General features: G+C 40.5%; 1 long non-coding RNA gene and 1 pseudogene across 1 annotated transcript; both read right to left on the reverse strand.

Annotated features, from left to right (window-relative positions):
• Positions 1–14,763: 14,763 nt before the first annotated feature.
• LOC128660038 (zinc finger protein 850-like) lies at positions 14,764–154,643 on the reverse strand (annotated as a pseudogene).
• Positions 154,644–154,653: 10 nt separating this feature from the next.
• On the reverse strand, positions 154,654–242,743 carry LOC128660040 (uncharacterized). Its single transcript, XR_008402499.1, has 4 exons — positions 242,672–242,743; positions 195,364–195,419; positions 155,847–155,960; positions 154,654–154,924 (listed from the first exon to the last, which is right to left on the reverse strand). It is a non-coding gene; the product is annotated as an uncharacterized LOC128660040 (long non-coding RNA).
• Positions 242,744–288,358: the final 45,615 nt, after the last annotated feature.

Raw genomic sequence — 288,358 nt, forward strand, 5'->3', positions numbered from 1 at the left:
TTACTTCCGGTTTTTCTTATTTCCAGTTTTGTATATGATCAGAATCAATGATCATAAACTTTATCTATTTACTTATTGAGTGGTGATTTCCTCATAAAACATTAGATAGCAATACAATTCGTGGGGCAAGACTAACTATATTTAGTAACCATAGCTCTGTGAGGATCGTGACGTCACTTCCGGTGAGAGTATAGTCAATCTGATCATATTTACGATCATGTTTAGCTATATGCTCTATATATTATATATTTGGACCATCCACTTTGGCTGATGGTATTGTTTAGTTAATTTGAGAGAGAAGAAGGTTAGTATTAAACATATTTTTGTTTTCTCCGTAATCGAACCTCTCTGATTGGTCGTGACGTCACAATAGGTATGCGCCTGTTGAGTGGGCAGAAAAGCGTTATGTATAGTCACATTTTCATGAGTGCCAAGCCAATTGGCCCAATTGGAGGTATTGTCACTGTTCTGTGTGTCTATTGGTAGTCCTATAGCAGTGTACCTCGTAGAGAATTTTAGCTGTCAAAATAAATTAACTGAGTCCCTTAGCTAAAAGGCAAATCGTACCCTAAGCTGTCTTAAGTAATCTGTTCGATTTGATCAAATGTAGAGATAGTGAATCATGTGGAGAGAGGGATATCCGATCGATTGGTTGTTGCTCTAGTGAGTTGGTGTAAATCATAACAGATCTATCAGCTGAAATTTGTGAAGAGAACAAGATGGTGAATTGTAATAGAATCAATTTACCACATAGCGAAGATCAGCTGGTGTTAGAATTACTTAGAATTAGTATTTAACGTTGGGTGTCTAACGAAGTGTTATGCTATGTGTACTTTAGATTGATGAAGAATACATATGATTGGCTCAGATATGGCGTAACCCTTTCACTATATTGTGAAAAGGAACTTGCTACCAGATATATTGTTAAGGACTATACGTAGTTAATAATCCTAAAAATCGATATAACTTTCACCTTAAAATTAATATAACTTTCACCTTAAAAGTAATATAAATTTAGCAAATATCCCTCTCTCCACATGATTCACTATCTCTACATTTGATCCAATCGAACAGATTACTTAAGACAGCTTAGGGTACGATTTGCCTTTTAGCTAAAGGACTCAGTTAATTTATTTTGACAGCTAAAATTCTCTACGAGGTACACTGCTATAGCACTACCAATAGACACACAGAACAGTGACAACACCTCCAATTGGGCCAATTGGCTTGGTACTCATGAAAATGTGACTATACATAACGCTTTTCTGCCCACTCAACAGGCTCATACCTATTGTGACGTCACGACCAATCAGAGAGGTCCGTTTACGGAGAAAACAAAAATATGTTTAATACTAACCTTCTTCTCTCTCAAATTAACTAAACAATACCATCAGCCAAAGTGGATGGTCCAAATATATAATATATAGAGCATATAGCTAAACATGATCGTAAATACGATCCGATTGACTATACTCTAACCGGAAGTGACGTCACGATCCTCACGGAGCTATGGTTACTAAATATAGTTAGTCTTGCCCCACGAATTGTATTGCTATCTAATGTTTTATGAGGAAATCACCACTCAATAAGTAAATAGATAAAGTTTATGATCATTGATTCTGATCATATACAAAACCGGTAAATAAGAAAAACCGGAAGTAATCAATTTCTAGACATGGGGTCAAGAGCTCTATATAACGCATCGTCCAACACTCACAAACCAATCTTGATAAAGGCCTATCACAGGCCGAAACACGTAGACACTGGTAAGCCTTATTTCATATATATTCTTTTGGTTGTACAAGCTACACTATATTCGCTTCTTTTTTTCCAGGAGGATATCGCCATTTGTCCCTCAGACCTACTCCTTCTATTCTTGTGATTATTTACTTCTATCAAGTTTGTTAAGCACTTCAAGTACTTTCTACCTGAATTTCCACTTTGTGAATCACTAGGCTTTGAATTAACTAATTTAATCACCTTTTTAGCGGTCACTCAGCCGTTATTCAATCCACCCTCCATTTTTGCATCAGACACTCTTAGACTTCATTTTTTCTAACACGGATTTTTGGATATATATATATATTTTTAATTTTGAAAATTTTATTTTTTGTTTTTTTCACACTAATTTTTATACTCACGGTTCACAACTGTAGTGCTTTTCTTGTGTATATTTTTTCCGGATCTTCGGACACCACCAGGATTCACAGCCCACTTTATTTTATTTAAGGACACACAGGACTTATTTTTCCCTCCAGGATCATCCATTAGCAATATTCGCTTGTATTTGCACTTACTTTTTGTTTTTATATTCATTGTTTTTATACCAATTATTGTCTTGAATTTTATTTTATCATTGTACTATTTTAATAACCTATTGTCAAGGTATCATGGATCCATGAATTCAATAGCTTTTACCCATCTATTTTTGTTTTATTATGTATTAAATTGAATTTTAATCACATATTGACTTGTTTGTATAGTACCTGCCTCCGTTTGGTTAGGCGCCTGGGCACATCTATTATTCACTGCTCTGTTGACTGTTTTATTGTTTTTAAGGTCTACTTTGCTACATATTGCACTAACTGTAGAAATCTAACTTTAAGAACTTACCAAAAGACACTACCAGTCCAAAAACCGCTGGCAATTGTAAGATGATATATTTCTTGTAAGCAAGAGACCATACTACATTTCTGTTGTAAATTTTCTTTATTGTTATGTTACCCTTTGTTGCACAATGGTGTTTTCATATGTATTGCTAAAAGTGCTGTGCAGTTTGACACATATACCGCCCAGCCTGAAACAATCATATAATTTGCAGTTATTCATTCCCCATTGTGATTCTTCCCTTGATGTGCATCATCACATCTTTACTCTTCTTATGTTACTGTTCAACATCAAAGAAAATACAGAAAAAAAAATTGAGGACTATTCCTGGAATATTGCATAGCCGTGAGGAAACGGTTATGGCCATTTACAATGGCATTATGAATGACATCTCTCCTTTTTTTTCTTTTTCTTTTCATATGTCTATGATTTTTGTATTGCAATCTGCCTATTATATTTCATATTCAACCTCAATAAAAAGTATTTGTCAGGGTTTTTCCCTGTTGTTTGCCATGTGCTGCTGGCAGCCATTTTACTCACCTCTCTTCCTGACTATGGTGCATTCTGGGGGATGCTGCTCAATTCCTGCACTTCCTTTTATGGCCAGACTGGTGTGCATCATCCATGTGAGACAGGATGCAGTCTCAGAATTGTGATGTCATCACTTATTATTTAAAGGGCCTCTGTTCAGTATGCTTTGCCTTTACGTTGTCACAGACCTGTTTGTGAGAGTTCCTGTGTATTACCTGGCTGCCTGACATCCTTCCTGGTTCCTGATCCCTGGCTTGTTCCTGACTCTGCTGTTTTCCTTGTTCCTGATTCCGGCTCGTCTGACTATTAGCTTTGGCTCCTGACTCGGCTCATCTGACTACCAGCTCTGGTTTTGACTCCTGGCTTGTTATTTGACTTGTGGACTTTTTATTATTTTTTGCTATTAATAAAGGTGTGATTATTTTTGCACTTCTCATCTCAGTCTTATTCCTGGCACCCTGACAGTATTAAAAAAAAAGAAAAAGAATTAGGTTGATTAATGAGGTAGATAAAACTGTTTAATTTCATATATAACCCCTATACGTTTAAAGTGTTTTAAAGTAACCATGTCTGCAGTTTAAAAGCTGTAGCCACCTGGGAATTAGGGATACAGTATACAAGGTACACAGTTTTGGAAAGTACACCACTTGGCACATCAAATGAGGGGCTGCATGTATTGCTAGCACAAATTTGGAGTGCGTAAGACATAAATGAACATGACACTTTGCTTAGAAAAAAATATTTTCTAAACAAAGCACCATATTCCATGAATATTTGCGCACTCCACTTTTGTGCTAGAAGTACATATAGCCTCTCATTTGATGCTTCAGGGGTTGTACTTTCTACAAATGTGTACTTTATGTACCCTAATTTAACTTCCCAGGTAGCTAGAGCTGTTTAACTGCAGATATGGCAACCTTGAAAATCTTATTTAAAAATAGTCTTTAAACATTTGGGGTGATGTCTATAATTAGACAGCTGTAGTCACCTGGGAATTTAAGATACAATATACAAAGTATAGTTTTGGAAAGTACACCCCTTGGTGCATCAAATGAGGGGCTGCATGTATTGCTAGCTCAAATTTGGAGTGTGTAAGATATAAATGAACATGTCACTTTGTTTAATTTTTTTTTTTTTACAAGTGTGATATTCGCTTATTTGTTGCACACTTCAGATATGTGATACAGATACAAATAAGACCTCATTTGATGCAGCTGGGGGTGTAGTTTTGTTGTCATATCTTAATTTCCAAAGCGGCTAAAGCTGTTTAATTGCTGGCAACAATACATTAAATTTAAAGATGCTTTTTATTAAGGTCTATCAAATTGACACGTCGGCAATAAAACAGTAGAAAAACACAGTGAAATGTTCTTAATTTTATGCTTATTTTAGACCGGTTACCTACTGCAAATATTTAGCAACACAGGTTTTGGTGATAGAGTTTAGAAAAATAAAATTACAAACTAATTTGTATTGATTGTGGAGTACAAAAATCTACTTTTTTAATATTTTATGCTTTATTTTTATTTTTAAAACCTGTTGAGGCATACACATATAATAATGGTATATTTGAAATCTGCTAGGTATGCTAAAAAAAAACAATATATAGTTTGTATAGCTTATTCACACAAACTTTACTTCTAAAAAAGTGTTTAAACGCGAACTGCAACAAAAGCTCAAAACTATCTTAGCACACAGGTGGGAAATGGCTTAGCAGCCAAAGGGTTAAAAGAGCTCTTACTACTACTGGTTTTATGGTTGATCGTAATTCATCCGCAAATATTCGCAGCCTATCCTAGTTCTAGATTATTTTTGGGCTAAAGGTAAATACAACAAATTTATTCCACAATCAGACGCTGCTATTCTCACCTTATATGCTGAAAAAGCATTTGGTTGGGTTAATTGGTGCCATCTGGTTACTTCTTTAACTAAGTTTGGACTACAAGGTAACTTTCTCAACTATATTCAAAACATATATAATAATCCCACTTCATCTATCCTAGTTAATGGTTTTATATCCAGAGATGTTATTAACCTTTACAGAGGAACAAGGCAGGGCTGTCCGCTGTCCCCTCTCTTATTCAACATTATGATTGAACCCCTTGCTATGCTACTCAGACAGAAGCTGGAAGGTATCCATGTAGCTGATCGGAATCCAAAGTTTTCATTATATGTTGATGATCTCCTAATTTATCTAAGTAACACGAAAAAGAATATCCCTGAACTTTTGCAAATAATCAACTTGTTCAGCTCTTTTTCTGGTTACAAAATAAATATACAAAAATCTCAAATTCTCTGGATACTTAGAAATAATTATTCTTTCAATGCACCATTATTCTAGGAAACAGAGCAATCTCTCTCCTACTTGGGCATTAACATTAGTAAATCTCCAAGAGAATAGTATAAGTTAAATATTCCTAAAACTATTAAGAAGATTACTTCTCTCTTACAGAGCTAGAATAAGCTTTTGCTTTCACTCTCGAGTTAGATCAGTATATTTAAAATGATAGCTTTACCTAAATTACTATATAAGCTACAACATCTTCCTATTTTTGTTTTGAGGAGAGATCTTTAAAATATAAACCCTGTGCTGAAGATTTTTCTATGGGGCAAAAAACCCCAAGATTAGCTGTAAAAAAACTTTACCAGTTAAAAAAGTTTGGAAGTTTTGCACTCCCCATCATTAAGTATTACAATTGGGCCTCTCTAGTTAGATTTGCAGCAGAATGGCTAATGGATACCCAATATTTTTCATCAAGGGAATTAGAATCTAACTTAGTCCGTTCTTTCTCATTAAACAAACTTTTAAACTCAGATAGTAAATCGCGCCCGGAACTAACTAGAAATATGATTCTTATAAGTAATGTAATCGCGACATGGCACAAGCTTCTGAGAGAATTGAAGATAAACAATAATATTTCTAGGTTCTTAACTTTTAGAGCCAATCCCAACTTCTCGGAATGCATCTCTTGTGAGAATAAAGGCTTACTCTTTCCACGTCAAATGATTAATACCGACTTAAGGTCAATTAAATCTTATCAAGATCAGAAAGTTGAATATCATTTAGAGAATCATGATTTCTTCTCCTTCCTTCAAACCAGACATTATTTACTAAGCCTCCTTCAGATAGACTTCCCTCTATACTCATGCGTGAACATTTAAATAAACAAGGCAATCACCACATCTCATACTGGTATAAGACCCTGCTAAAAAAAGAAGAAACCATTCAAACCTTAGTAGAAAAGTGGCGCGACATACCTTTTTCAAACATAGATAATAATTATGATTAGCTTAAGTATCTCTAAGGCTGTATCTACTTCACCGTCAATCACCTGGAGAGAGTCACATCTTAAAATTCTTCATAAAGCTTATTTGACTCCGTTAATACTCTCAAAATGGGACCCCGAGAGTGTGAATTACACTAAATGCAGCTTCCCTAGAGCTGATATTATACACTATTTCTGGGCGTGTCCTAAAATAAATTCTTTCTAGTTGAAAATAGCTTTTTGGCTATCCAGTAGATTAACTCATAGGATCTAATTTGATATCTTCAAGGTAATTTTCATAACTGATAAACTACCTGTCATGCCGTGCCACTCTAGCTGTTGCTAGGGGCACAGCCTCTCCCTCTCTGCTTGTTGTCAGGGGCTGTGTCGGGTCAGATGCGTGCAGCAATGATGTACGGATTCCTGTGGTGCGAATCCTGCGCCTGTGTAAGTTGCTCAGAACAATGCATCACTGCCAAAGTATAGATATTACGCTGTGTGCTCCTGGGTGTGATAGACCGTTATTGCTCAGATTGCCTTATTGTTGATGAACCATGCCTGTCTGACTACTCTGCCTGTTAACCCATAAATTGCTGGATTGATATACTGCTGCTGAGCCCTGCTTGTCTGACCACTTTGCCTTTAACCCCTAAATTGCTGGATTGATATACTGTTGCTGAACTCTGCTTGTCTGACCACTCTGCTTGATTAACTCCTATTGTTCTGGATTGCCCCTCTGTTGCCAAACCCTGCCTGACCATTCTAGTGCTTCACCTTTGGACTGCTTTACCGTTGCCAAACCCTGCCTGCCTGACCATTCTAGATGCTTACCTTTGGATTGCTTTATCGTTGCCAAACCCTGCCTGCCTGACCCTTCTTGTGGTTTATAAGAATCCAGTGAAGGAAGGCAGCAAAATAGTGGTAATCAATGGTTTATTAAGCACAAAAGATTGCAACATTTTGGAAATAACTTCCCTTAATCATGCAATAAAGAAACTGATACAAAATATCCTTATATACCCAACCACCACAAGGGGGCATTCAAGGGTATTTACAATATGAACTCTTGTACAATCAAACTTCTAACATAATGTTTCAATAGGATACTAAGAAATCTTACTCAAAAAAGCAGCACATTTAAATTTAGATAAGCAGCATATTTTCAAAAGACTATATAAAATATTAGATACAATTTAAATTCTCATAAAATGTAGCAATGTATATTTCAAGAAAAAGTTAATAAAGTTTTATGTATGTTCATAAAAATACAGAAAGATCCCAATCCCTGTTCATGCCATCGGGTATCCCCTCCCCTTCTAGGTCTAGGGACAAATTCAATGATTTGGAACAGCAGCTGATTAACAGCATGACCCATTTTGGAAAAATGGCAAGATACAGACACAAGTTTATTATTGGTTCTTGCAGTGCTCTTATCTTCAATGATTCTATCTCTGATAGATCTAGTGGTCTAACCCATATAGCCATGCCCACCAGATAAACAACATATTGGGTGTTACAAGTATAGAATCCCTTTATCGAATATATTTTAGCAGACTTAGGATGAGAGAAAGATGACCCACAACAGGAACATCCAAGGCATGGAAAACATCCATTGTTTTTACTAGTTAAATACCTTTGTTTGTACAGAGTGGTAATAGAGCATATATCGGCCCTGATTAATTTTTGGTGAATATTGACAGCTCTTTTAAAGGCCGGCATAGGTGCATCTATGAATTCAGTTATATCAGGGTTACATTTAGCCAAAATACCCCAGTGTTTCTTAAGGATATTTTGTATCAAATGGCGTTGGGAGTTATATTTAGAGACAAAGACCATCCACTGACCCTTAGAGTTCTTAATCGGGCCTTTCTTAGGACCCAAAAGGCTCTCTCTCGGAATGTTAGAAACCACATTCATTTCCTTTTCAATCAGAGTCTGTGGATAGCCTCTTTCAATGAAGCGGTCCCTAACTATTCTATGGACCCTAAGTAATTGGATTCTGGGTAAAGCTTTTAAAAGGGCTAAGGGGGGAGCACTGTCAAAGTGAAGAATGCTATTTCAGTCAGTGGGTTTCCTAAATAAATCGACTTATCAACTTTAATAATCTTGGTGTCAAGAAACACCAAATCCTCCTCACTATAAGTGAGTTTAAATTTTAAGTGGATGGTGGAACTGTTCAAATCATTTACAAAAGCAATCAGGGTTCCAACGTCGCCCAGCCAAATTCCAAAGACATCATCGATGTAGAGCCACCAGCACGTGCCACATCGAATGAAGTCAAAGTTAGGAAATACAAATTTTTCTTCAAACATATTCATTAGCAAATTGGCGCAATTTGGGGCGATGATGGAACCCATAGCTGTACCCTGTACCTGCAAAAAATATTCATCCTGAAACAAAAAGTAATTATGATAAAGAACAAATTCCAATAGTTGAATAAAGAAATAAATCTGAGCAGTATAAAAATCACTGCTGCTACTTAAGACAGCTTTGACAGCCCCCACACCAATAACATGAGTTATGGACGTGTAGAAACTTTCAACATCAAGGATGAAAAGGATAAATTTACTAGTACTCAGACCCAATGCTTCAATTTTTTTTTGTTACCAAGAAAATTATTAGGTGAGCATAATTTAAGTTTTTCTTCTTAAATGGAAAGAGTCCACAGCTGCATTCATTACTTTTGGTAAAACAATGCACAATCTATAGAGGACACTGAATGCCAAGATGGGAGGGTACAATAGGCGGACCTTTCTAAAGGCACCAAGCCTGAGACAACTACCCAATAAAAACCCCGCTTCATCCGAAGAAGAGAAAACTTTGAAAAGGAAAAAGCCCCAAGGACACTGACCTGCAGATAGTCCAGAAGCCTAGCTAGAGATTGCAAAACCCGGACTCAACAGAGCCTACAGTCCTCCAGGAGACACCGTCACCCTACAGTTGGTCCCAAACCATTCAACCCTCACTAACGAAGGGAACACCAGTCTAAACTCCCAAAGGGGTAGGGCAATGAAGAACTAAAGGAAAACCTAAAGGTTACCACAAAATCCTTAAAAGGAAAACCCCCAATAGCGAGTCCAGCTCACAATGACCCAACAGGGTCCTGACAAACAAGGGGAGGCTATGCCCAGACCAAGCAGAAACCAGAGGTTTAGGACCGGACATCGGAACAGAGAAACTTTTTCTCAAACATTGTGCAAAAGCACCAAATGAAAACTGAAGACGGAGTCCTCACATCATCAGAAATGAGACTACTGAATTATTCAAACACAAAAAACATGTAACGGACCGAGACTAAAAACCCAAGTCAAGAACACACCACCATCATCAGGATGGCACTGAATACCTGCTAAGAAGTAAAAAGCAGCCAGCAAGAGAACAGATTGCAAAAACCCTCCCAGACAGAGGGCACACTCTAGGCAATATAAGCTGCCAGACCTACACATAGGTCTCCAAAAGGGGGGAGCACATACCCTCAACGAGGCCGACTGCACCCCAAGACTGAGAGGTTACTTACCACCAGACCCCAAAGGTGGATTGGAACCCTAGACCTCCTGCTTGTAAACTCAGGGAGCTAGCCACTATGCCAACCTAGATCCTGAAGATGACTACGCATCTCAGAACCTACTCCCAGCCGGGCCAACCCAAGTGTCGGCAGGTCTGAAACAGAGGGTCAGAAGAACCCCAACACCAATGTCAGGGTTTTTTCCTGATCTGTTTGCCATGTGCTGCTGGCAGCCATTTTACTCACCTCTCTTGCAGATTATGGTGCATACTGTGTGATGCTGCTCGTTTCCTGCACTTCCTTTTGTGGCCAGACTGGTGTACATCATCCGTGTGAGACAGGATGCAGTCTCAAAATTGTGATGTCATCACTTATTATTTAAAGGGCCTCTGTTCAGTATGCTTTGCCCTTGCGTTGTCTCAGGCCTGTTTGTGAGAGCTCCTGTGTATTACCTGGCTGTCTGACGTCCCTCCTGGTTCCTGATCCCTGGCTTGTTCCTGACTCTGCTGTTCTCCTTGTTCCTGATTCCGGCTCGTCTGACTATTCATTTTGGCTCCTGACTCGGCTCGTCTGACTACCAGTTCTGGTTTTGATTCCTGGCTTGTTATTTGACTTATTGACTTTTTATTATTTTTTGCTATTAATAAAGGTGTGATTATTTTTGCACTTCTTGTCTCAGTCTGATTCCTGGCACCCTGACAACCAGCTCAAAAAAAGAGCGGAAGAATGGCCACAGCCATCCCAACAGAGCGCGGGTGCCAAACCGACTCCATAGAAACAGACGACAAGGCCGTAGACCCAAAGGAATCTAGCAAAAGATCCAACATCGTCTTAACACAGAGCCAGAAAGACTACAAATGGAACGTAACAACCCAGAGAGAATACAACTCACTGATAGACTGAAATAAGAACAGTCTCAGCATCAGAATCCTCCATAACTGGATAGAAAATATGCCAATATGGACTATAAAAACAAAAACTAAACAGCACCTGACACCCACAATGGCTGGGGCGCTCACCACCTCCTATGAACCAGACCCCTGCGGACCAGAATTTATCCGTCGCCACATGGTCAGGCATGCAGAAATGGGGAACCAGAACGTATTCACGCCCGGTCACAAGGTGAACCGTACAGTCCAAAAAAGCATGTCCAACCATAAGGTTGCGTTACTTCAAAAGGCCCTTATGTTCTAAGCCATGAGCCCAGTTAACACTACACATAAGCAGATTGAATCACATAACAAACATGATTAAAAAAAAACCCTGTTCAATAATCGCCCTCAGGAGACATTACCCCTCGATTCCAAGACACGAAAGGAGTCTCACTGAGACCCGTATTATATACCTCATAAGGCCCGCAAGATAGGACCCCACAGGAAACAAATGAATTACAATACATTCTGAAGAAGTAATATGAAACGATCTTACCGGAATCTACTCCGTGGAACAGGAACATGGCCCTTCAAGTGTGAAGGATAGTAGCATCACCTCCACCATGGACTTGAGAGAAGAAAGCAGGCAGTGAAGCAAAGTTTGTCAACGCTGATTGCTTGTGGAGCTGTTAACATGAGTCGGGATTGTTTAGCAGAAAGACTCTTCCTGAATCTCTGGACTCTAACTTTCATCCAGGCCCTCACTGAGAGACTGACAGGATTACTTAAAAAAAGTGGGAGGAGTATTTAAGTCTTTGGCTGGGGTGCCTTTGCCTCCTCCTGGTGGCCAGGTTCTTAATTCCCAAAAGTAATGAATGCAGCTGTGGACTCTTTCCATTTAAGAAGAAAATATATAATATTGTTAATGGGATTTGTAAAGCACAAACTGATTCAAATGTCTTCAACGTTTTTTATTCTGTATTTGAAAGCTGATACCTCTCAGATGAACATATTTTCTTGAAAATTGATTGAAGTGACTTATATAACTTTGTGATTGTTATCTGCAGAGCTAAAATCTACTTGAGCTATGATAATGTTTTCTTTATAATCACTGTTAAAAATCCCTCATTTAGGGAGTTTCAGCTTGTAATATTGGGGCCTATTTATTAATGTGCAAGCAGACATGATACAATGTAGCGTATCATGTCCACCGCACATTGATAAATGCTGACAGCATACGCTGTTGGCATTTATCATTACACAAGCAGTTCTTGTGAACTGCTTGTGTAATGTCCCCCCTGCAGATTCACAGGGGGTGTCAATCAACCCGATCGTAAGTTATGGAGCAGAAACACAGAGAAAAGTAACAGCACTGCACAGATTGTCAAGGAGATGCCTGTATTTGGTTATAACAATTAACCTTGTGTTGGCTGGAGTGCTGATGCATAAGCTAACTTATATGGATGTGTCAAAACAAGGGATTTGACCTAAAGATGCATCTAGATAGCACTTCTTTCTCCAAATATATTAGTATAAGTGATTTATTACATCATCTTCTGAGGTGTGGTAGGAGTTTATTTTAAAATTTAACTTAATTGGTGAAATTAAAACAACAAAACACAAACAACTTAACTATTAAAAGATGCAATTGGATTGTTGACTGATGGGATTAAATATAGGTTGTTCACAAAATTCAGATAAAAAAAATGTTTAAAGAGCATATCGTGGACCCATGATTTAATCTGATACTCAAATGGTGTGCTTATATATTATTTCTTGGCATTATTCAGTATTCAGTCAATATTTCTGACTTGCTATATTGTTAACCATTAGATCCATGTATTAGTGCTTGTAATGGGTACTTAGTTATCAATATGTTACCAATGCTTTTGGATATCTCAAATCTCATTTATTATATTTATACGAGTGAGACAAGTGTATTACTTTGTTTATACCAAATATATATTCACGGATTTTCAATATTGTCAGCCCAAATTGTTGATAGATGTTGCCTTAAGGTATTGCTCCTTTGGAGTTTACCCAAAATATTCTGCCCATTTTATTGTATATAGTGGAACAATACCTCATACGGCACTAATGTGCCGGAGTAAAGTTAACATATGGAGGTGAAATATTGAGATCTGTAGATATATTTCGCCAGTTAGCTTTTATATTTGTTTGGTACAGAACATTTAATCTTTATTTGGGTATCATAATAGTGTAACCATACATAAGTATACATCAGTGCATAATTGATAAGTTTGCTGTATACTATCCAGTTGATCTGTGGTAATTTTTGGAGTGCAAGAAATAATAGTCTCTTAATATCACTAAATGTTAGTGTATCTGTATATATAGAGACACATTTTTTTGAGCATAAATATTTGTCTGTGTTTAATCTTGGATAAGCGTTGGTGGATATATACCAATATTTGCCATTTTCACATTTATACATAAGAAGTTCAGACCTCCTGAGACCTGATAATATTCAGCAGTAACTGTTAGATAATTCGCGAACATAAATACTGTGATATTTTTATTAAGAAAACCCTTTTATATCTTTAGTTTAGTAATTAGAGTTTACTTTTTATTTTTATCAGACATTCTGTCTGGTAGTCCAGTGTGTTGTTGTTACAAGTACTGATAACATAATCAATAGTTTTAATATTGCATGGATTTATTCTGCCACATTAAGTTCCTTTCACTTAACTACTGGTGATATAATAACTTTGAATGTGATGATAACCCAGTTAGCAATTAGTAATTCAAGTTCTTTGTAACTGAATATGCACGTTTAGACAGATCACAGTGGTAATGGCTGACAGTAAATTCACTTATAAAGGTCCCTTCATAATAGCCAGCGTTCGTTTTAAAAAATAAGTCTGCCAAATACTTCTATGTATTGTTGCTTAACCTGTTTAAGTTATTTAACAGTTGAATTCAAAGTCTATCACACTTTCATTTTAAAGTATACACCTGTGGTACTACTGAACAGATATATAAATTGTTGTTATACAAGACACGACTACCAGCGTTTCTGTGTTGTTTAGTTTCAGGCTAGGCAGTTAACCACACTGACGCTTATCCAGTTTTTAAACTACAATTATATTCATGGGTTTTAGTGTTCTATATCCATACATGCTCTAAAGCGATAACTTCTAACAGTCAACATCTAATTGCTATATTAAAAAGGGTTTGGGGTTGAAAAGAAATCAACACCCTTCCCTGACATGTTTCGCCGTCTAAGTGGCGGCTTTTTCGAAAGCATACCCTGTTGGCATTTATCATTACACAAGCAGTTCTTGTGAACTGCTTGTGTAATGCCCCCCCTTGCAGATTCACAGGGGGTGTCAATCAACCCGATCGTATAGGATCGGATGGATTGATGTCCGCGGCCTCAGAGCAGGTAGACAAGTTATGGAGCAGCGTTCTTTAGACCGCTGCTTCATAACTGCCGTTTCCGGCGAGCCTTAAGACTCACGCAGAAACAGGAGCATTCAGATCTTGATAATGTGGCCCCATTGTCTCTTGCATGAGACCTTGTTTGTTTCTTTTTAAATCTCTTTTCCATTTTCTGTGAAAGTGTATAATATCTTATTATTCTCCAATAAAGAAAAAACTGCCTGAAAAGGTCTTTGCTACATTCAATAATTTACATCACAAATTTGGGTGTTCAGCGGGTCATATTTTGGTTATAGACACAATGTGCCGCTTTATATTATTATAACAGTAATTATGATGAAAGTGCAAATGATATTTATTGGTCTGATTTTTTCCCCCTTCTCCACTAGAAGTGAAGTGAAAACAAAATGATTAGAAAAAACACACAACAAATAATAACTACAAAGGACCTAGATATGTATTTATATTTTTTAACTCTTTCATAACTATCCTGGAATAATTAATTTATAAAAATAACAAATTATATGTAAATGAAACATCTTAATTTATGTAAATATTTATAATACTTGACTCATAATAGTATATGATACATAATATAATTGTGTAAAGAAAAGTTCAAATAACAGAGGGTAACAGACAGAAAATCTTTGACATATTTAAAAATATTTATAAGCATAACTAAATAATCTATGATGTGAATCAGATATATATATATATATATATATATATATATATACATACTGTGCTATTATCAGTTCTTGTGACTTCTAACTAACATGAAAACATCTAACAGACATAATATCAAGTTACAGAACATGACATACATATTACATACCCAGTATACATTTAAATTAAACTGATTATGATCACGTATGTACCAGTTACTGATATTGTGTCTCATGAAATAAAATCAGTTTCCCCTCAGTAATTCCTCTGGTATATAACATGTACAATGCTAAGCATATATTACTATAAGAAAAGGTTTATCCACATGATGTGCACATTAAATATATCTCCCAGATGTCAATCATTTGAGACTGATGTTCTATTTACATAATTTTCTAAGTCTATTTATATAAAGACTCCTTTATTATGTAAATGTAATTATTTTCTCCCCTATGTAAATCAAACGTACAACTCCTAACACTGGCATATTAATAAACAACACTGGGGGTGCTTTGGTGGTGACTGGTTGTGTAAACTGGGCAGTATGAGGACAGATTTGTATTCTATCACATTTATATGAGATAAATTGAGGTGTACAGAAGGACTTTAAATCTGGGGTTTTTATAACTGGGATTTAGAAAATATTATTTACAATATCATCCTTTTTGATGCTTCTATTTAGAGAGTTTGTCCTCTTTAGGATAATTGTGAAAAGGTTTGTACACTGTGTATATAAAGTTTGTGTGTAAATATTTGGTGTTTTGTGATACCGGATTTCAATAAGAACCTTTTTTCCACTTTCTAAACATGTGAAAGGTTTCTTCCCTTGTGAATCCTTTCATGCTTTCTCAGATCACTCTTTTCTGTAAAACTTTTTCCACACTCTGTACATGTGAAAGGCTTTTCCCCTGTGTGAATCCTTTCATGACTTTTCAGATCACTCTTTTCTGTAAAACCTTTTCCACACTCTGTACATATGAACGGCTTTTCTCCTGTGTGAATCCTTTCATGACTTTTCAGACTTCTCTTTTCTGTAAAACCTTTTCCACACTCTGTACATATGAACGGCTTTTCTCCTGTGTGAATCCTTTCATGACTTTTCAGACCACTTATTTGTGTAAAACTTTTTCCACACTCTGTACATGTGAAAGGCTTTTCCCCTTTGTGACTCCTTTCATGAGTTTTCAGATGGCTCTTACGTCTAAAACTTTTTCCACACTCAGTACATGTGAATGGCTTTTCTCCTGTGTGAATCCTTTCATGAGTTTTCAGACTACTTATTTGTGTAAAACTTTGTCCACACTCTGTACATGTGAAAGGTTTTTCTCCTGTGTGAATCCTTTCATGTATTTCCAGATGACTCATTTGGGTAAAACTTTTTCCACACTCTGTACATGTGAAAGGTTTTTCTCCTGTGTGAATCCTTTCATGTTTTTCCAGATCACTCTTTTGTGTAAAACTTTTTCCACACTTTGTACATGTGAACGGCTTTTCTCCTGTGTGAATCCTTTCATGAGTTTTCAGACAACTCTTTTCTGTAAAACTTTTTCCACACTCTGTACATGTGAAAGGCTTTTCTCCTGTGTGAATCCTTTCATGAGTTTTCAGATGACTCGTGTTTGTTAAACTTTTTCCACACTCTGTACATGTGAATGGCTTTTTTCCTGTGTGAATCCTTTCATGACTTTTCAGCTCACTTTTTTGTGTAAAACTTTTTCCACACTCTGTACATGTGAATGGCTTTTCTCCTGTATGAATCCTTTCATGAGTTTTCAGACAATTAATTCGTGTAAAACTTTTTCCACACTCTGTACATGTGAAAGGCTTTTCTCCTGTATGAATCCTTTCATGAGTTTTCAGACAATCCATTCGTGTAAAACTTTTTCCACACTCTGTACATGTGAACGGCTTTTCTCCTGTGTGAATCCTTTCATGACTTTTCAGATTACTCATTTGTACAAAACTTTTTCCACACTCTGTACATGTGAAAGGCTTTTCTCCTGTGTGAATCCTTTCATGACTTTTCAGATCACTCTTTTGTGTAAAACTTTTTCCACACTCTGTACATGTGAACAGCTTTTCTCCTGTGTGAATCCTTTCATGAGTTTTCAGACAATCCATTTGTGTAAAACTTTTTCCACACTCTGTACATGTGAACGGCTTTTCTGCTGTGTGAATCATTTCATGAGTTTTCAGACAATCCATTCATGTAAACATTTTCCACACTCTGTACATGTGTGGTGTCTAAGACTAATGGAGTTTGCGGTATGATTCTGATGCTTCCTGTAGTAAAGGATGAATATGAACTATTGACGTGTTTGTCTACAAAAAAAGAAATAGAGTAAAGAAAAATATGACTTTAATCATTTATAATATAATCCATCTCAATAAAAAAAATGTTATAGTCAAAAAAGTCTTCCTTTTTGTATTTTTAAATTTATTTACCTGTAAATCACAAATTAAAAAAGGATGACATAGAAAGTAAACATTACTACACTATAGTAAACTAAATGACTGATTACTGATTAAAACAAGTTATAGGGCCACATTAAACAAGGTGCGTGTGGAGAATGTTCTCATCCAGGGAACAAGTACATCTGTATTCTGGGAAAAAGAGGTGGCATCCACCATCCTCATTTAACATTGCACAAGTAACTGCACATACAGCCCTTCCTGGCTCATGCACAACCAACTGGGTGAGAACATGATGTCTTAATCATCACATACAATAATCAGTGTGAGATGTTTTGAGAGGGTAAGAAGCAGTGATCTTATGATAATCTTTAGCTTTTGGCTGTGGCTCTTCCATTTATATAAAAAGCCAAAAAACTTTATTAGTTTCATAATACTCACTGTAAAATTAATCACACAAATCAGTGGTGGTTCTGGAGTGCGGAACACTGGGGGAGTTGTGAGTGTTCCATGAGCGAGGTCAGGGCAGGGGAAGTTGCAGGTGTTCTGAGTAATGAACCCAGTCTTGGGGTGAGGTTAGGCAGTTGTTAGACATAGTCTGTCTAAAAGGACAGAGGGGGGAGTAGCATTTTTTACCCTACTCCTCAGCAAAATAGGGGTTGTTCCTTCTTTATAACGTCACAGACACAAATGTTCTTAAAGATGCAGATATAAATATAATAGTTTATATTTGTTTAATGAGTGGTCTATTCTATTTTCCCAGTAATTAAAGTCAGCATAATATCTATTTAACTCACCTAACACATATGAGTTCATGCTGATAATAGGCTCCAATGTCTGTGCTCAGGAAGAAGGTTCCCTTATTCACTCCAGTTACATCAATACCTGATATCTCTCAGTGCTCTGGCCGTATATTAAAAAGTATATTAAATGGTTTAGACAAATAATAATAAATAATGGTTCGGATTAAAGGGACATAAAATCCAAAGTTTTTCTTTTATGATTCAGATAGAGAATACAATTGTAAACAACTTTCTAATTTAATTATTTAATTTGTTTCATTCTCTTGGTATCATTTGTTGAAGTAGCAGCAATGCACTAATGGTTTCTAACTGAACTTATGGTTAAGCCAATCACAATTGATATATATACATATTCAGCTACCAATCAACAGCTAGAACATAGGCTCTCTGCTGCTCCTGAGCTTTCCTAGATAAAGCTTTCAGCAAAGGATAACAAGAGAAGGAAGCAAATAATAGAAGTAAATTGGAAAGTTGTTTAAAATTGTATTTTCTAAATGTAGTTCTGCACCTGTACCATGTGACAGCTATCAGCCAATAACAGACTCATATTTTTATATAACATGAACTCCTGCATATGCTAAGTAGGAGCCGCTGCCTCAGGTCATTTAAAAGGCTGTGTACAATTTAATAATGAAAATAAATTACAAACAGCAAACAGTTATTTCACATAAAAACTAAACCTAAAGGTGAAATTTCCCATACACTTTATACTATTTTATACACCGGTAAAACAAGTCATTAGAAACACATTAAAGGGACAGCAAAGTCACAATTACACTTTTATGATTCAAATTTAAACAACTTTCCAATTTCCTTCTATTATCAAATCTGCTTTATTAACTTGAGGACCTTTGTGACAAATCATATAATGCACTATGGTGTGCTAGCTGCTGATTAGTGGCACATACAAGCCTCTTGTCATTGGCTCACCTTATGTGCTCAGCTAGCTCCCAGTAGTGCATTGCTGCTGCTTCAGTAAAGAATACCTAGAGAATAAAGAAAATATCAAAATAGAGGTCAGTTGGAAAGTTGCTGAAAATTGTATGTTCTATTTAAATAATGAAAAACATTTGGGGTTTTATTGTTATTGTAAGGGAAAACCAAATGTACAGGACACTGTCCCTTTAAGTCTGTGATCATGTGACATAAACAGCAGCAGCTGAAGGTGCAGAATACACTTACTAAGGTCTTTACTAACAACAAGAATCAGTCACAGATCAGTGGGATAAACGTTCTGATGATAAACAGGTGCAGCTAATAGAAATAAGAAATGTATTATAAAATAACCTCATTAGAAATAAAATAATATGCAGATCACAAGATATTTATGATTAGATCAGTAAATGTGATGAGACTGATACAACAGGGCCATAAGCTGAGTGATATTTATTACTGGAGCAAATAGCAGCTTCACACTAATATTAAATAAAAAAAATGGTTTATCTGGGCTCTACAGTTAATTATAAACCAATAGGGAAATACAGGATTCTAATTGGCTGATACTTAAAAATCTGTTGCTCATTGGATAACAGGAACAACCCCCACAAATGTTTTTTTGGACAGACCTCCTCAAGCATGAAAATATGGCTTGGTTCTGCTACAAACATTAATTTTACAAACTGCAGTCAATTATTATGTACTAAATTAGCCTTTTAATGGAAAAACTAAGCAATAAATTCATTAACACAGCATACAAAATATAGAAAACAAATTAAATAAGTACAGTTGAGGTTATGTTTTTTTTTTTTATACATAAACTGAGTTTCTTACATGAAGTGAAATTGTGTATCTCTATACATAACAATATTTTCTCATCATTATATAAAACACAACATTGTGAGGCTGTTAATAAAGATTTATGTCAGGTTTTGCATATTACCGTTTAGCAGAAGCTCTGTAAGTATGAAGTCTCTCTGGTTCCTCCTGTGATATCACTGAGTGTTACACAGATATTTATACAAATGTGGGAGTGTCACCTTTCTCTGTGTGACTCACATGAGTACAACTTGTCTGTTGGGAGACAATGAGAGGGCCACAGAGATGTCTATTGTCCCCTCTGGTGTCACATGAATACAGAGTCCCTGCCTCCCCCTCAGGGTGTGATTATCATATAGATATATGCAAGGAGGAAACAAACTATTTATTTAAATGTGGGAGTATTTTCTGTTGTGTCCTAAAATATCTCAGGATACAGCATTATATTATGTTTTTATTGATGGAAATTGTTATTTTAAAAAGGGACAGTCAAGTCCCCAAAAAACTTTCATGATTTAAGTAGGGAATGTAATTTTAAACAACTTTCCAATTTACTTTTATCACCAATTTTGCTTTGTTCTCTTGGTAAAAAATCATAACCACAAAAAAAGGGTTAGTCTCATGGACTCTTGCCACTATGAAATAAATAACGGATAAATTAATGTTTTCTTTCATGCAAGTGGCACGAGTCCACGAGTTAGTGACATATGGGATATAATACCCAAGATATGGAAGTCCACGAGTCACTAGAGAGGGAGAGATAAAATAAAAACAGCTATTTCCGCTGAGAAATTAAATCTAAAAAATAATTACGTTTTTTCTTAAAAATATAAAAAAAAAACTCAAAACAAAGGCATCAGAATCAAATTTAGACAACTGCCTGAAGAACCTTTCTACCAAAGGCTGCAAAATGGTAAAATTTAGTAAAAGTATGCAAAGAAGACCAAGTTGCTGCTTGCAAATTTGATCAACTGAAGCTTCATTCTTAAGAGCCCAAGAAGTGGCAACTGATCTAATAGAATGAGCTGTAATTCTCTGAGTCTGAGAATGCTCCACCTCCAAATAAGCTATGTGAATCATAAGTCTCAACCAGGAAGCCAGAGAAATAGCAGAAGCTTTCTAGCCTTTCCTGGAGCCAGAAAAAATAACAAATGGACTAGAAGTCTTTCTGAAATCTTTAGTAGCCTCAACATAATATTTCAAAGCTCTTACCACATCCAAAGAATGTAAAGACCTTTCAAGAGAATTCTTAGGATTAGGACACAAGGAAGGAATGACAATTTCCCTATTAATGTTGTTAGAATTCACAACTTTAGGCAAAATCTTGATGGAAAATCAGATAAAGAGACTCACAAGAGAGAGCAGACCGTTCAGAAACACTTCTAGAAGAAGAGATAGCCAAAAAAATAATACTTTCCAAGAAAGCAATGTAATGTCCAGAGAATGCATAGGCTCAAAAGGAAGAGCCTGTAAAGTTTTCAAAACCAAATTGAGACTCCAAGGAGTAATAGATTTAAAAACAGGTTTGATATGAACCAAAGCCTGAACAAAACAGTACATTTTTAGCAATCTTTCTATGAAATAAAACAGAAAGAACAGAAATTTGTATTCAAAGTATTTGCATACAAACCCTTATCCAAACCATCCTGAAGAAACTGTAAAATCCCAGGAATTCTAAAGGAATGCCAATAATAATAATAATGAGTTGAACACCATGAAATATAGGTTTTAAAAACCTGATAATAAATCTTCCTTGAAACAGACTTACAAGCATGTATCATAGTGCTAATTACTGAGTCAGAGAAACCTCTATGACTAAGTATTCAATTTCCATGCCATCAAACTTAGAGATCCTGATGGAAAAAACGGACCCTGAGACAGAAGGTCTGACCTTAAAGGAAGCGGCCAAAGCTGGCAACTGGACATCTTGACAAGGTCCACATACCAAAACCTGAGAGGCCAAACTGATGCTATCAGAAACACATAAGATCGTTCCATTATGATCTTGGAGATCACCCTTGGAAGAAAAACCAGAGACGGAAAAATGTAAAACAGGTTGGTAAGACCAAAGAACTGATAGAGCATCCATCATGTCCGCCTGATAATCCTTGGACCTGGAAAGGTATCTTGGAAGCTTCTTGTTCAGACGCGAGGCCATCAGATCTATTTCTGGAGGACCCCACATCTGTACTAATTGAAAAAACACATCTAGATGGAGAGACCACTCTTCCAGATATAAAGTCTGACGACTGAAATAATCTGCTTCCCAATTGTCTACCCCTGGGATAGGAATTGCAGAAATTTGACAAGAGTTGGATTCCATCCAAGAAAGTATCAGAGATACTTCTTTCATTGCTGAATGACTATGAGTCCCCCCTTTATGATTGACATATGCCACTGTAGTGACATTGTCTGTTTGTAATCAAATGTAAAGTTCTCTCTTCAATAGAGGCCAAGCCTGAAGAGCTCTGAAAATAGCACAGAGTTCTAGAATGTTGATTGGTAACCTCGCCTCCTGAGGTTTCCAAACCCCTTGAGCTGTCAGAGACCCCGAGACAGCTCCTCAACCTGAATGACTTGCATCTGTTGTGATCACGGTCCAGGAGGGATGAACAAAGGAGGCCCCTTGAACAATAAGGTGATGGTTTAACCATCAGAGAGTGTTGAATGTTGGGATTTAAGTATATCAACTGTGATATTGGAGTATAATCCCTGCACCATTGGTGCAACATGCAAAGCTGTAGAGGTCTCATATGAAAATGAGCAAAGGGGATCGTGTCCGATGCTGCAGTCATGAGACCTAAAACTTCCATGCACATAGCCACTGAAGGTTTAGACAAGATAAAACTAAATTCATTTGTCTCTTGTTTGTCAAAGAAAGAGTCATGGACACTGAATCTATCTGGAAACCTAAAAAGGTGACCTTTGTCTGAGGAATCAAGAAACTCTTTCGTAAATTTATCCGCCAACCATGTCTTTGAAGAAACAACACGAGTTGTTTTGTGTGAAATTCTGCTAAATGAAAAGATTGAGCTAGTACCAAGATATCATCCAAATAAGGAAACACTGCAATACCCTGCTGTCTGATTACAGATAGAAGGGCACCAAGAACTTTTGAAAAGATTCTTGGAACTGTTGCTAGGCCAAATGGAAGAGCGACAAATTGGTAATGCTTGTCTAGAAAAGAGATTCTCAGAAACGATAGTGGTCTGGATGAATCGGAATATGAAGATAAGCGTCCTATTGAAGACATGAAATGACCTTGCTGAAGAAAAGGCAGAATAGTCCTTATAGTCACCATCTTACAAAATGATTTAGAGTTTTCAGATCCAGAATTGGTCTGAATGAATCTTCCTTCTTTGGGACAATAAACAGATTTGAATAAAAACCCAAACCCTGTTCCTGTTGAGGAACTGGAACAATAACCCCTGAAAGCTCTAGATCTGAAACGCACTTCAGAAAAGCCTGAGCCTTCACAGGGTTTGTTGGAACATGGGAAAGAATCTTCCTATGAGAGGTCTTATTCTGACACCTATTCGATACCCATGAGAAACAATATCCTGAATCTGCTGATTTTGGACAGAATCTGTCCAAATGTCTTAAAACAATTTCCATCTGCCCCCCATCAGTTGAACTGGTTTGAGGGCCGCACATTCATGCAGTCTTAGAGGCTGTATTTGTTTTTTTAAGACTAGGCTTTAATCCAATTCTTTAACAGTCTCCAATTGGAACCAGGGGCCTTAGGGGAAGAAGTGTTTTTTTGTTCCTTAGTCTGACAAAAGAAACGAAAACTATTGGGAGCTTTAAATTTATGCTTAGATTTCTTATATTGGGGCAGAAAAACTCCCTTACCCCAGTGATAGTGGAGATAATGGAATCCAATTGAGAACCAAATAAATTATTACCTTGAAAAGATAAAGATAGTAATCTAGATTTAGACACCATATCTGCATTCCATGATTTAAGCCATAAAGCTCTTCTAGATAGAATAGCCAAAGACATAGATTTAATATCAATTTTAATAATATCAAATATAGCATCACAAATGAAACGATTAGCATGTTAAAGATAATAATGTAAGACAAATCAGGATCCAATAACTGCTGTGCTAGATTGTCCAACCAAAAAGTTGAAGCATCAGCAACATCAGCTATAGCAGGTCTAAGAATATAGCCAGTATGTAAATATGCCTTCCTAACATAAGATTCAATTTTCCTATCTAAGGGATCTTTAAAATAAGTACTCTCTTCCATAGGAATAGTAGTACGTTTGGCAGAGTAGAAATAGCACCATCAACCTTAGGGACTTTCTCAGAAAGCTCTAAATTGGACACAGGTAAAGGATACAATTTTTTAAATCTAGAAGAAGGATTAAAAGTACCAGGCTTAGACCATTCCTTAGTAATCATATTAGAGATATCATCTGTAAAAGGAAAATCTTCAGGAGTAACCTCAGAAGTCTTAAAAACAGAATTCAAACTTTTGCTATTCTTGTTATCAAGAGAACTAGATTCCTCAATACCCAAAGTAAACAATACTTCCTTTAACAAAGAACGTATATATTCCATCTTAAAAAGAAAGGATGATTTATCAATGTCAGAGTCTGAAGTAGGATCCTCTGAGCCAGAGAAATCCTCATCAGCAGACAATATTTCAGTATTATGTTGATCAATACAAACTTCATCAGATTTATGAGAAGTAGGGAGAGACCTTTTACGTTTATTTGAAGGCGGAATAGCAGTCATAGGCTTATCTATGGCTGCAGCAATATAATCTTTAATATCTACAGGAATAGCATGTACATTAGACTGTGAAGGTTTAACAGTAGATGAAGTTGTACTTATAGAAACATTCTCAGCATAAAACTATTTCTCATAACAAGTGCCACATACTTGAGCTGAAGAAGGAAGATCAGCCAATTTACAACATAAACACTTAGCTTTAGTAGATTTGTTTTCATACAACTTAGTTCCTACAGTAACAGAGGCAGGATCAGTATGAGATATCTTGAAAAATGTAACAAAAAAGAAAAAAAATAACATTTACATAAAATATCCAATTTCCTCAAAATAGCAGTTTCAGGAATGGGGAAAAAAATGCTTATGAAAAAATACTTATATGCAAAAGAAGGCAAACATCATAGCCCTCTGTAACAAATGAAAGCAGAGAGGAAAAAAAGGAGGAGACTGAATATAACTTTTTTGGCGCCAAAAATGACGCTAACAAAGATGATGCAAATGCAGAGAAAAAACATAATTTATGCTTTCTTGATAAATGTATTTCTCTTGTGATGTATCGAGTCCACGGATTCTTCCTTACTTGTGGGATATTCTCCTCCCCTACAGGAAGTGGCAAAGAGAGCACCCACAGCAGAGCTGCCTATATAGCTCCCCCTTTAACTCCACCCCCCAGTCATTCGACCGAAGGCTAGGAAGAAATAGGAGAAACCATAGGGTGCAGTGGTGACTGAAAGTTTAAAAATAAAAATATATATATGCTTGTCTTAAAATACTGGGTGGGCCGTGGACTCGATACATCACAAGAGAAATAAATTTATAAGGTAAACATAAATTATGTTTTCTCTTGTAAGATGTATCGAGTCCATGGATTCATCCTTACTTGTGGGTTCCCAATACCAAAGCTTTAGGACACGGATGAAGGGAGGGACAAGACAGGGACCTTAAACGGAAGGCACCACTGCTTGTAGAACCTTTCTCCCAAAAATAGCCTCCGAAGAAGCAAAAGTATCGAATTTGTAACATTTGGAAAAAGTATGACCAAGTCGCCGCCTTACAAATCTGTTCAACAGAAGCCTCATTTTTAAAAGCCCATGTGGAAGCCACAGCTGCTAGTAGAATGAGCAGTAGTCCTTTCAGGAGGCTGCCGTCCAGCAGTCTCATAGGCTAAACGGATGATGCTTTTCAGCCAAAAGGAAAGAGAGGTAGCCGTAGCCCTTTGACCTCTCCGCTTACCAGAATAAACAACAAACAAAGAAGATTTTTGACGGAAATCTTTAGTTGCTTGTAAGTAGAATTTTAAAGCACGAACCACATCAAGATTGTGTAAGACGTTCCTTCTTAGATGAAGGATTAGGACACAAACAAGGAACCACAATCTCTTGATTGATATTCTTATTAGAAACAACCTTAGGAAGAAACCCAGGCTTGGTACGTAAAACCACCTTATCTGTATGGAAAACAAGATAAGGGGAATCACATTGTAAAGCAGATAGCTCAGAAACTCTTCGAGCTGAAGAGATAGCTACTAAAAACAAAACTTTCCAAGATAAAAGTTTAATATTTATGGAATGCATAGGTTCAAACGGAACCCCTTGAAGAACATTAAGAACTAAGTTTAAGCTCCATGGTGGAGCAACAGGTTTAAATACAGGCTTGATTCTGACCAAAGCCTGACTAAATGCTTGAACGTCTGGGACAACTGCCAGATGTTTGTGAAGTAGAATAGACAAAGCAGATATCTGACCTTTAAGAGAACTAGCAGATAATCCCTTCTCCAAACCTTCTTGGAGAAAAGACAGTATTCTAGGAATACTCCAAGAGTAACCCTTGGATTCACACCAATAAAGATATTTGCCCCAAATCTTATGATAAATCTTCGTGGTGACAGGCTTTCTAGCCTGAATCAAGGTATCAATGACCGATTCAGAGAAACCACGCTTTGATAAAATAATGCGTTCAATCTCCAAGCAGTCAGACGCAGAGAAATTAGATTTGGATGCGTGAACGGGCCTTGAATTAGAAGGTCCCGCCTCATTGGCAGAGTCCACGGTGGAACCGAGGACATGTCCACTAGGTCTGCATACCAAGTCCTGCGTGGCCACGCAGGAGCTATCAGAATTAGCTAAGCTCTCTCCTGCTTGATTCTGGCAACCAAACGTGGAAGGAGAGGAAACAGTGGAAATACATAAGCCAGATTGAAGGACCAAGGCACTGCAAGAGCATCTATCAGTACCGCCTTGGGATCCCGGGACCTGGACCCGTAACAAGGAAGTTTGGCATTCTGACGAGACGCCATCAGATCCAACTCTGGAGTGCCCCATAGCTGAATCAGCTGGGCGAATACCTCCGGATGGAGTTCCCACTCCCCCGGATGAAGAGACTGACGACTTAGAAAATCCGCCTCCCAGTTCTCTACTCCTGGGATGTGGATTGCTGAGAGATGGCAAGAGTGATCCTCTGCCCACCAAATTATTTTGGTTACCTCCATCATCGCTAGAGAACTCCTTGTTCCTCCCCGATGATTGATATAAGCTACAGTCATGATGTTGTCCGACTGAAACCTGATGAATTTGGCTGCAGCAAGCTGAGGCCACACCTGAAGCTTCCTCCCGAGACCATAAGCCCTGTGCTTTTAGGGAGTTCCAGACTGCACCCCAGTCTAACAGGCTGGCATCTGTCGTTACAATGAGCCATTCCCTGAGACAGGTGGTCCTGAGACAACCACCAGAGAAGAGAATCTCTGGTCTCCTGGTCCAGATGCAGTTGAGGAGATAAGTCTGCATAATCCCCATTCCACTGTTTGAGCATGCATAGTTGCAGTGGTCTGAGGTGTAGACGGGCAAAAGGAACTATGTCCATTCCCGCTACCATGAGTCCGATTACCTCCATACACTGAGCCACTGATGGCCGAGGAATGGAACGAAGAGCTCGGCAAGTGGATAAGAGTTTTAACTTTCTGACGTCCATCAGAAATATTTTAATTTCTACCGAGTCTATCAGAGTCCCTAGGAAGGAAACTCTTGTAAGAGGGAAGAGAGAACTCTTTTTTATGTTCACCTTCCACCCGTGAGATGTCAGAAAAGCCAACACGATGTCTGTTTGAGACTGGGCTAGCTGGAAAGTTGACGCCTGAATTAAGATGTCGTCTAGATAAGGCGCCACTGCTATGCCCCGTGGTCGTAGAACCGCCAGAAGGGACCCTAGCACTTTTGTGAAAAACCTGGGAGCCGTGGCCAACCCGAAGGGAAGGGCCACAAACTGGAAATGCCTGCCCAGAAAGGTGAATGTGAGGAATTGATGATGATCTCTGTGAATAGGGATGTGTAGATACGCATCCTTTAAGTCCACGGTAGTCATACATTGACCCTCCTGGATCAGAGGTAGAATAGTCCTAATAGTCTCCATCTTGAATGATGGAACTTTGAGGAACTTGTTTAGAATTTTGAGATCCACGATTGGTCTGAAAGTTCCCTCTTTCTTGGGAACCACAAATAGGTTTGAATAAAACCCTAGCCCCCGTTCCTCCTTTGGAACTGGGCGAATCACCCCCATGGTAAGTAGGTCTTCTACACAGCGTAAGAACGCCTCTCTCTTTGTCTGGTTAACAGACAATCGAGAAATATGAAATCTCTCCCTTGGAAGGGATCCCTTGAATTCCAGAAGATATCCCTGGGACACAATTTCTAAAGCCCAGGGATCCTGAACATCTCTCGCCCAAGCCTGAGCGAAGAGAGAAAGTCTGCCCTCTACTAGATCCGGTCCCGGATCGGGGACTACCCCTTCATGCTGTCTTAGAGGAAGCTGCAGGCTTCTTGGCCTGTTTACCCTTGTTCCAAGCTTGGTTAGGTCTCCAGACTGACTTGGATTGGGCAAAATTCCCCTCTTGCTTTGTAGCAGATGAAGCTGAAGCGGGACCACTCTTAAAGTTCCGAAAGGAACGAAAATTATTTTTTTTGGCCCTCGTCTTATTTGATCTATCCTGAGGGAGGGCATGAACTTTCCCTTCAGTGATGTCTGAAATAATCTCCTTCAGTTCAGGCCCGAATAAGGTCTTACCCTTGAAAGGAATGTTCAAAAGTTTAGATTTAGATGACACATCAGCAGACCAGGACTTAAGCCATAATGCCCTGCGTGCTAAAATGGCAAAATCTGAATTCTTTGCCGCTAATTTAGCCAGTTGAAAAGCGGCATCTGTAATAAAAGAATTAGCCAACTTAAGTGCCTTAATTCTGTCCATAATTTCCTCTAATGAAGTCTCCATTTGGAGAGCCTCTTCTAGAGCCTCAAACCAGAAAGCAGCTGCATTCGTTACAGGAACAATGCACGCAATAGGTTGGAGAGAAAAACCTTGATGAACAAAAATTTTCTTCAGGAGACCCTCTAATTTTTTATCCATAGGATCTTTGAAAGCACAACTGTCCTCGATAGGTATAGTTGTATGCTTAGGCAGAGTAGAAATAGCTCCCTCCACCTTAGGAACTGTCTGCCAAGAGTCCCTTATGGTATTAGATATGGGAAACATTTTCTTAAAAACAGGAGGGGGAGTGAACGGAATACCTGGTCTATCCCACTCCTTAGCAATAATAGTCACAATCCTCTTAGGGACTGGAAAAACATCAGTGTAAACAGGAACCTCTAAGTATCTATCCATTTTACACAATTTCTCTGGGACCACTATAGGGTCACAATCGTCTAGAGTTGCTAATACCTCCCTAAGCAATAAGCGGAGGTGTTCAAGCTTAAAATTTAAAGGCCGTCATATCAGAATCTGTCTGAGGAAGCGTCTTTCCTGAATCAGAAATTTCTCCTTCAGATAACAAATCCCTCGCCCCCTCAGAGCATTGTGAGGGTATATCAGAAACGGCTACTAAAGCGTGAGACGGCTCAGCATTTTTCCTTAACCCAGAGCTGTCACGCTTTCCTTGTAAACCAGGCAGTATGGACAAAACCTCAGTGAGGGTTGTAAAGTAAATGAATGTGACGCACTAGAGGTACTTGGCGTCACTTGTGCGGGCGTTACTGGTTGTGACACTTGGGGAGAGCTAGATGGGGAACCCTCATTTACTTCTGACTGAGAATCATCTATTGCTCTATTTTTAAGTGCTAATATATGTTCTTTATAATTTATAGAAAAATCAGTACATTTGGGACACATTCTAAGAGGGGGTTCCACAATGGCATCCAAACATATTGAACAAGGATTTTCCTTGGTATCAGACATTTTAAACAGGCTAGTAATATAACAAGCAAGCTTGGAAAACACTGTAATCAAAGTAAATAACACTTAGAAATAAAACGGTATTGTGCCTTTAAGAGAAAAAAAGCTGCACAAGTTCTGCAAAACAGTGTAAAAAAGCAGTAAACTTAACAAAATTTTTACAGTATTATCTTACAGCCTTAGTAACTTTGCACAACTATGCAAATAAACAATTAACCCCTTAACGGCAAAACCGGATTGAAAAAACATCAAAACCAGTGAAAAAGACCTTCAGCACCTTGCCACAGTTCTGCTGTGGCGCCTACCTGCCCTTCAGAACGATTTGTGGAGAAAAAACCTCCTTTACAGCCCTCAAACACAGCAGGAGCAGTTGGATGACCTTTAAGGAAAAGAAACTGCACAACTGAGGTGCGAAAATAGGCCCCTCCCACCTCACTCAATGTTTTGAGGCCTATTAGGAAAAACACCTGAGTGTCTCTAATCAATCATGTGGGTTAAAAAACCCTAACAAAAGCCACAAAGACCCCTTCAGTCCCTACAAAAAAACGTTATAAATGCATCATTTACTTTTTTTTTTTTTTTTTTTTTTTAACAGTGTCACCAGTAACAAATGAGCCCTTCAAGCAAGCTGAAATTCTTATCCAAGTGTCTGAATACAGCTTACCCTTTTTCCCCATGGGGATATTGCCAGCCCTTTCTAGAATAAACACAGTCTGTCTAGAAAAACATAGACTGAACATACCTCATATGCAGCTTAGCATGCAAACCGTTCCCCCAACTGAAGTTTTCCTGTACTCTTCAGCCCTTGTGAGAACAGCAGTGGATCTTAGTTACAAAGTGCTAAGATCATAATCCTCCTTGCAGAAATCTTCATATCTTTTTCTGCCAAAGAGTAAATAGTACACACTGGCACCATTTAAAATAACAAACTTTTGCTTGAGAAATAAAAAACTAACATTTTTGTCACCACACTCGCTCTGCGCTTCCTAGTTACTTAGAGTAGACAAAGAGAATGACTGGGGGGTGGAGTTAAGGGGGGAGCTATATAGGCAGCTCTGCTGTGGGTGCTCTCTTTGCCACTTCCTGTAGGGGAGGAGAATATCCCACAAGTAAGGATGAATCCGTGGACTCGATACATCTTACAAGAGAAAAACTTTTGGCGCCAAGGTTAACAGGAAACAACATGATTTTCCTCATAACAGGCACGACTTTGCGGCAAAAACATTTGCGTAAAAAAAGATGCAATAAATGACGTGATTTGCATCACCACAAACGCAACCTTCAGGCCAAAAATATTTGCTCCAGGAATGACGCAATAAATGGAAGCATTTTGCGTCATTGCGTGCCTAATTTGCCCTTGAAAATTTGAAAAAACAAGACAGAAGTTACAAGTAGCTGGAACCTCATGTAAGAAAAAATTAACTAAATTCCTCCCAAAACATAATTTTCCATTCTGAAACTGTTAAGAATGCAAAGAGAAATAAACATAGACCTGACTCATGGCAAATATATGTTATATATATATTTAAAACATAAAGTGCCAAACATAGCTGAGAGTGTCTTAAAAAAATGATACACACATATAGCAGACAGCCAAACCAGTACTGAAACATATCAGCAGAGGTAATGGTAGAGGAGTATAATGGCAATCTGTAAAGGGAGGTGGCAGATGAATCCCCACGACCGAATTTACAGAGAGCCTTAGAATAGATTTCCTATAGGTGAAAACATGGCATCATCAGACAATACTCCCTTCACATCCCTCAGACAAACACTGTACTTTAAGAGGAATTGGGCTTCAAAATGCTTAGAAGCGCCTTTGACAGAAGAAATCAAGCACAACTTGTTTCCCCATCCTGCAACGATGGCACCAAGTTTGTAAAACTGAGGTATGAGTGAGGTGGGAGGTTTATGTATAGGCATTTTGAGGTTTGGGCAACTTTGCTCCCTCCTCATGGACTCTTGCCACTTACATGAAAGAAAAGTATATTAAAGGGATATGAAGCCCAAACATTTTTGTCAATCAGACAGAGCAAATCATTTAAAAAAAAGTTTCCAATTTACTTCTATTATTAAATTTGCTTAATTCCCATGATATTCTGTGTTAGATACCTAGGTAGGCATCAGCAGCGCTACATGACAGGAAATAGTGCTGCCATATAGTGCTCTTGTAAATGGATAACATTCTTGTAAAACTGCTGCCAAATAGTGATCCAGAAATGGGCCGGCTCCTAAGCACATGTCCCTGTTTTTCAACAGAGGACTCCAAGTTAACAAATAAACATTGATAATAGAAGAAAATTAGAAAGTTGTTTAAAATCGCTGCTTTATCTGAATCATGAAAGAAAAGTTGAGTTTCCTGTCTCTTTAAATGGTTCAAAGACATAAAAGTAAATAATGGTTCTGATTAAGTGTACATATGTTATAATTAAAGGGACATTATACACTCATTTTTTCTGTGCATAAATGTTTTGTATAAAACTTAACAGCTGTGTGTGTGTGTGTAGGGTTGGGGGGACTTTAACCCCTTAGTGACCACAGCACTTTTCCATTTGTTGACCATCTGGGACCAAGGCTATTTTTGCATTTCTGCAGTGTTTATGTTTTACTGTACCAACACATATTATATACCGTTTTTCTCGCCATTAAATGGAATTTCTAAAGAAACCATTATTTTCATCATATCTTATAAAATATGAGGAAAAAATGGATAAAAACACTTTTTCTAACTTTGACCCCCAAAATCTGTTACACATCTACAACCACCAAAAAACACCCATGCTAAATAGTTTCTAAATTTTGTCCTGAGTTTAGAAATATCCAATGTTTACATGTTCTTTGCTTTTTTGCAAGTTACAGGGCAATAATTACAAGAAGCACTTTGATATTTCCAAACCACTTTTTTTTTACAAATTAGCGCTAGTTACATTGGAACACTGATATCTTTCAGGAATCCCTGAATATCCCTTGACATGTATGTATATTTTTTTAGAAGACAACCCAAATTATTGATCTGGGCCCATTTTGGTAAATTTCATGCCACCATTTCACCACCAAATGAGATCAAATAAAAAAAAAATGTTCACTTTTTAACAAACTTTAGGTTTCTCACTGAAATTATTTACTAACAGCTTGTGCAATTATGGCACAAAATGTTGTGGGATCCCCTTTGATCAGAAATAGCAGACATTAATGGCTTTGGCGTTGCTTTTTGGTAATTAGAAGGCCGCTAAATACTGCTGCGCACCACACGTGTATTATGCCCAGCAGTTAAGGTGTTAATTAGGGATCTTGTAGGGTTAATTTTAGATTTAGTGTAGTGTAGTAGACAACCGCAAGTATCGATCTAGGCCCATTTTGGTAGATTTCATGCCACCATTTCACCGCCAAATGCAATCAAATAAAAAAAATTTTTTAAATTTTTTACAATTTTAGGTTTCTCACTGAAATTATTAACAAACAGCTTGTGCAATTATGGCACAAATGGTTGTAAATGCTTCACTGGGATCCCCTTTGTTCAACAATATCAGACATATATGGATTTGTTGTTGCTTTTTGGTAATTAGAAGGCCGCTAAATGCCACTGCGCACCACACATGTATTATGCCCAGCAGTGAAGGGGTTAATTAGGGACCTTGTAGGGTTAATTTTAGATTTAGTGTAGTATAGTAGACAACCCCAAGTATTGATCTAGGCCCATGTTATTATATTTCATGCCACCATTTCACCGCCAAATGCGATCAAATAAAACAAATCGTTCACTTTTTCACAAATTTTAGGTTTCTCACTGAAATTCTTTACAAACAGCTTGTGCAATTATGGCACAAACGGTTGTAAATGCTTCTCTGGGATCCCCTTTGTTCAGAAATAGCAGACATATATGGCTTTGGCTTTGCTTTTTGGTAATTAGAAGGCCACTAAATGCTGCTGCGCACTATACGTGAATTATACCCAGCAGTGAAGGGGTTAATTAGGTAGCGTGTAGGGAGCTTGCAGGGTTAATTTGAGCTTTAGTGTAGAGATCAGCCTCCCACCTGACATATCCCACCCCCTAATCCCTCCCAAACAGCTCTCTTCCCTCCTCCACCCCACAATTGTCCCCGCCATCTTAAGTACTGGGTTTTTTTGTTTATTTTTTTAAAAAACTTATTCTGCTGTGTAGGATCCCCCCTCAGACCCCAACCTCCCTGATCCCCCCATACAGCTCTCTAACCCTCCCCCCCTCTACCTATTTGCCGCCATCTTGGGTACTACAGAAAATTATATTTTCTGTAGTGTAGCTGCCCCCCTCAATACCCTACCCATCCTCCGCCTCCTAGATCCCTTCCCTATCACTTTTTATCCCACCCTCCCTCTCCTTCCTTTCCATTGGTTGCAACTATTTTTACTGAATTGACCAGTAACTGCGGCGCGTGTGCACGCCCCCCCCTGCAGCTACCGCATCACTTGCGGACCAGATCCATAACAGGGCAGACGGAAGTCTACATCGAGGGGCTGCCCAACCATCTCCCTAATGCAGCTCCCACCCACCAATGATCGGCCCCATCGATGGCCAATGCAGAGAGGTTTCTCTCTGCATCGGTGGGGTAAAAAGGATATTGCAGTGATGCCTGAATATCAAGGTATCACTGTAATACCCTGGAAGCAGCTGGAAGTGATCAGGATCGCTTCCAGAGCTTCAAACCTCAGAGGACGTGCCAGGAACATCCTTGGTAATTAAGTGTTTTTGTAGGACATTCCTGGCATGTCCTTGGTCGTTAAGGGGTTAAAAAAAATTTTTTAAATAAAAGAACATGCCGGTAAAGTTGACTGTGTCTGTTGCCTGACACATGGGGGATGAACAAATGATTTAAGTTGTGGTCTTATCAGACTTGTCTCATAAAACATTGCACTGCCAAGATTCAGCTGCAGTCTGCAGGAGGTCAGGTTAGAGTGTGAAGTAAAGAGTACAGGGTCTGTGTAAGGACAAGGTAGGATAATGTGGTGCTGATTGATCATCTGCTATGTGATTGTGACACCAGTCATTGTGAGGCTTTTATAGTAAAAATATTTGTTAAAGTAAAAAAAAACACCATACAGGTGTATAAATGTCACTGAAATAATACATTACCCCCCCACAACTCTTCATGTTACAACAGCCTAATTCAAAGAGTCAGCAAATATTAGGATTGCTCATCTCAACAAAACACGATTCCTTTTACAACTTTAAACAAGATTAGTTCTCGTGTTTGATTTTGTAGAAATGAACGTATTACTGTTATAGCATGGGCACAGAAAGTATTATTTGCCAGTAAATCAAAGATACAAAAGTAACAGAAAAAAGGAAATATGCAGTTTTGTTATTGCTCTGTTACAGCTCTTTACTTTAATATTATTGTGGTCCTCAGCATAATGATTTTAGTACAAACAAATCTGAATGTTTTTATGAAATGAGTAAGTAGTTTGTGTAAATGAGTTCAGTCATTCAGTAATTTCTGTTTAAGGTATAATATTATATTTTTAAAGCCATGTGTAGTGTTATAAGTGTATAGAGAAAGCTTATTCACTGGGTAAAGTGAGCATTGCTTTCTAGTCAAGTGATGCACTAGACCAGGGGGCTCAAAGTACCGGTGGTGAAACGATTACAATACGGCCCCCCAATGATACACTGGAATAGAGCTGTTTATAAAAAAATATATATATTTTTTTGTCAAGTGAGTATGGTGACATAATTTGGTGGTGGGGGGGGGTTGGCGCTGCAAGTAGGCAGAGGATTGCGACATCACCTGGGGATGGGTAGGGGCCGAGCTGAAATCCTAGATAAGCCCCTGAGTGTGCAGTGAGATAGAATTGGCGCCATAGCAGCAGGGTGTGGCAGTAGAGGAGCGAGTGAGCAGTAGAAGAACGGTTTGTTTCTTTGGCCTGGGGGTGTAGTGTCACTGTAAGTTGGACTGTGTGACGATCTGAGCATAAGGAGGCAGTAGCAGAAGAGGTTGATCAAGGTATGTGCTGCCTTGATCTTATACTTATAGATTTTTTTTGTGTGTATAAAATATGTGTCTGTAGTGTAGCTTGCTTTTATTATTAAAAAAATAACAGTGCACATTCCACTAACAAAATGGCTGCACACTGAACAGCTACGATTCTGGACTGATAATGTTCTTACCCTGCCTAGTAAACTGATATTTTCTTACCCCTGTATGTGTTTATGTATAAAAAAAATTTACTAACCCACTCAATGTTAAAAATAGGGTTAATTTGAAAACTGAAATGTCCAGCTGTCAGGGTGCCAGGAATCAGACTGAGACGAGAAGTGCAAAAATAATCACACCTTTATTAATAGCAAAAAATAAAGAAATGTCCACAAGTCAAATAACAAGCCAGGAGTCAAAACCAGAGCTGGTAGTCAGACGAGCTGAGTCAGGAGCCTAAGCAAATAGTCAGACGAGCAGGAACAAGGAAAACAGCAGAGTCAGGAACAAGCCAGGGATCAGGAACCAGGAATGACGTCAGGCAGCTAGGTAATACACAGGAACTCTCACAAACAGGTAGCAGACAACGCAAAGGCAAAGCATACTGAACAGAGGCCTTTTAAATAATGTGATGACATCACAATTTTGAGATTGCATCCTGTCTCACATGGATGATGCACACCAGTCGTGCAGGAAATGAGCAGCATCCCCCACAATGCACCATAATCAGGAAGAGAGGTGAGTAAAATGGCTGCCAGCAGCACATGGCAAACAAACAGGGAAAAAACCCTGACAGTACCCTCCACTCAACGACCCCTCCTCCGCGGGAGGACAAAAGGCTTATTGGGGAAACGGGCATGGAAGGCACAGAGGAGGGCGGGAGCATGAACATCAGAGGAGGGAACCCAAGAACGCTCCTCCGGACCGTAGCCCCTCCAGTGAACCAAATACTGTACACGGCCCCTGGACATACGAGAGTCAATAATGCTGCTGACCTCATACTCCTCATGGTTGTCAACAAAGATAGGACGGGGATGAGGCAACACAGTGGTAAACCGATTACAAACCAATGGTTTCAAGAGGGAGACATGAAAAACATTGGAGATGCGCATAGCAGGAGGAAGGTCAAGAGCATAGGCCACAGGATTAACCCGTTGGAGTATTCGAAAAGGACCAACATAATGGGGAGCCAATTTATTGGAAGGCACACGAAGGTTCAAGTTGCGGGAGGACAACCAAACTCTCTCACCAACCTGGTAGGAAGGCGCGGGCAGACGCCTACGATCAGCCTGGAACTTTTGCCGCTGTATAAAACGATGAAGGCAATCCTGAATCTGCACCCACGTGGAGCGGAGTTTCCGGAGATGCTCCTCCAAAGCCAGAATACCCTGAGACATGAATGAATCGGGCAACAAGGATGGTTGAAACCCATAATTCACCATGAACGGGGATAACTTGAAGGAAGCATTAATAGCACTATTATGAGCAAACTCTGCCCAAGGTAACAGTTCAGACCAATTATTGTGGTGATCTGAGACATAGCAATGGAGGAACTGTTCCAGAGCTTGATTAGACCGTTCCGCAGCTCCATTGGATTGAGGGTGACATGCCGAGCAGAAGGAAAGCTGGTTACCCATTTGAGCACAAAAGGAATGCCAAAATCTGGAGACAAACTGTCTACCCCGGTCCGACACTATCTCCTTGGGTAACCCATGAAAACGGAAGACCTCCCGGACAAAAATTGAAGCAAGCTCCTGAGCGGTAGGCAGCTTCATCAAGGGAATGCAATGTGACATTTTAGAAAAACAGTCAACCACCATTGGAAACAGGGAGCTCGACAATGAAGTCCATGGAAAGATGTGTCCAAGGATGCTCACCATTAGCAATAGGTTGAAGAAGACCCACAGGAAGACGTAGAGGAGTCTTATTCTGTGCACAAACTGAGCAGGAGGCAACATACGCAGCAACATCAGAACGAAGACCTGGCCACCAGAATTGTCGGGTGACAGACCAAATCATATGGTTCTTGACTAGGTGACCTGCGGCTTTAGGATAGTGGTAAGTGTGCAAAAGTTTAGTTCGAAGATTCTCAGGAACAAAACACTTACCACTAGGTTTCTCAGGAGGTGCATTGGTTTGTGCAGCCAGGATCTCCTCCCCCAAGGGAGAAGTCAAATTAGTATGTATGGTAGCCAAAATATAGCCAGGAGGTATAACAGGAGTAGGTACAGACTCCTACTTGGACAAAGGCAAAAATTGTCGAGAGAGGGCATCAGCCCTAACATTCTTACTACCAGGCAGGTAGGAGACCACATAATTAAACCGAGACAAAAATAGAGCCCATCTGGCCTGTCGGGGCGACAAACGTTTTGCTTCAGATAGATAAGTTAAATTCTTGTTGTCAGTAAGAATGAACACTGTCACGCTAGTACCCTCGAGAAGATGCCTCCATTCCTTGAGTGCCAAAATTATGGCCAGTAATTCCCTGTCACCAATTTCATAATTGCACTCCACTGGAGACAATTTCTTAGAGAAGAAACCACACGGATACAAGGAACCGTCAGGCATAGGACGTTGAGACAAGAGGCCACCTACTCCAGTCTCAGACGCATCGACCTCAAGAACGAAAGGCAGGACAGTGTTAGGATGAGCCAGAACTGGAGCGGCAGCAAAGGCAGTCTTAAGACTATCAAAGGCCTTAATGGCAATAGGTGACCAATGGAGTGGATCATTCTCTTTACGGGTCATGTCTGTGATAGGTTTGACCAAGGAAGAAAAGTTTTTAATAAAACTTTCTATAGTAATTGGCAAACCCCAAAAAACATTGAATAGACCAAAGACCAACTGGGCGAAGCCACTGCAGAACTGCAGATAACTTGTCAGGATCCATGGAGAATCCTGCAACGGAGATAACATAACCTAGGAAGGTTACTTGAGTCTGATGGAACTTACATTTCTCGAGTTTACAAAACAGGCCGTTCTCACGTAGTCGCTGAAGAACCCGTGTAACATCAGAACGATGAGCCTCAAGTGTGGGTGAGTGTATGAGGATGTCGTCGAAGTATACCACAACACACTGTTGCAACATATCTCGAAGGACATCATTAATAAATTCCTGAAAAACAGCAGGAGCATTACATAGGCCAAAGGGCATTTCAAGATACTCATAATGCCCGCTCCTGGTGTTAAATGCTGTTTTCCATTTGTGGCCCTCCTTAATCCTAACGAGATTGTACGGTCCTCTCAAATCAAGTTTAGTAAAAACCGCAGCTCCCTTGAGGCGGTCAAAGAATTCCGTAATAAGCGGAATAGGGTAAGCATTCTTAATGGTAAGACGATTAAGACCCCTATAATCGATGCATAGTCTTAACTCGCCACCCTTTTCTTCACAAAGAAGAAGTCAGCCCCTGCAGGAGAGCAGGATTTGCGGATGATCCCCAACGACAGAGCATCGGCAACATACTCCTCCATAGCACAATTCTCTGCAACAGACAGTGGGTACACCCGACCCTGAGGAGGAATGGCTCCAGGGTGCAGGTCTATGGCACAATCGTAAGACCGGTGAGGAGGCAACGTACCGGCACGCAACTTGTCAAAAACGTCTAGGGACACTCGGTACTCCTCTGGCAATTGAGATACCGAAGAAGTGCACAAGACTTTAACTGGTTTCCGAAGACAAGTGGAAATACATTGCGGGGACCACAACAAAATTTCCGACCTGCGCCAGTCGAGACTGGGATTGTGCTTTTGGAGCCAGGGATAACCCAGAACAACTGGAAAATGCGGAGAGTTTATCACCTGGAACTGGAGGGTTTCAAAATGGAGAGCCCCAACAGCCATGGACAATGGAGCAGTTTCGTGAGTAACGAGTGCGGGCTGAAGCGGAACGGACCGAGGCAAAACAGGAATGGAGTGCTTAGATACAAAAGCACCGTCAATGAAATAGCCTGCAGCACCGGAGTCAACAAGAGCCTGAGTGACTATGGAGGAGTCCACCCAGGAAAGGACAATCGTGACCAAAGGTTTCTCCTTAAACGGTTCCGGGGACGAGGATAAACCACTCAAGGTCTGCCCCCGACAGGACCTTAGGTGTGAGCGTTTCCCGGCCGTGTAGGACAAGACTTCAAAAGGTGGCCCTGTAACCCACAATAGAGGCAGAGCCCCTCTCTCCTCCTAAAGGCCCTCTCCGCCGCGGAGAGATGTGTGAATCCCAACTGCATTGGCTCAGCAGTACCTGGTGACTCGGGAACAGGAGGCATGGGAGAGGGAGGCATGGGTGGGAATGAACATGTAGGAGACAACGGAATAGGAGGCTTCTGCAAGCGCTCCTTGAAAGAGGGCCTCTCTCTGAGTCTGATGTCAATTAGGATAAAAAGACACCAATGCCTCGAGATCCTCTGGTAAATTTCTGGCAGCAACTTCGTCTTTAATCGCATCAGAGAGCCAATGAAAGAAGGCGGCAACAAGGGCTTCATTGTTCCAACCTACCTCTGCGGCAAGCGTACGGAACTCAATAGCATACTGAGCAACAGATCTTGTACCTTGCTGAATGGACATAAGTCTTTTAGCAGCAGAGGAGGAGTGAGCCGGAACATCAAATACCCTTCGAAAGGAGGCCACAAATTCAGGGTAATTTGAAATCACAGGTTTATTAGTCTCCCACAAGGGATTAGCCCAGGCAAGAGCTGTGTCAGGGAGTAACGAGATGAGAAATCCCACCTTAGCTCTGTCAGAGGGAAACGCCTGAGATAACATCTCAAAGTAAATGCCCAACCTGGTTCAAAAACCCTCTGCACTGAATAGGATCGCCTCCATATCGCTGAGGTAGAGGTGCAGAACCGGACATGCTCCTGGTAGGCATAGGTGCAGCAGCGGAAACAGGAGCAGCCATAGCTTGCGGGACACTTTGGTCCAAATGTGCAGTGCGAGTCAGCAGGGCTAGTGCAAATTGATCCAAGCGGTGATCCTGTACATCCATCCTGGAAATGATGGCAGGTAAAGGTGGATAGTTAATCAGGATTCAAGGCCTTTGCGTAATTTCAGGGTGCCAGGAATCAGACAGACGAGAAGTGCAAAAATAATCACACTTAATAGCAAAAAATAATAAAAAGTCCACAAGTCAAATAACAAGCCAGGAGTCAAAACCAGAGCTGGTAGTCAGACGAGCCGAGTCAGGAGCCAAAGCGAATAGTCAGACGAGCCGGAATCAGAAACAAGGAAAACAGCAGAGTCAGGAACAAGCCAGGGATCAGGAACCAGGAAGGACGTCAGGCAGCCAGGTAATACACAGGAACTCTCACAAACAGGTCTGAGACAATGCAAAGGCAAAGCATACTGAACAGAGGCCCTTTAAATAATAAGTGATGACATCACAATTCTGAGACTGCATCCTATCTCACATGGATGATGCACACCAGTCTGGCCATAAAAGGAAGTGCAGGAAATGAGCAGCATCCCCCACAATGCACCATAATCAGGAAGAGAGGTGAGTAAAATGGCTGCCAGCAGCACATGGCAAACAAACAGGGAAAAAACGCTGACACCAGCCCTGTATTATAAAAAAATATATACTGTGACCTGCCATAACGTGTGTGTGTGTAGGGGTGTGTGTGTGTGGAGGGGTCTCTGTGGCATAAAAACTGCACACTGATATACAATTAAATTTAAGCGCACTACTGCAAAGCTAGACAATACACGATTTCTTCAGTACTCCCAGTTAAGTAGAAAAACATTATAGTGCAGAAAGCATAACATTTCAGTATGTTCTCCTGTTAAATGGCTTCTGTTTTTTCATATATTGCTGCCACTTCACTAAAAACACGCTCACTTTACAGATAAGGGTTAAAAGTAAAAAATAAATATAATAATAATAATAATTATATATATATATATATATATATATATATATATATATATATATATATATATATAAATAATGTTCAATTTGTGACCGCAATTAGCAAGCAGATTGATTTTATGTATTGCTGACCCCTATGACCAAATCAAAAGTAATTTAGCACTGTGTACTTCAGGTAAACTATGTAGCTTTAAGTGTCACTTAAAGATCACATTTTACAGTTCACAAATCATATGTTTGTTTATGCAAGTCCATCTACAGGCTGCCATTGGTGGTATAATAGTTGGTAACTGAGGTTGGACTCTTATCAGTGCTATTTATTATTAGATGCTATGTCCAGCTTATATGTGCTATAGACAAGGGCTCAAAATTTGAGATCGTAAGCTACTAGCCAGGCCAAAATGTTACTCGCCACTTGTGATCCTACCCTCTACCTGTCCACACCACACCCACTACTCCAACCCCTCCTTGCATATGTTTAGCCATTGTGAAACACATTATTGTGCAGTCATTTTTAATATTTTTTATTTTATACCTTAACAAATTAAATAATGCTTCATATAGAAATAGATTAAACAAAAATAAGTGCAATTTCAACATAATTGGTGGTTCTAGGTAAGACAACAGCTGGATAGAAATAGGAAGTTGTTGAACTGAGAGAATACAGAGAGTGCTGACAGTCATGGAAGGTCATATCAGACCTGGAGATATTCTTTTATTAATTGTCATCTCTCTCTTCTCTCTCTTAACTATCTTTCTCCCTTCCCTCCTCTCTTCAATCTCTCTTTTATCCCTCTCCCTTATCTCTCAGGCCACATCTTCTCTTTACACTCTCTCTTTCCCTTTCTCATATCTTTTTACAGTTTTTATTTCTCCACTCTCTCGTAAAGCTAGTTTGTTCTACACTTTTACTTTTCCTCTCCAATCTTTCTCTCTCTGCCCCGTTTACCCTCTCAGAAGTAACAGTCTAAGCACTAATGGTGTTCCTACAGCCCTAGCTCCCTTCAGATAATATTTTTTTGCACATAGCCCAAAATGTATTTTTGTCAAAACTGCAATAGGAGCGTACATTTTGCCAATGTGCTTACTTTGCTGCTTACAACACGCCACCAGAGTTCGGACTGTAAGTGAATGTTGATTCATCATTCACTCGCCACCATTGAACTTCCACTCGCCAATGGCTAGTAAAGAGTGGAAATTTTGAGCCCTGCTATAGATGATTTGTATCACTTAAAACTACATAGTTTAGGTTTAATGTCCCTGTAAAACTGACCCTGCTACACATCTGCCCCTAGTCTGAGCAGGAGTGATGAGATCATGTAAAACAATACAAGTGTTGCTAACAAATTAATATAACAACCTTTTGTCTACTCAGTAACAAGGTCAGATTGGCTCCTACAAATAAGGCAAACTATGTGGGGTTATTAGTTACCGGGCGCCCCTCGATAAAGCAGGGCTAATAATGTGCACTTTGGGGGCACAGTGTTTATTAACCCTACACTGGAACAGAGAGCAGCACAGCGTTTATAAACCCTTCACTAAGACAAAGAGCTGCACAGCGTGTATTAACCCATTCACTAGCCCAGAAAGCAGCAGTGTATTAACCCTTCACTAGCCCAGAGAGCAGCAGGGTATTAACCCTTCACTATCAGAGAGCAGCAGTGTATTAACCCTTCACTAGCCCAGAGAGCAGTAAAATGTGTATTAACCCTTCACAAGCACAGAGAGCAGCACAGTGTGTATTAACCCTTCACTAGCACAGAGAGCAGTAGTGTGTATTAACCCTTCACTAGCACAGAGAGTAGCACAGTGTGTATTAACCCTTCACTAAAAAAAGAGTTGCACAGTGTGTATTAATTCCCTTAACCAGCACAAAGCGCTACATTGTGTAGTAACCCTCCACTTGCACAGAGAGCAACAGTGTATATTAACCATTCACTAGCACAGAGAGTAGCATGGTATGTATTAACCCTTCACTAAGACAAAGAGCTGCACAGTGTGTATTAATCCCTCACTAGCACAGTGTGCATTAACCCTTTCACTAGCACAAACATCTGTAGTGGGTACTAACCCTTCACTGGCACAAAGAGCAGCACAGTGAGTATTAACCCTTCACTAGCACAGAGAGCACTACAGTGTGTATTAGCCCTTCACTAGCACAGAGAGCAGTACAGTGTGCATTAACCCTTCACTAGCACAGAGAGCAGCACAGTGTGTATTAACCCTTCACTAACACAAAGAGTTGAACAGCACAGTGTGTATTAACCCTTCACTAACACAAAGAGTTGAACAGCACAGTGTGTATTAACCCTTCACTAACACAAAGAATTGAACAGCACTAAGTATCCCATTGCCTGGCACAAGCATATAAGTAACATGCACTAATAGAACAACATTTATAACAATTATAAACTTTTTAAGAAGACTAGAAAGTGACTAAAATGTTTTATCACACAATACACACAGCCTGACTCACTCACCCAGCAGCAGCTGCACAGGAAATGGGAGGGGAACAAAGGCCAGTTCAATACTGAACTAAATCTCCCAGAATACAGGCTAAGTCACATGTTAAGCAGCAGCCAATCAGACAAAAGGAAATATGCAACCATTTCAAAGACAAATTGGATGCTTTAACGTTGTTTAAATTCTGCAAATTCATAAAATTTAGTAACAAAGCAAATTGTCACTGTCATATCCTCTACTAGTGCATTACAGCTACACTATATACATAAAGCTACACAATATATATTAGCACTTTCACTAGCATTGAGAAGAGCTGCACTTTGTATTAACCCCTTCACCAGCACAGACATCTTCACAGTGTGTATTAACCCTTCACTAAGAAAGAGCTGCACAGTGTGTATTAATTCCCTTAGCCAGCACAAAGAGCTACATTGTGTATTAACCCTCCACTGGCACAGAGAGCAGCACAGTGTGTATTTACCCTTCACTAAGGTGACCAGATTTTTAAAATGAAATCCGGGGACATTTTTTTTTTTTTTTATTGGCAAATGGTAAAAACTATTTTATTTGCGTATTTTCCTAAAATTATATATGCAGTGTGTTTGGTATGTGTTTATGGAGTGATTGCATGATATATATACACGTTATTTCGACCCCGAGATTAAAAAAAAAAATACTTCTTAGAATTTTTAGGGATATGAGTATCAAAATGTTAAGAATATAAGATAGAGAAAAAAAAAATCAAAGCATATTTTGTATTTTATTCTTACCAAAGTATTCTGGTTCAACAATAACAATATAAATTAACAATTAAGAACAATAACTAAAAACTTAAAAAACAGTATTGTGGTCCCCCCACCAAAAATCAGTTTTCTTTTAACAATACGTATCTCATGTGTATCTCATGTGTATCCCGGCCTTTGTTCAGACATTTGTATTAACATATTTCTCAGAGGAATGAATCTGCCTGAGAATATTTTTGTTCTTGGAGATTTTCTCCACAAATTCTAAACAGGACAATTTAATGTTATTTTTCACGATGAGAATTGCTTTGATAGTTTCCACACGAAATCGTGATTTCTCAGCAGTCCATATGTCATTCATGAGTGAGAAAACTCTTTCCACTGGAGCATTGCTGCCTGGCAGACAGAGGACTACTTCAGCTAATTTTTTAAGGTTAGCATGGGGTACCTCCATTCTCGTGAAATGGGTCATAACTGCATTCCACTTGCTGGCTACCGACACTGCTGATGCTGATGCATTCCATACAGGTATTTGCTCTTTTAGGAATTCATTTAGAAAAGTCACTTCATCAAACAAAGCATCTTGATCGACTGATACATTTGGACATTTTGTGTTCAGAAGTTCAACTGCCTTCTCAATATCAGACCTTGCAGGCACTCTCTTCAAAAGCAAGCATTGAAGGTCTTCAAGGTCATCTATATGTTTTCCCCAAGCATGTAAATATTGGACTGAAGCGTCAAAAAAAGAGTGAGCAACTTTAAAGTAGGAAGCTTGTGTTAAAACCCCATCTCTTTCTAGCTCCTTGATTTGTTGTCTTACCATTACTGGCACAAAGTCTTCCTCATGTCTAGCAGACAGCTTCTTTCTAAGGGTGTTGAGGATCACAGCTGATTCCACGGCACAGCGATCTTGCCCCTCCAGTGATTTTATTGTGTCATGGAAAAGTGACACAGTACTGTGGATGAAACTGAGCCAAAGTTCCGTTGTAGGGTCTTCAAATATCTTCCTAAGGATAACTGGGCACTTTTCTTCAGACAGAAAAAATGACTTCAGTGGCTCATAGAGCATAAGAATTCTTTCCAAAGCAGGTAACATTGAGAGCCACCTGACATTGCTGTGCCCAAGAATATTTTGATATTCTTGCCCCACAAACTCACAAAAACTTTTCAGTCTTTCAACACGAACAGTGAATATATGAAAATATCCAAAAATCTTGTTAAGAATATATTCAACATCCACTGGGATTGTATCTAGGGCAGTTCGTGCACAATTGTGGACAATATGAGCTGGGCATCCAAGACCTATAACTTCCCTTTGAAGGGCTTCTCTAACTTTAGTGTGCACATTTTCTCTCCCTTGCCTCCGTAGTCCACCAAAGTTTGTGTTTGTATTGTCGGCAGAGAAGGCCACAACTTTATTTTCCAGGTGGAATTTTTTTATAATTTCTATCAGCTCACCTGAAATAAGTTCAGCTGTTTCACCTGTCAGTGCCACAAAATCAAGAAGTTTTGTCTCCACAGAAGTGCTTTCCTCTTGTACCTTGAAGTAGCGAACCACAATAGGCAGCAACTTCATATGACCATGATTTGAAGCATCTACTGAAAGTGCTACAAAATCAACATTCTCAAGGTCATGTTTGAGCTCATCTGTTGACCAAGGAGCAAATACGTTTGTGACAATTGCTTCACACTTTGTCCGTGCACAGCAAAATTTAGGATTGAAGAACTTCCTATTTAATCCTGAAGTGCAGTCCATTGATCTGAAACTATGGTTATGGGCAATGGTGTGATATGAAAAAACTCCCTCTTGTAAAGCTAGGTCATATTCACTCTGAGAGGGTTCAACTTTCCGAAAAAATGATGTCACAGACGTTGAACCTGCACGGGCAGTTAGAGCGGCTTTGTGTTTGCTTGTGGCTTCATGTTCTTTAATTGAAGTTCTACCTCCACTTGAAATGGTAAACGCAGAATGACATATTGTGCATACAACAGAAGATCCCTTTCCAGCACTTTTCATGAAAGGAAACTCTTTTTGGAGCACATCATTGAAATAGCACTTTCTTTTGCTGTGCATTGCCATGACACTTCCGCAATCCCTACACTGCCAAACTGGTACAGAATCTGTAGAGAGATAACATGTCAGAGGTAGAAGATTGCATGCCAAGGCAAGTACTGGGGATGTCGGTGAGAAAAAAAAACATATTTACTTGATAACAACTATACTGTAGTAGTAAAAAAACGTCAAGTATCCAAAAGTCCCACTATTGTTTTAGCTCATTTTCATTAATTGCTATATGCTTTTGCTGTTTTCTTGTTTGATGTCTTTTGTTGCAACTTTAGACCGAGGACTTGCCAGTGAGCAGGACTACAGAGCAGAAGAAGGCTACATAATTGATTGATTGTTTATACTGCTAGAGCAGCTGCAGACGGTATTGCTTCCAGAAGCAGAGACTCATTGAAAGTATTGTCTTCCCGTTTATGTTACTGCCATACTGCAGAGAGCATACGTTTTTTATATGTTATATTACATGTCAATAAAGCTGTAGCTATTAGTTTTCCCATAATCGGTGTCTGGTGTATTTATTTATTTTTGATATAATGACAGATCAACCTATGAGATTTTGGGGTATTGCGAAATTATATATATATATATCAGTGGGAAAAAAATGGAGGGCCAAAAAGGCATAAAAAAACAGACAGGAAGGAAAATAGCTGAGTAGAAACCAGGAGGAAGGAAAAAGAGAAAGTTAATAACAAAGGAAGAAAAGATTTTACATATATATTTGCTGACAAAAGAGCAGGACATGTGTTAATCATGTATGTATTAGAACAAAAAAAGAAAAACTGGCACTACACCATAGACTAGGTGAGACTGGAATATAGAATAAATTCCGGTGCTACCCCTTGTAATATAACTATAGGACTAAAAAGAATTAGGCAGCTAAGGGGTTACTATAGCACTCACTCTCACTCATATCGGTCAAAAAAAAAATATAATAAAATACATACTTTATTATTTATGTTTAAAATCTGGGATAAAAATCCCTAGGAACCTTTAATTTACCCACAACCATGTATTAAACTAAAATTAAATTAAAATATGGCCGCCAAACACTCTTCTGTTTCCTGGCCGAGAACTGGATACATCGGCGTCAGGTGGCTGGAGTGAATGGTCGACCTATAGTCAAAAGTGCGGAACAAACGCGTTTCGGCTCTAATATCGCCTTTCTCAATGTTACACTTTCTTTAGAAAAATGAGTAAGCAGAGGCTTCGGAGTGCAGGACTTAAATATTCATAGAACAATTGCTCTCTACCAATCCGGTACACTTCCGGGACCTCCGCCTCCACAACAACCAATCAGCTTGTTTTTCGGCACACGCCTATCGATAGTAGTGTTGTGATTGGAGGAATATCGAGTGGTATTGAGCTTATCTATGAAATGCCTGCACTATGAATTGGATGGTATAATGTAAGCTATTAGAAACATAAAGGATTCTACACTGATGTGATAACATATATTTATGCTCAAATACTGTAAACGTAGTAAGTACAAATATCGTATGGAATAATTGTTAGAAGACTTACACACGCTGTAGTAAATATACAATTAGATTATTATGGAGCACAAAATAACTATAAGGTGCTTTTTAAAATACTCACGACCAGGTTTCCACTGGTTTAGTGGTATATAGTTATGTCCTCATTATGTTTGTGTACGTAGTAATGATTCCAAATCCAAACTTGTACATATTTTCAATTTACAGAACAGGACTTTCCACCACTTTTTGCCATTAAATACAACATCAGGGAATAATTATCTACCTATCTACCTAAGGCAGTGATCAATCTCCCTGATGTTAAATCACGGGTACACGGTGGGCTATATATGTTAATTTAGTTCATGGATTATGTTTCAATGCTCACAAATTTTTTAGATATACACCCAATAATTGTTAAATTCATTCATACCATTGGGTATAACCGAGTTCAGATTGAAAATCCATTTGGTTTCCATTTTTAACAATCTTTGCTCGGTGTCCCCACCTCTTATCCCAGGTTTAAGTTTTTCAAGCCCCCAACATTTCATTGCATTGGTGTTCCCCTTATGAGACATTAGGAAATGTTTGGCTACACTAGTGATTTGTTTCTTCTTTTCTATATCTTTCTGGGCTGTCCTGATATTGCTAAGATGTTCAGTCATACGTGTGCCCAGGCATCGTGTGGTCATGCCAACGTAGAGTAAATCACAGCTGCAGGATATGCAATAAATCACATTAGTGCTTTGACAATTAATATGTTCTTTTATTGCCCATTTTTTACCAAACCTATCCATTGTATATTCTTTTTTAACCATATGTTGGCACACTTTGCAGTGTCCACATGCGACTGAGCCTTTGTGTATAGGATCCCTTTTAGCATTCCTATCGTAATGACTAGTTACTAACTTGTCATTAAGGTTGCTAGCTCTCCTATAAGTCACCAGTGGTCTATCTGTTAACAATGGTTTCAATAATGTATCCTGGGTCAGAACATGCCAGTGTGTTTTCAGAATGTTGGTGATCTTATCACTCTGGGGTGAGTATGTCGTTATGAACCTGATAGGGTTATTACTTTCTCTTGATCTTGGAGTGAGTAACTCCTTTCTATCTTTCAGCAATGCATTATTATATGCCTTGGCTAGTATCTTTCTTGAATAGCCTCGTTCTAGTAATCTTTGTCTCAGATCCCTAGCTGATTCTTTATACTTCTCAATAGTGCTGCAGTTTCGTCTTAGGCGAATGTATTCCCCCATTGGTAACCCTCTAATAGTATTGGGGTGGTGGTAGCTGCTTGCATGTAGGATATTGTTGGTAGATGTAGGTTTCCTATATGCATTTGTTGCAATGGAGTTATCGACCTTCTCAATATAGAGGTCTAAAAATTCAACCTTAGACTTTTCTACAGTAGATGTGAGATATAATCCAAAGGGATCTGAAGCTTGATATGAATTCGTCGTTATTGGTTACTTGTGATGTAGAATCGCTCTACACAAGCATTAAGACCCAGTGGGGATGTAGAGCGATTTCTTATTACTTATCCAAAAACACCAATATAAGTCAAGAGGTGAAAGAGTTTCTGCTCAATTTGTTGGAATTTGTTTTGACACATAACTTTTTTGTTTTTGACGACAAGTTCTTCTTGCAAGTATGTGGCACGGCCATGGGCACGTCGTGTGCCCCTACATACGCGAATATATACCTGGGCTGGTGGGAGGAAACCGTGGTTTTCCACGAGGATCTTAAACATCTTACCCAACATGTATCCCACTGGTCCAGGTATATAGATGATATATTCTTTGTATGGGATGGACCTGAACACCTTTTGTCTGAATTCATCAGCAGTCTCAACAATAATCCCTTTGGATTATATCTCACATCTACTGTAGAAAAGTCTAAGGTTGAATTTTTAGACCTCTATATTGAGAAGGTCGATAACTCCATTGCAACAAATGCATATAGGAAACCTACATCTAGCAACAATATCCTACATGCAAGGTTATGCTGAGCTCATGAGTCCCTTCCTAATATTATTTTATCATATCATCTTATGTGGGTAGTTTTTGTGCTATTATTGGTGTGTGTGTCTGTCTGTGTGTATATCTGTCTGTGTCTTGGTATGTGCGTCTCTGTCTGTCTGTGTATGTGTGTCTCTGTGGGTGTGTATGTGTGTCTTTGTCTTGGTATGTGCCTCTGTGTGGGTGTGTATGTATGTGCGCCTTTGTGTGTGTATGTCTGTCTGTGTCTTGGTATGTGCGTCTCTGTCTGTCTGTGTATGTGTGTCTCTGTGGGTGTGTATGTGTGTCTTTGTCTTGGTATGTGCCTCTGTGTGGGTGTGTATGTATGTGCGCCTTTGTGTGTGTATGTCTGTCTATGTCTCGGTGTGTGTGTGTGTATGTCTTTCAGTGTCTTGATGTGTGTGTGTGTGTGTGTATGTCTGTCAGTGTCTTGATGTGTGTGTGTGTGTATGTCTGTCAGTGTCTTGATGTGTGTGTGTATGTCTGTCAGTGTCTTGATGTGTGTGTGTATGTCTGTCAGTGTCTTGATGTGTGTGTGTGTGTGGTTGTGTGCGTCTGTCTGTGTGTGTATTCTGTAGAGGGATGTTTTGTGCGCATGTCACAAAGAGATATGTGGGAGATATGCAGGAAGCATTACCTAAAAAAGATTATGGATATTTTACATTCCAAAACATGAATTTACATGGTAATCTGGTTAATCAATTACTAGTGATTAAAGTGGAGTCATTCAGCCTTATGCCACAGGCCTTTGGGATTGGCAGGCCTTTGTACTGTGCTTCCTCTTGGTCTTTACATTACAAAGGAATAAATATCACATTCTGTAATAATGACACCTTAGAAAGGGACAGTAAACCAGACAGACAGAATGATAATATTAAATTCAAAGACCAAGAACAATACAGGATAAAATGCAGCTTTCACCTTTCAATGAAGATTAAACTATACACAATTAAAAGAATCCTTCAAAATGTAATACTAAATTACTGTATCCCTAACTCTGACACATCTGCAGGGGAAAAATGTGACACCCAAGACAAAGGTGTCTAGACAAACCGATTTTAACAACATGGCTGGTTATTTGAAAGATTCAGAATGCAGTGACAACTGTGTAGGGGGTGTTATGCTCCCACTACAATCTTTTAGCACAACAGTCCTCAAAAATGTAATACAGTTTTACTTGTCCCACTCGCACATTACCTTGCTTAATAATTTACATTGTGTGTGTGCTGTGAATGATGAGCACATAGAATTATAAACGATGTCCAATAAAAATTATTAAGCAAGGTAATGTGCGAGTGGTACAAGTAAAACACTGTATTACAGTGTGTGTGTGCTGTGAATGATGAGCACATAGAATTATACAGCCAGATGTGAGTACTTACTTAGGAGTTGTCAGGAGTTGTACTGTGCCTAAACATATTGCTCCCCTTTTGCTGAATGTTGATATAAATGGCACTTTTCCCAGCAAAGCATTCACTCCCCTGCCCATTGTCAATAAAATAAAACCTGACTGAGCAAATAACTTAAAATGTTATAGTCTTCCCTCCTGACTTACCAGCCGCAACTTAGGTCCGGTTGTACTCTGTGCGTGTGCAGGGAATGTCTGGTCTCAGTCTGCCCTCTGTCTTCCCTCCGCCTGACTTGACTTGCGCGCCGCAACTTAGGTCCGGTTGTACTCTGTGCGTGTGCAGGGAATGTCTGGTCTCAGTCTGCCCTCTGTCTTCCCTCCGCCTGACTTGACTTGCGCGCCGCTGCAGTACTGTCTGGATTTGTACTGTGTGAGCGTGCGGCTCAGTCTCTTCCCTCCTACTTGCGTGCGCTACCTGCACGCTCCTCCCACTGCTTAGTAACAGTAACACTAACAGATAGCAGCAGCCAGTTAAGGAGTAAGTGAGATTAGAACACAGGGGACAATGAAATGGGACCGGGGACAATGAAATGGGGCCGGGGACAAATTCGGGGACATAATTTTGCCGGGGACAGTCTCCTCAATTCGGGGACTGTCCCCGGAAATCGGGGACGTCTGGTCACCTTACCCTTCACTAGCACAGAGAGCAGCACAGTGTGTATTAACCCTTCACTAGCACAGAGAGCAGCACAGTGTGTATTAACCCTTCACTAGCACAGAGAGCAGCACAGTGAGTATTAAACCTTCACTAGCACAGAGAGCAGCACAGTGTGTATTAACCCTTTACTAGCACAGAGAGTAGTACAGTGTGTATTAACCCTTTCACTAGCACAAAGAGCAACAGTGTGTATTAACCCTTCACTAAGAAAGAGCTGCACATTGTGTATTTACCCCTTCACTAGCACAGAGAGCAGCACAGTGTGTATTAACCCTTCACTAGCACAGAAAGCAGCACAGTGTGTATTAACCCTTCACTAGCACAGAAAGCAGCACAGTGTGTATTAACCTCTTCACTAGCACAGAGAGCAACAGTGTGTATTAACCCTTCACTAGCACAGAGAGCAGCACAGTGTATATTAACCCTTCACTAGCACAGAGAGCAGCACAGTGTGTATTAACCCTTCACTAGCACAGAGAGCAGCACAGTGGGTATTAACCCTTCACTAGCACAGAGAGCAGCACAGTGGGTATTAACCCTTCACTAGCACAGAGAGCAGCACAGTGTGTATTAACCCTTCACTAGCACAGAGAGCAGCACAGTGGGTATTAACCCTTCACTAGCACAGAGAGCTGCACAGTGTATATTAACCCTTCACTATCACAGAGAGCTGCACAGTGTGTATTAACCCTTCAGTAGCAGAGAGAGCAGCACATTGTGTATTAACCCTTCACTAGCACAGAGAGCAACACAGTGAGCATTAACCCTTCACTAGCACAGAAAGCAACACAGTGAGCATTAACCCTTCACTAGCACAGAGAGCAGCACAGTGTGTATAACCCTTCACTAGCACAGAGAGCAACACAGTGAGCATTAACCCTTCACTAGCACAGAGAGCAGCACAGTGCACATTAAACCTTCACTAGCACAGACAGCAGCACAGTCTGTATTAACCCTTCATTAGCACAGAGAAAAGCAGTGTGTATTAACCCATTCACTATCAGAGAGCAACACAGTGTGTATTAACCCCTTCACTAACAAAGAGAGCAGCACAGTGTGTATTAACCTTTCACTAGCACAGAGAGCAGTACAGTGTATTAACCCTTAACTAGCACAGACAGCAGCATAGTGTGTATTAACCCTTCACTAGCACAGAGAGTAGCACAATGTGTTTTAACCCTTCACTATCACAGAGAGCAGCACAGTGTGTATTAACCCTTCACTGGCACAGAGAGCAGCACAGTGTGTATTAACCCTTCACTGGCACAGAGAGCAGCACAGTGTGTATTAACCCTTCACTAGCACAGAGAGCTGCACAGTGTGTATTAACCCTTCACTAGCACAGAGAGCAGCATAGTGTGTATTAACCCTTCACTAGCACAGAGAGTAGCACAATGTGTATTAACCCTTCACTATCACAGAGAGCAGCACAGTGTGTATTAACCCTTCACTAGCACAGAGAGCAGCACAGTGTGTATTAACCCTTCACTGGCACAGAGAGCAGCACAGTGTGTATTAACCCTTCACTGGCACAGAGAGCAGCACAGTGTGTATTAACCCTTCACTAGCACAGAGAGCTGCACAGTGTGTATTAACCCTTCACTAGCACAGAGAGCAGTACAGTGTATTAACCCTTAACTAGCACAGAGAGCAGCACAGTGTGTATTAACCCTTCACTAGCACAGAGAGTAGCACAGTGTGTATTAACCCTTCACTATCACAGAGAGCAGCACAGTGTGTATTAACCCTTCACTGGCACAGAGAGCAGCACAGTGTGTATTAACCCTTCACTAGCACAGAGAGCAGCACAGCGTGTATTAACCCTTCACTATGACTTCCGGTAGGAGAAGCTAAGCAGAGAAAGCTGACCTAAGCGTAGTATCTGGAGAGCTTGTCAACATCGATCTCCTTAGTCTTTTCCTCCTGGTGCGGGGAACGCATCCTAGGAAGCTTGGCTCTCGCATCCTGAGGCCTGAACACAAAGTCTTCTAGAGCCGAGTAATGGCTCCACCGCCAGGGCCACAATCCAGCGAGTCCTCAAGTACTTATTCCGGCAGGTTTATACTCATTGTGGTGCGGTAACCTTCTCTATGGTATAGACCTGGTTTGTCAAGGCAGCTTACTGTGAAGCTGGCTAGAGCTGGCAGGCTCGCCACTGCTAAGATACAAATATATTCTCCTGCCAGGCAAGTTCATCACACTTAAGCATTTGGTAAAGACACCCTAATCCTGGGCCTAAGGAAGTTCTCTAGTCTGAAGGCCGTGCAGTAAAGGAGAGCTGATGGGACTGTATTAGTGATGTCCGGTTCATGAACGAATCGTTCTTTTGAACCGGATCTTTTCACTGAACTGCATGAATCAGTTCACCAGACTGAACTGATTCGTTTGAAACAGTTCAGTTCCTGAGTCATCAGCAGCACTCTGGTAATACGATCCTAGAGTGAGTTCTGCTCTGCTAACTCCTCCTTTATTGAATCACACAGCAGAATCTCACTCTAGGATCATATTACCAGTGTTGTTGAATCAGTGTACTGTTAGCTAACTCATTTGCAATGAATCAGTCTGTTAACAGTTCACTGATTCAAAAGAAGTGAACTGTTTGCAAACGACTCAGTGTACTGTTAACAGACTGATTCATTGCAAACGAGTTAGCTAACAGTACACTGATTCAAATATCAGGTCACACTCACAGCAGTTCTCAACAGACCCCTGCATTTACATTAACCCATTCAGCATCCCATGTTTTTATATATATATATATATATATATATAACCCATTCAGCATCCCATGTTTGTTTAATTAACCCATTCAGCATCCCATGTTTGTATATATATATATATATATATATATAACCCATTCAGCATCCCATGTTTGTGTGTGTATATATATATATATATATATATATATATATAGCAAAGTAGAAAACAGCACTCTCTTTAAACAAATAGTTTAATTGGTAACGTTTCGGGGAATGCTCCCCTTCATCAGACCAGCAACATACAAGTGAAACAAACATTTAAGCATACATAGACCCCTCCCCCTTGTGCAAAAAAAAACGCCAAAGACCAGTTGTCATGGCAACCAAACATACAATACTAAGTAGTGAGAAATAAAGCAACAATCCCATCAAAGAACTTAATAATGAATCAATTCATGATTAATATGAAAAAGGTGAAAAAACAGATAAACATCGAACCCCTGGTAAACATTGTGTAAATCAGTGGATCAGACCACTATCTAGTAGTACATTATACCATACAGAGAGACATCACAAATAGCCATACATCACCTATCTACATTGATATGCACTAACTATCGTATTTCAAAAGCCTGCATTCCAATATATACATTTGTGATATATTAACCACAGCCATTAAGTTTGTATTACCTATCCAACATTCCGGATCCTAGTGACATAGTATTAATAAATCTTAATAAATAAACGTGCACCTACTCCCCTAATCTGGGGGTCCTAAATACCCATGAGAATCCCCTAGGCTATGTCTGTCCAAACACATATGCCGTATTTGTAATACAGAAACATGAGTGTGCCATGGAGGTGTCATACCGTAAGATCATGTCTGGTAACGGCCCGTTTCAGCGCTTACAGCTAACAGTGTGCCTAGCATAATTTATTGAGTGGTGCGCATGCGTATCAGCCAGGAGCAGTCCGCCCCCAATAGTACACCAAATGGATTCCGATTGGCTCTGGGGGACAAGCCCCCACAATGGTAAATGTTATTAGTAGAGAACAGAGGGGTTACAAATATAGGGCAAAGTATAGCGTCTATTAGAGGGTAGCCAAGTGGCCACAGCATCACAATGCCAGGTACATATTTGAAGTTTAGACAATACATTAAAGAATGGAGCCGTACCGGGGGGAAGTGAGCAATATGTGTGCGTTCAATAACCAGTAAACCATGAAGTGTGCTATACCTAAACCCCAGTAGTAATCAGGGACCCTTACGCCCATAAGCACGACTATAGCTCAGATCACTAAGTGACCCAGCAAATGGCAATCAAACATAAAGGACAAGGGTAGCTCGGACGGGACTCCAGTGGTAATAGCGCTCAGCCCCAGGTATCAATTCTGATAGGCCCAATATGGCCCACTGTAAATCAGTTTTGCGTGACAGAGTATCAGGGTAAAGCAGAATGTATCAAAAACATGGGGATACTCAAACTAGGTTATTTTTAAAAAAATTGATCATATATCCCTAACAACATATGTATTAGAAACTTAAGCGGCATAACATACCGATTAAAGTTACAGATCCACAATCAAAAAAACGTTTATGGAAAATAAAAAAATAAAAAAATTCAAAAGATGCAAAGTATTGTCACACAATCACAGGCCAGATAGTCATAATAAGCACACAGCCAGCTCCTGAGAGTATGGTCTATAGCAGAAGGACACAATGTGTTAACTTACAGAGAGAAGTAGATGCATATAATATGTTAAAGGTGTCCGGGCCAGATAACCAATCATTGTCTAAACACAATCATACATCACTGATGACCGCAGGGTAGGTTCCCCCTAAACCCTCCACATACAGGGTAAACACGGGTGGAGCATATGCATAAACAAGGAGTATGATGTTACCCGGTACATAAACATCAACTTGAAAGCTGAGATACACAGTGCCTTAATGGAAATTAGTTAGATACAGTCATAAACAATCATAAAAAAAATCATAAGAAACAATGCCAGTCTATTCCCATATTCAAACCTCTAGGGTGTCATAAAAAACAATGCCAGTCTATTCCCATATTCAAACCTCTAGGGTGTATGGTGTCCAGTTTAAAGATCCACTCAGCCTCTTTCTGTAGGAGACATGTGTCCCTATCACCTCCCCTAGGAAGTGGGGGTACGTGGTCAATGAGCTTGAATCTTAGGTCAGCCACAGAATGTCCCTTCTCCATAAAATGTCTGGCCACCGGCTGATCACTCTTCCCTTTCTCGATTGCTGTCCGAATGGCACTCCTGTGGTTAGCCATCCTTTTCTTGATGTCATCTGAGGTTTTACCTATGTAAAATAGGCCACAGCTGCAATTCAGCATATATACCACAAATTTTGTGGTACACGTAAGGTAGTGCTTGATCTTTTAGCTAGTATTGTTGTGTGGATGTCTGAACTGTTTGCATTGCAACATGGAGTTGCACGTAACACAGCTAGGACATTTATAGGAACCTCTTTTGGTAATTGGAGTGACCTTGTTGTAGCTGTCAACCGGATCCGTTTTCATTAGAATGTCTTTGAGGTTTCTTCCTCTTTTGTACCCAATCCTGGGTGGTCCATAACTCTGATAAGGTAATGATGGATCTGTCTGAACAATATCCCATTTCTCTTTTAAAGTGACCCCCAGTGTCCTTGTGCTAGGGGTGTATGCTGTGACAAAATTCATCCTCTTCTGGTGGTCACTTTTGGACATCTCCATGTTCACCTGGGACCTTGCTTCCTTTACAATATTGGCTTTGTATCCTCTGTTATAGAATCTTGATTCCATTTCTTTTAGCTGTATCTCCCGGTTCTCATCTGATGTATTGTTGCGGAAGACTCTCAACATTTGTGCCTTGGGGATCGCTTTTATGAGTGACCTGGGATGGTAGCTGGAAGCGTGCAGCAGTGTATTCCTGTCAGTAGTCTTCTTGAACAGAGTGGTTCCAAGTCTGTTATCAACCTTATAGATTCTTAAATCAAGGAAATCCACTTCATTGTAACTGGACACTTCTTCGAGTTGGACCTGTCCCCCTATTTCATTCAGGGATACGACCCACTCGCCAAAGGATTCAATCATTCCTCGCCAGACTACCACGATATCATCAATGTACCGCTTGTAAAAATTTACTTGTTGGTTGTCATATACTTTGAATATATTTTCTTCAACATGCTCCATGAAAAGATTTGCAAATGCAGGTGCCATATTCGAGCCCATGGCTGTTCCCATGAGCTGAAGTTAAAATCTTCTCTCGAATTTAAAATAGTTAAGTTTGAGACACAAGGATAGAAGTTCAACGATAAAGCTGGTGGGTGGACACACATATGGGCATCTCTCAAGGCAGTTGGTAATTATCTCCATCCCCAATTCATGCGGTATAATAGTGTACAAGCTTGTGACATCAAGACTAGCAAGCACATCACCTGGTTGTATGTCAGTCATTTCGGTCAGGCTTCAGAAAAAATGTATAACAGGAGCACCAGGTATGTGGATAAAACATTAACTTTATTAGAACATAAAGGGTATCTTAACCCCTGGGTAAGAACATACATATATAATAGTCAAACAGATGAAAAAAGGCTGACCGGTTTCGGCTGTTGCCTTACTCCTAGCCTGCTTAAAACTGTCTAGCAGTTCCCTGATTTAAAAACCATCATCTGAAATCCTATTGGTTCAGGAACTCACACCCCTGATTAGTATTCCCTTCAGCTTTAATCAATCGACCCTCCTTTCAATTACAGCTGAAATTTTCCTATTGATTACCTATACATATGTGATTACTAACAATCTATTTCTAACTTCCTACTTGTCACTAATATTAAGAAAGAGGAAAAAAGTGGAAAAAAAAATCTAATAAGTCTAATAAACCTAATAAACATTCACTTTAAACCACTGTATAGGACATCTGTCTTTAGACCTAACCGCTTTATATATAGATTGTTTGTATTATATATTCCTGGTAGTTACTTTATCTTTTAAACAGATCTCACTGCTCCTACCTAGTAGTGGTTCCTATTTTGGTGTGTTCAGCTTAAACCACCTTACGTCATTGTGGGACAAATGTATTATGCTTCCAAATCTGTATTCGATCGTGTTTACTATTAACTGCTGGATACTATTTACTAAATCCTTATTGGACAGATAGCGTGTGTATCAGCCAATCAAATGCGGTCTAACAAACCCCAGCACAATGCATGGAGTCTTGAAGGAAACTACAGGTCTCTATTTGCTTGATCCTGATTGGTCGAATATCGTGTGTTTGCGCCAATCAAACGTAGCATGTCAAAACACAACATCGTATGTATAATATTATACCCTTCCTAAGCTGTCAGCTGTTCAGGCCATGGTCATTCCTATTGTTAGCACTATGTGCTCGTGAGCACAATTCTGGAGTGTGTGTTATGTAGTCACAACCTGTACTATGGGCATTTACATGATTTGAGTGTGCTTAACAGCTTAGGTGATGGGCTCCAACCTGTATTGTAGATTGTGAGAGCCGGATAAACTAGTGTTTCCCTATATAAAAAGCATAGTTACACTGAGTGTACCAATTGGAAAAGATTACTCTAACTGTGGTCCTATCTTTCCTTGGCGTATACACATATCAGTACCCCAAGGGGGGGGGGGAGGGGAGAGGGGAGGGGGGGAAGGTTTCCTTACACTTATAATAAACACATATTAACGTTCAGATCATAAATGAGCTACTTCTTACCAAGGACCTGGGATGTTTACGCTTTATCTATGTGCTTATTTTGAGGTAAATGTCTTCAATGAGTTGGTAAAAATATGTTTACATTTTAAGTGTATTGTGACCTAAATATCCTCTGATATAATGTATAGGTCAATTAATATTATTCCAAGTGAAAATTACCAAAAATTGATAAGGTCGAATTCTGAATTGAGGCCGTCTGGAATCCTCGTTTTCAAACGAAAAATCCAGAAGGCCTCTCTTTCTCCCAATTTTCGGGTTCTGTCACCCCCTTTTGTCTGGACTGGTACTTTCTCTATAATGGTCCAAGAAAAGAAAGGAAAGAAAAGAAAGATGTCCTATACAGTGGTGTAAAGTGAATGTTTATTAGGTTTATTAGACTTATTAGATTTTTTTTCCACTTTTTTCCTCTTTCTTAATATTAGTGACAAGTAGGAAATTAGAAATAGATTGTTAGTAAACACATATGTATAGGTAATCAATAGGAAAATTTCAGCTGTAATTGAAAGGAGGGTCGATTGATTAAAGCTGAAGGGAATACTAATCAGGGGTGTGAGTTCCTGAACCAATAGGATTTCAGATGATGGTTTTTAAATCAGGGAACTGCTAGACAGTTTTAAGCAGGCTAGGAGTAAGGCAACAGCCGAAACCGGTCAGCCTTTTTTCATCTGTTTGACTATTATATATGTATGTTCTTACCCAGGGGTTAAGATACCCTTTATGTTCTAATAAAGTTAATGTTTTATCCACATACCTGGTGCTCCTGTTATACATTTTTTCTGAAGCTTAGCTTATCATTTGGCCAAACAGTGAGCACAGGATTTGGATACTAACTGCGGTTGGTGAGCTAGCGGCACACTGCATTGGACTGTCTTTTTTTTTCCAAGGGATTCAGGTGGACGTTTTTTATGGCCCCAAAAGTAAAACTAGTGGGCAGAAAATAAGGATACCTGGATTACATGGCTTAACTGTTCACATTAACACTGGATACAGCATCCGAATCTGAGGAAGCATTTCACCAAGAGACTGAATAGTGGTGAGTCAGTCAATTTATTCTATTTTATTCTATATACGGATGTCTGGGACTGGTCCCTTGTGAATAATATTGTGGGGGTTGTTTTGGGGAAAACCGTCACATTTCTATCTCTACAAACAGCCTAACTTTTGCAGTGGCCTTACAAGGACTTATTTACAAGTTACCTTTAACAACTAAGACTCTTTACATTTTTATGAATAACAGTGCATACACCTTAACCATTCCCCTATTGCACTTCATTTCGGTCAGGTATGTGATAAGTGCAGAGGAGTCATGTAGATAAGACCGCATGTTCACAACCAATGGTTGTAGCATAGAGTCAACAAATTTTGCCAAGGGTTGTAGCAGTGACCCCGTGCTGAAACTATGGGGCGTCCAGGAGGGTGTACCAATTGCTTGTGTATCTTTGGTAATGTATATAGTATTGGCCTGACTGGATTGTCTGTAGTCAACCACTCTTTAGTTGTTGAGTCTATCTAGTTCATTTGTGCTGCTTGTTCAATAACAGAGTCAATCTGTGCTTTATAAGTAATAGTGGGGTCACAAGGTAGGGCCTTATAGGTAGAACTGTCCGCCAGTTGCCTGTCTATTTCAGTTTTGTAATCCTGATAGTCCTGCAGGACAACCGCACCACCCTTGTCCGCTGGGCGTATGACTATTGTAGAATCATTCCTAAGGGATTGTACAGCTTCCCAATCAGTTGCTGTCATATTATTCCTAGTGGGGCCATGTTCCCTCTGTCTTAATCTCTGTTGTACAATGCAAGTATAAGTTTTGATACTCGGATTGGTCGTGGGCGGTTCAAACGTGCTGGGTTTCTTGAAAGGGTGTCTGTTATCTTCCATTACTTTTCCTTGGAAAAAATCACCCAATTTCAATTGTCTCTGGAAACGCATAGTGTCAATATATGTTGCAAATTCATCAGGTTTAGTTGTAGGTACAAAGGAGAGGCCCTTCATGAGTACTCACCTTTCATTGTCATTCAGAACATGTTGGCTGAGGTTGACCGTCACATCCTCCTCCTCCTGCGAGGTAGCGGGGGTCTTCTTCCAAAATCCGCCCCTGCGTGTGTGTGGTCTTCGCCCCTTCCTCTGGAGTGGGTGGTGATGCCTAAAAAAAGGCTGTGTGCTGTGCTGATTCTCAGTCTCCTGTAGCCGGTCACTCGAGTACTCATTGTCTGAGCCTGAGCTAGAGTCCACCCTATTCAATTGCCGGTGAGCATATGTTCGAAACCTCCTTTGTCTCCTTGGTTGGTACTGGGCTCTTTCAACAGGCCCAAGTGTCCACCGGTACACTTTCTTATCCTTGTAATCCTCCATGACATAACCAAGCTTTTTATTTTTGAAGGCAATTAGGGCATTGTTATATTCACGTAATTGGGTATTAATTTTATCCATCCAATTCTCTGATTTGTCCTGCATTAAGATATGCCCTTTAACCTCCTCCAAATTGCTGATATCATCCTTGGCTTTCTGCATCTGACTTCTGACTTCCTCGACCAGTAGTAAGATCAAGTCCAGGGAGCATTTATTCAATATTGCTACCCATTTCCTGCAAAAGTCAGAATTTTGTCGGCCTCAAAAGAGACCACCCAGGATTGGGTACAAAAGAGGAAGAAACCTCAAAGACATTCTAATGAAAACGGATCCGGTTGACAGCTACAACAAGGTCACTCCAATTACCAAAAGAGGTTCCTATAAATGTCCTAGCTGTGTTACGTGCAACTCCATGTTGCAATGCAAACAGTTCAGACATCCACACAACAATACTAGCTAAAAGATCAAGCACTACCTTACGTGTACCACAAAATTTGTGGTATATATGCTGAATTGCAGCTGTGGCCTATTTTACATAGGTAAAACCTCAGATGACATCAAGAAAAGGATGGCTAACCACAGGAGTGCCATTCGGACAGCAATCGAGAAAGGGAAGAGTGATCAGCCGGTGGCCAGACATTTTATGGAGAAGGGACATTCCGTGGCTGATCTAAGATTCAAGCTCATTGACCACGTACCCCCACATCCTAGGGGAGGTGATAGGGACACACGTCTCCTACAGAAAGAGGCCTGAGTGGATATTTAAACTAGACACCATACACCCTAGAGGTTTGAATATGGGAATAGACTGGCATTGTTTTTTATGATTTTTTTTTATGATTGTTTTTGACTGTATCTAACTAATTTCCATTAAGGCACTGTGTATCTCAGCTTTCAAGTTGATGTTTATGTACCGGGTAACATCATACTCCTTGTTTATGCATATGCTCCACCCGTGTTTACCCTGTATGTGGAGGGTTTAGGGGGAACCTACCCTGCGGTCATCAGTGATGTATGATTGTGTTTAGACAATGATTGGTTATGTGGCCCGGACACCTTTAACATATTATATGCATCTACTTCTCTCTGTAAGTTAACACATTGTGTCCTTCTGCTATAGACCATACTCTCAGGAGCTGGCTGTGTGCTTATTATGACTATCTGGCCTGTGATTGTGTGACAATACTTTGCATCTTTTGAATTTTTTTATTTTTTTATTTTCCATAAACTTTTTTTTGATTGTGGATCTGTAACTTTAATCGGTATGTTATGCCGCTTAAGTTTCTAATACATATGTTGTTAGGGATATATGATCCGTTTTTTTAAAAATAACCTAGTTTGAGTATCCCCGTTTTTTTTATACATTCTGCTTTACCCTGATACTCTGTCACGCAAAACTGATTTACAGTAGGCCATATTGGGCCTATCAGAATTGATACCTGGGGCTGAGCGCTATTACCACTGGAGTCCCGTCCGAGCTACCCTTGTCCTTTATGTTTGATTGCCATTTGCTGGGTCACTTAGTGATCAGAGCTATAGTCGTGTTTATGGGCGTAAGGGTCCCTGATTACTACTGGGGTTTAGGTATAGCACACTTCGTGGTTTACTGGTTATTGAATGCACACATATTGCTCACTTCTCCCCGGTACGGCTCCGTTCTTTAATGTATTGTCCAAACTTCAAATATATACCTGGCATTGTGATGCTGTGGCCACTTGGCTACCCTCTAATAGACGCTATACTTTGCCCTATATTTGTAACCCCTCTGTTCTCTACTAATAACATTTACCATTGTGGGGGCTTGTCCCCCAGAGCCAATCGGAATCCATTCGGTGTACTATTAGGGGCGGACTGCTCCTGGCTGATACGCATGCGCACCACTCAATAAATTATGCTAGGCACACTGTTAGCTGTAAGCGCTGAAACGGGCCATTACCAGACATGTTCTTACGGTATGACACCTCCATGGCACACTCATGTTTCTGTATTACAAATACGGCAAATGTTTTTGGACAGACATAGCCTAGGGGATTCTCATGGGTATTTAGGACCCCCAGATTAGGGGAGTAGGTGCACGTTTATTTATTAAGATTTATTAATACTATGTCACTAGGATCCGGAATGTTGGATAGGTAATACATACTTAATGGCTGTGGTTAATATATCACAAATGTATATATTGGAATGCAGGCTTTTGAAATACGATAGTTAGCGCATATCAATGTAGATAGGTGATGTATGGCTATTTGTGATGTCTCTCTGTATGGTATAATGTACTACTAGATAGTGGTCTGATCCACTGGTTTACACAATGTTTACCAGGGGTTCGATGTTTATCAGTTTTTTCACCTTTTTCATATTAATCATGAATTGATTCATTATTAAGTTCTTTGATGGGATTGTTGCTTTATTTCTCACTACTTTGTATTGTATGTTTGGTTGCCATGACAACTGGTCTTTGGCGGGTTTTTTTGCACAAGGGGGAGGGGTCTATGTATGCTTAAATGTTTGTTTCACTTGTATGTTGCTGGTCTGATGAAGGGGAGCATTCCCCGAAACGTTACCAATTAAACTATTTGTTTAAAGAGAGTGCTGTTTTCTACTTTGCTACATTTTACATACTCTAGCACCCTGGCCCTTGGAAAACTGTTTGTGAGAGTGCAACTGACTCTTTTTGCATATATATATATATATATATATATATATATATATATATATATATATATATATATATATATCAGAAGTAAATGCACTCTCAGGACTTCCACAAATTTATACCAGATGTAAATAATATCTATTCCTATACATCACTATGAATTGTCTTATAAGACAAAATAAGGCATCTTTGTGAGATACATTGGGGTATTCCTCCACCTTAGGATCTTGATTGTAGATATAAGCACGTATTTTTCTCTCTATATAAGCCTGACAATCTACGTCTCCCTGAGATTTCACTGTAAAATTAGGTGAATATCTCTATTGGGCTTAGTATTTGCATATGGCCGTAAATGTAGCACAGACGCATTGAGGTATATATATAAACCATTTTTGGTGATGTGCAATAAGTTTGCCCCCAATTGGTCCCAGTATATTACCAATTTTCACATATTTCACTGAAATACATATTTATATATCATTGGAAATAGATACTGTGGGTGTACAGCCAGAAAAGAGCCCACTTAATACTTGAAGTCATTTAACATCATCCGATTAATTGATAACAAGCTCAGCAAGAATCACCATTTTCTGTATATAAACCTAAACTTATACCTATCTATGGCCTAGATTTAGAGTTCGGCGTTAGCCGTGAAAACCAGCGTTAGAGGCTCCTAACGCTGGTTTTAGGCTACCGCCGGTATTTGGAGTCACTCAAAATAGGGTCTAACGCTCACTTTTCAGCCGCGACTTTTCCATACCGCAGATCCCCCTACGCCATTTGCGTATCCTATCTTTTCAATGGGATCTTCCTAACTCCGGTATTTAGAGTCGTTTCTGAAGTGAGCGTTAGAGCTCTAACGACAAAACTCCAGCCGCAGAAAAAAAGCAGGAGTTAAGAGCTTTCTGGGCTAACGCCGGTTCATAAAGCTCTTAACTACTGTACCCTAAAGTACACTAACACCCATAAACTACCTATGTACCCCTAAACCGAGGTCCCCCCACATTGCCGCAACTCGATTAAATTTTTTTAACCCCTAATCTGCCGACCGCCACCTACGTTATCCTTATGTACCCCTAATCTGCTGCCCCTAACACCGCCGACCCCTATATTATATTTATTAACCCCTAATCTGCCCCCCTCAACGTCGCCTCCACCTGCCTACACTTATTAACCCCTAATCTGCCGAGCGGACCTGAGCGCTACTATAATAAAGTTATTAACCCCTAATCCGCCTCACTAACCCTATCATAAATAGTATTAACCCCTAATCTGCCCTCCCTAACATCACCGACACCTAACTTCAATTATTAACCCCTAATCTGACGACCGGAGCTCACCGCTACTATAATAAATGGATTAACCCCTAAAGCTAAGTCTAACCCTAACACTAACACCCCCTAACTTAAATATAATTTACATCTAACGAAATTAATTAACTCTTATTAAATAAATTATTCCTATTTAAAGCTAAATACTTACCTGTAAAATACATCCTAATATAGCTACAATATAAATTATAATTACATTGTAGCTATTTTAGGATTAATATTTATTTTACAGGCAACTTTGTAATTATTTTAAACAGGTACAATAGCTATTAAATAGTTAAGAACTATTTAATAGTTACCTAGTTAAAATAATTACAAAATTACCTGTAAAATAAGTCCTAACCTAAGTTATAATTAAACCTAACACTTCCCTATCAATAAATTAATTAAATAAAATAACATAATTTATGTAAGAACTTACCTGATAAATTCATTTCTTTCATATTAGCAAGAGTCCATGAGCTAGTGACGTATGGGATATACATTCCTACCAGGAGGGGCAAAGTTTCCCAAACCTCAAAATGCCTATAAATACACCCCTCACCACACCCACAATTCAGTTTAACGAATAGCCAAGAAGTGGGGTGATAAAAAAGTGCGAAAGCATATAAAATAAGGAATTGGAATAATTGTGCTTTATACAAAAATCATAACCACCACAAAAAAAGGGCGGGCCTCATGGACTCTTGCTAATATGAAAGAAATGAATTTATCAGGTAAGTTCTTACATAAATTATGTTTTCTTTCATGTTATTAGCAAGAGTCCATGAGCTAGTGACGTATGGGATAATGACTACCCAAGATGTGGATCTTTCCACACAAGAGTCACTAGAGAGGGAGGGATAAAATAAAGACAGCCAATTCCTGCTGAAAATAATCCACACCCAAAAATAAAGTTTAACGAAAAACATAAGCAGAAGATTCAAACTGAAACCGCTGCCTGAAGTACTTTTCTACCAAATTCAAACTCCAAGGAGGAGAAATTGACTTAATAACAGGTTTTATACGAACCAAAGCTTGTACAAAACAATGAATATCAGGAAGAATAGCAATCTTTCTGTGAAAAAGAACAGAAAGAGCAGAGATTTGTCCTTTCAAAGAACTTGCGGACAAACCCTTATCTAAACCATCCTGAAGAAACTGTAAAATTCTCGGTATTCTAAAAGAATGCCAAGAAAAATGATGAGAAAGACACCAAGAAATATAAGTCTTCCAGACTCTATAATATATCTCTCGAGATACAGATTTACGAGCCTGTAACATAGTATTAATCACAGAGTCAGAGAAACCTCTTTGACCAAGAATCAAGCGTTCAATCTCCATACCTTTAAATTTAAGGATTTCAGATCCTGATGGAAAAAAGGACCTTGTGACAGAAGGTCTGGTCTTAACGGAAGAGTCCACGGTTGGCAAGAGGCCATCCGGACAAGATCTGCATACCAAAACCTGTGAGGCCATGCCGGAGCTACCAGCAGAACAAACGAGCATTCCTTCAGAATCTTGGAGATTACTCTTGGAAGAAGAACTAGAGGCGGAAAGATATAGGCAGGATGATACTTCCAAGGAAGTGATAATGCATCCACTGCCTCCGCCTGAGGATCCCGGGATCTGGACAGATACCTGGGAAGTTTCTTGTTTAGATGGGACGCCATCAGATCTATTTCTGGAAGTTCCCACATTTGAACAATCTGAAGAAATACCTCTGGGTGAAGAGACCATTCGCCCGGATGCAACGTTTGGCGACTGAGATAATCCGCTTCCCAATTGTCTATACCTGGGATATGAACCGCAGAGATTAGACAGGAGCTGGATTCCGCCCAAACCAAAATTCGAGATACTTCTTTCATAGCCAGAGGACTGTGAGTCCCTCCTTGATGATTGATATATGCCACAGTTGTGACATTGTCTGTTTGAAAACAAATGAACGATTCTCTCTTCAGAAGAGGCCAAAACTGAAGAGCTCTGAAAATTGCACGGAGTTCCAAAATATTGATCGGTAATCTCACCTCCTGAGATTCCCAAACTCCTTGTGCCGTCAGAGATCCCCACACAGCTCCCCAACCTGTGAGACTTGCATCTGTTGAAATTACAGTCCAGGTCGGAAGCACAAAAGAAGCCCCCTGAATTAAACGATGGTGATCTGTCCACCATGTTAGAGAGTGTCGAACAATCGGTTTTAAAGATATTAATTGAGATATCTTCGTGTAATCCTTGCACCATTGCTTCAGCATACAGAGCTGAAGAGGTCGCATGTGAAAACGAGCAAAGGGGATCGCGTCCGATGCAGCAGTCATAAGACCTAGAATTTCCATGCATAAGGCTACCGAAGGGAATGATTGTGACTGAAGGTTTCGACAAGCTGCAATCAATTTTAGACGTCTCTTGTCTGTTAAAGACAGAGTCATGGACACTGAATCCATCTGGAAACCCAGAAAGGCTACCCTTGTCTGAGGAATCAAAGAACTTTTTGGTAAATTGATCCTCCAACCATGATCTTGAAGAAACAACACAAGTCGATTCGTATGAGATTCTGCTAAATGTAAAGACTGAGCAAGTACCAAGATATCGTCCAAATAAGGAAATACCACAATACCCTGTTCTCTGATTACAGACAGAAGGGCACCGAGAACCTTTGTAAAAATTCTTGGAGCTGTAGCTAGGCCAAATGGCAGAGCCACAAACTGGTAATGCTTGTCCAGAAAAGAGAATCTCAGGAACTGATAATGATCTGGATGAATCGGAATATGCAGATATGCATCCTGTAAATCTATTGTGGACATATAATTCCCTTGCTGAACAAAAGGCAAGATAGTCCTTACAGTTACCATCTTGAACGTTGGTATTCTTACATAACGATTCAATATTTTTAGATCCAGAACTGGTCTGAAGGAATTCTCCTTCTTGGTACAATGAAGAGATTTGAATAAAACCCCATCCCCTGTTCCGGAACTGGAACCAGCATAATTACTCCAGTCAACTCTAGATCTGAAACACATTTCAGAAATGCTTGAGCTTTTACTGGATTTACTGGGACACGGGAAAGAAAAAATCTCTTTGCAGGAGGTCTCATCTTGAAACCAATTCTGTACCCTTCTGAAACAATGCTCTGAATCCAAAGATTGTGAACAGAATTGATCCAAATTTCCTTGAAAAAACGTAACCTGCCCCCTACCAGCTGAGCTGGAATGAGGGCCGCACCTTCATGTGGACTTAGAAGCAGGCTTTGCCTTTCTAGCTGGCTTGGATTTATTCCAGACTGGAGATGGTTTCCAAACTGAAACTGCTCCTGAGGATGAAGGATCAGGCTTTTGTTCTTTGTTGAAACGAAAGGAACGAAAACGATTATTAGCCCTGCTTTTACCTTTAGATTTTTTATCCTGTGGTAAAAAAGTTCCTTTCCCACCAGTAACAGTTGAAATAATGGAATCCAACTGAGAACCAAATAATTTGTTACCCTGGAAAGAAATGGAAAGTAAAGTAGATTTAGAAGCCATATCAGCATTCCAAGTTTTAAGCCATAAAGCTCTTCTAGCTAAAATAGCTAGAGACATAAACCTGACATCAACTCTGATAATATCAAAAATGGCATCACAGATAAAATTATTAGCATGCTGTAGAAGAATAATAATATCATGAGAATCATGATGTGTTACTTGTTGCGCTAAAGTTTCCAACCAGAAAGTTGAAGCTGCAGCAACATCAGCCAAAGATATAGCAGGTCTAAGAAGATTACCTGAACACAGATAAGCTTTTCTTAGAAAGGATTCAATTTTCCTATCTAAAGGATCCTTAAACGAAGTACCATCTGACGTAGGAATAGTAGTACGTTTAGCAAGGGTAGAAATAGCCCCATCAACTTTAGGGATTTTGTCCCAAAATTCTAATCTGTCAGACGGCACAGGATATAATCGCTTAAAACGTTTAGAAGGAGTAAATGAATTACCCAATTTATCCCATTCTTTGGAAATTACTGCAGAAATAGCATTAGGAACAGGAAAAACTTCTGGAATAACCACAGGAGCTTTAAATACCTTATCCAAACGTTTAGAATTAGTATCAAGAGGACCAGAATCCTCTATTTCTAAAGCAATTAGTACTTCTTTAAGTAAAGAACGAATAAATTCCATTTTAAATAAATATGAAGATTTATCAGCATCAACCTCTGAGACAGAATCCTCTGAACCAGAAGAGTCATCAGAATCAGAATGATGATGTTCATTTAAAAATTCATCTGTAGGGAGAGAAGTTTTAAAAGATTTTTTACGTTTTCTAGAAGAAGAAACAGACATAGCCTTCTTTATGGATTCTGAAACAAAATCTCTTATATTATCAGGAACATTCTGCACCTTAGATGTTGAAGGAACTGCAACAGGCAATGGTACTTTACTAAAGGAAATATTATCTGCTTTAACAAGTTTGTCATGACAATCAATACAAACAACAGCTGGAGGAATAGCTACCAAAAGTTTACAGCAGATACACTTAGCTTTGGTAGATCCAGCACTAGACAGCGATTTTCCTGTAGTATCTTCTGGCTCAGATGCAACGTGAGACATCTTGCAATATGTAAGAGAAAAAACAACATATATATAAAGCAAAATTGATCAAATTCCTTAAATGACAGTTTCAGGAATGGGAAAAAATGCCAAAGAACAAGCTTCTAGCAACCAGAAGCAATGAAAAATGAGACTTAAATAATGTGGAGACAAAAGCGACGCCCATATTTTTCGCGCCAATAAGACGCCCACATTATTTGGCGCCTAAATGCTTTTTGGCGCCAAAATGACGCCACATCCGGAACGCCGACATTTTTGGCGCAAAATAACGTCAAAAAATGACGCAACTTCCGGCGACACGTATGACGCCGGAAACGGAAACAATTTTTTTGCGCCAAAAAAGTCCGCGCCAAGAATGACGCAATAAAATGAAGCATTTTCAGCCCCCGCGAGCCTAACAGCCCACAGGGAAGAGTCAAATTTTTGAAGGTAAGAAAAAATGATTAAATCAAATGCATTATCCCAAATATGAAACTGACTGTCTGAAAATAAGGAAAGTTGAACATTCTGAGTCAAGGCAAATAAATGTTTGAATACATATATTTAGAACTTTATAAATAAAGTGCCCAACCATAGCTTGGAGTGTCACAGAAAATAAGATTTACTTACCCCAGGACACTCATCTACATGTAGTAGAAAGCCAAACCAGTACTGAAACGAGAATCAGTAGAGGTAATGGTATATATGAGAGTATATCGTCGATCTGAAAAGGGAGGTAAGAGATGAATCTCTACGACCGATAACAGAGAACCTATGAAATAGACCCCGTAGAAGGAGATCACTGCATTCAAATAGGCAATACTCTCCTCACATCCCTCTGACATTCACTGCACGCTGAGAGGAAAACCGGGCTCCAACTTGCTGCGGAGCGCATATCAACGTAGAATCTAGCACAAACTTACTTCACCACCTCCATCGGAGGCAAAGTTTGTAAAACTGAATTGTGGGTGTGGTGAGGGGTGTATTTATAGGCATTTTGAGGTTTGGGAAACTTTGCCCCTCCTGGTAGGAATGTATATCCCATACGTCACTAGCTCATGGACTCTTGCTAATTACATGAAAGAAACCTACAATTACCTACAATAAAACCTAACACTACACTATCAATAAATAAATTAAATACAATTTCTACAAATAACTACAATTACATAAACTAACTAAAGTACAAAAAATAAAAAAGAACTAAGTTACAAAAAATAAAAAAATATTTACAAACATAAGAAAAATATTACAACAATTTTAAACTAATTACACCTACTCTAAGCCCCCTAATAAAATAACAAAGCCCCCCAAAATAAAAAAATGCCCTACCCTATTCTAAATTAATAAAGTTAAAAGCTCTTTTACCTTACCAGCCCTGAACAGGGCCCTTTGCGGGGCATGCCCCAAGAAATTCAGCTCTTTTGCCTGTAAAAAAAAACATACAATACCCCCCCCCAACATTACAACCCACCACCCACATACCCCTAATCTAACCCAAACCCCCCTTAAATAAACCTAACACTAAGCCCCTGAAGATCTTCCTACCTTGTCTTCACCTCAACAGGTATCACCGATCTGTCCTGGCATCCGGTGCTGAAGAGGTCCAGAAGAGGCTCCAAAGTCTTCCTCCTATCCGGCAAGAAGAGGACATCCGGACCGGCAAACATCTTCATCCAAGCGGCATCTTCGATCTTCTTCCATCCGGTGCGGAGCGGGTCCATGTTGAAGCAGCCGACGCGGATCCATCCTCTTCTCCCGACACCTACTAGCCGAATGACGGTTCCTTTAAGGGACGTCATCCAAGATGGCGTCCCTCGTATTCCGATTGGCTGATAGGATTCTATCAGCCAATCGGAATTAAGGTAGGAATATTCTGATTGGCTGATGGAATCAGCCAATCAGAATCAAGTTCAATCCGATTGGCTGATCCAATCAGCCAATCAGATTGAGCTCGCATTCTATTGGCTGATCGGAACAGCCAATAGAATGCGAGCTCAATCTGATTGGCTGATTGGATCAGCCAATCGGATTGAACTTGATTCTGATTGGCTGATTCCATCAGCCAATCAGAATATTCCTACCTTAATTCCGATTGGCTGATAGAATCCTATCAGCCAATCGGAATTCGAGGGACGCCATCTTGGATGACGTCCCTTAAAGGAACCATCATTCGTCGGGAGACGCCGGAAGAAGAGGATGGATCCGCGTCGGCTGCTTCAACATGGACCCGCTCCGCACCGGATGGAAGAAGATCGAAGATGCCGCTTGGATGAAGATGTTTGCCGGTCCGGATGTCCTCTTCTTGCCGGATAGGAGGAAGACTTTGGAGCCTCTTCTGGACCTCTTCAGCACCGGATGCCAGGACAGATCGGTGATACCTGTTGAGGTGAAGACAAGGTAGGAAGATCTTCAGGGGCTTAGTGTTAGGTTTATTTAAGGGGGGTTTGGGTTAGATTAGGGGTATGTGGGTGGTGGGTTGTAATGTTGGGGGGGGGTATTGTATGTTTTTTTTTACAGGCAAAAGAGCTGAATTTCTTGGGGCATGCCCCGCAAAGGGCCCTGTTCAGGGCTGGTAAGGTAAAAGAGCTTTTAACTTTATTAATTTAGAATAGGGTAGGGCATTTTTTTATTTTGGGGGTCTTTGTTATTTTGTTAGGGGGCTTAGAGTAGGTGTAATTAGTTTAAAATTGTTGTAATATTTTTCTGATGTTTGTAAATATTTTTTTATTTTTTGTAACTTAGTTCTTTTTTATTTTTTGTACTTTAGTTAGTTTATGTAATTGTAGTTATTTGTAGAAATTGTATTTAATTTATTTATTGATAGTGTAGTGTTAGGTTTTATTGTAGGTAATTGTAGGTATTTTATTTAATTAATTTATTGATAGGGTAGTGTTAGGTTTAATTATAACTTAGGTTAGGACTTATTTTACAGGTAATTTTGTTATTATTTTAGCTAGGTAACTATTAAATAGTTCATAACTATTTAATACCTATTGTACCTGGTTAAAATAATTACAAAGTTGCCTGTAAAATAAATATTAATCCTAAAATAGCTACAATGTAATTATAATTTATATTGTAGCTATATTAGGATGTATTTTACAGGTAAGTATTTAGCTTTAAATAGGAATAATTTATTTAATAAGAGTTAATTAATTTCGTTAGATGTAAATTATATTTAAGTTAGGGGGGTGTTAGTGTTAGGGTTAGACTTAGCTTTAGGGGTTAATCCATTTATTATAGTAGCGATGAGCTCCGGTCGTCAGATTAGGGGTTAATAATTGAAGTTAGGTGTCGGCGATGTTAGGGAGGGCAGATTAGGGGTTAATACTATTTATGATAGGGTTAGTGAGGCGGATTAGGGGTTAATAACTTTATTATAGTAGCGCTCAGGTCCGCTCGGCAGATTAGGGGTTAATAAGTGTAGGCAGGTGGAGGCGACGTTGAGGGGGGCAGATTAGGGGTTAATAAATATAATATATGGGTCGGCGGTGTTAGGGGCAGCAGATTAGGGGTACATAAGGATAACGTAGGTGGCGGCGCTTTGCGGTCGGCAGATTAGGGGTTAATTATTGTAAGTAGCTGGCGGCGACGTTGTGGGGGGCAGGTTAGGGGTTAATAAATATAATATAGGGGTCGGCGGTGTTAGGGGCAGCAGATTAGGGGTACATAGGGATAATGTAAGTAGCGGCGGTTTACGGAGCGGAAGATTAGGGGTTAATAATATAATGCTGGGGTCAGCGATAGCGGGGGCGGCAGATTAGGGGTTAATAAGTGTAACTGTAGTTCATAACTATTTAATACCTATTGTACCTGGTTAAAATAATTACAAAGTTGCCTGTAAAATAAATATTAATCCTAAAATAGCTACAATGTAATTATAATTTATATTGTAGCTATATTAGGATGTATTTTACAGGTAAGTATTTAGCTTTAAATAGGAATAATTTATTTAATAAGAGTTAATTAATTTCGTTAGATGTAAATTATATTTAAGTTAGGGGGGTGTTAGTGTTAGGGTTAGACTTAGCTTTAGGGGTTAATCCATTTATTATAGTAGCGATGAGCTCCGGTCGTCAGATTAGGGGTTAATAATTGAAGTTAGGTGTCGGCGATGTTAGGGAGGGCAGATTAGGGGTTAATACTATTTATGATAGGGTTAGTGAGGCGGATTAGGGGTTAATAACTTTATTATAGTAGCGCTCAGGTCCGCTCGGCAGATTAGGGGTTAATAAGTGTAGGCAGGTGGAGGCGACGTTGAGGGGGGCAGATTAGGGGTTAATAAATATAATATAGGGGTCGGCGGTGTTAGGGGCAGCAGATTAGGGGTACATAAGGATAACGTAGGTGGCGGCGCTTTGCGGTCGGCAGATTAGGGGTTAATTATTGTAAGTAGCTGGCGGCGACGTTGTGGGGGGCAGGTTAGGGGTTAATAAATATAATATAGGGGTCGGCGGTGTTAGGGGCAGCAGATTATGGGTACATAGGGATAATGTAAGTAGCGGCGGTTTACGGAGCGGAAGATTAGGGGTTAATAATATAATGCTGGGGTCAGCGATAGCGGGGGCGGCAGATTAGGGGTTAATAAGTGTAAGGTTAGGGGTGTTTAGACTCGGGTTACATGTTAGAGTGTTAGGTGCAGACGTAGGAAGTGTTTCCCCATAGTAAACAATGGGGCTGCGTTAGGAGCTGAACGCTGCTTTTTTGCAGGTGTTAGTTTTTTTTTCAGCTCAAACAGCCCCATTGTTTCCTATGGGAGAATCGTGCACGAGCACGTTTTTGAGGCTGGCCGCGTCCGTAAGCAACTCTGGTATCGAGAGTTGCATTTGCGGTAAAAATGCTCTACGCTCCTTTTTTGGAGCCTAACGCAGCATTTTTTTGGACTCTCGATACCAGAGTTAAATTTATGGTGCGGCCAGAAAAAAGCCTGCGTAGCGTTAACAGCCCATCTACCGCCAAACTCCAAATCTAGGCCTATGTATATATACTATTGCTTTTATATAATGCATAATTGTGATTAAGAATGTTTACCACTTATTGACACATATATTTGTGTGCTGCACTATGCAATTGACCACAGTGTTAAGACACGACTTATGATTGTTTATTATAACCATGACTACAGTTGCCATGGAGATCTGTATACACAGTGGCACTTGATCAGCCGATTAGGGATATTATTACGGCGATCTAATGAAGTTTATTTATCATACCTACGTTTTTATTAGCACTTGCTTATTTAGTACACATTACACACTATTATGTATGAGTTATTGTATGTTGATGAAATACATAACACAGCTTGTATGTTTAATATTATGATGCCGCGAAACCGGAAGTGAGATAATATCACTTCCGGTAGGCATCACCACTGTGGAACGCAAGATGCGTTCCACACTCGAGTTTTGGCGCACTTTGGAGTAACACTTGTTACGCGGATCATCCTGCTGGCCCGACGGACTACCGACGAATGAAGGCTCCTTTAAGGGACGTCATCCAAGATGGCGTCCCTCGAATTCCGATTGGCTGATAGGATTCTATCAGCCAATCGGAATTAAGGTAGGAAAATTCTGATTGGCTGATGGAATCAGCCAATCAGAATCAAGTTCAATCCGATTGGCTGATCCGATCAGCCAATCAGATTGAGCTCGCATTCTATTGGCTGATCGGAACAGCATTTTTTATTTTGGGGGTCTTTGTTATTTTATTAGGGGGCTTAGAGTAGGTGTAATTAGTTTAAAATTGTTGTAATATTTTTCTTATGTTTGTAAATATTTTTTTATTTTTTGTAACTTAGTTGGTTTATTTAAATGTATTTATTTGTAGGTATTTTATTTAATTAATTTATTGATAGTGTAGTGTTAGGTTTAATTGTAGATAATTGTAGGTAGTTTATTTAATTTATTTATTGATAGTGTAGTGTTAGGTTTAATTGTAGCTTAGGTTAGGATTTATTTTACAGGTAATTTGTAATTATTTTAACTAGGTAACTATTAAATAGTTATTAACTATTTAATAGCTATTGTACCTGTTTAAAATAAATACAAAGTTGCCTGTAAAATAAATATTAATCCTAAAATAGCTACAATATAATTATAATTTATATTGTAGCTATATTAGGGTTTATTTTACAGGTAAGTATTTAGATTTAAATAGCAATAATTTATTTAATAAGAGTTAATTTATTTCGTTAGATTTAAATTATATTTAACTTAGGGGGGTGTTAGTGTTAGGGTTAGACTTAGCTTTAGGGGTTAAAAAATGTATTATAGTAGCGGTGAGCTCCGGTCAGCAGATTAGGGGTTAATACTTGAAGTTAGGTGTCGGTGATGTTAGGGAGGGCAGATTAGGGGTTAATACTATTTTATTATAGGGTTATTGAGGCGGGAGTGAGGCGGATTAGGGGTTAATACATTTATTATAGTAGAGCTCAGGTCCGGTCGGCAGATTAGGGGTTAATAAGTGTAGTTAGGTGGAGGCGACGTTGGGGGCGGCAGATTAGGGGTTAATATATATATAAAGTAGGGGTCGGCGGTGTTAGGGGCAGCAGATTAGGGGTACACAGGGATAATGTAGGTAGCGGCGGTGTACGGAGCGGCAGATTAGGGGTTAAAAAAATATGCAGGTGTCAGCGATAGCGGGGACGGCAGATTAGGGGTTAATAAGTGTAAGGTTAGGGGTGTTTAGACTCGGGGTACATGTTAGGGTGTTAGGTACAGACGTAGGAAGTGTTTCCCCATAGGAAATAATGGGGCTGCGTTAAGAGCTGAACGCAGCTTTTTTGCAGGTGTAAGGTTTTTTTTTCAGCTCAAACAGCCCCATTGTTTTCTATTGGGGAATCGTGCACGAGCACGTTTTTGAAGCTGGCCGCGTCCGTAAGCACTGCTGGTATCTAGAGTTGCAGTGGCGTTAAATGATGCTCTACGCTCCCTTTTTGGAGCCTAACGCAGTGAAAACCCTGCCATTATGTGAACTCTAAATACCAGCCGTATTTAAAAGGTGCGGGGGGAAAAAAGCACGCGTTAGCTACGCGGGTCGTTACCGACAAAACTCTAAATCTAGGCCAGAGACATTAACTGTAACAAGAGCTGAGATTTATGCATTCTGTTATAAGATGTTCTTTAAATAAATTTGTTAAAACTGCTACTGGAGTCTGAGAGCCTCTCTTATAAACAGCAGCTTTATACATGGTGGCAGCGGATGTTATTTGAGAAATACACCAAAAGAGGATATGGAAGGTTTAAAACCACCAGGTCTGCTGGATTTTCAGGCAAGGAATTTGTCTCAGGCATGGAAGAGATGCAAAGAAGACATTCTTCTATACACAGACCTAATCTTGGCTGACAAACCAGAGGAGATAAAGGTAAAGTTGTTTCTGTACTTAATTAAAGCATTTGATGATTATTGTGAGCCAAAGCAAAATGAGACTGTGGAAAGATATATTTTTTTTTCTAGAAGTCAGAGGGAAGATGAAGGAATAGATGCTTATGTCACAGATCTGCGTACACTGGCAGCCACTTTCAACTTTGGTAATATAAGAGACTCATTAATCAGGGACAGGATTGTCATTGTATGTGGCATAAGAGACTCTAAACGTAGAGAATACCTACTAAGAGAAGTGGATTTAACACTGGAAAAATGTATTCAAATAGGTAGAGCTGTTGAGCTGTCTAAAGAGAGGGCGAAGATCATTGAGAGTTCCAGCACCAGTGCAGTGTCAGTCCATAGGATGGACACAAGTTACACCCTTAGGAAGGGTCATAACAGAATGACAATGACTCCAGACAAGACAATACAGTGTATCTATTGTGGAAAGCGTCACGAGAAACTGAAAGAAAAATGCCCAGCATTTGGAAAGTAATGTAAAGGGTGTGGTAAAGCCAATCATTTTATTAGCCAGTGCCGTGCCAATACACAACAAAGAAAGCCAACAGTACAAGCTATCTATAGAGAGACTGAAGACTTAGAGAAATATGAAGACATTCTGGGTCTGACCTTGGAACCAGCTTTTCAGATTTGTACATTTAAGAAAACAGTAAGCAAATTTCCATCAGCTTTGTTTGCTACTATGCTAATTGACCAACAAGCTGTTAGATTCCAAATGGATTGTGGCGCAAACTGTAATGTCATACCAGCAAGGTTGGTGAAAGACAAATCTAAAATTTTACATTGTGATAAAATGCTAAGGATGTATAATAAGTGCACACTGAAACCAATAGGGATATGTAAGCTCAAAATAAGAAACCCATGCAACCAAAAGTTATATCAGGCTGAGTTTGTTGTAATTGACACAGAGGTGTGTAATCCTATACTAGGAAGTAGAGCTATACAAGCTATGGATCTGATCTCAGTGCAACACCAAAATATGCTAAACGTTGAACAAGACGGCAACCACCCAGATGCCACTGTGTGGGGCTAGTCAGCCATCAATAAAGAGTATGCAGATATTTTTCAAGGAGTAGACTGTCTAGAAGAAAAACTAAAATTGGAAATGGATACTCTTGTACAGCCTGTTAGACTTCCAAAAAGAAAGGTTCCTGTGTCATTACTCAAACCTCTTAGAGAGGAGCTTACCAGTTTAGAAAAACAGGGCATTATAACTCCTGTAGAGAGAAGTACAGACTGGTTTAGTAGTATGGTGGTAACGAAAAAACCATCAGGGAAGTTAAGAATTTGCATTGAATCTAAGCCTCTGAATAGGGCTTTGAAAAGGAGCCACTATCCTTTGCCAACAATTGATGATATACTCCCTGACCTAGCAAAAGCAAGGATTTTTTCAGTATGCGATGTCAAGAGTGGATTTTGGCATATTCAATTAGAGGAAGAATCCAGCTATTTGACCACTTTCTCTACTCCTTTTGGCCGATACTGCTGGGTTTGAATGCCTATGGGTATTAGCCCAGCCCCAGAAGTGTTCCAGCAAAAACTAAATCATGCACTGGAAGGGCTACCAGGTATCAGGATCATTGCAGATGATATTCTGATTGTAGGAGAAGGTGATACCGATGTGGAAGCTATTCAAGACCACAATAAAAAGTTGAAGAAATTACTAAATTGTTGTAGAGAAAGACACATCAAATTAAATCCAGAAAAATTTCAGCTAAGGAAGACAGAAGTGCCATATATTGGTCACTTATTATCAGCCCAGGGACTTCAATCAGATCCAAATAAAGTAAAAGCCATTACTGAAATGCCCAGACCCTCAGATGTTAAAGGAGTACAGAGATTTTTGGGGATGGTGAACTATCTTTCTAGGTTTTGTGAAAACCTCTCAGATGCAGGTGAACCACTGCGACAACTAACCCAGAAAGGTACATTGTGGGAATGGACAGAGGTGCAGGAAGAGGCAGATCAAATTAAAAATCAGCAGTGCACCAGTGCTTAAATATTATAACTAGTGATGTCGCAAACAGTTCGCCGGAGATCAGAGCATTTTTTTCATTATTATACCATATTTTTAAGCCCAAAGATTGTATTTTTCTCCACAGGCATTGGGAAAAATGGAAAAAGCATCCATAAATTATTGTATTTTGTAAAAAATTTGTCATGCAATTTATTGCTGCTCTTTCAAAATCTACAGTAATTGATATAGGATTGATATCTGGATTTTTTTCTTTTATAATACTAAAAATTAAATTATAAGTTTCCTGATTTTTATTTTTTGATATGCAGTATACTAATGGTATGGTATGGTTATCTTCTATTAAAACATGTATTGTATACAACTGAAAACCTAAAGGAGCTGAGTCAAATGTTCCATTACAGAACCAGTGTTGTTTTTTTGAAAGAAGATCTACATTTTTTTTTAGTAGACAGAATGATTAAATTTTCACTTTCGTACATGATGAAATCTTCTCCTCTGGTTGTTTTTCTTAAATCATCATTTAAAATGTTTCCATTTGGTGTTTTTCGATGTCGACGTACCATTCTGGCAAGAGTTTATTTTTTAGGTAGAGCTCCTGCTGCTTCAAGGGGGAAATTAGATGTGCAATTTTGTATTATGCTTGATGTTACTTCTGAATTTTTAGCAACTTCTTTTATTTTTTCAATTGTTTTCATAGATAAAATTCTTGCTGCATTAGGTGGATGCGAATGATTTGATGCATCTTTTTCAATTATATCATTAATGGTTTTTAGCCTTCCTCCACAAAAACCTTTTTTTTCACATCTCCAATATGTTACATTTTCTTTTTTTTTGTCTACAATGTATGCATAACCTTCATATAACATTTTTCTTCCTCCTTTACAAGTCTTTGTGAACTCCATTTTTTTAATTTGATGTTTTTTTTAAATTTATTTAAGTGTTTGTGTTGTTTTTTTACCTCAGTAGCCACAATATATATTTAAATTCTCCGCTTTTTACCGATGACAATTACGCAATTACGTGATTGCGTGATTGTGCTGTTCGGCGTGCAGTCGGAAGCAGTGTATCTCGGACATATGTCTGACGGACGAATGTGCCTCGGCATTTTGTCTGTCGGAATTTTGTCCGAGCACCGTCAGGCCCACAGCATATACTGTGATTAATTGTTCTGTGCCACCACTCATATCTGGTGTAACATTAGTGTAAATTAAAAAAAAAAAAACTTTTACATCAGTTTGCTAGTGTAATCTAATGTCATTTTCCATCAGGCCTGTGTGTCAGGCCCACAGCATATACTGTGCCTAATTGCTCTGTTTTCCACCACTCATATCTGGTGTAACATTAGTGTAAATTTAAAAAAAAAAATGTTTACATTAGTTTGCTAGTGTAATCTAATTTCATTTTCCATCAGGCCTGTGTGTCAGGCCCACAGCATATACTGTGATTAATTGCTCTGTGCCACCACTCATATCTGGTGTAACATTAGTGTAAATTTAAAAAAAAAAAAAACTTTTACATCAGTTTGCTAGTGTAATCTAATTTAATTTTCCATCAGGCCTGTGTGTCAGGCCCACAGCATATACTGTGCCTAATTGCTCTGTTTTCCACCACTCATATCTGGTGTAACATTAGTGTAATTTTTTTTAAAAAAAAACCTTTTACATCATTCTGCTAGTGTAATCTAATTTCAGTTGCCAAGCCAGCCTGCCACTGCCAGCCTCAGTGCCACCACTCATATCTGGTGTAACATTAGTGTAATTTTTTTTTTTTTACATCAGTCTGCTAGTGTTATTTAATTTTAGTTGCCAGGCCAGCCTGCCACTAGTGCCAGCCTGTGTGCCAGGCTCCCAGCATATACTGTGCCTACTTCCATCCTCAGTGCCACCACTCATATCTGTTTTAACATTAGTGTAACTTTTTAAAAAAAAAAAACTTTTACATCAGTCTGCTAGTGTTATTTAATTTTAGTTGCCAGGCCAGCCTGCCACTAGTGCCAGTCTGTGTGTAAGGCTCCCAGCATATACTGTGCCTACTTCCATCCTCAGTGCCACCACTCATATCTGGTGTAACATTAGTGTAACTTTTTAAAAAAAAAAAAAACTTTTACATCAGTCTACTAGTGTTATTTAATTTTAGTTGCCAGGCCAGCCTGCCACTAGTGCCAGCCTGTGTGTCAGGCTCCCAGCATATACTGTGCCTACTTCCATCCTCAGTGCAACCACTCATATCCGTTGTAACATTAGTGTAAATTTAAAAAAAAAAAAAACTTTTACACCAGTCTGCTAGTGTTATTTAATTGCAGTTGCCTGCCTGCCTGCCAGCGTGTGTGCCAGGCCCACTTTCCAAGTTAGTGGCACCACTCATATTTGTTGTAACAGTAGTGTAAATATTTTAAAAAAAACTTTTTTGACTGTGAAACATCAGTCTGCTAGTGCAATCGAATTGCAGTTGCCTGCCTGCCAGCGTGTGTGCCAGGCCCACTTGCCAACTAGTGCCACCAATCATATTTGCAATAGCAGTATTGTAAATATTTTTTAAAAAAAAACTTTTTTGACTGTGAAACATCAGTCAGCTAGTGTAATCTAATTGCAGTTGCCTGCCTGCCTGCCTGCCAGCGTGTGTGCCAGGCCCACTTGCCAACTAGTGCCACCAATCATAGTTGTTATAACAGTAGTGTAAATATTTCAAAAGAAAACTTTTTAGACTGTAAAACATCAATCAGCTAGTGCAATCTAATTGCAGTTGCCTGCTTGCCAGCGTGTTTGACAGGCCCACTTGCCAACTAGTGCCACCACTCATATTTGTTATAACAGTAGTGTAAATATTTTAAAAAAAAACTTTTTTGACTGTGAAACATCAGTCTGCTAGTGTAATCTAATTGAAGTTGCCTGCCTGCCTGCCAGCGTGTGTGCCAGGCCCACTTGCCAACTAGTGCCACCAATCATATTTGTTGTAACAGTAGTGTAAATATTTTAGGAAAAAAAAAATTGGACTGTGAAACATCAGTCTGCTATTGTAATCTTATTGCATTTGCCTGCCTGCCAGCGTGTGTGCCAGGCCCACTTGCCACGTTAGTGGCACCACTCATTTGTTGTAACAGTAGTTTAAATATTTAAAAAATAAACATTTTTGACTGTGAAACATCAGTCTGCTTTTTTGTGTCAGGCTCACAGCGTATACTGTGCCCACTTGCCCAGTGCCACCACTCATATCTTGTTTAATAGTAGTGTAAGTGAACATTTAAAAAAAATAAACTTTTTGGATTGTGAAACATCAGTCTGCTTTTTTGTGTCAGGCTCACAGCGTATACTGTGCCCACTTGCCCAGTGCCACCACTCATATTTTGCTTAATAGTAGTGTAAGTCTACATTTAAAAAAAAAATGACAGGCAGAGGCAGGCCACCCTGCAGGTGCCATCGTGGTCGTGGTGCTGTGATTCCCTTTGACCCTACAATAATGCACAGTGTTCAGAGGCCACGTGCCATGAACGCGAAAAGTTCTGAGGAGGACCTAGTTGAATGGCTAACACAGGACACCCAATCTTCTACAGCTTCCGCTCCTAACCTTGACGCACCATCCACCTCCAGCTTAGCTTCGGGCACCTCTCAAGTGACCAGTGCCACTCGCCCGCCTGCCGCCACCACCAACACTAGCACCACAGCCGCTTCAATTGATCTGTCAGAGGAGTTCTTGAGGGGTAGTTATTAAGCCATCTACTTTACATGCCTTCGCCGGTTCAATACGCCCACCTAAGCTCGCCTACCATCGCCGCTGTGGACCTGCAAAATTTCGCCTAAGTTATCAAAAAAGCTGTCAAAAAGCCGCACACCAAGTACGGGGCGATGAGCAGCGGACTGTGAGAGTTATCACTCATCCGATCTCGCTGCTCTTCGGCTTTTTTACAGCTTTATTGCTAGCCTGTCACTAAACACCCACACTAAACTACACTGTTCTAGCCCCTATACCGACGCCCCCGGAGCCCCCCGCAACTCAATAAAGTTATTAACCCCTAAACCGCCGCTCCTAGACCCCGCAGCAACTCTTATAAATGTATTAACCCCTAAACCGCCGCTCCCGGACACCGCCACCACCTACATTATACCTAGTAACCCCTATCCTGCCCCCCCTATACCGCCGCCCTCTATAATAAAGTTATTAACCCCTATCCTGCTGATCCGAGACCTCACCGTAACTAAATAGTTTAACCCCTAAACCGCCGCTCCCGGACCCCGCCGCAACCTATATTAAACTTATTAACCCCTAATCTGCCCCCCCCCACACCGTCTCCACCTATAATAAGTTTATTAACCCCTATCCTGCCCCCCCACACTGCCGCCACTGTAATAAAATTATTAACCCCTAAACCTAAGTCTAACACTAACCCTAACACCCCCCTAACTTAAATATTAATTAAATAAATCTAAATAATATTTCTCTTATTAACTAAGTTAATCCTATTTAAAAATAAATACTTACCTTTAAAATAAACCCTAATATAGTTACAATATAAATAATAATTATATTGTAGCTATCTTAGGATTTATTTTTATTTTACAGGCAAATTTCAATTTATTTTAACTAGGTACAATAGCTATTAAATAGTTATTAACCATTTAATAGCTACCTAGCTAAAATAAAGAGAAATTAACCTGTAAAATAAAAACTAACCTAAGTTACAATTACACCTAACACTACACTATACTTTAATAAATTATTCCTATTTAAAACTAAATACTTACCTGTAAAATAAACCCTAAGATAGCTACAATATAATTAATAATTACATTGTAGCTATTTTAGGATTTATATTTATTTTACAGCTAACTTTGTATTTATTTTAGCTAGTTAGAATAGTTATTAAATAGTTATTAACTATTTAATAACTACCTAGCTAAAAGAAATACAAAATTACCTGTAAAATATATCCTAACCTAAGTTACAATTAAACCAAACACTACACTATCATTAAATTAATTAATTAAATTAACTACAAATACCTACAATTAAATACAATTACATAAACTAACTAAAGTACAAAAAATAAAAAAAGCTAAGTTACAAAAAATAAAAAAAATAAGTTACAAACATTTAAAAAATATTACAAAAATTTTAAGCTACTTACACCTAATCTAAGCCCCCTAATAAAATAACAAAGCCCCCCAAAATAAAAAAATTCCCTACCCTATTCTAAATTAAAAAGTTCAAAGCTCTTTTACCTTACCAGCCCTTAAAAGGGCCTTTTGCGGGGCATGCCCCAAAGAATTCTGCTCTTTTGCCTGTAAAAGAAAAATACAACCGCCCCCCCCAACATTAAAACCCACCACCCACATACCCCTAATCTAACCCAAACCCCACTTAAAAAAACCTAACACTACCCCCCTGAAGATCATCCTACCTTGAGTCGTCTTCAGCCAGCCGACCATCGATGGAACTGAAGAGGAGATCTGGAGCGGCAGAAGTCATCATCCAAGGCGCGCTGAAGAAATCTTCCATCCGATGAAGTCATCATCCAGGCGGCGCTGAAGAAGTCTTCCATCCGGGCGATGTCATCTTCCAAGCGGCGTCTTCAATCTTCATCCATCCGGAGCGGAGCCATCTTCAGACGAGCCGACGCGGAGCCATCCTCTTCTTCCCAACGACTACCGACGAATGGATATTCCTTTAAGGGATGTCATCCAAGATGGCGTCCCTTCAATTCCGATTGGCTGATAGGATTCTATCAGCCAATCGGAATTAAGGTAGGAAAAATCTGATTGGCTGATTGAATCAGCCAATCAGATTGAAGTTCAATCCGATTGGCGGATCCAATCAGCCAATCAGATTGAGCTCGCATTCTATTGGCTGATCGGAACAGCCAATAGAATGCGAGCTCAATCTGATTGGCTGATTGGATCAGCCAATCGGATTGAACTTAAATCTGATTGGCTGATTCCATCAGCCAATCAGAATTTTCCTACCTTAATTCGATTGGCTGATAGAATCCTATCAGCCAATCGGAATTCGAGGGACGCCATCTTGGATGACGTCCCTTAAAGGAACCGTCATTCGTCGGGAAATCGTCAGCCCAGATGGATGTTCCGCATCGGCGGGATGAAGATGGAGCCGAAAGAAAGAAGATTGAAGATGCCGCTTGATAGAAGACTTCAGCTGGATGATGGACCTCTTCAGCCCCCGCTTGGATGAAGACTTCAGCCGGATGATGGACCTCTTCAGCCCACGCTTGGATGAAGACATAGCCCGGATAGGAGGAAGACTTCGGACCCTCTTCTGGATGGATCGGTGATGCCCGGCGTGGTGAAGATAAGGTAGGAAGATCTTCAGGGGCTTAGTGTTAGGTTTATTTAAGGGGGTTTGGGTTAGATTAGGTTTATGTGGGTGGTGGGTTGTAATGTTGGGGGGGTATTGTATGTTTTTTTTTACAGGCAAAAGAGCAGAATTCTTTGGGGCATGCCCCGCAAAAAGTCCTTTTAAGGGCTGGTAAGGTAAAAGAGCTTTTCAATTTTTATTTTAGAATAGGTTAGGGCATTTTTTTATTTTGGGGGGCTTTGTTATTTTATTAGGGGGCTTAGAGTAGGTGTAATTAGCTTAACATTGTTGTAATATTTTTATAATGTTTGTAAATTATTTTTTTATTTTTTGTACTTTAGTTAGTTTATTTAATTGTATTTATTTGTAGGTATTTGTATGTAATTAATTTATTGATAGTGTAGTGTTAGGTTTAATTGTAACTTAGGTTAGGATTTATTTTACAGGTAATTTTGTAATTATTTTAACTAGGTAGCTATTAAATAGTTATTAACTATTTAATAGCTATTGTACCTGGTTAAAATAAATACAAAGTTGCCTGTAAAATAAATATTAATCCTAAAATAGCTACAATATAATTATTATTTATATTGTAGTTATATTAGGGTTTATTTTACAGGTAAGTATTTAGCTTTAAATAGGAATCATTTATTTAATAAGATTTATTTTATTTCGTTAGATAAAAATTATATTTAACTTAGGGGGGTGTTAGGGTTAGACTTAGCTTTAGGGGTTAATACATTTATTAGAGTAGAGACGAGGTCCGGTCGGCAGATTAGGGGTTAATACTTGAAGTTAGGTGTCGGCGATGTTAGGGAGGGCAGATTAGGGGTTAATACTATTTATTATAGGGTTTTTGAGGCGGGAGTGAGGCGGATTAGGGGTTAATAACTTTATTATAGTAGCGGTGAGGTCCGGTCGGCAGATTAGGAGTTAATAATTGTAGGTAGGTGGCGGTTACGTTGGAGGCGGCAGATTAGGGGTTAATAAATATAATATAGGGGTCGGCGGTGTTAGGGGCAGCAGATTAGGGGTACATAGGGATAACGTAGGTTGCGGCGGTGTCCGGAGCGGCAGATTAGGGGTTAATAATAAAATGCATGGGTCAGCGATAGCGGGGGCGGCAGATTAGAGGTTAATAAGTGTAAGTAATTGAATATCAGAAAGCGCCTAACTAGAGGCTATGGGAGGTGGGTTAAATGTTTAGAATGTGCCTTTCTATCAAGTGTAGATAGTATTGGTAAAAAACAACACAAGGTTGTATGAAGTTAGATGTTTAAGCAGTATAACAGTTTAACAAGTTTATTGTCTACATACAATCAAATAAAAATTAAAAATATAGCTGAAGACATTCAGTTAAAAACATGGATCCATGTACATATTCTAAATATTGTACAATATTAATCAATAAATAACAGTTGTTTGATATTAAAAAAAAAGACTTATTTTAAAAATTACTTTAAAATAATGGGTTGACAAAAAATTATTGTTATTCAATTTCTTATAAAATCCTTAAAATGTGATTTAGGTGTATTGCACCAGTTAGATGATCAATTAGATTGTCTCTAGTCCCTTATTGGAAATATCCTCCTCAGTGGAAAATTGTGAAAAAATAAAAATAAAAATGATTACTTTAGTGAAAAAACAGTGTTCAAAAAATGGTGTTCAAAAAATATATATATATCAGTGTCTTAAAAATGTGTGGCAATCGGAAATATGTTGGATCAAAAATATATTGGATCAAAAAAATAAAATTTTTTTTTTAAAAAAATTGAAACTCAAAAAAATCGTGTTGTAATCCAAAAATGGTGATAGTGGAAGATCAGTTAGTGAAAAAAGGTTTATATGGTATAGATATAAATCCAGATCCTTTATCCAATAGTTATTTAGTGGTTCAAAGTGAATGTAATGTTAATAATGATGATTTAAAATCCTCCTTTCCTTTCTGGCAAATGCTTTGTTGTTGGGGTGTTTTCTAGAGTGTTCAGTCTATAGTAAAAGACTCTATCCTCATACAACCTGCAAACAACAAAACAACATAGTGCAATAATGCTACAGATATAAAAGGAATAATGAAATATTGCTCACCAGATTCTGTCAACGCGTTTCAGCCTCTCAGTTAGGCCTTTTTCAAGACTATGTTTTCTGGTGAGTTATGGTGGCTATTTAAGGTGTATTATACCAATCATAGGGTCGTAAATTTGGCGCCAAAAACGCTATCCTAACTTGACCCGGAAGTGTTATTTTTCCTTACGTTTTTTGTGTGAACTCCTTTTTCCCGTTTTATTATATTTTATTGTTCTTATTTTAAGTATTCTATTGTTAGTCTCCTTTGTGTTATAGTTCTGTTTAGTATTTGGTAATGGATTACTTACATTTCATTTGTTTAGTTTCACTCATTGAGCCGTGTTTCACTCATTGTTTGTGTTTAAGTGAAACCGGAAGTGTTAGAGGCAGGAAGTTTCACTTGTTGAACCGGATGTATTAAATAAGAGAATATTAAATAAATAAAGAATCTACTAAATTGGTAACATTTGAATTTAAAAAGGATTGAAATGGACTTTAAAAATGAGTATATAGAAAGTGGAATATATAATAATGGAATATAAATTATAATATATGCTCCAGTGCTGGTCGTAGGATTTTCAATACATTAAAACTCCCTTAAAAATATATATTAAAATATTAGTACAGATAATAAATTAAAAATTATTTAAAACTCTCAAAAAATGTCTCTAAAAATGATATTAATAGTACTGGGGTCCTGATTCTTGCTTTTATCTTGGTGCTTTGAATCTATCTGTGGTTATATTATCTAGATGATCTGGTCCACTAATTGTTATAATCCCGTATACTGGATTGAAGGGTATTTCTATGTACTATTTTTCGAATACAGTTTGGAATGTGACTAAATAGATATTCTATATGGGTATCCAGAGATAGTTTCTTTAAAAATGTTAGTACACCCAAAGAGAGGTTCCTACTTTGTCTTAGTTTCTTGTTGGCCCTGTATTGGTGCTGAAATATCTAGTGACGGACAGCTTTAAGAGCTAGTATGAAAATACATGCTGGTTAGCTATTTGTCATCTTACAACGGTTTATGTAATTTGTCATTTCAGATTTGCCATTCTATCATTTTAGATTTAATAAGTGTGAGAGGTCTTCTCTATTACTCAGTCCCCTAGGGTATAGACTATCCATGTCAAAAATCCATCTGGATTCGGCAGTTAGTAGACTTTTTTCGTAGTTGCCTCCTCTCCAATTAGGTTTTACTATTTGTATTCCTGTGTAGTGGAAATCTTTCTTATTTCCCTGGTGGTGATTTGTGAAGTGTCTGTACAGTGCAGTTTCTGTGTTTTTGTGTTTGACTTTTAGTAAATGCTTAAAGAGAATTTAAAAAACAAACTATCACCAAGCATACCGAGAAACATAGGGAACAAAACCAGAGATGTATTTGGAAAATAAATTAAAGGTTTCTTCCCTTGCTTGAATTGCAAAGCATGCAAAAGAGGCATTAAGACGAGGGAAATTATCTCGCATAACACAAAGGTCAAGTACAAGATCAATGACCTGATAAGATGCACCAGCAAAGGAGTTATTTATCTGATATGGTGCAGCTGTGGGCTCCAGTATATAGGACAAACATCCCGAGTCCTTAAAGATAAAATTAGGGAGCATTTACTAAAAGTCAAACACAAAAACACAGAAACTGCACTGTACAGACACTTCACGAATCATCACCAGGGAAATAAGAAAGATTTCCACTACACAGGAATACAAATAGTAAAACCTAATTGGAGAGGAGGCAACTACTAAAAGTCAAACACAAAAACACAGAAACTGCACTGTACAGACACTTCAAGAATCACCACCAGGGAAATAAGAAAGATTTCCACTACACAGGAATACAAATAGTAAAACCTAATTGGAGAGGAGGCAACTACGAAAAAAGTCTACTAACTGCCGAATCCAGATGGATTTTTGACATGGATAGTCTATACCCTAGGGGACTGAATAATAGAGAAGACCTCTCACACTTATTAAATCTAAAATGATAGAATGGCAAATCTGAAATGACAAATTACATAAACCGTTGTAAGATGACACATAGCCAACCAGCATGTATTTTCATACTAGCTCTTAAAGCTGTCCGTCACTAGATATTTCAGCACCAATACAGGGCCAACAAGAAACTAAGACAAAGTAGGAACCTCTCTTTGGGTGTACTAACATTTTTAAAGAAACTATCTCTGGATACCCATATAGAATATCTATTTAGTCACATTCCAAACTGTATTCGAAAAATAGTACATAGAAATACCCTTCAATCCAGTATACGGGATTATAACAATTAGTGGACCAGATCATCTAGATAATATAACCACAGATAGATTCAAAGCACCAAGATAAAAGCAAGAATCAGGACCCCAGTACTATTAATATCATTTTTAGAGACATTTTTTGAGAGTTTTAAATAATTTTTAATTTATTATCTGTACTAATATTTTAATATATATTTTTAAGGGAGTTTTAATGTATTGAAAATCCTGCGACCAGCACTGGAGCATATATTATAATTTATATTCCATTATTATATATTCCACTTTCTATATACTCATTTTTAAAGTCCATTTCAATCCCTTTTAAATTCAAATGTTACCAACTTAGTAGATTCTTTATTTATTTAATATTCTCTGAATGTTTTTTAAATATCATCGTCAATCCTTACGAGGTCATATTAATAACCATGCAGGAATGATTATATAAGGCATCCATAGAACATACAAACCCTTAGAATCTAATATATTAAGAAATCTCCGCTAATTATTTGACACCTCTGCAAAACACAATACCGGAGGTATTGTTATAGTAACCGGCAATGTTTGTAAACACTAGGTATACCGGAAGTGACGCAATAGACAAGACGTCACTTCCGGCTTCACTTAGATACAAACATCCGGTTCAACGAGTGAAACTTCCTGCCTCTGACACTTCCGGTTTCACTTAAACACAAACATCCGGCTCAATGAGTGAAACTAAACAAATGAAATGTAAGTAATCCATTACCAAATACTAAACAGAACTATAACACAAAGGAGACTAACAATAGAATACTTAAAATAAGAACAATAAAATATAATAAAACGGGAAAAAGGAGTTCACACAAAAAACATAAGGAAAAATAACACTTCCGGGTCAAGTTAGGATAGCGTTTTTGGCGCCAAATTCACGACCCTATGATTGGTAGAATACACCTTAAATAGCCACCATAACTCACCAGAAAACATAGTCTTGAAAAAGGCCTAACTGAGAGGCCGAAACGCGTTGACAGAATTTGGTGAGCAATATTTAATTATTCCTTTTATATCTGTAGCATTATTGCACTATGTTGTTTTGTTGTTTGCAGGTTGTATGAGGATAGAGTCTTTTACTATAGACTGAACACTCTAGAAAACACCCCAACAACAAAGCATTTGCCAGAAAGGAAAGGAGGATTTTAAATCATCATTATTAACATTACATTCACTTTGAACCACTAAATAACTATTGGATAAAGGATCTGGATTTATATCTATACCATATAAACCTTTTTTCACTAACTGATCTTCCACTATCACCATTTTTGGATTACAACACGATTTTTTTGAGTTTCAATTTTTTAAAAAATTTTTTTTTATTTTTTTGATCCAATATATTTTTGATCCAACATATTTCCGATTGCCACACATTTTTAAGACACTGATATATATATATTTTTTGAACACCATTTTTTGAACACTGTTTTTTCACTAAAGTAATCATTTTTATTTTTATTTTTTCACAATTTTCCACTGAGGAGGATATTTCCATTAAGGGACTAGAGACAATCTAATTGATCATCTAACTGGTGCAATACACCTAAATCACATTTTAAGGATTTTATAAGAAATTGAATAACAATAATTTTTTGTCAACCCATTATTTTAAAGTAATTTTTAAAATAAGTCTTTGTTTTAATATCAAACAACTGTTATTTTTTTTTAAAATAATTTTATTTATCATCTCAGAGGTGTACATACAAAAGATAAACATACCATATCAATACAGAGAATCCCCAAACATCAGGGATATACAGACTATCTGGAGCTTTGGTATATTTCGTGGAGTCCTTAGATTTAAGGGAATTTTTCATTGTCCTTCATAAAGTCTCTCCGAGATCTTTTTTTTTTTTTTTTTATCAAACCTTTTAAAACAATCAACTTAACTATTAACTAAACAAACAATTAACCAAAATTCCGATAGAAAGCAAATCACTCACACATAGTTTAGAGATATGCAGTGATACAAATAGAAATAGTAAGAGTCTGAATCATATTTCATATTTCAAACCTACCCCTTTTTAAAAGGTGTCATTCAAAGTTTAAGTTCCATTCACCTCTTAATCTTGCATTGAGTATATATTCTGTGTTTCTCAGTGGATAGAGGAGCTGAGTTTGCAACTGTGTAGGCATAGTTTGTATATAGCCCTCCCACTTTCTCATAAAGGTTTGGGTTCTGAGTGTCATGTCGCTTACCGAGTCATGTAATTCCACTGTAAGCTGATGGAGAAGGGATTTTTTAAGTTGTGTGATAGTTGGGATAGATCCTGAATTCCATGTTCCAAAAACTAGTCTCCTTGCCAATAAGATGGCAGTACATATCATTTTTCTAAGGTGTTTCATACCCCTAGGTAAGTTTAGCAGTAATATAGTCTCATCATTAATGTCTAGTTGGATTTTATAGTTACTTTTAAGCCAGTAGGCTATGGAATGCCAATATCGTACTAATCGTGGGCAACGCCACGTCAGGTGGGATAGGTCTGGGTTATATTTTTGACATTTGGGGCAGATGTTTTCTATATGTGGTGCCCACTTCTGAAACATTTTCGGCGTGATGTAAGTCTTGTGTAGAAGTCGCAGGTGTGAATCCCGTAGGTCCTGTGAAAGGGTGCTATGTCTTAGTGTTTCTATGCTGGTCTGGATTGTCTTATTGTCAATTGGTATTTCTAGAGAGGAGGCCCATGATTGTGCAATACATTCTAAAGTTTGTGTGTTGTTGGGCTCTAGTAGCATTCTGTATATTGGGGAGATCGAGGATATCCCTTGTGAAAATAGTGAGACCATCTGCTCAATGGGTCGTGTTTTTTTTAAAGTCTCCCCTTTTTGGATTATGCTGGTGATGTAATGCCTCGTCTGAAGGTAGGCATAGTGATGTGTGTTGGGTAGGGAGTATTGAGCTTGCAGGGCTCTAAAACTTTTTATCGCATTATCTGCGTCGTCTAAAAAGTGTTGAATAGTTAGTAATCCCTGTTGTCGCCAGTCCCTGAAAGGCTGTGTAGTGAGACCTGCTATGAAGTTGGGATTTCCTAATAGTGGTAGGTATCTAGTACATGTTGTTGGGATCTTGAGCCAATTACAAAGCGCCCTCCATGTGCGTAAGGGCTCGGTCATTGGAGGCAGGTCTCCTACATGTTGTTGAACCTGTTGCCTAGTCAAATGTGGTAGTACTGACAATGAGTAAGGTGCTACTAATTCTTCCTCTAAGTTTTTAAAAGTGAAATGGTCTTTTTGGCTCAGCCAGTCTATTGCTATCTTAGAGACAGCCGCCCAATTGTAGAGCATGAGGTTCGGCAGACCAAGTCCGCCATATGACACCGAGCAGGATAATTTCTGGGAGCTTATTCGATGTTTCTTCCCCACCCAAATAAAGTTTAGTATTTTAGTGTTTATCAGCTTCAAGTCTGTTTTTCTTAACATGGCTGGCAGCATCTGGAAGACGTATAACAATTTGGGGAAGGTAATCATTTTAATGAGGTTTATTCTACCTGAAAGTGACAGGGGTAAGCCCCTCCAGCCCTCCAACTGACTCACTAATGTTTTAATGAGGGGGGCATAGTTGATCTCGTACCAGTTATGGGGGTTCGGGGACAGTTTTATTCCCAGGTATTTGAAGTCATTAGGAACTACCTTAAAATCATAATCTAGGGGGTCTCTGAGACCTTGTGAAGTTAGCCATATCAACTCTGACTTATCCTGGTTGAGGAGGTAACCAGAGAATGTACCAAACTTGTGAATGAGGGTAAGAACCTTGGGGAGATTCTGTCTTGGCTCTGGGATGAACAGAATCATGTCGTCTGCATATAAAGAAAGGTGAATAATCGAGCTCCCTATCCTCAGTCCCTGAGTTGTTTCTCGGATTGCTTGGGCAAGGGGTTCTATCACCAAATCAAATAGGAGCGGCGAGAGCGGGCATCCCTGTCTCGTGCCTCTGTAGAGTCTAAATGGGGGGGCAACTCTGCCATTAATAATAACAGCAGCCATAGGGTTTTGATATAAGCTTTGTACTGCTTGCAGATAGCTGCCTGCTATACCAAATTTTTTTAAGGCTAGAAAAAGCTATTCCCAAATTACTTTATCGAATGCCTTTTCGGCATCAAGGGCAATCATGCATGCTTTAGTATCTGGGAGCGAAGTGTGTTTTTTTCGGTGTTTCCAATAGTAGGATAGAACCAGTTGGACCTTTCTAATGTTTTTTACAGAGGACCTTCCCTGTATGAAGCCCGTTTGGTCTTCGTTGATTAAAGATGGCATAACCGAACTCAGTCTGTTTGCTAAAATTTTTGTTAGGAGCTTGTAGTCCATATTCAATAATGAAATCGGACGGTAAGACTCTGGTGCTAGTGGGTCCCTCCCTGGTTTTAATATTATGCTAATCTGGGCTTCAGTGAAGTTGCTATTGGGTATAGTCTGTCCTGTCAGAATGGAGTTATATAGGAGTGCTAATGGATCTGATATTTCAGCTCTTAATAGTTTATAGAACTCTGCTGGCATACCATCAGGGCCAGGGGTCTTGCTCGATGGTAGGTCTTGTATGGCTCTACTAACTTCAGTGACTGAAACGGGGGCATTTAATACCTGTGATTGTTCCTCCATAAGTTTAGGTAGCTGTAGTGTTTCTAGGAATGTTTGAACCTTAGTGCGGTCTATTTCTTGTGGGCTGTATAGTGTTGTATAATAGTCCGTGAATATTTTTTGTATCTCATCAGTTCGTGTGTGTATTTTGTCTGCTTTCCTAATAGCCTGTATGACATTAGGGGGTCGAGTCAGTTTAGTCAGAAGTGCAAGCGATCTACTGGTCTTGTTCCCGAACCGGTAAAACTTAGCCTGCAATTTAGTGTTAGCTTTTAGCGTGTTTTGTAGAAGTAGACTATCTCTGGTTGCCTTGAGGAGTCTAAAGGCATTTCTATTCTCCATGTTAGGGGTTCTAAGGTATTTGTTTTGTGCGTTCATCAACTGCTTGAACATAAGTTCTTCGCGTGCCCTGCCTCTCTTCCGAATACCTGCAGCATAGTTTGAGATCACCCCTCTCAGCACTGCCTTTGCTGTTTCCCAGAACAGCAGAGGGTTCGATAAGTGCTGTGTGTTGATATTACGATATGCATTCCATTCCCCAATAAGGTAATTTAGAAGATTGGGGTCTTTAGCCAGATAGTTGGGGAAAAACCATCTATTGTCTCTTGGCAAATCTTTTTTAGTATTAACCGTGAGTTTAACAGGGGCATGGTCTGAGAGAGTGACTACATCATTTACCACCTCCGTAATGTAGGTGGCTAGGGTTTTGGTGACTAGAAAGTAATCTATTCGGGATAGAGTGTGTTTAGAGGGAGATATACAGGTGTAGTCTCTTGCCTCTGGGTTGCGCAAGCGCCAAATGTCCACTAAACCGAGCCCCTTCTGGAACTTCTTGAGTGTTCTTGTCTCCCTGTTAGAGTTAGTGTTAACCGTTACTTTAGTCATAGCATGGTCTGGGTTTTTAAACCGATCGAGCGGGACATGTGGTGCTATGTTGAAATCTCCCCCAATTATTATAGGAAGGTGCGTGGACTTCAAAAGTTGTGCCTGTAGCTTTGTCCAAAAGGGTTCTTTTTTACTTATCGGGCCATACACTCCCACTAATGCAAAGGATATGTCTCCCAAGTCTAGATGTAATATCACATAGCGACCTTCAGCATCTACCTCTCTTTGTGCTATTTTGTAAGCTAGTCCTTTCTTAAACAGAATAGCTACTCCTCTGGCCCGACTCCCTGGGAAAGATGAGCTAATGACCTCTTGTACCCAACCCTGTTTTAGCTTGGCATGTTCATCAGCAGTAAGATGTGTCTCTGTCAATATTGCAATGTCTGTTCCCTTTTGCCTAAGTAGCTTCAGGATACACTTTCTTTTAATAGGGGAGGTGATCCCTCCCACATTCCATGTTGTTATGTTTGCTTTTGTGTTAGCCATGGTGAACTCTTGTGTGTAAGAGATAAACCTTGTATGTTATCCAATTATAGAACCCGGGAAATCTAGAGTGTAGTGTATGAGTGTTGGGTACCTGATCGTGACGTGATTCTGGGCTAGATAAGAGGAGCCATCTCGCTTCCCTGTAGGTGTATCCCCCTGTCCGTAGCTCCTTCCTGCCGTGGCTCGGAGACATGGTCAGAAACTTTTCTCTGTGTTCACTGTATGTGACAAGGACTGCAAAATATCGGAACAAAACAAGAGTAAAAAAACAAGAACAACAATAATAACAGTCATCACAATCAACAATATGGTCATAGCTAAGTAAGATAGATAGCATTTTCCCACTGTTTTTCCTTTAATTCTGAAGCTGGTCCTTGCCTAAGCTTAGACTCAAAATTATACTCTAACTCAAACTCAGACTTAAACTAAAACTCCCCTCCCCTATAGGAAGATATTAACTGACTGAAGGTGAAGGAACCCTTATATGAAATGTGATCATGGCTCTCACAGAACTTCAGTCCTGACTTTTAAGAGATCGACAGTCTTATGTTTGTAAAACAAGATGATCAAACGTTAAGGCAATGGGTGCACAGTAACAATGTTCATTCTGGTTCTAATGGTATGGCTGGCTCTTCATTGGATTGTTCTCCATCCTCCGACTGTAGATATTTCTGAAGTTGCCCAGGGGTATCAAAAAACCTTGGTCCTCCTGATGTCTGTAATCTTAGCTTGGCTGGAAACAGCAAAGCAACTGTCCTTCCCTTTCCAATTAGCCTCTGACAGTAGGGTGAGAATTCCCTTCGCCTCCTGGTAACCTCTGTTGAATAGTCCTGAAATATGAGCAATCTTTTCCCTTCAAAAGGGATAGGGCCCATCTTGCGGTATGCTCTGAGGAGTTCCACCTTATCTTTGAAGTTTAGGTACTTGATTAGGACGTGTCGTGGTGTTTCTCTGTTTTGCTGCTCTGATCTCGGCTGTCCCACTCTGTGCGCTCTTTCGGCAACACATGGCCGTGCTGAGTCGGGTATTTTAAGCAGTTGTGGCAGCTGGTTTTCTGCAAAATGGAGCAGAGAGGTGCTCTGTACTGACTCTGGTAGTCCCACCACTCGCAAATTATTCCTGCGAGACCTGTTTTCAAGGTCATCGAGGCGAGCCTTCAGATCTGAGTTTTGCTTCTGGAGATTAGATACAGAGTTTGATATTTCTCTATGTCGATCTTCATGTTCAGAGACTCTATGTTCTACGTGGGTCAGCCTTCTGGAGAATTGTTTAAAGTCTGTAGAGAGCGATTCCACTCCCATTTGTAGCTGTTCAATTTTAGGTAGAAACAAGGCCGAAATCTGGGCCACAATGGGGTGAGTGTCTTGGTTAGGTAGGTCCTCAGAGTCGGGAGGAGCCAGGGATAAAGAGTGTACCTCTGCATGATGTTTGGTGCGCCTGTCGGCGGTCTTATTCTTTGACGCCATTTTGTTAGTGGTTTTATGAAAACTGCTGTAGTATTTATGCATGCGCTGTCCGTCTAGCTTTCGGCCCTATGCTGCCCTCAGTGATGTGTATTCAATTCAGCCTTGTATGTATGAAACATCGATAAACTTAACAGCTGCAGGGCAGAGCCTTTTCAAGAGTTGCAGCACTATGGCTATTGAGGCTAAGCGTGGCTACAGAGCAGGCCCCTCACATAGGCCGGCGGTTAGGGGAGGAGGAGTATAAAAAATAGCAAGCCCGGTCTAAATCATGGTACGTTACAGTCTTTCACCAACATGGCCCTCGTCCTTCCCAACAGGCATCACTGTGTGCGGGGTAGCTTGTCTCCTTTTCCCCTTTGAGTGAGTGTAGTGACATGAGGATACAGTCTTAATAAAGGTTTGTTAAGTTAAAGGTGATGTCTGGCCATGCGGGTGTGTTTGGTGGGTGCAGGTGCTGAGTTACGTTACCCTCTCTTAGTCTCCAACTCCCGCGGCATGTATTAGGCAGTAGCTGTGTTTCTCCTGAGGGTCTTTTCAGGATATGTATAGGTACGGCAGGAGCTTGATGCGTGATGTGGGTGACTTTTTTTTCCTTGGTATTCGCTAGCTTATGTGATGTGTGTCGTCGCGAGGCAGCCAAGATGGCGCCTGCAGGTCCGTTCTCCTCCGGTTCAACCTCCGTGGTCAGGGCAGTTTCTGCGCCCTCACGCTGTCTTGCCAGGTCGATATCCGTGCTTGGTGATGTCCCCAAGGCAGGATTCCACAATAGAGTTGCGTGGGAGTGAGGGAAAGCAGCTAAATGTTGGGTTTGTTAAAGATGTTAGCGGAGCTCACATTTCTTGCTGCTCTCCCGTTGCTCCTCCCACCGGAAGTCAAACAACTGTTATTTATTGATTAATATTGTACAATATTTAGAATATGTACATGGATCCATGTTTTTAACTGAATGTCTTCAACTATATGTTTAATTTTTATTTGATTGTATGTAGACAATAAACTTGTTAAACTGTTATACTGCTTAAACATCTAACTTCATACAACCTTGTGTTGTTTTTTACCAATACTATCTACACTTGATAGAAAGGCACATTCTAAACATTTAACCCACCTCCCATAACCTCTAGTTAGGCGCTTTCTGATATTCAATTACAATATATATCAACCTCAGGGGCAGCTAGGCACCCCATTATCATAAAGCAATATTGGGATATTCTGAGCGCTGTAAGATATCATTCAATACAGTTAATAAGTGTAAGGTTAGGGGTGTTTAGACTCGGGGTACATGTTAGGGTGTTAGGTGCAGACTTATGAAGTGTTTCCCTATAGGAAACAATGGGGCTGAGTTAGGAGCTGAACGCTGCTTTTTTGCAGGTGTTAGGTTTTTTTTCAGCTCAAACGGCCCCATTGTTTCCTATGGGGGAATCGTGCACAAGCACGTTTTTTAAGCTGGCCGCGTCCGTAAGCACCGCTGATATTGAGAGTTGCAGTGGCGGTAAATATGCCTGTACGCTCCCTTTTTGGAGCCTAACGCAGCCCTTCTGTGAACTCTAAATACCAGCGGTATTTAAAAGGTGCGGGGGGAAAAAAGCACGCGTAGCTAACGCACCCCTTTGGCCGCAGAACTCTAAATCTAGCCGTTAGTGTTGCGATCTGTGAGACTAGTGAAAATATTTAAAGGGATACAGGCAAACTGATATAATATCTGAGATTTTAAGGAAATATTTACAGAAAAGACAATGAGGTTTACTAAGCCTAACACTAGTATATTTAACTGTGTCAGCAGTTTCAATGAAAGATTATTTTTAATTTGGGTAAAATGTCCCTTTAACTATCCTGCATCCCACTGTGAGTGCATTTTTTATGCTGCTTATGCTTGCTTAGGCTATTTAATGCACGTCAGTATACATTTTTATTATAAGTAAGGCCAATGGATCATTGGGAATAATTTAAAGGGGAAATTTTATTATATTCTTGAGTAGAAAGCTTATTTTTTTTGTTATATACATTTGTTATATTTGGCTAGAGAGCTGCAGACTGGTGAATATCAAATTATAAACAGATTTAGATCCAATAATTGTGTTGTTGTTAAAATTTTGGTTCTGTAAAAGTATAGACTGGATTCTTGACTTTTTCACAAGTTATTTATGTAACATATGATTTATTTCACCGTGGATTTGCATGGTACATGCGGGCAGGAGCTAAATAGAACGATGGCTGTACCATGGTTATCTGATCTTTCCTGAAATAGGGTAATTAGGTGTGTTTGTGCGTTCCTTTGTAAGTTTATGTTTAGGGATTTTATGTGTAAAATATGCTACTGGAGTTTATTGAGCATCTGCAGTGATTGCATTATTAGTATGATCTCATAGTATTGTGCATAGTAGAATTTGCAGAAACCAGGGTATAGATGGTTCTGTTAGGAATTTTAATTATTTGTAGTCTTTTGCAAGTGCTGTGTTTCAGGGAATGTCAGTATATGTGTTGAATTTCAGGTTAATTGTGGTTGTTTAAAGTTGGTGTCGGCAGTTAATGTTTTGTTGTGTGGAATGGACAAGTGTTTTTAAATGTTTTCTAAGACGTTGTTATATTTTTCTCCTTTGTGACCAGTGGCGTATCCAGGGGGGGGCAATGGGGCAATTGCCCCCCCCCGAGAATATAGTGAGAGAGGGCTTCCCTATTCCGCACTACCCTACAGTTCTAGTAGGGCGGCAGTTTTGGGGGGGCGCCATAGTGTCACAACTGCATATTTTTATTTTATTTATTTTTTTCCTGTAAATTTAAAAAACTTTTTTTTTTGTTATGCAGTCACGTGACCCGTTTTTTTTGCCGAGGTCACGTGACGTTTCTGTTACTTCCGCCGCCCGCCTTCCTGTCCCAGACTGTTGCCGACTTGCAGCACATGGATGGAGGGAGACACGCACATGCGCACGTGATCTCCCTCCCAGTGCAGTGAGGAGCAGCTGTGAGGATCGCACGCACTGAGGACTCATGGTCGCAGCAGAGCAGACAGTGTGAGTGGGATCGTCACAGATTGCACAGGAGTTGACAGTCACTGGAGGCCGGAGCGGAGAGGACTGGTGAGGAGGGAGGGGGCCAGCAGGGCAGGGGTGGCCAGGCGGGAGGACTGATGAGGAGGGGGCTGATGAGCGTGGTGCCGGTGATATAGTGTAAAAGAGTCTAAGACCGTGGACTTGATAGTAAGACCGTGACGACTCACTGGAAAAGCAATGTTTAGTTCCTACCTGGCTGGTATGCATGATTGATGTTTTGTGTAAAAAAGTGACTAATTTTCTTTTAAGCCTGACTACCTACCCCAGCAGGAAATCTCCTAGTAGCAGCCATGAAATCCGTGCTTGCAAAGCATCTGTTATTTTGGGCAGTAAAAGTTGTTTTAAATAGTCTTTGTCTTTTTCACACAATAAATGCATGGCCATTGACTCGGTGCTGATAAATGCATACTAGGCATTCACAGTCCCCCAGATAAACTGTTCATGTGGCACTGTGGCAGTGCTTATTTTATTTCAGTAGAACTGGGTTGGGACTTGGGATTATAGTTTCCTGTTGTTTAACATAACATCTAATTCTGTTGCTGTCATCTTCTGATAGCATGTTTATTGTAGTTATTGTCTATTTCGTTTATAAGATGCCATTTTATATGTAAATATTAAAGAGCACAAGCTTCAGTTTCAGGACTGTTTAAATTGCTCAGTTTTATGGAAAACTTTGAAAACCCAATTGCACCATAAAATGTTCTTTATTTTTATTTTTTTAGGGCAGATTATCTGTCTGTAAAACAAGTTGTGTCACAATTTTAGTTTACATTTGTTGGAACTGTTTGGATTTCCAGGAAGGGGTGTGTCTTACTATAAAGAATCAAAATCTCTTATTAAATGTGTTTTATATGTAAAAAAAAAAAATCTTTGTTGGGTGTAAATTATCTTTAGACCCTGACATGTTTTGTGGAAATTTAAAATTTTTATCTTTTTGAGAGGTGGAATCTGGTTGTGTATATGCAAGTTAGCCCCTTACTCAAAATGATTTAAATCTGTATGTTGGGAACCAAGCCAGTCATGTGGAAGTATTTTTGCAAAATAGCTATTAGGGGTATTCATGAGGAATTTTGTGTACGAGTGTATATATGTATGTATGTGTGTGTGGGGGGGGAGAGGGGCTGTGTGTGTGGGAGAGGGGCTGTGTGTGTGGGAGAAGGGCTGTGTGTGTGTGATGGAGAGGGGTTGTGTGTATATATATATATATATTCAAATTCAAATTACACCATGACCAAAAAATATTATGGCCGAAAAACAGCCTAAAACTTAGGGTGGGTAGGGGGTGGGGGGACAAAAAAAATCTGGAAGTGCCCCTCCCGAGACCAGGCTCTGGATCCGCCACTGTTTGTAACAGCGTGTGGAAGTGTGCTGTATGAATGGCATATTGAATAGTGCGGTGGCTTGCTATTGAGAGTAGTATTCTGTATGCATGAGTGGAGTGCATGATTTGTCTTTTAGTTTATTGTTATGTTGTGTTTGCGTGCCACATTGGATGTTTCACGTAAACAAGGGGGGAAGTATTGATGAGTATCTTTATGTGATGGGGGTGATTGTTTTTAGGTAAGAAGGTGAACCAAAAATGTTTTGAATCTCCTCTGAGTTCACCTACTTCTCTCTTGCTCTATCTCTTCATTGTCTTTCTGTGTTTTATTTTGCTCTCATATTTCAGATACCTAAAATGTTTTTATTTTTCTATTTGGTTCTTAACACTATATTTATATTTGCAGGATGAGATCATGCAGCTGTATCCAGAGATTAAAGACACTAACTGAATTATTTTTGAGTTTCCATATTTAGGTAAAATCTGTACAGACAAAATTCCATAAGTGCACTCTTCAAAAGATTGAAGATCGAATGCAAGTAAACCTTTAAAGAAAGAAAAAATGAAGATAAAAGACCTTTTGTCAAGCTTGTTTTAACCACCATACTGCAGTAAAAGTTGCTGAACTATATTTGGATCCATTCTTTGCTTTGCATGCTGGTACCAGCCCCCGAACTGGACTCTGGGTAATCCATGACTGTTTCCTCTGATGTGTGTCTTCAGGACATAAAGACTATCCTTCTCTGGACTGTGCCTTGCCGGTTTATTTGGAGGACCTGTTATGCTGTTACAGGGTCAACCAATTAAATTAGGGGAGTATTGTTTTAACTCATTTACTTATATTTCTTGTTTTGTATGCTCTTGAATTGGTGTTGTTTTTTGTTGATCATATTAGGTATAATAAATCATATAGTTTTGTCTGCAGAAAAGCATGCCTTATTGGTATTAGTGCACATTGTGGTTTATATACTTAGCAAAGTAACCCTTTAGATAAGTGTAACTCTAAACCTCGCAGTATTGTACCCTATTAAATGGCCCACTGAGTATAAAAGTATGCTTAAGGAAAATGCTGCAATATATCAGAATATTTTAGACCCTTCACCCTCTAGAACATAATGAGGACATGTCTCAGCTAGAAGTTTATATTAATTATACAGAGAAATATTTATGTAGGGAATAGCATAATTATAGTTTATGAAAGCAAATGCATTTTTCCCTTTTATTAATTGGTATGTTATCTGCAAAGTGAATTTGGTAATTCCTGATGTTTGTCAAAGAAAGGATTTATCTTATCATAAAGATGCGTTTATTTTTAAAAGATTTTGTAGTTTTAAATGATGTTAGGATTGTATTCTTTCCTCATACAGGAGTGTGAGAGAATTTAGGTTGCATAAACTAATTAGTAAACGAGTAGTGTTTATATCAGATGAGATTGTTGACTATTAGGATCATGGTTGGAGAATTACAAACATTATAGATAATAGATGTGCTGAATTAAGCAACACTAGGTTCTTTTATTTTCAGAAGTTCAAAAGTGACAGTGTAAAGAAATTCATTTATTTTTATTGACTGTTTTCCTTTTTCATTTTTGCTACAGGGCAGGCCTTAGCATAAGTTCTAGCATAGCCATTCAGCCTCTTGATGAAGTCTGGCAGTTTTCACTTGCTTAGTATTCATGAAGTATCGTTTAAATTGTATAGAGAAGCTGTGAGTTATTCTCTGTTAAAGTATCAATGTATTTAGTTTGTATTATATATCAACAATGTTTTTCTTGGTTTTGACATAGGATGAGGTAAGCTAAAGGAATTGTGAAGTGTTATTTGGACATAATTGTGATTGTATTGGGGTGTGTACTCATCTTGTACTGTTTCTGTTTTCTTCCTAGACTCACTGTGATTCGAGTGTTTGCTTGCCATGGGGATCCACTGGCTGCCTCGTCTACCCCATGAACAAACCATCAGATGTCCAGCATCTCCCTGCAGAAGAACACTGGATAAGCACCCCTACTGCAAATGAACTGTAACTGTATTAAAGCAAAGTGTATGAGGAAGGTGGAGCGCTCTAAGGGGACAAAGACTGTTCTTCAAGTGATCAGAGGCCACCTAGAGACATTTGTGCTGTTACCATGTCATGCTTTACTGTGGTGAAAGAACTGTTGGACATATTGGGGGGTGCTAGCAATGCAGGTGGAGAAATAAAAGATGCAGCATTGTTTGGGGGTAGATGGGGGGGCTGGTTGGGTCTTTGTGCAGATAGACTGGTAGTTTTGTGGATTATGGAAGGTATTGGAGAGGCCGCACCTATGTGCAGTGACAAATTGTGCCCTATTGGCCTATAAAATTATCTCAAATAGAGAGGCGGAGCTTGGAGCTCAAGCAAGATGGAGGGGTTTTGAGAAAGCTCCGTGCAATACTGCTGAACAGAGCAACATAACAGCGCTCTCAACCGGCATCTAAGACATACAGGGGGCTATGAAAGTGTGCTGAACCCTAAAGAACATCGTGACAAGTGTTTTTGGAGCGGAGAGCTAACTTTGCTAAGCGCTGAGGGGTATGAGCTGAAAGGAGCCGCCCGCCATCTTGGATACACGCAGGTCAGAAACACGCTGCAACTATCCCCAGCAAAGCCACTATCCATACGGCAGGTAGATGCCTGGCCTGCAGCTGCTCGAATAGGCAACAGCGACTGTGTGCGCTTACATCAGAACCAGAGGAGACCGCACCTGTCTGGGACCAAGCCAGGAGACGCCATGTGAGGCCTGTATCCTGTGAGACAGTATAAACCGAGTTCCGGCAAAGCTACAGATAAGTGTCTGCTTGGGGGCTATTTTTGTTAGAATAAAAGGGCACTTCCAATCCGATTGCGGGGCAAGCTAGTAAGACACCTTGAAAGTCATGCCTGCTTACAAAAGGGATAAATTGCACATATATACCGCTCTATGAAAAACGGAATGGGTTACCTTCTAATGTGCAGACTGTTATCAAATCTAGATATATGACACAACAACATGGTGTTTTTCCTGAAGCATACCCAATGTTTAGCTGCACACACCCTGGAAGATATGAAACATATAACTACAATATAAAGCCTTAAGTCCTGACTACAGAAAAATGTTAAGCATCTTGGTGGAGTAATCTTGATAACCTGTGCTGCATGAGAACCTAGTATACTGCTACAAGAGGCCTATGCTACTACAGAACGCAATTTCACTCCTAAAGGCCTTATATCTGGGTTATACTGAATTGGAGTGTATGAGGTTTTTTTTTTATCGCACCTGAAAGTGCCCTGAACTTTTACTGTCAACCTCATCTCTTGTTTTTGGCTGTTTCTATTGGAAGTGACTCTTAGCAATCTGAAGGAGATATAAAAACTTGCTCTATCTGAAAGTCACAACATTCTGGTGCAGACTGCTTTCAGTATGGCGGCCAGAAAACAGAATAAACCCACACAGGGATCTAAGCCTCAGTCTGCTAATTTGTTTTTTAAACCAGCGAAAGGGGATAAGCATCAGGAACAACAAAATAATGCTGGAGAGGAAGAGGCTGACTCTGATGGTGACTCCCACCTAGAAGATGGTTACTCTATCCCAGCAACTAGAGCTGACCTAAAAGCATTGGTCTCTAAGCAAGACATAAATATGAACTTTGAAAAGATGTGGGAAAAATTTGATACACTGCAGAATACTATGGCCAGTAGTTTTACAGAAATAAAACATGACATTCAGGAGCTGGATACAAGAGTGACCACTCTGGAGGATTCAGAAACCTCCACTGCATCAGACCTTTCTGCTTTACAACAACAAGTAGCTTCCCAACAATTAATGATTGATGAGGTCCAAGAGAAATTGGAGGACCTAGAAAATAGGAGCCGTAGGTGCAATCTACGCTTAAAGGGAGTTCCAGAATCTATCTTACCAGCGGAGCTACCTAACTATTTACATATGTTTTTCCAAGCAATAACAGGGGATGTGGATGACGAGAAATTTCAACTCGAGAGGGCTCACAGAGCCCTGCGGGCTAAACCCAAAGACGACGCCCCTCCAAGAGACGTTGTAACTAAGTTAGCTCGGTTCCCAGACAAAGAGGCCATACTCCTTGCAGCGAGGAAACACCCAACATTTAAGTTTCAGGGTTCGGTTATACAGGTGTATCAGGACTTGTGTGTTAAAACGCTTCAAAGAAGAAGTCAGCTTAGGCCCCTGACAGCGCTCTTGCAAAAGCACCAAATTAAATATCGATGGGGTTTTCCATTTGGATTGCATATCCTACATGAAGGGAAAACAGTCAGCCTGAGAGAGGTGGCAGAAATACCAGACGCTTGCTGTAAACTTCATTTAGAACCTCCAGAACTACCACCACTCCCAACCACCGGGGTTGCCCCACAACTTGGATCAGGATCCTCTTTGCAACAAAAGCAACACTGGACCAAAGTGGCAAAGAAAAAAGCCAAATCATGACTTTCCTTTTCAGACCATCCTGTTGTTCTTAAATATCTTGGACTTGTGGGGGCCTTTACTGGTGAAAAAGAAGGAATTATCCTTGAAGAGTAGGCCACCCAGATAAGGACTTTCACCTTATAGCTTGAATCAGGAGATATGATCGGTTAGAACTGAGGAGATGGAGGAGTAATGGGGTTCTGTTCCACAAAAGCCGGTTGAGAGATTGACGACAGAAATTTGTTCGGCAGCTGCACCATTGGGTGTTGCAATCCTTGACAATAATTTTCTAATTTTGATGATAATGTTATGGTTGAATGTAAACCAATGTTTTTTTGATAACTATTGTTTTTACTTTTTTGTTTTTGAAAGTTTATGCCTGTTTCTACTCTTCTTTTCTAGCTTACAAAGATATATAGCTACTATGTCAAAAAATCAAATAGCCGGAAAAGAGGGAGCTTCCGAGAGAGAGAGACTCTACCCAAGATCTAGTAAGTAATGACCGAACACATTAGACTAATCTCCCATAACGTAAGAGGTCTCAATACAGATTATAAAAGGAGGACTGCTTTAACACAATACTCGCGACTGAAAGCCAACATTATTTTTTTGCAGGAGACACACTTTACTAAAGACATAATCCCAAGATACTGGACAAGACAATTTACACAACATTTTCACTCTACCACAGAAAAAAAAAAAGGGGGGTTTCAATTTTAATACATCATTCTTTACAGTTTGTGGTTGAAGAGACAATGGAAGATACAGAGGGTAGATTTTTAATAATTCGGGGAAGACAGGGAGACAAACATATTACGCTCTGTAATGTTTACTCCCCCAACGACAAACAGTTAACCTTTTTTCAACATATTTCCCATCTACTGACCCAGTGGTCTCACTCAAGAATTATTTTAGGAGGGGACTTTAACATCTCAATGCAGGCTCATCAAAGCCAGAAGGGAATGTCGCAAACACAGAAACAACTAAGGCATAATTCTATGGTTAAGCAGATAAAAGAAATTTGGGCTTCACACAATATTCTAGACTCATGGGACACGCTTTATGGTAAAACAAATGATTACACCTTTTATTCTCATGCGCACAAGACATACTCTAAATTGGATTATGTATATTTGAGTCAGATTCTAATCCCAAATCTATCCTCCTCTAGCATACATGCTTGTGCGTGGTCTGACCATTCTTTAATTCAGATTGACATTCAAATGACCTATCCATTGACAACAGCTCGGACTTGGACTTATGACCCATATGTACTTCAACACCCAAACACAAAAGATTCTATCATGAGGGCTCTCGCAGAATACTGGGAGTTAAATTTAGATACAACTAAAAACCCCTCATACTGTTGGGCAGCTCATAAACCTTTTGTTAGGGGATTACTGATTAAAGCAAAGGCAGCCCTAACTAAGGAAAATAGGTTGGTGACAGACTCTTTGCAGAGTCAGATTGATACCCTTACTAAAAAACACCAACGCACTTTATCGCCAGACACCTTCTCCCAACTACAAACTAAGAGGCTAGAGTTAGCTACACTGATGAACAAAGCATCCATTAGGGCAGCTCATAGACTCAAAGCTCACTACTTTCTGTATTCGAATAAACCCGATAAATATTTAGCTCATAAACTGAGGGAGCATACAAAATCTTTTGCAATACCTTCTATACAAACAACAGATGGGACATACACATCTAACCCCCAGGAAATAGCTGATAGCTTCGCCAGATATTATGCAAAGCTATACGATGGGAAAAAGGTAAACCACAACCCTCAGACCACAGCTTTAAGGACAAGCTTCCTAGATAGTGCTGAATTACAGACTTTGGAGGAAAAGGATAGCAGGGAGCTGGGTGCGGAGATATCAACAGGGGAAGTGCTAAACGCCATTAAAAATCTAAAATTAGGGAAGGCAGCAGGGCCAGATGGGTTCCCGGGGGAGTATTACCAACTTTTTAAGTCACTCTTAGTCCCACATTTAGTAAAATTTTGCAACTATATATTACAGGGGAAAGAGATCCCCAGAGAAATCTTAAAGGCCAAAATAGTGGTCATCCCAAAGGTAGGAAAGAATCCAAAACTATGCCAAAGCTATAGGCCCATTTCATTGATAAATCAAGACATTAAAATTTTTACTAAAATCCTGGCCAATAGGTTACAAAAATATCTCCCGTCTCTGATCCATCCAGACCAGGTGGGGTTTATTGTAGGAAGGGAGGCTCCAGATAATACCAGACGTACCATATCTCTGGTTGACTATCTTACTAGGACGGGAACGCCTTCTCTGGTCCTGTCATTGGATGCAGAGAAGGCGTTCGACAGAATAGATTGGGACTTTCTGTTCAGTGTTTTGGAAAGGATGGGTTTTCAGGAGAGATTCATTCAAGCAGTAAAAAGTATATATTCATATCCTGTGGCCACAATCAGGGCTGCGGGTTTTCAGTCACAACCCATAGATATACTAAACGGGACCAGACAGGGCTGCCCCTAGTCCCCGCTCCTGTTTGCGCTCTGCATTGAGCCGTTAGCTGCACAAATAAGATTATCCCCAGACATTCATGGAGTGCAGATTGCACAACAGGAATTTAAACTGTCTCTTTTTGCTGATGATGTGCTCCTCACTTTGACCAAGCCTTTGATGTCCCAATTTGTACCGTATCCTATTAGAATATGCTAGCATTTCAGGATACAAGGTTAACTTGGAAAAAAGTGAAGCTTTAGCTATAGCGCTCCCTGACCACACTTAAAAGCTAATAGAAACTAATTTTGAGTTCGCTTGGGCCAAAGGAGCAATTAAGTATTTAGGCATACATCTGTCAACTAATGTCAAAGCACTTTATGATTTGAACTATGTCCCCCTATTTAAGACGATTAGGAGAGATTTAGGGAAGTGGAAATTAGGGAACTTCTCTTGGTATGGACGGCTGACAGCCATAAAAATGAATATTCTTCCCAAGCTTTTATATCTGTTTAGGGCTTTGCCAATCAAAATTCCTTTATTGGAACTTCAAAAATTGCAAACGGACCTAATAAGGTTTGTAAGGGGCCCCAAAACAGCCAGGATAGCCTCTCATATTCTTAAGCTACATAGAAGTTTGGGGGGTGGGAGTCCCCAACCTAATAGATTATTTTCAGGCAGCAAGATTAGGGCAGAACACGTTAATAGGCAGAAAAACAGACAAACTGGTCTGGGTGGAGGTGGAGACGGCGATTTCCTCATATAGATCCCCAGAAGATATCCTATGGGAAAGAGATAGTAAGTCTAGTGGAGACTCAGCTGCCTCATCAATAACTAAGGACATGATGAAAATGTGGCAAACTTTGACCAGATCTCTGCACCTAATTCCGACAAACTCATTGGTGAGACCGATCAAAACTTTACTACACACTGACTTCCGGGTCCAGGTGGAAAAATGGGAGAATAAGGGTCTCTATAGAGTAGCAGATTTCTATCAAAATGGTAAATTAGCTACATATAACTGTATACAAGAAATGATTAGTCCTGATAAACTCCAGTGGTTCCTTTATCTCCAGGTAACTTCTGCTATTGCAAAATATATACCACACTATCAAAAACAATCCCCAACAACATTAGAACGATTATGCGGTTCAGACGCTAGGGGTAAAAAGGTGATCTCTCAGATTTATTTAACATTACAAAAAAACAGAAACACCTCTAAGACACTAACAGCAACTAAGTGGGAGGCAGAATTGAACAAAGCGTATTCTAGAGAGGAATGGGAAGCGATCTTCGCCTCTTCTACTAGGGGACTGATTTGCGCAGATTTTAAAGAAAACTGCATAAAGACGTCATTTCGGTGGTACCTTACTCCAATTATTACGGCTCATTATTCTGAGAAGGGAAGTAGAAACTGTTATAGGGGGTGCTCAGTTGTAGGGACATATATACACATGTGGTGGGAGTGCCCTCAGGTGCAACAGATATGGGTAGATCTATCTAAGATGCTGAGTACAGTACTGAACGACAATATTGCCCTGGGGGCATCCCAGGCACTCCTGAATGAACATATACCTAGATTCAATACAGCTACTAACACATTCATTCGCTTGTTATGTACGGCTACTAGAATCACTATTGCTAAGTACTGGAAGACAGGGGTACCCTCCTGGGGGGAGGTGAAAGAGAGGATCCAAATGGTATATAAGATGTCAGAAACTGTAGCTTCCATACAGGGGAATAAGGAACAGTTTTTAAAGGTCTGGTACTACTGGATGTTAAATAATGGGTGAGATTGCGGCCTGGAGGGGGTCTTCCCCCCCCCAAAAAAAATGATATGGGATCAGAACACGTTAATAGGCAGAACACGTTAATAGGCAGAAAAACAGACAAACTGGTCTGGGTGGAGGTGGAGACGGCGATTTCCTCATATAGATCCCCAGAAGATATCCTATGGGAAAGAGATAGTAAGTCTAGTGGAGACTCAGCTGCCTCATCAATAACTAAGGACATGATGAAAATGTGGCAAACTTTGACCAGATCTCTGCACCTAATTCCGACAAACTCATTGGTGAGACCGATCAAAACTTTACTACACACTGACTTCCGGGTCCAGGTGGAAAAATGGGAGAATAAGGGTCTCTATAGAGTAGCAGATTTCTATCAAAATGGTAAATTAGCTACATATAACTGTATACAAGAAATGATTAGTCCTGATAAACTCCAGTGGTTCCTTTATCTCCAGGTAACTTCTGCTATTGCAAAATATATACCACACTATCAAAAACAATCCCCAACAACATTAGAACGATTATGCGGTTCAGACGCTAGGGGTAAAAAGGTGATCTCTCAGATTTATTTAACATTACAAAAAAACAGAAACACCTCTAAGACACTAACAGCAACTAAGTGGGAGGCAGAATTGAACAAAGCGTATTCTAGAGAGGAATGGGAAGCGATCTTCGCCTCTTCTACTAGGGGACTGATTTGCGCAGATTTTAAAGAAAACTGCATAAAGACGTCATTTCGGTGGTACCTTACTCCAATTATTACGGCTCATTATTCTGAGAAGGGAAGTAGAAACTGTTATAGGGGGTGCTCAGTTGTAGGGACATATATACACATGTGGTGGGAGTGCCCTCAGGTGCAACAGATATGGGTAGATCTATCTAAGATGCTGAGTACAGTACTGAACGACAATATTGCCCTGGGGGCATCCCAGGCACTCCTGAATGAACATATACCTAGATTCAATACAGCTACTAACACATTCATTCGCTTGTTATGTACGGCTACTAGAATCACTATTGCTAAGTACTGGAAGACAGGGGTACCCTCCTGGGGGGAGGTGAAAGAGAGGATCCAAATGGTATATAAGATGTCAGAAACTGTAGCTTCCATACAGGGGAATAAGGAACAGTTTTTAAAGGTCTGGTACTACTGGATGTTAAATAATGGGTGAGATTGCGGCCTGGAGGGGGTCTTCCCCCCCCAAAAAAAATGATATGGGATCAGAACACGTTAATAGGCAGAACACGTTAATAGGCAGAAAAACAGACAAACTGGTCTGGGTGGAGGTGGAGACGGCGATTTCCTCATATAGATCCCCAGAAGATATCCTATGGGAAAGAGATAGTAAGTCTAGTGGAGACTCAGCTGCCTCATCAATAACTAAGGACATGATGAAAATGTGGCAAACTTTGACCAGATCTCTGCACCTAATTCCGACAAACTCATTGGTGAGACCGATCAAAACTTTACTACACACTGACTTCCGGGTCCAGGTGGAAAAATGGGAGAATAAGGGTCTCTATAGAGTAGCAGATTTCTATCAAAATGGTAAATTAGCTACATATAACTGTATACAAGAAATGATTAGTCCTGATAAACTCCAGTGGTTCCTTTATCTCCAGGTAACTTCTGCTATTGCAAAATATATACCACACTATCAAAAACAATCCCCAACAACATTAGAACGATTATGCGGTTCAGACGCTAGGGGTAAAAAGGTGATCTCTCAGATTTATTTAACATTACAAAAAAACAGAAACACCTCTAAGACACTAACAGCAACTAAGTGGGAGGCAGAATTGAACAAAGCGTATTCTAGAGAGGAATGGGAAGCGATCTTCGCCTCTTCTACTAGGGGACTGATTTGCGCAGATTTTAAAGAAAACTGCATAAAGACGTCATTTCGGTGGTACCTTACTCCAATTATTACGGCTCATTATTCTGAGAAGGGAAGTAGAAACTGTTATAGGGGGTGCTCAGTTGTAGGGACATATATACACATGTGGTGGGAGTGCCCTCAGGTGCAACAGATATGGGTAGATCTATCTAAGATGCTGAGTACAGTACTGAACGACAATATTGCCCTGGGGGCATCCCAGGCACTCCTGAATGAACATAAACCTAGATTCAATACAGCTACTAACACATTCATTCGCTTGTTATGTACGGCTACTAGAATCACTATTGCTAAGTACTGGAAGACAGGGGTACCCTCCTGGGGGGAGGTGAAAGAGAGGATCCAAATGGTATATAAGATGTCAGAAACTGTAGCTTCCATACAGGGGAATAAGGAACAGTTTTTAAAGGTCTGGTACTACTGGATGTTAAATAATGGGTGAGATTGCGGCCTGGAGGGGGTCTTCCCCCCCCAAAAAAAATGATATGGGATCAGGTGACGTTCAAATTAATGAGACCTCTTTAAACAAAAACCAGACAAGACACAATTAGACAATGGGAGATAACTTTGGGTGAATAGGAGTCTCTCCTCTCGGAACAGGTTACAAGATAATAACGAAACAGGCAAGTTGAATGTTAAAATTGTTTATTTGTGGTAAGGTTAGTTCATTTGTTGGTGTTAACTCTTTTTATTTTTTTTAAGTTCAGTAATACAAAATTAATAAGATGAGCAGAAATTCAGAAATGCAGAACATTCTTTAAATACATTTACAGCTCTGCTTCAGAACCTACCGACCCAGAGGTTATACAGCTTCGTTGAGGAGTGAAGGCTTACTCGACAAATTCATAGACTTTGGGGTGGGGGGGCCAATTTATACACTGTTGTCGGATACATTCTGTATTTGAAGTCTTATTTTCAATAAAAAATATTTCAACTAAAATTATCTCAAATACATGTGAATATTTTTTCTCTCTAGTATTCTCACATAGAGTTCTGTTACCGTAGTATTAGGCTCATACTGTTGTTAAAGGCTTTCCTCATTTTCTGCGCCTGTCTATTTTTATGTTATTCTGTTCGAATAAAAGGATGGTATGTTAGGGGTTAATGTGAAGCTGACTAGCGCCATCTTGTTCTTTGTATCCATCTTGTAATGATTGGCATCCATTTTGTAATGATTAGACTTTATTATAATGGCTTATTCTGTAGTGAGAAATACATGCTTGTTATTGTATTTTCCTTAGCAAGTTAGCCTTGTAGAAGTTCCGGGCATTATGCCCAGGAGGGTATTATCTCAAATAAGATGGTCAAACGGCCTTGTTGTCTTCGCAGATGCACGACTTATTATGACTATATAATGTTGTTTAGATATTGTTCCAAGCTAGTAAATTTCCAGAATAACACTATGTATAACTGTGTAAAATGACGCGGTCATAACGGGTCACCAAGTTAACCCTATCTGCTGTTACTGAAGTCTATAAGACATGTTGTGTGTCTTTCAATAAAAGAGAATAGTTTTAGATCATTTGCTGCGTGGTCTGAGTCTGTTCTAAGGATATCCTTATCAGATCATCTACATCTGCTTCATGTGGTACAGTGGGCCCGCGGCTTCAGCCTGACCTGACACTCCCCCCATAAACCAACACATTACAAAGAGGAACGGAAAAAACGTTATAGGAAGTTGCCGAAAACCTTTACAAATTGGTTTCAGGCTTTTGTAATATATGCAAGTGTTTTTTCTGGTAGGTTCCCAGACCAGGGTGGGGCTTTGTTTTGTTACCTGGATGAGGTAGCAGCTGCTCAGAGGACATATGGGGGTATGGCGTGCTGGTGCTATGACGGGCAGTTTAGGCAGCGGCTGTCGGTTAAACCAGATATGAGGTGGGACGACTGGGACATGGGTTTGTGGCTCAAGATAATGACACCTTTGAGAGCCTCCCAGTCCTTTCGGTCGGGAGCCGGTGGCTTTTCCACCAGTGGGTCTCCGGCGTTGGTTAAGAAGGGGTATTGCTTTGCATACAATGAGAAATTCTGTAAATGGGGAGCCGCGTGCAAGTTCAAACATGAATGCTCTGGGTGTGGGGGCTCCCACCCCTATGCAAAGTGTTTCAGAAAGGGTAAGACGGGTGGAGCCGGTGATGCGCCTGAAAAAGGGGGTGACTCTGGTGAGACTCGGCACGATGGAACCTTGGCTCGCCCTGTACACTAGGAGTCGGGGTTGTCGTAAAATAGCAGCATTGTTATTTCATGGCTTCCAGTTTGGTTTTGTGATTCCGTCCCAAGGTGGTTGTGGGGTTTTCGCTGTAATTTGAAGTCTGCTCGCTTATGGCCGGGTGTGGTCCTTGATCAGCTGCGGAAGGAAGTGTCCTTAAGGCAAATGGCAGGTCCGTTTGATGGCCTCCCATTGCAGATTTGAGGATATCCCCCTGGGGGTGGTTCCAAAAAGGGAGATTGGAAAGTTCAGGCTAATCCATCATTTATCTTTCCCTAAAGGGGGATCGATTAATGATGGTATTCCGTAGGAGTTGTCCTCTGTCAACTATGCATCTTTCGATCAGGCAGTTAGTTTGGTTCGGGAGGCTGTTTTTTCTGCATTGTTGGCAATAATTGACATTGAGGCAGCTTTTAGACTTTTGCCTGTGCACCCGACCTTGCAAAATTTGTTGGGTTGTTGTGTGGATGGCCTTTATTACGTGGACCTGTGCTTGCCCATGGGATGCTCCATCTCATGTTCACTCTTTGAGCAATTTAGAACATTTCTTGAATGTTACGGAACGGTCGGTCCTGTCGTCATTGGTTCACTACCTTGACAACTTCTTGTTTGTGAGGCTGGCTGGTTCGGGGGCTTGTAAGATTTTGAGGGATGTGTGCTATCAGGTTGCGTTTAACTTTGGTGTGCCCATTGCACTTGAAAAGTCTGAGGGACCTGTTACATCACTCGAATTTTTGGTATTACAATTGATTCTGTGAACATGGAATGTAGGCTTCCCAGTGACAAGGTAGCTGACCTTTTGGAAGTTATTGACCACTCTTTGTTGGCAAAGAAGGTTATGCTACGTGAGCTACAATCTTGGTGGGCAAGTTCAACTTTGCGTGTAGAATTATCCTGATTGGGAGGGTTTTCTGCAGAAGGTTATCACTGGCTACTGCTGGGATTGTAAAAACGCATCATTTTATACGGTTCTCCAAAGAGATGAAAGATGATTTGAGGGTTTGGAGGCGTTTTTTTTACTGAGTTTTAATGGTTTGACGTTAATTCAGACAGAGTGTCCAATGAGGAGCTGGGACTTGTGACGGATTCGGCAGGTGGTTGTGGTTTTGGGGCCTACTTTATGGGCCACTGGTGTGCTGACGAGTGGCCGGCTGAATGGACTTCGTTGGGTTTGGTTAAGAACCTGGTGTTCTTGGAGTTGTTCCCGATTGTGGTTGCCCTGTTTCTGGGAGGTGGAGTTGTGCAATCGGTCAGTTGTATTTTATTCAGATAATATCGGAGTTGTGTATGCGTTGAATACATTGACGGCAACGTCTTTGCCTGTATTGAGATTGTTGGTCTTAAAATGTTTCTGGATGAATATTTGCAATAATTCTAAACACATTCCAGGTCTTTGTAATTCAATAGCAGACTCCCTCTCTCGCTTTCAGTGGCAGCGCTTTCGGGAGTTGGCCCCTCATGCAGACACGGAGGGTTGCCGATGCCCAAGTTCCCTGTGATGGCTTGGAGTGGAGGATTGGCTGGACTGGTAAAGGCTTCTCTGGCGCTAGGTACTTGGGCGGCTTACTCTAGAGTGTGGTGGGAGTGGGAACTCAGGCTGTCTTCCAGAGCGGCAGGTGAAAGTGTATCTGACCTTACTGGTTTACTGTTGGAATGGATGTGGGAATGGGGAACGGTTGCATTCTGCTATGGACATGCGTTTGGCGGCGTTGCCTTTTCGTTTTAAGCTATTAGGTTTGCGGGATATTACTAAAGGTTTTTGTGTCCAGCAAGTCCTGAAAGGTTTGAAGAAGGGTGTGGTAGGGTCTACTCCTGATCATAGGTGCCCTATTTCTTTCTCGCTGCTAAACAGTATTTTTAAGGTATTCGAGGTGGTATGTGTATCAGAGTTTGAGGCCTGCTTGTTTCGTTTGGCTTTTGTTTTTGCATTTTTTGGGGCATTTCGAATATTGGAACTAGTTAGTAAGAATTTAGCCTCAATGGGGGAGTTTGGCGTTTGCAGATGTGTCCTTGTTTGATTCTAAAGTTGAGATTTTTGAGGAGTAAAACGGACCAGGTGGGAAAGGGTAGGACGATAGTCCTTTTTCCCAGTGGTTTGGAGGTTTGTCCTTGGCTTTGTCTGAGGACTTATTTGGGTGTCCAGCCCCTGGTGGGGGGCTCGTTATTGGTCCACCAGGACGGAAGACCTTTGTCGCAGTTCCAGTTCCGGGCGGTTCTAAACAAGTCATTGTTTCAGTAAGGTTTCGATGCAAGGGAATTTGGGTCTCATTCTTTCCGCATAGGGGCGGCAACTGAGGCTTCAGTGAGGGGCTTATCTGATATTGTGGTTAAGGGAATTGGTAGGTGGGGATCTGGGCGGTTCCGCCTGCATGTCCGTCCTGAGTTGGTTGTTTAATGCAGTGTTCTTGTTACTGTTATTTTCTGTGTTTTAGGTGTGGAGCGTTTGTGGCTAGTCGGCCACTCTTATTTATTGGGCTCGGAGAGCGGCTTCGGTGAAAGTGGATGTCTTACAGTTGGGTTTTCCCAAGTCCCGCTGTGATGTTAAATGGTTCTGTGTTAGGGGGCTCCGTTGGGACAGGTGGTTGCCCCTGGTGGAGGAATACTGCAAACATTTTCGGCCTCCAACTGTGTTGTTGGTTCATGCTGAGGGTAATGATCTTGGTTTTCTGCCACAGAAGGAGTTGGTGAGAAGCATGAAGAGGGACATTGGGAGTTGATGGATTTATACCCTGCACTTAAGATTGTATGGTCTGACATTTTGCCTAGGAGAGTTTGGGATCCGGTGCAGCTAGACAAAAGCAGGCAGAAGATTAATAAGCTTATGGGGTCTTTTGTCTGGAGACTGGGTGGTTCGCTGGTTCATCATCCACACTTAGCAGAGGTGGGCCAGGGTGAATTTTATTCGCCGGATGGGTTGCATCTCAATGACTTTAGTCTGCAGCTGTTTATCCTTGACTTTAAGGAGGTTTTGTGTAAAGTTGAGGGGTTGACGGGACTGGGCTGAGGTTTCAGGCCAGTCTGTGGCATGGGTGCTAGCATTGAGCCGGCTTTTAGACTTTTGCCTGTGCACCCGACCTCACACAATTTGTTGGGTTATTGTGTGGATGGCCTTTATTACGTGGACCTGTGCTTGCCCATGGGATGCTCCATCTCATGTTCACTCTTTGAGCAATTTAGCACATTTCTTGAATGTTACGGAACGGTCGGGCCTGTCGTCATTGGTTCACTACCTTGACAACTTCTTGTTTGTGGGTCCGGCTGGTTCGGGGGCTTGTAAGATTTTGAGGGATGTGTGCTATCAGGTTGCGTTTAACTTTGGTGTGCCCATTGCACTTGAAAAGTCTGAGGGACCTGTTACATCACTCGAATTTTTGGGTATTACAATTGATTCTGTGAACATGGAATGTAGGCTTCCCAGTGACAAGGTAGCTGACCTTTTGGAAGTTATTGACCACTCTTTGTTGGCAAAGAAGGTTATGCTACGTGAGCTACAATCCTTGGTGGGCAAGTTCAACTTTGCGTGTAGAATTATCCTGATTGGGAGGGTTTTCTGCAGAAGGTTATCACTGGCTACTGCTGGGATTGTAAAAACGCATCATTTTATACGGTTCTCCAAAGAGATGAAAGATGATTTGAGGGTTTGGAGGCATTTTTTACTGGGTTTTAATGGCTTGACGTTAATTCAGACAGTGTCCAATGAGGAGCTGGGACTTGTGACGGATTTGGTAGGCGTTTGTGGTTTTGGGGCCTACTTTATGGGCCACTGGTGTGCCGACGAGTGGCCGGCTGAATGGACTTCGTTGGGTTTGGTTAAGAACCTGGTGTTCTTGGAGTTGTTCCCGATTGTAGTTGCCCTGTTTCTGGGAGGTGGAGTTGTGCAATCGGTCAGTTGTATTTTATTCAGATAATATCGGAGTTGTGTATGCGTTGAATACATTGACGGCAACGTCTTTGCCTGTATTGAGATTGTTGGTCTTAAAATGTTTCTGGATGAATATTTGCAATAAGTCTAAACACATTCCAGGTCTTTGTAATTCAATAGCAGACTCCCTCTCTCGCTTTCAGTGGCAGCGCTTTCGGGAGTTGGCCCCTCATGCAGACACGGAGGGTTGCCCATGCCCAAGTTCCCTGTGGTGGCTTGGAGTGGAGGATTGGCTGGACTGATAAAGGCTTCTCTGGCGCCAGGTACTTGGGCGGCTTACTCTAGAGTGTGGTGGGAGTGGGAAGTCAGGCTGTCTTCCAGAGGGGCAGGTGAAAGTGTATCTGACCTTACTGGTTTACTGTTGGAATGGATGTGGGAATGGGGAACGGTTGCATTCTGCTATGGACATGCGTTTGGCGGCATTGGCTTTTCGTTTAAAGCTATTAGGTTTGCGGGATATTACTAAAGGTTTTTGTGTCCAGCAAGTCCTGAAAGGTTTGAAGAAGGGTGTGGTAGGGTCTACTCCTGATCATAGGTGCCCTATTTCTTTCTCGCTGCTAAACAGTATTTTAAGGTATTCGAGGTGGTATGTGTATCAGAGTTTGAGGCCTGCTTGTTTCATTTGGCTTTTGTTTTTGCATTTTTTGGGGCATTTCGAATATTGGAACTAGTTAGTAAGAATTTAGCCTCAATGGGGGGTTTGGCGTTTGCAGATGTGTCCTTGTTTGATTCTAAAGTTGAGATATTTTTGAAGAGTAAAACAGACCAGGTGGGAAAGGGTAGGACGATAGTCCTTTTTCCCAGTGGTTTGGAGGTTTGTCCTTGGCTTTGTCTGAGGACTTATTTGGGTGTCCAGTCCCTGGTGGGGGGCTCGTTGTTGGTCCACCAGGACGGAAGACCTTTGTCGCAGTTCCAGTTCCGGGCGGTTCTAAACAAGTCATTGTTTCAGTTAGGATTCGATGCAAGGGAATTTGGGTCTCATTCTTTCCGCATAGGGGCGGCAACTGAGGCTTCAGTGAGGGGCTTATCTGATATTGTGGTTAAGGGAATTGGTAGGTGGGGATCTGGGCGGTTCCGCCTGCATGTCCGTCCTGAGTTGGTTGTTTAATGCAGTGTTCTTTTTACTGTTATTTTCTGTGTTTTAGGTGTGGAGCATTTGTGGCTAGTCGGCCACTCTTATTTATTGGGCTCGGAGATCGGCTTCGGTGAAAGTGGATGTCTTACAGTTGGGTTTTCCCAAGTCCCACTGTGATGTTAAATGGTTCGATGTTAGGGGGCTCCGTTGGGACAGGTGGTTGCCCCTGGTGGAGGAATACTGCAAACATTTTTGGCCTCCAACTGTGTTGTTGGTTCATGCTGAGGGTAATGATCTTGGTTTTCTGCCACAGAAGGAGTTGGTGAGAAGCATGAAGAGGGACATTGGGAGGTTGATGGACTTAAGATTGTATGGTCTGACATTTTGCCTAGGAGAGTTTGGAGGGCAGCTTGGGATCCGGTGCGGCTAGACAAAAGCAGGCAGAAGATTAATAAGCTTATGGGGTCTTTTGTCTGGAGACTGGGTGGTTCATCATCCAGACTTAGCAGAGGTGGGCCAGGGTGAATTTTATTCGCCGGATGGGTTGCATCTCAATGACTTTAGTCTGCAGCTGTTTATCCTTGACTTTAAGGAGGTTTTGTGTAAAGTTAAGGGGTTGACGGGACTGGGCTGAGGTTTCAGGCCAGTCTGTGGCATGGGTGCTAGCCCTTACAATTACAGCAGGTTATGGACAATTGTTAGTGTGGTGATATTTTGCATTTCCATGGGGGGAATTCAAGTTGGGGGTCTCTAAGGGCAAGGGGTTCCTTAGAGACTTATGTTGTTTATTGTTGAAGGGCTCAATCACTTGCACGGTTGGGTCCAGTGGGTGGAATGATGGCCATAGATATAAAGAAATGAGTAGGGACTAGGACCACTGTTTATGGGTATGTTATATACAATGTGGTTACAAAATTTCCCTGGAAGCATCTCCCCCCCACCCGTCCCTAGGTTTTTGTTACTTTGTTACTTTTTTTTTCATGGAGGTTGTTGTCACAGTATGGGGAGGGGGTGCTAGCCCTTACAATTACAGAAGGTTATGGACAATTGTTAGTGTGGAGGTATTTTGCATTCCCATGGGGGGAATTCAAGTTGGGGGTCTCTAAGGGCAAGGGGTTCCTTAGAGCCTTATGTTGTTTATTGTTGATGGGCTCAATCACTTGCAGGGTTGGGTCCAGTGGGTGGAATAACGGCCATAGATTTGCACCAATGCTAAGTCTAGTGTCTTTATTTATGCTGTTGTGTTGTTTGGGGAAAATATTAGTCGTGTGTTGTATGTGAAAGGGCCGGATCTTGACGAAATAGCAGGTCAAGGGATCCTTGGATGGGGGGTTCAGGGACTGTAAATCAACAGCAGCAATGAGCAGGAGAGGAGAAATTATTACGATGGGCACCAGCTGCTCTTAGAGGTAAAGCAGAAGGGGCTGCTGCAACCAGCAGAAGATATACATGATCCATAGTTGATCTGTACTCCTGTAGGGCACTCTTTCTCTAGCTGTTTCTAGTTTCCCCAGGTTAGCTTAGTACAGGGATTAATAGTAATAAGCTTCTTCCGATGCAGCCCAGTATGATTGCATTTAAGAATTTAGAAACGCCACCTGCTGGAATTCCTTTGAACTGTCCTCTTATGAATCTGTTTCATGTTTACTGAGAGCATGGTACTTGCGACCCAGTAATGGGTCGCAACCCGAAGTTTGAAGAACCCTGATCTACTGTACACCAACAATCACCCACTGTAGGAGGTACAAGATGGAGCCCACAAGCAAACTAAACGGAAGCCTTTCCCCTGCAGTGCCCCCCTTATTTGAGAATTGCATTGAGAAGTACAGTGTACTTGAATTGTATTGCAGGATTTGCTGGTCTTCAGTTGAGAGAACTGGCAATGATTTTAGACTTTACATAAAGTCCCAGGCGCCTTTCATTAAGGCCTTCATGTTATATAGTTTGACTACCACGTCATAGAAATATTATTTATAATTGTAAAAGAACATATTCCACACTACATATTTGTTTTAAATTTTTCCGGGGAAAAAAAAAAAAAAACGGCTTGGGGAAAAAACGGGGGAAAAAAAGTTTTTCCCCAGGCCTTCCCATCTCTAGTTACTCTTGGCAAATCTGACCATAATGCAGCTAATCATTCCCATACATTCATATCTACACATATATTTATTTATAATATAACACTTTAGCTGTTGTCTGATTACAAATGAATAAACTACACCTGTGTTATGACTCGTGAGCTGCACATTATACACATTACATGATACTCAGTGTCTAATACTGATTTATATAACGTTTTATCTTATTCCCCTGCCCTGTGTGTAGCTGCTGTAAATGACTAACTCATAAACATAACTTGTGCTACAGTTGTGCTTCCGTGTGTATTAACCCTTCACTGGTCTGCAAAGCATGGTTAGGGCAGGTATATCACCTACACTGCGCATTGGGTAAACCTGCTGACGGCTGCCAAGCATGAAATGCGTGGCTCTGCAGAGGAGTTGGTGACACCGCCACGACTTGCAGGCAGGCCTGCTGCCACCTCCTCTACTCCTCCTACTCCATCCTCTTCCATAACCTCCTCGGCTGAGTCCTCTTCTGCTGCTGCCTCTTGCTCCACATCAACGGCACCCCCCCAGATCCCCAGGTACTATTCCACACCGTCTTGGGGTTGACTTGCCTGAAAGCAGAGAGTCACACCGGACCAGCACTCCTGTCTGCCCTGAACGCACAGATGGATCAGTGGCTGACTCTGCACCAACTGGAGATCGGCAAAGTGGTATGTGACAACGGAAGAAATTTGGTGGCGGCATTGAATTTGGGCAAGTTGACACATGTGCCGTGCATGGCACATGTGTGTAATCTGATCGTACAACGCTTTGTGCATAAGTACCCAGGCTTACAGGATGTCCTGAAGCAGGCCAGGAAGGTGTGTGGCCATTTCAGGCGTTCCTACACGGCCATGGCTCACTTGTCAGATATCCAGCAGCGAAACATGCCAGTGAGGCGCTTGATTTGCGACAGCCCGACACGTTGGAATTCAACACTCCTAATGTTCGATCGCCTGCTACAAAAAGAAAAAGCCGTTAACGACTATTTGTATTACCGGGGTGCTAGGACAGCCTCTGCGGAGCTGGGATTTTTTTTGCCACATTACTGGACGCTCATGCGCAATGCCTGTAGGCTCATGCATCCTTTTGAGGAGGTGACAAACCTAGTCAGTCACACCGAAGGCACCATCAGCAACATCATACCATTTGTTTTCTTCCTGGAGCGTGCCCTGCGAAGAATGCTGGATCAGGCCATAGATGAGCGTGAAGAGGAAGAGTTGTGGTCACCATCGCCACCAGAAACAGCCTTATCAACATCGCTTACTGGACCTGCGGCAACGCTGGAAGAGGATTGTGAGGAAGAGGAGTCAGAGGAGGAATGTGGCTTTGAGGAGGAGGAGGAGGAGGAGGAAGACCAACCACAACAGGCATCCCAGGGTGCTCGTTGTCACCTATCTGGTACCCGTGGTGTTGTACGTGGCTGGGGGGAAGAATATACCTTCAGTGAGATCACTGAGGACGAGGAATGGGACATGAGTAGCTCGGCATCCAACCTTGTGCAAATGGGGTCTTTCATGCTGTCGTGCCTGTTGAGGGACCCTCGTATAAAAAGGCTGAAGGAGAACGACCTGTACTGGGTGTCCACGCTACTAGACCCCCGGTATAAGCATAAAGTGTCTGAAATGTTACAGAATTACAGCAAGTCGGAAAGGATGCAGCAGTTCCAAAATAAATTAAAAAGTATGCTTTACACAGCGTAAAAGGGTGATGTCACAGCACAACGGGAATCTAACAGGGGAACAGGTGAAAGTAATCCTCCTCCTCCCATGACCACGCCGGCAAGGACAGGACACTTTACAGACGTGTTGTTGATGGAGGACATGCAGAGCTTTTTAAGTCCTACACATCGCCACAGCCCTTCGGGGTCCACCCTCAGAGAACGACTCGACCGACAGGTAGCAGACTACCTCACCTTAACTGCAGATCTCGACACTCTGAGGAGCGATGAACCCCTTAACTACTGGGTGTGCAGGCTTGACCTGTGGCCTGAGCTATCCCAATTTGCGATAGAACTTCTGGCCTGCCCCGCTTCAAGTGTCCTGTCAGAAAGGACCTTCAGTGCAGCAGGAGGTATTGTCACTGAGAAAAGAAGTCGCCTAGGTCAAAAAAGTCTAGATTACCTCACCTTTATTAAGATGAATGAGGGATGGATCCCAAAGGGACTGACAGTGGGCGATACATTAGACTAAAAAAGGCCTAATGAGATGAGCTGCATTGGGCTAAAAATGGTCCACACGCTGCCGTTTTTCATCTCTGAATACCAGATGACTTGCATGACTTATCCGCCACCAACTAGGGTTCAAGCCGCAATGTTTTAGGGCACTTTCTGCCTGGGAAACAAACATCAATTTTTCTGGCCGCTGCTACAGCAGCGGCTGCAACAATACCTAATTTTTCAGGCATGTGTACATGCCTAATTTTTCTGGCCTCTGGTGCTGCACTGTGGCTTCAAAAACCAAACCAAAAAAAAAGGCACATAACAGGAATTAAACTGATAGGAATAGTACTACTTAACACACCATTCCTATCTGGTATACATACATACATACACACACAAACACACACATATATATATATATATATATATATATATATATATATACACACATACACACACATATATACATATATATATATATATATATATATATATATAGATAGATAGATAGATAGATAGATAGATAGATATCAAAATAACAAGAGTATTGCATTGAGCAATGATACTTTTTTATTGGACTAACTATACATTTATAAGTTGACAAGCTTTCGGAAGAGTTCCTTCCTTTATCAAGTCTGAATCAATACTGACCAATTCATTGGAATTTACAGATTATATCTTAAAACACAGAATAGCTAAGAAGACAGAAAGTACAGCAAAACACAATAATAAATCCTATAACATTAAAGGGGCATATTCACGTGGTATACATGATACATTGCACTGCATGTGAAGTGGGATGTTATATTGGAGAAACAAGCCAAAAACTGCACCTTCGGATGAACTTAGACACTCAATCAAAAATCACTGTAAAACAAAATACTGCACCCCTGTTGGTCACCATTTCACCCAACCTGACCACTATATCCAAAACCTCAAAATCAAAATTCTCAGAGGCAACTTCAAAAACACCATGGAAAGAAAAACCTTTGATATGAAAATGATAATGCACTTCAACTTGTTTAATTCTGGACTAAATGCGGACTCTGGGTTCTTAACAAATTATCAAAAAATTTTGTAATATACTTTCATTCAGTCAACTACATTGTATATTCCACATTCTTTATACATAGGTACACAGGTAAGCCTATATCCACACTTTTGCCTTTTTTTCTTTTTGTATTCCCCCTGTATATACAATTTCACATCTTTATAGATATTGATTCAATGTTGATATATAACTTTATGTCAGTATATGCTCTATGTAAAGCTATATATTTCCCCTGTCTGTTCTCATACACTGGGCACTGTCTGCCTGTACCTAAGCCCCCTCATGATTTTTACGACACCTCCTCCTCTCCCTGCACTTTCTGTCTTCTTAGCTATTCTATGTTTTAAGATATAATCTGTAAATTCCATTGAATTGGTCAGTATTGCTTCAGACTTGATAAAGGAAGGAACTCTTCCGAAAGCTTGTCAACTTATAAATGTATAGTTAGTCCAATAAAAAAAGTATCATTGCTCAATGCAATACTCTTGTTATTTTAATATCTAAATCTCTGGACTAACACGACTACTCCAATCAACGTGTATATATATATATATATATATATATATATACACACATACACACATATATATATATATATATACACATACATATACATACACACATATACTGTAAATATATATATATATATATATATATATATATATATATATGTAGGAGGAGGGAGAGGGGATAGAGGTTAGGGGGAAATTCTTGGAGGGGGAGGGTAAATGAAGGGGGGGGGGCAGCTACTCTACAGAAAAAAAATGTTTTTTTAATTATTATTATAGGGACACTGAATTAACCCAAAATGTTTCTTTTGTGATTTAGATAGAGCATGCAATTTTAAGCAACTTTCTAATTTACTCCTATTATCAATTTTTCTTCATTCTCTTGGTATCTTTATTTGAAAAGCAAGAATGTAAGTTTAGAAGCCAGCCCATTTTTTGTGAACAACCTGGGTTGTTCTTGATGATTGGTGGATAAATTCACCCACCAATAAAAAAGTGCTGTCCAGGGTTTGAACCAAAAATTTGGTGTCTCCTTAGCTTAGATGCCTTTTCAAATAAAGATAGCAAGAGAACGAAGAAAAATTGATAATAGGAGTAAATTAGAAAGTTGCTTAAAATTGCATGCTCTATCTGAATCACAAAAGAAAAAATGTGGGTTCAGTGTCCCTTTAACCCCTTAATGACTGAGGATGTACGCCACACGTCCTCAGAAAAAATACAGTTAATGCCTGAGGACGTATGGCATATGTCCTCTGTTTGGAAAGCAGCTGGAAGCGATCCTGATCGCTTTCAGCTGCTTTCCGGTTATTGCAGGATGCCTCGATATCGAGGCATCCTGCAATAACAATTTGTACCCCTCTGGTGCAGAGAGAGCCACTCTGTGGCCCTCTCTACACCGGACCATCGATGGCTGCATTCGTTGGTGGGTGGGAGCTGCAGTGGGAGGCGGGTGGGCGGCCATCGATGGGTTCTGAGCATGAGAGGGTGGCGGGACAGTCGGGAGCGCGCACGTGCACGGGGGAGGCGGCGGGCGCGTGCACGGGGAGAGAGCGGGTGGGAACAGAAAACATAAAGCATAAGTGGCAGAAAGGGGGGGAGGGAATGCCCCAAAAAGTAATCTAATGGATCTGGGAGGGGGTTGGGGTTGGTCTTGGGGGGGGAAGCTACACTACAGAAAAAAATAACATAAAAAATAAAAAAGGGATACATTATATTGTAAACTGGGTACTGGCAGACAGCTGCCAGTACCCAAGATGGCTGCCAAGAAGGTAGAGGGGGAGGTTAGAGAGCTGTTTGGGGGGGCAGGGAGGTTGGGGGCTAAGGGGGGATCCTACACAGCAACATATGTAAATATGCAAAGGAAAAAAAAGAAAGAAAAAAAGGATGCCTTTTATTTTAGTACTGGCAGACTTACTGCCAGTACTTAAGATGGAGGGGACAATTGTGGGGTGGGGGAGGTAAGAGAGCTGTTTGGGAGGGATCAGGGGGGTTGGGGAGGGATCGGGGGGGGGTGATGTGTCAGGTGGGAGGCTGATCTCTACACTAAAGCTAAAATTAACCCTACAAGCTACCTAATTAACCCCTTCACTGCTAGCCATAATACACGTGTGATGCGCAGCAGCATTAAGCAGCCTTCTAAATACCAAAAAGCGCCAAAGCCATATATGTCTGCTATTTCTGAACAAATTGGATCCCAGAGAAGCATTTACAACCATTTGTGCCATAATTGCACAAGCTGTGTGTAAATGATTTCAGTGAAAAACCTAAAATTTGGAAAAATTTAACTTTTTTATATTATTTTATCGCATTTGGCGGTGAAATGGTGGTATGAAATATACCAAAATGGGCCAAGATCAATACTTTGGGTTGTCTACTACACTAAAGCTAAAATTACCCCAAAAAGCTCCCTACATGCTCCATAATTAACCCCTTCACTGATGGGCATAATACACGTGTGGTGCGTAATGGCATTTAGCGGCCTTCTAATTACTAAAAAGCAATGCCAAAGCCATATATGTCTGCTATTTCTGAAAAAAGGGGATCCCATATAAACATTTACAACCATTTATGCCATAATTGCACAAGCTGTTTGTAAATAATTTCAGTGAGAAACCTAAAGTTTGTAAAAAAAATTGTGAAAAAGTGAACGATTTTTTTTTATTTGATCGCATTTGGCAGTGAAATGATGGCATGAAATATACCAAAATTGGCCTAGATCAATACTTTTGGATGTCTTTTAAAAAAAAAAAATATATATATACATTTGATGGGATATTCAGGGATTCCTGAAAGATATCAGTGTTCCAATGTAACTAGCGCTAATTTAAAAAAAAAAGTGGTTTGGAAATAGCAAAGTGCTACTTGTATTTATGGCCCTATAACTTGCAAAAAAAAAGCAAAGGACATGTAAACATTGGGTATTTCTAAACTCTGGACAAAATTTAGAAACTATTTAGCATGGGTGTTTTTTGGTGGTTGTAGATGTGTAACAGATTTTGGGGGTCAAAGTTAGAAAAAGTGTGTTTTTTTCCATTTTTTACATTTTTTTTTATAGTAAATTATAAGATATGATAAAAATAATGTTATCTTTAGAAAGTCCATTTAATGGCGAGAAAAACGGTATATAATATGTGTGGGTACAGTAAATGAGTAAGAGGAAAATTACAGCTAAAAACAAACACAGCAAAAAATGTAAAAATAGCCTTGGTCCCAAACAGACAGAAAAAAGTGCTGTGGTCATTAAGGGGTTAAATAAAAAAGAAAACTGGCTACTGGCAGAAAGTTACCAGTATCTAAGACGGCGGAAACTAGTTAGAAAGGGTAGGGTTAAAGAGCTTTTGGTGAGGGATCAGGGAGGTGGGAAGGTAAAGGGGTAATCATACCCTGAAAAAAATGTTAATAAAACAAATAATAAAAAAAAGGGTAAAAACTGCATACTCAAATATTGTCTGCCAGTACATTAGATGGGATTGACCAGTAGGGGGTGGGGGAGGGAAGAGAGCTGTTTGAGGGGTGTGACGAACCAAGGTTATCCAACCCTTCACCAGTCACTTATTTGGCACAGAAAGGGTTATCAGCCCCCTTTTTCTGTCACCAATAGAACACAATCTAGCCACACCAGGCAAGCTTGTGATACAGTTTAGTGGGTGCACGGGTTAACTAGACGTAAGGGAAATGCCCCAAACTCCCTTTTAATGCCACCCACAATAAACTATCAAACCTATAGCTCTAATACTGTCACCACTTAAAATGTATTAAAGGGAAAATCCTAAGAAAAACCCCAGGCTTTACACATTAACTCTAGAAATACAATTTAGCAGAAAATAACCTAAATTATACAGTTCTAATATTCCAATCTCTTTCAGTAACGTGGTTCAATTATTATCAGGGGGGTTGGGGAGGGATCGGGGGGGGGGTGATGTGTCAGGTGGGAGGCTGATCTCTACACTAAAGCTAAAATTAACCCTACAAGCTACCTAATTAACCCCTTCACTGCTAGCCATAATACACGTGTGATGCGCAGCAGCATTAAGCAGCCTTCTAAATACCAAAAAGCGCCAAAGCCATATATGTCTGCTATTTCTGAACAAATTGGATCCCAGAGAAGCATTTACAACCATTTGTGCCATAATTGCACAAGCTGTGTGTAAATGATTTCAGTGAAAAACCTAAAATTTGGAAAAATTTAACTTTTTTATATTATTTTATCGCATTTGGCGGTGAAATGGTGGTATGAAATATACCAAAATGGGCCAAGATCAATACTTTGGGTTGTCTACTACACTAAAGCTAAAATTACCCCAAAAAGCTCCCTACATGCTCCATAATTAACCCCTTCACTGATGGGCATAATACACGTGTGGTGCGTAATGGCATTTAGCGGCCTTCTAATTACTAAAAAGCAATGCCAAAGCCATATATGTCTGCTATTTCTGAAAAAAGGGGATCCCATATAAACATTTACAACCATTTATGCCATAATTGCACAAGCTGTTTGTAAATAATTTCAGTGAGAAACCTAAAGTTTGTAAAAAAAATTGTGAAAAAGTGAACGATTTTTTTTTATTTGATCGCATTTGGCAGTGAAATGATGGCATGAAATATACCAAAATTGGCCTAGATCAATACTTTTGGATGTCTTTTAAAAAAAAAAAATATATATATACATTTGATGGGATATTCAGGGATTCCTGAAAGATATCAGTGTTCCAATGTAACTAGCGCTAATTTAAAAAAAAAAGTGGTTTGGAAATAGCAAAGTGCTACTTGTATTTATGGCCCTATAACTTGCAAAAAAAAAAGCAAAGGACATGTAAACATTGGGTATTTCTAAACTCTGGACAAAATTTAGAAACTATTTAGCATGGGTGTTTTTTGGTGGTTGTAGATGTGTAACAGATTTTGGGGGTCAAAGTTAGAAAAAGTGTGTTTTTTTCCATTTTTTTTTATAGTAAATTATAAGATATGATAAAAATAATGTTATCTTTAGAAAGTCCATTTAATGGCGAGAAAAACGGTATATAATATGTGTGGGTACAGTAAATGAGTAAGAGGAAAATTACAGCTAAAAACAAACACAGCAAAAAATGTAAAAATAGCCTTGGTCCCAAACAGACAGAAAAAAGTGCTGTGGTCATTAAGGGGTTAAATAAAAAAGAAAACTGGCTACTGGCAGAAAGTTACCAGTATCTAAGACGGCGGAAACTAGTTAGAAAGGGTAGGGTTAAAGAGCTTTTGGTGAGGGATCAGGGAGGTGGGAAGGTAAAGGGGTAATCATACCCTGAAAAAAATGTTAATAAAACAAATAATAAAAAAAAGGGTAAAAACTGCATACTCAAATATTGTCTGCCAGTACATTAGATGGGATTGACCAGTAGGGGGTGGGGGAGGGAAGAGAGCTGTTTGAGGGGTGTGACGAACCAAGGTTATCCAACCCTTCACCAGTCACTTATTTGGCACAGAAAGGGTTATCAGCCCCCTTTTTCTGTCACCAATAGAACACAATCTAGCCACACCAGGCAAGCTTGTGATACAGTTTAGTGGGTGCACGGGTTAACTAGACGTAAGGGAAATGCCCCAAACTCCCTTTTAATGCCACCCACAATAAACTATCAAACCTATAGCTCTAATACTGTCACCACTTAAAATGTATTAAAGGGAAAATCCTAAGAAAAACCCCAGGCTTTACACATTAACTCTAGAAATACAATTTAGCAGAAAATAACCTAAATTATACAGTTCTAATATTCCAATCTCTTTCAGTAACGTGGTTCAATTATTAGACAAAGGCCAAACTTAATAAAGGAATCATTTATTATGCAAAAAATATTATGCACAATGCATTATTAATAAAAAGTTGTTACAAATAAAATTATACACGCAAACAGTGTTTTAAAATAAAAAGGAGAAATAACAGAATTGAATACTTTCCTAGCTTCAAGCTCTGTGCCCGGGGCTGGCATGAAAATGATGGCTCCTTACTTCTGTACAGCAGCTCCCCTTGTAAGAATGACAATCTTATTGTTAAGAAATAAGATTCTTAAACCTATTTTTCAGAGATCAGGTTGCCTAACTACACCGTCCTGGGCGGGCTAAGAAACCCCCCTGTCTTTATGACCTTCAATAGACTAATTTCTTGCCTGAAATTATACAATCCATTATAATTCCTGCTAGGTAAGAAATTTCTATATTTACATATCTAGAACCTTTTAGTTTTATTGGGAGAATCGGTTTGATATCAAATATGCCATAGGTTGTCATATTTACCTTCCTTTAAGGTTATAACAGTTTTAACACACATAAGTACATAATATACCAATGTCCTTTCAGAGACCTGGTCAGTTTTTGTGATGAAGGGCCTGCTTTGCATCATGCATTCTATTGACAGCCTAAGCCATAAACTTTATCCTGTGTATCTCTGGGACTAAGAGCTTGAGTGGCTTTATGACTCAATGCATACACAATAACATTTGGTGGGCTATTTAGGTGGCTTCTGGCACTTCAAAGAAAATACAAACACAATTCTTCTTGAAAACAAATAACTGTTTTGAGTTCAAGCTACACAAAGTTAACTCCTTAGCAGCTGAATCCTGAGATATTCGTGACAAGGGGGTTGAGGGAGGGATCAGGAGGTGGGAAGTCAGGTGGGAGGGTAATCTCTACACTAAAGCTAAAATTAAGCTTACATGCTACCTGATTAACCCATTCACTGCTGGGAATAATAAAAGTGTGATGTGCAGTGGCATTCTAATTACCACAAAGCAATAGCAAACTCACATATGTCTGCTATTTCTGAACAAAGGGGATTTTAGAGAAGCATTTACAACCAATTGGACCATGATTGCACAAGCTGTATGCAAATAATTTCAGTGAAAAACCCAAACGGCTAGATTACGAGTTGTGCGTTAGGGTAAAAAAGCAGCGTTAACAGGTCCTACTGCTACTTTTTTACGCCCACTGGTATTACGAGTCTTGCAGGTTTAGGGTCACTGCACACTTTTTTGGCCTTACCGCAAAACGACTTACGTAAACCTTGTAAAGTCTTTTTTCTATGGAACTTCCATAGCGCCGGTATTACAAATCTGTCCTGGGAGGCCAAAAATTGAGCAGTACACCCTACCCCGTCAAGAGTCCTAACGCATTTAAAAGTCAGTAGTTAAGAGTTTTATGGTACAACGCTGTAACATAAAACTCATAACTAAAGTGCTAAAAAGGACACAAACACAAATAAACTACCTATTAACCCCTAAACTGAGGTCCTCCCACATCGCAAACAATATAATAGCATTTTTAACCCCTAATCTGCCGCTCCGGACATCGCTGCAGCTATAATAAACATATTAACCCCTAAACCGCCGCACTCCCGCCTCGCAAACATTAGTTAAATATTATTAACCCCTAATCTGCCGTCCCTAACATCGCCACCACCTATCTAAATTTATTAACCCCTAATCTGCCGCCCCCAACGTCACCGCCACTATACTAAATGTATTAACCCCTAAAGCTAAGTCTAACCCCAACACCCCCTAACTTAAATATAATTACAATAAATCTAAATAAAAAATAATATTACCTAAATAATTCATATTTAAAACTAAATACTTACCTATAAAATAAACCCTAAGCTAGCTACAATATAACTAATAGTTACATTGTAGCTAGCTTAGGGTTTAATTTTTATTTTACAGGCAAGTTTGTATTTATTTTAACTAGGTAGAATAGTTATTAAATAGTTATTAACTATTTAATAACTACCTAGCCAAAATAAATACAAAAGCACCTGTAATATAAAACCTAACCTAAGTTACAATAACATCTAATACTACACTATCATTAAATAAATTAACTAAATTAAATACAATTAACTATATTAAATTAGCTAAAGTACAAAGAAAAACAAACCCTAAATTACAGAAAATAATAAACAAATTACAAGATATTTAAACTAATTACACCTAATCTAATAGCCCTATCAAAATAAAAAAGTCAACAAAAAAAAAAAAAAAACCTAGCCTAAACTAAACTACCAATAGCCCTTAAAAGGGCCTTTTGTGGGGCATTGCCCCAAAGTAATCAGCTCTTTTACCTGTTTTACCTTGAGGATAGATGTCCAGTCTTCAGAACAGTAAGTCGATCTTCAGGGGGTTAGTGTTAAGTTTTTTTAAGGGTGTATTGGGTGGGTTTTATTTTTAGATGATGGTTTGGGCCGCAAAAGAGCTAACTGCCCTTTTAAGGGCAATGCCCATCCAAATGCCCTTTTCAGGGCAATGGGGAGCTTAGGTTTTTTTAGATAGTATTTTATTTGGGGGGTTGGTTCTGTGGGTGGTGGGTTTTACTGTTGGGGGGGTATTTGTATTTTTTTTTTACAGGTAAAAGAGCCGATTACTTTGGGGCAATGCCCTGCAAAAGGCAATTTTAAGGGCTAATGATAGTTTAGGCTAGGTTTTTTTTTTTGGGGGGGGAGGCTTTTTTATCTTGATAGGGTGCTTAGATTAGGTGTAATTAGTTTAAATATCTTGTAATTTGTTTATTATTTTCTGTAATTTAGTGTTTGCTTTTTTTGTACTTTAGCTAATTTAATTTAATTTATTTAATTGCTGTTAGTTTAGTTAATTTATTTAATTATAGTGTAGTGTTAGGTGTTATTGTAACTTAGGTTTTATTTTACAGGTACATTTGTATTTATTTTAGCTAGGTAGTTATTAAATAGTTAATAACTATTTAATAACTATTCTACCTAGTTAAAATAAATACAAACTTGCCTGTAAAATAAAAAATAAACCCTAAGCTAGTTACAATGTAACTATTAGTTATATTGTAGCTATCTTAGGGTTTGTTTTATTATTATTATTATCATCAGGTATTTGTAGAGCGCCAACATATTCCGCAGAGCTGTAAACATAGTCGGTGTACAGGATAGCTTTTGTAGGGGTCAAGTGGGTAGAGGGCCCAGCCGAGAGTTTCACTGTTTTAGTCGGTTCTTATGAAGCGATCTGTAAACAGCTGGGCCCATAGGCTTACAGTCTAAGGGGTTCAAGGGAAAAGCAATGGCGTTAGGAAAGGTTAGTGTTGGTTGTATGCATCCCTGAATAGTAGGTAAGTATTTAGTTTTATAGGTAAGTATTTAGTTTTAAATAGGAATAATTTAGTTAATGATAGGAATTTTTAGTTAGATTTATTGTAATTATATTTAAGTTAGGGGGTGTTAGGGTTAGACTTAGGTTTAGGGGTTAATACATTTAGTATAGTGGCGGCGACGTTGGGGGCGGCAGATTAGGGGTTAATAAATGTAGGTAGGTGGTGGCGATGTTAGGGACGGCAGATTGGGGTTAATAATATTTAACTAATGTTTGTGAGGCGGGAGTGCGGCGGTTTAGGGGTTAATATGTTTCTTATAGTGGCGGCGGCGGCGACATTGGGGGCAGCAGATTAGGGGTTCATAATTATAATGTAGGTGGCGGCAGATTAGGGTTTAATAAATATAATGCAGGTGTCGGTGATGTCGGGGCAGCAGATTAAGGTTAATAAGTGTAAAATTAGGGGTGTTTAGACTCGGGGTTCATGTTATGGTGTTCGGTGTAGACATAAATTTTATTTCCCCATAGGAATCAATGGGGCTGAGTTACTGAGTTTTACGCTGCTTTTTGGCAGGTGTTAAGACTTTTTCTCAGCCGGCTCTACCCGTTGATTCCTATGGGGAAATCGTGCACAAGCACTTATGACCAGCTCACCGCTGACTTAAGCAGCGCTGGTATTGGAGTGCGGTAAGGAAAAAAATTTTGCTCAATGCTCACGTCTGTATGTAAGTGAGTGGTGAGAGAAAACTGTTCGTTACCACCGCATAGCCTCTAACGCAAAACTCGTAATCTAGCCGTCAGTATTTAAAGAGACAGTCTACACCTTCGTCATCTTAAAGTTTTACCTTAGATTAAGCTGCAAATAGCCTCCTGCAGGGTCGGCTCCAGGGGGAGGGGCAATGCCCGCCCTAATGGAATGCTGTGCCCCCGAAAAAAATATTGATATGATTATACGCTTTAAAAATAATAAATAAAATAATGAATTGTTATGTAATGCTGCATGCTGGGGACGGAGTCAGCTGCCGAACTGTGAGGTTGCATCTCACATCTGCAAAGAGCTCCGTGTCTTAACCTCTTATTTGGAAGTTAGAGTCTTTTTGGACTTGTCTTTAACCCTATTAATTTTACCTAACTATTGTGAGTTACTCATTTTCTTAAACAATAGACCATGATAAGAATATGATTGTATCATATAAATATGTCTATAAATGGCTACTGGCTTCTATAGACGCCTCAAAAGAGCACTGGCCCGGCCTAAGATAACAGTGCACTTTAGAGGAGTTTACAGGCCGGTAGCCATTTATAGACTTATATTTATATGATACAATCATATTCTTATCATGGTCTATTGTTTAAGAAAATAAGTAGCCATTTATAGACATATTTATATGATACAATCATATTCTTATAGGTTCACAGGACATAGGTTGTATTAAAGGGACAGTCAAAACCCAAAAAACTTTCATGATTTAAATAGAGAATGTAAGGAATGTAATTTTAAACAACTTTCCAATTTACTTTTATCACCAATTTTGCTTTGTTCTCTTGGTATTCTTAGTTTAAAGCCAATTCTAGGAGGTAAATATACTAATTTCTTAGAACTTGAATATTGCCTCTAATCTGAATGCATTATGACCACTAGAGGGCATTAGTTCATGTGTTTTATATAGATAACATTGAGCTCATGCATGTGAAGTTACCCTGGAATGAGCACTGATTGGCTAAAATGCAAGTCTGTCATAAGAACTAAAATAAGGGGGCAGTTTGCAGAGGCTTAGATACATGGTAATCACAGAGGTAAAAAGTATATTTCTATAACAATGTAGGTTATGCAAAACTGGGGAATAGGTAATAAAAATATTAACTTTCTTTTTAAACAACACAAAATTCTAGTGTTGACTGTCCCTTTAAGTAGTCTGATATCCATTAGTGATTGCGAAACAGAATAGCTAAATCTAATCTACAAAATTACCAGTACCTGAAAACCTAGTATCCTCACTGCTATTGCAAACAAAGGGGTTAATTGCATTGGGGGTTTGGGGTGCATGGCTGTTTTAGGGGACATGATTGAGATTTGAGAATGAGTTTAAGGGTTTTGTATCATGGTTATTAAGGGGTGCACCCTTGTGGAAAAAAATGCCCCCCCCATTTCATTCATTCTGGAGCCGACCCTGGCCTCCTGCACCTTTTCTTAATCATGCAGCATGAACAGTAAAAAAGTTATTGTTTCTTTGAAATGGCTGCCAAGCTCATCCCACTGATGACATCATGATCTAGGCTGCATATGGCATCCAATCACCAAAGGCTCACTAGCTGGATTCAACAGACTGTCATTGCTATTCAGCAGAGTGCCTAGATGCAGCCCAGATCATCATGTCATCCTTGGGCTGAGCTTGGCAGCCATTTCAGTGACCAGAGACAATATTCATTTTAAATAACTTTTTTACTGTTCCTGCTGCATGATATAGAAAAGGTACAGGAGGCTAATTTGCAGCTTAACCCTTTGAGTGTTAATGACGGCTCTGAGCAGTCACAGAGTTTCCCACTCTGGTGCTAATGATGGCTCAGAGCCGTCACTAGCACTTTCCCACCTTGAGGGAGATCTGGGGGCTCCCACCCGCTCCTACCTCGGCGATTGTGCCTGTAGAGTGACAGGCATTGCCGGGGCATCATGTTTTGCACGGGGACGTCACCGTGCAACTTTATTAACAATTTGTCAATACAAAGTATTAGGAAAGGGGGCATGCTGCTTAGAAGACTGTATCTCAGGCATCTAAGCAGCTACAGACCCCCAAGATCCACCATTGGGAAAGTAATCGCCTAACCTTTCCAATGGTGTAAGTATTGGGGATCTGGAAAAATAAAAAGTTAAAACTTTTTTTTCACAAAATAAATTAGATCAGCTTAGCACCCTGGTTGGAAAGTATTTAACACTCAAAGGGTTAATCTAAGGTGACTGTCCCTTTAACTCCTGCAAAGTCAGCTATAGAGCAGCAATTAACTACTGGGAGCTAGCTGAGCATATTTGGTGAGTCAATGACAAGTGACATGTGTAGCCACCAGTCAGCTCTCAGTAGTATATAAGTTTGATAACAGAAGTGAAATTAAAAGTGTCATAAAACTACACATTCTGAATCATGAAACTGTAATTTCTTATCCTTTTAAGTATGATTTAAGTAACAGAAAATGGCTGTGTATAAAGTCTTGCAGGTGATTAATAATCTGGGTTGGTGAAGGTCGGGGGCTAATTTGATATTGTTTTATGTACTGTTAAAGGGAAAGTAACGTCAACAGTAACGTCAAAATTAAACTTAAATGGATTGGATCGAGGCATCCTGCAATAACACCCCTTGGCCATCCGATGCAGAAAAACATAATTTATGCTTACCTGATAAATTTATTTCTCTTGTGGTGTATCCAGTCCACGGATCATCCATTACTTGTGGGATATTCTTCTTCCCAACAGGAAGCTGCAAGAGGATCACCCACAGCAGAGCTGTCTATATAGCTCCTCCCTTAACTGCCACCTCCAGTCATTTGACCGAAGACAAGCAAGAGAAAGGAGAAACCATAGGGTGCAGTGGTGACTGTAGTTTAAAATTAAAAAAACCTGCCTTAAAATGACAGGGCGGGCCGTGGACTGGATACACCACAAGAGAAATAAATTTATCAGGTAAGCATAAATTATGTTTTCTCTTGTAAGGTGTATCCAGTCCACGGATCATCCATTACTTGTGGGATACCAATACCAAAGCTATAGGACACGGATGAAGGGAGGGACAAGGCAGGTACTTAAACGGAAGGTACCACTGCCTGCAAAACCTTTCTCCCAAAAATAGCCTCTGAAGAAGCAAAAATATCAAATTTATAGAACTTTGAAAAAGTATGAAGCGAAGACCAAGTCGCCGCCTTGCAAATCTGTTCAACAGAAGCCTCATTTTTAAAAGCCCACGTGGAAGCTACCGCTCTAGTAGAATTAGCGGTTATCCTTTCAGGAGGCTGCTGGCCAGCAGTCTCATAAGCTAAGCGTATTATACTCCTTAGCCAAAAAGAAAGAGAAGTTGCCAAAGCCTTTTGGCCTCTCCTCTGCCCAGAATAGACAACATACAAAGCAGATGTTTGACGAAAATCTTTAGTAGCTTGTAAATAAAACTTTAAACCACGAACCACGTCAAGATTGTGTAATAGACGTTCCTTCTTTGAAGAAGGATTAGGACACAGTGACGGAACAACAATCTCCTGATTGATATTCTTATTAGATACCCCCTTAGGTAGAAACCCAGGTTTGGTACGCAAAACGACCTTATCTGCATGGAAGATCAGATAAGGGGAATCACACTGTAAGGCAGATAACTCGGAAACTTTACAAGCCGAGGAAATAGCTACCAAGAACAGAACTTTCCAAGATAAAAGCTTGATATCTATAGAATGAAGAGGTTCAAACGGAACCCCTTGAAGAACCAAATTTAAACTCCATGGCGGAGCAACTGGTTTAAAAAAAACAGGCTTGATTCTAACTAAAGTCTGACAAAACGCTTGAACGTCTGGAACATCCGCCAGACGCTTATGCAAAAGAATAGACAGAGCAGAAATCTGTCCCTTTAAGGAACTAGCTGACAATGCCTTTTCCAATCCTTCTTGGAGAAAAGATAATATCCTGGGAATCCTGACTTCACTCCATGAGTAACCCTTGGATTCACACCAATAAAGATATTTACGCCATATCTTATGATAGATTTTCCTGGTGACAGGCTTTCTTGCCTGAATTAAGGTATCAATGACTGACTCGGAGAAGCCACGCTTTGATAAAATCAAGCGTTCAATCTCCAGGCAGTCAGCCTCAGAGAAATTAGATTTGGATGGTTGAAAGGACCCTGAAGTAGAAGGTCCTGTCTTAGAGGCAGAGTCCATGGTGGAAAGGAAGACATGTCCACCAGATCTGCATACCAAGTCCTGCGTGGCCATGCAGGTGCTATCAAAATCACAGATGATCTCTCCTGCTTGATTTTGGCAATCAGACGAGGGAGCAGAGGAAACGGTGGAAACACATAAGCCAGGTTGAAGGACCAAGGCGCTGCTAGAGCATCTATCAGTACTGCCTTGGGATCCCTGGACCTGGATCTGTAACAAGGAAGTTTGGCGTTCTGTCGAGACGCCATGAGATCCAGTTCTGGTTTGCCCCAACGTTGAATCAATTGTGCAAACACCTCTGGATGGAGTTCCCACTCCCCCGGATGAAAAGTCTGTCGATTTAGAAAATCCGCCTCCCAGTTCTCTACACCTGGGATATGGATAGCTGATAGGTGGCAAGAGTGAATCTCTGCCCAACGAATTATCTTTGAAACTTCCAACATTGCTAGGGAACTCCTTGTTCCCCCTTGATGGTTGATGTAAGCTACAGTCGTGATGTTGTCCGACTGGAATCTGATGAACCTCATTGTCGCTAGCTGAGGCCAAGCCTGAAGAGCATTGAATATCGCTCTTAGTTCCAGAATGTTTATCGGAAGGAGTGTCTCCTCCTGAGTCCACGATCCCTAAGCCTTCAGGGAGTTCCAGACTGCCCCCCAGCCCAGAAGGCTGGCGTCTGTTGTTACTATTGTCCAATCTGGCCTGCGAAGGGTCATACCTTTGGACAGATGGACCCGAGATAGCCACCAGAGAAGAGAATCCCTGGTCTCTTGATCCAGATTTAGTAGAGGGGACAAATCTGTGTAATCCCCATTCCACTGACTGAGCATGCAGAGTTGCAGTGGTCTGAGATGTAGGCGGGCAAACGGTACTATGTCCATTGCCACTACCATTAAGCCGATTACTTCCATACACTGAGCCACCGAAGGGCGAGAAGTAGAATAAAGAACACTGCAAGAATTTAGAAGTTTTGATAACCTGGCCTCTGTCAGGTAAATCCTCATTTCTACAGAATCTATCAGAGTTCCCAGAAAGGAAACTCTTGTGAGAGGGGATAGAGAACTCTTCTTTTCGTTCACTTTCCACCCATGCAACCTCAGAAATTCCAGAACGATGTCCGTATGAGACTTGGCAATTTGGAAATTTGACGCCTGTATCAGAATGTTGTCTAAATAAGGGGCTACTGCTATGCCCCGCGGCCTTAGGACCGCCAGAAGTGACCCCAGAACCTTTGTAAAGATTCTTGGAGCCGTAGCTAACCCAAAGGGAAGAGCCACAAACTGGTAATGCCTGTCTAGGATGGCAAACCTGAGAAACCGATGATGATCTTTGTGTATCGGAATGTGAAGATAAGCATCCTTTAAGTCCACTGTAGTCATATATTGACCCTCCTGGATCATAGGTAGGATGGTACGAATAGTCTCCATCTTGAAGGATGGGACCCTGAGAAATCTGTTTAGGATCTTGAGATCTAAGATTGGTCTGAAGGTTCCCTCTTTCTTGGGAACCACAAACAGATTTGAATAAAAGCCTTGCCCCTGTTCCTCCTTTGGAACTGGGTGGATCACTCCCATAACTTGGAGATCTTGAACACAATGCAAAAATGCCTCTCTCTTTATCTGATTTGCAGATAATTGTGAAAGGTGAAATCTCCCTTTTGGAGGGGAAGCTTTGAAGTCCAGAAGATATCCCTGGGATACAATTTCCAACGCCCAGGGATCCTGGACATCTCTTGCCCAAGCCTGGGCGAAGAGAGAAAGTCTGCCCCCTACTAGATCCGTTACCGGATCGGGGACCAATCCTTCATGCTGTCTTAGAGGCAGCAGCAGGCTTTTTGGCCTGCTTACCTTTGTTCCAGGTCTGGTTAGGTCTCCAGACCGACTTGGACTGGGCAAAAGTTCCCTCTTGTTTTGTATTAGAGGAAGTTGATGCCCCGCTTGTCTTAAAGTCTCGAAAAGGCACGAAAATTAGTCTGTTTGGCCCTTGATTTGTTAGACCTATCCTGAGGAAGGGCATGACCTTTTCCTCCAGTGATGTCAGAAATTATCTCCTTCAATCCAGGCCGGAATAGGGTCTGCCCCTTGAAGGGAATATTAAGAAGCTTAGACTTTGAAGTAACGTCAGCTGACCATGATTTAAGCCATAGCGCCCTACGCGCCTGAATAGCAAAGCCAGAATTCTTAGCCGTTAGTTTAGTCAAATGAACAACGGCATCAGAAACAAATGAATTGGCTAGCTTAAGTGCTCTAAGCTTGTCAAGTATATCATCCAATGGAGTCTCTGCCTCTTCCAGAGACTCAAACCAGAAGGCCGCAGCAGCAGTGACTGGGGCAATGCATGCAAGAGGCTGTAGAATAAAACCTTGTTGAATAAACATCTTTTTAAGGTAACCCTCTAACTTTTTATCCATTGGATCTAAGAAAGCACAACTGTCCTCGACAGGGATAGTAGTACGCTTAGCTAGGGTAGAAACTGCTCCCTCCACCTTAGGGACCGTCTGCCATAAGTGCCATGTAGCGGCATCTATTGGAAACATTTTCTTAAAAATAGGAGGGGGAGAGAACGGTACACCTGGTCTATCCCATTCCTTAGTAATAATTTCTGAAAACCTCTTAGGTATTGGAAAAACATCAGTGTAAACAGGCACTGCATAGTATTTATCCAATCTGCACAATTTCTCTGGCACTGCAATGGTGTCACAGTCATTCAGAGCAGCTAAAACCTCCCTGAGCAACACGCGGAGGTGTTTAAGCTTAAATTTAAATGTTGACATATCAGAATCAGGTTGAAGCATCTTCCCCGAGTCAGAAAAATCACCCACAGAAAGAAGCTCTCCTTCCTCTGCATATTGTGAGGGGGTATCAGACATAGCTACTAAAGCGTCAGTGTGCTCTGTATTTCTTCTAACCCCAGAGCTGTCTCGCTTTCCTCGTAACCCAGGTAGTCTGGATAATACCGCTGTCAATGTATTATCCATGACTGCCGCCATGTCTTGTAAAGTAAACGCCATGGGTGCGCTAGATTTACTTGGCGCCTCTCGAGCGTGAGTCCCTTGAGCGGGAGACAAAGGTTCTGACACGTGGGGCGAGTTAGTCGGCATAACTTCCCCCTTGTCAGTTTCCTCTGGTGATAAATCTTTTAAAGACAGAATATGGTCTTTATAACAAAGTGAAATCAGTACATTTGGTACACATTCAAAGAGGGGGTTCCACCATGGCTTTTAAACATAATGAACAAGGAGTTTCCTCTATGTCAGACATGTTTAAACAGACTAGCAAAGAGACCAGCAAGCTTGAAAAACACTTTAAAGAAAGTTAACAAGCAAAAAATAAAAACGGTACTGTGCCTTTAAGTAAAATAAAAAAGGTCAGAATTTGAAAAACAGTGATAAAAAGCAGTAAATCAAACAAAATTTTTACAGTGTGTATAATAGGCTAACAGAGCATTGCACCCACTTGCAAATGGATGATTAACCCCTTAGTTTCAAAAATGGATAAAACCCCCCCGAAATAAACGTTTTTTAACAGTCACAACAAACTGCCACAGCTCTGCTGTGGCCCTACCTTCCCATACAATCGACTTTGGAAAGCACCAAAACCCTTCAGAGAGGTCCTAAGCATTCAGGGGACTCCTTCAGGGAAACTGGATGTCTCAGTCTGCAAAAGCTAATGCACATTTAGGCGCGAAATTAGGCCCCTCCCACTCATGTATACACAGTGAAAGGCCTAACAAAACTAAATTTTAGCCAGCCATGTGGAAAAAACTGGGCCCCAATAAAGTTTTATCACCAAAATGTATATACAAAACGTTTAAGCACTTCCAGCAAATGTTTTATATCTTAGTAATTGAAAAAATAATAAGAGTATTACCTTTAACAGCAAGCATGATACTAGTCGTTATTAAATCACTGTAATCAGGCTTACCTTAGATAAATCCGGTATCAACAGCATTTTCTAGCATATACATTTCTCTAGAAAAATTTAAACTGCACATACCTCATAGCAGGATACCCTGCACGCCATTCCCCAAGCTGAAGTTACCTCTCTCTTCAGTTATGTGTGAGAACAGCAATGGATCTTAGTTACAACCTGCTAAGATCATTAAAGACTACAGGCAGACTCTTCTTCTATTTTCTGCCTGAGACCAAAATAGTACAACTCCGGTACCATTTGAAAATAACAAACTTTTGAATTGAAGAAAAAACAACTAAATTTCACCACATCTCTCTAACTGCTTCCATGCTTGTCGAGAGCTCTGCTGTGGGTGATCCTCTTGCAGCTTCCTGTTGGGAAGGAGAATATCCCACAAGTAATGCATGATCCGTGGACTGGATACACCTTACAAGAGAAAAGCCACTCTGTGGTCCTCTCTGCACCGGACATCGATGGCCGGTATCGATGGTGGGTGGGAGTCCTATGATGTTGAGGGGGGCGGGATCGTGGGAGGGCTAGCCGAGGGTGCGCACGTGCACGGGGTGGAAGCGGGTGGGAACGGCTACACTACATAATTTTTTTTGAATAAAAGTGGGATAGAGTGGGGTAAAATTGAATTTAAAAAAATCATCTAAGGGATCTGGGAGGGGGTGGGGGAAGCTACACTACAGAAAAAATAAATTAAAAAAATACATTTTTTTTAGTAAACTGGGTACTGGCAGACAGCTGCCAGTACCCAAGATGGCTACCAATAAGGTAGAGGGGGAGGTTAAGACAGCTGTTTGGGGGGGGGGGATCAGGGAGGTTGGCGGCTAAGGGGGGATCCTACACATCAGCATTAGTGATGTTGCGAACCTAAAATTTTGCGTCCGCGAACGGCGGATGCGAACTTCCGTAACTGTTCGCGAACGGGCGAACCGGAACCGCCATAGACTTCAATAGGCAGGCAAATTTTAAAACCCACTGGGACTCTTTCTGGCCCCAAAAGTGATGGAAAAGTTGTTTCAAGGGGACTAACACCTGGACTGTGGTATGCCGGAGGGGGATCCATGGCAAAACTCCCATGGAAAATTACATAGTTGATGCAGAGTCTGGTTTTAATCCATAAAGGGCATAAATCACCTAACATTCCTAAATTGTTTGGAATAACTTGCTTTAAAACATCAGGTATGTACACTACTGTTACACCAGATGAGTTGCACTGGGGTGACACTGTGCCCTGGCAGGCAGGCACTTAAACGCACACGTGTGAAGGAAACTGACTGCTATTATTTAACACAGTCAAAAAAGTGTTGTTTTTTTTTAAATCTACACTACTGTTACACCAGATATGAGTGGTGGCACTGGGCAAGTGGGCACAGTATACGCTGTGAGCCTGACACACATGCTGGCAGGCAGGCAACTGCAATTAAATTACACAGGAAAAAAAAAAAAAGCAGCCCTAAAAAGGGATTTTTGGGGTGCTGTCCTTACAGCAGAGATCAAATGAGTCCTTCAGAACTGTAGTGGACACTGAATACACTAGCCTAGCTATAGATTTCCCTACTAAATCAGCAGCAGCTACACTGTTCCTCCTCTCACTAACAATGCAGCTTCCGAATGAATCTAAAATGAATGCTGTCCAGGAGGTGGGAGGGTCTGCTGCTGATTGGCTGGAATGTGCCTGCTAACTGAGGTACAGGGTCAAAGTATTACTCAATGATGACGAATAGGGGGCGGATCGAAAATCGCAGATGTTCGCCCGCCACGGCGAACATGCTATGTTCGCCGGGAACTATTCTCAGGCGAACAATTCGCGACATCACTAATCAGCATATGTATTTTTTTTTTTAAAGAATACCTTTTATTTTAGTACTGGCAGACTTTCTGCCAGTACTTAAGATGGTGGAGACAATTGTGGGGTGGGGGAGGGAAGAGAGCTGTTTGGGAGGGATTAGGGGGTGTGATGTGTCAGGTGGGAGGCTAATCTCTACATTAAAGCTAAAATTAACCCTGCAAGCTCCCTACAAGCTACCTAATTAACCCCTTCACTGCTAGACATAATACAATGTGATGCACAGCAGTATTTAGCGGTCTTCTAATTACCAAAAAGCAATGCCAAAGCTATATATGTCTGCTATTTCTGAACAAAGGGGATCCCAGAGAAGCATTTACAACCATTTTTGCCATAATTGCACAAGCTGTTTGTAAATAATTTCAGTGAGAAACCTAAAATGGTGAAAAATGTAACGTTTTTTTTTTCATTTGATCGCATTTGGAAGTGAAATGGTGGCATGAAATATACCAAAATGGGCCTAGATCAATACTTGGGGTTGTCTACTACACTAAAGCTAAAATTAACCCTAGAAGCTCCCTACATGCTCCCTAATTAACCCCTTCACTGCTGGGCATAATACACGTGTAGTGTGCAGTGGCATTTAGCAGCCTTCTAATTACCAAAAAACAACGCCAAAGCTATATATGTCTGCTATTTCTGAACAAAGGGGATCCCAGAGAAGTGTTTACAACCATTTATGCCATAATTGCACAAGTTGTTTGCATATAATTTCAGTGAGAAACCTAAAGTTTGTGAAAGAATTTGTGAAAAAGTAAACATTTTTTTATTAGATCTCATTTGGCGGTGAAATGATGGCATAAAATATTCCAAAATGGGCCTAGATCAATACTTTGGGATGTCTTCTAAAAAAAAAATATATATACACATGTCAAGGGATATTCAGGTATGCCTGAAAGATATCAGTGTTCCAATGTAACTAGCGCTAATTTTGAAAAAAAGTAGTTTGGAAATAGCAAAGTGCTGCTTGTACTTATTGCCCTATAACTTGCAAAAAAAGCAAAGAACATGTAAACATTGGGTATTTCTAAGTAAAATTTAGAAACTATTTAGCATGGGTGTTTTTTGGTGGTTGTAGATGAGTAACAGATTTTGGGGGTCAAAGTTAGAAAAAGTGTGTTGTTTTCATTTTTTTCCTCATTTTATAAAACATTTTTATAGTAAATTATAAGATATGATGAAAATAATGGTATCTTTAGAAAGTCCATTTAATGGCAAGAACAACAGTATATAATATGTGTGGGTACAGTAAATGAGTAAGAGGAAAATTACAACTAAACACAAACACCGCAGAAATGTAAAAATAGCCCTGGTCCTTAAAGGGACATTAAACCCAAAATTTTTCTTTTGTGATTTAGATAGAGAATACAATTTTAAACAACATTCCCGTTTACTTCTATTATCTAATGTGCTTCATTCTTTAGCTATAATTTGTTTAGAAAATAGCAATGCACATGGGTGAGCCAATCACATGAGGCATCTATGTGCAGCCACCAATCAGCAGCTACTTAGCCTATCTAGATATGCTTTTCAGCAAAGAATACCAAGAGAATGAAGCAAATTAGATAACAGAAGTAAATTAGAAAGTTGTTTAAAATTATATTCTCTATCTGAATCATGTTTTTTTGGGGGGTTACTGTCCCTTTAAGGGAAAGAAATTGAAAAATGGCCTTGTCCTTAAGGGGGTTAAATATATCTCCCAGATGTCAATCATTTGAGACTGATGTTATATTTATATAATTTTCTAAGTCTATTTATATAAAGACGCCTTTATTCTGTAAATATAATTATTTTCTCCCCTATATAAATCAAACATACAACTCCTAACACTGACATATTAATAAACAACACTGAGGTGCTTTGGTGGTGAATGGTTCTGTAAACTGGGCAGTATGAGGACAGATTTGTATATTCCTGTGTGGTGTTTGTATTCTATCACATTTTTATGAGAGAAAACAGAATTTATGTTTACCTGATAAATTACTTTCTCCAACGGTGTGTCCGGTCCACGGCGTCATCCTTACTTGTGGGATATTCTCTTCCCCAACAGGAAATGGCAAAGAGCCCAGCAAAGCTGGTCACATGATCCCTCCTAGGCTCCGCCTTCCCCAGTCATTCGACCGACGTAAAGGAGGAATATTTGCATAGGAGAAATCATATGATACCGTGGTGACTGTAGTTAAAGAAAATAAATTATCAGACCTGATTAAAAAACCAGGGCGGGCCGTGGACCGGACACACCGTTGGAGAAAGTAATTTATCAGGTAAACATAAATTCTGTTTTCTCCAACATAGGTGTGTCCGGTCCACGGCGTCATCCTTACTTGTGGGAACCAATACCAAAGCTTTAGGACACGGATGAAGGGAGGGAGCAAATCAGGTCACCTAGATGGAAGGCACCACGGCTTGCAAAACCTTTCTCCCAAAAATAGCCTCAGAAGAAGCAAAAGTATCAAATTTGTAAAATTTAGTAAAAGTGTGCAGTGAAGACCAAGTCGCTGCCTTACATATCTGATCAACAGAAGCCTCGTTCTTGAAGGCCCATGTGGAAGCCACAGCCCTAGTGGAATGAGCTGTGATTCTTTCAGGAGGCTGCCGTCCGGCAGTCTCGTAAGCCAATCTGATGATGCTTTTAATCCAAAAAGAGAGAGAGGTAGAAGTTGCTTTTTGACCTCTCCTTTTACCAGAATAAACAACAAACAAGGAAGATGTTTGTCTAAAATCCTTTGTAGCATCTAAATAGAATTTTAGAGCACGAACTACATCCAAATTGTGCAACAAACGTTCCTTCTTTGAAACTGGATTCGGACACAAAGAAGGCACGACTATCTCCTGGTTAATGTTTTTGTTCCAAGGGAATCCTTTAGATTCACACCAACAGATATATTTTTTCCATATTTTGTGGTAGATTTTTCTAGTTACAGGCTTTCTGGCCTGAACAAGAGTATCAATGACAGAATCTGAGAACCCTCGCTTTGATAAGATCAAGCGTTCAATCTCCAAGCAGTCAGTTGGAGTGAGACCAGATTCGGATGTTCGAACGGACCTTGAACAAGAAGGTCTCGTCTCAAAGGTAGCTTCCATGGTGGAGCCGATGACATATTCACCAGGTCTGCATACCAAGTCCTGCGTGGCCACGCAGGAGCTATCAAGATCACCGATGCCCTCTCCTGATTGATCCTGGCTACCAGCCTGGGGATGAGAGGAAACGGCGGGAATACATAAGCTAGTTTGAAGGTCCAAGGTGCTACTAGTGCATCTACTAGAGTCGCCTTGGGATCCCTGGATCTGGACCCGTAGCAAGGAACCTTGAAGTTCTGACGAGAGGCCATCAGATCCATGTCTGGAATGCCCCATAATTGAGTAATTTGGGCAAAGATTTCCGGATGGAGTTCCCACTCCCCCGGATGAAATGTCTGACGACTCAGAAAATCCGCTTCCCAATTTTCCACTCCTGGGATGTGGATTGCAGACAAGTGGCAGGAGTGAGTCTCCGCCCATTGAATGATTTTGGTCACTTCTTCCATCGCCAGGGAACTCCTTGTTCCCCCCTGATGGTTGATGTACGCAACAGTCGTCATGTTGTCTGATTGAAACCGTATGAACTTGGCCTTTGCTAGCTGAGGCCAAGCCTTGAGAGCATTGAATATCGCTCTCAGTTCCAGAATATTTATCGGGAGAAGAGATTCTTCCCGAGACCAAAGACCCTGAGCTTTCAGGGGTCCCCAGACCGCGCCCCAGCCCACCAGACTGGCGTCGGTCGTGACAATGACCCACTCTGGTCTGCGGAAGCTCATCCCCTGTGACAGGTTGTCCAGGGAAAGCCACCAACGGAGTGAATCTCTGGTCCTCTGATCTACTTGTATCGTCGGAGACAAGTCTGTATAGTCCCCATTCCACTGACTGAGCATGCACAGTTGTAATGGTCTTAGATGAATTCGCGCAAAAGGAACTATGTCCATTGCCGCGACCATCAAACCTATTACTTCCATGCACTGCGCTATGGAAGGAAGAGGAACAGAATGAAGTATTTGACAAGAGTTTAGAAGTTTTGATTTTCTGGCCTCTGTCAGAAAAATCCTCATTTCTAAGGAGTCTATTATTGTTCCCAAGAAGGGAACCCTTGTTGACGGAGATAGAGAACTTTTTTCTACGTTCACTTTCCACCCGTGAGATCTGAGAAAGGCCAGGACAATGTCCGTGTGAGCCTTTGCTTGTGGAAGGGACGACGCTTGAATCAGTATGTCGTCCAAGTAAGGTACTACTGCAATGCCCCTTGGTCTTAGCACCGCTAGAAGGGACCCTAGTACCTTTGTGAAGATTCTTGGAGCAGTGGCTAATCCGAACGGAAGTGCCAAAAACTGGTAATGCTTGTCCAGAAATGCGAACCGTAGGAACCGATGATGTTCCTTGTGGATAGGAATATGTAGATACGCATCCTTTAAATCCACCGTGGTCATGAATTGACCTTCCTGGATGGAAGGAAGAATTGTTCGAATGGTTTCCATTTTGAACGATGGAACCTTGAGAAACTTGCTTAGGATCTTGAGATCTAAGATTGGTCTGAATGTTCCCTCTTTTTTGGGAACTACGAACAGATTGGAGTAGAACCCCATCCCTTGTTCTCCTAATGGAACAGGATGAATCACTCCCATTTTTAACAGGTTTTCTACACAATGTAAGAATGCCTGTTTTTTTATGTGGTCTGAAGACAATTGAGACCTGTGGAACCTCCCCCTTGGGGGAAGCCCCTTGAATTCCAGAAGATAACCTTGGGAGACTATTTCTAGCGCCCAAGGATCCAGAACATCTCTTGCCCAAGCCTGAGCGAAGAGAGAGAGTCTGCCCCCCACCAGATCCGGTCCCGGATCGGGGGCCAACATCTCATGCTGTCTTGGTAGCAGTGGCAGGTTTCTTGGCCTGCTTACCTTTGTTCCAGCCTTGCATTGGCCTCCAGGCTGGCTTGGCTTGAGAAGTATTACCCTCTTGCTTAGAGGACGTAGCACTTGGGGCTGGTCCGTTTCTGCGAAAGGGACGAAAATTAGGTTTATTTTTGGCCTTGAAAGACCTATCCTGAGGAAGGGCGTGGCCCTTGCCCCCAGTGATATCAGAAATAATCTCTTTCAAGTCAGGGCCAAACAGCGTTTTCCCCTTGAAAGGAATGTTAAGCAATTTGTTCTTGGAAGACGCATCCGCTGACCAAGATTTTAGCCAAAGCGCTCTGCGCGCCACAATAGCAAACCCAGAATTTTTCGCCGCTAATCTAGCCAATTGCAAAGTGGCGTCTAGGGTGAAAGAGTTAGCCACTTTGAGAGCATGAATTCTGTCCAAAATCTCCTCATAAGAAGAATCTTTATTGAGCGCCTTTTCTAGTTCATCGAACCAGAAACACGCTGCTGTAGTGACAGGAACAATGCATGAAATTGGTTGTAGAAGGTAACCTTGCTGAACAAACATCTTTTTAAGCAAACCCTCTAATTTTTTATCCATAGGATCTTTGAAAGCACAACTATCTTCTATGGGTATAGTGGTGCGTTTGTTTAGAGTAGAAACCGCCCCCTCGACCTTGGGGACTGTCTGCCATAAGTCCTTTCTGGGGTCGACCATAGGAAACAATTTCTTAAATATAGGGGGAGGGACGAAAGGTATGCCGGGCCTTTCCCATTCTTTATTTACAATGTCCGCCACCCGCTTGGGTATAGGAAAAGCTTCGGGGGGCCCCGGGACCTCTAGGAACTTGTCCATTTTACATAATTTCTCTGGAATGACCAAATTCTCACAATCATCCAGAGTAGATAACACCTCCTTAAGCAGGGCGCGGAGATGTTCCAATTTAAATTTAAATGTAATCACATCAGGTTCAGCTTGTTGAGAAATTTTCCCTGAATCTGAAATTTCTCCCTCAGACAAAACCTCCCTGGCCCCCTCAGACTGGTGTAGGGGCACTTCAGAACCAATATCATCAGCGTCCTCATGCTCTTCAGTATTTTCTAAAACAGAGCAGTCGCGCTTTCGCTGATAAGTGGGCATTTTGGCTAAAATGTTTTTGATAGAATTATCCATTACAGCCGTTAATTGTTGCATAGTAAGGAGTATTGGCGCACTAGATGTACTAGGGGCCTCCTGTGTGGGCAAGACTGGTGTAGACGAAGGAGGGGATGATGCAGTACCATGCTTACTCCCCTCACTTGAGGAATCATCTTGGGCATCATTTTCTCTAAATTTTGTGTCACATAAATCACATCTATTTAAATGAGGAGGAACCTTGGCTTCCCCACATACAGAACACAGTCTATCTGGTAGTTCAGACATGTTAAACAGGCATAAACTTGATAACAAAGTACAAAAAACGTTTTAAAATAAAACCGTTACTGTCACTTTAAATTTTAAACTGAACACACTTTATTACTGCAAATGTGAAAAAGTATGAAGGAATTGTTCAAAATTCACCAAAATTTCACCACAGTGTCTTAAAGCCTTAAAAGTATTGCACACCAAATTTGAAAGCTTTAACCCTTAAAATAACGGAACCGGAGCCGTTTTTATATTTAACCCCTTTACAGTCCCTGGTATCTGCTTTGCTGAGACCCAACCAAGCCCAAAGGGGAATACGATACCAAATGACGCCTTCAGAAAGTCTTTTCTATGTATCAGAGCTCCTCACACATGCATCTGCATGTCATGCTTCCCAAAAACAAGTGCGCAATAGAGGCGCGAAAATGAGGCTCTGCCTATGATTAGGGAAAGCCCCTAGAGAATAAGGTGTCCAATACAGTGCCTGCCGGTTATTTTACATAATTCCCAAGAATAAAATAATTCCTCAAAGCTATGAAGTATAAAATATGCTTATATATCAATCGTTTTAGCCCAGAAAATGTCTACAGTCTTAAAAGCCCTTGTGAAGCCCTTTTTTTCTTTATGTAATAAAAATGGCTTACCGGATCCCATAGGGAAAATGACAGCTTCCAGCATTACATCGTCTTGTTAGAAATGTGTCATACCTCAAGCAGCAAAAGTCTGCTCACTGTTTCCCCCAACTGAAGTTAATTCCTCTCAACAGTCCTGTGTGGAAACAGCCATCGATTTTAGTAACGGTTGCTAAAATCATTTTCCTCTTATAAACAGAAATCTTCATCTCTTTTCTGTTTCAGAGTAAATAGTACATACCAGCACTATTTTAAAATAACAAACTCTTGATTGAATAATAAAAACTACAGTTAAACACCAAAAAACTCTAAGCCATCTCCGTGGAGATGTTGCCTGTACAACGGCAAAGAGAATGACTGGGGAAGGCGGAGCCTAGGAGGGATCATGTGACCAGGTTTGCTGGGCTCTTTGCCATTTCCTGTTGGGGAAGAGAATATCCCACAAGTAAGGATGACGCCGTGGACCGGACACACCTATGTTGGAGAAATTGAGGTGCACAGGAGCACTTTAAATCTGGGGCTTTTGTAACTGGGATTCAGAAAGAATTATTTACAATATCATCCTTTTTGATGCTTCTATTTAGAGAGTTTCTCCTCTTTAGGATAACTGTAAAAAGGTTTGCACACGGTGTATATAAAGTTTGTGTGTAAATATTTGGTGTTTTGTGGTACCGGATTTCAAGAAGAACCTTTTTTCCACTTTCTAAACATGTGAAAGGTTTCTTCCCTTGTAAATCCTTTCATGTTTTTTCAGACTACGCATTTGTGCAAAACTTTTTCCACACTCTGTACATGTGAACGGCTTTTCTCCCGTGTGAATCCTTTCATGAGTTTTCAGCTCACTCTTTTGTGTAAAACTTTTTCCACACTCTGTACATGTGAACGGCTTTTCTCCTGTGTGAATCCTTTCATGAGTTTTCAGATGACTCTTTTCTGTAAAACTTTTTACACACTCTGTACATGTGAAAGGCTTTTCTCCTGTGTGAATCCTTTCATGAGTTTTCAGATGACTCGTCTTTGTAAAACTTTTTCCACACTCTGTACATGTGAACGGCTTTTCTCCCGTATGAATCCTTTCATGAGTTTTCAGACAACTCTTTTCTGTAAAACTTTTTCCACACTCTGTACATGTGAAAGGCTTTTCTCCTGTGTGAATCCTTTCATGAGTTTTCAGATGATTTTTACGTATAAAACTTTTTCCACACTCTGTACATGTGAAAGGCTTTTCTCCTGTGTGAATCCTTTCATGTATTTCCAGATGACTCTTTTGTGTAAAACTTTTTCCACACTCTGTACATGTGAACGGCTTTTCTCCTGTGTGAATCCTATCATGTTTTTTCAGACTACTATTTTCTGTAAAACTTTTTCCACACTCCGTACATGTGAACGGCTTTTCTCCTGTGTGACTCCTTTCATGAGTTTTCAGATGATTTTTACGTATAAAACTTTTTCCACACTCTGTACATGTGAAAGGCTTTTCTCCGGTGTGACTCCTTTCATGTATTTCCAGATGACTCTTTTGTATAAAACTTTTTCCACACTCTGCACATGTGAACGGCTTTTCTCCTGTGTGAATCCTATCATGTTTTTTCAGACTACTATTTTCTGTAAAACTTTTTCCACACTCTGTACATGTGAACGGCTTTTCTCCTGTGTGAATCCTTTCATGAGTTTTCAGGCAATCCATTCGTGTAAAACATTTTCCACACTCTGTACATGTGAAAGGCTTTTCTCCTGTGTGAATCCTTTCATGTGTTTCCAGATGACTCATTTGTGCAAAACATTTTCCACACTCTGCACATGTGAAAGGCTTTTCTCCTGTGTGAATGCTCTCATGTATTTCCAGATGACTTTTTTGTGTAAAACTTTTTCCACACTCTGTACATGTGAAAGGCTTTTCTCCTGTGTGAATCCTTTCATGTATTTCCAGATGACTCTTTTGTATAAAACTTTTTCCACACTCTGTACATGTGAACGGCTTTTCTCCTGTGTGAATCCTATCATGTTTTTTCAGACTACTATTTTCTGTAAAACTTTTTCCACACTCTGTACATGTGAACAGCTTTTCTCCTGTGTGAATCCTTTCATGAGTTTTCAGACAATCCATTCGTGTAAAACATTTTCCACACTCTGTACATGTGAAAGGCTTTTCTCCTGTGTGAATATTTTTATGAGTTTTCAGATGATCCATTTGTGTAAAACATTTGCCGCACTCAGTACATGTGTGTGGTTTCTCACCTGTGTGAATTTTGTAGTGTTCTAGTAAATGTGACTCACATCTAAAGCTTTTCTCATAATCTGTACATTGGAAAGGTTGCTCCTTTGTATGAATTACTTGGCTTGACTGTAGACTTTTCCTTTCTTTAATAGGTTTTGAAAACTCAGTAAATAGGTGTGGTTTATCCTCAGGGACAATAATTTCACTAGATAACTCATAAATGTTGTTCCTGAAAATTCACCATCTCCTTTAAATATCTGCTGTGATATCCCCAATGTTTGTGAATAGTCATTGGTGTCTAAGACTAATGGAGTTTGCGGTATGATTCTGTTGCTTCCTGTAGTGAAGGATAGATATGAACTATTGACGTGTTTGTCTACATAAAAAGAAATAGAATAAAGAAAAATAAGACTTTATTCATTTATAATATAATCCATCTCAATAAAAAAAACATTTTTTAGACTCAAAAATGTCTTCCGTTCTGTATTTTTAAATTTATCTACCTGTAAATCACAAATTAAAAAAGGATGACATAGAAAGTAAACATTACTACACTATAGTAAACTAAATGAATGATTACTGATGAAAACAAGTTATAGGGCCGCATTAAACAAGGTGCGTATGGATAATGTTCTCAGCCAGGGAAGAAGTACATCTGTATTCTGGGCAAGAGAGATAGCATCCACCATCCTCATTTAACATTGCACAAGCAAATGCACTAACAGTGCTGCCTGTCTTACGCTCAACCATCTGGGTGAGAACATGATGTCTTATTCATCACAGACTAATAATCAGTGTGAGATGTTTTAGAGGGTAAGAAGCAATGACCTTATGATGATCTTTAGCTTTCGGCTGTGGTTCTTCTATTTATATAAACAGCCAAAAACTTTATTAGTTTAATAATACTCACTGTAAAATGTATCACACAAATCAGTGGTGGTTCTGGGGTGGGGAACACTGGGGGAGTTGTGGGTGTTCCATGAGCGAGGTCAGGGCAGGGGAAGGTGCAGTTGCAGGTGTTCTGAGTAATGAACCAGGTCTTGGGATGAGCTTAGGCAGCTGTTGGACATGGTCTGTCTAAAAGGACAGAGGGGGAGTAGTATTTTTTACCCTACTCCTCAGCAAAATGGGGGTTGTTCCTTCTTTATAAAAATGGGGGTTGTTCCTTCTTTATAACGTCACTGACACAAATGTAATTAAAAGATGCAGATATAAATATAATAGTTTATATTTGTTTAATGAGTGACCTATTCTATTTTCCCAGTAATTAAAGTCAGCATAATATCTATTTTACTCACCTAACACATGAGTTCATGCTGATAACAGGCTCCAATGTCTGTGCTCAGGTAGAAGGTTCCCTTATTCACTCCAGTTACATCAATACTTGATATCTCTCAGTGCTCTGGCGGTGTCTGTAAAAAGTATTTTAAATGGTTTAGACAAATAATAAAAAATAAGGGTTCTGATTAAAGGGACATGAAATCCAAAGTTTTTCTTTCATGATTCAGATAGAGAATACATTTGTAAACAACTTTCTAATTTAATTATCTAATTTGTTTCATTCTCTTGGTATCATTTGTTGAAGTAGCAGCAATGCACTGATGGTTTCTAACTGAACTTATGGGTAAGCCAATCACAATCGGTATATATATATATATATATATATATATATATATATATATATATATATATATATATATATATATATATATATATATATATATATATATATATATATATATATATATATATAAAACAACATTTTAAATTAGGGGTTGATAAAAGGCGAGTTTAAAATCCTCCACTACGCACAAAAACAAAATTTATGCTTACCTGATAAATTTCTTTCTCTTGTGCTGTATCCAGTCCACGGGTTCATCCATTACTTGTGGGATATTCTCCTTCCCAACAGGAAGTTGCAAAGAGGACACCCACAGCAGAGCGGTCTATATAGCTCCCTCCAGTCATTCGACCGAAGACAAGAAGAAAAAGGAGAAACTATAGGGTGCAGTGGTGACTGTAGTTTTAAAAATAAAAAACCTGACTTAAAGTGACAGGGCGGGCCGTGGACTGGATACACCACAAGAGAAATAAATTTATCAGGTAAGCATAAATTTTGTTTTCTCTTGTAAGGCGTATCCTGATAAATTTCTTTCTCTTGTGCTGTATCCAGTCCACGGGTTCATCCATTACTTGTGGGATATTCTCCTTCCCAACAGGAAGTTGCAAAGAGGACACCCACAGCAGAGCGGTCTATATAGCTCCCTCCAGTCATTCGACCGAAGACAAGAAGAAAAAGGAGAAACTATAGGGTGCAGTGGTGACTGTAGTTTTAAAAATAAAAAACCTGACTTAAAGTGACAGGGCGGGCCGTGGACTGGATACACCACAAGAGAAATAAATTTATCAGGTAAGCATAAATTTTGTTTTCTCTTGTAAGGCGTATCCAGTCCACGGGTTCATCCATTACTTGTGGGATACCAATACCAAAGCTTTAGGACACGGATGAAGGGAGGGACAAGGCAGGAACTTTAAACGGAAGGCACCACTGCCTGTAAGACCTTTCTCCCCAAAATAGCCTCCGAAGAAGCAAAAGTATCAAATTTGTAAAATTTAGAAAAAGTATGAAGCGAAGACCAAGTCGCCGCCTTACAAATCTGTTCAACAGAGGCCTCATTTTTAAAAGCCCATGTGGAAGCTATCGCTCTAGTAGAATGAGCTGTAATTCTTTCAGGAGGCTGCTGGCCAGCAGTCTCATAAGCTAAATGGATTATGCTTCTCAGCCAAAAAGAAAGAAGTTGCCAAAGCCTTTTGGCCTCTCCTCTTTCCAGAGTAGACAACAAACAATGCAGATGTTTGACAAAAATCCTTAGTAGCTTGTAAGTAGAACTTTAAAGCATGAACCACGTCAAGATTGTGTAACAGACGTTCCTTCTTTGAAGAAGGATTAGGACACAGAGACGGAACAACAATTTCCTGATTGATATTCTTATTAGAAACCACCTTAGGAAGAAAAACAGGTTTGGTACACAAAACTACCTTATCTGCATGGAAGACCAGATAAGGGGAATCATACTGCAAGGCAGATAATTCTGAAACTCTTCGAGCCGAAGAGATAGCTACTAAGAACAGAACTTTCCAAGATAAAAGCTTGATATCTATGGAATGCAAAGGTTCAAACGGAACCCCTTGTAGAACTTTAAGAACTAAATTTAAACTCCATGGCGGAGCAACAGGTTTAAACACAGGCTTGATTCTAACTAAAGCCTGACAAAATGCCTGAACGTCTGGAACATCTGCCAGACGCTTGTGCAAAAGAATAGACAGAGCAGAAATCTGTCCCTTTAAGGAACTAGCTGATAATCCCTTTTCCAATCCCTCTTGGAGAAAAGATAATATCCTAGGAATCCTGACCTTACTCCATGAGTAACCCCTGGATTCACACCAATGAAGATATTTACACCATATCTTATGATAGATTTTCCTGGTGACAGGCTTACGAGCCTGAATCAAGGTATCAATGACCGACTCGGAGAAACCACGTTTTGCTAAAATCAAGCGTTCAATCTCCAAGCAGTCAGATGCAGAGAAATTATATTTGGATGTTTGAATGGACCTTGGAGTAGAAGGTCCTGCCTCAGCGGCAGAGACCATGGTGGAAAGGATGACATGTCCACCAGATCCGCATACCAAGTCCTGCGTGGCCACGCAGGTGCCATCAAAATCACTGAAGCTCTCTCCTGCTTGATCTTGGCAATCAGACGAGGGAGGAGAGGAAATGGTGGAAACACATAAGCCAGGCTGAAGGACCAGGGCACTGCTAGAGCATCTATCAGTGCTGCCTGGGGATCCCTTGACCTGGACCCGTAACAAGGAAGCTTGGCGTTCTGATGAGACGCCATCAGATCCAGTTTTGGTTTGCCCCATAGTTGAATAAGCTGGGCAAATACCTCCGGATGGAGCTCCCACTCCCCCGAATGAAAAGTCTGCCGACTTAGAAAATCCGCCTCCCAGTTCTCTACTCCTGGGGTATGGATAGCTGAGAGATGGCAAGAGTGAACCTCTGCCCATAGAATTATCTTGGAAACCTCCATCATTGCCAGGGAACTCCTTGTTCCCCCCTGATGGTTTATATAGGCTACAGTCGTGATATTGTCAGACTGAAATCTGATTAACCTGGCCGCAGCTAGTTGAGGCCAAGCCTGAATAGCATTGAATATCGCTCTTAGTTCCAGAATGTTTATCGGAAGGAGGGCTTCCTCCTGAGTCCACGAACCCTGAGCCTTCAGGGAGTTCCAGGCTGCGCCCCAGCCCAGAAGGCTGACATCTGTCATCACTATAGTCCACTCTGGCCTGCAGAAACTCATTCCCCTGGACAGATGGACCCGAGATAACCACCAGAAGAGAGAATCCCTGGTCTCTTGATCCAGATCTATCAAAAGGAGACAGATCTGTGTAGTCCCCATTCCACTGATGGAGCATGCAAAGTTGCAATGGTCTGAGATGTAGGCGGGCAAACGGAATTATGTCCATTGCCGCTACCATAAGACCGATTACTTCCATACACTGAGCCACTGACGGCCGAGAAATGGAATGAAGAGCACTGCAGGAGGTCAGAAGCTTTGATATCCTGACCTCCGTCAGAAATTTTTTCATTTCTACTGAATCTATCAGAGTCCCTAGGAAGGAAACTCTTGTGAGAGGGGAAAGCGAACTCTTTTTCTAAGTTCACCTTCCACCCGTGAGACCTCAGAAAGGCCAGAACAATGTCCGTATGGGACTTGGTGACTTGAAGAGTCGACGCCTGGATTAAGATGTCGTCTAAATAAGGCGCCCCTGCTATGCCTCGTGGCCTTAGAACCACCAGAAGGGACCCTAGAACCTTCGTAAAGATTCTCGGCGCCGTGGCTAACCCGAAGGGAAGAGCCACAAACTGGTAATGCAGAAATATATTGAAGTGATTTCTAAAAGAAAAAACTAAGGGGACGCGCTATTGTGAAAGTAGCAGTGATTAAAAAATAAATATCCCTTTGGTATCTAGTTCGAATTATTATCTGTTAAAATGTAGCTCATAGACAAAAGTGTATATGTTGTGCAAAATGAGTATAAATTTGTTATAAAATCACAAGTGTGAAAACTTATTTCCAATCTGTGGCAATTTGGACAACTGTGATACAATAAGAACAAATAAAATATTGCATAAAAAACATAAACAAAAAACAAGAGGTGTAAAAATTTAAAAATATGTATATGTATTTATCTCCTAGTGTCCGAAATGATAAAAAGTCCAATTCCTAAAGAATTGTGGTTAAGTGTTCAAACAGAAAGAAAGTCCACTTCAAAATAAAGGATATAGTGACAACAAAAATAAATATCACAAGTATTGTCACGTAGTATCACAATAGCCAGCATACAACAGAATTTTTCTTACAAAACGAAGGTCTCCCTGATTTTTTAACAGTATATATACTTTTTTTATAGTCTTATTTTTTTTTTCACACCAACTATTCTATCACATTTAATTAGTACTACAATAGTCAGCACACAGCGTAACTATTTTTACCAAAATAAGGGTCCTTAATTTTCAATATTATTTTTACAGACATTTAAATTTATATTTTCTGGCCTTTATATACAGATAGCTTTTTCATCAATCATCGCCCAATATACACAAGGTCATTGTTCTAGCCCACTTGGAACTTAATAATATTTATTCAATAATCATTTTCACACTTGCATCTCCGTAACAAAGACATGAGGCCTCTTTATAACAATTTCTTGACAATCGGTAAACTAATCACTTTTATGTTTTTATAGAATTTAACTATTCCAATATGGTTTGGTATAATTTTACCAATACCACCTTCATTTGTTGTCACATCCGAATAGCTCTTTTAGATCAGCAAAAGCCTAGCATACACAAGGCTAAGGGTTCTAGCCCAACCTAGAAATGTATTTTAGCGTTCATTATTTTCAATACAGATAAAGCGTTAATCTCTATTCGGGATCCAATTTTAGATGTAATATACTTTAGAGGGAATAGTCATTAAATGATCAAATTTTTAGAATACATATATGGGCCATGCACTTTCAAAAACGTTATCACAGGTGTCACCCGTTAATGTAAATATATGCGGTTTTTGGTTATATGTATATGTTTCTCTTTGGAATTACATGACATGCACATGTTCTCTGAATGCTGCTTAACACAACATCGATATTTGTTCAATTTTTAATGTATTGTTTTTAATAAATTCTTAATTGTTAATTGTATGGAGATGACCTCCACATTAGATTCCGGGTCATTGTCAGGTATAAATAGTAACCTGTTAAACACCTTTGTATATGCCTGAGGAAACGGTCCTTTACGGACTGAGAAACGCGTAGCAAATAAATACTTTGTTTTTATACAGACCCGGTTCCTTGCTATTTTATTTACTACCGCTTGCAGTGTTTTTACCCAGTTGGATTCTAAACAGCATTTTCCTTATACTGACATCAGTTCATTTGGGATTAAGTCCGATCGTGTGAGCAGCACTTTTGGGAAAACCAACACAGCCGTTTGAACTTCTCCATTGGCGATCCGGCCTAATACACTATTCACAGCTGATCTCATCTACACCTCTCTCTACTTATCCACAGGTCTCCCGGGTGAGACCTCCAGCGTACTGACTGCTGGTCCTGAATGTCAGCCTGCCTGCACGCACCTAGTTGATTCAAGGTGCCACTCTTTTTGTGAGTAGATTCTATGCAAATTATTGTTTTACAGTTGTTGTAAACTGATTCACACTATGTTGGCGCCCCTTGTCTTTTCATCCTCACAAACTGGTAATGCCTGTCTAGGAAGGCAAACCTGAGGAACTGGTGATGATTTCTGTGAATCGGGATGTGCAGATAATCATCTTTTAAGTCCATGGTAGTCATATATTGACCCTCCTGGATCATAGGAAGAATGGTTCGGATTGTCTCCATCTTGAAGGATGGGACCCTGAGGAATTTGTTTAGGAACTTGAGATCTAAGATTGGTCTGAAAGTTCCCTCTTTTTTGGGAACTATAAACAGGTTTGAATAGAAACCCTGCCCCTGTTCCTCTCTTGGAACTGGGTGGATCACTCCCATAATGAGTAGGTCTTGAACACAATTTAAGAATGCCTCTTTCTTTATCTGGTTTGCAGATAAGTGTGAGAGGAGAAATCTCCCTCTTGGGGATGAACCTTTGAATTCCAGAAGATATCCCTGGGAAACAATCTCTACTGCCCAGGGATCCTGAACGTCTCTTGCCCAAGCCTGGGCGAAGAGAGAAAGTCTGCCCCCGACTAGATCCGGTCCCGGATTGGGGGCTACCCTTTCATGCTGTCTTAGAGGCAGCAGCAGGTTTTTTGGTCTGCTTCCCCTTGTTCCAAGCCTGGTTAGGTCTCCAGACTGGTTTGGACTGGGCGAAATTTCCCTCTTGTTTTGCATTAGAGGAAGCTGAAACTGCGCCACTCTTGAAGTTTCGAAAGGAATGAAAATTATTCTGTTTGGTCCTTAATTTATTGGACCTATCCTGAGGAAGGGCATGACCTTTTCCTCCGCTAATATCAGAAATGATCTCCTTCAGGCCAGGTCCGAATAGGGTCTGTCCTTTGAAGGGGATGTTAAGAATCTTAGATTTTGAAGTAACATCTGCTGACCAGGACTTAAGCCATAGCGCCCTATGCGCCAGAATGGCAAAAACATAATTTAAGTAAAACTTACCTGATAAATTAATTTCTTTCATATTAGCAAGAGTCCATGAGCTAGTGACGAATGGGATATACATTCCTACCAGGAGGGCAAAGTTTCCCAAACCTCAAAATTCCTATAAATACACCCCTCACCACACCCACAATTCAGTTTAACAAATTACCAAGAAGTGGGGTGATAAGAAAGGTGCGAAAGCATCAAAATAAGGAATTGGAATAATTGTGCTTTATACAAAAAAATCATAACCACCACAAAAAGGGTGGGCCTCATGGACTCTTGCTAATATGAAATAAATGAATTTATCAGGTAAGTTTTACATAAATTATGTTTTCTTTCATGTAATTAGCAAGAGTCCATGAGCTAGTGACGTATGGGATAGCAGATACACAAGATGTGGAACTTCCACGCAAGAGTCACTAGAGAGGGAGGGATAAAATAAAGACAGAAAATACAAAAAGGAAACACAGCAGCACTGGTGCAAGGAAAATCCAGGGCCAAAAAAGTAAAACAAAATTTACCTTTATTAGAACGATTTACATAAGTACACAAATGAGCTTCCCTGACTAGTTTCGTGCTCACCAGAGCACTTAATCATAGGGTAAGTTGCTAGGTGTGAACCCTCCCTTTTTAAAGGGAAAGAAACACCTGTTAGTGATTAGTTAAATTTACATGCATATTAAAATTCAATGTATGTATGGGAACCTATGAGTGCACATACACATTGAAAAATCAATCAATCACAAAACAAACAAAATCTGTTACAAATCACATGCACAATGTCTAAGGAGAAAACGATGTTAAAAATAACATATTGCAAAAAGGATCGATATGTACAAACGCTGCAAAAGATAATAATGTCAGAGACCAAAAACAATAACAATATTTGTAATTGTAGGTGACAAATTACAATAAATATCCATGTATGTAAGTATCTATATATACAGATGTATTGTAAAAATATATTGTAAAAATAAATTCTAAAATTATTGAAAATGTCCCCCTAAGGGAACATGTGAGGGACACTAGAGAGTATGTCAAAGAATCAGCGGTTGCAAGACATTTCAATCTTGTACACATGACTAGTGTCTTTAATATGAAGGTACAGGTAATTGACCGCGTCATGTTCCCACCCAGGGGTGGTGATAGATGTAAACTTTTACAGAAACAAGAACTATACTGGATCTATAAGCTCAGAACTATCACACCCCTGGGTTTGAACAAGGAGTGGGATATGAGCTACTTTGTTGAGTAGTATTCTCTTTATATGCCACCCACTGTACTATATGGTACAAACATCACTGGTTACAGGTCAGCCCAATATTGGTTACATTGACATTGTTAGATTAATATTGTTAGACTGATGTTCTTTACTTGTCCTTCCTTTTTGAATCAATAAGTAAAGTGGTCCTTGTAATGCTCCATTTAATAACATTGAGAAATATATTGCTTTAAATGTTTTTTACATTATGCATATATCTTTATCTCATATATAAAATTATACATGTATATATATATTTTTTGTGTTATTTAATGGAGTGTTTTCTGTCTTCCTTTTGTTCTTTTTGGACTGCACTTTGAGTATGCATGTTTGCATATAATGTTTCATATGGTTGGACATGTAAGGCTTTTTTGTAACAATTCAATATCCATGATTTGTATGTACTTGTTCCCCTCCTTTTCTTTAGGGGGACATTTTCAATAATTTTAGAATTTATTTTTACAATATATTTTTACAATACATCTGTATATATAGATACTTACATACATGGATATTTATTGTAATTTGTCACCTACAATTACAAATATTGTTATTGTTTTTGGTCTCTGACATTATTATCTTTTGCAGCGTTTGTACATATCGATCCTTTTTGCAATATGTTATTTTTAACATCGTTTTCTCCTTAGACATTGTGCATGTGATTTGTAACAGATTTTGTTTGTTTTGTGATTGATTGATTTTTCAATGTGTATGTGCACTCATAGGTTCCCATACATACATTGAATTTTAATATGCATGTAAATTTAACTAATCACTAACAGGTGTTTCTTTCCCTTTAAAAAGGGAGGGTTCACACCTAGCAACTTACCCTATGATTAAGTGCTCTGGTGAGCACGAAACTAGTCAGGGAAGCTGCCTGAAGTACTTTTCTACCAAAAACTGCTTCAGAAGAAGAGAAAACATCAAAATGGTAGAATTTAGTAAAAGTATGCAAAGAAGACCAAGTTGCTGCTTTGCAAATCTGATCAACAGAAGCTTCATTCCTAAACGCCCAGGAAGTAGAAACTGACCTAGTAGAATGAGCCGTAATCCTTTGAGGCGGGGACTCACCCGACTCCACATAAGCATGATGAATCAAAGTCTTTAACCAAGATGCCAAAGAAATGGCAGAAGCTTTCTGACCTTTCCTGGAACCAGAAAGGATAACAAATAGACTAGAAGTCTTTCTAAAATCTTTAGTAGCTTCAACATAATATTTCAAAGCTCTTACTACATCCAAAGAATGTAAAGATCTCTCCTTTGAATTCTTAGGATTAGGGCACAATGAAGGGACAACAATTTCTCTTCTTATGTTGTTAGAATTCACAACCTTAGGTAAAAATTGAAATGAAGTCCGCAACACTGCCTTATCCTGATGAAAAATCAGAAAAGGAGATTCACAAGAAAGAGCAGATAACTCAGAAACTATTCTAGCAGAAGAGATAGCCAAAAGGAACAAAACTTTCGAAGAAAGTAATTTAATATCCAGAGAATACATAGGTTCAAATGGAGGAGCCTGTAAAGCCCTCAGAACCAAATTAAGACTCCGAGGAGAGATTGACTTAATGACAGGCTTGATACGAACCAAAGCTTGTACAAAACAATGAATATCAGGAAGATTAGCAATCTTTCTGTGAAAAAGAACAGAAAGAGCAGAGATTTGTCCTTTCAAGGAACTTGCAGATAAACCTTTATCCAAACCATCCTGAAGAAACTGTAAAATTCTAGGAATTCTAAAAGAATGCCAGGAGAACTTATGAGAAGAACACCAAGAAATGTAAGTCTTCCAGACTTGATAATAAATCTTCCGAGACACAGATTTACGAGCCTGTAACATAGTATTAATTACTGAGTCAGAGAAACCTCTATGACTAAGAATAAAGCGTTCAATTTCCATACCTTCAAATTTAATGATTTGAGATCCTGATGGAAAAATGGGCCTTGAGATAGAAGGTCTGGTCTTAACGGAAGTGTCCAAGGTTGGCAACTGGCCATCCGAATGAGATCCGCATACCAAAACCTGTGAGGCCATGCTGGGAGCCACCAGCAGTACAAACGAACGTTCCATTAGAATTTTGGAGATCACTCTTGGAAGAAGAACTAGAGGCGGAAAGATATAGGCAGGATGATAATTCCAAGGAAGCGACAACGCGCCCACTGCTTCCGCCTGAGGATCCCTGGATCTGGACAGATACCTGGGAAGTTTTTTGTTTAGATGAGAGGCCATCAGATCTATTTCTGGAAGTCCCCAAATTTGAACAATCTGAAGAAATACCTCTGGGTGAAGAGACCATTCGCCCGGATGTAACGTCTGGCGACTGAGATAATCCGCTTCCCAATTGTCTACACCTGGGATGTGAACCGCAGAAATTAGACAGGAGCTGGATTCCGCCCATACAAGTATCTGAGATACTTCTTTCATAGCTTGAGGACTGTGAGTCCCACCTTGATGATTGATATACGCCACGGTTGTGACATTGTCCGTCTGAAAACAAATAAACGATTCTCTTTTCAGAAGAGGCCAGAACTGGAGAGCTCTGAAAATCGCACGGAGTTCCAAAATGTTGATTGGTAATCTCGCCTCCTGAGATTCCCAAACCCCCTGCGCTGTCAGAGATCCCCATACAGCTCCCCAACCTGAAAGACTCGCATCCTGTTGAGATCACAGTCCAGGTTGGATGAACAAAAGAGGCCCCTTGAATTAAACGATGGTGATCCAACCACCAAGTCAGAGAAGATTGAACATTGTGATTTAAGGATATTATTTGTGATATCCTTGTATAATCCCTGCACCACTGGTTCAGCATACAAAGCTGAAGAGGTCTCATGTGAAAACGAGCAAAGGGGATCGCGTCTGATGCAGCAGTTATAAGACCTAGAATTTCCATGCAAAAAGCTACCGAAGGGAATGACTGAGACTGAAGGTTTCGACAAGCTGAAACCAACTTCAGACGTCTCTTTTCTGTTAGAGACAAAGTCATGGACACTGAATCTATTTGAAAGCCCAAAAAGGTTACCTTTGTCTGAGGAATCAAAGAACTCTTTGGTAAATTGATCCTCCAACCATGTCTTTGAAGAAACAACACATTCGTATGAGATTCTGCAGAATGTAAAGACTGAGCAAGTACCAAGATATCGTCCAAATAAGGAAATACCGCAATACCCTGTTCTCTGATTACAGAGAGAAGGGCACCGAGAACGTTTGAAAAGATCCTTGGAGCTGTTGCTAGGCCAAACGGAAGGGCAACAAACTGGTAATGCTTGTCTAGAAAAGAGAATCTCAGGAACTGATAGTGATCTGGATGAATTGGAATATGAAGATATGCATCCTGTAAATCAATTGTGGACATATAATGCCCTTGCTGAACAAAAGGCAGAATAGTCCTTATAGTCACCATCTTGAATGTTGGTATTCTCACATAACGATTCAATATTTTTAGATCCAGAACTGGTCTGAAGGAATTCTCCTTCTTTGGTACAATGAATAGATTTGAATAAAACCCCAGACCTTGTTCCAGAACTGGAACTGGCACAATTACCCCAGCCGACTCTAGGTCTGAAACACATTTCAGAAATGCCTGAGCCTTTACTGGGTTTACTGGAATGCGAGAGAGAAAAAATCTTCTCACAGGAGGTCTTATCTTGAAACCTATTCTGTAACCTTGAGAAACAATGTTCTGAATCCAAAGACTGTGAACCGAATTGATCCAAATATCTTTGAAAAATCGTAACCTGCCCCCTACCAGCTGTGCTGGAATGAGGGCCGCACCTTCATGCAGATTTAGGAGCTGGTTTTGACTTTCTAAAAGGCTTGGATTTATTCCAGACTGGAGAAGGCTTCCAAACGGAAACCGTTCCTTTAGGGGAAGGGTCAGGCTTCTGTTCCTTATTCTGACGAAAGGAACGAAAACGATTAGCCCTGTATTTACCTTTAGATTTTTAGTCCTGCGGCAAAAAGGAACCTTTCCCCCCAGTAACAGTTGAAATAATAGAATCCAACTGTGAACCAAATAATTTATTACCTTGGAAAGAAAGAGAAAGCAAAGTTGACTTTGAAGTCATATCTGCATTCCAAGATTTAAGCCATAAAGCTCTTCTAGCTAAAATAGCTAAAGACATATACCTGACATCAATTCTAATGATATAAAAAATGGCATCACAAATAAAGTTATTAGCATGTTGAAGAAGCTTAACAATGCTAGAAGCATTATGGTCTGACACTTGTTGTGCTAAAGCCTCCAACCAGAAAGTTGAAGCTGCAGCAACATCAGCCAAAGAAATAGCAGGTCTAAGAAGATTACCTGAACATAAATAAGCTCTCCTTAGAAAGGATTCAATCTTCCTGTCTAAAGGATCCTTAAAGGAAGTACTATCCGCCGTAGGAATAGTAGTACGTTTAGCAAGAATAGAAATAGCCCCATCAACTTTAGGGATTTTATCCCAAAATTCTAATCTATCAGATGGCACAGGGTACAATTTCTTAAACCTTTGAGAAGGAGTAAATGAAGTACCCAGACTATTCCATTCCCTAGAAATTACTTCTGAAATAGCATCAGGAACTGGAAAAACTTCAGGAATAACTACATGAGGTTTAAAAACCGAATTTAAACGCTTAGTAGGTTTAGTATCAAGAGGACTAGACTCTTCCATATCTAAAGCAATTAACACCTCTTTAAGTAAAGAACGAATAAACTCCATCTTAAATAAATATGAAGATTTATCAGTGTCAATATCTGAGGTAGAATCTTCTGAACCAGATAGATCCTCATCAGAAACAGATAAGTCAGAATGATGACGGTCGCTTAAAAATTCATCTGAAATATGAGAAGTTTTAAAAGACCTTTTACGCTTACTGGAAGGAGGAATAACAGACAGAGCCTTCCTAATAGATTTAGAAACAAATTCTTTTACATTAACAGGGACATCCTGAACATTAGATGTTGAAGGAACAACAACAGGTAATGGATTATTACTAATGGAAATACAATCTGCATTAGAAAGTTTATCATGACAGTTATCACAAACAACAGCCAGAGGAACAGTTACCAAAAGTTTACAACAGATGCACTTAACTTTGGTAGAACCAGCATCAGGCAGCGTCTTTCCAGAAGTAGATTCTGATCAAGGGTCAGGTTGAGACATCTTGCAATATGTAATAGAAAAAACAACATATAAAGCAAAATTATCAAATTCCTTAAATGACAGTTTCAGGAATGGGAAAAAATGCCAAATGAACAAGCCTCTAGCAACCAGAAGCAATGAAAAAATGAGACTGAAATAATGTGAAAAAAAGGTGGAGACAAGAATGACGCCCACATTTTTTGGCACCAAAAATGACGCCCACATTATTGGCGCCAAGAACAATGCCCATATTTTTTGGCGCCAAGTATGACGCCACATCCTGTGATGCCGAAAAACGACACCCACAATTTTGGCGCAAAAAAAAGTCAAAAAATGACTCAACCATACATAAACTTCCGGCGTCAATTAGGGCGCCGGAAATTATTTTTGCGCCAAAAAAGTCAGCGCCAAAAAATGACGCAATAAATTGAAGCATTTTCTGCCCCCACGAGCCTAACAGCCCTCAGGGAAAAAAGGTCAATTAAAAAAATTATTTTTAAGGTAAGAAAAAAATATTACATAAGCATTATCCCAATAATGAAACTGACTGTCTGAAAATAAGGAATACTGATTATCCTGAATCATGGCAAATATAAGTTTAAAGACATATATTTAGAACTTTACATATAAAGTGCCCAACCATAGCTTAGAGTGTCATAAAAAATAAGACTTACTTACCCTAAGACACTCATCTACATATAGTAGACAGCCAAAGCAGTACTGAAACGAGAATCAGTAGAGGTAATGGTATATAAGAGTATATCGTCGATCTGAAAAGGGAGGTAAGAGATGAATCTCTACGACCGATAACAGAGAACCTATGAAATAGATCCCGTAGAAGGAGACCATTGAATTCAAATAGGCAATACTCTCTTCACATCCCTCTTACATTCACTGCACTCTGAGAGGAAAACCGGGCTCCAGCCTGCTGCGAAGCGCATATCAACGTAGAATCTAGCACAAACTTACTTCACCACCTCCATGGGAGGCAAAGTTTGTAAAATTGAATTGTGGGTGTGGTGAGGGGTGTATTTATAGGCATTTTGAGGTTTGGGAAACTTTGCCCCTCCTGGTAGGAATGTATATCCCATACGTCACTAGCTCATGGAAAGGAACCTGAATTCTTAGCCGCTAACTTTGTTAAATGAAAAATGGCATCAGAAATAAAGGAATTAGCTAACTTAAGAGCTTTAATCCTGTCTAAAATATTATCTAACGGGGTCTCCACCTGTAGAGCCTCCTCCAGAGACTCGAACCAAAAGACCGCTGCAGCAGTAGCTGGGGCAATGCATGCAAGAGGCTGGAGAAGAAAACCCTGATGTATAAAAAATTTCTTAAGGAGACCCTCTAATTTTTTATCCATAGGATCTTTGAAAGCACAACTGTCCTCGACGGGGATAGTTGTATGCTTAGCTAGGGTAGAAATAGCTCCCTCCACCTTAGGGACCGTCTGCCACAAGGCCCGTATGGCGACATCTATGGGTAACATCTTTCTAAAGGCAGGAGGGGGAGAGAACGGCACACCTGGTCTATCCTATTCCTTAGTAATAATTTCCAAAAACCTCTTAGGGACTGGAAAAACATCAGTGTAAACAGGCACTGCAAAGTATTTGTCCATTTTACACAACTTCTCTGGAACTACAATGGAGTCACAGTCATCAAGAGTCGCTAAAACCTCCCTGAGCAATAAGCGGAGGTGTTCAAGCTTAAATTTAAACGCTGTCATTTCAGAATCGGATTGAAGTAAAGACTTCCCTGAATCTGAAATGTTACCTTCAGATAGAAACTCCCTTACACCGGTTTCAGAGCATTGTGAGGGTAAATCGGACACAGCTAATAGAGCGCCAGAAAGCTCTGTATTTGTTCTAGCCCCAGAGCTGTCTTGCTTTCCTTGTAATCCTGGCAGTTTGGACAATACCTCTGTGAGGGTAGAATTCATAACTGCCGCCATGTCCTGTAAGGTAAAAGAATTAGACTCGCTATATGTACTTGGCGTCACTTGAGCGGGAGTTATAGGTTCTGACACATGGGGAGAGCTAGATGGCATAACCTCCCTTTCTTTAGTCTGAGAATCCTCTGGTGATAAATCTTTAAAAGCCGTAATATGGTCTTTATAGTTTAAAGATACTTCAGTACATTTGGTACACATTCTAAGAGGGGGTTCCACAATGGCTTCTAAACATATTGAACAGGGAGTTTCCTCTATGTCAGACATGTTTAACAGACTAGTAATGACACCAGCAAGCTTGGAAAACACTTTAATAAATGTAAAACGGCAATTAAACAAAAATGGTACTGTGCCTTTAAGAGAAAAAAACTAGCACTCAAACTGCAAAACAGTGTTAAAATGTAGTAAAGTCCTCGAAATTTTTACAGTGTGTGTAAGGGACTAAAGCAACATCGCACCCACTTGCAAATGGATGATTAACCCCTTAGCCCCCAAACCGGATTTAAAAAACGTCAACCACCAGTAAAAGAAAGTTAAACACCTTGCCACAGCTCTGCTGTGGCTCCTACCTGCCCTCAAATACGATTAGGGAAGAAATAAGCCCTCTATAGTGGTCCTCAGATGCAAGAGGACTCTTCTAGGGAATCTGGATGTCTCATTCTGAAGGAAACTGCGCATCTAAGGCGCGAAAATAGTCCTCTCCCACCATGTACTCGATATCAGAGGGGCCTTAAGGAAATACTCCTATGAGTATCTGACTAGCCATGTGGAAAAACTAGGCCCCAATAAAAGAGATTTATCACCCTCAGAAAAAAATGTCATACTTAAACGTTTTGTCATCCATAACAACACTAAGTAATATGAGAATTAAAATGATTATTACTCTGTTTAGTAAGCATGATCCCAGTCATTGCAAAATCACTGCATCTAGCTTACCTCAAATATAAAAGGCTCTGTCAGCATTTTCTAGAACTTATCTCTCTAGAAATAAATATACTGAACATACCTCAAAGCAGGTAATCTGCAGACCGTTCCGCCAACTGAAGCTTTCCCATACTCTTCAGTTATGCGTGAGAACAGCAATGGACCTTAGTTACAAACCGCTAAGATCATTATCCTCCGGGCAGAATTCTTCTTCTAATTTCTGCCTGGGAGTAGACAGTACAACGCCGGTACCGTTTAAAAATAACAAACTCTTGATTGAAGGTAAAACTACACTGTCACCCCATATCTCTTTATACTTCCTATCTTGTCGAGAGTTGCAAAGAGAATGACTGGAGGTGGGGGTTAGGGGAGGAGCTATATAGACAGCTCTGCTGTGGGTGTCCTCTTTGCAACTTCCTGTTGGGAAGGAGAATATCCCACAAGTAATGGATGAACCCGTGGACTGGATACACCTTACAAGAGAAATATAGAAAATATAACTCATTGTGTAGTTCATTAACAAATCTAGACAGGCCCAGAGGCTTGTTTTCCCACAGAAAGCCTCTGAATTACATTGTTTCCAATGCAGCAAATGATTCTGGGTAAGATATGCAAATTATGTACACAATGACACACCTTTTTACTTCAGTATGCTTTTTAGCAGGTTCCCTTTACGCCAAAGTATCGCTGTTCACACAGCTTATAAACTTAGCTAGGGTTAGTGCAGCGATTCATAACCATCCCAGGACAGACTGTTTCATGGTTATTGCCACTCATCAGCTGGGAGAAGGTTAGAATCACTGCTGGGTGAAGTTGATTCCAGGCAGAATACAACAACATTTTAAATTAGGGGGAAATAAAAGGCGAGTTTAAAATCCTCCACTACGCACAAAATATAGAAAAAATAACTCATTGTGTAGTTCATTAACAAATCTAGACAGGCCCAGAGGATTGTTTTCCCACAGAAAACCTCTGAATTACATTGTTTCCAATGCAGCAAAGGATTCTGGGTAAGATATGCAAATTAAGTACACAATGACACACTTTTTCAGCAGGTTCCCTTTACGCCAAAGTATCGCTGTTCACACAGCTTATAAACTTAGCTAGGGTTAGTGCAGTAATTCATAACCATCCCAGGACAGACTGTTTTGTGGTTATTGCCTCTCATCAGGCAGTTATTTTTTCTATAATTTGTGCGTAGTGGAGGATTTTAAACTCGCCTTTTATCTCCCCCTAATTTAAACTGTTGTTGTATTCTGCCTGGAATCAACTTCTCCCAGCTGATGAGTGGCAATAACCACGAAACAGTCTGAACTGGGATGGTTATGAATCACTGCACTAACCCTAGCTAAGTTTATAAGCTGTGTGAACAGCGATACTTTGGCGTAAAGGGAACCTGCTGAAAAGCAGACTGAAGTAAAAAGGTGTGTCATTGTGTACTTAATGTGCATATCTTACCCAGAATCCTTTGCTGCATTGGAAACAATGTAATTCAGAGGGTTTTCTGTGGGAAAACAAGCCTCTGGGCCTGTCTAGAATTGTTAATGAACTACACAATGAGTTATTTTTTCTATATTTTGTGCGTAGTGGAGGATTTTAAACTCGCCTTTTATCTCCCCTTAATTTAAAATGTTGTTGTATTCTGCCTCGAATTAACTTCACCCAGCAGTGATTCTAACCTTCTCCCAGCTGATGAGTGGCAATAACCACAAAACAGTCTGTCCTGGGATGGTTATGAATCACTGCACTAACCCTAGCTAAATTTATAAGCTGTGTGAACAGCGATACTTTGGCGTAAAAGGAACCTGCTGAAAAGTAGACATGTGCACTGCTAAAAAATTCGGTTCGTTTTCGGATCGATTCGGACTTTTCGAATTTCGGTTCGGATCGAATCGAATTCGGCAAAATTTGAATGAATTCGTTTCGGATTCGAATAAATTTGTTTTGGATATATTCGGATTCGGCTGAATTCGGTTATATTCGGTTCCGAAATTTGGTATGTTTTAGTACACTAACACCCATTTAGTACACTAACACCCATAAACTACCTATGAACCACTAAACCGAGGCCCCCCCACATCGCAAACCCTATAATAAAATTATTTAACCCCTAATCTGCCGACCGGACACCGCCGCCACCTACATTATAGCTATTAACCCCTAATCTGCTGTCCCTAACATCGCCGACCCCTACATTATAGTTATTAACCCCTAATCTGCCCCCCCCCCAACGTCGCCGCAATCTAACTACAAGTATTAACCCCTAATCTGCCGACCGGACATCGCCGCCGCCTACATTATAGCTATTAACCCCTAATCTGCTGTCCCTAACATCGCTGACCACTAAATTATAGTTATTAACCCCTAATCTGCCCCCCCAACGTTGCCGCAATCTAACTACAAGTATTAACCCCTAATCTGCCGACCGGACATCGCCGCCACCTACATTATAGCTATTAACCCCTAATCTGCTGTCCCTAACATCGCCGACCCCTACATTATAGTTATTAACCCCTAATCTGCCCCCCCCCACGTCGCCGCAATCTAACTACAAGTATTAACCCCTAATCTGCCGACCGGACACTGCCGCCACCTACATTATAGCTATTAACCCCTAATCTGCTGTCCCTAACATCGCCGACCCCTACATTATAGTTGTTAACCCCTAATCTGCCCCCCCCAACGTCGCCGCAATCTAACTACAAGTATTAACCCCTAATCTGCCGACCGGACATCGCCGCCACTATAATAAATGTATTAACCCCTAAACCGCTGCACTCCCGCCTCGCAAACACTATAATACATTTTATTAACCCCTAATCTGCCCTCCCTAACATCGCCGCCACCTACCTACAATTATTAACCCCTAATCTCCCGCCCCCAACGTCGTTGCTACTATAATAAGGTTATTAACCCCTAAACCTAAGTCTAACCCTGACACCCCCTAACTTAAATATAATTTAAATAAAACAAAATAAATTTACTATAATTAAATAAATGAATCCTATTTAAAACTAAATACTTACCTGTAAAATAAACCCTAAGCTAGCTACAACATAACTAATAGTTACATTGTAGCTATCTTACAATTTATTTTTATTTTACAGGCAAGTTTGTATTTATTTTAACTAGGTACAATAGTTATTAAATAGTTAATAACTATTTAATAACTACCTAGCTAAAATAAATACACATTTACCTGTAAAATAAATCCTAACCTAAGTTACAATTACACCTAACACTACACTATCATTAAATTAATTAAATAAATGAATCCTATTTAAAACTAAATACTTACCTGTAAAATAAACCCTAATATAGCTACAATATAACTAATAGTTACATTGTAGCTATTTTAGGATTTATATTTATTTTAAAGGCAACTTTGTATTTATTTTAACTAGGTAAAATAGCTATTAAATAGATATTTACTGTTTAATAGCTACCTAGTTAAAATAATTACAAAAACAGAATTTATGTTTACCTGATAAATTACTTTCTCCAACGGTGTGTCCGGTCCACGGCGTCATCCTTACTTGTGGGATATTCTCTTCCCCAACAGGAAATGGCAAAGAGCCCAGCAAAGCTGGTCACATGATCCCTCCTAGGCTCCGCCTACCCCAGTCATTCGACCGACGTTAAGGAGGAATATTTGCATAGGAGAAACCATATGATACCGTGGTGACTGTAGTTAAAGAAAATAAATTATCAGACCTGATTAAAAAACCAGGGCGGGCCGTGGACCGGACACACCGTTGGAGAAAGTAATTTATCAGGTAAACATAAATTCTGTTTTCTCCAACATAGGTGTGTCCGGTCCACGGCGTCATCCTTACTTGTGGGAACCAATACCAAAGCTTTAGGACACGGATGATGGGAGGGAGCAAATCAGGTCACCTAGATGGAAGGCACCACGGCTTGCAAAACCCTTCTCCCAAAAATAGCCTCAGAAGAAGCAAAAGTATCAAACTTGTAAAATTTGGTAAAAGTGTGCAGTGAAGACCAAGTCGCTGCCCTACATATCTGATCAACAGAAGCCTCGTTCTTGAAGGCCCATGTGGAAGCCACAGCCCTAGTGGAATGAGCTGTGATTCTTTCGGGAGGCTGCCGTCCGGCAGTCTCGTAAGCCAATCTGATGATGCTTTTAATCCAAAAAGAGAGAGAAGTAGAAGTTGCTTTTTGACCTCTCCTTTTACCGGAATAAACAACAAACAAGGAAGATGTTTGTCTAAAATCCTTTGTAGCGTCTAAATAGAATTTTAGAGCGCGAACAACATCCAAATTGTGCAACAAACGTTCCTTCTTTGAAACTGGTTTCGGACACAGAGAAGGTACGATAATCTCCTGGTTAATGTTTTTGTTAGAAACAACTTTTGGAAGAAAACCAGGTTTAGTACGTATAACCACCTTATCTGCATGGAACACCAGATAAGGAGGAGAACACTGCAGAGCAGATAATTCTGAAACTCTTCTAGCAGAAGAAATTGCAACCAAAAACAAAACTTTCCAAGATAATAACTTAATATCAACGGAATGTAAGGGTTCAAACGGAACCCCCTGAAGAACTGAAAGAACTAAGTTGAGACTCCAAGGAGGAGTCAAAGGTTTGTAAACAGGCTTGATTCTAACCAGAGCCTGAACAAAGGCTTGAACATCTGGCACAGCTGCCAGCTTTTTGTGAAGTAACACAGACAAGGCAGAAATCTGTCCCTTCAGGGAACTTGCAGATAATCCTTTTTCCAATCCTTCTTGAAGGAAGGATAGAATCTTAGGAATCTTAACCTTGTCCCAAGGGAATCCTTTAGATTCACACCAACAGATATATTTTTTCCAAATTTTGTGGTAAATCTTTCTAGTTACAGGCTTTCTGGCCTGAACAAGAGTATCGATAACAGAATCTGAGAACCCTCGCTTCGATAAGATCAAGCGTTCAATCTCCAAGCAGTCAGCTGGAGTGAGACCAGATTCGGATGTTCGAACGGACCTTGAACAAGAAGGTCTCGTCTCAAAGGTAGCTTCCATGGTGGAGCCGATGACATATTCACCAGATCTGCATACCAAGTCCTGCGTGGCCACGCAGGAGCTATCAAGATCACCGACGCCCTCTCCTGATTGATCCTGGCTACCAGCCTGGGGATGAGAGGAAACGGCGGGAATACATAAGCTAGTTTGAAGGTCCAAGGTGCTACTAGTGCAACCACTAGAGCCGCCTTGGGATCCCTGGATCTGGACCCGTAGCAAGGAACTTTGAAGTTCTGACGAGAGGCCATCAGATCCATGTCTGGAATGCCCCACAGTTGAGCGATTTGGGCAAAGATTTCCGGATGGAGTTCCCACTCCCCCGGATGCAATGTCTGACAACTCAGAAAATCCGCTTCCCAATTTTCCACTCCTGGGATGTGGATTGCAGACAGGTGGCAGGAGTGAGACTCCGCCCATTGAATGATTTTGGTCACTTCTTCCATCGCCAGGGAACTCCTTGTTCCCCCCTGATGGTTGATGTACGCAACAGTTGTCATGTTGTCTGATTGAAACCGTATGAACTTGGCCCTCGCTAGCTGAGGCCAAGCCTTGAGAGCATTGAATATCGCTCTCAGTTCCAGAATATTTATCGGTAGAAGAGATTCTTCCCGAGACCAAAGACCCTGAGCTTTCAGGGATCCCCAGACCGCGCCCCAGCCCATCAGACTGGCGTCGGTCGTGACAATGACCCACTCTGGTCTGCGGAAGGTCATCCCTTGTGACAGGTTGTCCAGGGACAGCCACCAACGGAGTGAGTCTCTGGTCCTCTGATTTACTTGTATCCTCGGAGACAAGTCTGTATAGTCCCCATTCCACTGACTGAGCATGCACAGTTGTAATGGTCTTAGATGAATGCGCGCAAAAGGAACTATGTCCATTGCCGCTACCATCAAACCTATCACTTCCATGCACTGCGCTATGGAAGGAAGAGGAACGGAATGAAGTATCCGACAAGAGTCTAGAAGTTTTGTTTTTCTGGCCTCTGTCAGAAAAATCCTCATTTCTAAGGAATCTATTATTGTTCCCAAGAAGGGAACCCTTGTTGACGGAGATAGAGAACTCTTTTCCACGTTCACTTTCCATCCGTGAGATCTGAGAAAGGCCAGGACGATGTCCGTGTGAGCCTTTGCTTGAGGAAGGGACGACGCTTGAATCAGAATGTCGTCCAAGTAAGGTACTACAGCAATGCCCCTTGGTCTTAGCACAGCTAGAAGGGACCCTAGTACCTTTGTGAAAATCCTTGGAGCAGTGGCTAATCCGAAAGGAAGCGCCACGAACTGGTAATGCTTGTCCAGGAATGCGAACCTTAGGAACCGATGATGTTCCTTGTGGATAGGAATATGTAGATACGCATCCTTTAAATCCACCGTGGTCATGAATTGACCTTCCTGGATGGAAGGAAGAATTGTTCGAATGGTTTCCATCTTGAACGATGGAACCTTGAGAAACTTGTTTAAGATCTTGAGATCTAAGATTGGTCTGAACGTTCCCTCTTTTTTGGGAACTATGAACAGATTGGAGTAGAACCCCATCCCTTGTTCTCCTAATGGAACAGGATGAATCACTCCCATTGTTAACAGGTCTTCTACACAATGTAAGAATGCCTGTCTTTTTATGTGGTCTGAAGACAACTGAGACCTGTGGAACCTCCCCCTTGGGGGAAGCCCCTTGAATTCCAGAAGATAACCTTGGGAGACTATTTCTAGTGTCCAAGGATCCAGAACATCTCTTGCCCAAGCCTGAGCGAAGAGAGAGAGTCTGCCCCCCACCAGATCCGGTCCCGGATCGGGGGCCAACATTTCATGCTGTCTTGGTAGCAGTGGCAGGTTTCTTGGCCTGCTTTCCCTTGTTCCAGCCTTGCATTGGTCTCCAAGCTTGCTTGGCTTGAGAAGTATTACCCTCTTGCTTAGAGGACGTAGCACTTTGGGCTGGTCCGTTTCTACGAAAGGGACGAAAATTAGGTTTATTTTTGGCCTTGAAAGGCCGATCCTGAGGAAGGGCATGGCCCTTACCCCCAGTGATATCAGAGATAATCTCTTTCAAGTCAGGGCCAAACAGCGTTTTTCCCCTTGAAAGGAATGTTAAGTAGCTTGTTCTTGGAAGACGCATCAGCTGACCAAGATTTCAACCAAAGCGCTCTGCGCGCCACAATAGCAAACCCAGAATTCTTAGCCGCTAACCTAGCCAATTGCAAAGTGGCGTCTAGGGTGAAAGAATTAGCCAATTTGAGAGCATTGATTCTGTCCATAATCTCCTCATAAGGAGGAGAATCACTATCGACCGCCTTTACCAGCTCATCGAACCAGAAACATGCGGCTGTAGCGACAGGGACAATGCATGAAATTGGTTGTAGAAGGTAACCCTGCTGAACAAACATCTTTTTAAGTAAACCTTCTAATTTTTTATCCATAGGATCTTTGAAAGCACAACTATCTTCTATGGGTATAGTGGTGCGTTTGTTTAAAGTGGAAACCGCTCCCTCGACCTTGGGGACTGTCTGCCATAAGTCCTTTCTGGGGTCGACCATAGGAAACAATTTTTTAAATATGGGGGGAGGGACGAAAGGAATACCGGGCCTTTCCCATTCTTTATTTACAATGTCCGCCACCCGCTTGGGTATAGGAAAAGCTTCTGGGAGCCCCGGGACCTCTAGGAACTTGTCCATTTTACATAGCTTCTCTGGGATGACCAAATTGTCACAATCATCCAGAGTGGATAATACCTCCTTAAGCAGAGCGCGGAGATGTTCCAACTTAAATTTAAACGTAATCACATCAGGTTCAGCTTGTTGAGAAATGTTCCCTGAATCTGTAATTTCTCCCTCAGACAAAACCTCCCTGGCCCCATCAGACTGGTTTAGGGGCCCTTCAGAACCATTATTATCAGCGTCGTCATGCTCTTCAGTATCTAAAACAGAGCAGTCGCGCTTACGCTGATAAGTGTGCATTTTGGCTAAAATGTTTTTGACAGAATTATCCATTACAGCCGTTAATTGTTGCATAGTAAGGAGTATTGGCGCGCTAGATGTACTAGGGGCCTCCTGAGTGGGCAAGACTCGTGTAGACGAAGGAGGGAATGATGCAGTACCATGCTTACTCCCCTCACTTGAGGAATCATCTTGGGCATCATTGTCATTGTCACATAAATCACATTTATTTAAATGAGAAGGAACTCTGGCTTCCCCACATTCAGAACACAGTCTATCTGGTAGTTCAGACATGTTAAACAGGCATAAACTTGATAACAAAGTACAAAAAACGTTTTAAAATAAAACCGTTACTGTCACTTTAAATTTTAAACTGAACACACTTTATTACTGCAATTGCGAAAAAATATGAAGGAATTGTTCAAAATTCACCAAAATTTCACCACAGTGTCTTAAAGCCTTAAAAGTATTGCACACCAAATTTGGAAGCTTTAACCCTTAAAATAACGGAACCGGAGCCGTTTTTAACTTTAACCCCTTTACAGTCCCTGGTATCTGCTTTGCTGAGACCCAACCAAGCCCAAAGGGGAATACGATACCAAATGACGCCTTCAGAAAGTCTTTTCTATGTATCAGAGCTCCTCACACATGCGACTGCATGTCATGCCTCACAAAAACAAGTGCGCAACACCGGCGCGAAAATGAGGCTCTGTCTATGATTTGGGAAAGCCCCTAAAGAATAAGGTGTCTAAAATAGTGCCTGCCGATATAATCTTATCAAAATACCCAGATTAAATGATTCCTCAAGGCTAAATATGTGTTAATAATGAATCGATTTAGCCCAGAAAAAGTCTACAGTCTTAATAAGCCCTTGTGAAGCCCTTATTTACTATCTTAATAAACATGGCTTACCGGATCCCATAGGGAAAATGACAGCTTCCAGCATTACATTGTCTTGTTAGAATGTGTCATACCTCAAGCAGCAAGAGACTGCTCACTGTTCCCCCAACTGAAGTTAATTCCTCTCAACAGTCCTGTGTGGAACAGCCATGGATTTTAGTAACGGTTGCTAAAATCATTTTCCTCATACAAACAGAAATCTTCATCTCTTTTCTGTTTCTGAGTAAATAGTACATACCAGCACTATTTTAAAATAACAAACTCTTGATTGAATAATAAAAACTACAGTTAAACACTAAAAAACTCTAAGCCATCTCCGTGGAGATGTTGCCTGTACAACGGCAAAGAGAATGACTGGGGTAGGCGGAGCCTAGGAGGGATCATGTGACCAGCTTTGCTGGGCTCTTTGCCATTTCCTGTTGGGGAAGAGAATATCCCACAAGTAAGGATGACGCCGTGGACCGGACACACCTATGTTGGAGAAATTACCTGTAAAATAAATCCTAACCTAAGCTACAATTAAACCTAACACTACACTATCATTAAATAAATTAACTACAAGTACCTACAATTATCTACAATTAAATAAACTAAACTAAAGTACAAAAAAAAAAACACAACACTAAATTACAAAAAAAAAAAAATATTACAAGAATTTTAAACTAATTACACCTAATCTAAGCCCCCTAATAAAATAACAAAGCCCCCCAAAATAAAAAAATGCCCTACCCTATACTAAATTACAAAAGTTAACAGCTCTATTACCTTACCAGCCCTTAAAAGGGCCTTTTGCGGGGCATGCCCCAAAGAAAACAGCTCTTTTGCCTGTAAAAAAACCCCACAATACCACCCCCAACATTACAACCCACCACCCACATACCGCTACTCTAACCCAAACCCCCATTAAATAAACCTAACACTACCCCCCTGAATATCTCCCTACCTTGAGTCGTGTTCACCCAGCCGGGCCGAAGTCTTCTTCCGATGGGGCAGAAGAGGACATCCAGACCGGCAATTTTAAACTAATTACAGCTAATCTAAGCCCCCTAATAAAATAACAAAGCCCCCCAAAATAAAAAAATGCCCTACCCTATACTAAATTCAAAAGTTAACAGCTCTATTACCTTACCAGCCCTTAAAAGGGCCTTTTGCGGGGCATGCCCTAAAGAAAACAGCTCTTTTGCCTGTAAAAAAAAAAAACACAATACCCCCCCCCCACATTACAACCCACCACCCACATACCCCTACTCTAACCCAAACCCCCCGTAAATAAACCTAACACTACCCCCCTGAAGATCTCCCTTCCTTGAGTCATGTTCACCCAGCCAGGCCGAAGTCTTCATCCGATGAGGCAGAAGAGGACATCCAGACCGGCAGAAGTCTTCATCCAAGCGGGGCAAGAAGAGGTCTTCCATCCATCAGAAAAGTACCACAAAAAAACCAAACACTAAATTACCAAAAATAAAATATTACAATAATTTTAAACCAATTACACCTAATCTAAGCCCCCTACTAGCTATTAATATAGCTACAATATAACTAATAGTTACATTGTAGCTATTTTAGGATTCATATTTATTTTACAGGCAACTTTGTATTTATTTTAACTAGGTAAAATAGCTATTAAATAGATATTTACTGTTTAATAGCTACCTAGTTAAAATAATTACAAAATTACCTGTAAAATAAATCCTAACCTAAGTTACAATTAAACCTAACACTACACTATCATTAAATAAATTAAATACAAGTACCTACAATTAAATACAATGAAATAAACAAAACTAAAGTACAAAAAAACAAACACTAAATTACAAAAATTAAAAAAATATTACAAGAATTTTAAACTAATTACGCCTAATCTAAGCCCCCTAATAAAATAACAAAGCCCCCCAAAATAAAAAAATGCCCTACCCTATACTAAATTACAAAAGTTAACAGCTCTATTACCTTACCAGCCCTTAAAAGGGCCTTTTGTGGGGGCATGCACCTAAGAAAACAGCTCTTTTGCCTGTAAAAAAAACACACAATACTCCACCCACATTACAACCCACCACCCACATACCCCTACTCTAACCCAAACCCCCCTTAAATAAACCTAACACTAGCCCCCTGAAGATCTCCCTACCTTGAGTCGTGTTCACCCAGCCGGGCCGAGGTCTTCATCCGATGGGGCAGAAGAGGACATCCAGACTGGCAGAAGTCTTCATCCAAGCGGGGCAAGAAGAGGTCTTCCATCCATCAGAAGTCTTGATCCAGGCGGCATCTTCTATGTTCATCCATCCGGAGCGGCAGCATCCTGAAGACATCCGACGCAGAGCATCCTCTTCTTTCTTGATCCGACGACTAACTGACTGTACCTTTAAGTGACGTCATCAAAGATGGCATCCCTTGAATTCCGATTGGCTGATAGGATTCTATCAGCCAATCGGAATTAAGGTAGGAAAATCTGATTGGCTGAATCAATCAGCCAATCAGATTAAAGTTCAATCCGATTGGCTGATCCAATCAGCCAGATTGACCTTGCATTCTATTGGCTGTTCCAATCAGCCAATAGAATGCGAGGTCAATCTGATTGGCTGATTGGATCAGCCAATCGGATTGAACTTGAATCTGATTGGCTGATTGAAACAGCCAATCAGATTTTCCTACCTTAATTCTGATTGGCTGATAGAATCCTATCAGCCCATCGGCATTCAAGGGACGCCATCTTGGATGACGTCACTTAAAGGTACAGTCATTTAGTCGTCGGATCAAGAAAGAAGAGGATGCTCCACGTCGGATGTCTTCAGGATGCTGCCGCTCCGCTCCGGATGGATGAACATAGAAGATGCCGCCTGGATCAAGACTTCTGATGGATGGAAGACCTCTTCTTGCCCCGCTTGGATGAAGACTTCTGCCGGTCTGGATGTCCTCTTCTGCCCCATTGGATGAAGACTTCGGCCCGGCTGGGTGAACACGACTTAAGGTAGGGAGATCTTCAGGGGGGTAGTGTTAGGTTTATTTAAGGGGGGTTTGGGTTAGAGTAGGGGTATGTGGGTGATGGGTTGTAATGTGGGGGGGGGGGTATTGTGTTTTTTTTTACAGGCAAAAGAGCCGTTTTCTTTGGGGCATGCCCCGCAAAAGGCCCTTTTAAGGGCTGGTAAGGTAATAGAGCTGTTAACTTTTGTAATTTAGTATAGGGTAGGGCATTTTTTATTTTGGGGGGCTTTGTTATTTTATTAGGGGGCTTAGATTAGGTGTAATTAGTTTAAAATTCTTGTAATATTTTTTTATTTTTTGTAATTTAGTGTTTTTTTTGTACTTTAGTTTAGTTTATTTCATTGTATTTAATTGTAGGTACTTGTAGTTGGTTAGGATTTATTTTACAGGTAATTTTGTAATTATTTTAACTATGTAGCTATTAAATAGTCAATAACTATTTAATAGCTATTGTACCTAGTTAAAATAAATACAAAGTTGCCTGTAAAATAAATATAAATCCTAAAATAGCTACAATGTAACTATTAGTTACCGTATTTTTCGCTCCATAAGACGCACTTTTTCCCCCCTCAAAAGTAAGGGAAAATGTCTGTGCGTCTTATGGAATGAATGCAGGCCCTGCGCTTGACCTAGGGCGGCAAATTTTGGGAGGCGGCACTTTTTGGAGGCAGTCATCGCGCTTAAAACAGATGGAAAAAACTGTCCACGGCGCGCTAATGCATGAGGCTAGGATGCTTGAGTCGGCAGCATATGGAGTGAGTGAGTACCGTAGTTTATTGAACAGACCCACACACTCTATTTGGGAACTTTATTGCTGGCATTAGCTTTTATTTTTATACCGCCATACTGCCCAGCAAACTACTGGCTCCATTTATAATTCTGCATGCTGGTAAGGTAACTGTAGATGCTTGCTATGCAGAAGCTACTGGTATATATTTTCAATATATAGACGCTTGGCCAGGGGTTTAATTGCATGCACAGTAGCGCCTCTCTCTCTCCTGCTTGTGTGTCCGCTTCAATTGATGTTTATGGGTTATTATGGCTATGCAAAATCATCACGAGAAATAGAGCCGGTGTCAGATAAGTCTTATCTGACACCGGCTCTATTTCTCGTGATGATTTTGCATAGCCATAATAACCCATAAACATCAATTGAAGCGGACACACAAGCAGGAGAGAGAGAGAGCGGAGCTACTGTGCATGCAATTAAACCCCTGGCTGCAAGCGTCTATATATTGAAAATATATACCGGTAGCTTCTGCATAGCAAGCATCTACAGTTACAATCAATTGTAAGCCGCAGATAATGGATTGCAGTCAGAAGGCTCCCGGTCCCGCCTCCAGCAAACGGAAGAAGTGAGAAACTACGGTATATAAAGTTAAAATGAAGCGTTTGAATAAACGCTTCATTTTTAACTTTATATCACCAGTGACCAGGCGCAGGGTGAGGGTCCCATCTTGCTGGCTGCAGTCCTTCCCCTCAGCATTCTCTGCCTACTGGACTGGTAGTGTGACACTGTGCCTACTATCGGCACAGCGCGGGAAAAAGAGCCGGTCAGTGTAAACTGTAAGCCGCAGCAGTGCACCACCATAAGAAAAAAATGAGTGGCTCCCGGTCCCGCCTCCAGCAAAGGGAAGAAACTACCGGTATATAAAGTTAAAAGGAAGCGTTTATTCAAGTACAGACTGTACTTGAATAAACGCTTCTTTTTAACTTTATATACGGTAGTTTGATGATTCTTCTTCCCTTTGCTGGAGGCGGGACCGGGAGCCACTCATTTTTTTCTTATGGTGGTGCACTGCTGCGGCTTACAGTTTGATATCAGTTTGATTACAGACAGAGAGTACACTGATCTGAGACTGGCTCTTTTTCTCGTGCTGTGCCAATAGGCACAGTGTCACACTACCAGTCCAGTAAACAGAGAATGCTGAGGGGAAGCAGGACTGCAGCAAGATGGGACCCTTACTCTTTCTCTTTATTAGTAATTTAAAATATGCTGTGTCCCTGCACTGGTTATTGTATTTATCTCTCCTTCCCTTCTCTACCTGGCTCCTTCCTCTCCCTCCCTCCTTCCTTCCTCTCCCTCCCTCCTTCCTTCCTCTCCCTCCCTCCTTCCTTCCTCTCCCTCCTTCCTTCCTCTCCCTCCCTCCTTCCTTCCTCTCCCTCCCTCCTTCCTTCCTCTCCCTCCTTCCTCTCCCTCCCTCCTTCCTCTCCCTCCCTCCTTCCTCTCCCTCCCTCCTTCCCTCCTCTCCCTCCCTCCTCTCTTCTCCCTCCCTCCTCTCTTCTCTCTCCCTCCTCTCCTCTCTCTCCCTCCTCTTCTCTCTCTCCCTCCTCTTCTCTCTCTCCCTCCTCTTCTCTCTCTCCCTCCTCTTCTCTCTCTCCCTCCTCTTCTCTCTCTCCCTCCTCTTCTCTCTCTCCCTCCTCTTCTCTCTCTCCCTCCTCTTCTCTCTCTCCCTCCTCTTCTCTCTCTCCCTCCTCTTCTCTCTCTCCCTCCTCTTCTCTCTCTCCCTCCTCTTCTCTCTCTCCCTCCTCTTCTCTCTCTCCCTCCTCTCCTCTCTCTCTCTCTCCCTCCTCTCTTCTCTCTCTCCCTCCTCTCTCTCCCTCCTCTCTTCTCTCTCCCTCCTCTCTTCTCTCTCTCCCTCCTCTCTCCCTCCTCTCTTCTCTCTCCCTCCTCTCTCCCTCCTCTCTTCTCTCTCCCTCCTCTCTTCTCTCTCTCCCTCCTCTCTTCTCTCTCTCCCTCCTCTCTCTCCCTCCTCTCTCTCTCCCTCCTCTCTTCTCTCTCTCCCTCCTCTCTCTCCCTCCTCTCTTCTCTCTCCTCTCTTCTCTCTCCTCTCTTCTCTCTCCCTCCTCTCTCTCCCTCCTCTCTCTCCCTCCTCTCTTCTCTCTCTCCCTCCTCTCTCTCCCTCCTCTCTTCTCTCTCTCCCTCCTCTCTCCCTCCTCTCTCCCTCCTCTCTTCTCTCTCTCCCTCCTCTCTCTCCCTCCTCTCTTCTCTCTCCTCTCTTCTCTCTCCTCTCTTCTCTCTCCCTCCTCTCTCTCCCTCCTCTCTCTCCCTCCTCTCTCCCTCCTCTCTTCTCTCTCTCCCTCCTCTCTCTCCCTCCTCTCTCTCCCTCCTCTCTTCTCTCTCCTCTCTTCTCTCTCCTCTCTTCTCTCTCCCTCCTCTCTCTCCCTCCTCTCTTCTCTCTTCTCTCTCTCCCTCCTCTCTCTCCCTCCTCTCTCCCTCCTCTCTCCCTCCTCTCTCCCTCCTCTCTTCTCTCTCTCCCTCCTCTCTCCTCTCTCTCCCTCCTCTCTCCTCTCTCTCCCTCCTCTCTCCTCTCTCTCCCTCCTCTCTCCTCTCTCTCCCTCCTCTCTCCTCTCTCTCTCCTCTCTCTCCCTCCTCTCTTCTCTCTCTCCCTCCTCTCTTCTCTCTCCCTCCTCTCTTCTCTCTCCCTCCTCTCTTCTCTCTCCCTCCTCTCTTCTCTCTCCCTCCTCTCTTCTCTCTCCCTCCTCTCTTCTCTCTCTCCCTCCTCTCTTCTCTCTCTCCCTCCTCTCTTCTTCCTCTCTCCCTCCTCTCTTCTTCCTCTCTCCCTCCTCTCTCCCTCCTCTCTTCTCTCTCCCTCCTCTCTTCTCTCTCCCTCCTCTCTTCTCTCTCCCTCCTCTCTTCTCTCTCCCTCCTCTCTTCTCTCTCCCTCCTCTCTTCTCTCTCCCTCCTCTCTTCTCTCTCCCTCCTCTCTTCTCTCTCCCTCCTCTCTTCTCTCTCCCTCCTCTCTCTCTCTCCTCCTCTCTTCTCTCTTCTCTCTCTCCCTCTTCTCTCTCCCTCCTCTCTTCTCTCTCCCTCCTCTCTTCTCTCTCCCTCCTCTCTTCTCTCTCCCTCCTCTCTTCTCTCTCCCTCCTCTCTTCTCTCTCCCTCCTCTCTTCTCTCTCCCTCCTCTCTTCTCTCTCCCTCCTCTCTTCTCTCTCCCTCCTCTCTTCTCTCTCCCTCCTCTCTTCTCTCTCCCTCCTCTCTTCTCTCTCCCTCCTCTCTTCTCTCTCCCTCCTCTCTTCTCTCTCCCTCCTCTCTTCTCTCTCCCTCCTCTCTTCTCTCTCTCCCTCCTCTCTCTCCCTCCTCTCTTCTCTCTCTCCCTCCTCTCTTCTCTCTCCCTCCTCTCTCCCTCCTCTCTCCCTCCTCTCTCCCTCCTCTCTCCCTCCTCTCTCCCTCCTCTCTTCTCTCTCTCCCTCCTCTCTTCCTCCTCTCTTCTCTCTCTCCCTCCTCTCTCTCCCTCCTCTCTCTCCCTCCTCTCTCTCCCTCCTCTCTCTCCCTCCTCTCTCTCCCTCCTCTCTCTCCCTCCTCTCTCTCTCCTCTCTCTCTCCTCTCTCTCTCCTCTCTCCCTCCTCTCTCCCTCCTCTCTTCTCTCTCTCCCTCCTCTCTTCTCTCTCTCCCTCCTCTCTTCTCTCTCTCCCTCCTCTCTTCTTCCTCTCTCCCTCCTCTCTTCTTCCTCTCTCCCTCCTCTCTTCTTCCTCTCTCCCTCCTCTCTTCTTCCTCTCTTCTTCCTCTCTCCCTCCTCTCTCCCTCCTCTCTCCCTCCTCTCTTCTCTCTCTCCCTCCTCTCTCTCCCTCCTCTCTTCTCTCTCTCCCTCCTCTCTCTCCCTCCTCTCTTCTCTCTCTCCCTCCTCTCTCCCTCCTCTCTCCCTCCTCTCTCCCTCCTCTCTTCTCTCTCTCCCTCCTCTCTTCTCTCTCTCCCTCCTCTCTTCTCTCTCTCCCTCCTCTCTTCCTCCTCTCTTCTCTCTCTCCCTCCTCTCTTCCTCCTCTCTTCTCTCCTCTCTCTCCCTCCTCTCTCTCCCTCCTCTCTCTCCCTCCTCTCTCTCCCTCCTCTCTCTCCCTCCTCTCTCTCCCTCCTCTCTCTCCCTCCTCTCTCTCCCTCCTCTCTCCTCTCTCTCTCCTCTCTCTCTCCTCTCTCCCCCTCCTCTCTTCTCTCTCTCCCTCCTCTCTTCTTCCTCTCTCCCTCCTCTCTTCTTCCTCTCTCCCTCCTCTCTTCTTCCTCTCTCCCTCCTCTCTTCTTCCTCTCTCCCTCCTCTCTTCTTCCTCTCTCCCTCCTCTCTTCTTCCTCTCTCCCTCCTCTCTTCTTCCTCTCTCCCTCCTCTCTTCTTCCTCTCTCCCTCCTCTCTTCTTCCTCTCTCCCTCCTCTCTTCTTCCTCTCTCCCTCCTCTCTTCTTCCTCTCTCCCTCCTCTCTTCTTCCTCTCTCCCTCCTCTCTCCCTCCTCTCTCCCTCCTCTCTTCTCTCTCCCTCCTCTCTTCTCTCTCCCTCCTCTCTTCTCTCTCCCTCCTCTCTTCTCTCTCCCTCCTCTCTTCTCTCTCCCTCCTCTCTTCTCTCTCCCTCCTCTCTTCTCTCTCTCCCTCCTCTCTTCTCTCTCTCCCTCCTCTCTCTCCCTCCTCTCTCTCCCTCCTCTCTCTCCCTCCTCTCTCCCTTCTCTCTCCCTCCTCTCTCCCTCCTCTCTTCTCTCTCTCCCTCCTCTCTTCTCTCTCTCTCCCTCCTCTCTTCCTCCTCTCTTCTCTCTCTCCCTCCTCTCTCTCCCTCCTCTCTTCTCTCCTCTCTCTCCCTCCTCTCTCTCCCTCCTCTCTCTCCCTCCTCTCTCTCCCTCCTCTCTCTCTCCTCTCTCTCTCTCCTCTCTCCCTCCTCTCTTCTCTCTCTCCCTCCTCTCTTCTCTCTCTCCCTCCTCTCTTCTCTCTCTCCCTCCTCTCTTCTTCCTCTCTCCCTCCTCTCTTCTTCCTCTCTCCCTCCTCTCTTCTTCCTCTCTTCTTCCTCTCTCCCTCCTCTCTCCCTCCTCTCTCCCTCCTCTCTTCTCTCTCCCTCCTCTCTTCTCTCTCCCTCCTCTCTTCTCTCTCCCTCCTCTCTTCTCTCTCCCTCCTCTCTTCTCTCTCCCTCCTCTCTTCTCTCTCCCTCCTCTCTTCTCTCTCCCTCCTCTCTTCTCTCTCCCTCCTCTCTTCTCTCTCTCCCTCCTCTCTTCTCTCTCTCCCTCCTCTCTCTCCCTCCTCTCTCTCCCTCCTCTCTCTCCCTCCTCTCTCCCTTCTCTCTCCCTCCTCTCTCCCTCCTCTCTTCTCTCTCTCCCTCCTCTCTTCTCTCTCTCCCTCCTCTCTTCCTCCTCTCTTCTCTCTCTCCCTCCTCTCTCTCCCTCCTCTCTTCTCTCCTCTCTCTCCCTCCTCTCTCTCCCTCCTCTCTCTCCCTCCTCTCTCTCCCTCCTCTCTCTCTCCTCTCTCTCTCTCCTCTCTCCCTCCTCTCTTCTCTCTCTCCCTCCTCTCTTCTCTCTCTCCCTCCTCTCTTCTCTCTCTCCCTCCTCTCTTCTTCCTCTCTCCCTCCTCTCTTCTTCCTCTCTCCCTCCTCTCTTCTTCCTCTCTTCTTCCTCTCTCCCTCCTCTCTCCCTCCTCTCTCCCTCCTCTCTCCCTCCTCTCTCCCTCCTCTCTCCCTCCTCTCTCCCTCCTCTCTTCTCTCTCCCTCCTCTCTTCTCTCTCCCTCCTCTCTTCTCTCTCCCTCCTCTCTTCTCTCTCCCTCCTCTCTTCTCTCTCCCTCCTCTCTTCTCTCTCCCTCCTCTCTTCTCTCTCCCTCCTCTCTTCTCTCTCCCTCCTCTCTTCTCTCTCCCTCCTCTCTTCTCTCTCCCTCCTCTCTTCTCTCTCCCTCCTCTCTTCTCTCTCCCTCCTCTCTTCTCTCTCCCTCCTCTCTTCTCTCTCCCTCCTCTCTTCTCTCTCCCTCCTCTCTTCCTCCTCTCTTCTTCCTCTCTCCCTCCTCTCTCCCTCCTCTCTCCCTCCTCTCTTCTCCCTCCTCTCTTCTCTTCTCTCTCCCTCCTCTCTTCTCTCTCCCTCCTCTCTTCTCTCTCCCTCCTCTCTTCTCTCTCCCTCCTCTCTTCTCTCTCTCCTCCCTCCTCTCTTCTCTCTCTCCCTCCTCTCTCTCCCTCCTCTCTTCTCTCTCCCTCCTCTCTCCCTCCTCTCTCCCTCCTCTCTTCTCTCTCTCCCTCCTCTCTTCTCTCTCTCCCTCCTCTCTTCTCTCTCTCCCTCCTCTCTTCCTCCTCTCTTCTCTCTCTCCCTCCTCTCTTCTCTCTCTCCCTCCTCTCTCTCCCTCCTCTCTTCCTCCTCTCTTCTCTCCTCTCTCTCCCTCCTCTCTCTCCCTCCTCTCTCTCCCTCCTCTCTCTCCCTCCTCTCTCTCCCTCCTCTCTCTCCCTCCTCTCTCTCCCTCCTCTCTCTCCCTCCTCTCTCCTCTCTCTCTCCTCTCTCTCTCCTCTCTCCCTCCTCTCTTCTCTCTCTCCCTCCTCTCTTCTCTCTCTCCCACCTCTCTTCTCTCTCTCCCTCCTCTCTTCTTCCTCTCTCCCTCCTCTCTTCTTCCTCTCTCCCTCCTCTCTTCTTCCTCTCTCCCTCCTCTCTTCTCTCTCCCTCCTCTCTTCTCTCTCCCTCCTCTCTTCTCTCTCCCTCCTCTCTTCTCTCTCCCTCCTCTCTTCTCTCTCCCTCCTCTCTTCTCTCTCCCTCCTCTCTTCTCTCTCCCTCCTCTCTTCTCTCTCCCTCCTCTCTTCTCTCTCCCTCCTCTCTTCTCTCTCTCCCTCCTCTCTCTCCCTCCTCTCTCCCTCCTCTCTCCCTCCTCTCTTCTCTCTCTCCCTCCTCTCTTCTCTCTCTCCCTCCTCTCTTCTCTCTCTCCCTCCTCTCTTCCTCCTCTCTTCTCTCTCTCCCTCCTCTCTCTCCCTCCTCTCTTCCTCCTCTCTTCTCTCCTCTCTCTCCCTCCTCTCTCTCCCTCCTCTCTCTCCCTCCTCTCTCTCCCTCCTCTCTCTCCCTCCTCTCTCTCTCCTCTCTCTCTCCCTCCTCTCTTCTCTCTCTCCCTCCTCTCTTCTCTCTCTCCCTCCTCTCTTCTCTCTCTCCCTCCTCTCTTCCTCTCTCCCTCCTCTCTTCTTCCTCTCTCCCTCCTCTCTTCTTCCTCTCTCCCTCCTCTCTTCTTCCTCTCTCCCTCCTCTCTTCTTCCTCTCTCCCTCCTCTCTCCCTCCTCTCTCCCTCCTCTCTCCCTCCTCTCTTCTCTCTCCCTCCTCTCTTCTCTCTCCCTCCTCTCTTCTCTCTCCCTCCTCTCTTCTCTCTCCCTCCTCTCTTCTCTCTCCCTCCTCTCTTCTCTCTCCCTCCTCTCTTCTCTCTCCCTCCTCTCTTCTCTCTCCCTCCTCTCTTCTCTCTCCCTCCTCTCTCTCTCTCTCCCTCCTCTCTCCCTCCTCTCTCTCTCTCCCTCCTCTCTTCTCTCTCCCTCCTCTCTTCTCTCTCCCTCCTCTCTTCTCTCTCCCTCCTCTCTTCTCTCTCCCTCCTCTCTTCTCTCTCCCTCCTCTCTTCTCTCTCCCTCCTCTCTTCTCTCTCCCTCCTCTCTTCTCTCTCCCTCCTCTCTTCTCTCTCCCTCCTCTCTCCCTCCTCTCTTCTCTCTCCCTCCTCTCTTCTCTCTCCCTCCTCTCTTCTCTCTCCCTCCTCTCTTCTCTCTCCCTCCTCTCTCCCCTCTCCCTCCTCTCTTCTCTCTCCCTCCTCTCTTCTCTCTCCCTCCTCTCTCCCTCCTCTCTTCTCTCTCCCTCCTCTCTTCTCTCTCCCTCCTCTCTCCCTCCTCTCTTCTCTCTCCCTCCCTCCTCTCCTCTCACTCCTTCCATCTTCTCACTCCTCTCCCTCCTTCCCTTCCATTTCTTTCTCCCTCCCTTATCTCCCTCCCCAACAGAATCTTAAATGCCTAGGGCAGCACAAAACCTAAATACGCCCCTGGTTAGGGTTAAGGGTTATTAGGGATAGGGGTTTAGGGTTAGCCCCCTCACCTTGGCACATCAGGCATCAGGAAAAAGAAATTATATATTTTTTTTCTTGTTTTCCTCCTCTAAAAACTAGGTGCGTCTTATGGTCAGGTGCGTCTTATGGAGCGAAAAATACGGTATATTGCAGCTATATTGGGGTTTATTTTACAGGTAAGTATTTAGTTTTAAATAGGATTCATTTATTTAATTAATTTAATGATAGTGTAGTGTTAGGTGTAATTGTAACTTAGGTTAGGATTTATTTTACAGGTAAATTTGTATTTATTTTAGCTAGGTAGTTATTAAATAGTTATTAACTATTTAATAACTATTGTACCTAGTTAAAATAAATACAAAGTTGCCTGTAAAATAAATATAAATCCTAAAATAGCTACAATGTAACTATTAGTTATATTGTAGCTATATTAATAGCTAGTAGGGGGCTTAGATTAGGTGTAATTAGTTTAAAATTCAAGTAATATTTTATTATTTTTGGTAATTTAGTGTTTGTTTGTATTTTGGTACTTTTCTGATGGATGGAAGACCTCTTCTTGCCCCGCTTGGATGAAGACTTCTGCCGGTCTGGATGTCCTCTTCTGCCCCATCGGATGAAGACTTCGGCCCGGCTGGGTGAACACGACTCAAGGTAGGGAGATCTTCAGGGGGGTAGTGTTAGGTTTATTTAAGGGGGGTTTGGGTTAGAGTAGGGGTATGTGGGTGGTGGGTTGTAATGTTGGGGGGTGGTATTGTGTGTTTTTTTACAGGCAAAAGAGCTGTTTTCTTTGGGGCATGCCCCACAAAAGGCCCTTTTAAGGGCTGGTAAGGTAATAGAGCTGTTAACTTTTGTAATTTAGTATAGGGTAGGGAATTTATTTTATTTTGGGGGGCTTTGTTATTTTATTAGGGGGCTTAGATTAGGTGTAATTAGTTCAAAATTCTTGTAATATTTTTTTATTTTTTGTAATTTAGTGTTTTTTGTTGTTGTAATTTAGTGTTTGTTTTTTTGTACTTTAGTTTAGTTTATTTAATTGTAGATAATTGTAGGTACTTGTAGTTTATTTATTTAATGATAGTGTAGTGTTAGGTTTAATTGTAACTTAGGTTAGGATTTATTTTACAGGTAATTTTGTAATTATTTTAACTAGGTAGCTATTAAATAGTCAATAACTATTTAATAGCTATTTTACCTAGTTAAAATAAATATAAATCCTAAAATAGCTACAATGTAACTATTAGTTAAATTGTAGCTATATTAGGGTTTATTTTACAGGTAAGTATATAGTTTTAAATAGGATTCATTTATTTAATTAATTTAATGATAGTGTAGTGTTAGGTGTAATTGTAACTTAGGTTAGGATTTATTTTACAGGTAAATTTGTATTTATTTTAGCTAGGTAGTTATTAAATAGTTATTAACTATTTAATAACTATTGTACCTAGTTAAAATAAATACAAACTTGCCTTTAAAATAAAAATAAGCCCTACGCTAGCTACAATGTAACTATTAGTTATGTTGTAGCTATCTTATGGTTTATTTTACAGGTAAGTATTTAGTTTTAAATAGGATTCATTTATTTAATTATAGTAAATTTATTTTGTTTTATTTAAATTATATTTAAGTTAGGGGGTGTTAAGGTTAGACTTAGGTTTAGAGGTTAATAACCTTATTATAGTAGCAGCGACGTTGGGGGCGGGAGATTAGGGGTTAATAATTGTAGGTAGGTGGCGGCGATGTTAGGGAGGGCAGATTAGGGGTTAATAAAATGTATTATAGTGTTTGCGAGGCGGGAGTGCGGCGGTTTAGGGGTTAATAGATTTATTATAGTGGCGGCGATGTCTGGTCGGCAGATTAGGGGTTAATACTTGTAGTTAGATTGCGGCGACGTTGGGGGGGCAGATTAGGGGTTAACTATAATGTAGGAGTCGGCAATGTTAGGGACAGCAGATTAGGGGTTAATAGCTATAATGTAGGTGGCGGCGATGTCCGGTCGGCAGATTAGGGGTTAATACTTGTAGTTAGATTGCGGCGACGTTGGGGGGGGACAGATTAGGGGTTAATGAAATGTATTATAGTGTTTGTGAGGCGGGAGTGCGGCGGTTTAGGGGTTAATACATTATTATAGTGGCGGCGATATCCGATCGGCAGATTAGGGGTTAATAAGATAATGCAGGTGTCAGCGATAGCGGGGGCGGCAGATTAGGGGTTAATAAGTGTTAGATTAGGGGTGTTTAGAGACTCAGGGTACATGTTAGGGTGTTAGGTGCAGACTTAGTGTTTCCCCATAAGAAACAATGGGGCTGCAGTGTTAGGTTTTTTTTCAGCCGAAACTCCCCATTGTTTCCTATGGGGAAATGCCGAATTTTACCGAGCTAATTCGGATTTATTCGGAGATACTGCAGCTATTTCGGATTCATTCGGTAGATTCGGAAGTATTTTAATTCTGAAATTCAAATCGATCCGAATCTCCGAATTTACCGAATAAATCCGAAACGAACCGCACATGTCTACTGAAAAGCAGACTGAAGTAAAAAGGTGCGTCATTGTGTACTTAATGTGCATATCTTACCCAGAATCCTTTGCTGCATTGGAAACAATGTAATTCAGAGGTTTTCTGTGGGAAAACAAGCCTCTGGGCCTGTCTAGATTTGTTAATGAACTACACAATGATTTATTTTTTCTATATATATATTCAGCTACCAATCAACAGCTAGAACCTAGGCTCTCTGCTGCTCCTGAGCTTTCCTAGATAAAGCTTTCAGAAAATGATAACAAGAGAAGGAAGCAAATAATAGAAGTAAATTGGAAAGTTGTTTAAAATTGTATTCTCCAAATCTAGTTCTGCACCTGTACCATGTGACAGCTATCAGCCAATAACAGACTCATATTTTTATAGAATGTGAACTCGTGCATACGCTAAGTAGGAGCCGGTGCCTCAGGTCATTTAAAAAGCTGTGTACAATTTAATAATGAAAATAAATTACAAACAGCAAACTGTTATTTCACATAAAAACTAAACCTAAAGGTGAAATTTCCCATACACTTTATACTATTTTATACACCGGTAAAACAATCATTAGAAACACATTAAAGGGACAGCAAAGTCACAATTACACTTTTATGATTCAAATTTAAACAACTTTCCAATTTCCTTCTATTCTCAAATCTTTTTTTTCCCCTTGGGGACCTGACCTTTGTGGCAAAGCATATAATGCACTATGGTGCACTAGCTGCTGATTAGTGTCACATACAAGCCTCTTGTCATTGTCTCACCTTATGTGCTCAGCTAGCTCCCAGTAGTGCATTGCTGCTGCTTAAGTAAAGAATACCTAGAGTATAAAGAAAATATCAAAATAGAGGTCAGTTGGAAAGTTGTTGAAAATTGTATGTTCTATTTAAATGATGAAAAACATTTGGGGTTTTCTTGTTATTTTAAGGGAAAACCAAATTTACAGGACACTGTCCCTTTAAGTTTGTGATCATGTGACATAAACAGCATCAGCTGAAGGTGCAGAATACACTTACTAAGGTCTTTACTAACAACAAGAATCAGTCACAAATCAGTGGGATAAACGTTCTGATGATAAACAGGTGCAGCTAATAGAAATAAGAAATGTATTATAAAATAACCTTATTAGAAATAAATAATATGCAGATCACAAGATATTTATGATTAGATCAGTAAATGTGATGAGACTGATACAACAGGGCCATAAGCCGAGTGATATTTATTACTGGAGCAAATAGCAGCTTCACACTAATATTAAATGAAAATGGTTTATCTGGGCTCTACAGTTAATTATAAACCTATAGGGAAATACAGGATTCTAATTGGCTGATACTTAAAAAGCTATTGCTCATTGGATAACAGGAACAGCCCCCACAAATTTATTTTTGGACAGACCTCCTCCAGCATGAAAATATGGCTTGGTTCTGCTACAAACATTCATTTTACAAACTGCAGTAGATTATAATGTATTAAATTAGCCCTTTTAATGGAAAAACTAAGCAATACATTAAAGGGACAGTAAACCTTAAAATTAATGTTATATAATTCTGCACATAGTGCAGAATTATATAACATTATATTAGCCAACCATTATTGAACATAATATTGCCTTTTTATTTTTAGCAAAAAATGCTGTTTTACAGACCCGCTCTCTGGGCTCTGCTGAGCGGGTCTGTTTTTTTTCCTCAGCGCATCGGGCCAGCTGTATAGTCACAGCCCGGCCCGACCAATATTATGTTCAATAATGGTTGGCTAATATAATGTTATATAATTCTGCACTATGTGCAGAATTATATAACATTAATTTTAAGGTTTACTGATCCTTTAACACAGCATAAACATATAGAAAACAAATTAAATAAGTACAGTGGAGGTTTTTTTTTTTTTTTTTACATAAACTCAGTTTCTTATATGAAGTGAAATATTTTATCTTTATCATAACAAAATACAGAACAATATTTTCTAATCATTATATAAAACCAGGGCCGCCATCAGGGGGTGACAGGGGTGAACTAAAAAAAAAAATTTACATTACATTTTGGCAGCCACCAGTGGGTACTACAGCAGAGTGCTAATTGAGCAGGGGAAATGTTATTACAAGGAGTAAAGTATTAGTATTTGAGAGGATTTCTGAGTGTGCACTAAACCACAGTGTGAGACAGGCTTGGCACTTTGTTTGTACAGTGTGTGCCTGAGTCAGATGGCAGATCACTTTCATTTGCAGAGGAGGTAGAAGTATGGAACAAGACAGGCGCACAAAGGCACACTTCGTGTAATACTTTCAAACTTTGTGCATAATTAACAAGGTGAAAAATCCACGTTCACCTGATATACCCTCACGATATGAGGTATTTGAAAGGCACTTGCGTTAGTGTGGTCTCACTCCTTACGGTCCTCTTGTTTGTCCATGGTTCCTCAGGTGCTTCTTAAGAGTCCCAAATTGCAATAGTATTTCTCAAAATATGGGTTAATACCAGTGGATAGGGGAGTGAAAAGACCTGTGTGCTAGTATGCAATATTACCATATATACACACCACTAACACAATTATATATGGTGTAACCAAATATTTAATCGTTTGCTTATAACATTAACATAAAAAGAATCCCACTTTAGTTCATGAGTAGGCAATTATAAAAACATACACACATAAAGTTTAAAAATATACAACCATAGAGCCGTAGTCAGACCGGTTGTTTGATCCTGTGTTTCAGATCGTAAACCTGGGCCGGCTAAATCACTCTTATACAATATTCCAGCTAAGGAGCACCAAAGGATATTCTCTAAGCTGCTGCACTAGAGTCAATTGTGTAGCAGCCGAGTCCTTATGCAGCTCCGTGTTAGCACTACGTGCAGTGTCGTGATGTATGGTGGGGCGGAGCCTAATGTGTTTCGTAACCAATGGGTTACTTCATCAGAGGCATGGGCCGTCCCCCAACCTAGATGTATACATGCGTGAGACTGAGGCTAATTAGCCTCCTTACAGACCCTCAATCTCCATTTTGCTTATGGGCAAAAACAAAAACTTAGGTATTTAACATCGTTTTTGTTAGCCTTTTAAAACATGTTAAAAATCACATGGAAGAAGAAGAAGAGGGTGTAGAGCTGGAAGAAAATCTCATCTTAAAAAGATGCAGGGAAATGAGACAAAGGAAGAAACTATAAAAATCTTTAATCTATCTACACATATACTCAGCCTAGAGGAGACCAATCTATTAAAAAGAGGGTTGACTTGTTTATTGATATAAACAAATTCATACGAAAACTTACATTGGTAAGACACTTTGAGAAAGAAAAAAAAGTCTCATAAATTTGATAATCTTACACAAGCAGATATGGAAACACTAGAAGCTTTAATGGACTTAGATAAGGAAAGTGGGAATAATTACCCCTCTCAATTAGAATTCTCTCTCTCTACCGAGTTAGGAATAGATCAGGACTCTGAGGTACTAGAGGAACTGAGTATAACTAATAGTGGTCTACGACCAAAGTCTATATTTTTCCCAGTTCAATCGCAAGGAAAACATATTAACTTATTTAAAGATAAGGTTATCCAAGAATGCATGGATTTATGTAACAACTATAAGATCCATAATCATAATCTGAGTATTAAAGAAAAATATGTCTTAAAAATACTAACAGATAATGAACAGGTTGTAATTCTAGAGGCCGACAAGGGAGGAGGGATTGTGATTCTAGACAGGACAGATTATTTAGAGGAAGCAAAATGTCAATTATCAGACACCAATACATATGTTGTCTTGAGGAGTGACCCTACTTCTATATTCCTAAAATCATATATGGAACACATAAACAATGGTTATCAAAATAGAGTCCTCTCTGAAAGAGAGAGGAAGTATCTAGCCAACGATGAACCAAAGATGGCACTCTTCTATTACTTGCCTAAAATCCACAAGAGCCTAGATAAACCCCCTGGCAGACCCATTATTTCGGGAATAGACTCCCTTACATCACGACTCTCAGAATATGTAGATCTGTTTTTAAGACCAATGGTTGTTAATCTACGGTCATATTTGAGGGATACTCCTCATCTTTTACAAATCATAGAGGGTTTAGAATGGAGGCCCACATACAAATGGGCAACACTTGATGTGATGGCGTTGTATACATCAATCCCACATGAATGTGGGATTAACGCTATTAGAAGATCACTAGATACTGCTAACCACATTGCTCGAATCCAGAGAAATTTTATATTGGAATCAATCAGGTATATTTTACAAAACAACTATTTTAAATTTGAAGGAAAATACTATTTGCAGAGTACAGGGACAGCAATGGGCACAACATTTGCGCCCAACTTCGCGAACCTGTATATGTGAGCATTTCAGGAGGATATGGTCTATGATGACTCTAAGTTTAAACATAAAAAACATAATTTATGCTTACCTGATAAATTCCTTTCTTCTGTAGTGTGATCAGTCCACGGGTCATCATTACTTCTGGGATATTACTCCTCCCCAACAGGAAGTGCAAGAGGATTCACCCAGCAGAGCTGCATATAGCTCCTCCCCTCTACGTCACTCCCAGTCATTCGACCAAGGACCAACGAGAAAGGAAAAGCCAAGGGTGAAGTGGTGACTGGAGTATAAATTAAAAAATATTTACCTGCCTTAAAAACAGGGCGGGCCGTGGACTGATCACACTACAGAAGAAAGGAATTCATCAGGTAAGCATAAATTATGTTTTCTTCTGTTAAGTGTGATCAGTCCACGGGTCATCATTACTTCTGGGATACCAATACCAAAGCAAAAGTACACGGATGACGGGAGGGATAGGCAGGCTCTTTATACAGAAGGAACCACTGCCTGAAGAACCTTTCTCCCAAAAATAGCCTCCGATGAAGCAAAAGTGTCAAATTTGTAAAATTTGTAAAAAGTATGAAGCGAAGACCAAGTTGCAGCCTTGCAAATCTGTTCAACAGAGGCCTCATTCTTGAAGGCCCAAGTGGAAGCCACAGCTCTAGTAGAATGAGCTGTAATTCTTTCAGGAGGCTGCTGTCCAGTAGTCTCATAAGCTAAACGAATTATGCTACGAAGCCAAAAAGAAAGAGAGGTAGCGGAAGCCTTTTTGACCTCTCCTCTGCCCAGAGTAAATGACAAACAGAGAAGACGTTTGTCGAAATTCCTTAGTTGCCTGTAAGTAAAATTTTAGAGCACGGACTACATCCAGGTTGTGCAGTAGACGTTCCTTCTTTGAAGAAGGATTTGGGCATAAAGAAGGAACAACAATCTCTTGATTGATATTCCTGTTAGTAACTACCTTAGGTAAGAACCCAGGTTTAGTACGCAGGACTACCTTATCCGAATGAAAAATCAAATAAGGAGAATCACAATGTAAGGCTGATAATTCAGAGACTCTTCGAGCCGAGGAAATAGCCATTAAAAATAGAACTTTCCAAGATAACAACTTTATATCAATGGAATGAAGGGGTTCAAACGGAACGCCCTGTAAAACATTAAGAACAAGGTTTAAACTCCATGGTGGAGCAACAGTTTTAAACACAGGCTTAATCCTGGCCAAAGCCTGACAAAAAGCCTGGACGTCAGGAACTTCTGACAGACGTTTGTGTAACAGAATGGACAGAGCTGAGATCTGTCCCTTTAAAGAACTAGCAGATAAACCCTTTTCTAAACCTTCTTGTAGAAAAGACAATATCCTAGGAATCCTAACCTTACTCCAAGAGTAACCTTTGGATTCACACCAATATAGGTATTTACGCCATATCTTATGGTAAATCTTTCTGGTAACAGGTTTCCTAGCCTGTATTAAGGTATCAATAACTGACTCAGAAAACCCACGTCTTGATAAAATCAAGCGTTCAATTTCCAAGCAGTCAGCTTCAGAGAAGTTAGATTTTGATGTTTGAAGGGACCCTGTATCAGAAGGTCCTGTTTCAGAGGTAGAGACCAAGGTGGACAGGATGACATGTCCACCAGGTCTGCATACCAAGTCCTGCGTGGCCACGCAGGTGCTATTAGAATCACTGATGCTCTCTCTTGTTTGATTCTGGCAATCAATCGAGGAAGCAACGGGAAGGGTGGAAACACGTAAGCCATCCTGAAGTCCCAAGGTGCTGTCAGAGCATCTATCAGGACTGCTCCTGGATCCCTGGATCTGGACCCGTAACGAGGAAGCTTGGCGTTCTGTCGAGACGCCATGAGATCTATCTCTGGTTTGCCCCAACGTCGAAGTATTTGGGCAAAGACCTCCGGATGAAGTTCCCACTCCCCCGGATGAAAAGTCTGACGACTTAAGAAATCCGCCTCCCAGTTCTCCACTCCCGGGATGTGGATTGCTGACAGGTGGCAAGAGTGAGACTCTGCCCAGCGAATTATCTTTGATACTTCCATCATAGCTAGGGAGCTTCTTGTCCCTCCCTGATGGTTGATGTAAGCTACAGTCGTGATGTTGTCCGACTGAAACCTGATGAACCCCCGAGTTGTCAACTGGGGCCAAGCCAGGAGGGCATTGAGAACTGCTCTCAATTCCAGAATGTTTATTGGCAGGAGCCTCTCCTCCTGACTCCATTGTCCCTGAGCCTTCAGAGAATTCCAGACGGCACCCCAACCTAGAAGGCTGGCGTCTGTTGTTACAATTGTCCAGTCTGGTCTGCTGAATGGCATCCCCCTGGACAGATGTGGCCGAGAAAGCCACCATAGAAGAGAATTTCTGGTCTCTTGATCCAGATTCAGAGAAGGGGATAAGTCTGAGTAATCCCCATTCCACTGACTTAGCATGCACAGTTGCAGTGGTCTGAGGTGTAAGCGTGCAAAGGGTACTATGTCCATTGCCGCTACCATTAAGCCGATTACCTCCATGCATTGAGCCACTGACGGGTGTTGAATGGAATGAAGGGTGCGGCAAGCACTTTGAAGTCTTGTTAGCCTGTCCTCTGTCAGGTAAATCTTCATTTCTACAGAATCTATAAGAGTCCCCAGGAAGGGAACTCTTGTGAGTGGAACGAGTGAACTTTTCTTTTCGTTCACCTTCCATCCATGTGACCTTAGAAATGCCAGCACTAACTCTGTATGAGACTTGGCAGTTTGAAAGCTTGAAGCTTGTATCAGAATGTCGTCTAGGTAAGGAGCTACCGAGATTCCCCGCGGTCTTAGTACCGCCAGAAGAGCACCCAGAACCTTTGTGAAGATTCTTGGAGCTGTAGCCAATCCGAATGGAAGAGCCACAAACTGGTAATGCCTGTCTAGGAAGGCAAACCTTAGGTACCGATAATGATCTTTGTGAATCGGTATGTGAAGGTAAGCATCTTTTAAATCTACAGTGGTCATGTACTGACCTTCTTGGATCATAGGTAAAATTGTCCGAATAGTCTCCATCTTGAACGATGGAACTCTTAGGAATTTGTTTAGGATCTTTAAGTCCAGGATTGGTCTGAAAGTTCCCTCTTTTTTGGGAACCACAAACAGATTTGAGTAAAACCCCTGTCCCTGTTCTGATCGTGGAACTGGATGGATTACTCCCATTAACAAGAGCTCTTGTACGCAGCGTAGAAACGCCTCTTTCTTTGTCTGGATTGTTGACAATCTTGACAGATGAAATCTCTCTCTTGGAGGAGAGTATTTGAAGTCCAGAAGGTATCCCTGAGATATTATCTCTAGCGCCCAGGGATCCTGAACATCTCTTGCCCAAGCCTGGGCGAAGAGAGAAAGTCTGCCCCCCACTAGATCCGATCCCGGATCGGGGGCCCTCAATTCATGCTGTTTTAGGGGCAGCAGCAGGTTTCCTAGTCTGCTTGCCCTTGTTCCAGGACTGGTTAGGTTTCCAGCCTTGTCTGTAGCGAGCAACAGCTCCTTCCTGTTTTGGTGCAGAGGAAGTTGATGCTGCTCCTGCTTTGAAATTACGAAAGGAACGAAAATTAGACTGTCTAGTCTTGGCTTTGGCTTTGTCCTGAGGCAGGGCATGGCCTTTACCTCCTGTAATGTCAGCGATAATCTCTTTCAACCCGGGCCCGAATAAGGTCTGCCCTTTGAAAGGTATATTAAGCAATTTAGACTTAGAAGTAACATCAGCTGACCAGGATTTTAGCCACAGCGCCCTGCGTGCCTGAATGGCGAATCCTGAATTCTTCGCCGTAAGTTTAGTAAGATGTACTACGGCCTCCGAAATGAATGAATTAGCTAGTTTAAGGACTCTAAGCCTGTCCGTAATGTCGTCCAGAGTAGCTGAACCAATGTTCTCTTCCAGAGACTCAATCCAGAATGCCGCTGCAGCCGTGATCGGCGCAATGCATGCAAGGGGTTGCAATATAAAACCTTGTTGAACAAACATTTTCTTAAGGTAACCCTCTAACTTTTTATCCATTGGATCTGAAAAAGCACAGCTATCCTCCACCGGGATAGTGGTACGCTTAGCTAAGGTAGAAACTGCTCCCTCCACCTTAGGGACCGTTTGCCATAAGTCCCTTGTGGTGGCGTCTATTGGAAACATTTTTCTAAATATCGGAGGGGGTGAGAACGGCACACCGGGTCTATCCCACTCCTTAGTAACAATTTCAGTAAGTCTCTTAGGTATAGGAAAAACCTCAGTACTCGTCGGTACCGCAAAATATTTATCCAACCTACACATTTTCTCTGGTATTGCAACTGTGTTACAATCATTCAGAGCCGCTAACACCTCCCCTAGTAATACACGGAGGTTTTCCAGTTTAAATTTAAAATTTGAAATATCTGAATCCAGTCTGTTTGGATCAGAACCGTCACCCACAGAATGAAGTTCTCCGTCCTCATGTTCTGCCACCTGTGACGCAGTGTCTGACATGGCCCTAATATTATCAGCGCACTCTGTTCTCACCCCAGAGTGATCACGCTTACCTCTTAGTTCTGGTAATTTAGCCAAAACCTCAGTCATAACAGTAGCCATATCCTGTAATGTGATTTGTAATGGCCGCCCAGATGTACTCGGCGCTACAATATCACGCACCTCCCTCTGAGCGGGAGATGTAGGTACTGACACGTGAGGCGAGTTAGTCGGCATAACTCTCCCCTCGTTGTTTGGTGAAATTTGTTCAATTTGTACAGATTGATTTTTATTTAAAGTAGCATCAATACAGTTAGTACATAAATTTCTATTGGGCTCCACTTTGGCATTGCAACAAATGACACAGGTATCATCCTCTGAATCAGACATGTTTAACACACTAGCAAATAAACTTGCAACTTGGAAATACAATTCAATTAGAATAATATTAAAACGTACTGTGCCTTTAAGAAGCACAGAAGATCTATGACAGTTGAAAATTAATAAATTGAAACAGTTATAGCCTCAATCCTTGTAAACAACACAACTTTAGCAAAGGTGTAATCCCATTAGCAAGATAACAAATTCTGAAAGCAGGAAACAAATTACAGAATAAACGTTTTTTATCTCAGTCAAACTATAATTCTCACAGCTCTGCTGAGAGAAATTACCTCCCTCAAAATAAGTTTTGAAGACCCCTGAGCTCTGTAGAGATGAACCGGATCATGCAGGGAATACAATGAGTTGCTGAATGAAATATTTGATGCATAGTAAAAGCGCCAAAAAACGGCCCCTCCCCCTCACACACAGCAGTGAGGGAGAACAGAAACAGTCAGAAAACAGATTAAGCAACTGCCAAGTGGAAAAATAGTGCCCAAACATTTATTCACTCAGTACCTCAGCAAATGAAAACGATTTTACATTCCAGCAAAAACGTTAAACATAATCTCTAGTTATTAAACAGCTTTATGTATTTCTTACAGTGTAATTCTAGTGAAGTACCATTCCCCAGAATACTGAAGTGTAAAGTATACATACATGACATTATATCGGTATGGCAGGATTTTCTCATCAATTCCATTGTCAGAAAATAAAAACTGCTACATACCTCTATGCAGATTCATCTGCCCGCTGTCCCCTGATCTGAAGTTTACCTCTCCTCAGATGGCCGAGAAACAGCAATATGATCTTAACTACTCCGGCTAAAATCATAACAAAAACTCTGGTAGATTCTTCTTCAAACTCTGCCAGAGAGATAATAACACACTCCGGTGCTATTTTAAAATAACAAACTTTTGATTGAAGATATAAAACTAAGTATAATCACCATAGTCCTCTCACACATCCTATCTAGTCGTTGGGTGCAAGAGAATGACTGGGAGTGACGTAGAGGGGAGGAGCTATATGCAGCTCTGCTGGGTGAATCCTCTTGCACTTCCTGTTGGGGAGGAGTAATATCCCAGAAGTAATGATGACCCGTGGACTGATCACACTTAACAGAAGAAATGTAAATTTTTGGCATCGGTTCATAGACGACATTCTGGTCATTTGGGATGGTGAAGTAGACTCGTGGAATACATATGTACAAGAGCTAAATGCTAACTGCAAGAATCTCAACTTCACCCAAAGACTGGAAGAATCCTCTATCGACTTTCTAGATGTCACTTTGTACATCTCTAATGGGAGTATATGTAGTAAACTCTATAGAAAAACCACTGATACCAACGGTTATTTAGATGCAAGAAGTAGCCATCACTCGAAATGGATAGAAAATATCCCGTTCGGGCAATTTCAGAGATTAAGGCAAAATTGTACAGACATTAACAACTTTGAAGCAGAGGCAAAATGCCTTAAAGATAAATTTGCAGAGAAACACTATTCAACGAAGATAGTTCAGGGGGCATATGAGAAAGCCATCAAATTAGATAGACAAGACTGGCGGAGCCAACTGCAGAGAGAGACGGACGCACTTGTGTATAGCTCCTGGCCTTAACTAGCCTTAAAGTGTTTATTTACCCTTATAATGTTGACTTTTAGGGCTATAAGGAGCCTTCATGTTCCCTACTAATATTGAGGATCCAAACAACCGTACAAGTGGACAAACTTGAACAAGAGAATTCTTCTAAAATTATGACCAAGATGGAGGCCTTTAGAGATTGGGAGCGGGCTGTGGCGCAGCTCCTACATAAGCACTATGAGAGGATGGAATTGGCTCTGGAGGAGTGCTGTGCTGGAATAAGCCCATTTATATCTGTTACCCCTATCCTGCCTGCTGATAACATTGTCTTGGATCAGGGTACTTATGCCGCATCACCAACTCCTGGGCCCTTGTGTTCCCTGCCTGAACTATCTCACTATGCCGAGTCTCCTCTATGCAGCCAAAAAGACCGAGCTGTTTGTGAGGGGGGTAAGATTGCGGAGGCTGCAACGGAAGATTGCCTTGTCATGCTCGTTGAGCCAGACCCCTGAGCGGACTGCGCCTCGCTCCCGAACACACTTACAGCTAAGAGGCAGATGGCGATTGCAGCTGGCTGTCACGCGTGGAGAGCTCTTCTTCTGCTTGATACTGCAGCCGACAAAATGAGTGAGCCCACACCTGTTAATCTCACTGCAGGTACCGACGAGAAGGGCAACCCTCCAGATTGTCCCCCCGAGTGGCCTCTTCAGCCAAGTATAGAAGCTTTGCACCCTAAGGGCATTGGCTAGGAGACCAGAAATGTGAGACCGGGAGTCGGTTATACCCGGACCTATCTTATATGGCCCCAAATAGTCGGCTTATTTTAGAGCATGGTCCTGGGAACTGCCTTATTCTTATACAGAACCTACGGTTACAACTTGAGACACGGACTGTTACTACTCGTTCCTGAGCATTTATTTTGGCACAAAATATGAGACTTTTTTTTTTTTTTTTTCAAATTTATAATTTTTATTGAGGATAAAAAAAATAGACATACAGCAATTTCTTTGTTAGATAACTAAAATAAACAGACAGCATATTTCATAGCAATGGAATGACATGTAGACAAATACGTACACATATCTAATATAGAATACAATATTGCAACCAACTGTCTAAATGATACTTACAACATAGAATAAAAAGAAGAAATATCAAATGTTAATCCTCAGTTTTCTACCTCCATACCATAAGTAAGGCCACTTTTGGACCTCTAACAAGACCATAATACTAGATAAGAGGGAGGTTACTTTAATATAAGGGCCCTTTAGGACCTTATAGGTGCTATTGGAGCATAGTAATTATAACTATGACATATACAACTTATAAAGAAAATATAACCATCAAAAACAAATTTCTTTTTTAGGAGTAACACACACAACTGTAAAATTATATGAAAAGGATTCTATGGAATCTGTGTTCTGCTGTTTACTAATTAAACAAAGATTTAAAAGGGGGGGGGGTGGAGCCAAATTTAAAGGAGCCACAAATACAGGGGGGCAAAACCAGTGTAGATAAGGGTCAATAAACTAGAGTTTTCTCTAATCTCTAGATGGGTATAAACAATTTAGCTAACTGTAACAATTAAACAAAAATATTTCCTCTACATATATGAAATAATTTGCAAACTTATGATAGAATTGGTGGCTTGGTACGTACAGCTCATAAACATACATACCAAAATCACGTCTGCTGTATAGGACTGGCTTCAACTAAACTTGTTCGTGTCTCCCCTCTAGTGGTGAAACTAAGAATCTACAGTTTGTCACACAATAAAATAAAAAAAACGAGAAAAAAAAAACATTTTTCCAAGGACCATAACCAAGTGCAAAAATACCAGTCTGAAAAGTTATATAAACGAAACATAGGGTTTGCAGACAAACGTATACACAAGAGCATGTACCCACCTCTACCTCAAAAAAGGACAATTTACACATTACCCACTCCTAAAACGGCAGACAAACCACTGCAGCATATCTCGATGTTAATGACTATAAGAGGTATAAAAGCACATAACTAGATAAGTACATGAGAGAACAACCTTCATAATGTCCAGTTACAGTCATATTATGCAAATCTGGGATTCATCGTGGCTATGACCCACCAAGTGCACATCCACCATGGAGAGTGATATTCAACCAACTCCAAGTCTCCACGCTAGCCGGCTCTCGTTGGCTGCATACCAGATGGCATACATTATGGCTATGAACTCTAAGAGCCCAAGTCTGTCCTGCATAATGTGTATCCGCTCAGATGACAGTCTCAAAGTTATTTTGTCGCTGGGGCTGTCAGTCCAACTAGGCGAGCGACAGAACTGAAGTAGCCTCAGATTATGCATCATCCAAAATTGGCTGCGGATAATAGGCTTGTTACATGATCCCACTTGATAGACCGCATCACTCCCCACAAAGGACCCTGCGTGGTCACAAACAAATTTGGGCATGGTGTCGGTCAGTATGAGCGTTGTGAAATTCTGTGGCCTCAATGTTTGCCGCTCCGTACTGTCTGCTCTCTGCCTCTCCATTAGGTTCTCTGTGAGGTCTGGGATAAGGGCTGCCGTGGTAGGTGAGAATTGATGCATGAGTAGTGGGGTACACACACCCGAGACCCGAACCGCCAAGGTGTTGCTCCTCTCCAAGCCCTGCCAGCTCGCAACCGCTCTAAGTTTGTGGTCTCCTTTAGGGACTTGACAATACAACTCACTGGTAGATTTTCCCTGGTGTAGGGGTTTCATTGCCTCCTTTATAGTGTCGCACATCTGAATTTCAAACTGATCCAGCAAAGTCTGTAACGCTTGGGATATCTCTTCCATAGCTGGATTCAGTTTTGCTGCTCTCGTTAGAATAATAATAGATAGAAGCTGTTTCCTTTTAATCGCTAATGCTACGTTTCCAAATAGCAAGACAGCTCGTAAGGCTGTTACTCCTGTAATATCAGGATTTAGGGAGGGCAAATGAGGAGTCAGGTCTACTACTAGGCCTCTGCTGCGCACCTCACTTATTCCGGTCTGCTTTGTTGGAATTCAAAATCAAAAAGCATATGAGTCCGTTCTGTAGACACTAAACTACAAATCAATTGCAATTTAGGGCTTGAGTTATATGCTAGTGAAGCGATAGACAGCAGATCCCTCAGCTCCAGAATTCAGCCTAGGCTAAAAGCAGCCATCTTGGTCGGTGCTCGGACCCGCCCCCCCAAATATGAGACTTTTTGATGTTGTCTTTATAAGCCCTTTATGTTGGTCTCTAGTGACACCTTTGAAACTTGCATATCTACTCAGTTGGTGATAAGTATAGATTACTCTGCAACAATTCATGTTCACTAAGAACTCCTTAGAGTTATATGAGACAGTTTTATATTTCAATATCTATTACTCTTCTAGTTTTGTTCATTGTGCCTTTTGGCTTATATCTAGAATAAACATAGCTAGCTATAAAGTGAATAATGTTACACATTGTATATATCTACTGTTTAGTTCAATATCACTAATATGGATATATTCATAGGGGTACTATTTTATTTACCTGGGCTTTTGTTATCTTAACACTTATTGATATGTGAAAACACGTGACTAACTTGCTGAATGAAATAAGGCTAGGATAGTGTCACCACTATGTTTATTGACAATATGCAGCCTCCCACGGGGCTTATATATATCCTGTAAACTTCATGACAATTCACTAGTTTTACCGGATGGACTTATCAGTACGGTGGCTAATTAATAATACTTATTTACACACACTTTGCGCTGGGGCATAGGGCCCGTGCCCCTCAGGCTGAATCCTATTACTTGTATGTTGTAGTGCAGCATCTATCTAGTACTGATTACATCTCTCTATTATAACTTCTAATTTACTGGTTAACTTGAAGTAATGTATTCCACACACGTTCTACACCCCTAAAGTATTTCTATACTAATTCCCTCATAGAGGCAACCAAAAGTTCCCATATAAGTCAATATAATAAAATTAGGTTTTTGCAATGTGTAATCTGATGTATAAGAGGTTAACTATAACTGATGCTGTTGGGTGCTTTGTTTTAACTACTTCTGATTGGCAGTCTCATCATAACAATATATGTCAATTATGTGTTCAAGTTGTCTAGCTTAAGTTTTTGCTATGTGGTCTCTGACGTGTCAGAGGTTAACTATGGCCGAAACTGTTGGGTGCTTTGTTTAAACTGTACATGGTTAGCAATCTTATCATAACATTATATGTCACTTATAGGTTACTCTTGAGGACATAAAGTTTCTGTTTTGCAATTACATTAAGCTATTATATACGTTTTATATAAATGTATCTCTCATTACAAACTGCCCCCTCTATCCTACCTTGAGATATTTACTTGTGTTATAGATCATTCTTTTCAGACCTTGTTGGGCTGGCTATCTCATCATAATAGCATAAGTCAGTTGTGAGCATAGTGACTGGCTTAAGACCTCTGCCACCCTCACAATAATAACAATAATCTCTATATTCTTATATAGCACCTCCCCCCCCCCCCATCAATACACTCTGGCACTCGCAGTTATGCTGGAAGTGTTTTCAAGCGGTTTCCCTTGATATGTACCGCAAATACAATCATAATTAAACTCATCTATTTACTTACTAAACAATTTCCATTTCTATTCCTTTTTCCATCCATTTTTTCATTCATTCAATTATCCCTATAATATATATTTTGATAGACATATTTGTTTTATGTTTCACTGTTATTTAATTATTGAAGAAATGTTGTAATGCAAAAAAGTAAAAAATGTAAGAGGTCTGTTTTGTTTTGGGACTTTCATTATGACATACCAAGGAATACCACTTCTTTGGAAGTGGAAACCACTGTATATTTTGCTACAATTAAGTTTAATATGTGATGTTATATATTACTTTTATTTGTATGTCGCACCTTTATAAACCTCAATAAAAATGATTTAAACAAAAAAAAAAATTAGATAGACAAAAACTTGTACATGGAAAGAAAACACTGACAGAAACACCAGCTGAAAATGAAAACGATACATTAAAAGCTAAACAAAAAAGAGATACAAGAATTAAGCTATAGAACAAGTATATCAGGACAAACGAGGAGGTAGTAGACTCTTAGAATTGCGCAAAAGAGAGACATTCTGGATACATAAAGGGTTAAACAAAGATATTGATCTGGCAGCTTTTCTGTAATTCTCTGGAAAGTCCTCTATACTCTGTGCTCCTCCTTCTTTTAATTATTGTAGACATTATATATATATATACAAATAAGTTGTTTTCTTATATATAAAATTTTAAAATAGTTTTTTATTAATTCATACGTCAAATATAATGTTTTAAGTATGTTTTACTATCATAAAGAATATAAGGTGTTAGGCATATTCGGTTTTAAGGTGGTACAACTCAGATCTCATATGCATATATATACATGGTTTTATTTATTATTTATTTATTTATTTAATTATCACTGTGTATTAAAATATAACTAAATAGAAGCACTTGTGGAATAATAGACATACGTTTTTATAAACATTGCAATATTTCTATACACATACTGCAAGTGTAAATTGGCTGCTACATTTAAAACAGGATAGCGCCATTTCTAGCTACACACAAGCTGAATGTTAATCAAGCTATTTGCTATAACCGCAAGAAAAATACGAATATGTGATTTTTAACATGTTTTAAAAGGCTAACAAAAACGATGTTAAATACCTAAGTTTGTGTTTTGCCCATAAGCAAAATGGCGATTGAGGGGCTGTAAGGAGGCTAATTAGCCTCAGTCTCACGCATATATACATCTAGGTTGGGGGATGGCCCATACCTCTGATGAAGTAACCCATTGGTTATGAAACACGTTAGGCTCTGCCCCCCACCATACATCACGACACTGCACTTAGTGCTAACATGGAGCTGCATAACGACTCGGCTGCTACACAATAGACTCCAGTGCAGCAGCTTGGAGAATATCCTTTGGTGCTCCTTAGCTGGAATATTGTATAACAGAGTGATTTAGCCGGCCCAGGTTTACGATCTGAAACACAGGATCAAACAACCGGTCTGACTACGGCTCTATGGTTGTATATTTTTAATCTTTATGTGTGTATGTTTTTATAATTGCCTACTCATGAACTAAAGTGGGATTCTTTGTATGTTAATGTTATAAGCAAACGATTAAATATTTGGTTACACCATATATAATTGTGTTAGTGGTGTGTATGTACGGTAATATTGCATACTAGCACACAGGTCTTTTCACTCCCCTATCCACTGGTATTAACCCATATTTTGAGAAATACTATTGCAATTTGGGACTCTTAAGAAGGACCTGAGCAACCGTGGACAAACAAGAGGACCGTAAGGAGTGAGACCACACTAACACAAGTGCCTTTCAAATACCTCATATCGTGAGGGTATATCAGGTGAGCGTGGATTTTTCACCCTGTTAATTATACACAAAGTTTGAACGTATTACACGAAGTGTGACTTTGTGCGCATGTCTTGTTCCATACTTTTCAGATACCTAAGAGGAACCTTGCCCTGCGGGGATCACCCTTTTTTCCAGACGGGCTGCCAAACATTTACAGCACACGGGAACTGGCACTGTGGAATATAAGGAACATTATAGACCCATAGACTGACCGCTTTACAACTAATGAGACTGTTTGATACATCATTTGTATTTGTCTTATATATATATATATATATATATTCTGGGTAGTGGATGGGAATATATATTAAGACTAACAGATAACTCATACACTTCAAGCGCTGATTACTTTTTGTTTTTTGCAAGGAGGCATTTTATCTAAGATTTTTACATCTGCATAAAATGTTATACTCTCAGTGTTGGAAATGAGACAGGTTAACTTAAAACTGTTCTGTTTACACTACAGCTACAGCTGACTTAATTTTGAAATACATACCAACAAGCCTAAATACTGCATTTAACCAGATCTAATGGTAAGAGTACCACAGCTTATGGTTTCACCAAGACCATATAGAGTACAGCATTTTCAAAATCCATAAGTACAGCTGACAGATGGGAACATTTGTACACTATATTTGAAGTGGTGCTCTTGGTTGGGGAAAATGGGGGAAACACAAACATATGTCAACCTTTAAAAAGTACTTTTCTTCATCTAGCCATCTACTCAGATCATTAAATGTACAATTTTGAATTCACTGAATTATTTTTGTTTACACATTTACAAATATGGTTCTTTAAAAAGTGATCTCTTAATTTCTGCAATTGTCTGTTCCTTTTTAGGACATTTTGACCTTACTACTGATTATTCACATCTTTCTACAGACTTTGAGACTAATGAGACCTTTCCGGAAGTAACCAATCCACCATTTAACCTTTAAATTATTGTTTAGGCAGTGTAGAGCCCTTCCTTTCAGCCACTGCATGCTGTTGTCATCATTTAGTTGGCATCTTCCTATACAAAAAGATAATCAGAACTCCATATTTTGTTTTCTAAATCTCCTTTTATTTTTACAAAACTGTAGTCTACCTCATTACTTGTCAGGTCAATGTAATCAAGTGCTGAGTGTCTGTTTGGGTGTCTGTGTCTGAGTGTGTTTGTGTGTTTCTTTGCGTGTCTGCTAGAGTGTCTATATGTGAATTCTTATGTGTGAGTGTGTTTCAGTGTATGAGTTTGTCTGTGCGTTTGTATCTTAACACCTTTACAACATTTACAAGTTTAAATAGACACTTAAGAATAAAGTGCATATACGTTTAAGTCACTTGGTCAAATATTGGGGGGGCCTGATCAATGGTTAAGTCAGGGGCCCCACAATTTCTAGTGGCGGCCCTGTATAAAACACAACAGTGTGAGGCTGTTAATAAAGATTTATGTTATGCATATTACCGTTTAGCAGAAGCTCTGTAAGTATGAAGTCTCTCTGGTTCCTCCTGTGATATCACTGAGTGTTACACCGATATTTATACTAATGTGAGAGTGTCACCTTTCTCTGTGTGACTCACATGAGTACAACTTGTCAGTTGGGAGACAATGAGAGGGTCACACCTGGACTTTTGTTCTCATATAGATGTCTATTTTCCCCTCTGGTGTCACATGAATACAGAGTCCCTGCCTCCCCCTCAGGGTGTGATTATCATATAGATATATGCAAGGAGGAAACAAACAGTATATTTAAATGTGGGAGTATTTTCTGTTGTGTCCTAAAACAGTGGTTCTCAACCAAAATGACCTCAAGGCCCGGTAAATAGTTTGGGGGCCCTTTCTTTGGCCCTTAATGTTGGGGGTCCTGGCTCTGGAGGTTGATGGGCCTGTTGGGATTAGGGCAGGGAGGCTACCATGTTAATTTGCATGAATTTGATTACATTTGGGCCAGTGTGAGACAGTTTTCCTGGGGCCTTGATTGGTCTCAGTCTTCCCTTTGTGTGCAGTGGGGTAAGAGTGTGCAGTGGGGGCATGACAGGTCAGGGCCCACCAGCAGGGCTATCACGGCCCGGTACTGGGCCACGGCCCGGCTGTTGAGAAACCAGGTCCTAAAATATCTCAGGATACAGCATTATATTATGTTTTTATTGATGGAAATTGTTATTTTAAAAAAAAAAACTTTCATAATTTAAATAGGGAATGTCATTTTAAACAACTTTACAATTTACTTTTATCACCAATTTTGCTTTGTTCTCTTGGTATTTTTAGTTGAAAGCTAAACCTAGGAGGTTCATATGCTAATTTCTTAGACATTGAAGACTGCCTCTAATCTGAATGCATTATGACCACTAGAGGGCATTAGTTCACGTGTTTCGTATAGATAACATTGAGTTCATGCACGTGAAGTTACAAAGGAGTGAGCACTGATTGGCTAAAATGCAAGTCTGTCAAAAGAACTGAAATAAGGGGACAGTTTGCAGAGGATTAGATACAAGGTAATCACAGAGGTAAAAGTGTATTTCTATAACAGTGTTGGTTATGCAAAACTGGGGAATGGGTAATAAAGGGATTATCTTTCTTTTTAAAGGAACAGTATACACCAATTTTCATATGACTGCATGTAATAGACACTACTATATAGAATAAGATGCACAGATACTGATATAAAAATCCAGTATAAAACTGTTTAAAAACTTACTTAGAAGCTCACAGTTTAGCTCTGTTGAAAAGGATGCTAAAAAGCCCACTGCAAGTGGGAAATAAGACACTCCCCCTTCCCTCCTTTTGCATATTAAAAAAAGACCCTTTACAAAAACAGTAGCAAGCTGGAGTAGGTATCTGTCGGTATTCTACTAAAACTTTGGGGCTTGGTAAGGAGTCTGAAAATCAGAGCAATGTTATTTAAAAATAAGCAAAACTATACATTTAAAAAACAACAAATTTATGGGCTATATAAATAAATCATCTACAAAACATTTATGCAAAGAAAAAAACGGAGTGTATACTGTCCCTTTAAACAACAAAAATTCTGTTGTTGACTGTCCCTTTAACATAATTTAGTTGTAAACAGATTTATAATATTAACATTTTATTAGATACATGTGATACAATGCTGAGTATTTCAATATTATTAATTTTACCCTTTTATGGTTTGTTAACTAACCGTACTGTTTCTTTTTCTAATCTTTCTAGCATACATTTTTTATATATATATATATTTTATTCTAATGTGAAGAAAAGCAGAGAAGTGGTTCTTCAAAACGATAAAATCCAAAATTTATTTGCACACGTTTTAAAGAGGGTAAACACATGGGCTCATACAATCAGATGGCGTCAATCAGACAATCAGTCAGGCTATGACTATGGCTGTGTAAGCCGAAACGCGTAAGCCATCCAATACTACGCCATCCGATTGTATGAGTCCATGTGTTGCTTACCCTCTTTTTAACTTGTGCAAATAAATTTTGGATTTTATCGTTTTTGAAGAACCACTTCTCTCCTTTTTTCCCCACATTGACCTACTTCCAGCTGGTTCTCATTACTTTTTTGCTTCCAGTGAGACTCTGAGCATGTATCTCTAAATTGATTGGCTGGAGCCACACCACATGGGAAGGAGGAGCCTGAGCTTGCCATAGATCTGCACGGACGCCCGCCATAGCCGAAGGACTAATGAAGTATCCGTTGACACTCTGAGAGGTAGAGGAACTGCCAATGTCAAACTAATGTACCGGCTTAAAGGCAGAGGCTAGTGGATTATTGGGCAGCAGTCTCATTTACCCATTAACTTTTCCTCTGTACAAGAGTTGTTATTCTATACTGATACCTATTTGTGAGTTCACATTTGATGAACTCTTTGGTTTTCTAGGAGTGTATGGTTTTTGACTGTGCTTATATTTTATTCTACACATATAAATTGCTGTACTCTGCAACTGTGTGTTTTTGTAATTAGACACTGTATTACTTTTTGTATTTAAAAGAAGTCCCCATCAGATATGTAACATTTATTTCTATACATATAATATATACTTATATACTGTACATATACACAAAACATATTGCTCTGTCATTTTTTAGCATAAATCCATACTTTGCAAAAAGCCTAACTAAAATATAACATTTTACAGGAATTTCTAAAATAACAGACCTGCAGTTTTGTGGGTTTGTTATAATTAGCATCATCCTGCATTTTTTTTTAAATAAGAAAATAGTAAAAAAAAAAACACTTATAACTTGTTAAATGTCTGTAAAGCTGCATATATTAAAATGAAAATTTTTAAATTTTCTTACCGTTAAAGACCAGGGCTATTTTAACTTTTTTGCAGTGTTTGTATTTAGCTGTAATTTTCCACACATATTATAAACCGTTTTTCTCGCTATTAACCCTTTAAATGCAAAACACTTTCCCACTGGGGTGCTAAGCTTATTTAAGTTTTTATTAAATTTTTTATAGTATATATTTTTTTACTTTTTTTTCAGATCCCCAAGACTTAAACCGTTGGAAAGGTTAGGCGATTACCTTTCCAACGGTGGGTCTGTAGCCACTTAGATGCCGGAGATACAGGTTTCTAAGCAACATGCCCCCTTTCCCTATACTTGTCATTGTCATTTTTAAATAAATAAAGTTGTGCGGTGACATCATCACGTCATTGCATGTGACGTCACCACACAAAACGTGAAGCCCTGGAAATGTCTGTCACTATACAGGCCCGATCTCTGGGGTAGGAGCGGGTGGGAGCCCCCAGATCTCCCTCAAGTTGGGAGAGTGCTAGCGACGGCTCTGAGCTGTCGTTTATACCCGAGTGGGAAACTCTGCGATGGCTCAGAGCCATCGTTAGCACTCAAGGGGTTAAATGGATTTTCTAAAGATACCATTATTTTCTTCATATCATATAATTTACTATAATTTTATTAATAAAATATGATGAAAAAATTTAAGAAAAAAAAAAACACACCTTTTCTAACTTTGACCTGCAAAATCTGTTTACATATCTACAACCACCAAAAAACACCCATACTAAATGGTTTCGAAATTTAAAAAACTAAATTTATGCTTAACTGATAAATTTGTTTCTTTCCGGATATGGTGAGTCCACGTCATTATCAATTACATTTGGGAATATCACTCCTGGCCAGCAGGAGGAGGCAAAGAGCAAGTATCACTCCCTTACCCACAAACCCCAGTCATTCGACCAAAGGTAAATGGAGAAAAAAAGGAGTAACACAAGGTGTAGAGGTGCCTGAGGTTTATCAAAAATAACGGTCTTAAAATAAAAGGGCGGGGCCGTGGACTCACATATCCGGAAAGAAACAAATTTATCAGGTAAGCATAAATTTTGTTTACTTTCCTAAGATATGGTGAGTCCACAGCATCATCAATTACTGTTGGGAATCAATACCCAAGATAGAGGACACAGATTAGGGAGGGACAAGACAGGATACCTAAACAGAAGGCACCACTGCTTGAAGAACCTTTCTCCCAAAGGAAGCCTCAGCTGAGGCAAACCTATCGAATTTGTAAAATTTTGAAAAAGTATGCAGAAAAGACCAAGTCGAAGCCTTACAAATCTGTTCTACAGAAGCTTCCTTTTTTAAAGCCCAAGAAGAGGAAACAGTTGAATGTGCCGTAATTCTCTAAGGAGGCTGCCATCCAGCAGTCTCATAATCCAAACAAGTTATACTTCTCAACCAGAGAGAAAGAGAAGTAGCAGTAGCTTTCTGACCCTTAAGTTTCCCTGAGAAACAAACAAAAAGAGCAGAAGACTGGTGAAAGTCCTTAGTCGAGAATAAGAATTAGGACAAAGAGAAGGAATAACAATTTCCCGATTAATATTTCTGTTTGAAACAAATTTAGGAAGGAAACCTAACTTAGTACGAAGAACTGCCTTATCAGCATGAAATATAAGATAAGGCAAATCACACTGCAAAGCTGAGAGTTCCGAGTCTCTCCGAGCAGAAGAGATGGCCAAAAGAAACAAAACTTTCCAGGATAATAGCTTAATATTTATTGAATGCATAGGTTCAAATGGAGCCTGCTGCAAAACTCTAAGAACAAGGTTAAGGCTCCAAGGAGGAGCAACAAACTTAAACACAGGCCTGATTCTGACCAGGGCCTGACAAAAAGATTGGACATCTGGCACATCCACCAGATGCTTATGAAGTAAGATAGATAAAGCAGAAATCTGACTCATTAAGGTACTTGCTGACAAACCTTTCTCCAGACCTTCCTGGAGAAAAGACAAAATCCTAGGAATCCTAACCCTACTCCAAGAGTAGCCCTTGGATTCACACCAATAGACATATTGACGCTATATCTTATGCTAAATCTTCCTAGTCACAATCTTGCAAGCCTAAATCATAGTCTCAATGACCGACTCAGAAAACGTGCGCTTCGAAAGAACGAAGAGTTCACAATCTCCAAGCAGCAAAGTTCAGAGAAACAAGATTTGGATGAAGGAAGGAACCCTGAAGAAGGTCCTTCCTCAGAGGCAACCTCCAAGATGGGAGAGCTGACATCCCCACTAAGACCACATACCAAATCCTGTGAGGCCAAGCAGGAGCTATTAGAATCACTGACACTCTCTCCTATTTGATATGAGCAATGACTCGTGGCAGAAGAGCAAACGGGGGAAACAGGTATGCCATTCTGAAGTCCCAAGGAAATGCCAGATCATCTATCAGAGCAGCCTGAGGGTCCCTCGACCTTGAACCATATCTTGGAAGTTTGGCATTCTACCGAGATACCATCAGATCTAACTCTGGTAACCCCCATTTGAGAGTTAAGCTGGAAAACACCTCCGGATGGATTTCCCACTCCACGGGATGAAAAGTCTGTCTGCTCAGAACATCCGCTTCCCAGTTGTCCAATCTTGGAATGTGGATGGCAGATAGATAGCAATTGTGGACTTCCGCCCACTGAATAATTCAGGTCACCTCCTTCATGGCTAAGGAACTGTGAGTTCCACCCTGGTGGTTAATGTAAGCCCCTGAGATGTTGTCAGACTGGAACCTGATAAACCGGGCTAAGAACAGCTGAGGCCATGTCTTCAGAGCATTGAAGATTGTCTCAACTCCAAGATCTTTATTGGGAGAGCTGACTCCTCCTGAGTCCAAAGTCCCTGTGTCTTTAAAAGTCCCAGACTGACAATCACCCAGGAAGGTCTCCGAAAACATGTGCTCTGAGACAGATTTTCCTGAGAAAGCCACCATATCAGAGAGTCTCTTGTTGACTTATCTAGATCTACCCTCTGAGATAGATCTGAATGATCCCTGTTCCATTGTCAGAGCATGCATAACTGCAGAGCTCTCAAATGGAATCGAGCTAAAGGGATGATGTCCATGCAAGCGACCATCAGTCTAATTACCTCCATACATTGAGCCACTGATGGCCAAACAGAAGACTGAAGAGAGGCAAGAGGAGAGAATTTTGGATTTTCTGACCTCTGTCAGAAAAAATTTCATAGACAGGGAGTTTATTATTCCCTAAGAAAACCACCCTTGTAGTTGTAACAAGGGAACTCTTTTCCAGATTTACTTTCCAACCGTGGGAACATAGAAAAAATAACAAGATCTCCGTGTGAGATTTTGCTAGTTGAGAAGATGGCGCCTGAACCAATATGTTGTCCAGGTAGGGAGTCACAGCAATACCCCGAGACCTGACCACTGCTAAGAGAATAATATGGAATATATAGTTACCGGCACCTGGGTGGAATACAAGCTCACTATAAAGGATTTCCTATCAATCAGACTTAGTCAATACACACTTGCTATAATAAGGACAAGAGCAAGTGTGCAGTGTACAGAGGTATAAATACTTATATTTTTAACACCAAAAAGAACATTTAGAACAGCAGTGAGAGGCACAAAAACTAGATACCTTCCTCTAGTGATCTAAAAGTATAGCATTACCTGGCACAATACTAATAATGTCATATTGAGAAAAATCAGTAGATAACCACCAACGAATGCTCATAAACAGATCATTTAATATAGAAGTATTAATAGAAATGCAATGTTGAAAAATAAACAACAATATATTGCTTTGAATAAGCCACTAAACCGGTATGTGTAACACTTTTCCACTACAGATGAATATATTTTCTATCTCTCTAAGGGTACCCTTAATTAGGTATTACAAAGAGATCAAGCTATTTCAGATTGACACACTAAAATGAAAATAAAAGGTAGTCCAAATAGGACATATACCAGTGGACCGTGTGTCAATCTGAAATAGCTTGATCTCTTTGTAATACCTGCTTAGATACTTAATGCCGTAAACTGATGGTAAAATTTTATTTCATTGGTCTGTATTTACTATATTACTTTTTTCAAATAATTTAAAATAAATAATATATTTTACCTCTATTTGGTCTCTCGATGATACATTGTAGATCTATAGTCAGTTGTTAGTTTGATGCTAGATATATTTATTTACTTGACCTGTGTAATACTTTAGCTTTTTGCACTGCTAAGAGAGCCCCCAGAACCTTTGAAAAAACCCTGGGAGCTGTAGCAAGGCCAAACATAAGAGCCACAAACTGAAAATACCTGTCCAGAAAGGCAAATCTCAGATAATTTGTGATGATCCCTGTGAAAGGCAACATGAAGGTATGCATCCTTTAGATCTATGGTCATCATGAATTGACCCTATTGAACTAAAGGAAGAATGGGTATCATCTCCATATTGAAAAACGGTACTCTGAGAAATTTGTTTAGACACTTTTGGTCTAAAAATTACTTCCTTTTTGGGAACAACGGACAGATTGGAATAAAAACCGAGAATCTGTTCTTGAGCTGGAACAGGTACTATCACTCCCAGGGAGGATTGATCTTGTACACATTTCAAGAATGCCTCTCTTTTTGTCTGGTCTGCAGATAACTTTGAGAGGTAGAACCTGCCCCTGGGACGAAAAGTCTTGAATTTTAATTCGTAACCCTGGGATACTATGTCCACAGCCCAAGGATCTGGGATATCTCGTATCCAAGCTTGAGAGAACTGAGAAAGTCTGCCCCCCACTTGATACGATCCCGGATCGAGGGCAAACCCTTCATGCTGATTTAGAGTCAGCTGATGGATTTTTCGATTGCTTACCCTTGTTCCAAGACTGACTGGGTTTCCAAGAAGGCTTGGACTGATCCTGCTTGGTAGAAGCAGGGGAAGACTTACTTCTGAAATTAAGAAAGGAACAAAAATTACTTTGCCGAACTTTAGTACTATTTTTCCTATCTTGAGGTAAAAAAAGACCCTTTTCCACCCGTAATATCAGAAATAATTTCTGTTAGACCTGGACAAAACAATGTCTTACCCTAATAAGGAAGAGCCAAAAGCTTGACCTTAGAGCAGTTTTTTTCAACCAGTGTGCCGTGGCACACTAGTGTGCCGTGAGAGATCCTCAGGTGTGCCGCGGCAGACTGACAACAGTGCAGGGGTGTCCCTCTTTCAAATTTTGAAATATTGGGGAGGTATGTGACAGGCTCATCAGGCATAATTTACAACCATGACATTGACATTCATTCACAGACAATCATTACGATTGTTTGTGAATGAATGTCAATATACTGTATATATATCCTGTATTAGGCTACAATGTGTGATTTTGTAAAATTTTGGGATGGTGGTGTGCCACAGGATTATTTAATGTAAAAAAGTGTGCCACGGCAAAAAAAAGGTTGCAAATCACTGCCTCAGAGGAGACATCTGCTGACCAAGATTTCAGCCACAAAGCTCTGCGGCCTAGTACAGCGAAACCAGATGACTTGGCACCTAGCCAAATCACCTGCAGGATAGCATCAGAAATAAAGTAATCAGCCAACTTAAGAGCTTTAATTCTATCTTGAATCTCATCTAAAGGAGTTTCTACCTGAATATAGTCAGACAAAGCATAAAAACAGTAAGATGCAACACTTATCACGGTGGCAATGCACACTGCAGGTTGCCATAAAAGACCTAGATGAATGTAAATTCTCTTTAAATAAACCTCCATCTTTTCCTACATAGGATCTTTAAAAGAGCAACTAGCCTCAATAGGAATAGTTGTCTTCTCGGCTAGAGTAGAAATAGCCCCTTCTACTTTAAGAACCCTGTGCCATGGTTCCATAATGCGGTCAGCGACTGGAAACATTTTCTTTAAAATAGGAAACTGGGAAAAAGATACCCCCAGCTTCTCTGACTCCTGGGTAATAATATCCGTAGCCCGGTCAGGAACCGGAAAAACCTCCTTAGAGGAAGGAACCTCAAAATATTTATTAAGTTTATTAGATTTTTTAGGCTGGACAGCGACAGGAGTATCTGAGTCATCCAAAGTAGCCGAAACCTTCTTTAACAAAACAGGAAGGTGTTCAAGCTTAAATCTGAAAGAACTTCCATCAGTTTCAGACAAAGGAATTACACTTACAATAGTCCAGTAACCAGCAGTCTTTTTTCTTTGCTGCAATTACACTACCCGAATCTGAGATCTCACACTCAGAAAGCTCTGACGCATCTTTCTTATCAGACTTAAGAGGAAGAGCCATCTGAGACAAATTACTGGAATCAGAAACCTTGCCGCCTGAATTCCATTTCCTCTTACACTTTCCCTTTAACATAGGAAAAGCAGCTAACTCTGCCGATACTGCTGAGGATACTTGAGAGGTAATTTCTGCTTTAAATATGCTCCACTGGGAGCTATAGAAGAACCGCAGGGCACTGAATGTGATGCCATGGAGGCTTGGGACATTCCAAGAGAAGGCTGTGGTATTACATGAACAACATCATCCTGAGAGACATTAGGCTCAGCAATCAAAATTCTTTCTTTACACTGTAAAGTTTTTTTTTTTTTAACACAAGAGGAACAAAATTGCATAGGCAAAGCAATCTGAGCTTCTAAACACAATAGACATGCATTTATCTGATCATGATCCTGATCTGTATCAGACATGATCGTAGAAAAGAAGTTTACTTTGCACTAACATTACAAAATTATACTAGTGACACACTGCAGCAAGGGTATTCAAATCTTTTATTTCCCAGCAAAAAAGGAGTACAATTAATGAGCAACTATGCACTCCTCTAACACTCAGGAAACCCAAACCTCGGTCTTACCTGAGGCGCCTACCAACTCTGTAGAGGGATACAGATTAAACTCTCCCTATCGCTGTCAGTCCCGCTCTAAAGAGGAAGACGAAAGAGCGTCACGTGATCGTCTTCAATTCAACTGCGCCACAGAGAGGCGCAAAACAAAACAAGCCACTTCCTGGTTACGTATTACAGGATAACCGACTGAGCTGATCGCAAATAGCCTATATAGACCAGTGTGACATAAGAAAATTGACTAACCATCTGAGCTGATTCTCTAGAAAAAAAAGTTTAAAAAAAGACACAGGACCAGAATCCTGACACATTAATCTTCTCTTTACTTACGCCTAGATTTAGAGTTCTGCGGTAGCCGTCAAAAGCAGCGTTAAGGGCTCCTAATGCTGCTTTTGGCTGCCCGCTGGTATTTAGAGTCAGTCAGGAAAGGGTCTAACGCTCACTTTCCAGCCGCGACTTTTCCATACTGCAGATCCCCTTACGCCAATTGCGTATCCTATCTTTTCAATGGGATCTTCCTAAGCCGGGTATCACCAATCTGTCCAGAAGAGGGTCCAAAGTCTTCATCCTATCCGGCAAGAAGAGGTCCTCCAGAAGGTCCGAAGTCCTCATCCTATCCAGCAAGAAGAGGTCCTCCAGAGGGTCCAAAGTCTTCATCCAGATGGCATCTTCTATATTCTTCCATCCTCCATCCGGAGCGGGTCCATCTTGAAGCAGCCGACGCAGAGCCATCCTTCCTCACCGATGGACTAACGACGAATGAAGGTTCCTTTAAAAAAGACATCCAAGATGGCGTCCCTCGAATTCCGATTGGCTGATAGGATTCTATCAGCCAATCGAAATTAAGGTAGGAAAAATCTGATTGGCTGATTGAATCAGCCAATCAGATTCAAGTTCAATCCGATTGGCTGATTGGATCAGCCAATCAGATTGAGCTCGCATTCTATTGGCTGTTCCGATCAGCCAATAGAATGCAAGCTCAATCTGATTGGCTGATCCAATCAGATTGAACTTGAATCTGATTGGCTGATTGAATCAGCCAATCAGATTTGTCCTACCTTAATTCCAATTGGCTGATAGAATCCTATCAGCCAATCGGAATTCAAGGGACGCCATTTTGGATGACGTCATTTAAAGGAACCTTCATTCGTCGTTAGTCCGTCGGTGAGGAAGGATGGCTCTGCGCCGGCTGCTTCAAGATGGACCTGCTCCGCTCTGGATGGAAGACGATAGAAGATGCCGTCTGGATGAAGACTTTGGAGCCTCTGGAGGACCTCTTCTTGCCGGATAGGATGAAGACTTCGGACCCTCTTCTGGACGGATCGGTGATACTCGGCTGGGTGAATACAAGGTAGGGAGATCTTCAGGTGCTTAGTGTTAGGTTTTTTAAGGGGGGTTTGGGTGGGTTAGATTAGGGGTATGTGGGTGGTGGGTTGTAATGTTGGGGGGATATTGTATGTTTTTTTTTTCAGGCAAAAGAGCTGATTTCTTTGGGGCATGCCCGGCAAAAGGCCCTTTTAAGGGCTGGTAAGGTAATAGAGCTGTTAACTTTTTATTTTAGAATAGGGTAGTGCATTTCTTTTATTTTGGGGGGCTTTGTTATTTTTTTAGGGGGCTTAGAGTAGGTGTAATTAGTTTAAAATTTGTGTAATCTTTTTAAAAAAAAATTAATTTAGTGTTTGGTTTTTTTTGTAATTTATTTTAGTTGATTTAATTGTAGGTAATTGTAGGTAGTTTATTTAATTAATTTATTGATAGTGTAGTGTTAGGTTTAATTGTAACTTAATTTAAGATTTATTTTACAGGTAATTTTGTAATTATTTTAACTAGGTAGCTATTAAATAGTTAATAACTATTTAATAGCTATTGTACCTAGTTAAAATAAATACAAAGTTGCCTGTAAAATAAATATAAATCCTAAAATAGCTATAATATAATTATTTGTTATATTGTAGCTATATTAGGGTATATTTTACAGGTAAGTATTTAGCTTTAAATAGGAATAATTTATTTAATAAGAAATAATTTATTTCGTTAGATTTAAATTATATTTAACTTAGGGGGGGGTGTTAGGGTTAGACTTAGCTTTAGGGGTTAATAAATTTATTACAGTAGTGGTGAGGTCCGGTCAGCAGATTAGGGGTTAATAAATGTAGGTAGGTAGCGGCGACGTTGGGGGGTGCAGATTAGGGGTTAATAAATATAATATATGGGTCGGCGGTGTTAGGGGCAGCAGATTAGGGGTACATAGGGATAATGTAGGTGGTGGCGCTGTATGGAGCAGCAGATTAGGGGTTAATAATAAAATGCAGGGGTCAGCGATAGCAGGGGCGGCAGATTAGGGGTTAATAAGTGTAAGGTTAGGGGTGTTTAGACTCGGGGTACATGTTAGGTGCAAACTTAGAAAGTGTTTCCCCATAGGAAACAATGGGGCTGTGTTAGGAGCTGAACGCTGCTTTTTTGCAGGTGTTAGGTTTTTTTTCAGCTAAAACTGCCCCATTGTTTCCTATGGGGGAATCGTGCACGAGCACGTTTTTCAAGCTGGCCGCTACCGTAAGCAACGCTGGTATTTAGAGTTGAAGTGGCGGTAAATATGCCTGTACGCTCCCTTTTTGGAGCCTAACCCAGCCCTTCAGAGAACTCTAAATACCAGCGTTATTTAAAAGGTGCGGGGGAAAAAAAAAACACGCGTAGCTAACGCACCCCTTTGGCCACAAAACTCTAAATCTAGGTGTTAGTGTTTTTGTGTGTGTGTGCATGTCCGAGTGTTTTTGGGTGTGTCTGAGTTTGTGTGCGTCTGCTTTCTGTCCATTGGAGAAGTTTGCCATTTCTATGAAATCCTCTTCTTGCAGTAAAAAAAAACAACAACAAAAAAAACATTACTAGGGGGGTGACACCATAACTTACCTCACCAGGTGACACCAACCTTAGTTACGCCACTGTAAATAAGGATTATCCTGTCCCTTTTAAATTATATGCAGTGAATACTGGAAGAAAACATAAATTATGCTTACCTGATTATTTCCTTTTCTTCCGTGGGAAAGAGTCCAAATCTAACAGAGTGAGGAAAAACCTCCAGGGCGTCAAGAAGACAACCCGACTTCTTATGACAAGTGTACTCCAACCTACGCCCCAAGGACATCAGCAGAATACAAGAACAAGACCCGAAGAGAACAAACAAATCTCAAGGACCATGAATAAACAGCAGGGACTAACGGCAATTCCATTTAAAAAAAAATGGTCACCAAGGGAAAAAGATTCATACCGGCTAAATAGAAAAAAACCAAAGCCCAGTTCCACACCCCAGACCACAGGAAACTGAGGGTGCCGTACAAGAATCAATTCCAAGATTGAAGATCAATAAAAAGGATGCCGGAAAAGAAGGAGAAGCTAGTGGTGCGAGTAGAGGAGACAGAGCCCCTCTCAAAAAAGGAAATAGCAATATCTTGCATATTTGCCTCAAGACAGCACAGTCCCACACAATACCACCACAGGCAGCAGAGCAGCAAAACATCCCCTCCGAACGAATCTCTGGCAGCAGAAGGATCCCAAGAACCTAACTCAGCCAGAGGGCTTAAAAACACCCCAACTGGTACAAAAACAGCTAACGAGTAGCCAAAGAACTAGCAGCCAAGGAGCAGATAGCAGTAACCGGTTTCAACTGCAAACCTTTCACTTGTCAGACAACTAGACAAGTCAACAGGTCACAATGGCCAGAAAACCGAAAACACCTCCACGCCAAAAGAGGGAGGAAAATAATCAGTCGCCTAAGAAAAAAGGAGACTGGAACCCTGAGATAAAACACCCAGAAAAAGGGGAATAAAGATATCTCAATGGACAAACCCATCTCCGAAACACCAAGGACCACCATAACTCTCACAGAGAGACAAGAGACCCCCGGTAGAAGGTACGAGAAAGGAATAAAATGTCCCCAGGACCTCTAAATAATCTGCAGAGGAATACCCAGACACTGAACACCCAAAGTGCGCCCCTCACCAGAGGGGTCCGAAGAGCCATAGAGGAATAATCTACGGCATAAAATCTCTGAGAAACAACACTATCGAAACCCCAACTAAAATGCAGAAGAGGGAGAAAAGGTCCAATAAGCGAACAATTGGACCACATATATAGGTACCCAACAGGTCTAGAACAAGACCAGGACACCAAGAGAACAACAAGACAAAGGAGCCTGAGAATACAATCCTGAAGCCCGTCCTCACAACCGGATATTGAACCAGAAACTTCCAAATTCCCCAAAAGGAGAGACAAGAAGCACATTCAAATCCAAACCCTAATTTCCAGGGAAATAACAGGGACAAAAACAGATAGTAGGAACCAGGCCTTAGATTCCCCTCTCAGAATCACACTGAGATCTAATAGGTAAGAAACCAGACCCTACAAGTCTGATCCCAAAGCAAGACTCCCCCAGTCTGAGCTGATCGACTATCTCGTCGAGGGAGACACTGTGATGAAACACGCAACACCACAGCCACCTGACACTAGATTATGGGGACAGAGGTCATCCCGATCCTCAACCCCTAAAAGGGGCTTCAAATGGCCGGAGAACCTCAGCGGCAGCACCTGAAAGGAGAGCCACTAAACCAAGCATAAAAAGCTCCTAGAGGCAGAGAGAGCAAGAGTAACTCTTCTAATAGTCAATTTAGTCAAGAATTGTGTAAGACTCTGAAGAGTCCTCTGAGCATTCAAAGTAGATGATGACAACGAGTCAAAAAGCTTCTCAAGATGCCATAACCGCACATAGCAGTAAGGACCACACCCCTCAGCCGGGGATGTAAAGGGACACAGTAAGACACCACTGGTCCATATGTCGGGAGTAGACTGCCACGGGTTAGCCCAAGCACTTCCGATATCCAGACCCTAAGGTCTAAGAGTAGTTTTGTTTTTTTGTTTTGTTTTTGTTTTTTGTGTGAAAAAAACAACAACTGAACAAGTGAACCAGCAGGTCCCGCTGGACTAACCAGGCACAACGTGCATCACTAACAAGCAACAAGGCACACAAACGCCGGATGAAGATCTGGAAACAACTTCCATAGAAGAACGTAAGTCGAGCAAACCCAGAATTTCCCATAGGGAAAGAAAAACATAATTTATGTAAGAACTTACCTGATAAATTCATTTCTTTCAAATTGGCAAGAGTCCATGAGCTAGTGACTTATGGGATATACAATCCTACCAGGAGGGGCAAAGTTTCCCAAACCTCAAAATGCCTATTAATACACCCCTCGCCACACCCACAATTCAGTTTAATGAATAGCCAAGTAATGGGGTGATAAAGAAAGGAGTAAAAAGCATCAACAAAGGAATTTGGAAATAATTGTGCTTTATACAAAAAATCATAACCACCATAAAAAGGGTGGGCCTCATGGACTCTTGCCAATATGAAAGAAATTAATTTATCAGGTAAGTTCTTACATAAATTATGTTTTCTTTCATGTAATTAGCAAGAGTCCATGAGCTAGTGACGTATGGGATATCAAATATCCAAGATGTGGAACTCCACGCAAGAGTCACTAGAGAGGGAGAATAAAAATTTAAAAAAAAATCTTTAATGATAAGAAAAACTTAAAACATCAACAGAAGAATCAAACTGAAACAGCTGCCTTAAGAACTTTTCTACCAAAAACTGCTTCTGAAGAAGCAAACACATCAAAACGGTAGAATTCAGTAAATGTATGCAAAGAAGACCAAGTTGCTGCTTTGCTAATCTGATCAACTGAAGCTTCATTCTTAAAAGCCCACAAAGTGGAGACTGATCTAGTAGAATGAGCTGTAATTCTCTGAGGCGGGGTTTTACCCAACTCCAAATAAGCTTGACGAATCAAAAGCTTTAACCAAGAAGCCAAGGATATAGCAGAAGCTTTCTGACTTTTCCTAGGACCAGAAAATAAAATGAATAGAAGTGTTTCTGAAATCTTTAGTAGCTTCAACAAAATATATCAAAGCTCTTACCACATCCAAAGAATGTAAGGATCTTTCCAAAGAATTCTTTGGATTAGAACACAAGGAAGGGACAACAATTTCTCTACTAATGTTGTTAGAATTCACAACCTTAGATAAAAATTGAAAAAGTCTGCAAAACCGCCTTATCCTGATGAAAAATCAGAAAAGGAGATTCACAAGAAAGAGCAGATAGCTCAGAAACTCTTCTAGCAGAAGAGATAGCCAAAAGGAACAACACTTTCCAAGAAAGCAGTTTAATGTCCAAAGAATGCATAGGCTCAAATGGAGGAGCCTGTAACGCCTTCAAAACCAAATTGAGACTCCAAGGAGGAGAAATTGATTTAATGACAGGCTTAATACGAACTAAAGCCTGTACAAATCAGTGAATATCAGGAAGTTTAGCAATCTTTCTGTGAAATAAAACTGAAAGAGCAGAGATTTGTCACTTCAAGGAACTTGCAGACAAACCTTTATCCAAACCATCCTGAAGAAAACTATAAAATTCTAGGAATTCTGAAAGAATGCCAATAAAATTTATGAGAAGAACACCATGAAATGTAAGTATTCCAAACTCGATAGTAAATCTTCCTGGAAACAGATTTATGAGCTTGTAACATAGTATTAATCACTGAGTCAGAGAAACCCCTATGATTAGCACTAAGCGTTCAATTTCCATACCTTCAAAATTAATGATTTGAGATCCTGATGGAAAAATGGACCTTGAGACAGTAGGTCCGGCCTTAACAGAAGTGGCCAAGGTTGGCAACTGGACATACGAACAAGATCCACATACAAAAACCTGTGTGGCCATGCTGGAGCCACCAGCAACACAAACGATTGTTCCTGCATGATTTTGGAAATCACACTTGGAAGAAGAACTAGAGGCGGGAAGATATAAGCAGGATGATAATCACATGGAATGGTTAGCGCATCCCCTGCTTCCGCCTGAACATCCCTGGACAGGTATCTGGGAAGTTTCTTGTTTAGGTGAGAGGCCATCAGATCTATCTCTGGTAGACCCCACATCTGAACAATCTGAGAAAACAGATCTGGATGGAGAGACCATTCTCCTGGATGTAAAGTCTGATGACTGAGAAAATCCACTTCCCAATTGTCTACACCTGGGATAGGCACCGCAGAGATTAGACAGGAGCTGGATTCCGCCCAAGCAAGTATTCAAGATACTTCTTTCATGGCTTGAGGACTGCGAGTCCCACCCTGATGATTGACATATGCCACAGATGTGATATTGTCCGTCAAGAAGCAAATGAACGGTTCTCTCTTCAACAGAGGCCAAAACTGAAGAGCTCTGAAAATTGCACAGAGTTCTAAAATATTGATTGGTAATCTCGCCTCTTGAGATTTCCAAACACCTTGAGCAGTCAGAGATCCCCAAACAGCTCTCCAACCCGAAAGACTTGCGTCTGTAGTTATCACAGTCCAGGTTGGTCGAACAAAAGAAGCCCCTTGAACTAAACGTTGGCGATTTAACCACCACATCAGAGAGCATCGTACATTGGGATTTAAATATATTAATTGTGATATCTTTGTATAATCCCTGCACCATTGATTTAGCATACAAAGCTGAAGAGGTCTCATGTGAAAATGAGCAAAAGGAATTGCGTCCGATGCTGCAATCATGAGGCCTAAAACTTCCATGCACATAGCCACTGAAGGGAATGACTGAGACTGAAGGTGCCGACAAGTTGCAACCAATTTCAAGTGTCTCTTGTCTGTTAGAGACAGAGTCAGGGACACTGAATCTATCTGGAAACCTAAAAAGGTGACTGGTCTGAATGAATAGATTTGAATAAAACCCCAAACCTTGTTCCTGAACAGGAACTGGCATGATTACCCTTGATAATTCCAGGTCTGAAACACACTTCAGGAAAGCCTGAGCTTTTACTGGATTTGCTGGGACACGTGAGAGAAAAAAAAATCTTCTCACAGGAGGTCTTACTCTGAATCCTATTTGATACCCTTGAGAGACAATTCTCTGAATCCATTGATTTTGGACAGACTTTATCCAAACATCCTTGAAACACCGTAATCTGCCCCCTACCAGCTGAGCTGGAATGAGGGCCGCACCTTCATGCGGATTTAGGGGCTGACTTAGGTTTCTTGAATGACTTGGATTTATTCCAATTTGAGGAAGGTTTCCAATTGGAAACAGACTCCGTGGGGGAAGGATTAGATTTTTGTTCCTTATTCTGACGAAAGGAACGAAAATGATTAGAAGCCTTAGATTTACCCTTAGGTTTTTTATCCTGAGGCAAAAAAACTCCCTTTCCCCCAGTAACAGTTGAAATAATAGAATCCAACTGAGAACCAAATAAATTATTACCTTGGAAAGAAAGAGATAGTAATCTATACTTAGATATAATATCAGCATTCCAAGATTTAAGCCACAAGGCTCTTCTAGCTAAAATAGCTAAAGACATGGATCTAACATCAATTTTGATAATATCAAAAATGGCATCACAAATAAAACGATTAGCATATTGCAGTAAGCGAACAATGCTAGATGTGTCAGAATCCAATTGTTGTTGCGCTAAATTTTCCAACCAAAAAAGTTTGATGCAGCCGCAACATCAGCCAATGATATTGCAGGCCTGAGAAGATGACCTGAATATAAATAGGCTTTCCTTAGATAAGACTCGTTTCCTATCTAAAGGATCCTTAAAAGAAGTACTATCTTCCATAGGAATAGTGGTACATCTAGCAAAGGTAGAAATAGCTCCATCAACCTTGGGAACCTTTTCCCAGAACTCTATAGAAATTGCTGGTAAAGGATACAATTTTTTAAACCTTGAAAATGGAATAAAAGAAGTACCTGGCTTATTCTATTCCTTAGAAATCATATCAGAAATAGCATCAGGAATAGGAAAAACCTCTGGAGTAACCACAGGAGGTTTAAAAACAGCATTTAAACGTTTACTAGTTTTAATGTCAAGAGGACTGGCTTCCTCAATATCCAAAGTAATTAACACTTCTTTTAATAAACAACGAATATACTCTATTTTAAATAAATAAGTAGATTTGTCAGTGTCAATACATGAGGAAAGATCTTCTGAACCAGATAGATCCTCAGAGGAGGATAAATCATAAAGTTGTCGGTCATTTGAAATTTTATTAACTTTAGGAGAAGTTTTAAAAGACCTTTTACGTTTACTAGAAGGCGGAAATGCAGACAAAGCCTTCTGAATAGAATCAGTAACAAATTCTTTAAAATTCATAGGTATATCATTTACATTAGAAGTTGAAGGAACTGCAACTGGCAATGTACTATTACTGATGGAAACATTTTCTGCATGTAAAAGTTTATCATGGCAACTATTACAAATAACATTTGGAGATAAAATATCCACAATCTTACAACAAATGCACTTAGCTTTGGTAGAACCGACGTCAGGCAGCAAATTTCCAACAGATACTTCTGAGGCAGGATCAGATTTAGACATCTTGCAAAATGTAAAAGAAAAAACAACATATAAAGCAAAATGATCAATTTCCTTATATGACAGTTTCAGGAATGGGAAAAAATGCAAATAGCATAGCCCTCTGACATAGAAAAAGGCAAGAGGCAAACAGCAATGCGGTATTAAATTAATGAAAAATTTGGCGTCAAGTATGACGCTGTAATATACCTTTAAGGACTGATCCCTCCTACCAACAGCCAAACCCTATTTAAACCTCACATTGCCATATTCAAACTGCCTGTTAATTGATGTACTTTGTTTAAGCCTGCTCTGTTAAGAGTTTAGCTTTATATTCATAGTTCTTAAGACCAGGTCTCTGTTTATTTAACCTTTGAATTATTCAGCTTGTTATAACCTTTACTAGGTTTTACACCTTGAGGTTTATTCAAATCAAACCTTTATATCATTCAGCTATTCAGTATTTTTTGCAGCCGCAATATTTAGCTCTGTGTGAGATTCCAGCATCAGCTGTGTATCGGATCATCCTAATCGCAACCGGAAGTAAGTCACACTCTCACCGGCTTCTCACTTCTCCACACGCTGTGGGACAAACAAACCTCCGGATCTTTTCTCACATCAGGTATATTCCTCCCAAGACAAAGGTACTGTGATCGCTTACTTAGAGACTGAAGTGGTAAGATTATATGCCGATAAATCCTCTAAGAACTCGTAAGCACTATTCGTACTAACCTGTGACTGAACAACCAGTTATTCATATATGCTTCCAAAAGGATGTGAATGAATGTGTGGGACTTGTAAATATTTTATTCCAGTGAGAGTGTGTGAAGTTTGTTTGCGATACTATTGAAACACCTGTTACAACTTGTTGAAGTGATTATTCCTGCTGAACATTATACCTCTAACCAAGTCATTAAGCAGAAACTTGAGACAGCTATTCTAACACTGCTCATAGGAAACCTGTGTTATAATAAACACACGTTGTTTCTTTTCCAGTGTCATTCATTACTGTATTTATTACTAATTAGCTCACAGTTTATGATCTTAGTAAATATAACCATTTTGCTGAGACTTAAAACACAAGAGCAACAAAACCAATTTTATATTGGTCAGGAGTATTACAGTATTAACAGGCCTAAATATCTGTTTGTTTACTCTTTAAGCCATGGAACCACAAGAGATTCAGAATGAATTCTCTAACATACATCAAAAGTTGGATTACCTTGCACGTGGCTTAACAGAGGTGCAAGCAGAGAATACAGCTTTAAAAGCCTTACTAAAGGAATGTTTAACCCCTAAGGAGCAGGCTACTCCTGAACCTCAAATTCAGCCTCCTACTCCTTTTTCAGGTAAACGATCAGTTTTCAGAGATTTCAAAAATGCATGCAATTTGTTATTTACTTTGAGACCTAGGACTTACCATAGTGAGAGAATAAAAGTTTGCACTACTATATCTTACTTACTGGGGGAACCTAGAACATGGGCCAATAGGCTGTATGAAACAAACGATCCTGTAATGGATTCATTGCAGGATTTTTTCTCTGCTATGTCTATCCTATATGAGGACACTAACACACAGATTAACGCAGAGACCAAACTGCGAGCTCTTAAACAGGGCAAAAGAACCGTGGAAGAGTTTATCACTGACTTTCAGATGTGGGCTTCAGACTCCAAATGGAATGAGGTCAGCCTCAGAAATCAGTTCAGGCTGGGATTATCTGAGAGCTTAAAAGATGAGCTCTCACGAATAGAAATGCCTGAGACATTATCAGCTCTCATAAAAGTCTGCATTACTCTGGACAGACGTCTAAGAGAGCGCAAAGTAGAAAAATCAGTTTATGAGACACTCTCTAGACGCACTTATCCCTCTCCTACATCACAAGAAAAGACTTTATCTAACCCTATACCTATGGAAATAGGAACTATAAGGGGTCCACTTACCTCAGAAGAAAAGATAAGACGAAGATTGTCAAATCTCTGTTTATATTGTGCACATAAGGAGCACTCTGTTAGTGAATGTCCATTACTATCAAAACAAAGAAAGGGTAAGACAGAATCTATCAAACAAATATATAACACCTCTAAGACACAACATCTAACTATTCCCCTTTCCTTACAGTGGGATCAAGACAACCTACAGACTGAAGGACTAATAGATTCTGGGGCGACTGGAAATTATATTGACACTGATTATGTAAAAAAGAATAAAATACCCACTGTGTGCAAAACAAACCCAGTTTTTGTGAAGTTAATTGATGGTACATTCATTCAGAATGGACCAATCACTCATCACACCATACCACTTTTAATAACCACATCCAAGGCACACACTGAATATGTAACTTTTGATATTATACCTATAGCACAGCACTCAGTCATCTTAGGTTATACATGGTTAGTTATTCATAATCCTGAAATAGATTGGACACAAAACATAGTAAACCTAAACTCAACCTATTGTACTAAGACTTGTTATCCTCACTGTTCTATAGCTACTATGGAGCAGGGTATTCCATGTGTATATCAGGATCTGGCAGACGTATTCGATTTGAAAGAAGCTGAAAATTTGCCTCCACATAGAGCATTTGACTGCCCCATTGACATTATTCCAGGATCACAAATACCTCATGGCAAAATTTATCCAATGAACCAAAATGAACTCCAAGATTTACGTACTTATTTGGATGATAATCTGAGAAAGGGTTTCATTACTCATTCAACCTCTCCAGCAGCGGCTGGGATATTCTTTGTAAAAAACAAAGATGGAACTTTACGTCCAATTATCGACTACAGAGCTCTAAATAAGATCACAGTAAAGAACCGATATCCACTCCCTTTAATCCCTGAGTTACTAGAAAGACTTACGGGGGCCACTGTATTTTCAAAACTGGATTTAAAAGGAGCTTATAATCTAATCCGAATCAAGAAGGGTGATGAGTGGAAGACTGCTTTCCGCACCAGATACGGATTGTTCCAATATAACGTTATGCCCTTCGGATTATGCAATGCTCCGGCAACCTTCCAGCATTTCATAAATGAGATATTCCACGATCTCACAGATGTTTGCGTCATAATCTATTTGGATGATATCTTAATATATTCAAAAAATATGGCTGAACATGAGAAACACGTTCGTTGGGTTTTAACTAGACTTAGACAAAATAAGTTATACGCTAAGTTAGAAAAATGTATTTTTCATACATCAGAAATAAAATTCCTGGGTTATATTCTAAAACCCAACAAGATTGAGATGGATCAACAAAAGATTCAGGCTATTATAGAATGGCCAAAACCCACTACCACACGCTCACTCCAGAGGTTTCTGGGGTTTGCAAATTTTTACAGGAGATTTATCAAAGGGTTTTCCTCAGTTGTAAAACCACTATCTCAACTAACTAGTAGCAATCATAAATTCTGTTGGACAAAAGAGTCCCAAGAAGCTTTTACTAAGCTAAAAGAGCTTTTCACCTCAGCACCAGTTTTAACTTTACCAGACTACAATCAAGCATTCATATTGGAAGTAGATGCTTCCAATTCTGGAATTGGAGCAGTATTATCACAACAGAACAGGGACACCAAACTGATTCATCCCATTGCTTTTTATTCAAAGACTTTCTTACCAGCAGAAAGTAATTATTCTATTGGTGACAAAGAGTTATTAGCTATAAAACGTTCACTAGAACATTGGCGACACCTCTTAGAAGGAACTAAAGAACCCTTTCTGATTTATACCGATCATAAGAACCTAGAATACTTAAGGACTAACAAGACACTTTCTTCCCGTCAAGTAAGATGGGCACTTTTTATGGATCGGTTCAATTTTTTAATAACATACCGACCAGGAAGTGCAAATGCGAAAGCTGACGCTTTATCAAGACAGTTTGATTCCAGTTTGCCACAACACATCTCAACACCAATTATACCAGAAGAAAAATTTTTGGGAGCACTCACTGGTTTAGAGACTGAAATATTATCAGCTCTGAAAGATGAGACTTCAATACCACCAGAGTGCGTTAAGGATTCAACAACAGGATTATTTTACCATAATGGAAGATTATTCATTCCTGAGTCTCAACGACAACTCATATTGAACAATACCCATGACAATGTATTATCTGGACATACAGGAATCCAAAAGACCATTGAGTTAACTAAAAGGAACTTTTGGTGGCCTCATATGGAAAAGACTATTTCTGACTACGTCATTGGCTGTGATGTCTGTGCCAGAAACAAGGCTGAGCATAGGAAACCTATAGGTTACCTGACGTCACTGCCGATTCCTGATAGACCATGGAGTACCATATCCATGGACTTCATTGTTGATTTACCAGAGTCACAACATTATAATACAATATTTGTTGTAGTGGATCAATTAACCAAATTAGCTCACTTCACACCTTTAAAGGCTCTTCCTAGTGCCTTTATAACAGCAAAAGCATTCATTAGAGCTATTGTTCGCCTACATGGTTTACCATCCACCATTATAACTGACAGGGGTACTCAATTCACCTCCGCTTTCTGGAGATCACTCTGTAAGTCACTCAAGATTGACACACGATACTCCACAGCATTCCACCCACAAACCAATGGGTTAACCGAACGATTAAATCAAACATTAGAACAGTACCTCAGGTGTTATATTACACATTTACAAGATGATTGGGTAACATACCTCCCTTTGGCAGAATTTTCATACAATAACTCTATATCCTCTTCAACAAAGATGTCCCCATTTTTTGCCACATATGGTTATCACCCCACATCAATCACTCTTTCAAATACTCCAGTCAATTCTCCAGGTGCTACAACTTATCTCAATACCTTACAAGATCGATTAGAACAAATAAAGGCACACCTCGTTCAAGCTAAAGACAGACAAAAACATTATTATGACCAAAGACACAGACCCTCACCAGACTATAAGTTAGGTGATCAGGTACTTCTTTCTACTAAATATCTAAGGTTACAGATACCAAGTAAAAAATTAGCTAATCAGTATATAGGACCTTTTTCAATTGACAAAATCATCAATCTTAATGCAGTGAGATTAAAGCTACCACAACATTACAAAATACATAATACATTTCATGTCTCATTATTAAAACCGTATACTTCAGACCGAAACAGATTAGATTTGACAGTTCCTCCTCCCATACTCCTAAACAATCAAGAAGAGTTTGAGGTAGAAAGAATCCTAGATTCTCGCATTAGGAGAAGGAGATTGGAATATCTGATTCAATGGAAGGGTTATGGACCAGAAGAGAATTCTTGGCAACATCACTCGGAGATTAACGCTCCAAGACTCCTTAGGCGTTTTCATCTCCGTTACCCATCTAAACCTCACCCTGAATCACCGGGGGTGATTCCTTAACGGGGGGGAGATGTAATATACCTTTAAGGACTGATCCCTCCTACCAACAGCCAAACCCTATTTAAACCTCACATTGCCATATTCAAACTGCCTGTTAATTGATGTACTTTGTTTAAGCCTGCTCTGTTAAGAGTTTAGCTTTATATTCATAGTTCTTAAGACCAGGTCTCTGTTTATTTAACCTTTGAATTATTCAGCTTGTTATAACCTTTACTAGGTTTTACACCTTGAGGTTTATTCAAATCAAACCTTTATATCATTCAGCTATTCAGTATTTTTTGCAGCCGCAATATTTAGCTCTGTGTGAGATTCCAGCATCAGCTGTGTATCGGATCATCCTAATCGCAACCGGAAGTAAGTCACACTCTCACCGGCTTCTCACTTCTCCACACGCTGTGGGACAAACAAACCTCCGGATCTTTTCTCACATCAGGTATATTCCTCCCAAGACAAAGGTACTGTGATCGCTTACTTAGAGACTGAAGTGGTAAGATTATATGCCGATAAATCCTCTAAGAACTCGTAAGCACTATTCGTACTAACCTGTGACTGAACAACCAGTTATTCATATATGCTTCCAAAAGGATGTGAATGAATGTGTGGGACTTGTAAATATTTTATTCCAGTGAGAGTGTGTGAAGTTTGTTTGCGATACTATTGAAACACCTGTTACAACTTGTTGAAGTGATTATTCCTGCTGAACATTATACCTCTAACCAAGTCATTAAGAAGAAACTTGAGACAGCTATTCTAACACTGCTCATAGGAAACCTGTGTTATAATAAACACACGTTGTTTCTTTTCCAGTGTCATTCATTACTGTATTTATTACTAATTAGCTCACAGTTTATGATCTTAGTAAATATAACCATTTTGCTGAGACTTAAAACACAAGAGCAACAAAACCAATTTTATATTGGTCAGGAGTATTACAGACGCACAACGTAACAGAAAATATTTTTTGGCGCCAATAACATCTGGAAATGACACCCGTGTCACTAAGAACGCAACCATGTGTAATACTCTGCGTCAATTACGACGCCGGAAATGACGAACTTGCGTCAACGGACGTACTTTCGTGCCAAAAAATTCTCGCGCCAAAAATGACGCAATAAAGTCTAGCATTTGGCGCACCCGCGGGCCTAGTACTGCCCACAATTTTCAAGAAAAAGTAGTCAATTTGCAAAAGACTAAACCCCAGGTAAGAAAAACTATTTCTTAATATGTTTACTTTCCCCAAATATGAAACAGACAGTCTGCACAAGGAAATACATGAACCTGACTCATGGCAAATATAAGTACAATACATAGATTTAGAACTTTATATAAATGCATAAAGTGCCAAACCATAGCTGAGGTGTCTTAAGTAATAAAAAACATACTTACCGAAAGACACCCATCCACATATAGCAGATAGCTAAACCAGTACTGAAACAGTTATCAGTAGAGGTAATGGTATATGAGAGTATATCGTCGATCTGAAAAGGGAAGTTGGAGATGAATCTCTACGACCGATAACAGAGAACCTATGAAATAGACCCTCATTAGGTTAATCATTGCATTCAATAGGTGATACTCCCTTCACATCCCTCTGACATACGCTGTACTCTGAGAGGAATCGGGCTTCAACAATGCTGAGAAGCACATGTCAACATAGAAATCTTAGCCGAAACCTGCTTTACCACCTCCATAGGAGGCAAAGTTTGTAAAACTGAATTATGGGTGTGGTGAGGGGTGTATTTATAGGCATTTTGAGGTTTGGGAAACTTTGCCCCTCCTGGTAGGATTGTATATCCCATATGTCACTAGCTCATAGACTCTTGCCAATTACATGAAAGAAAACAAATAATCCTGACCTGATAAAAGAAAAATCAAGGGCAACCGCAGGCATGTCTCTGCAGTACCTGCCAAAGAGAAACCGTAACTTTCAGAAAAAAAGAACTATGAAAGCTCACATTAGACTGACAGGGAAAAAACACACCCCACTAGCCTATCTCGAAGAGCCCTGAGAGGAACAAGAAAGAAGATCAGACAGACACAGACAGACAGACAGACAGAGAGAATGACTGGGGGGGTGGAGCTAAGGGGGGAGCTATATAGGCAGCTCTGCTGTGGGTGCTCTCTCTGCCACTTCCTGTAGGGGAGGAGAATATCCCACAAGTAAGGATGAATCCGTGGACTCGATACATCTTACAAGAGAAATTTAATAAAAGTATGCAAAGAAGACCAAGTTGCTGCTTTGCAAATTTGATCAACTGAAGCTTCATTCTTAAGAGCCCAAGTGGCAACTGATCTAGTAGAATGAGCTGTAAGTCTCTGCCCGCCTGTCTGTGTCTCTGCCCGCCTGTCTGTGTCTCTGCCCGCCTGTCTGTCTGTTTGCCTGTGTCTCTGCCTGTCTGTCTGCCTGTGTCTCTGCCTGTCTGTCTGCCTGTGTCTCTGCCTGCCTGCCTGTCTGTGTCTCTGCCTGCCTGCCTGTCTGTGTCTCTGCCTGCCTGTGTCTCTGCCTGCCTGTGTCTCTGCCTGCCTGTGTCTCTGCCTGCCTGTGTCTCTGCCTGCCTGTGTCTCTGCCTGCCTGTGTCTCTGCCTGCCTGTGTCTCTGCCTGCCTGTGTCTCTGCCTGTCTGTGTCTCTGCCTGTCTGTGTCTCTGCCTGCCTGCCTGTCTGTGTCTCTGCCTGCCTGCCTGTCTGTGTCTCTGCCTGCCTGCCTGTCTGTGTCTCTGCCTGCCTGTCTGTCTGTGTCTCTGCCTGCCTGTCTGTCTGTGTCTCTGCCTGCCTGTCTGTCTGTGTCTCTGCCTGCCTGTCTGTCTGTGTCTCTGTCTGCCTGTCTGTCTGTGTCTCTGCCTGCCTGCGTCTCTGTGGCTGTCTGCCTGCGTCTCTGTGGCTGTCTGCCTGCGTCTCTGTGGCTGTCTGCCTGCGTCTCTGTGGCTGTCTGCCTGCGTCTCTGTGGCTGTCTGCCTGCGTCTCTGTGGCTGTCTGCCTGCGTCTCTGTGGCTGTCTGCCTGCGTCTCTGTGGCTGTCTGCGGCTGCATCTGTCTGCGTCTGCCTGCGTGCGTCTGTCTAATAAAAAAGCTTAGATGCCTTCTTTTTCAAATAATGATAGCAATAAAACGAAGAAAAATTGATAATAGGAGTAAATTATTAAGTTGCTTAAAATTGCATGCTCTATCTGAATCACAAAAGAAAAAATTTGGGTTCAGTGTCCCTTTAAGTATTCAATGTGTGTGGATATTTTATTCCTCTATATATCCCTGATATAAATGATGGTGTATTATATACATTTATACAAACTAATGTTATTGTCATAAAGTGCTTTGTCAGCTGTAAAACACAAAGACCTAAATTCCATTGAGGAGGTAAATTGTGAAAACTATGTGATAAAAACATTTATTGCCATTAAAGTCTATGGATAATTTTTATGATTCCAGCAGTTTCCAAACTTAACCAACACAATGAAAACACAGCCAAAGTATGATCTGTTAGAACCGTATAGAAAAAGCATTTACATCTAGGCTTAAAGGGACAGTCTACTCCAGAATTGTTATAGTTTAAAAAGATAGATAATCCCTTTATTACCCATTCAACAGTTTTGCATAACCGACACGATTATATTAATATACTTTTTACCTCTGTGATTATCTTGTATCTAAGCCTCTGCAGACTGTTCCCATTATCTCAGTGCTTTTGACAGACTTATTTTAGCCAATCAGTGCTAACTCATAAATAACTCCATGTGAGTGAGTACAATGTCATCTATATGGCCCACGTGAACTAGAGCTGTCTAGCTTTTAAAATCACTGTCAACATGCACTAAATTAAGAGACAGCTTTCAGGGGTTTAGAAATGAGCACATAAGTCTACCTAGGTTTAGGTTTTGAAAAAGAATAACAAGAGAACAAAGCAAATTGGAAAGTTGTTTAAAATGACACAGCCTATCTGAATCATTAAAGGGACAGTCAGCACAAAATGTATAATGACATTTCTATGTTTAATGCATATGTGGCTTTTTTTCCTTCACTAAGACAAGGAGCTGAACAACATGTATTAACTCCTTCACTAGCACAGAGAGCTGCACAGTGTGTATTAACCCTTCACTAGCACAGAGAGCAGCACAGTGTGTATTAACCCTTCACTAGCACAGAGAGCTGCAGTGTGTATTAACCCTTCACTAGCACAGAGAGCAGCACAGTGTGTATTAACCCTTCACTAGCACAGAGAGCAGCACAGTGTGTATTAACCCTTCACTAGCACAGAGAGCAGCACAGTGTGTATTAACCCTTCACTAGCACAGAGAGCAGCAGTCTGTATTAACCCTTCACTAGCACAGAGAGCAGCACAGTGTGTATTAACCCTTCACTAGCAGAGAGAGTAGCACAGTGTGTATTAACCCTTCACTAGCACAGAGAGCAGCAGTCTGTATTAACCCTTCACTAGCACAGAGAGCAGCACAGTGTGTATTAACCCTTCACTAGCAGAGAGAGTAGCACAGTGTGTATTAACCCTTCACTAGCACAGAGAGCAGCACAGTGTGTATTAACCCTTCACTAGCACAGAGAGCAGCACAGTGTGTATTAACCCTTCACTAGCACAGAGAGCAGCACAGTGTGTATTAACCCTTTACTAACACAGAGAGATGCACAGTGTGTATTAACCCTTCACTAGCACAGAGAGCAGCACAGTGTGTATTAAACCTTAACTAGCACAGAGAGCAGCACAGTGTGTATTAACCCTTCACTAGCACAGAGAGCAGCACAGTGTGTATTAACTCCTTCACTAGCACAGAGAGCAGCACAGTGTATATTAACCCCTCACTAGCACAGAGAGCTGCACAGTGTGTATTAACCCTTCACTAGCACAGAGAGCAGCACAGTGTATATTAACCCCTCACTAGCACAGAGAGCTGCACAGTGTGTATTAACCCTTCACTAGCACAGAGCTACCCAGTGTTTATTAACTCTTTACTAACACAAAGAGTTGAACAGCACTTACTATCCCATTGCCTGGAAGAAGCAGATGATTAACATGCATTAAAAGAACAACATTTATAACAATTATAAACTTTTTAAGAAGATCAGAAAGTGACTAAAACATTTATCACACAATACACAGCCTGACTCACTCACCCAGCAACAGCTCTACAGGAAGTAAATGGGACTTGGGAGGGGAACAAAGGCCAGTTGAATACTGAACTACTCCCAGAATACACACTTAGAAGTCACATGTTAAGCAGCAGCCAATCAGACGAAAGAAAATATGCAACCATTTCAAAGACAAATTGGATAGCTAGCTGGCTAGCAACAGTTCTATCTTGAGCTACTGTGCTTCTTAGGATTCCACTCACTTTCGTTGGCTGATTACATTCAACATTTCTCAGCTGTGTGCAGCAACTCCCAGCATACCGGACTTCCTCTCCTATTGCAGCTGAAGCTGCAGGCCTAACTCAGCACGCTGGTTTCTGTTTGCCATTTGCCTTCCTGTTCAAACTTCACTAGCACCGAGAGCTGCACAGTGTGTATTAACCCTTCACTAGCACAGAGAGCTGCACAGTGTGTATTAACCCTTCACTAGCACAGAGAGCTGCACAGTGTGTATTAACCCTTCACTAGCACAGAGAGCTGCACAGTGTGTATTAACCCTTCACTAGCACAGAGAGCTGCACAGTGGGTATTAACCCTTCACTAGCACCGAGAGCAGCACAGTGTGTATTAACCCTTCACTAGCACAGAGAGCAGCACAGTGTGTATTAACCCTTCACTAGCACAGAGAGCAGCACAGTGTGTATTAACCCTTCACTAGCACAGAGAGCAGCACAGTGTGTATTAACCCTTCACTAGCACAGAGTGCAGCACAGTGTGTATTAACCCTTCACTAGCACAGAGAGCAGCACAGTGGGTATTAACCCTTCACTAGCACAAAGAGCAGCACAGTGTGTATTAACCCTTCACTAGCACCGAGAGCAGCACAGTGTGTATTAACCCTTCACTAGCACAGAGAGCAGCACAGTGTGTATTAACCCTTCACTAGCACAGAGAGCTGCACAGTGGGTATTAACCCTTCACTAGCACAGAGAGCAGCACAGTGTGTATTAACCCTTCACTAGCACCGAGAGCTGCACAGTGTATATTAACCCTTCACTAGCACAGAGAGCAGCACAGTGTGTATTAACCCTTCACTAGCACAGAGAGCAGCACAGAGTGTATTAACCCTTACCTACTACAGTATGTATTAACCCTTTACTAGCACAGAGAGCAGCACAGTGTGTATTAACCCTTCACTAGCACAGAGAGCAGCACAGTGTGTATTAAACCTTCACTAGCACAGAGAGCAGCACAGTGTGTATTAACCCTTCACTAGCACAGAGAGCAGCACAGTGTGTATTAACCCTTCACTAGCACAGAGAGCTGCACAGTGTGTATTAACCCTTCACTAGCACAGAGAGCAGCAGTGTGTATTAACCATTCACTAGCACCGAGAGCTGCACAGTGTGTATTAACCCTTCACTGGCACAGAGAGCTGCACAGTGTATATTAACCCTTCACTAGCACAGAGAGCTGCACAGTGTGTATTAATCCTTCACTAGCACAGAGAGCAGCACAGTGTGTATTAACCCTTCACTAGCACAGAAAGCAGCACAGTGTGTATTAACCCTTCACTAGCACAGAGAGCAGCACAGTGTGTATTAACCCTTCACTAGCACAGAGAGCAGCACAGTGTGTATTAACCCTTCACTAGCACAGAGAGCAGCACAGTGGGTATTAACCCTTCACTAGCACAGAGAGCTGCACAGTGGGTATTAACCCTTCACTAGCACAGAGAGCTGCACAGTGTGTATTAACCCTTCACTGGCACAGAGAGCTGCACAGTGTGTATTAACTCTTCACTAGCACAGAGAGCTGCACAGTGTGTATTAACCCTTCACTAGCACAGAGAGCAGCACAGTGTGTATTAACCCTTCACTAGCACAGAAAGCAGCACAGTGTGTATTAACCCTTCACTAGCACAGAGAGCAGCACAGTGTGTATTAACCCTTCACTAGCACAGAGAGCAGCACAGTGTGTATTAACCCTTCACTAGCACAGAGAGCAGCACAGTGTGTATTAACCCTTCACTAGCACAGAGAGCTGCACAGTGGGTATTAACCCTTCACTAGCACAGAGAGCAGCACAGTGTGTATTAACCCTTCACTAGCACAAAGAGCAGCACAGTGTGTATTAACCCTTCACTAGCACCGAGAGCAGCACAGTGTGTATTAACCCTTCACTAGCACAGAGAGCAGCACAGTGTGTATTAACCCTTCACTAGCACAGAGAGCTGCACAGTGGGTATTAACCCTTCACTAGCACAGAGAGCAGCACAGTGTGTATTAACCCTTCACTAGCACAAAGAGCAGCACAGTGTGTATTAACCCTTCACTAGCACCGAGAGCTGCACAGTGTATATTAACCCTTCACTAGCACAGAGAGCAGCACAGTGTGTATTAACCCTTCACTAGCACAGAGAGCAGCACAGTGTGTATTAACCCTTCACTAGCAGAGAGAGCAGCACAGTGTGTATTAACCCTTCACTAGCACAGAGAGCAGCACAGTGTGTATTAAACCTTCACTAGCACAGAGAGCAGCACAGTGTGTATTAACCCTTCACTAGCACAGAGAGCAGCACAGTGTGTATTAACCCTTCACTAGCACAGAGAGCTGCACAGTGTGTATTAACCCTTCACTAGCACAGAGAGCAGCACAGTGTGTATTAACCCTTCACTAGCACAGAGAGCTGCACAGTGGGTATTAACCCTTCACTAGCACAGAGAGCAGCACAGTGTGTATTAACCCTTCACTAGCACAGAGAGCAGCACAGTGTGTATTAACCCTTCACTAGCACAGAGAGCAGCACAGTGTGTATTAACCCTTCACTAGCACAGAGAGCTGCACAGTGGGTATTAACCCTTCACTAGCACAGAGAGCAGCACAGTGTGTATTAACCCTTCACTAGCACAAAGAGCAGCACAGTGTGTACTAACCCTTCACTAGCACCGAGAGCTGCACAGTGTGTATTAACCCTTCACTAGCACAGAGAGCAGCACAGTGTGTATTAACCCTTCACTAGCACAGAGAGCAGCACAGTGTGTATTAACCCTTCACTAGCACAGAGAGCAGTACAGTGTGTATTAACCCTTCACTAGCACAGAGAGCAGCACAGTGTGTATTAACCCTTCACTAGCACAGAGAGCAGCACACAGTGTGTATTAACCCTTCACTAGCACAGAGAGCAGCACAGTGTGTATTAACCCTTCACTAGCACAGAGAGTAGCGCAGTGTGTATTAACCCTTCACTAGCACAGAGAGCAGCACAGTGTGTATTAACCCTTCACTAGCACAGAGAGCAGCACAGTGTGTATTAACCCTTCACTAGCACAGAGAGCAGCACAGTGTGTATTAACCCTTTACTATCACAGAGAGCAGCACAGTGGGTATTAACCCTTCACTGGCACAGAGAGCTGCACAGTGTGTATTAACCCTTCACTAGCACAGAGAGCAGCACACAGTCTGTATTAACCCTTCACTAGCACAGAGAGCAGCACAGTGTGTATTAACCCTTCACTAGCACAGAGAGCTGCACAGTGTGTATTAACCCTTCACTAGCACAGAGAGCAGCACAGTGTGTATTAACCCTTCACTAGCACAGAGAGAAGCACAGTGTGTATTAACCCTTCACTAGCACAGAGAGCTGCACAGTGTGTATTAATCCCTTCACTAGCACAGAGAGCAGCACAGTGTGTATTAACCCATCATTAGCATAGAGAACAGAACAGTGTGTATTAACCCTTCACTAGCACAGAGAGCAGCACAGTGAGTATTAACCCTTCACTAGCACAGAGAGCAGCACAGTGTGTATTAACCCTTCACTAGCACAGAGAGCAGCACAGTGTGTATTAACCCTTCACTAGCACAGAGAGCAGCACAGTGTGTATGAACCCTTCACTAGCACAGAGAGCAGCCCAGTGTGTATTAACCCTTTACTAGTACTGAGAGCTGCACAGTGGGTATTAACCCTTCACTAGCACAGAGAGCTGCACAGTGTGTATTAACCATTCACTAGCACAGAGAGCAGCACAGTGTGTATTAACCCTTTACTAGTACTGAGAGCTGCACAGTGTGTATTAACCCTTCACTAGCACCGAGAGCTGCACAGTGTGTATTAACCCTTCACTAGCACAGAGAGCTGCACAGTGTGTATTAACCCTTCACTAGCACAGAGAGCAGCACAGTGTGTATTAACCCTTCACTAGCACAGAGAGCAGCACAGTGTGTATTAACCCTTCACTAGCACAGAGAGCAGCACAGTGTGTATTAACCCTTCACTAGCACAGAGAGCAGCACAGTGTGTATTAACCCTTCACTATCACAGAGAGCAGCACAGTGTGTATTAACCCTTCAATAGCACAGAGAGCTACACAGTGTGTATTAACCCTTCACTAGCACAGAGAGCAGCACAGTGTGTATTAACCCTTCACTAGCACAGAGAGCAGCACAGTGTGTATTAACCCTTCACTAGCACAGAGAGAAGCACAGTGTGTATTAACCCTTCACTAGCACAGAGAGCTGCACAGTGTGTATTAATCCTTCACTAACACAGAGAGCAGCACAGTGTGTATTAACCCTTCACTAGCACAGAGAGCAGCACAGTGTGTATTAACCCATCATTAGCATAGAGAACAGAACAGTGTGTATTAACCCTTCACTAGCACAGAGAGCAGCACAGTGTGTATTAACCCTTCACTAGCACAGAGAGCAGCCCAGTGTGTATTAACCCTTTACTAGTACTGAGAGCTGCACAGTGGGTATTAACCCTTCACTAGCACAGAGAGCTGCACAGTGTGTATTAACCCTTCACTAGCACAGAGAGCAGCACAGTGTGTATTAACCCTTTACTAGTACAGAGAGCAGCACAGTGTGTATTAACCCTTCACTAGCACCGAGAGCTGCACAGTGGGTATTAACCCTTCACTAGCACAGAGAGCTGCACAGTGTGTATTAACCCTTCACTAGCACAGAGAGCAGCACAGTGTGTATTAACCCTTCACTAGCACAGAGAGCAGCACAGTGTGTATTAACCCTTCACTAGCACAGAGAGCAGCACAGTGTGTATTAACCCTTCACTAGCACAGAGAGCAGCACAGTGTGTATTAACCCTTCACTATCACAGAGAGCAGCACAGTGTGTATTAACCCTTCACTAGCACAGAGAGCAGCACAGTGTGTATTAACCCTTCAATAGCACAGAGAGCTACACAGTGTGTATTAACCCTTCACTAGCACAGAGAGCAGCACAGTGTGTATTAACCTTTCACTAGCACAGAGAGCAGCACAGTGTATATTAACCCTTCACTAGCACAGAGAGTAGTACAGTGTGTATTAACCCTTCACTAGAACAGAGAGCAGCACAGTGTATATTAACCTTTCACTAGCACAGAGAGTAGCACAGTGTATATTAACCCTCCACTAGCACAGAGAGTAGCACAGTGTGTATTAACCCTTCACTAGAACAGAGAGCAGCACAGTGTATATTAACCTTTCACTAGCACAGAGAGTAGCACAGTGTATATTAACCCTCCACTAGCACAGAGAGTAGCACAGTGTGTATTAACCCTTCACTAGCACCAGGGCCGCCACTAGAAATTTTGGGGCCCCTGACTTAACCATTGATCAGGGCCCCCCCCCCCCACTCCTTTGACATGTGCAATTTTTGACCAAGTGACTAAAACGTATATATACACTTTATTCTTAAGTTTCTATTTAAACTTGGAAATGTTGTAAAGGTAGTAACATACACACACACAGACACACTCATACACTGAAACACACACAATCACACATAAGGATTCACATATAGACACTCTAGCAGACACGCAAAGAAACACACTCAGACACAGACACCCAAACAGACACTCAGCACTTGTTTACATTGACCTGACGACAAGTAATGAGGTAAACTACAGTTTTGTAAAAAAAGGAGATTTAGAAAACAAAATGTTCTGATTATCTTTTTGTAAAGGAAGATGACAACTAAATGATGTTGTCATCAGAAAACACACAAAGACATACACACACAGAGAGACAACCACATAAAACACAGAAAGAGATACATACACACACCCTCAATGAGACATCCACAGAAAACACACAAAGACATACACACACCCTCACAGAGACACCCATAGAAAACACACACCCTCACAGAGACATCCACAGAAAACACAGACATGCATACATACATACACACACACACCCTCACAGAGACATCCACAGAAAACACAGACATACACACCCACCCTCACAGAGGCATCCAGAGAAAATACACAAAGACAAACATACACACACCCTCACAGAGACACCCATAGAAAAAGCTCAAATACATATGCACACACCCTCACAGACATCCACAGAAAATGCACAAAGACATACACACCCACCCTCACAGAGAGACCCACAGAAAAAAATACATACACACTCATAGAGACCCAAACCAAAGCACAAAGACATAAACACAGACACCCACAGAAACACTCACATGAGGAAACATTTATGTGCCTTGCATCCCCTAAACCCCCTAAATCAACAGTGTGTGACATACAAAATCAGAAATTAAGAGATCACTTTTTAAAGAATTATATTTGTATATGTACAAACAAAAATAATTCTGTGAATTCAAAATTGTACATTAATGATCTGGGTAGATAGCTAGATGAAGAAAAGTACTTTTAAAAGGTTGACATATGTTTGCTTGTTTTTTTTCCTCATTTTCCCCAACTAAGAGCACCACTTCAAATATAGGTTATATCTATATATAGATCTGGTTAAATGCAGGATTTAGGCTTGTTGGTATGTATTTCAAAATTAAGTCAGCTGTAGTGTAAACTGAACAGTTTTAAATTAACCTGTCTCATTTCAAACACTGAGCAATCTTAGTTTGAGAATATAACATTTTATGCAGATGTAAAAATCTTAGATAAAATGCCTCCTTGCCTCTGGAAAGTCCTTGCATAAAGGGGCAGTAAACTGGAATGTAATATATATATATATATATATATATAGCTGAAGAATAAGGAAAAATGTCCAGGCTGCAAAATTAAAACAAAGTCTTTATTGCGTTCCACTTGGGATAAAAATGAGAGACAGGGGGATCCAGCATATCAGAGTAACCAAAAAAGCTCCGCTAACATGTTTCGGTAGAAACCGTAATCATAGCTAATTGGAGTCTGGTGTGCTGGCTTCTTAAAAGGCAAAAACAACACTCATTGGGCAATATTAAAACCAATAGAATGGTTACACAAGTAATTATAAACAGTGCATGGAATGAAGAACAAATACTCCCATATATCTAAATTGAATAACTTACATGCCACACCATAAATAAAACACTTCAGTGGATGCTGTAAGCATCAAACTGTAGAAAGAGGAAATCTAATATGAACTTGTGATACACATTGCATGTAAAGATTAATGCCTTAAACATATTACAATATTGTAAAAAGTTAACAGAAAATAGTGAGCAGAGGGTGTCCACATAATTTAAGTTAAGATACATGCCTAATTCAAAAAGCTCCCAGCATCAATATATATATATGTGAATGCACCTATATAATCTTAAAGAGTATGTTACTAATGGTGGGCAGCTGCAATGATAGAATGCCCTCATCACGAATATGATATATAATATCGTATATTGACATATTAATTGATATTTTAATGCTATATCTCGCAAGTGGCTTACAACCAAGTTAAGGTAACTAGTGCGTTTCTATACAGTGGGGTAGCAGTGACCCATATGTATAAAGGTTAAGTATAGTTGATAATACAACCATAGTAACCAAAGTATATTGAAAGCCATACATAAAAAAACGAAATATATATAAAAGAGACATGTGAAAGGATGCAGAAGTATAAAGGTGCACTAGGAGTATGTAAGGAAGGCAATGTGTCTGCACCATCTCTTAATATCCTAAAAGTAATATTATATAGTCAGTCTGTATGCTGTTGGATGTGGGCCGATCAGGCAGTTGTAGGATTGTAAATATTGAGTATCCTAGCTCTAAGATATATCCTCTCTAAGGCTAGAATGGTAATCACAGAAATGAAGCAAGGGTATGAAGAAAGAAGAAAAGAGTAAATGTATATATAATATAATATATAGTATATGTGCCTGTCAGGCGCGAGATGTGGATGCAACTAAGAGATTTATTTCCAATAATTTATTAAATCGTACTCGAAGTTCAAACCCTCCGGTACCCTAGTACGCAATTTAAAAATCCAAAACATCTCACGCTTGCCAAGCAGCTGATCCCTGTCACCTCCTCTGGGTGGTACCTTGACATGTTCAATAGCCTGCCACCTAAGTGTAGAGTTGCTCTTGTTGTGAAAATTGCGGAAATGTTTAACCAGTGGGGTACTGGCTTCACCCAGTTTGATTGTAGAGAGATGGTTTCTAATTCTAGTGTTCACGTCAGTAGTGGTGAGCCCCACATACTGAAGATGACACTCCAAACAGTATAGTAGATAGATAACATAGGAGGATGTACAGTTGAGGCAGGAAGATATCTTAAAGATCTCTCCAGTGACCTCTGATCTGAAAGCATCAGACACAATGATGAATTCACACGGCCTGCATCTAGATCTGCCGCACCTGTACATCCCCCCATGTTGCAACCAAGAGCTCTGTCTATCTGTTTTTTTTATCAAAACCTCTGAGGGGGCTAGGATATTACCCAGAGTCCTGTTCTTCCTGTAGGAACAACGCAGGCCTCCCTCCACATAATTTGCAAGGCTGTCATCTGCAGATAACAGACTAAAATGTTTCTTGACAATCCTACAGATGTCCCCATAGTCGGTACTATAGTCCGTCACAAAAGTGACCTTATGTTGTGCATCATTTGTTTTCTGTCGATTGGATTCTTTCAAAAGAGACTGACGATCCAGGAGATCTACCTGTCTCTGTGCTCTGTCTATGATATGTCCAGAATATCCTCTTTCTCTGAGTCTATTCTGCATATCTACACTTTGTGCTCTGCAAGTATCACTATTGCTGCAGTTCCGTTTAACTCTAATAAGCTGTCCCTTGGCTACTGCCATAGGGACATGTACAGGGTGACAGCTTTTTGCATGAAGCAGAGTGTTTTTAGATATAGGCTTCCTGTACATATTGCTCATGATTTTACCATCATCCCCTGCAGTCAAAGTGAGATCCAAGTAGTTGATGGTCTTAGAGTTCATCTCAAAAGTAAAACTAAGACCGATATCATTGGAGTTTAAAAATCCAACAAATTCAAAAAGTAAGGCCTCAGATCCCTGCCATATGAAGAGCAGATCGTCAATATATCGCCTATAAAAGGCGATATGATCTCTGTATGCATTACTATCTCCATAGATGTGGGTTAGCTCCCACCAACCCATGAAGATGTTGGCGTATGAGGGCGCAAATTTGGCCCCCATAGCCGTCCCACATCTCTGAAGATAGCAATGCTCCCCAAAGCGGAAATAGTTATGAGTCAAGGCAAAACTAGTGGCCCTGACCACATATTTCACCAATTCAATGTTCAAATCCGAGAAATTCTCCAACATGAAGGATAGAGCCTTGAGACCTTCCTCATGTGGGATGGTGGAGTACAATGACACCACATCTATGGTTATCCACATGTGTTTATCAGTATCCCAACAAAAGGTATCCATAAGATTTAATAGATCCTTGGTATCTTTCAGATAGCTCTGTAGGGAGGTGACTAGAAATAGTATGCTGTCTAGCCACTGGGACAGGTGTTCCAAAAGGGAACCTATCCCACTGACTATAGGCCTCCCCTGGACTCCAATTAAGGATTTGTGCACCTTTGGAAGATGGTGGAAGATGGGCACTACCGGGTGCTCCACCAACAGATAGTCATGTGTGTCTTTGTCGAAGAACCCATCCTCCAAACCATCATCCAAAAGGCACTTAAGTTCTTTCTGGAAGTGCCAAGTAGGATCCCTGTCTAATCTCTGGTAGTTAGTGTCGTTGTGGAGTTGCCTATGGGCCTCTTTGACATATTCAGATTTGTCAAGAACTACAACCGATCCGCCTTTATCGGCGGATCGAATGACCAAACTGTCATTTTGTTGTAATTCTGACAATGCCTGTCTCTCTTTAAAGGTCAGATTGGGCTTGCATTTCTTGGTTTCAGTTTTGTTAGATGCCAGGGAAGTAAGGTCTCTCTCAATCCTTTTAAAGAAAGTCTCTAAAACGGGACCACGACACTGTAATGGGTAAAAGTCAGATGGTTTCTTAAAACCACTGTGACAATTGATAGTCCCCGTTACAGTCTCATTGGTCCCCTGTCTATTAAGTTCATGCAGAGACAGCAGATCACAGGAATCTGAGACAGAAAATTCTACAGCATCTGAAGTGGGTGTACGTGATTGTGTCAGAAATTCACTAGTGTCTGTCATGTTATCAGTACTATGAAAGAATTTCTTTAGGGTTAAATTTCTGATCAGCCTGTTGACATCTAACATGGTGTTAAAAAGGTTAAATGAGGTGGTAGGAGAAAAATTCAGGCCGTAGCTAAGGACCTTTAATTGCATATTAGATAGGGTGGCAGTGGAGAGGTTAATTACATTATAGATGTTATCATTGATGGAAGTTACTGATACTTGGAGTTTTTGTTTATCCTCTGTGGGTACCTCTTCTCCTGCCCTATCCCAGTTTTGTCCTGTACCTGATGAAAAACCTGATCAAAGGCCCTGCGGTCTTCCCCTAAAGTGTTCATCTCATTAACTGTATTTTGATTAGTATTGCTGACATATTTAGTGCCTTTGGCAATGTGCGTCTTGTTTTGTGCATTTTTAGCAATTTTTGCACCCTGTTTGTGTGGGGTTTTAGGTATCACAACCATAGCATTGGTAGAATCATTTATGCTTACTTGTTTGTGTGTGCCTTGTGTGTTTTTCAATATACTCCTAGGCATCTCTACAAAATCCTCACCACCTGAGGCACCATTGTCATCTCCCGAGTCCCCCTCACTACCAGAGGATTTATAAGTACCTGAGTAGTTAAGGGAAGTATGTTGAGGTTGTGTTTGTTGTAGTGCCCTACCTCTACCTCTGCCTCTACTCCTACTCCTTGATCTACCTCTCCTATTGTTGGAGTTATTTCTGGAATGGTGCCATACATATACAGTCTTATTGTCATAATCTGCCTGGTCCCTGAGATACTTAGAGTGTTTAGTGTCTAGAATCTCTTTTTTAGAAGCAGACAAAGCCAACCTCAATATACCATCGAATTTAGGATAGTCAGGTTCTAATTTTCTGTTGTTCAATTCAATCTGTAGTTTATCAATTTCACCTCTAACCATAATCAGCAGTTTGGATTTGTACATAATCAGCAAGTGCATTAATCTAACTGAGCATTCTGTAAGTACAGTGTTCCAAGTCTCAACGAACTCCTGGTCAGAGACCTCAAAGGTGGGGTATTTATTAAGTCTGAGACCCCTGGGAACAATGTTCAGTTTAATATATTTTTCAAAAGTCCAGATTTCAAACTGCAATTTATGTTCCTTAATAAGAAGCTTTTCAATATCATCAAAAAGTGAGCTTAAGGTATAGGTGGAAATATCAGTAGAGAAAACAGTATCGAGTTCAAAATTGTCATATCCTCTTTCTGTTAAAGGCAACAGGGAGTAGTAATTCATAACGCTGGATCCCTCCATTAGGAGCTATAAGTGGTCCCTTTATACCTAGTATGCTTCCAGCAAGCATAAATACAAAACAAACAATGGGAATAAGGTAAAGGGACTGGGAAGAAGTAAATGTGCTAAGCCACCATGTGGATAACTATTCCATTCGACCCCTATGTGAGCTTCATAAACAGTTCACTGTAGAAACACCAGGCAGTCCATTCACTGTTAGTGCAAAAACCCCTCAAGCAGGTATAACAAGGATAGCGTTGGTCAGAGCAGGAGTGTGAGTTTCATCTATGATAACTAGAAATATGCCACTCTCTTGTTTGTGGTGCAGCGGTATAACGGGATAACTGTAAAAATTCCCAAACAGCTGAATAGCTGTATAACTCACCGCTCTTGCTTGTAGTTCCGAGGTACCAAACAATGTGGAGAGATCCTGTAGTTTGCTTCGTTGTCCACGGCGTCTTAGAGCAGCCCTGCTGCTACAATCCAGCAGGTTCCGGTCATGTGATGAGCAACGGGCGTCACAGCCAATGGGATCCGTTTGCCTACCAGGAGGCTTGTAGATGTCCAACGTAGGACCTTAACTTGGTTGTAAGCCACTTGCGAGATATAGCATTAAAATATCAATTAATATGTAAATATACGATATTATATATCATATTCGTGATGAGGGCATTCTATCATTGCAGCTGCCCACCATTAGTAACATACTCTTTAAGATTATATAGGTGCATTCACATATATATATATATATTGATGCTGGGAGCTTTTTGAATTAGGCATGTATCTTAACTTAAATTATGTGGACACCCTCTGCTCACTATTTTCTGTTAACTTTTTACAATATTGTAATATGTTTAAGGCATTAATCTTTACATGCAATGTGTATCACAAGTTCATATTAGATTTCCTCTTTCTACAGTTTGACGCTTACAGCATCCACTGAAGTGTTTTATTTATGGTGTGGCATGTAAGTTATTCAATTTAGATATATGGGAGTATTTGTTCTTCATTCCATGCACTGTTTATAATTACTTGTGTAACCATTCTATTGGTTTTAATATTGCCCAATGAGTGTTGTTTTTGCCTTTTAAGAAGCCAGCACACCAGACTCCAATTAGCTATGATTACGGTTTCTACCGAAACATGTTAGCGGAGCTTTTTTGGTTACTCTGATATGCTGGATCCCCCTGTCTCTCATTTTTATCCCAAGTGGAACGCAATAAAGACTTTGTTTTAATTTTGCAGCCTGGACATTTTTCCTTATTCTTCGGCTACTTATTTCCAGCGCTCTGGGCTGCTTTAGGAGCGTGCCTCTATTCCACTCCCCCGTTACCTTTTCACTTGGTGCATCCCCTCCTACGTTGGACATCTACAAGCCTCCTGGTAGGCAAACGGATCCAATTGGCTGTGACGCCCGTTGCTCATCACATGACCGGAACCGGCTGGATTGTAGCAGCAGGGCTGCTCTAAGACGCCGTGAACAACGAAGCAAACTACAGGATCTCTCCACATAGTTTGGTACCTCGGAACTACAAGCAAGAGCGGTGAGTTATACAGCTATTCAGCTGTTTGGGAATTTTTACAGTTATCCCGTTATACCGCTGCACCACAAACAAGAGAGTGGCATATTTCTAGTTATCATAGATGAAACTCACACTGCTGCTCTGACGAACGCTATCCTTGTTATAACTGCTTGAGGGGTTTTTGCACTAACAGTGAATGGACTGCCTGGTGTTTCTACAGTGAACTGTTTATGAAGCTCACATAGGGGTCGAATGGAATAGTTATCCACATGGTGGCTTAGCACATTTACTTCTTCCCAGTCCCTTTACCTTATTCCCATTGTTTGTTTTATATATATATATATATAAATACATATCTGCCAAAAGGGCACCTACCACTTGTGTATTGAGGAGGAAACATTTCTGCATGGTTTTAAATATATAATTTCTACAGCATTGTCAAATAATCATAAATACACTGCTGCTAAAAAAATGTGTTTTTATGGACCCCTGGCCCCACCATACAACTACTACCACACTGAAGTTACAATCCAAAAATGCACAAAGAAATAAAAAACATTTGCTAAGTAAGTCCTACCTCTTCTGCAAATGAAAGTGATCTGCAGTCTGACTCAGGCACACACTGTACAAACAAAGTGCCAAGTTTGTCTCACACTGTGCATAGTGGTTTAGTGCACACTCATAAATCATCTCAAATGCGAATACTTTACTCCTTGTAATAACATTTCCCATGCTCAATTAACTCTGCTGTAGTACCCACTGGTGGCTGCCAAAATTTAAAAAAAAAAAAAATAATATTTTTTTTTCTTTAGTTCTTGCCTCATGGGGCCCCCCTGGCCCATTGGGCCCCTGACAGGAGTCACCCCTGTCACTCCCTGATGGCGGCCCTGACTAGCACAGAGAGCAGCACAGTGTGTATTAACCCAATCACTAGCACAGAGAGCAGCACAGTGTGTATTAACCCCTTCACTAGCACAGAGAGCAGCACAGTGTGTATTAACCCTTCACTAGCACAGAGTGCAGCACAGTGTGTATTAACCCTTCACTAGCACAGAGAGCAGCACAGTGTGTATTAACCCTTCACTAGCACAGAGAGCAGCACAGTGTGTATTAACCCTTCACTAGCACAGAGAGCAGCACAGTGTGTATTAAACCCTTCACTAGCACAGAGAGCAGCACAGTGTGTATTAACCCTTCACTAGCACAGAGAGCAGCACAGTGTGTATTAACCCTTCACTAGCACAGAGAGCAGCACAGTGTGTATTAACCCTTCACTAGCACAGAGAGCAGCACAGTGTGTATTAACCCTTCACTAGCACAGAGAGCAGCCCAGTGTGTATTAACCCTTCACTAGCACAGAGAGCAGCCCAGTGTGTATTAACCCTTCACTAGCACAGAGAGCAGCACAGTGTGTATTAACCCTTCACTAGCACAGAGAGCAGCACAGTGTGTATTAACCCTTCACTAGCACAGAGAGCAGCACAGTGTGTATTAACCCTTCACTAGCACAGAGAGCAGCCCAGTGTGTATTAACCTTTCACTAACACAGAGAGCAGCCCAGTGTGTATTAACCCTTCACTAGCACAGAGAGCAGCACTGTGTGTATTAACCCTTCACTAGCACAGAGAGCAGCACAGTGTGTATTAATCCTTCACTAGCACAGAGAGCAGCACAGTGTGTATTAACCCTTCAATAGCACAGAGAGCAGCACAGTGTGTATTAACCCTTCAATAGCACAGAGAGCAGCACAGTGTGTATTACCCCTTCACTAGCACAGAGAGCAGCACAGTGTGTATTAACCCTTCACTAGCACAGAGAGCAGCACAGTGTGTATTAACCCTTCACTAGCACAGAGAGCAGCACAGTGTGTATTAACCCTTCACTAGCACAGAGAGCAGCACAGTGTGTATTAACCCTTCACTAGCACAGGGAGCAGCACAGTGTGTATTAACCCTTCACTAGCACAGAGAGCTACACAGTGTGTATTAACCCTTCACTAGCACAGAGAGATGCACAGTGTGTATTAACCCTTTACTAACACAAAGAGTTGAACAGCACTTAGTATCCCATTGCCTAGCACAAGCAGATGAATAACATGCACTAATAGAACAAAATGTTTAACAATTATAAACTTTTTAAGAAGAATTTCACTAGCACTGAGATAAGAGAGATGCACTTTGTATTAACCCCTTCACAAGCACAGAAATCTTCACAGTTTGTATTAACCCTTGACTAAGAAAGAGCTGCACAGTCTGTATTAATTCCCTTAACCAGCACAAAGAGCTACATTGTGTATTAACCATTCACTAGCACAGAGAGCAGCACAGTATGTATTAACCCTTTACTAGCGAGAGCAACACAGTTTTTATTAACCCTTCACTAGCACAGAGAGCAGCACAGTGTATATTAACCCTTCACTGGCACAGAGCAGCACAGTGTGTATTAACCCTTCACTAGCACAAAGAGCTATATTGTGTATTAACCCTCCACTAGCACAGAGAGCAGCACAGTGTATATTAACCCTTCACTAGCACAGAGAGCAGCACAGTGTATATTAACCCTTCACTAGCACAAAGAGCAACACAGTGTATATTAACCCTTCACTAGCACAAAGAGCAACACAGTGTATATTAACCCTTCACTAGCACAAAGAACAACACATTGTATATTAACCCTTCAGTAACACAGAGATCAACACAGTGTATTATTAACCCTTCACTAGCACAAAGAGCAACACAGTGTATATTAACCCTTCACTAGCACAGAGCAGCACAGTGTGTATTAACCCTTCACTAGCACAGAGAACTGCAGTGTGTATTAACCCTTCACTAGCACAGAGAGCAGCACAGTGTGTATTAACCCTTCACTAGCACAGAGAGCAGCACAGTAAGTATTAACCCTTCACTAGCACAGAGAGTAGCACAGTGTGTATTAACCCTTCACTAGCACAGAGAGCAGCACAGTAAGTATTAACCCTTCACTAGCACAGAGAGTAGCACAGTGTATATTAACCCTTCACTGGCACAGAGCAGCACAGTGTGTATTAACCCTTCACTAGCACAAAGAGCTACATTGTGTATTAACCCTCCACTAGCACAGAGAGCAGCACAGTGTGTATTAACCCTTCACTAGCACAGAGAGCAGCACAGTGTATATTAACCCTTCACTAGCACAAAGAACAACACATTGTATATTAACCCTTCACTAACACAGAGAGCAACACAGTGTATTATTAACCCTTCACTAGCACAAAGAGCAACACAGTGTATATTAACCCTTCACTAGCACAGAGCAGCACAGTGTGTATTAACCCTTCACTAGCACAGAGAACTGCAGTGTGTATTAACCCTTCACTAGCACAGAGAGCAGCACAGTGTGTATTAACCCTTCACTAGCACAGAGAGCAGCACAGTGTGTATTAACCCTTCACTAGCACAGAGAGCAGCACAGTATTAACCCTTCACTAGCACAGAGCGCAGCACAGTGTGTATTAACCCTTCACTAGCACAGAGAGCAGCACAGTGTGTATTAACCCTTCACTAGCACAGAGAGCAGCACAGTGTGTATTAACCCTTCACTAGCACAGAGAGCAGCACAGTGTGTATTAACCCTTCACTAGCACAGAGAGCAGCACAGTGTGTATTAACCCTTCACTAGCACAGAGAGCAGCACAGTGTGTATTAACCCTTCACTAGCACAGAGAGCAGCACAGTGTGTATTAACCCTTCACTAGCACAGAGAGCAGCACAGTGTGTATTAACCCTTCACTAGCACAGAGAGCAGCACAGTGTGTATTAACCCTTCACTAGCACAGAGAGCAGCACAATGTGTATTAACCCTTCACTAGCACAGAGAGCAGCACAATGTATTAACCCCTTCACTAACACAAAGAGCTTCAAAGTGTGTATTATCCCTTCACTAGCACAGAGAGCTGTAGTGTATATTAAACTCTTCATTAAATTTCCACTCTTGCTGTATGTCTCATCAGTAGTTTACATATAATTGAATCTATTTATCAAGGTTGTGACCCCCTATGTTGATCCCTTTATATGTTTCCTGGAGCAAGGATCCGTATGTTGGATGTCATACCTACTTAAGCTGTTTAACTGTTATTTCTATACTGCTTCACATTTAATGCTATATTTAAATAATAACAGTGTTTAACCCTTTAATGACTATGACCACCACAGCACTTTTCCATTTTCTGTCTGTTTGGGACCAAGGCTATTTTTACATTTTTGCTGTGTTTGTGTTTAGCTGTAATTTTCCTCTTACTCATTTACTGTACCCACACATATTATATACCATTTTCTCGCCATTAAATGGACTTTCTAAAGATACCATTATTTTCATCATATCTTATAAGTTACTATAAAAAATATGAGGAAAAATGGAAAAAAACACTTTTTCTAACTTTGACCCCCAAAATCTACAACCACCAAAAAACGCCCATGCTATATAGTTTCTAAATTTTATCCTGAGTTTAGAAATACCCAATGTTTACATGTTCTTTGCTTTTTAGCAAGTTATAGGGCCATAAATACAAGTAGCACTTTGCTATTTCCAAACCACTTTTTTTTTTCAAAATTAGCGCTAGTTACATTGGGACACTGATATCTTTCAGGAATCTCTGAATATCCCATGACATGTACATATTTTCTTTTAGAAGACATCCCAAAGTATTGATCTAGGCTCATTTTGGTATATTTCATGCCACCATTTCACCGCCAAATGCGATCAAATACAAAAAATCAATTATTTACAAACAGCTTGTGCAATTATGGCATACATGGTTGTAAATTCTTCTCTGGGATCCCCTTTGTTCAGAAATAGCAGATATATATGGCTTTGGCATTGGTTTTTGGTAATTAGGACGCTAATTGCCACTGCGCACCACACGTGTATTATGGCCAGCAGTGAAGGGGTTAATTGGGGAGCATGTAGGGAGCTTTTTGGGGTAATTTTAGCTTTAGTGTAGTGTAGTAGACAACTCCAAGTATTGATCTAGGCCCATTTTGGTATATTTCATGCCACCATTTCACCGCCAAATGCGATCAAATTTAAAAAAAAGTTAAATTTTTCAGAATTTTAGGTTTCTCACTGAAATCATTTACAAACAGCTTGTGCAATTATGGCACAAATGGTTGTAAATGCTTCTCTGTGATCCCCTTTGTTCAGAAATAGCAGACATATATGGCTTTGGGATTGCTTTTTGGTAATTAGAAGGCCGCTTAATGCTGCTGTGCACCACACATGTATTATGCCCAGCAGTGCAGGGGTTAATTAGGGAGCTTGTAGGGTTAATTTTAGCTTTAGTGTAGTGTTGTAGACAACCCAAAGTATTGATCTAGGCCCATTTTGGTATATTTCATGCCACCATTTCACCGCCAAATGTGATCAAATAAAAAACAAAAACGTTCCCTTTTTCACAAACTTTAGGTTTCTCACTGAAATTATTTACAAACAGCTTGTGCAATTATGGCAAAAATGGTTGTAAATGCTTCTCTGGGATCCCCTTTGTTCAGAAATAGCAGACATATATGTCTTTGGCGTTGCTTTTTGGTAATTAGAAGGCCGCTAAATGCCACTGCGCATCACACGTGCATTATGGCTAGCAGTGAAGGGGTTAATTCTGTAGCTTGTAGGGAGCTTGCAGGGTTAATTTTAGCTTTAGTGTAGAGCTCAGCCTCCCACCTGAAACTTCAGACCCCCTGATCCCTCCCAAACAGCTCTCTTCCCTCCCCCACCCCACAATTGTCCCGCCATCTTAAGTACTGGCAGAAACTCTGCCAGTACTAAAATAAAAGGTATATTTGGGCTTTTTTTTTTTTAGCATATTTACATATGCTGCTTTGTAGGATCCCCTCTTAGCCCCCAACCTCACTGATCCCCATCAAACAGCTCTCTAACCCTCCCCCTCTGCCTTAATGGGCGCCATCTTGGGTACTGGCAGCTGTCTGCCAGTACCCAGTTTAGTAAAAAAGGATTCCTTTTTTTAAAAAAATTGCCCTTTTCTGTGGTGTAGCTTCCCCCCCCAAGACCAACTTCCCACCCCTTCCAGATCCCTTAGATGCTTTTGACATTTTTTTAAAAAATTATTTATCATATTTTTTTTCATTAATTTTTTCTGTAGTGTAGCGGTTCCCGCCCGCCGCCCCCCGTGCAAGCGCACGTCAGTCCCGCCCCTGATCCCGCCCCCCTCCACATTACACAGCCTATCGATGGCCGCCCACCCGCCTCCCAAGTCCGCTCCCACCCACCAACGATACCGGCCATCGATGTCCGGTGCAGAGAGGGCCACAGAGTGGCTCTCTCTGCATCCGATGGCCATTTAAGGTTATTGCAGGATGCCTCCATATCGAGGCATCACTGCAATAACCGGAAAGCAGCTGGAAGCCAGCAGGATCGCTTCCAGCTGCTTTCCACACCAAGGATGTGCAGGGTACGTCCTCAGGCATTAACTGCCTTTTTTTAGGACGTACCCTGCACGTCCTCGGTCGTTAAGGGGTTAAGGATTGTTCTACTTCTCTGCTGGATGTGACTAATTTAACCTCTTAAGGACATATGACAGAAATTTTCTGTCATAAAACAATTGAGCAAACTGAAAGCTGTGTCCTTAAAGGGTTAAAAAAGTGGACTCTCTGCAAATAATGCTGCGCCTTTAAAAGAAGGCAAGAGACACTGCCATATATACATCTTTATGGTGTTAAAGTGGAATAATACAACAACCACCAGTATCTTGACCCATTGAGTCATCCATTCATCGGCTCTCAACAAACACATCACTTACAATAATAATTACCTTAAATAAAACAGAGACTTAAATTTTGGATAAAGATCTGGCCACAGCCTGTTTATTAAATAACGCATAACTTTAAATAACACATAAATTAACCACTGTTATCAAAATACAATAACATAATGAAAATCAACCACCATTTCTTGGTTTGTGCCAGCACCAATATAGTATAATCTTCCACTTTCAAGTTCACAATTTTGAATGACGAGGCCGTCTTTAATTCCCACTGGACATGGCAAGGTGCCCAGTCCGTTACTTATTTTACTTTTTTAGTCAGCTCCAAGGGACCCTGTGCCCAAATAGCCAATTACCCAGCTCTCCCACCCCGTGGGGAGGCTACCAAATAAACCCCGCTTTTGCCATGGTCATACAATTTTGATGCCTCGCACACCCGCCACAAACTGGAAGGATAAAATCCATCCAGTTCCTCCACCCTTCACATCAATAATTTAAATTTTTCCTGGATATTAAGAATGAAGAGCCGGATCCCAAATTTGTTCAAACGAACGCCATCACACCTGTAAAACTCACCAACACCCACATCCTCCAAATCATCGTGGTAAACCACCGCTCCCCCTTCTTTCTTTACAAAAGAAGCCACTAGCTTTTTTACTTTCCACGTGCTGTTATCCAAGCGGCAGTGATCCCAGGCTGCCCGCCAGATCAAACGCGGCACTATATTGGACCACACAATCAACCGTTTTGGAAATAAAGCCTGCAGCCTTGCACAATCATTTTTAATCCCCCACACAAGCTCCTTCTGAGGCAGAAAACCTAAGTCGTTTCCACCAGCATGGATGACTAACACCTGTGGAGGAGGAAAGGTCCTTGCACAGTCCAAAATCGTACAAGACTGTCCCAACGAAGGCCCCTTATTCCAAATCAACGAAAAATAGCCTTCTCCTTTTCAAAGCCCAGCTGTAGTCCATTTTCTTTCCCTGAAGCTGCTCTCTTCGCCAAGTAAATAAAAGAGTGGCCCACCACCCATACTTGAACTGGATCTGAAAAATAATAAGAGAAAAAACATAACGGGAAACCTTACACCCACCACTACGGGCGTACATATGAATGAAAACATTTTGACTGCCATCTTCCAACACCCTTGATGAAATCCTCACCCAGACCCAACCCCGCAGCCTCAGTGGCAGCACCAATTCTGAAGGAATGCGTACCGAATTCCCTGGGATTAATGCCCAACATCCAAAGGGCCTTCCCTAAAACCGCCTTAAACTGGTACTGAGAAAGAGCCCTGCCATCCAAATGTACCAACAACGAACCCCCCACAGGAGGCCAATAACTCATAAACTGGTGCAGCACAATGCACTGGCATATCTCCAACCCCGAAGGGAACAACAACACAGTTGCACCCTTACTCAACTGATCAGTATTTGACCTGCTCAAAAATATGGACACCTGTTTGTCCGTAACCACTACATGTGAGACACTCAATGAACCCTGAAATGCGAAAAGCACCACAAAAAGCCAAAGCGAAAGCCGTTCGAAACAGCAAGAGTTCATAAGGCGAATTACACACCACTGCCAAAGCATTCCACAACAATGATAGTAGAGAAAAAGTACCCCTCTCATTGCCGTAGCAACCTAACCAGCGCTGCATCTTTTGCACCCTGATTAGCGACGCCCCCTTTTTAAGGTAAATCGGACTTCCCTGTACCCTTTCCTTTTTTAAAATATTTAGCGAATGCGTGTGCACCACCGCAGCCAGAGCATTTGTGCCTGAATTTACAGGTACTGCCCCATTTGCATTGACCGCCATTAAATGCGAAACAGAAGCCATTTTTCCTGCTGCCGACAAATTGGCTGCAGATGAGCCACCGGCCATAGATCGAAAGGACTGTGAAACCCGTAAAAGAGTCATCACTTTTAACCACAGACCCATGTCGCGGTCATCCCATTTCATATCAGGCTTAACCACGAGCTGTTGACGGAAGTTCTTGTCGTAGGTCCACCAAGCCATCCGCCAGTACGTCTGCTGAGCAGCCGCAATCTCATCCAAATAGCAAAACATTGGAGCCCCTTGGTCCGGGAACCTGTCCACCATCACACTGGCATAGATCACAAATGCCTGGAACCAATTAGTGAACGTTCTAGGCAACTTGCGATACCTTTTCTTTCGTTCATCCTCCTCCATTTTACTAGCCTCCTTCTTAGTATCATCCGATACCTCGAAGGACTGTTTCAAAGGCAACAAGGAGAAAAGTTCTATATACTCCCTCCTGCAAATCTTTTCCTTTGTTTCTTTGGGTAAATGCAACCCTAAAGGACCGATAGAGCAGAGGCAAGACCGCAACTTTGCGGTATCTGCCACCCTAATGTCCGGAACCTCGCCTGTGGCAACTAAAGGCCCTCCCTGAGCAGCACCCTGGCTAGCCATAGGCAAATTAGAAGCAGCTGCACCAACAATGGGACAACACTCACATGCGGTATAGCACCCCTAGTGGTGCAGATGGAGTGGTCTGGGATCAGTAACAGTCACCCAGAAGACTGACCTCCATGGGGTGTTTGATAATCTGTAGATGGTAGTAAAAAAAAAACACACACAGGGTGCCTATATGGCCTAGTACTGTATGACCCAAGCAGGATAAAATAAAATTTTGTAATGCACTTACATTTGTTGAAGCGTCTCCTGTGATGCTAAAAAGGCAGGCTGGGATCAATAGAGTCACCCGGCAGACTTAATCACAGATAGTCAGGGAACTCCAACAGTCCAGTGAAGAGAAAATGGTGATCCAGAAATATTTCCAAAAATGATATAGAGTGGCAACAAGTGGTAAAAGTAATCAACTTACTTTATTAAAAATATTAAAATAGTAGCAATGCGTTTCTCAGCCACCAGTGGCTGCTTAATATAAATAGGTTACAAACACTTGCTATATATGCCATACAAACAAATTAAACTAATTGGCAACTCCTGGTGGAGGAGTTACCTGTAATAACACTAAGGTAAGTAGTGACCAATCAGAAGGGTTCACATATTGTGGCATCACCAAGTAAACATTACATAGTAGTTGATCCAAACAGATAGCAATATTAAACCGTATGTTTACTCGATATTAATGTGCAAACGTTAACTAATTTCTTAGGTTTTATAATCTTTATAAATTAGATGCTAGTTGTCTTATATACTGTTAACATATATGAGTACAGTATCAAACTTTTACACCTGTAAACATACGGTTTAATTTTGCTATCTGTTTGGACCCTAACTCCTCCCCCTGGGTCAAATGACCCCTTCACCTATGTGCCTCCGTTTGCGGGGCCTGCCAATCTCCACCTAAGATATAGGAGTATCTCTAATTACTCTCTGCTCTTTGGGTTTTTTTTCTTGCTATATGTATCTTCTATATTCAACAGATCCTTAAAGAGGTTGGACCTGAAATATCTGTATATGCACTCAGATGAATGTATAACTAATCCTAACTATCTCTATCTGAAATGTGATTTGCATAAAGCTAGTTGGCTTATTAGGCTATAAAACTATTAGTCTGTTTTCAATTTATATTTCTTCTTGCTTTCTGTGTAATCTGAATTAATGGCTGCCAGCTAGATATACTAATTTAACAGACAGGTTGTTTTTTTGGGGGGGGGTTTCTCCCTCTGCTCTGTGCTTTTTTATTTTCACTTTTTTTCTTCACCCCTTCTTTTTTTACAGGGAACAACACAGTGTGGCAGTCAGGTCATAGTATATACTTCTCCTCCTTCACATTACTATTAATATTATTAAGTTTAAAAAAAGAAAAAAAATGAAAATTCATTTTATAAATATTACCAGAAAGAACACAATTGATATCCAAAATAAAGAGGACTTCTGGCATCAAATCTGCATCCCTACCATAACCTCTCAGGAATGTTTAGCCCTCAGCGAACCTATTACAGAACTCAAGATAATGGCTTTTATCCTTAAAGCAGCTGGTCCAGATAAAATCCCCAATGAATTCTACAGAATTCTAGCCCCTGATATTCTCCACACTCTACTATACGTAATTAATCATTATTACTCCCATGGAAAGATACCATCCTATTGCTTTAAAAGAGCTCTTACTACCTTAATCTGGAAAAAACAGAAAGATCCTCTTAGTCTTAGTGCTTACCATACAATCTCACTTTTAAACACAAATTACAAGATTTTAGTGTTACCTAATCTCATTCACACGGATCAAACTGGTTTTATCGTCGGTCGTAATTCATCCGTGTAATGAATATATCATAATGGTTTGTTCCAGTTGTTGCTGTTTATATTTGTTGCAGTTCATATATTCTAACACTAGGGACAAGCATGAGGTATAACAGTGAAATGGGTGTGTTATTTTCAGTTAATAAAAAGTTCTTGAAGTTGAACAATGGTGCCTTCATGAGTTCTGTGCATTCTATAACAGGAGATCTTTAGATGGTGTCAGAAGTAAACATATTTATTTAAGTTTGATTATCATGGCTGCAAGCAGACAGCAAGTACTTCCTATGGACTTTGATAAAGGCAATGTATGTGAGCACTGGACAAGATGGAGAGAGCTCATGGAATTATTATTTGCTGGCCCTGATGCTGACAAGTGGACACAGGAGCAGAAGGCTGCACAGTTTCTCATTTGCATTGGAGAGAAAGGCAGATATATCTGCAGATCATCGAGTGCTAGTGGAGCTATATCTGCTGAAGGTAAAAAGGATCCCAATGTGTTATTTGAGAAATTTGAGGCCTACTGTAATCCTAAGAAAAACATAACTGTACAGAGAAAAGTGTTTTATGAAAGACATCAGGGTAAAATAGAATCTATAGATGAGTGGGTCACACAGCAACATCTCATAGCTAAAGACTGTGCCTTTCAGGACTGTGATGATATGATTAAAGATAGAATTGTGATGGGATCAAATTCTAGAGAAGTACAGGAAAAATTACTGCTAGAAGAGGATCTAACCATAAACTCTGCAGTAAAAATAGCTAGAGCATATGAAACATCCAGAGCTCACATGCAGTTAATTCATAGTGACACAGAAGTCTTACACATGCAAAGGAAAAGTGAAAGTAATCTGATTCATAGCAGAAAAGCAAATAATCTGCAGGATTGTGCAGAGCAAACTCTTTGCAGAAGCTGTACTAAATGTGGTACAAAACACACTAAGAATACACGGTGTCCAGCACAGGGAAAAATATGCTGCAAATGTCAGAAAAACAACCATTTTGCCAGGGTGTGCAGAAACACTATAAAGTATAGGAAGTCAGTGAATCAAGTGGAGCAAGATGAAAATGAAACTGATAGTGAAATTGATCAAAGTACAACATTTCTAGCTATGGTGGATAAAACAAATGTAGAACAAGATGAAGTATATGTTGAGATTCTTGTGAGCACACAAAACATACCAATTAAATTCAAGATTGATACAGGTGCACAAGTAAATTGCATTCCTGCTAGCACATATTATGACAAACTGGCAAACATATGTGAGCTTGAAAAGTCTGGTCTGTCAAAACTTGTTGGTTATGGAGGACACCGGCTACATGTACTGGGAAAGTGCTCATATCAATGCATGTTACAAAACAAAAAACTTAATTTGGAATTTTATGTTATAGACACCCCAGCAAAGCCTTTTTTAGGGTTAAGTGCCTGCAAACAGCTAAATCTTATAAAAAATAGTCATGACTGTTGATCAGTATAACAAAGGTATATCTAAGCAACAAGTTGAGGAACTATTTTCAGATGTGTTTCAAGGGATAGGTTGTTTGCCTGGTGAATGCAGCATTAAACTAAAACCAGATGCACATCCAGTAATTCATTCACCAAGAAGGATTCCAATTGCCATAAAAGACAAACTCAAAGAGGAACTGGATCGCATAGTAAATTTAGGAGTGCTGAAAAAAGTAGATGAGCCCACTGAGTGGGTGAGTTCAATGGTTGCAGTAGAAAAGAAAAACTCAGGTGCTTTAAGAATATGCATTGATCCAAGAGATTTAAACAGAGAAATCATGCGAGAACACTACAGTTTACCAACTCTAGATGACATCATACACAAGTTAGCACATGCAAAATTCTTCAGTGTATTAGATGCTCAGTCAGGATATTGGCAGCTCAAATTAGATGAACAGAGCAGCAGGCTCACCACTTTTAATTCACCATTTGGAAGATGGCGCTTTACTAGAGTTCCCTTTGGTATTGCCTCAGCACAAGAAATATTTCAGAAAAAAGCTCATGAAACCATTGGAGGCCTTCATGGTGTAGATGTAATCATAGATGATCTTCTGGTATATGGATCTACACAGAAAGAACATGATCAAAATTTGTGTGCACTATTGGAACGGTGTCAAGAGAGAAACATGAAGTTAAACACAGGTAAAATGCAAATCGGTGTTACCCAAGTTAAATATTTTGGTCATATTCTGTCACAAGATGGGCTAAAAGCAGACCCAGAGAAAATAGCAGCAATACAACATCTGGATCCTCCTACCTCTAAGAAGGAATTAGAAACCATTCTGGGTATGTTTAATTATCTGTCAAGGTTTGTTCCTGGACTAGCAGAAGCTACAGCTCCACTAAGAGAACTACTCCAAAAGGATGCACTATGGAGCTGGAATGACTCAATAAATAATGTTTTTGAAGATGTCAAAGGTCTTATTGTGCGTTCACCGGAAACTGGATTACAATATTTTGACCCCAAGAAGGAGGTAACAATACAGGTTGATGCCTCTCAGTTCGGTTTAGGAGCAGTCCTAATGCAGGAATGCAGGCCTGTTGCATATGCTTCCAGATCAATGACTCCTATGCAACGCAACTATGCCCAAATAGAAAAAGAAATGTTGGCCATTGTAATTGGTTGTGAAAAGTTTCATCAATACATCTATGGGCAGAAAGTCACAGTTGAGACTGATCATAAACCACTTATGAGCATCATGGAAAAACCACTTGTGTCTGCTCCACCAAGGCTGCAAAAAATGATCCTAAGAATACAAAAATATGATATGCATGTAGTATATGTACCTGGCAATAGAATTCCAGTAGCTGATATGCTTTCAAGGACATTTAAGCCTGGACAAGACGAAAGAGAGGAAAGGGACTTGGAAGAGCATGTGCACTCTGTACTTTCACAATTACCTGCTACTGATGAGAAACTTAAAGAAATACAGCTAGCAACAGAAAGGGATGCAACTATGGCCAATTTGATTACAATAATAAGGCAAGGATGGCCAAACTCAAAAGCCAAAGTGAATGTTGACTTAAAACCTTACTGGAATGTAAGAAAAGAACTGTCAATAATTGATGGGATTGTTTTTAAAGGGGAGAGAATTGTGGTTCCCCGGAGCTCAGGAATGAAATAATAAGAAAACTGCATATAGGGCATTTTGGAATAGCCTTGTGTAAAAGACGTGCTAGGGATCTCTTATATTGGCCTGGAATTAATTCACAGATTGAAGATATGGTCAATAATTGTGCAACATGTCAAGAAAACCAAAGAGCAAACCAAAAGGAGCCAATGGTAACAAGAGTACAGCCAGAGAGAGCTTGGCAAAGAATTGCATCAGACCTATTTACATGGAACCATAACAACTATCTTATAATGGTAGACTACTACAGTCGTTACTTTGAAATAGTTCAACTAAGAGACACTAAGTCTAGTGCAGTGATAAATGTCATTAAATATGTCTTGGCAAGACATGGTATATGTGATGAGTTAATATCAGATAATGGTCCTCAGTACTCCTCAATGGAATTTGCAAACTTTGCAAAAGAATGGGGTTTCAAACACACATTGTCCAGCCCACATTACGCACAGTCAAATGGCTTAGCTGAAAAATATGTACAAATTGCAAAGAACATTTTGGAAAAAGCAGCCCAAACTAATCAAGATCCATACCTGTGTATTCTAAACTAGCGTAACACCCCAATAGATGGAATTGCATCACCTTCACAATTACTAATGAGTAGACGTTTGAAATCAGTTTTGCCTTAAACACCTACACAACTTGCCTCCAAAGTACAGAATCCTGAAATGGTTAAACAGCGAGTGGAATCATTAAAAAACAGGCAGAAACAGTACTATGATCATGGGTCTAAATTTCTAAAACCTTGTGAGCTTGGCTATAGGGTAAGGATGCAAAATTTAGAAGGAATGTGGAAACCTGCAGTGGTAACCAAAGTAACAAGTGAACCACGCTCATACATTGTCCGCACCAAGAATGGCAAAGATTACCGGCGCAACAGAGTACATCTGCGTCATAACAGAGGTACAAATACAGGAGTTACAAATATTCCAGATGCAGTGCTTCATGTACCACCAAGGATGTCACATAGTGATATAAATGAGACTCTAAGCTCAACTGATGCTTCACATGTGGACATACAGGAGGGACAATTACTGAGTACAACACCAACCGCACAACTCTCTGATCACAGCTCCAATGTGATTGTTCCTAGCACAACAGAAACCGCACAAGTTGAGCCACCCAGTAGATTCTCAAGATATGGACGGAGAATCAAGCCAAAGTATTTGGAAGATTATGACACTACATAACTGTGTGCTTTGTTTGTTTGTTTTTGTGCTTGTTTTTTTTTAAATGTATATTCCTTTATATCTAATATATTGTTTTATTTTTTATTTATTTTTTAAGAAGGGAGATGTAATGAATATATCATAATGGTTTGTTCCAGTTGTTGCTGTTTATATTTGTTGCAGTTCATATATTCTAACACTAGGGACAAGCATGAGGTATAACAGTGAAATGGGTGTGTTATCTTCAGTTAATAAAAAGTTCTTGAAGTTGAACAATGGTGCCTTCATGAGTTCTGTGCATTCTATAACAGGAGATCTTTACAATACGTGTCAGGGTTTTTTCCCCTGTTGTTTGCCACGTGCTGCTGGCAGTCATTTTACTCACCTCTCTTCCTGACTATGGTGCATTGTGGGGGATGCTGCTCATTTCCTACACTTCCTTTTATGGCCAGACTGGTGTGCATCATCCATGTGAGACAGGATGCTGTCTCAGAATCGTGATGTCATCACTTATTATTTAAAGGGCCTCTGTTCAGTATGCTTTGCCTTTGCGTTGTCTCAGACCTGTTTGTGAGAGTTCCTGTGTATTACCTGGCTGCCTGACGTCCTTCCTGGTTCCTGATCCCTGGCTTGTTCCTGACTCTGCTGTTTTCCTGGCTCCTGACTTGGCTCGTCTGACTACCAGCTCTGGTTTTGACTCCTGGCTTGTTATTTGACTTGTGGTCTTTTTATTATTTTTTGCTATGAATAAAGGTGTGATTATTTTTGCAGTTCTCGTCTCAGTCTGATTCCTGACACCCTGACAATCCACAAATATTCGCAAGACTCTCCTAGTTCTAGATTATTTTGGGGTTAAAGGTAAAGACAAAAAATGTATTCCACAATCAGACGCTGCTATTCTCACCTTAGATGCTGAAAAAGCGTTTGGTCGGGTTAATTGGGACTATCTGGTTACTTCTTTAACTAAGTTTGGACTACAAAGTAACTTTCTCAACTATATTCAAAACATATATAGTAATCCCACTTCATCTATCCTAGTTAATGGTTTTATATCCACTGCCCCCCCTCTTATTCAACATTGTGTTTTAACCCCTTGCTATCCTACTCAGACAGAAGCTGGAAGGTATCCATGTAGCTGATCTGAATCCAAAGTTTTCATTATATGCTGATGATCTAATTTATCTATGTTAACACGGAAAAGAATATCCCTGAATTAAAAAAAATAATAATCATCAACTTGTTCAGCTCTTTTTCTGGTTACAAAATAAATATACAAAAATCTCAAATTCTCTGGATACTTGGAAATAATTATTCTTTCAATGCACCATTATTCCAGGAAACAGAGCAATCTCTCTCCTACTTGGGCATTAACATTAGTAAATCTCCAAGAGAATAGTATAAGTTAAATATTCCTAAAACTATTAAGAAGATTACTTCTGTCTTACAGAGCTAGCATAATCTCCCACTTTCACTCTTGAGAAACATCAGTCTATTTAAAATAGCTTTTCTTAAATTACTATATAAGCTACATCTTCCTATTTTTGTTTTGAGGAGACATCTTTAAAATATAAACTCTGTGCTGAAGATTTTTCTATAGGGCAATAAAACCCAAGATTAGCTGTAAAAAAACTTTACCAGTTAAAAAAGTTTGGAGGTTTTGCACTCCCCAACATTAAGTATTATAATTGGGCCTCTCTAGTTAGATTTGCAGCAGAATGGCTAACGGATACCCAATATTTTTCATCAAGGGAATTAGAATCTAACTTAGTCCGCTCTTTCTCATTAAACAATCTTTTACACTCAGATAGTAAATCGGGCCTGGCTCTAACTAGAAATATGATTGTCTCTCAGATGCGTGCGGCACTGATGTCATCGCCGCACAATCCTCTTTCTGCTGCCAGTCCGGATTCCTATGGCGCTAATCCTGCGCCTGTGTAAGTTGCTCAGAACGATCTATCACTGCCCAAGTATAGGTGTTACTTTGTGTGCTCCTGGGTGTGATAGATCGTTATTGCTCAGATTGCCTTATTGTTGATGAACCCTGCCTGTCTGACTACTCTGTCTGTTAACCCATAAATTGCTGGATTGATATACTGCTGCTGAGCCCTGCTTGTCTGATCACTCTGCCTTTTAACCCCTAAATTGCTGGATTGATATACTGTTGCTGAACTCTGCTTGTCTGAGCACTCTGCTTGATTAACTCCTATTGTTCTGGATTGCCTCTCTGTTGCCAAACCCTGCCTTAACTTCTGGGAGTAAAATAAATAATGGTAATTTAGTTGTATCTGAATGATAAGCTTTATACTCCTAAAAACATGTTGCATGCCCTGTATGCTATGAGGGAATCAGTTGTTTTTGAAGCACTAAGTTCTAATTATTTGATTCGTTGTACAGATTAGATAGCTGTCTTATCATATTACATCAGTTCAACTATCTATTAGGAATATGCTTTATGTGAATAAACGTTAACAAAAAGTTGGCCAAGTCTGTTTAAAAGGTTAAAATTGTTCATGAAAATGGGAATATTTACTTTTCTGAATTACCTATAAATGCATGCTAATAACTATTATTTGTAGCTGACTAAGAAGTGCTGTCCATGCTGCATAAATATTAATTAGCTATTTATATATATATAAATGCTTAAAGAAATATGTGTTACATTGTATGAATAGGATAGAGTACTATTATTCATATTGTTTATATGAAGCCTAAAATATCTACCTTATAGTAATGTTTGCAGTATTTGTTTTTATAAGTATATCTAGTAATCTTTATAAAAATATATATTACATCTCATCAAGATTTGTTGAATAAGATTTACTGAATAAACTCAATGCTCTATCATGCCCCTGTTTTCTGTAGCACGCTATTACATTGTAGGTCTGAACGGGTTAACTAAACAACTGATTATGATTAGTGATGTTGTGAACAGTTCACCGGAGAACAGTTCCCGGCAATCATAGCTTGTTCGATCCGCCCCCTATTCGTCATCATAGAGTAAACTTTGACCCTGTATCTCACAGTCTGCAGACACATTTCAGCCAATCAGCAGCAGACACTCCCTCCCAGACCCTCCCAGCTCCTGGGCAGCAGCCATTTTAGATTCATTCTGATCCTGCATTCTTAGTGAGAGGAGGGATAGTGCTGCTGCTGCTGATGATGATTTTATAGGGAAATTGATAGCTAGGCTAGTATATTCAGTGTCCACTACAGTCCTGAAGGACTCATCTGATCTCTGCTGTAAGGACAGCACCCCAAAAAGCCCTTTTTAGGGCTACATCAGTCATTTTTTGTTTTTTTCTTTGTAATATAATAGCAGTTGCCTGCCTGGCACTGCCAGCCTGTGTGTCAGGCTCACAGCATATACTGTGCCTACTTGCTCAGTGCCACCAGTCATATCTGGTGTAATATTAGTGTAAATTTAAAAAAATAAAACTTTTACATCAGTCTGCTAGTGTAATCTAATTTCAGTTGCCAGGCCAGCCTGCCACTTCCAGCCAGCCTGTGTGTCAGGCTCACAGCATATACTGTGCCTACTTCCTCAGTGCCACCAGTCATATCTGGTGTAAGATTAGTGTAAATTTTTTTAAAAAAAACTTTTATATCAGTCTGCTAGTGTAATCTAATTGCAGTTGCCAGCGTGTGTGCCAGGCCCACTTGCCAACTAGTGCCACCAATCATATTTGTTATAACAGTAGTGTAAATATTTAAAAAAAAACTTTTTTGACTGTGAAAAATCAGTCTGCTAGTGTAATCTAATTGCAGTTGCCTGCCTGCCAGCGTGTGTGCCAGGCCCACTTGCCAACTAGTGCCACCAATCATATTTGTTATAACAGTAGTGTAAATATTTTTTTTTAAAAAAACTTTTTTGACTGTGAAACATCAGTCTGCTAGTGTAATCTAATTGCAGTTGCCTGCCTGCCAGCATGTGTGCCGGGCCCACTTGCCAACTAGTGCCACCAATCATATTTGTTATAACAGTAGTGTAAATATTTTAAAAAAGAACTTTTTTGACTGTGAAACATCAGTCTGCTAGTGTAATCTAATTGCAGTTGCCTGCCTGCCTGCCAGCGTGTGTGCCAGACCCACTTGCCAAGTTAGTGTCACCACTCATATTTGTTATAACATTAGTGTAAATATTTTTTAAAAAAAACCTTTCTTGACTGTGAAACATCAGTCTGCTAGTGTAATCTAATTGCAGTTGCCTGCCTGCCAGCATTGTGTGCCAGGCCCACTTGCCAACTAGTGCCACGAATCATATTTGTTATAACAGTAGTGTAAATATTTAAAAAAAAAAAACTTTTTTGACTGTGAAACATCAGTCTGCTAGTGTAATCTAATTGCATTTGCCTGCCTGCCTACCAGCGTGTGTGCCAGGCCCACTTGCCAACTAGTGCCACCAATCATATTTGTTATAACAGTAGTGTAAATATTTAAAAAAAAAACTTTTTTGACTGTGAAACATCAGTCTGCTAGTGTAATCTAATTGCAGTTGCCTGCCTGCCTGCCAGCGTGTGTGCCAGGCCCACTTGCCAACTAGTGCCACCAATCATATTTGTTATAACAGTAGTGTAAATCTTTTTTTTTTTTTTTTTTAATTTTGACTGTGAAACATCAGTCTGCTATTGTAATCTAATTGCAGTTGCCTGCCTGCCAGCGTGTGTGCCAGGCCCACTTGCCAAGTTAGTGGCACCACTCATATTTGTTGTAACAGTAGTGTAAATATTTAATAAAAAAACTTTTTTGACTGTGAAACATCAGTCTGCTATTGTAATCTAATTGCAGTTGCCTGCCTGCCAGTGTGTGTGCCAGGTCCACTTGCCAAGTTAGTGGCACCACTCATATTTGTTGTAACAGTAGTGTAAATATATAAAAAAAAAAAAACTTTTTTGACTGTGAAACATCAGTCTGCTATTGTAATCTAATTGCAGTTGCCTGCCTGCCAGCGTGTGTGCCAGGCCCAGTTGCCAACTAGTGCCACCAATCATATTTGTTATAACAGTAGTGTAAATATTTAAAAAAAAAAAACTTTTTTGACTGTGAAACATCAGTCTGCTAGTGTAATCTAATTGCAGTTGCCTGCCTGCCTGCCAGCGTGTGTGCCAGGCCCACTTGCCAACTAGTGCCACCAATCATATTTGTTATAACAGTAGTGTAAATCTTTTTTTTTTTTTTAAATTTTGACTGTGAAACATCAGTCTGCTATTGTAATCTAATTGCAGTTGCCTGCCTGCCAGCGTGTGTGCCAGGGCCACTTGCCAAGTTAGTGGCACCACTCATATTTGTTGTAACAGTAGTGTAAATATTTAATAAAAAAACTTTTTTGACTGTGAAACATCAGTCTGCTATTGTAATCTAATTGCAGTTGCCTGCCTGCCAGTGTGTGTGCCAGGTCCACTTGCCAAGTTAGTGGCACCACTCATATTTGTTGTAACAGTAGTGTAAATATTTAAAAAAAAAACTTTTTTGACTGTGAAACATCAGTCTGCTATTGTAATCTAATTGCAGTTGCCTGCCTGCCAGCGTGTGTGCCAGGCCCACTTGCCAACTAGTGCCACCAATCATATTTGTTATAACAGTAGTGTAAATATTTAAAAAAAAACTTTTTGACTGTGAAACATCAGTCTGCTAGTGTAATCTAATTGCAGTTGCCTGCCTGCCAGCGTGTGTGCCAGGCCCACTTGCCAACTAGTGTCTCCAATTATTTTTGTTATAACAGTAGTGTAAATATTTAAAAAAAAAACTTTTTTGACTGTGAAACATCAGTCTGCTAGCGTAATCTAATTGCAGTTGCCTGCCTGCCAGCGTGTGTGCCAGGCCCACTTGCCAAGTTAGTGGCACCACTCATATTTGTTGTAACAGTAGTGTAAATATTTAAAAGAAAACTTTTTTGACTGTGAAACATCAGTCTGCTAGTGTAATCTTATTGCAGTTGCCTGCCTGCCTGCCTGCCTGCCAGCGTGTGTGCCAGGCCCACTTGCCAAGTTAGTGGCACCACTCATATTTGTTGTAACAGTAGTGTAAATATTTAAAAAAAAAAAACTTTTTTGACTGTGAAATATCAGTCTGCTAGTGTAATCTAATTGCAGTTGCCTGCCTGCCAGCGTGTGTGCCAGGCCCACTTGCTAAGTGCCACCACTCATATTTGTTATAACAGTAGTGTAAATATTTAAAAATAAAACTTTTTTGACTGTGAAACATCAGTCTGCTAGTGTAATCTAATTGCAGTTGCCTGCCTGCCTGCCAGCGTGTGTGCCAGGCCCACTTGCCAACTAGTGCCACCAATCATATTTGTTATAACAGTAGTGTAAATATTTAAAAGAAAAACTTTTTTGACTGTGAAACATCAGTCTGCTAGTGTAATCTAATTGCATTTGCCTGCCTGCCAGCGTGTGTGCCAGGCCCACTTGCCAACTAGTGCCACCAATCATATTTGTTATAACAGTAGTGTAAATATTTTTAAAAAAAACTTTTTTGACTGTGAAACATCAGTCTGCTAGTGTAATCTAATTTCAGTTGCCAGGCCAGCCTTTGTGTGAGGCTCACAATATATACTGTGCCTACTTCCTCAGTGCCACCACTCATATCTTGTGTAACATTAGTGTAAATATTTAAAAAAAACAACTTTTTTTTACTGTGAAACATCAGTCTGCTAGTGTAATCTAATTGCAGTTGCCTGCCTGCCTGCCAGTGTGTGTGCCAGGCCCACTTGCCAACTAGTGCCACCACTCATATCTGTTGTAACAGTAGTGTAAATTTTTTTTAAAAAAACTTTGTTGACTGTGAAACATCAGTCTGCTAGTGTAATCTAATTGCAGTTGCCAGCGTGTGTGCCAGGCCCACTTGCCAAGTTAGTGGCACCACTCATATTTGTTGTAACAGTATTGTAAATATTTAATAAAATAAACTTTTTTGACTGTGAAACATCAGTCTGCTAGTGTAATCTAATTGCAGTTGCCTGCCTGCCAGCGTGTGTGCCAGGCCCACTTGCCAACTAGTGTCTCCAATTATTTTTGTTATAACAGTAGTGTAAATATTTAAAAAAAAACTTTTTTGACTGTGAAACATCAGTCTGCTAGCGTAATCTAATTGCAGTTGCCTGCCTGCCAGCGTGTGTGCCAGGCCCACTTGCCAAGTTAGTGGCACCACTCATATTTGTTGTAACAGTAGTGTAAATATTTAAAAGAAAACTTTTTTGACTGTGAAACATCAGTCTGCTAGTGTAATCTTATTGCAGTTGCCTGCCTGCCTGGCTGCCAGCGTGTGTGCCAGGCCCACTTGCCAAGTTAGTGGCACCACTCATATTTGTTGTAACAGTAGTGTAAATATTTTAAAAAAAAAAAACTTTTTTGACTGTGAAATATCAGTCTGCTAGTGTAATCTAATTGCAGTTGCCTGCCTGCCAGCGTGTGTGCCAGGCCCACTTGCTAAGTGCCACCACTCATATTTGTTATAACAGTAGTGTAAATATTTAAAAATAAAACTTTTTTGACTGTGAAACATCAGTCTGCTAGTGTAATCTAATTGCAGTTGCCTGCCTGCCTGCCAGCGTGTGTGCCAGGCCCACTTGCCAACTAGTGCCACCAATCATATTTGTTATAACAGTAGTGTAAATATTTAAAACAAAAACTTTTTTGACTGTGAAACATCAGTCTGCTAGTGTAATCTAATTGCATTTGCCTGCCTGCCAGCGTGTGTGCCAGGCCCACTTGCCAACTAGTGCCACCAATCATATTTGTTATAACAGTAGTGTAAATATTTAAAAAAAAACTTTTTTGACTGTGAAACATCAGTCTGCTAGTGTAATCTAATTGCAGTTGCCTGCCTGCCTGCCTGCCAGCGTGTGTGCCAGGCCCACTTGCCAAGTTAGTGGCACCACTCATATTTGTTGTAACAGTAGTGTAAATATTTAATAAAAAAACTTTTTTGACTGTGAAACATCAGTCTGCTATTGTAATCTAATTGCAGTTGCCTGCCTGCCAGCGTGTGTGCCAGGCCCACTTGCCAAGTTAGTGGCACCACTCATATTTGTTGTAACAGTAGTGTAAATATTTTTTAAAAAAAACTTTTTTGACTGTGAAACATTAGTCTGCTAGTGTAATCTAATTGCAGTTGCCTGCCTGCCTGCCAGTGTGTGTGCCAGACCCACTTGCCAAGTTAGTGGCACCACTCATATTTGTTGTAACAGTAGTTTAAATATTTAAAAAAAAAAACTTTTTTGACTGTGAAACATCAGTCTGCTAGTGTAATCTAATTGCAGCTGCCTGCCTCCCAGCGTGTGTTTCAGGCCCACTTGCCAACTAGTGCCACCAATCATGTTTGTTATAACAGTAGTGTAAATATTTAAAAAAAAACAAAAAACTTTTTTGACTGTGAAACATCACTGTGCTAGTGTAATCTAATTGCAGTTGCCTGCCTGCCATAGTGTGTGCCAGGCCCACTTGCCAAGTTAGTGGCACCACTCATATTTGTTGTAACAGTAGTTTAAATATTAAAAAAAAAAACTTTTTTGACTGTGAAACATCAGTCTGCTAGTGTAATCTAATTGCAGCTGCCTGCCTCCCAGCGTGTGTTTCAGGCCCACTTGCCAACTAGTGCCACCAATCATGTTTGTTATAACAGTAGTGTAAATATTTAAAAAAAAAAAAAAACTTTTTTGACTGTGAAACATCACTGTGCTAGTGTAATCTAATTGCAGTTGCCTGCCTGCCTGCCATAGTGTGTGCCAGGCCCACTTGCCAAGTTAGTGGCACCACTCATATTTGTTGTAACAGTAGTGTAAATATTTAAAAAAAAAACTTTTTTGACTGTGAAACATCAGTCTGCTAGTGTAATCTAATTTCAGTTGCCAGGCCAGCCTGACACTGCCAGCCTGTGTGTCAGGCTCACAGCATATACTGTGCCTACTTCCTCAGTGCTACCACTCATATCTGGTGTAACATTAGTGTAATTTTTTTTTAAATTTTTTTTACATCAGTCTGCTAGTGTAATCTAATTTCAGTTGCCAGGCCAGCCTGCCACTGCCAGCCTGTGTGTAAGGCTCACAGCATATACTGTGCCTACTTCCTCAGTGCCACCACTCATATCTGGTGTAACATTAGTGTAAATATTTAAAAAAAAAACTTTTTGGACTGTGAAACATCAGTCTGCTAGTGTAATCTAATTGCAGTTACCTGCCTGCCAGCGTGTGTGCCAGGCCCACTTGCCAACTAGTGCCAAAAATCATATTTGTTATAAAGGTAGTGTAAATATTTAAAAAAAAAACTTTTTTGACTGTGAAACATCAGTCTGCTAGTGTAATCTAATTGAAGTTGCCTGCCTCTCAGCGTGTGTGCCAGGCCCACTTGCCAACTAGTGCCACCAATTATATTTGTTATAACAGTAGTGTAAATATTTTGTTGTGTATATTTTGTTTAATAGTAGTGTAAGTCTACATTTTAAAAAAAAATGACAGACAGAGGCAGGCCACCCCGCAGGTGCCGTTGTGGTGCTGTGATTCCCTTTGGCCATAGAATAATGCTCAGTGTTAGTCCACGTACCATGAACACGAAAAGTTATGATGAAATAGTTGACTTTATAACACAGGACACCCAATCTTCTACAGCTTCCGCTCGTAACCTTGACGCACCATCCACCTCCAGCTTAGCTTTGGGCACCTCTCAAGTGACCAGTGCCACTCGCCCGCCTGCCGCCACCACCAACACTAGCACCACAGCCGCTTCACTTGATCTGTCAGAGGAGTTATTGACACATCAGTTTGAAGAAATGAGTGATGCGCAACCATCATTGACAGAGGATGTAGATAACAGTGATATGTCTCAGTCAGGCAGCATTACAGACATGGACGTACGGTGTGATGATGATGTTGTATCCGCTGCTGCTTCCTTTGTTGATTTGTCAGATACAAGTGAAGCGGTTGATGATGATGCGTCCGTGGATGTCATGTGGGTGCCCGCTAGAAGAGAAGAAGAAGAGGGGGAAAGTTCAGATGGGGAGACAGAGAGGAGGAGATGAGTTGGAAGCAGGGGGAGGTCGTCACAAGGAGCTAGTGGCACAGTCAGACAGCATGCATCGGCACCCGGGGTCAGCCAGACAGCACGCCAATCAACGCATGCCTTTGCCACCACCAGAATGCCGTCATCGCAGAGCTCAGCAGTGTGGCATTTTTTTGTGTTTCTGCCTCTGACAACAGCGATGCCATTTGCAACCTGTGCCAAAAGAAACTGAGTCGTGGGAAGTCCAACACCCACCTAGGTACAAATGCTTTGCGAAGGCACATGATTTCACATCACAAATTACGATGGGATGAACACATGAGTAGAAGCAGCACACAAACTCAAAGCCGCCATCCTCCTCCTGGTCCGGCATCTTCAGCCACGTCAACCACTGCTGTACTCCTTGCCCCCTCTCAACCATCCGCCACTCAGTCTCTCTTCCGTAGCAGTTCCTGGTCATCTGCCCACAGTCAGGTGTCTGTCAAGGACATGTTTGAGTGTAAGAAGCCAATTTCCCAAAGTCACCCCTTTGCCCGGCATCTGACAGCTGGCTTGTCTGAACTCTTAGCCCGCCAGCTTTTACCATACAAGCTGGTGGAGTCTGAGGGGTTAAAAAAATTTGTATCTATTGGGACACCGCAGTGGAAGGTACCCGGCCGAAATTTCTTTTAACAAAAGGCAATCTCCAACTTGTACTCGATTGTGCGAAAGGAAGTAATGGCATGTCTGGAACACAGCGTTGGGGCAAGGGTCAGGGCAGGTATATTACCTACACTGCGCATTGGGTAAACCTGCTTATGGCTGACAAGCATGGAATGCGTGGCTCTGGTTTCCGGTTAGGGGGAGGAGTGTAACCGCTGCACACTCCATGTCGGCATGCTAGTCCGACCAAGGAAAAACTTTACCCCACTCATAGCCTCATAGCCCCATCTCAAACGGGGTTCAGCTGGCTGAAGCGTGGCCCTGGGCCAGCGTGAGAAGGAAACCTACATTGCGGAGGAAGGCACAGCGGCTAGACCGCTTACAACTTTTAACTTTTGTGACCAGTTATTGGAATGCTGAGTGAACACCTAAGAACCTAATTCCTTGGATTACAAGTGCCGGTGAGATTACCTGTCGATGACAACATAGACTGCACAGAATACGCAAGGAGGCTCGGCTACGCTGCAGTGGGGGGCACTGCTGACGTGCGGAGGGATCCGAGCGTCACGCTCCTCCCCAGCAGCGATTGGGAGCAGTGTGTTGTCGTCAGACCAGAGACCGGTGACCGGCTGTGCAGAAGCTGCACGGGGGATGCTCGGAGTATCTGGAAAAAGTGCCTAAGTGAATCTGCAGAGTGGCGGCTGGTGACAGCAGGGTGAGATCGCAAGTGTGCATTCCGACTGGTGAATCAGTTGTACTACCGAGGTCCCGCATCTAACCCCAGTAAAGTGGTAGTGGTTCCAAGCAACGGAACGGCTGAGTATACTATTTGTTGGGATTTAAATAGTTTCCGGGTAGTTGGCCCTTCACAGGTACTTGTGATCATTTGTTGATATGGAGCTGTTAGTGATTGGGCCTTAGGGAGCTGAAATAAGCATACAAAGTATTTTTGACGGTGAACTGGCTAAGGAACTCTGTTACCCTAAATTACAAGTTTTTTGGCTAAGAACTTAAGCTCTTACTGGGAACTCAAAGGTTATCAGGATAAATGCATCAGAGGATTGCTTTTTCCTCCTCAGCTAAAGTGGACTTTGCTAATTAATTGTCCTGAATAGGAGGTACTCTTTTCTGATTTGTCTTTTTTTTTTTTTTTTGCCTCTCTTGTTTTCTTTGATATTACTATGGTAACAATTCTGATTGCAGGATAGTAGCAGTATTGTAAAAGGGCTAAGGGCTATTCTTTGCAATAATGTTGAAAAGGAAACCCCATACCTTGGTTTATTGTTGATTGCTTGTGTTGCCTGCATATATCATGTTTTAATTTTGTTCCACTAAGTAAGATAGTTAAAAGATAGTTCTGTGTGTCTTTTTTGCTAAAGAACAAAGTATATTTTTTCTGTTCTTCAGCAGGAATTAATTTTCTTTTGTCAAAAAGCAACAAATTTCAGGCATCAGTAGAAGCCAGCAGAGGGCAGACTCACCCCTCTATCACTTTTAAGTTTAAAATTTGGCAGGTTAGCTGCTATAAGCACACGTAAAAGAATTAAGTACACACACCTATAAACACAATCATGATATTATTGGGAGCAGATGATAATTTTTTATCTGTATAAGGTCCCATCTTTTTCTCAAGGATCAAAGCGAATTACTTTAGTTTAAATTTGTTATTTCAATCACCATTTCACATGATAGCCAGACCCGGAGTATAAAGAAGGTGCTGGCTGGTTAATTGTTTTTTTTTTTTTTCTTTTTTTTCATCTAATTGTTGGAAAATTGGGATTTGTTTTTTTTGTTTTTTTTATTTTTATCACATTGTATGGATAAGTTTGTTTCACAGGTTAGAGTCAGTTCTCCAAAGATGCCTGTAAAGCTCAAGGAGAAAAAAGCTAAAATGGCTGACACTAGTATAGAGGTAGTCTCAGATGTTAGTCCTGCAGGATCTGATATGCAAGCCCTGATGGGTCAACTAAGTGCCCTTTTTTCTCCCCAGTTTGAGATGATTAAGAAGGAGTTAGGAGTTATAGCAACAGAAATAGGGGTACTCTCTTCTGAAGTTAAGCAATTTTCAGACAGGATGTTAGAAGCAGAAAACAGAATCTCGCTATTAGAAGATCAGGTAAATTCTCAAGAGATTACATCCCAGAATCAGGAGGCCAGAATTAGTAGTATGCAATTGCGTCTGGAGGATCTTGAAGATCGCTCCAGACGCAATAACATCAGGGTTATTGGCCTTCCAGAGTCCGCTGAGTTTGATGATATTGGTTTATGTCTATTACTCTACCACAAGCCCTGAGTATACCACCCCAGTCCTTACCATTAGTAATTGAAAGGGCAAACATAGTTGGTTATAAGAGAATGGTAGAGTCTAGATCTGTCCGACCTAGAATGGTCATTTGTAAATTCTTGAAATTTCAGGATAAAGTGGAAATTTTAAAAAGGTATAAAAACTCTAGCCCCCTATTATTTGGCAATAACAAAATCCTCTTATTTCAGGATTATTCTGCGGAAACATCCTCTAAGAGGAAAGGGATGGCGCCATATTGCACACAGTTAATAAATAAGGGGTTAAATGCACGTCTGCTCTATCCGGCCAGAATCGTAGTTGAAGTTGGGGGAACAAGGCATACTCTTAGTCAAATAGATGAAGTCAAAAGTTTAATTAAAACATATAATGGTAATCTAGAGCAGTTATCCAATCCAGCTAGGAGTACGTAGTCAAATGGATTGTGGTGGTCAGTAGGGTTATGTAATGTTAAGGAATTATGGTAAAGCCCAAATTACCTGATCATTTATGTGGTTTTGTTTTAAATTTTTCTTTTTCTGCTATATTTAAGTTTTTATTGAATGTTAATTTTTGCTTCCAATTGATACGTTTTTGTGTTTGTTTATTCCCCCCTTCCCCTTTTTTTTTTTTTTTGTTCTGTTTTATTTTCTCGTGTTTGTTATTTATTTTGTTTTTGTACTGTCTGGTCTTGTTTCTTGCAAATCAAAGAAGGTTAAGGGATGATAGCTGAAGGTTTTAAAATAGTATCATGGAATGTGGGAGGGATTTCCTCCCCTGCAAAGCGTAAGGCGATTATTAAGATCTTGGCCAAGCAAAAACCCGATTTAGTTTGCCTGCAGGAAATGCACCTGAATAAGCAGGAAGCTGATAAGCTTAAGGTTAAATGGGTAGGGGAGATAATTTCAACATCTGGGTCCACCAAGAAAGCAGGTGTAGCAATTTTAATCCACAAAAATTTTGAGTATAAAATTATTAAGACAGAAATAGATATAGCAGCCAGATTTATTTTCCTTCAGATCAGTATTGAGGGGACGGTATTTTCACTTTGTAATGTTTACGGTCCCAATAAATTCTCCTCTGAATTTTGGGGGAAAATCAAAGCAAAAATATTCCCATTTAAAGCTGAGAACTTAGTGCTATGTGGTGACTTTAACATAACCATACATCCAATATTAGACCGTTTTTCTAAAAAAAATATGGCAGTCTATAAGAAAGAAGCCAAATATTTTAAACAGTTTTGTCAAAAATTAAATCTGGTTGATATATGGAGAATGCAAAATCCTGATATGCAGAAATTCACGTGCGAATCTAAGGCCCACAGAACCTTCTCAAGAATCGACCTGTTTTTGGTCTCTGAGGTATCTATCTGGAAACTGGAAGCAGAAATTGGTCAAATTTTGATTTCAGATCATGCCACTATTTCACTATCCTTTCCTCCTTGTGGGAGGAGCAAAGCTGGCAATTCAGTCTTTTTTTTCCCCAGACATTTATATTCAGATGTTAGATTTTGCTCTTGGATGAGGCAAAAGTGGTTAGAATTTAGGAGGTTTAATGACAGCTATAGAAACAAGACAGAAATTTTCTGGGAGGCGTTAAAAGCCGTGTTGCGGGGAGAGATTACAGCCTATGTTAAAAAGCGGGACAAAATGATGAAGGCAAGGGAAACCCAATTATCCAATAAGGTAAAGAATGCATACAGAAATCTCCAGTCAGATCCCTCTATGTCTAATTGGGATGTATATTCAGAACGGAGAAGGGAGAGAGATATCTTTTTAAAACAAAGATCACAGGAGGAAGAAATAAAAATAAATAGACATTATAGGGGAATTAATGGGAGCTCGGCTAAATATTTAGCTAAACTGACCAAAAGTAGAAAGAAAAAAAATCTTATTACAGCTATAAAGTATAAGGGTCTAAGATATATGGATACCAAAGAAATAGGTGAGGCCTTTTTTAATTATTATCAACAACTATATGCATCGGTTGATATAAATTACTCTAATCAAGAGGTACAATCAGAAGAATTGGTTTTACTGAATGATCCTATTACAACTCTAGAAATCAGCAAGGCAATTGATCAGTTAAAATTGAACAAAGCAGCAGGCCCAGATGGGTTTCCTGCAGAATTCTATAAAGCTTTAAAGGATGAGCTGCTTGAAATACTACAGGATTTATTTAACATGTATTATACTATGGGAGACTCTATCTCAGGGTATTTTTCTGCGGCGAATATCTCCCTTATTCACAAAAAAGGTAAAGATCCAGAGGATCCTGCCTCCTACAGACCGATTTCGGTATTAAACACCGATTATAAGATTTTAACGGCCATTATTTCTGCCAGATTGTCACAGTGTTTACAGGATCTGATACATCCGGATCAATCGGGTTTCATGACTTCTAGAAATCCAATAAAGAATTTTTGTAAAGTTGTGGTTTTCCTAGATTATGCATGGAATATTTTTCAAAATGATAGGAGACAGGATTCCCTGGATAGGGCGGTGCTTACACTAGATGCAACTAAAGCATTTGACTCTATTGTTTGGGTCCACCTATTTCGCTCCCTTGAGAGATTTGGGTTTAAGGGAAATTTTGTTCAGTTTGTTAAAATTTTTTATACTAAACCTGTTTCATATTTATTGGTTAATAGAGTGTGTTCTCAACCTATAATTTTGCAGCGAGGGACCAGACAGGGATGTCCGTTATCCCCATTATTATTTAATGTCGCCCTGGAACCGTTCGCAATTGGACTTAGGGAGAGTTTATCTGGTATCTCATTGGGCTCTCAGAGGTTAAAAGTATTGTTGTACGCTGATGATATACTTATCTTTATGGAGAATCTTCATCAATCTATCCCAATTTTGTTGTCACTCCTTGAAGAATTTGGTTCATTTTCAGGGTACAGAATCAATGCGGATAAAAGTGAATTAATGTTGGTAGGTAAATCGGTTATCCCTGCGGTTAAAAGTCCTTTCAAGAGGGTTGATGCTATTAATATCTTGGATTAGTATTACATATGAATCCTAAGCAGTGGTACTCTGATAATTACATTCCTCTATTGCAAAAAATTAAATGTCATTTACAATTATGGGCTTCTTTCCCACTGGCGATTGCCACAAGGGTGAATTTAATTAAAATGATAATTTTCCCTCGCCTTCTTTACCCACTTCAAAATTTGCCAGTATTTATACCCAATAAAGATATCAAGGAATTATATGGGTATATCTCTAAATTTCTTTGGAAAGACAAAAAACCCTGTATAGCTCTTAAGAAATTAATGCAGAAGTCTTCCTTAGGTGGTATGGTATTACCGGATATTAAGACATACAATATAGTTACATTGATAAAATTCGCCTTTGATTGGATTTCGGAGGCCAATACGGTTGCTGCTCTTGCGGAGGAGTCGGCAATAATATATCCCTTTGCTTTAAAGGCAATCCTCCATTGTAAGCTGAGACAATTACCATTCAATGTTTTTTTGCTTATCTCATTTAAGAATATAGTAATAGCTTGGCATAAGTTCTGTACCCTGCTGGGCATAGATACAACATATTCAGATTTCCTACCTATTAAGGGTAATCCTCAATTCATTCCAGGTATTTCTCAGAGAGTGTTTGACCTTTGGGCTGAAAAAGGGTTAAAGTTGGTTAAACAATTTTTTGATAGTAATTATCGAGTGTTAGATGTGGAATCCTTCTTCAATCTGTTCGAGTTGCCAAGGGCTAACCTGTTTGCATACTTTCAGATTCAGCATTTTATTTCTGCTCAGTAGTGGGTGTTTCCCTTGCCAGCTGTATGGTCTGAAGTCAGAGTCATCATTCAGAAATTTTCGAGGCGGGATACTTCGGTTTCATTGATTTATGACATTATGCTATCTAAACAAAGTCAAGTATATGTAGATAAGATTTGTAATTTTTGGTCCACTTTGTTTGCTCATATAGATAATGAGACCATAGAACAGAGTTTTTCTAGGTTGAAGAAATGTAAAGTTCCTGTTAGCTGGAAAGAATCGCACATGAAGTTAATTAATCATTTTTATTTTTATCCGTTGAAGATAGCTAAAGTTTATCCAGCTAGGTCAAGCAGATGCCCTAAATGTTCTCAGATGGGTGCAGATTTATTGCATATGTTTTGGTTTTGTCCCAAAGTTAACCAATTCTGGCTGAAGATTGCCTATTGGTTTAATACACACCTTAAGATCTCGGTTAAACTGAATCCACGAGATATTGTGTTTCTAATTCCTATATTAAATGGGAGTGATAATTATTGGGTTAGTACTGTTAATACTATTATTCTGACTGTCAGGTACCTTATATTAAAATATTGGATATCAAACAGAGTTCCGGGGTTTAATGAGGCTATGAAAGTTA

The sequence above is a fragment of the Bombina bombina genome, chromosome 5 (genome assembly GCF_027579735.1).
Source record: "Bombina bombina isolate aBomBom1 chromosome 5, aBomBom1.pri, whole genome shotgun sequence".
Classification (NCBI taxonomy): domain Eukaryota; kingdom Metazoa; phylum Chordata; class Amphibia; order Anura; family Bombinatoridae; genus Bombina; species Bombina bombina.